At 42.6% G+C, this 288358-nt stretch overlaps 2 protein-coding genes across 5 annotated transcripts in view; one reads left to right on the top strand and one right to left on the bottom strand.

Annotated features, from left to right (window-relative positions):
• NDE1 (nudE neurodevelopment protein 1) overlaps window positions 1–1192 on the top strand; it is a 126157-nt gene extending 124965 nt beyond the window's left edge. For both annotated transcript variants that reach the window (XM_082260192.1, XM_082260193.1), the window contains exon 9: window positions 1062–1192. In XM_082260192.1, the coding sequence (XP_082116318.1) occupies window positions 1062–1158 (97 nt within the window). In that variant the 3' untranslated portion in view covers window positions 1159–1192. The remainder of the gene's footprint in view (window positions 1–1061) is intronic.
• Window positions 1193–82807: 81615 nt separating this feature from the next.
• Window positions 82808–229043, bottom strand: MYH11 (myosin heavy chain 11). Of its 3 annotated transcripts, XM_082260658.1 has the most exons (43): window positions 228909–229043; window positions 217029–217384; window positions 185491–185647; window positions 161549–161576; window positions 152957–153059; window positions 150709–150729; window positions 145966–146058; window positions 143472–143535; window positions 141337–141435; window positions 138537–138680; window positions 134701–134796; window positions 134043–134161; window positions 133616–133768; window positions 129512–129685; window positions 129251–129424; window positions 128935–129049; window positions 123290–123483; window positions 122952–123073; window positions 122738–122807; window positions 120862–121022; window positions 118589–118697; window positions 117606–117737; window positions 116281–116487; window positions 115364–115501; window positions 114221–114344; window positions 111528–111699; window positions 109772–109984; window positions 108528–108672; window positions 108241–108447; window positions 108049–108153; window positions 107772–107924; window positions 106698–106946; window positions 106398–106610; window positions 104725–104937; window positions 104457–104618; window positions 104161–104289; window positions 103953–104041; window positions 103508–103631; window positions 103206–103414; window positions 97897–98005; window positions 96515–96687; window positions 88861–88893; window positions 83298–83434 (listed from the first exon to the last, which is right to left on the bottom strand). In XM_082260658.1, the coding sequence occupies exons 2-42, from the start codon at window positions 217365–217367 to the stop codon at window positions 88869–88871; spliced, it is 5826 nt and encodes a 1941-aa protein (XP_082116784.1). In that variant the 5' UTR covers window positions 217368–217384; window positions 228909–229043; the 3' UTR covers window positions 83298–83434; window positions 88861–88868. The 3 variants fall into 3 exon arrangements, with proteins under 3 accessions (XP_082116782.1, XP_082116783.1, XP_082116784.1); XM_082260656.1 differs by lacking the exon at window positions 88861–88893 and having other exon boundaries at window positions 82808–83434; XM_082260657.1 differs by lacking the exons at window positions 88861–88893; window positions 150709–150729 and having other exon boundaries at window positions 82808–83434.
• Between the last annotated feature and the right edge of the window lie 59315 nt (window positions 229044–288358).

Here is a 288358-nt window from a genome sequence, read left to right as displayed (position 1 = left end):
GTATCTTTTCCCCTAGCAGTCTGTGCAGGTGAACCCCCTGAGACCCCCGAGGTGCCCGGTTTGCCATAGGTGGAGGTAACGTGGGACAACTTTGGTCCAAAACATTTGAGTAGATTGTAGAAACACTCGTGGACCCCGGTCCTAATAGGACAGTTTTGAACTTGGCACATACACACCCCCTGGGGGGGGGGGGGTCACCTGGCATATGAAAAGACCAAGGAATGTATTTTACAGGGTTTCTTTTGGCCTGGGAGATATGCCGATGTGAAAAACGAGTTTTGCCCTGAGTCAAAAGTCAGCCCCTTGCCCCATTACTGTAGCTCACCGGTGCCATTTCTGGTGTCTGAGGTCCTTTGACCAAACCGCCATGGATCTGATATTGCCAGTAGTAAAGAGAAGCATGGGTTTTTTTTTTTTTTTTTTCTCAGAATCCTTATCTAGGTGGATACAGCATCGGTCCCCCGTCAGCTCTAAGGCTAAGAACCAAGCAATCAAACACCGATTGCTTGGTTCTCAGGGCTCCCTGGGCAGAGAGCTGGTTACTGTAAGCGTTGGGGCTGTGGAGGTAGCGAGAGCCTGTTCAGGCAAAGTGGGGAGAAAGTGTGAGTTATTGGTCTTTCTCCTGCTTTTCTCCCATTCCCCCTTTTTTTTTATTTTATTTTTATTTATTTTTTTTAACTTTTCGTTTAAAACTGTTTCCATTTCCTTACATTGAATTATTAGTGATGGCTAATGTGTACTTGATGATCCAGAATGTCTGACCTAGCTGGCCTTTTTCCATATCTAGCTGTTCATCTGTTGAATTGTCTAAATGGCAAATATTCAAAGGTGAACAACAAGAATTCACTTCTTTACTATAAAATATTACCTGTAACCAGACTATGGTCCTTTTTGTCTTTTACTACTTAAAAAATTATGAAAAGGTGAAAAAAAATAAATCCATATGGATGGAAAGGTAAATGTGAACTGTATGCTAAATGTCGCATGATGCGTTTTTTTTTTTTCTTGTTTTACGTTTTGCTTTTTCCTTTTTGTTAAAATGTTGCATTATTTATTTACAGGCTAGCTAAAAGACTGGATTTTGTGGGATCAGTGTCCCAGAACGTTCCTCTGCAAGGGATGCACTCTCCTCAGGGTGTAGTCAAGATGATACTGTAGGAACTATAGCATTGTGAACACTATGCTTCCTATTAGAAAATCACCTAATCACCTAAAAAGTTAAAGTTCATGTACATTTTGATAATAATGAATAACCATATATTCACGCTTTTCAAGAAGTCTTCATTGTGGAGTTCATAGTTTAAAATCCCTTCATCCTACTAAATTAGTTGTTTTTAAAGATGGCTGTTGTGTATGTGACTCCAACAGAGGATCGAAGTATGTGCACACGGCAAATGGGAATCCTTGCTGTTTAACACCCGAGTTGAATGAGGACTCTAATCCATTGAATCTAGTCCAAATTTGGTATTTTGGAGCTATGCATTGACATGCAAGAAAAGCTGATTTCTTATTGGTTACCAAAAGTTACTGCACATTACTGCTATTTTTATTTTTTATTTCTGTAAACTGTCTCAATTTAGTTTGAATATCTCTGCTTCCCACGTCTGTTCCTCAGTTACCCCTAGAGGTTTGTTTTTTCAAAGCTTTGTTATAGGAATACCGGTATATTCATCAATAGCACTTATGAAAACCTGCAGGGATAGTGAGCCCTGTAAAAAAAATTATAGCATCTGTCATGGTACTCTGTAGGTTTCCTCATATATTGTTAAAGGGCAAGATGTTTTTGTTTTGTTCTTTTATATCGCCCCTGCCCCTTTAGGTAACCAGCAATGTTAAATACTTACTTTTGAGCCTTACTGCTAAAATGGTGAGTAAACCATGCTAACTAGGATGTCATTTGCGCATGTAGCAGCTCACCTTATTCATTCTTTTGGTTTGAGCCATACTCCTATAGATAGCCACCCTCACTATGGTGCCATCCATAGAAATAAATGGGCGGAATGGTGCAGATGCACTTTGGTCCTACTGCCCAACTAGCACTATTTACAATGAAAAGGCTTTGCTGTGCCAAGCAAGGACACAGTGAAGGCTTCCAGAACATGGCTGATAGCAAGTATGTATCACTGCTGGGTACACAGGGATGTTGGGGGGGGGGGGGGGACACTAGAATGGACACTGTATAACTTCTAGTGAAGCCATCCAATAAAAATATATTTTGCTTTTATCCACAAAGAAAAATGTAAGTATATTGTGTTCTGTATGTAGGCATACTGTAAATAAAATCTGATTATTTTACTTGCAGCCAGTGTTTTATAGACCAATACACACTGTTGCTTTTAACACGGCATTGGAGATATATATATATATATATATATATATATATATATATATATATATATATATATAATATGTTTATAATTTAAAGGATGTTGTACGTTTTAAAAAGGCAGCTAATTATCTGTGCTATTGTGAACTGTTTGCTAATGTAGAGGATCTGTCCTGTTTAGTCTGTTTATGCGGCACCAAATATGCTATATACAGGGGGAAAACACCAGGGTGTTTTGTAGATACATTCAAGCTCTTACTGCTCAACCTAAATTATAAAGATCAAGTCACTTCCACAAACTATAATGCACAAAATGATTTAAAGTGGAAATTTAGGCTAAGTAATTAAAATGGGTGGGCAGGCAGGATTTATAATGCAGAAAAGACATGCTTTGTCTTTTCTGTATTAAAACGACTTGCCTGCCTGTGTCGGCCCTTGTACAGTGACCCGTGCATGCACAGCTCACTGTACAAATTCGGCACTGCTGAATCTGACTAAACTCCCAGTGTTGTCATCCCCACTTGGGCATTGACGGCGGCCAGGGATCAGGAACTGGAATCCAACCGCCCGGAAACGTCAGCGGCCAAGCGGGGAGCTCGAGGACGCCAGATTGCTGGAGCGAAGATGAATATTGTTCCACTTTAAAGTGAGGGTTTTTTATATTTTGCTATAGTATATTGAGCACTGCTGAACACTGTGTGCTGCATTACCCTGACAAAGCTAATTTAAACAGTGGACAGGTTTGAGTATTACTAAGGTGTAACGGTGGCCATACACCAAATGATCTGATTGCATTATTTTTCACAGAATTGGACAATATGACTGACTCCTGTATACCCACCATTAAACATATTTTTTTTTTTCTTGGATGTCTAGGAATGAGTATACAGAAATGGCTTCTGTATTGGTAATATATTGCTCTGTTATTCATATGCATTTTTCAGACTGTTCATAGATCACAATCATATTCAGTCTACAAGTTCCGTTTTATTAGTGGTTGTTTTGCAAAGCACACTGTTCCTATTTAGCATCTTTAGAAATGTAAGTGATGTAACAGCTTTACCGTCCATCTTTTTTTGTCAGTCTGTTTACCTTCAAAAAGGTCTATGGGATCTACTTTTTTTTTTTTTTTTTTGTTCTTTTTTAGCTAATGCCCACTTTAGGACTTTTAAAGCTTTGATAATAGGGGGTATACAGTATATCTGTTTTCCTTTTGTGGCCGGTTAGATGGCACACCTAGCTTTTTTAAAGACATTGCTACCTCAGTTAAATGTAAAAATTTGTTTTTATAGTAGGGTTCACTTTTCTAGATGTAAATCACGAAGCTGCACATTGTAAGTACATCCGTGTTCTTATTTATTCAGTTATACATGTTAAAGGGTTCTTTTTATGGCTAGGATACTTCATTAGGTAAATCTTCCATGGGACTCCTCAAAATGGTCACAAGGGTGCAAACACAGGAATGCTAACACTGGGATCTCATAAGTGGGGTCTGAAAAAGCTATAAGAAAATGTCTGGTGTTTTAATTCTCCAGCCTGCTTAAAGATCCGTTTTGGGTTCACTGAAACAAGAAGAGCATAAACGTAAATGTAAAATTAGCCATTTTCAGTTTTACCTAAAGTGTGTAGATACATTTTAATTAACAGATGTAGGTTCCAAGGACTGCACTAGATATGCACTAAAAGCACTCCCAACAGATTGTTGGTAGAAACACAGTGAGAACACAGGCTGCCATTGCTGATTTTACTTTTGAAAAGGAAAAAAAAAAAATAGTTAATTTTCAGTCATGCTAATTTTACTTTATTGCTGACCTGGAACATGCATATGCAGCAAGTGACGTCAGAACCTCTGCCCACTGTTAGGAGTCGCCTAAAAAATGACAAGCCCTTTGATTAGAATTACAGCAAGTAACTAATATTTTCAGCAATGGAAGCGCCTGTATCTGTCATTGTCATTTTAAGGGGATACATTGCTATCGTGGTTTTGTATTTTTACCTTTTTAAAGGATTTGTTACTGAATAAAAATGATTAAAGGTTACATAAAATGATTGATTTTTTTGAGTGGCAACAGAAAATTTAAAGGTACCACTTGTAGTATTTAATACCACATGATTTGTTTTTGATACCAACTGTAATTTTTAAACTATGACCACTCTTTATAATTTCAGTACAATGTACTAAGTGTGGAAGCTTTAATTCTAATCTTGTTTAACATTGTGTGTGGATTTTTAAATAAATTTTACCTTGATCAAACACAAGTATTTATTTTACATTTTTTTTTCTTTCGAATTTGAGTTTTAACTGGTAGGAAAAGCGCGTGTGATTTTAAAACAGGAAATTGCTGACCCTTTTGAGTCTGCAAATGCTTGATATCTTGGCTGTCATGTTAAACCAAAGACTTTTTTGAGCAAGTGTCCCGGAATAGGAAGGCAGATCATAAATAGTCTTCACTACACACTTGTTCCAGGTCAAGGGAACTTAACATACATTAATGTACATTGGATTAGTGCAGTCCATAAATAATGGGCTTCCAAAACATCTAAAATAAAGGACATGTGCCAATTTTTGCAATGTTACCTCTATACATTGGGTTACTACTCAAAATGCATCAACACATGTAATGCTGTAAGAAACAAGAATAAGAGCACACTGGAGAGTATATGTAGAACCCGTGCAGTAATATTACACCTGTCAGATTCCATATTACAGATTATCAAAACATACTACTTATTAATACTGCGTAATAATAGAGGATTACATATATATAATTGTAATGGATGATGATGATGAATAATAGATGATTATCTGTTGTTAATAGTAGATGATAGATAATTGCCGTGCATCCAAAAAGTATTCACAGCGCTTCACTTTTTCCACATTTTTGTTATCGTACAGCCTTATTCCAAAATGGATTAAATTATTTCTCTTTCGTTCATTGACACACAGCTCCAGATCTTTTTGACCCTTGGGCTTATGCTGCCCCCTACAGGGGTTGGACACTAGGCAGAAAAAATGTTGACTACGTCCAGGGGGAATGCTCCTACTTTCTGCTATAGGTCTTCAGTTTTTTTCTGCCTAGTCAGGAGTGAGGACCTAGTTCCTTGCTGGGATCTCTGGTCGCAGCATGTTTTCCTTTTTAAACTGAATTTCTGTCGCTCATTGACAGACGTAGTCCTCCTTGATTAATATCAACTCGGGTTATACTGCCCTCTACAGGAGTAGGACTAGACAGGAAAGAAAACGTTCTGGCCACACCCTAGGGGCAGTCCCAGAGGGTATATCCTCTCACTTCCTGCTACAGCAAATCAGTTTTTTTCTGTCTAGTTAGGAGTAAGGACCTAGATTCCTTGCTAGGATCTTCGGTCCTGGCAGGATTTTTTTTAGAAATACTTTTTTAGACAGCTTTTTTTCTCCAGTGTTCCTGTGAGATCTTCAAGCAAGTACGCTGAAACTGGGCGACGGGCTGGATGTTGAGATCCAGTGGTTACCCCAGTTCAGCCTACGAGCGCGTGCAGGCCATAGCTCCGCGCTGGGTCGGCCGCGACATAGTCCCACTGAACGGGGACTGACCCTGCAAGTTAAACGTCTCACCTGGACGCCAATGACCAACAGAGTCACGGCGTCCGTATTGGTCGACAGCCCCCCCACCCCGGTGGAGAGGGGTTCTGTCAGGAGTTGGCGCCCGCCTGGTTCTGGTATGGTGAGTAAAATGTTCCCCCTCTCCCCCTGTCGGGTTTGTTGGTGGAAGCGGGCCCCTCTCTGGGATGGTCGGACACTCAGTTTCTGGGTCCCTTCTCCATCCTATAACAGGTCACAGATCCCCCAATTTGAGTGTGATTTTTGTGAATAGAAACCAGGAGGCTTGGTTTGGGAGCTGACTAAAGTCACTATATGACTGTAAGGGTGACTGAAGTCAGTGGCAGACTACTAAAAGGCATTACTATTGAGGTATAGAGGTATCCTACCTGTCATAGGGTGTACACAGGCCGATGCCTATGCCTGAGTTACTGCAGCCACAGATCGCCATCCCTCCAGAAACCCGGTCACTTCCACAGGCCACACAGCCTCCCGCAGGCCGAGGACACCTCCCGCAGGCCGAGGCACTTCCGCAGGCCACACAGGCCGAATGCACACATCCCGCAGGCCGCTGCTAGCTTGCAAGCCGCCGCTATCCTACACAGGCCGCCGCCATTTTCCTGCAGATCGCACAAGGCCGCCATATTGGCGTAGCCTCGTGTCTCCAGCATGGGGGCGGCCATGTTTGAGGTGACCAAACACCTCGGAGTAATTGGGAGGCGCCGGAAGGCGTGTAAAGGGGCGGAGCCACCTCCTTGGCCCAGGGAAAGCAAGCCAAAGACTTCCTGTCTGTAACAGACAGTGCTGGAAGCAGGTTGATAAGAAACTTCTGTGCATCAGGTGAGCCTTGGGGTCTCTCTCTCTCTCTCTCTCTCTCTCTCTCTCTCTCTCTCGCTCTTTCTGAGGGGTCCAAGCAGGTAGACTGAGGGGCGCTACTGCGCTGGGGGACTAAGTTAAAAAAAAAAAAAAAAAAAGTTTTTCTTGCAATTAATTTTTTTGTTTGCTGGCAAGTGTCTTGTTACATGAACCCTGCAACACATGTATCCCCACCTGATCCCCTCAGGGTGGCCGCAGGACCCTCCAGTACCCCACTTTTGATGATGCATTATCAGCAGTTTTGTAGTCTTTGGTATCCCGGGTGGAGGTAGCCTGTCAGGGACGGGGGTCAAGAAGAGCGACCCCCGCCTACCCCTATGTCATCTGATACCTCAGATATGGATTCTGAGCTGGTCATTGCAGTCCCTTTTCTGGGGTTGTTGTGTCAGGTACGGCAGTAAGGAGGACGCTTCTGCCTCCGCCATAGCACAAGAAGCGTTGGTGGAAGCACTATTTGTGTCTGTCCGGGAAACCTTAAATCTTGAGGTTACACCGGCAGAGGTAGCTGAGACTCGTATTCCTTTTTTGGTACTAGCAAGCCTACCAAAATGGTGAAGGGTTTCCCTTGCCCAAATAGGGTCGTCCGTAAATGAGCCCTGCTATTTCCAAACGCATTGCTAGGCGCTATCATTTTGAGGAATCCCTCATTTCAAAGATGGACGGTACCACCAATAGTGGACTCACCGATTTCCAGACTAAATAAAACCACTGTTATTCCATTGGATTGACAGAATGGGCCCCACTCATCTCTGGGGTGGGGGGACATCTTCACCGGTTTCCGCATCCAGGGCTTTCCAGAATCCCAGATAAAGGGGTTCGCAAGGTAATATGGTCGGGATACAAGATCGAGTTTCGATCACTTCCACCGGTGCGATTCTTCCCTTCCAATATTCGACATCCCCGGGTCGCTTAAAAAGCTTTGCGGGGGACAGCTTGATACAACAAGCAGTGGTAGTTCCCATTCCTTGGAGGAGTTCTAGTCGAACTTGTTCACAATGCCCAGGAAAAGGGGCTAGGTGCGTCCAATTCTGGTCTTGGAAGAGATGGGAGTCCATCCATACAGTGGTGGCCTCCCTGCATCAGGGGGATTTCCTGGCGTCCATAGACATTTAGGATGCCTATTCTCATATCCCCATCTTCACAGGACATCAGCGTTTTCGTTGCTTTTCACAAAGATCATCCCTGGTTCCCACCAGGAGACTGAACTATCTGGGCCTAATTTTGGATACATCCTTGGCAAGAGTGTTTCTCCATGCGGAGAAACTCCAGAAGATTCAGTCAATGATTCGGATGTTGCTGTCCGTCAACTGGCTGGGATTGATGGTCGCCTCCTTAGAGGCAGTACCATTTGCCCAGTCTCATACCCGAATTCGCCAAAGAGGAGATTCTTCCCATATGGAATCGGAATCCCGATTCCCTGGACAATCGGATCCGATTGAGTGAGCGGACCAGGGAGGCTCTGGTCTGGTGGCTTCGGTCTCCGATGCTCAGCCAGGGGAAGTCATTTCTTCTGATAAATTCCAGGTTACCGATAAATGTGTTGGAACTGAGAGCGATCAGACTTTCTCTGATTTACTGGACCGAGCAGCTCCAGGGCAGTCCGGTTCGGATCCAATCGGACTATGCCGCGGTCATGACTTGTGTCGATCACCAAGGGGCACCAAGAGTGCCCTGGCAGCCATAGAAGTGGCCAACATTCTTATTGGGAACAGTTGTTCCAGTTCTCTCCGCGATATTTATCACGGGGGTGGACAGGCAGATTATTTCAGCCGTCAGATTCTGGATCAAGAGGAATAGTCTCTTCATCCAGAGGTATTTCACCAGCTGTCCCTTCATTGGGGCACCCCGGATATGGATCTGTTGGTAGGTTGGCTCAACAGGGCTCGCACCCGCGATCCTCTAGCGGACGCAGCAGATGCGCTGAACGGCCTGTAAAGGCAGTATCAGCTACTATATGTCTTCCCTCCCTCTCAAATTGCTGCTGAGAAGATTTCTCCGCAGGATAGAGGTGGAGGGAACTCCTCCAGTTATCCTGGAAATTCCGAGCTGGCCTCGTCAAGCCGGGTACGCCGACTTGGACAGGCTAGTCGCGGACGCTCCTTGGAGACTTCCTCTCAGGGAGGATCTGCGGTCTCAAGGACCGATCTTCCGTCGTGCTTTACAGTCGCTGGTTTTAATGGCCTGGCTATTGAGACCCAGGTACTGAAGGACAGAGGGTTGTCAGCTTCAGTTATTCCTACTCTAAAGCAAGGAAAGCGACTTCCAGCAAAGTCTATTATCGCACATGGAAGACTTATATCGCGTGGTGTGAATCTTTGGAATTTCCCCCACGTACCTATTCGGTGACCCGAATCTTGGCTTTTCTACAAAAGGGGGTTGAGCAGAAACTATCCTTGAGCACTATCAAGGGTCAGGTTTCAGCATTAGCAATCTTCTTTCAGAAGCCTTGGGCTACTCATTCCTTGGTGTCCAGGGGGTGCGGCACTTGGCTCCGCCAGTGCGTGCGCCCTTACCGCCCTGGGATCTTAATTTGGTGCTGTCGGTTCTTCAGAAACCTCCCTTTTTAAACATCAGGGAGATTCCCTTGCTTAAATTATCCCAGAAGGTGGCCTTCTTGGTGGCTATCACTTCTGCACGCAGGGTGTCAGAACTGGCTGCATTATCATGCCATTCCCCATTATCTAGTGGTTCATAGGGATAAGGTAGTTCTTCATCCGAAGCCATCCTTTCTTCCTAAGGTGGTTTCAGATTTTCATCTGAATGAAGATATTGTGCTACCTTCCTTGTGTCCTAAGCCCCATCATCCTCAGGAATATGCGTTGCATTCCTTGGATGTGGTTCGGGCAATCAGGGTATACCTGAAGACTACGGAATCATTCCGTAAGACGGATTCACTTTTTGTGATAACGGATGGCCCCAGAAAGGGGTTGCCTGCATCTGCCGCGACTATCTCCAAATGGATTAGACAGACGGTGGTACAGGCTTATTCTATTAAGGGTCGGAATCCTCCGTTCCCTGTTAAGGCGCACTCCTCTCGAGCGCTCAGTACTTCCTGGGCCTACCGCCATCAGGCGTCAGTGGTCCAGGTGTGCAAGGCGGCTACCTGGTCGTCGGTTCATACCTTTACAAAATTTTATAAAGTTGATGTGATGGCATCGGTGGATGCCTCATTTGGCCGCAAGGTTTTGCAGGCCGCAATTTGAGGAGACCGGTGGTCTACCTCGAGGGTTTTTTTCCGTTTGGAATTTCAGTTGAGTCTCATCCTTTGGTTTGATGAGCCTTTAAGACTTCTAGTTGGCACCGGTTGGGCCTTCTAGATTGGATTTTGATTTCCATTTTCCCACCCCTCATTTGTGGCACTGCTTTGGGACGTCCCGCGTTGATATTAATCAAGGAGGACTACGTCTGTCAATGAGCGACAGAGAAAAATGGATTTTTGTAAAATCTTACCGTAAAATCCTTTTCTCTTAAGCTCATTGACAGACGTAGTACCCGCCCCTCTGCTTTTGAGTTGGGTTGGGTTAAATTCTCTAAACACTGCTTTGTGACATAACTGATTTGCTGTAGCAGGAAGTGAGAGGATATACCCTCTGGGACTGCCCCTAGGGTGTGGCCAGAACGTTTTCTTTCCTGTCTAGTCCTACTCCTGTAGAGGGCAGTATACTCCCATTACAAGATGGTGTGGTGGTCTGCCTGTAGCGGTGCCTGGTCCCAAGGTGTGGTGAGTAGTGTCCGCCCCCCCTTCTGGTGTTTTTTTTTTTCGGGGTGAATGTGGGCCCCTCCCTGGGTTGGTCGGACCCTCGAGTGCCCTACCTTCCCTCAAGTTGCTCCTTCTCACTATCGGGGTCCCTTTGCGAACCACCCCCCATTCACCCGTGCCAAAGCGGCAATGTTATTTCCTTTTCCCGCCTATTTCGACAACATTGTCTCACGTCAATGGTGTTCCCCCAAACGCACTGTCTTTGTCCCTAAAACGTTTCGCTAGAAGGTATCCTTTTGAAGAGTCCCTGTTAAGGAACTAACAGTACCGCCTGTGGTGGACTTGCAGGTTTCCAGGTTAAATAAAGCCACCTTTCTCCCGGTGGATGACTGTCTTTTTAAGGACCCCTTTGACAAGAGAGCTGAATATCTGGCCCGATACCTTTTTACCATAGCCGGTTCCATTCTGCGGCCGGTTTTTGCCATAATCTTGGTTTCCCAGACCTTAATGGAATGGGCTAAGCTCCTGCGCCAGGATTTTGGAAGGGGGACAACCACCTCCTGACCTGGCGGACCAGTTGGTTCAGGGTTTGCAGTATATCTGTGATACCTCTCTGGATATGGCACCCTTAGCCTGTAAGGTGTTCATGACAGTGTGACTTCGTCGCATGATATGGCTGAAATACTGGTCTGTGGACCAAGCTTCCAAGAAAGTATTGACTGATCTCCCTTTTGTAGGGGACCTCTTGTTCATAGCTTCCATGGACGAGATCATAAAGAGTATTACTGGAGGTAAGAGTACGCTGCTCCCACAGACTACCAGGAGCAAGTCTCGTCGCAAACGTGGTCCTTTCTTCTCGGCCCATAAGCGGTCCTTTTGTCCCTTGGCATCTAAGGGCCAGGGATAAAAATCCGCCTGTAACCCTGCAGGGGATTCCAAGAGGCCCTGGCCTGGTAAGTCAAGAGTGGACATCTCTGGGACCGCAGACAAGCTTGCTTCTGCCTGAAGGGGGCGCCCTCACCCGTATCTGGGGTGGGTGACGTCTTTTCTTCTTTCCAAATCCATGGACCTCCTTAATTCAAGACAAATGGGTCCACAAGTTGATTCAGTCCGTTTACAAGATCGAGTTCTGGTCCTTGCCTCTAGGCAAGGTCCTTCCCTTCCAACCTGCGTTTGTGCCCAGATTGCCTACAAGGTCTTCGTGGGGCAGTACAGGATCTGCTTTCACAAGGGTTCATTATACCGGTTCCAGAAGGGTGAGGAGCACTATCTCAATTTGTGGTGTTACCCCTTGGTCTCGCCTCTGCTCCTTGGGTGTTCACAAAAGTTTTGGCCTGGTGTTAGCATTGCTAAGGCAGAAGGGGATTGCATTACTGGGCTACTTGGACGACCTCCTGCGAGCAGAGTCTCCCAAATGCCTTAAAAGACAGTCTGGACATTTCAGTGCAAACTCTGCAAGAGTTCGGATAGAAACGGAATTTCTCTTGCGTCCTCTGACAGTCGCCGCCCACTCATTCAGTCTTCACCAATGGGTATTGACCTCTTATCCATAGGAGCAAGCTAGGCATAAGACTTGTTAAAAACAAAGTAATTTACATAGACACACCTATGGGGGCTGTCTCACTGGTCCAATACCCCCCTGCTATCAGCCATCCCAACTGTTTGTCTTCTGCCTAGTTAGGAGTAAGATAGGATTCCCTGTGCTGGGGCTACGGTCTCAGCCTTTCTTCTATTTTATGATTTTATTTTCTGCAAATAGGTTTTCTTTGCATTACTAGCTGTTTATTTGTCAGCATTTAGTTAGTCGGATCTTCAGATGACGAAGTCGTTGCGGAGCTGGGAGTCGCACTGGTCGTCCTGGTGCTCCAGGACAGAGGGCCTTATGGAATCCCAGCCCGCCATTGAGCGTTTTAGCAGGCTATGTGTACGCCCTGGCCTCGCAAATTACCTGTCCCTGTCCTCAGGGATGAAAGCCCGCAAGGTGGCCACCTCGCTTGGACGTCTCAACCGCGGTTCCGTGTGTTGCTAGCGTCCTGCGTTTTTGGCTGACGGCACCCCCACCGCCTGGGGTGGGAGGCTTCCCATAGATGAGAGGCGCCCACGCCATCGGGTACAGTAAGTACATTCTGTGTGGGGCCTCTGTCTGGGGATGGTAGTCTGTGTCTGTGGTATCCCCTCATGTCTGTGCGTTCGGGGCTCTCTTACTCCCAGTCCCTGCAGGGGCTCTGCCGCGTCTGGGACGCTTTGTGGGGGTCCCTATCCTGAATTCCACTATTTTGTGTGTGTTGGGGTGCAGACGTGCGGCAGCCGCTGCGGGGTTAAAAACCGCGGGTCCGCCATTTTTGGTGTGGGCAGCTGCTTGGCTTCACTATGGGCACTTCTGCAGCTATGTATGTAGTGTAGTTTGGCGCCATCTTGTGTGTGTGGCAATGTGTTAGCGGCCATTTTTCCGGAGCCTCCCATTGCTTTCTATGGGCAACCATTTTCCCTTAGCCTGAATCCAGTTCAGCCTCATGCGGTGTGACATCACTTCCTTTTTTATGCAGAGGAGATCGCCAGGCAAGCATGGTAACACTTGTGGGGGTCTGTCTTGCTGTTTTTGTGGGGAAAAAAATCTGTGGCTATCAATTTCATTCCTGCTTGCGGGGTCTGTCAGTATAGTCCTTCATAGCGGTGTACTGCGGTGGGAATGCCGTGCGATTTTTTTTTTTTAAAGGGCCAGTACCAAAACCAAAAACACTTTTTTCTCATGGAGTCCCAGGACACCAAATTTCCCCCAGCTTTGGTGGATGATTCAGGCTCCTCTGGATCTTCTGCACTGACTGCTGCACTTGCGACTTTAGCGTCCAAGGTGGATCTTTTGATGGCTGAACGGGATTCTAGAAAAAGGCTGAGGTTTTCTCGCTCCTCTGATTCAGAGTCTGACATGGTTGCCGTTGATAGTGTGCCTCTAGAGGGGTCTCATTTTTCCCAGTCTGAAGGGGAGGCGGAGGATGAGGAGGGGGCTGATTCCCCCCCTGGGACGGCCGAAGAACGCGCAGCTATGGCTGCACTGATTACTGCTGTAAAAGATACACTACATTTAGAGGATGAGCCCAATCCTCCGGGCAAGCGGTCCTCTTTTGGTACCCGCAGATCCCGTAAGGCGGCGCAGGTGTTTCCTTGTCCCGCTGAGTTTCACGAAACTGTGAATGAACAATGGCACAATTTGAAGCGCAATTTTGTGGTGCCAAAACGGTTCAATTTAGTTACCCCTTTGCGCTGGTCTGTGGCCCCTAAAGTGGATCATACTGTGTCCACTCTGGTACCCACGAGGATTCTCCGGTGTTTAGGGACCCTACAGATAGGAGGCTGGAATCCCTTGCCCTCCATGCCTATATGGTGGCGGGTTCCATGCTGAAACCTATTTTTGCCTCAGTCATGGTGTCTCAAGCGGTGGCAGATTGGACCAGCGTGCTTAAGCGCACCCTCGTGGCTGATTCTGCCCCCCCCCACTACCTTGGAGATGGTGGACCAGATTCATCAAGCCGGTTATGTACCTGTGACATGGCCTTGGATGAGGCCCCATTAGCAGCACGCCTGTCTGGTGTTGCGGCACTTAACTGTCGCTTGATTTGGTTAAAGAGCTGGTCGGCTGACCAGACTTCCAGGAAGACGGTGTCTGACATCCCTTACGTGGGGATTCGTCTTTTTGGGGAATCCCTGGACGAATTGGTTAAAGGAGTCACTGGGGGCAAGAGCACTCTGCTGCCCCAGAATCCTAGGGGTAAGTTCTTCCGCGGTAAGCGGGGCCCTTCCTTTAAACCAAATCATGGTTCCTTTCGTGCCTTCAAAGCACAGGACAAGGGGAAACCCTTCAAGGGCCAGGGTGGCCAGAGAAAGCCCTGGGCGGGCAAGCCAAAAGCTGCTCAGGCTGGCGCGGTGGCCCTGTCCGCCACAGCCTGAAGGGGCGCCCTCACCCGTTCCAGGGGTGGGGGGACGTCTGCGTTTGTTTTCTCGAACCTTGGCTGCGCCGGATCCCAGACAGGTGGGTTCAGGAAATCATTTGATCAGGTTACAAGATCAAATTCCTTTCGTGACTGGCAGACAGATTCTTTCCCTCAAATCTTCATTTGACCCCAGATCGGTTGCACGATCTTCATCGGGCGGTGCAGGATCTCCACGCCCAGGGGGTCATCATCCTGGTGCCACATCGGGACAGATTTCGGAGGTTTTACTCAAATCTGTTCACTGCCCAGAAAGTAGGGCAAGGTACGTCTGATTCTGGACTTAAAAGCTCTCAACCGCTTCGTGCGCGTTCAGAAATTCCGCGTGGAATCACTCCGCTCGGTGGTGGCTTCCTCGAGTCCGGGAGATTTCCTGGTTTCTGTCGACCTAAAGGATGCGTATTTACACATCCCCATATTCGTGGGTCATCAGAGGTACCTCCGATTTTGCTATCGCGGAGGAACACTTATCAGTTCGTGGCGTTACCTTTCGGTCTCGCTTCAGCTCCAAGGGTGTTTACCAAAGTGCTGGCTCCTGTTCTGGGCCTGTTATGGGCACAGGGCATTGCGATTTTGGGATATCTGGACGATCGCCTGTTAAGGTCGAGTGCCAGTCAGAGCCTGCTGCGCGATCTGTCCACTACGGTTCAGACGCTCCAGGAGTTCGGATGGACCATCAACATTTAGGAGTCGACCTTGTCTCCTTCGGTTCGTCTCCCATATTTTGGGATGGTCTTGGACTCCGCAAGCGAAGGTGTTTTCTACCTGAGGACAAGCTCCGGACCCTGCAGGACTAGGTCGGGTCCCTTAGGGGCAACGAGTCCTCGTCACTCAGGACCTTTATGCGGTCCCTGGGGTTGATGGTGTCGGCCTTCAAGGCGATACCGTTTGCACAGTTTCACACGCGGTCTCTCCAGGCGGAGATACTGGCCAGATGGGACAGGCTCCCTCAGTCCTTGGACCTGAGTGTTTGAGTCGCCAAACCAGAGTGGACCTTCTGTGGTGGCTCCAGTCCCCGGCCGTAGTGGAGGGGAAATCCTTCCGGCCGTTGCTGTGGACGGTGATGACCACGGATGCTACCCTGTTGAGCTGGGGTGGTGTTCTGGGCAACCTGTCTGCCCAGGGCACTTGGTCGGTGGAGGAATCATCCCTACCGATAAACATCTTGTAATTGAGAGCAATCAGGCTGTGCCTGCTCCATTGGTCTTATTGTCTTCAGGGCCGCCCTGTATGGGTGCAGACGGACAATGCCACTGCGGTGGCTTACATCAATCACCAAAGGGGCACCAGGAGTGCCTGGGCGGCACAGGAGGTGACCAGTATTCTGTCTTGGGCTGAGACTCGCGTCCTGGCAATTTCGGCAGTTCACATTCTGGGTGTGGAGAACTGGCTGGCCGATTCTCTGAGCCGCCAGACCCTGGACCGTGCACCCGGAGGTGTTTCAAATGCTGTGTGCGAAATGGGGATCCCTGGATGTGGATCTGTTCACGTCCCGGCTAAACAACAAGGTGGGAAGGTTCGTGGCAAGAACGCGCGATTCTCTGGCAGACGCCTCGGATACGCTGGTGGTGCCTTGGCACCGGCACCGTCTGTATGCCTTTCTCCCGATTCAGTTGTTGTCCAGGTTCCTGCGCAGGTTGGTCTCTGAACTGAAGTTGGTGATTCTGGTGGCCCCGGACTGGCCGCGCCGATCCTGTTACGCGGACATCATTCAACTGGCCATCGAGCCTCCATGGCGGCTTCCATTACGAGACGATCTACTGTCTCAGGGACCGATCTTCCATCCTGCTTTGCAGTCGCTGGCTGTAACGGCATGGCTGTTGAAAGTCAGGTCCTGAGAGATGGGTCTCTCATCTGAGACCATTCCTACCTTGCTCAAGGCTAGGAAAGCCTCGTCTGGTAAGATCTATTACCGTACCTGGAAGGCTTATTTTGCCTGGTGTGAATCCAGGGGCTTCCCTCCTCGTTCCTACTCGGTGAGGCCTTCCTACAAACTGGTGTGGACCTGCACCTGGCGTTGACCATGATTAAGGGCCAGTTGTCTGCACTGGCCGTCCTTTTCCAGTTCCAGCGCCCCTTGGTGTCTAGCTCTTTTATTCGCACCTTTTATTCAAGGTGTGCGTCACTTGGCCCCTCCTCGGTGGGCGCCTCTACCTCCTTGGGACTGAACTTGGTTCTGTCTGTTTTGCAACGTCCTCCCTTTGAAAACATCAGGGAAATTTCTTTGCCTCTGCTGTCAAAAGGTTGCCTTTCTGGTGGTGATCACTTCTGCACGCAGAGTGTTGCAGTTGGCGGCCTTGTCTTGCTGCTCCCCTTACCTGGTGATTCATAGGGATAAGGTGGTCTTGCGACCTAACCAATCTTTCCTTCCAAAGGTGGTTTCAGATTTTCACCTCAATGAGTATATTGTTTTGCCTTTGCTTTGTGCGAATCCTAAACCTCCTAACCCCGCTGAAGAAGTCACACCCACTGACGCAACGCGTACGGGGGAGGAGCTGTGACGTCACCCGCGACGCTCCGAAGGGATCGCACACCGAGCGGCCAGCTGGCTGTGCTGTTGTACACTTATGCTGTTCGTTTTGCACTAGGATAGTGCCATGCTTGTAAGTGCAATATTTTTTATTCAATAAATTGTTATATATACGGAGAGCACTAGATGTCCTTTTGTCCCCCCCTCTATGTTGGAATCTCTTACTATATGATCGGTCTGAGGTTGGAGGTTGGAGGCAAAGCTGAGCAGATTGGGAGCCCATCAGGTGTTTGAAAACACACTGCGTTATGACCCTAGAGGTCTGAGCATTGAGGTGAGAGGCTAGCACACACTCTGGTGATGGAGTCACTTATGAAGAGGTGCATCTGTTTCATCCTTTACAGCACGGGTTTTCCTTGATCTTATGGCTTGGATTTGTGACATTTAAAGGACTCTTCTTTATTTTTAGCTTGCACAGTATTTGTGATTTAATTGTTCAGTCAGGACCTTTTCACAATTATACAGTCTGAGTTCATACTTTCTACTGTAGCGCTGCACCCCTTTTGTATTTTATGCTCCTAACCAGTTTGCCTTACATTCCTTTGGATGTTGTCAGGGCGATCAGGGTTTACCTTTCGTCCACTGAATCCTTTCGGAAGTCGGATTCTCTTTGTCCTTCCTGAGGGATCTCGGAAGGGTATGGCTGCGTCTGCGGTGACTATTTCAAAATGGATCAGACAGACGATTGTACAGGCCTATTCAATTAAGGAACAGGTACCGCCCTTCCCTGTCAAGGCGCACTCTACCAGAGCCAGCATCAGGCTTCGGTGGCCCAGGTCTGCAAAGCTTCGACTTGGTCGTCGGTGCACACCTTTTCAAAATTCTACAAACTTGATGTTCTGGCATCGGCAGATGCCTCCTTTGGCCGCAAAGTTCTTTGTGCGGCAGTACCTTAAGGCAGTAGTCCTCAGGGCCCACTAACAGGCCAGATTTTAAGTGTTACCTTGGCGAGATGCAGACTAGAATACTGCAATCACTGAGCAGCAAATGATATCACCTGGAATGTATTTCAGTTATCTTGCAAACCTGGCCTGTTGGTGGGCCCTGTAGGCCAGGGTTGAGGACCACTGCCTTAAGGGGACCCTAGTTTTGCGGGTCCCTGGCTGTTGGAGGAAGTCAATACTCATTGGTGAAGACTGTATGAGTGGGCGGCGACTGTCGGATGATTCAGAGAAAGGAATTTTACGGTAAGATTTTACAAAAATTCAGTTTTATTTCACAGAAATTGCGTTTGGAAGATCTGTGCGCAAATGCCATGTGACAAAAAAATTTGCAATATCCACTATTTTGTTCTGTAGGGCCTTTCCTTTAACCACTTGCCGACCACTCACATGGAGCGTAATGTGGCAAAGCATGCTCCATGTGATCGGCATGGGCGCGCCGCCGGAGGCTCGCTCCTGCTGTATTCAGACACTGCAGGAGTGGGGCAAGAAGAGGAGAGGTGGTGATCACCGCCGCTCTTCCCCGATCGTCTGGGATCGAGTGAGGAGATCCACCCGCTTGTGTAAACAAAGTGGGCGGATCTCCTATGTGACAGACAGGGACAGATTACAGGATTCAGCATGGCTGAACCTGCGATCTGTGCCTGTGTCACACAGTCCCCTCCCCCACACACACAAGTCAGTAAGCACCAGGCATATGTTAACCCCTTGATCACCAATAAAAGTTAACCCCTTCCCTGCCAGTGTCATTTTTACAGTAACAGTGCATATTTATAGCACTGATTACTGTAGTAATGTCACTGGTACCCCCAAAAGTGTCAAATGTCAGTTAGGCGTCCGATCTGTCCGCCGCAATCCCGCAAAAAAAATTGCAGATCGCCGCCATTACTAGTTTAAAAAAAAAAAAAAAAAAAACAATAAAAATGACATAAATATCCCGTAGTTAGTAGCTGCGATAACTTTTGCACAGTGAATGGGGGGGGAGGGGTAGCAGCGCTATCCCACGGTACATAGTCTACAATGTAACTCAGGCACGCTTGATGGAAAACCTTGAAGAGTTTATTTATAAAAATTATATATAGTGATGATTAAAACATAATAGAATGTATTCCAAACCAGATCTGTGGCGTTGCTGGGGGGGGGTCACAGGATGACCGAGCCGCTGGGTGAGCCGGAACTGTGTAGATGATCACAGCAGGGAACCAGGCATAAGGGAGAAGGATCGTATGTGCCAAAAGCAGACCGGACCAGCCGGTAAGGTGGCGTGGCTTCCTCCCACCCGATAGTGTGGCTGCTCGCACTGAAGCAATGTAGACGTGCCGCGGAGCCGCCAACCAGAGGTATCCACAGCGGAGGCTGCTACTCGTAAGCGGCGTCAGCAAGCGTCGGGACCTGACCTGGAAAGCATCAGAGTTGCCGTGACGACATGTTTCGCACTGCTGTGCTTTGTCAAAGTCACGGGAGGAACAGCAACCTGAACATTTAAGGTGGAGGAGGGGGCGGGCACTCAGTGTCTCGATATCATCATTAACCCCTCAACATCCACTCTTATAAAAGATTTTTTAAAAAGGAACATAGATAAAAGCAATTGCTACTGCATAAACAGTTAGTAATGCTAGTGGACATATGCATTCAGTACTGGTACAAACATAAAACTGCAGATATGAGAAAGAATAATAAAAAACGCCAAAAAAAAAAACGCATAATAAAAAAATAAATAAATAAATGCAAAATAGAAACAAAAATGACTGGATGCAAGGACAACAACAACAATGATGAAATATATGTATAACAAAAAAAAAACCCGCATAATAAAAACGCATAAAAAAAAAAAACCCACAGACAGATTACACAATTGTGTGTACCTCCAACTCCTCATTCAAGCCCCCAGGGGCCAAAGACCCAAATTTAAATATCCAAAATGTCTCCCTCTTACATAGGAGGGAGAATCTCTCATTGTCAGTCAAGGTGCCTTTAGGGATGGATTCTATAGCCATTACCTCAAGCGCCTTAAGATCTTTTTTGTGGACTTGTAGGAAGTGGCGAGGGACGCTATGTTTATCGCACCCTTTGTGGATTAACCTCCGGTGTTCACCTATCCGGGTTCGCATTGTTCTTATAGTCCATCCTACATATAATAAATTACACGGGCACTTCAAAACGTACACCACATAGTCAGTGGAGCAAGTGATGAACTGCTTGATCTGGTATTCCCTGCCTGACCCATCGCAGATCATGGTCCGTCCATGTTGGATGAACTGGCATGTTAGACAGCCCCTCTTCCTGCATTGGAACACCCCTGTTGGATTGTCAAACAATGTTCTAATGTCCGATAGGGGGCCAGTCGTTGTGCTCTTGAGTTTGCTTGGTGCCAGAATGTTTTTTACCGTTCTGGCCCTGCGGAAGGTGATCTGAGGTGTAGGTGGTAAAAGGGGAGCCAATCTTTGATCTAACTTGAGAATGTTAAAATGTTTCTTTATAATTTTACCAATTAAAGAGAATTGGTCATTGAAGGTTGTGATAAACCTAACGCCATTGGTGTTCTTATTTGACGCTACAGATCCCTTGGGACGGCTGGAAACAATCTGTTCGTCAAACGCCTTCTTAACCAACCCAGATGGATACCCTTTCTCTAGGAATTTTTGAGACATATGGACTCCCTGAGAGAGGTACTCACTATCTTTAGAACAGTTTCTCCTCAACCTATTAAACTGGCCTCTCGGAATGTTATTCTTCCATGATGGGTGGTGACAGCTGGAAAAATGGAGGTAAGAATTACCTCCCACCGACTTCACATGATTCTTACTGATGATGTTGCCATCCTCATGGGATAGGACCAGATCAAGGAACACCAGCTCATCCGCATCCAGAACATGGGTAAAAGCCAAACCCATATCGTTGTTATTGCAATGGGCCACAGAGGAGGAGAAGACATCCGGACCTCCATCCCAAATGAGCAGGACATCATCTATGTATCTGCCATAGTACACGAGATGTCGAACAAAGGGATTTTTGGCCCAGATGTACAACTCCTCCCAGTGGCCCATGGTCAGGTTGGCATAACGGGGGGCAAAATTAGCCCCCATCGCTGTTCCTTTGAGTTGGAGATAGAAACGGTCCAGGAACATAAAATAGTTATGTGATAAACAAAAATCCGTGCAGTCAACTATGAAATTGGCCTGCTCGGAAATTGATGTTACCACAGCTAGTTAAAAAATGTTGAATAGCCCTCAGACCTATGTTGTGCGGGATCGAGGTGTACAACGAGGATACATCCAGAGAGGCCCACATGTAGTTATCCTCCCACTTGTAGTGGCTCAGGGTATCAATCACTTGACTGGAATCCCTAATGTAGGATGGCAGGTAGCTGACAATCGGCTGAAGAAAATGGTCTATATATACTGACAGACCCTTGGTAAACCCATCCGTGCCCGCTACTATCGGTCTGCCAGGCGGGTTTGTCAAAGATTTATGGACCTTGGGCAGGTGATAGAAATAGGGAGTACTAACAACAGGGGGAAGCAAGAATGCTCTCTCTTATTTGTCCAAAAGACCCTCTCTCCATGCTTTGTTGACCAAGGTCTGGAGTTCAAGTTGAAAGGCAGGGAGAGGATCAGATCTAAGCAACCTATATGTATCAGGGTCTGACAGCAGACGATAACTTTCCTGTATATAATCGAGTTTATTCATGACCACCAGGCTGCCTCCCTTATCTGCCTGCTTGATAATGATGTTTTTATTAGCTGTAAGGTTTTTAAGTGCTTGTTTCTCTAGGTTGGTTAGATATGGAGATCTTCTATTCTTGTGCGAATCATCACACAGCTGGGCTAGGTCTCTATACACAGCCTGATAGTAAGTCTCTATATAGGGACCCATGGACCGAACGGCAAAGAAAGTGGATGCAGGCTTGAGATTGGTGTGAACAACCTCTGGATCCAAACTGAACTCGAAAGAACCCTCTACATTCCCTTCTACCCATAGTTCCTGTAGGACGGACAAAATTTCATTATCATTTTCATTGTTAGGCTCTGTGATTACCGGAATTTCTGATGGTATATCCTTACCTTTCCCATATTCAGAGTAATGTCTCTTTAATGTCAAGGTACGGATGAATTTATTCAGATCCTTAAACAGACCAAACTTGTTTGGTGCTGCTGAAGGGGAGAAACAGAGTCCTTTTTTCAGCAACGCCAGTTCAGCACCTGTAAGAGAATACGATGAAAGGTTGTAAATTTTCATCGTATTTTCTATCCCTTCACCTCTGTTTTTTTTCTTTCTTGCTTCCTCTTTTCTTGTTTACCTCCTCGTCTACCTCGTCCAACTTTCTTTTTTCTTTTATAACTCCCCTTGGAGGTTGGACTAAAAAATTACCTTCAGCTCTTAATAAATTTGACGTGTTCCCAGTATGACTCCCTTCCAGCATGAAATTATCAAGATCACGTGCTAAGGGGCTGTATTTGTTAGATAAGGGTAGGGAAAAGTTAGTATTAAGGTCATCCATTACCCTCGGAAAGCTAGCCTCCGAGGGAGTTCTGACCTGTTCCATATTGGGTAAACCCGGTAGATTAACTGTCGGTATGATCTCATCCTCCACAGTAATGACAGGGTCTGTATTCTGTGTTGTGGGGGGGATGGCTTGGTTCGTGATTGTCAGGAACAACAGGAACTGACTGTTGGTCTGTTACCTTGTCTACTGGAGCCATATTGGTCTGTCGACTATAGGGGACCTTGGTGGATTTGTGGTTCGCCTTTCTCTTGGTATTATGATTACTTTTAGTTGGCTTTACTAAAAGGATATCTTGAGATTTTTTGGGCCTCCCAGTAATCTGTTGTATAGGTCGCTTCCATTCAAACACTCGGCCTTCCTGGTAATCGGAGATGTCCCGCTCCAATTTCCCAACCTTTTTATCAACCAGAGAGTCCTCATTTTTTTGACATTCACATCGAGTACCTTTCTCCATTTGTCAAAAAGACAAGATGTGCTAAATTTACTTAACTCCTCCTCTTTCTCTAGCACCTAGAATACGATGAAAATTTACAACCTTTCATCGTATTCTCTTACAGGCGCTGAACTGGCGTTGCTAAAAGAAGGACTCAGTTTCTCCCCTTCAGCAGCACCAAACAAGTTTGGTCTGTTTAAGGATCTGAATAAATTCATCCGTACCTTGACATTAAAGAGACATTACTCTGAATATGGGAAAGGTAAGGATATACCATCAGAAATTACGGTAATCACAGAGCCTAACAATGAAAATGATAATGAAATTTTGTCCGTCCTACAGTAACTATGGGTAGAAGGGAATGTAGAGGGTTCTTTCGAGTTCAGTTTGGATCCAGAGGTTGTTCACACCAATCTCAAGCCTGCATCCGCTTTCTTTCCCGTTTGGTCCAAGGGTCCCTATATAGAGACTTACTATCAGGCTGTGTATAGAGACCTAGCCCAGCTGTGTGATGATTCGCACAAGAATGGAAGATCTCCTCCAAATCTAACCAACCTAGAGAAACAAGCACTTAAAAACCTTACAGCTAATAAAAACATCATTATCAAGCAGGCAGATAAGGGAGGCAGCCTGGTGGTCATGAATAAACTCGATCATATACAGGAAATAATCATCGTCTGCTGTCAGACCCTGATACATATATGTTGCTTAGATCTGATCCCCTCCCTGCCTTTCAACTTGAACTCCAGACCTTGGTCAACAAAGCATGGAGAGAGGGTCTTTTGGACAAAAAAGAGAGAGCATTCTTGCTTCCCCCTCTTGTTAGTACTCCGTATTTCTATCACCTGCCCAAGGTCCATAAATCTTTGACAAACCCGCCTGGCAGACCGATAGTAGCGGGCACGGATGGGTTTACCAAGGGTCTGTCAGTATATATAGACCATTTTCTTCAGCCGATTGTCAGCTACCTGCCATCCTACATTAGGGATTCCAGTCAAGTGATTGATACCCTGAGCCACTACAAGTGGGAGGATAACTACATGTGGGCCTCTCTGGATGTATCCTCGTTGTACACCTCGATCCCGCGCAACATAGGTCTGAGGGCTATTCAACATTTTTTAACTAGCTGTGGTAACATCAATTTCCGAGCAGGCCAATTTCATAGTTGACTGCACGGATTTTTGTTTATCACATAACTATTTTACGTTCCTGGACCGTTTCTATCTCCAACTCAAAGGAACAGCGATGGGGGCTAATTTTGCCCCCTGTTATGCCAACCTGACCATGGGCCACTGGGAGGAGTTGTACATCTGGGCCAACAATCCCTTTGCTCGACATCATGTGTACTATGGCAGATACATAGATGATGTCCTGCTCATTTGGGATGGAGGTCCGGATGTCTTCTCCTCCTTTGTGGCCCATTGCAATAACAACGATATGGGTTTGGCTTTTACCCATGTTCTGGATGCGGTAGGGGCTGGTGTTCCTTGATCTGGTCCTATCGCATGAGGATGGCAACATCATCAGTAAGAATCATGTGAAGTCGTGGGAGGTAATTCTTACCTCTATTTTTCCAGCTGTCACCACCCATCATGGAAGAATAACATTCCGAGAGGCCAGTTTAATAGGTTGAGGAGAAACTGTTCTAAAGACAATGAGTACCTCTCTCAGGGAGTCCATATGTCTCAAAAATTCCTAGAGAAAGGGTATCCATCTGGGTTGGTTAAGAAGGCGTTTGACGAACAGATTGTTTCCAGCCGTCCCAAGGGATCTGTAGCGTCAAATAAGAACACCAATGGCGTTAGGTTTATCACAACCTTCAATGACCTATTCTCTTTAATTGGTAAAATTATAAAGAAACATTTTAACATTCTCAAATTAGATCAAAGATCGTCTCCCCTTTTACCACCTACACCTCAGATCCCCTTCCACAGGGCCAGAACGGTAAAAAACATTCTGGCACCAAGCAAACTCAAGAGCACAACGACTGGCCCCCTATCGGACATTAGAACATTCTTTGACAATCCAACAGGGGTGTTCCAATGTAGGAACAGGGGCTGTCTAACATGCCAGTTCATCCAACATGGACGGACCATGATCTGCGATGGGTCAGGCAGGGAATACCAGATCAAGCAGTTCATCACTTGCTCCACTGACTATGTGGTGTACGTTTTGAAGTGCCCATGTAATTTATTATATGTAGGATGGACTATAAGAACAATGCGAACCCGGATAGGTGAACACCGGAGGTTAATCCACAAAGGGTGCGATAAACATTGCGTCCCTCGCCACTTCCTACAAGTCCACAAAAAAGATCTTAAGGCGCTTGAGGTAATGGCTATAGAATCCATCCCTAAAGGCACCTTGACTGACAATGAGAGATTCTCCCTCCTATGTAAGAGGGAGACCTTTTGGATATTTAAATTTGGGTCTTTGGCCCCTGGGTGCTTGAATGAGGAGTTGGAGGTACACACAATTGTGTAATCTGTCTGTGGATTTTTTTTTTTTATGCGTTTTTATTATGCAGGTTTTTTTTTTTTTTTTTTTTTGTTATACATATATTTCATCGTTGTTGTTGTCCTTGCATCCAGTCATTTTTGTTTCTATTTTGCATTTATTTATTTATTTTTTTTATGCGTTTTTTTTGGCGTTTTTTTATTATTCTTTCTCATATCTGCAGTTTTATGTTTGTACCAGTACTGAATGCATATGTCCACTAGCATTACCAACTGTTTATGCAGTAGCAATTGCTTTTATCTATGTTCCTTTTTAAAAAATCTTTTATAAGAGTGGATGTTGAGGGGTTAATGATGATATCGAGACACTGGGTGCCCGCCCCCTCCTCCACCTTAAATGTTCAGGTTGCTGTTCCTCCCGTGACTTTGACAAAGCACAGCAGTGCGAAACATGTCGTCACGGCAACTCTGATGCTTTCCAGGCCAGGTCCCGACACTTGCTGATGCCGCTTACGAGTAGCGGCCTCCGCTGTGGATACCTCTGGTTGGCGGCTCCGCGGCACGTCTACATTGCTTCAGTGCGAGCAGCCACACTATCGGGTGGGAGGAAGCCACGCCACCTTACCGGCTGGTCCGGTCTGCTTTTGGCACATAAGATCCTTCTCCCTTATGCCTGGTTCCCTGCTGTGATCATCTACACAGTTCCGGCTCACCCAGCGGCTCGGTCATCCTGTGACCCCCAGCAATGCCACAGATCTGGTTTGGAATACATTCTATTATGTTTTAATCATCACTATATATAATTTTTATAAATAAACTTTTCAAGGTTTTCCATCAAGCGTGCCTGAGTTACATTGTAGACTATGTACCGTGGGATAGCGCTGCTACCTCTCCCCCCCCATTCACTGACTTATGCTGAATCAGCATTAATTAGCAGCAGCACCACACGCTAATTTGACTTTATTCATTCCTGAGAGTGAGAGATATCACAGTTAGCGCTGGAAGTCCCTTTGTTGTTTGATAACTTTTGCGCAAACCAATCAAAATACGCTTATTGCGATTTTTTTTTTTGTTTACCAAACATATGTAGCAGAAAACAAATTAGCCTAAAATGTTAAATTTAGATTTTTACATTTTTTGGGGGGGGGGAATTTCATATAAAAAAAATGTGAAAAATATTGTTAATTTTTTCAAAATTGTCGCTCTTTTTTTGTTTATAGAGCGCAAAAAGTAAAAATCGCACAGGTGATCAAATACCACCAAAAGAAAGCTCTGTGGGGAAAAAAGGACATATTTAATTTGGGTACACCGTCGCACGACTGCGCAATTGTCCGTTAAAGTAACGCAGTGCCGAATCGCAAAATATGGCCTGCTCAGGAATGGGGTAAAATCTTCCGGTCTTAAAGCGGTTAAAAAAAATATGCTCATTTAGAATTTTTTTGTCAAAGACATGTAGCTAAATACATTTTGGCCTTAATATCTGACAAAAATGGAATATATTGGATATTTTTTAACTGTCAAACTGGAAAAAAAATTGTTCTTTTTTCAAAATTGTCGCATTTTTTTTTTATTAATATCACAAAAAATGAAAAGCGCAGAGGTGATCAAATACGACCAAGCTCTGTTTGTAGGAAAAAAAGATGTAAATTTTGTTTGGGTACGGCGTTGCATGACCGCGCAATTTTCAGTTAAATTCGCAGTGCCGAATTGCAAAAAGTGGCCTGGACGTAAAGCAGGAAAATCCTCCGGTCCTAAAGTGGTTAAAAAAAAATATATAATGTTTGGGGGATCAAAGTAATTTTCTAGTAAAAAAAAAAAATATTTTTTTCATGTAAACAAAAAGTCACAGAAAAGGCTTGGTTTTCAATTGGTTAGAAGAGTTGGTGATGTGTGGCTAAGATTGAGCATAAAATGCCAGGACAGTTCAAACACCCCCCAAATGACCCCTTTTTTTGGAAAGCAAACACCCAAAGCTATTTGCTGAGAGGCATATTGAGTCCATGGAGTATTTTATATTATGGCCTAAGTTTCGGGAAGGTGACAATTTTTTTTTTTTGTTTTGTACACAAAGTTGTCACTAAATGATTTGCTCATGCATGCCATGGGTATATGTGAAATTATACCCCAAAATACATTCTGCTGCTTCTCCTGAGTACAGGGAATACCACATGTGTGAGACTTTTTGGGAGCCTAGCTGTGTATGGGACCCCGAAAACCAATCACCGCCTTCAGGTTTTCTAATGGCCTATATTGTGCATTTTACTTCTGCACTAGCTGTCACAGTTTCAGAGGCCCTGAAATTTCAAGATAGCACAAACCCCCCCCCCCCCCCCCCAAATTACCCCATTTTGAAAAGTATACACTCCAAGCTATTTGAGTATTTTAATAATAAATAAACCAGCCTCGCTTGGTCACACCCCGGATACAGCGATGAATGGAGTTGAATCATGAAGGCTGCCAGTACATAAAAATTAGGTCAGAAATATAAATACAAAGTACAGCGCCAACATAAAAAACACAATAGCGGGGGATTTCCGTATGATAGAAAGTCCGACAAATGCAGGTAATAAAGGTCCAAGGTTGAAAGTTATAGTCCAACACCAGAGAATGAAATCAATGAAGCTGGAAAAATGATCACCACGTGCACCAAATGGAAGGGATTTCCGCTTACCAGAACCTCATGACCCCCGGTTAGGGTGGGTCAAATGAGCTTGTAGTGAAGATAACCAATGAAGTCCTTTGGGATAGATGGAACCAATCCAATGGGATCCCCCCGAGAACAGGCAAGCCTCCAATATTAAAACAGAGCAGTGCAGTGGTGACAGCCTTGGTATACCATATACCTTAAAATAAATAGGAAAACCCCAATGGCATAGTAACCAAATCTTTAATGAGTAAAAACCCGCACACGCCATGCACGCTATTTAAATGGTACTGATCATAAATCGTCATCCGGAAGTCCGGAGCGGCAGGAAGCTCGTCATAGCCGGAAAAGTCGTCATCGGCGGAGATGTGTCACTTTCGGTTCACAGCCAAACCGGAAGGACGCCTGCGTTCCACCGCTAGTCATTCCGGAGGCCTCAGAAGAACTCATTCCTCTCACTATGGTAACCAATTAGAGCTTGCGCTTCAATCGGATATACCTCCTCACTGGCACAAGAACTCCGCCCTGACGGGTCAAAGGAAACCAGAAGGCCCCCGAAGTGACGAAACATCTATCAACCACCCAATAATCTAAATAAACAAGAACAAGCATGGTGACATAAACATAGGATAAAACAGTAAAAAAAAAAACATAATACACTATGGGGAAACGGAAAAAAAACCCACAGTGTGAAACACATATAATGTATTATATTATAGACACTTAGTGAAAATTTTGCCATAATAATAATCATATATATTAATAAAAATATGTATTAATAAAAAAAGGGGTAAAAATCAGATCATAATAATGACAATAGTGATACATATGAAAATACCCCATTAACCAATCATAAATTAATAAATATTAAAAGTTATGATAAAATATTATAATAAACCCCATTTTAAAGGGTCAAGATGAAATTAGATAAAACATGTTAAAAACATGAACTATAAAAGTACAGGTAACAAAACTATCTAAGTGAATGAAAGAGTAGAACTGCCAGGCAACTTTTGTTAATTCACCAGCTAGGTTTCCTCCACAGCTCTCCCCCCAATGAAGAAGAGGAGGAGTACCTCGAGGGAGGTTAGACAGTGGGGGATATTCACATGTTCCCAATACTGTCAACAGAGGCCCCCTCCCCCGAAGGGTGTACCCAAAAAGAAAAAGGGTAAGAAAGGCAAACATCAGAATGCCTCTAATAGGTTTTCTCCCTTAGAGGATTACCAAGGGGAAGAGTATGATGATTATGGGGAAAGGTTCATTACCCAACACCCACATAGGTCCAATTACCCTCAGGATCAATGGTGGGAACCGCCCAGACACACTGAACACCCACAGAGGTATCCGGGTTTTTTCAGAGGAATCAATACGATTACGACCAAAATCTGGATCTAGAAGAGGGACCGGGGGGGGGGGGGGGAATCGGAAAGAAAAGGAAGCGAACTTAAGAGGGGGCGGCATTTTTAATTTGAGCCAGATCACTCTAACGATGAAATGTTTGTTTTGGATCGTGGTCTTAAAAATGCGCCATTCAAACCATTAGATAAGTTCGGGGTCTTTATGGACATTCAGAAGTACACCCGTAGATTGAATATTAAGCATTATATGCTTTCTAATCCTGTCAGGGATCCTGTGGTAATCAGGGAAGGGGTAAGGCATTCAGGATTGTCCAATGCCTCCCTTTTTAATCCCCCTGGTTCCCTTGCCCCTTCATTGGGTGTGTTCAGGGATCTAGTCATTAAAAATCTGGATACCCTTAATGTCAGGAAATCTTACAGTGACAAGAGGTTTATTTCTGGACTGAAAAGTTTATAAAAGAGGGAGGACATTGTAGTGAGACCCGCCGATAAGGGAGGCGGGATTGTAGTTCTGGACAAATTCGCCTATTTAGGGGAAATGTCCAGAATTCTTTCTGACCAGGAAACTTACCTTCCTCTGAATGGTAATCCTACCTTTAGGTATAAGGTTGAGTTGACCAGACCAATTTGGTGAACCAGGGATTTAAGGACAACATTCTAAATAAAAAAGAGAAGGCGTTCCTGGTCCCTGCTGCTCCCAGAATACCGGTAATATATTACCTCCCGAAAGTCCATAAGGACCCTATCCATCCTCCTGGCCACCCAATTATAAGCGGGATAGATTCGGTAACTTCCCGAATAGGGAAGTACATCGATGCCTATCTGCAACCGCTGGTGGTCAATACACCAACATTTTTGCGGGATTCTACTTGTAATGTTCCGGTACCTTTGGTACCCTAAATTACACTTTCCACAAGTGTATGCGCCCCACCAATTACTTTTGGAAAGGTGCGCATACACCTTTAAGACTGGAGCTGTCATCACCCAGCGCCGGACTAGATGGCTATTTAAAGCGCCGGTTCTCACTCACATATGTTCGTTCAAACACCTTTACCTGGATGCTAACCTTGCTTGAAGCTTCCATGCTTGCAAGCTTACTTCGCTGACGGAACCTCGCTGCGCTGATCCCGCTACTGGATCATCCGCCTCTCCTGAACCACCCTTCGGCTGTATCGCTAATAGTGCTAAGTACCCCGCAGGGGAATTCTCTATAAACTTATACTAAGCTTACACTATCTAGCTCTGCATAGTAAAGACTGTTTATCACATCTGCATAACTAGATTGCTAGCTCTTGAGACTACTGCTACTTTTCTGCACTGGGTTGATCTCTTTTGTATGTCCACCTGCTATTCTATCATCTGCTATCATACAACATTGCTAAACCTTCCTGCATCCATCTGCTACTGTCTCACCTTCAAGTGTCTATCACCTATCACCTCCACTCAACCTATCCCTCAACCTTCATCATTGTTTTACCACATACATAAAGTCACTCTAGGAACCAGCTTGCTAATTGTGTGTATTTACTGGCTGAAATAAGACCTTCCACACATGATGAGTCATTGAGGTTGGGAATGGTATCTCAGCATATCTCTTACATGATTACTGACGTGGAACTATTTCTGCAGCTGAAAATCCACACCATATAAGAACGCAGGAGCGTTACAGATTGAACGAACCAAAAAAATGGATTCAGCAGAAATAACCACTCAGGTGACACAATTAAAACAGCAAGTATCTGCGTTAATACACGCACTTGCTGAATTAAAAGAAGACAATCAGGCTCTGTCGCAGCAGGTAATTAGACTGATACAACTTACCTCTGCTCAGTCCCCTGAACCCAAGATAAATCCCCCTTTGGTATTTACAGGCGATCGCAAAAAATTTCGCGAATTTAAAAACGCATGTGAGTTACTTTTTTTGCTAAAACCTCGTACCTACCTTACTGATCACATTAAGGTTTGTACTATTATTTCTTACCTATCAAACGATCCTCGAGCCTGGGCAGATTCTCTTTTTGAGAAAAACGACCAGCTTCTCAACTCCTATGCCTTGTTCCTGGCAGAGCTCACTAGCCTATATGATGACCCCAATAGGCAGAGTACTGCTGATCTTCAGTTAAGATCCTTGAAACAAGGAAGGAGGCCTGTAGAAGACTTTGTCGCAGAGTTCAAGAGATGGACCCTTGATTCAGAATGGAATGATGCATCTCTGAAAACCCAATTTAGGCTTGGCCTATCAGAAGCCGTTAAGGACGAGCTCGCTCGAGCGGATCTGCCAAAAACCCTGGATACACTAATACAACTCAGTATTACCATAGATAGAAGACTACGAGAAAGAAAGGCTGAAAAGATGGGAATGCCATTATCCGTTTCCTCTCGGAGTCTGGCCAATGACCCCGTTCCTATGGAGATAGGAACCATACGCCCACCGCTATCAACTATGGAAAAAGCCAAAAGACGAAATGAAAATCTCTGCTTGTACTGTGCATCCCCGGATCACAAGATAAACGTCTGTCCCCTAGTCAACAAAAAGAAGGGTGAGTGTTCACATGTCTCCCTAGGAGGATTGACAACTTCATTCACTAACCCCTACATTTCTGTTTTTTTGACATTACAGTGGGACCAGAACAGGATTACTACTAAGGCCATGATTGACACAGGATCTTGTGGAAATTATATGGATATATGTTTTGCTGCTTTAAATAAAATTCCTATTATTTCTAAACTCAAACCTGTCTCAGTAAGTCTTATTACCGGTGTTCCGTTATCCTCTGGTCCGATCACCGATCAGACACAAGCACTTCTAGTCACTATTAACGAGTCTCATAGGGAGACTTCTACCTTCGATTTAATACCATCACCCCACTTTCCCATTGTGTTGGGACTTCCCTGGTTGCACACACACCAACCAACCATAGATTGGAAGAAACGGTCCTTGACCTTCCCTTCTTGTTATTGTGAGGAAACGTGTAAACTCCCGTTTTCCGGGAAGATTCTGTCTGTGGTGACAGATGAGATTGCACCACTATGTTATCAGGATCTTTCTGAGGTTTTTCTTGAGAAAAATGCTCAAGCATTACCTCCTCATCGAGACTATGATTGTAGCATTGATCTACTCCCAAATAGCAAATTGCCGTTCGGTCATGTTTATCCTCTTTCACAGGATGAACTTGCCCATCTCAAAACCTATTTGGATGAGAACTTGGAAAAAGGTTTTATTAGACCTTCCACTTCTTCCACAGCAGCAGGACTCTTTTTTGTTCGCAATAAAGATTCAAGTCTCAGACCTATCATCGACTACAGGAAATTGAATGCTATCACAATAAAAGATCGCTATCCTCTACCGCTTATCCCTGAGCTCATTGAGCAGGTGCGTGGAGCTACCTATTTTTCAAAATTAGACCTGAAAGGAGCATACAATCTCATTTGAATCCGTGATGGACACGAGTGGAAGACTGCATTCAGAACTAGATACGGATTGTTCGAATATCTTGTGATGCCATTCGGCCTATGCAATGCCCCTGCAGTTTTCCAACGATTTATAAACGATATTTTTAAAGACTTACTAGATGTCTGTGTTGTGGTATATCTGGACGATATACTTATATATTCACGGACCCTGTCTGAACACCTAAGACATGTAAGACTTGTATTATCGAGATTGCTTGCACATAATCTTTATGTGAAGCTGAAGAAATGCTTGTTCCATAAAGATGAGGTACTCTTTCTAGGCTACATCATATCCAAAACAGGAATCGAGATGGACATGAGTAAAATATCCTGCATTCAGGATTGGCCTACACCAACTACACGCAAGGCGCTACAGCGATTCCTGGGATTTTCAAATTTCTACAGGAAGTTCATAAAAAACTTTTCTGCTATTGTGAGACCCCTCACACAGCTCACTAGCATAAAAATACCATTTAAATGGTCAGAAGAAGCAAATAAGGCTTTCCACTTGTTAAAGACAAGGTTTACTTCCGCTCCCATATTACGCCATCCAGACCCATCCCTCCAATACATTCTGGAGGTAGATGCATCAAACATGGCAGTAGGAGCAATACTCTCCCAAAGACCTACCCACACTTCACCACTTCATCCAGTCGCTTTTTTTTCTAAATCCCTGAGCAGTCCCGAGATAAATTACCCTGTGGGTGAAAAGGAACTGCTTGCTATAAAATTGGCTCTGGAGAATTGGCGACATTTACTCGAAGGCATCCAACTACCAATAATTATATACACGGACCATAAAAACCTCCAATATCTTCAGACTAGCAAAACTCTCTCGCATCGACAGGTACGATGGTCACTATTCTTTCTAAGGTTTAACTTCCTAGTGACCTACACACCTGCAGATAAGAACAAAAAGGCGGATGCACTATCACGACTAACTGAAGAAAACTACTTTGAAATCCCTTCCGTTCCTATAATACCTCACAAACGCATTATTGGAGTTGTCCGTTCCTTAAAGGAAGAGGTTCTGCATGGTATAAGTTTGGATTCACCCCCACCACAACTAAATACTGATGCAGAAGGCTTCCTCTACTACAACGACAAACTTTACATACCACCTACCCTACGCACCAAGATCTTGGAATTATCGCATGATGTGCCTATGGCAGGACATATGGGTATGACAAAGACTTTCAATTTGATTTCTTGACAATTCTGGTGGCCTGACATGAAAACATCTATACAAAAATTCGTCTCTTCATGCAATGTCTGTGCCAGGTCCAAAATTGACACTACGAGACCATCCGGTCTACTATGCAGTCTACCAATACCCCAAACTCCATGGGAGGTTTTGTCATTGGACTTCATCGTAGAATTGCCTCCTTCCAAAGGATTTAATACCATCTTGGTGTCAGTGGACCATCTGACAAAGATGGCACATTTCATTGCTATTCGCAGACTACCTTCGTCCAAACAAACGGCAGAACTCCTGATGAAACATGTCTTCAGATTACATGGTATCCCAAAAACTCTTCTGTCTGACCGTGGATCCCAATTTATTTCTAAATTCTGGCAAGAACTATGTCACATACTACGGATTGAGCGGAAGCTCACTTCTCCTTACCATCCGCAGACCAACGGACAGACCAACAGGATGATTGGTTGGATCTTCTCCCCCTGGCAGAATTTGCCTACAACAACGCAACTCACAGTACAACCAAGCAGAGTCCGTTCTACTTGAACTATGGGTTCCATCCCTCTATTCTCCCTCCACGCATCCTTCCTTCAAATAACCCAGTAGCCTCAGACTATCTTACCCAAATAAAGGATTCTCTGGGTTTACTAAATACTACCATTGCACACGCTCACAGTCAACAAAAGAAGTACTATGATCTTCGTAGAAGACCTTCTCCACAGTATACTATCGGGGACCTCGTTTGGCTCTCAACAAAAAACTTGAGACTGAAGATCCCTAGCAAAAAGCTTGGACCTCTGTTCTTGGGACCTTTCCCAATCAAGAAACTTATTGGAAAAGCTGCAGTGCAGCTTACATTGCCAATGGACCTAAAAATCCATCCCATTTTCCATGTGTCGCTACTAAAACCCCATGTTCCGGACCAAGGAATAAGGCCTAATATTCCACCTCCCCCTCCTGTACAAGTTGAAGGTGGAGAAGAATACGAGATAAAAGAGATTCTGGATTCTCGTATCTACAGAAGAAGACTTCAGTACTTGGTTAGATGGAAGAACTATGGGCCCCAAGACGACACCTGGCTAAACACCTCTGACATACATGCCCCTAGATTAATCCGCAATTTTCATGCGAGATACCCAGACAAACCAGCTCCAGAGGCCTTCAGGAGCAGGCCTTAAGGGGGGGGGTATTGTAATGTTCCGGTACCTTTGGTACCCTAAATTACACTTTCCACAAGTGTATGCGCCCCACCAATTACTTTTGGAAAGGTGAGCATACACCTTTAAGACTGGAGCTGTCATCACCCAGCGCTGGACTAGATGGCTATTTAAAGCGCCGGTTCTCACTCACATGTGTTCGTTCAAACACCTTTACCTGGATGCTAACCTTGCTTGAAGCTTCCATGCTTGCAAGCTTACTTCGCTGACGGAACCTCGCTGCGCTGATCCCTGTATCCCGCTACTGGATCATCCGCCTCTCCTGAACCACCCTTCGGCTGTATCGCTAATAGTGCTAAGTACCCCGCAGGGGAATTCTCTATAAACTTATACTAAGCTTACACTATCTAGCTCTGCATAGTAAAGACTGTTTATCACATCTGCATAACTAGATTGCTAGCTCTTGAGACTACTGCTACTTTTCTGCACTGGGTTGATCTCTTTTGTATGTCCACCTGCTATTCTATCATCTGCTATCATACAACATTGCTAAACCTTCCTGCATCCATCTGCTACTGTCTCACCTTCAAGTGTCTATCACCTACCACCTCCACTCAACCTATCCCTCAACCTTCATCATTGTGTTACCACATACATAAAGTCACTCTAGGAACCAGCTTGCTAATTGTGTGTATTTACTGGCTGAAATAAGACCTTCCACACATGATGAGTCATTGAGGTTGGGAATGGTATCTCAGCATATCTCTTACATGACTACTGACGTGGAACTATTTCTGCAGCTGAAAATCCACACCATATAAGAACGCAGGAGCGTTATACTACTCCGGTCCTGAGGATGTTGGGGGATGTTGTGTGGAGGTAGGGCTACGTCTTAGCTACGGCGGACGTGGCCTCCCTGTACACTATAATCTCACACTCCCATGGCCTGAGTGCAGTTGAGTCCTTTTTACAGCGGGATCCCTTTCTCATTCCAGCTCAGAGAAATTGGGTTCTTAGTCTTCTCTCCTTCGCCATGACACATAATTATTTCTGGTTTGGGGTTCTTATTACCTACAAACCAAGGGTGTGGCCATGGGTGCTAAATTTGCACCGAGCATGGCCAACCTGTTCATGGCGAAGTGGGAGGAGGACTTTGTCTTTCATGATCAGAGACCGGAGCTAGTTCTCTGGAAGCGATACATCGACGATGTAATCGTTATCTGAAATGGTACGATGGCATCGTTGGATGTGTTCTTCCGGGAACTTAATGATAACGCCGTCTGTATTAAACTACAGCATGAAGCCAGTGAGGTTAATATTCACTTTTTAGATCTGGATATTAAAGTTAGTGGTGACTCCCTGGTGACTACAACCTTTTTTAAGACCACGGATAGGAACGGATTTATTGGCAGGGATAGTTTTCTCCATCCCTCCTGGCTAAATTCCGTTCCTAAGAGACAGTTTCTTAGAGTGAGGAGAAACTGCACTCACCTGGCTGACTACTTCCAGCAGGCCCAGGTCCTTAAAAGGCAGTTTTTGGACAAAGGCTATGCTGAGGTGGAACTTGAGGGGGGTCATCCATGAAGTGGCCAATAGAGATAGGTCCTTAATGTTGATGGATACACAGAAGGATAAGGTTTCTGACGAAAATTTTGGGGTACCATTCGTAACCACATATACCCAGCAATATAGGGACATAAAGCAGATTTTCTCCAGACACTGGAAAGTGCTTCTTAATGATAGGGTTTTGGCCCCAGTGGTTGGTGATCAACCCACAGTGGTCTACCGGGGAGTCCCTCCCCTGAGACTACAAGTGGCTCCCAACGTGGTGGATCGACCACTTAAGTCCTCTTTTTTCCCCCAGATTAATGTGTTTTTTCCATGCCGTAAATGTGTGGTATGTAGGGCCAACGCTATCAAGGACTGAAAGGTTGACTCCTTTCGGTCTAATACAACACAGAAGACCTATACCATCAGGTCCTTTATTACCTGCTCCACCAAAAAATGTGATGTACCTCTTGGAATGCCCCTGTGGCTTCCAATATGTCGGGAGGACGATTAGAACTATGCAGATAAGAGTAAACGAGCATTTGGGGAATATTAGACGTGGGTTCCCGAAGCATAGCGTCTCCCGAAATTATTTGGAATGTCACAAGAAAAAAGCCACAGGAACTTCAATTATTGGCATTGACAGATATACAGCCCACTGGAGGGGTAGTAATGTGAGGCGTGAAATCTCTTAGAGACGCTGGATTTTCGACCTGAAATGCTATACGCCGTATGGTTTGAACGTAGACTGGGATGTCAACTGCTTTATTAATAACTGCTGATCCTAGTTTGAGTGGCTGTTTATTGCCTGGCAGTTCTACTCTTTCATTCACTTAGATAGTTTTGTTACCTGTACTTTTATAGTTCATGGTTTTATCTAATTTCATCTTGACCCTTTAAAATGGGGTTTATTATAATATTTTATCATAACTTTTAATATTTATTAATTTATGATTGGTTAATGGGGTATTTTCATATGTATCACTATTGTCATTATTATGATCTGATTTTTACCCCTTTTTTTTATTAATACATATTTTTATTAATATAATTATTATTATGGCAACATTTTAACTAAGTGTCTATAATATAATACATTATATGTGTTTCACACTGTGGTTTTTTTTTCCGTTTCCCCATAGTGTGGTTTGATTGTATTATGGGTTTTTTTTTTCTGTTTTATCCTATGTTTATGTCACCACGCTTGTTCTTGTTTATTTAGATTATGGGGTGGTTGATAGATGTTTTGTCACTTTGGGGTCTTCTGGTGTCCTTTGACCCGTCAGGGCGGAGTTCTTGTGCCAGTGAGGAGGTAAATCCGATAGAAGCACAAGCTCTAATTGGTTACCATAGTGAGAGGAATGAGTTCTTCTGAGGCCTCCGGAATGACTAGCGGTGGAACGCAGGCGTCCTTCCGGTTTGGTTGTGAACTGGAAGTGACGCATCTCCGCTGATGACGACCTTTCTGGCTATGACGAGCTTCCTGCCGCTCCGAACTTCCGGGACCCCGGGTGACGATTTATGATCAGTACTATTTAAATAGCGTGTATGGCGTGTGCGGGCTCTGCCTTTGAGAATGTCCTGAGTAGGACGAAACGTCAGGCACGCCGACACGCTGATCCAGGCTCCCTACCTTTCCATATGCATTGATTTGGATGGACTTGTGAGTTGCCAATTTATGTTTTTACTCATTAAAGATTTGGTTACTATGCCTTTTGAGTTTTCCTATTTATTTTGAGGTATATGGTATGCCAAGGCTGTCACCACTGCACTGCTCTGTTTGAATATTGGAGGCTTGCCTGTTTCGGGGGATCCCATTGGATTGGTTCCATCTATCCCAGAGGACCCCATTGGTTATCTTCACTACAAGCTCATTTGACCCACCCTAACCGGGGGTCATGAGGTTCTGGTAAGCGGACATCCCTTCCATTTGGTGCACGTGGTGATCATTTTTCCAGCTTCATTGATTTCATGCTCTGGTGTTGGACTATAACTTTCAACCTTGGACCTTTATTACCTGCATTTGTCGGACTTTCTATCATACGGAAATCCCCAGCTATGGTGAGTATTTTGCAGCTCTCATCTATTTTGGAAAATTAAGAAAAAAACAGGAAAATGCATTTTTTTTCCTCTTTTTTTAATCTCCAAAACTTTGACAAAAAGTGAGATCTGCAAAACACTCAACATGCCTCTCTGCAAATAGCTTAGGGTGTCTACTTTCCCGAAAAGGGGTAATTTGGGGGGTTGTGCTATTTTGGCATTTCATGGCCTCCGAAACTGTGATAGGTAGTAGGAGTGAAATCAATAATTTACGCCTTTGGAAAGCCTGAAGTGGTGATTGGTTTTCGGGGTCCTGTACTCGGCTAGACTGCATAAAAGTCTCACACATCAGGTATCTCCATACTCAGGAGAAGCAGCGGAATGTATTTTGGGGTGTCATTTCACATATACCAATGGCATGTGTGAGCAATATATCATTTAGTGACAACTTTGTGTAAAAAAAAAACAACAAAAATTTTTTTATAATATTCCTGTAACTTGTGGCAAAATATAAAATATTCCATGGACTCACCATGCCTCTCAGCAAATAGCTTGGGGTGTCTACTTTCCAAAATGGGGTCATTTGGGGGGGATTTTGTGCTATCTTGAAATTTCAGGGCCTCCGAAACTGTGATAGGTAGTGAGGAGTAAAATCAGAAATTTACGCCATTAGAAAACCTGAAGATGGTGATTGGTTTTCGGGGTCCCGTACACAGCTAGGCTCCCAAAAAGTCTCACATATGTGGTATCCCTGTACTCAGGAGAAGCAGCAGAATATATTTTGGGGTGTAATTACACTTACACCCATGGCATGCGTGAGCAATATATCATTTCAATGACAACTTTGAAAAAAGACTAAAGAAAAAAAATTATTGATTTTTTTTTTTTACACAAACACCTGTCACAAAAAAATGAAATATTCAATAAGCTCAACATGCCTCTCAGGACATTCCTTTAGGATGTCTACTTTCCAAAAAAGTAATTTGGGGGGTTTTGTACTGCCCTGCCATTTTAGCACTTCTTGAACTGAGATAGGCAGTCAGAAAGTAAAAGCTGTATAAATTCCAGTATTTACACCATAATTTGCAGACGCTATAACTTGTGCGAAAACCAATAAAAATACGCTCCTTGAGATTTTTTTTGTCAAAGACTGTAGCTAAATACATTTTGGCCAAAATATGACATAAATTAAGTATATTGGATATTTTTGAAAAGACAAAGTTGAAAATGTCATTTTTTTTCTCCGTTTTTGCTCTTTTTTAATTAATATCGCAAAAAATAAAAATCGTACAGGTGATCAAATACCACCAAAAGAAAGCTCTATTTGTGGGAAAAAAAGGACGTCAATTTAATTTGGGTACAGCGTCGCACGACCGTGCAATTGTCCATTACAGTCACGCAGTGCCGAATCGCAAAATAGGGCCTGGTCTTTAAAAGGCCAAATCCTCCGGGGGCTTAAGTGGTTAAAAATTGAAGTGTCTACCCAAGCAAACACTGCCTTTTCTCTTACGTCCTCCGACAGTCGCCGCCGCATCTAAGTCATCACTATTGGGTATTGACTTCCGCTCTGCAGGAGTTGCTAGGCATAAGACTTAGTCAAAAAGAACAAAGGCATTTGCATATACACACCCATGGAGGCTGTCCCACTAGGTCAATACCCCGCAGCAGTGACCACTCCCAACTCAGTTTCTTTCTGCCTAGCGTCAGGAGTAGTTAGGCTTCCCTGTGCTGGGGCTACAGTCTCAGCCTATCTAATCTTTTTTCTTTGATTTTCTTTGAAAATGTCAGTTTTTTCTTACTTTACTAGATGTTTATTTTGTCAGCTTAGTTTTAGTCGACTCTTCGGAAGAAGATGGATTCATGCGGTGCTGGGATACGGACTGACCGCCCTGGTTCTCCAGGGCAGAGGGTCAGATGGACCCCCAGCCCGCCATTGAGCGTTCAGCCGTGGTTCGTCCTGGCATTATGAACGACCCATCCCTGCTCGCAGCAGGGATGCAGCCGTGAGGTGGCTACCTCACTGGACACATCTGCGATGCTGCAGTGTAATGTCCCTGGCTAACGGCATTCCCTGTCAGATGAGGACAGCGGCTTTCCGTTCTGAGAGGCTCCCCATGCCGTCTGGTACAGGTAAGTACTTCTGTGTGGGATCTCAGTCTGGGGTGGCAGTCCTGTGTTGCTGTGTGTTCCCCATGTCTGTGCCTGTGTGGCTCCCTGAGGCGATCCCTGCGGGGATCGCTTGTACATGCGCTGCGGTGCTGTGTGTTTTTGGGGGCCCCCTTCCCCTGTGTCACTTCGGTGTTTGCGGGGGTACAGACTGTGGGTGTGGTGGCCCCAGCAGGGGTGAAAAACCGCGCGGTCTGCCATTTTAGGTATGGGCAAGCATGTTTGGCTTCACTATGGGCATTGTTACATGCTGTTTTGGCGCCATCCGGCGACATCTTGCGGTGGCAGAATGATCGTTCCGACCGCATGTTCGGCGGCCATTTTGCCGGAGCCTTCCATTCAGTCCTATGGGCAGCCATTTTCCCTGAGTCATTGCAGCTTATAGTTCAGCCTTTTCTGACATCACTTCCTTTTCCTCTGAGGCAGCGACATCGGTGGTAACACTCTGTGGGGCTCTGCGGACTATCTCTCTCACCCTTCTGTATTGTCATTTCTGGCTCAGTTTTCTTCTCCTGTTTGGGAGTCTTTTGTCACTGTACCTATAGCGGTGGGCTGCGCACTCCGCATCGGTTTTAAAGGGGCAGTACCAAATTTATTGCACTGTTGTTTCATCTTGGGCAATGGATTCTCAGGACAGCAAATTCCCCCCAGCTCTGGTGGGGGGGCCCCGGTTCTCCTGTGGTCCCTCTGAAACCTGATTTTGCAGCTGTAGTGGTGTCCAATATGGAGGTGCTGATGGCTGAACGTGCTGCTAGGAAGAGGCCCAGATTGTCTCTCTCCTCTGATTCAGATGGTGATATGGCTGCTGCGGCGAGCGTGCCCTTTTCAGGGTCTCGCTCATCCTTAGACCCGCTGGGGTCTGAGGGGGAGGCGGAGGTGGAGGGGGTTGATACTTCCTCCCCGGGGTCGCCTGAAGAGCGCGCGACCATGGATGAATTGTTTGTTTCTGTAAAGGAAACACTACATTTGGAGGATGAGCCTAGTCCTCCGGGCATTGTGTCCTCATTTGGGACACACAGGACCCGCAAGTCGGCGCAGGTCTTTCCCTGTCCCGCTGAGTTTCATTACACTGTTAATGAACTGTGGCGCACTTTAAAACGTCCATTCCTGGTACCGAGTCAGTTCAGATTGCTTTATCCCTTTGCGCCGGCTACGGAATCACGATGGTGTGTGCCTCCACAGGTGGATCACACTGTGGCCGTATTGTACAAGGCTACCTTGATTCCTTCAGAGGATACCCCGGTTTTTCAGGATCCCACGGACCGGCGATTGGAGTCTCTAGCCCGTCATTCCTATACGGTGACAGGCTCGTTGCTCAAACCCATTTTCGCGTCCGTTTTGGTGGCTCAGGCGGTGGCTGATTGGACTAAGGTGCTTGGGAGCAACCTCGAGTCTGATGCTGTTCCACCTGCCCGGCTGGATATGGTGGATCAAATTCACCAAGGAATCATGTATTTGTGTGATGCGGCCTTAAATGAGGCCCCTTTTGGTAGCACGCCTATCTAGTGTCTCGGTGCTTAACCGTCGACTGATCTGGCCGAAGAGCTGGTCGGCTGACCAGTCCTCGCGGAAAACAGTTGCTGATTTTCCCTATGCTGGTTCTCGCCTTTTTGGCGAGGCGTTGGATACCCTGGTAAAAGGCGTCACAGGGGGCAAGAGCACTTTGCTGCCCCAGAACCCGAAGAACAAGTCCTTTCGTGGCAAGCGGGGTTCTGCGTCTCGATCCACTCAGGGGTCCTTTCGTACCTTTCGAAACCAATCGAAGGGCATGCCTTTCAAGGGCCAGGGTAGCCAGAAAAAGCCCTGGGCGGGCAAGCAGAAGTCAGGCAATGCCGGCTCGGCGGGTCAATCCGCCTCCGCCTGAAGGGGCGCCCTCACCCAAATCCGGGGTGGGGGAACGTTTGCGCGGTTTCCTCCAACCTTGGCTGCTCCGGATTTCGGACAGGTGGGTTCAGGAAATCGTTCGATCAGGGTACAAGATCGAATTCCTATCCCGGCCAGGGAACTGATTTTTTGCCTCAAATCTTCATTTGCCTCCTGGGCATCTGCAGGACCTGCACCAAGCGGTGCAGGACCTTCTTGCTCAGGGGGTGATTGTCCCGGTACCTCATCGGGACAGGTTTCGAGGATTTTATTCAAATCTGTTTACTGTGCCCAGGAAAGAGGGCAAAGTACGTCCTATTCTGGACCTGAAAGCGCTAAACCGCTTCGTGCGCGTTCGGAAGTTCCGTATGGAGTCTCTCCGCTCGGTGGTAACCTCCCTGAGTCCAGGGGAATTCCTGGCCTCGATAGATCTGAAGGATGCGTATCTGCACATCCCCATTTTCGAGGGTCACCAGAGGTATCTTCGGTTTGCTATCGCAGAGGACCACTATCAGTTTGTGGCGTTACCTTTCGGTCTCGCTTCGGCTCCAAGGGTTTTTACCAAGGTGCTGGCGCCGGTTCTGGGCCTGTTGAGGGCACAGGACATTGCGGTCTTGGGGTACCTGGACGATCTTCTTCTGAGATCGAGTGTCAGCCAGGACTTACTGCGCGATCTGTCCACCACGGTGCAGACGCTACAGGAGTTCGGATGGACCATCAACGTACAGAAATCGACGTTGTCTCCATCGGTTCGCCTTCCCTATCTGGGAATGATTCTGGACTCTGCTCAGACGAAGGTGTTCTTGCCGGAGGACAAGCTCCGGACCTTACAGGATGAGATCAGGTCCCTCAGGGACAATCTGTCCTCATCACTCAGGACCTGTATGCGGGGCCTGGGGTTGATGGTTTCGGCCTTCGAGGCGATACCCTTTGCTCAGTTTCACACGCGGGCTCTCCAGGGGGAGATCCTGGCCAGGTGGGACAGACTTCCTCAGTCCCTGGATCTGAGTGTCTCATTGAGTCGTCAGACCAGATTGGCTCTTCTGTGGTGGCTCCAGTCCCCGGCGGTGTCAGAGGGCAAGTCCTTCCATCCGTTGTTGTGGACGGTGATTACCACGGATGCCAGCCTGTCGGGCTGGGGTGGAGTCCTGGGCAACCTGTCTGCCCAGGACACTTGGTCGGAGGAGGAGTCCTCCCCCCCCCCCCCCGATCAATGTGCTGGAATTGAGAGCGATAAAACTCTGTCTCTTCCAGTGGTCGGACCGACTTCGGGGCCGTCCTGTTCGGGTACAGACGGACAATGCTACCACGGTGGCTTACATCAACCACCAAGGGGGCACCAGGAGTGCCCGGGCGGGCCGGGAGGTGACCGACATTTTGTCTTGGGCCAAGACTCCTGTCCCGGCGATTTCAGCAGTTCACATTCCGGGTGTGGAGAATTGGCAGGCCGACTATCTGAGCTGCCAGACCCTGGACCAGGGGGAATGGTACCTACACCCGGAGGTCTTCCAAATGCTGTGTGCGAAGTGGGGATCCCCGGACGTGGATCTGTTCGCGTCTCGACTGAACCACAAGGTGGAAAGGTTCGTGGCAAGAACACGCGATCCTATGGCAGACGCCTCGTATGCGTTGGTGGCCCCTTGGCATCAGTATCGTCTGATGTATGCCTTTCCTCCGATTCAGTTTCTGTCCAGGTTCCTCGGCGGGTTAGCCTCGGAACCGCATCTAGTGATTCTGGTGGCGCCGGACTGGCCACGCCGGTCCTGGTACGCCAACGTTGTTCACTTTGCAGTGGCGCCTCCGTGGCGGCTGCCAATGCGGGAAGATCTCCTGTTACAGGGTCCGATCTTCCATCCTGCTTTACAGTCGCTGGCTTTAACGGCCTGGCTGTTGAGACCCAGGTCCTAAGGGATAGGGCCCCTGAGGTCATCCCTACTCTTTTCAAGGCTAGGAAAACCTCTTCAGGTAAGATCTATTACCGTACCTGGAAGGCTTATTTCGCCTGGTGTGAGTCCAGGGGGTTCTCCCCTCGCTCGTACTCGGTGTCGAGAGTGTTGGCCTTCCTCCAGTCTGGGGTGGACCAGCGCCTGGCGCTGGCCACAATCAAGGGCCAGGTGTCTGCACTGGCTATTCTTTTCCAACGCCCGGTGGCATCTCATTCCCTGGTTCGCACCTTCATTCAAGGTGTGCGACATTTGGCTCCTCCCAGGAAGGAGCCCTTACCTCCATGGGACTTGAACTTGGTTCTGTCCGTGTTACAGCGTGCTCCCTTTGAAAACATACGGAAGATATCGTTGCCTCTGCTGTCTAAGAAGGTTGCCTTTTTGGTGGCAATCACTTCGGCTCACAGAGTGCCGGAACTGGCGGCGTTGTCTTGCCGTTCCCCGTACTTGGTGATTCACGAGGATAAGCTGGTCTTGCTTCCACGCCCCTCTTTTCTTCCTAAGGTGATCTCTGAGTTCCACCTTAATGAAGACATTGTCCTACCTTCGCTTTGTACGAAGCCTAAGCATCCTAAGGAGGTTGATCTGCATTCCTTGGATGTTGTCAGGGCGATGAGGGTTTACCTGTCGTCTACGGAATCCTTTCGGAAGACGGATTCCCTCTTTGTCCTTCCTGAGGGACCTCAGAAGGGCATGGCTGCGTCTGCAGCGACTATTGCCAAATGGATCAGACAGACCATTGAACAGGCTTATGCCTTGAAGGAACGGGTTCCGCACTTCCCTGTTAAGGTGCACTCTACCAGATCTGTGAGTGCGTCCTGGGCCTATTGGCATCGTGCCTCGGTGGCCCAGGTGTGCAAGGCTGCGACTTGGTCGTCTGTGCACACTTTTTCAAAATTCTACAAGGTAGATGTTCTGGTATCAGCTGATGCCTCCTTTGACTGCAAAGTTCTCAGTGCGGCAGTGCCATAACGGACCCTTGTTTTTTTATGGGTCCCTGGCTGTTGGTATTTGCTTTCCTGGGCTGTTGCTCCTGTTGAGCTTTGTTTTCTGTTGCCCAGAAGGTTCTCTTACTGTGCGTGTAAGGTTCCTTTCTCTGATGTGGGTACTGCGTTGCTTTTTCTAGGGTTGCGTCTCCCACCCCTCATATCTACACTGCTTTGGGACATCTCAATAGTGATGACTTAGACGTAATTTATGTAAAATCTTACCTGTAAAATTCCTTTCTCTGAGTCCTCCGACAGTCGCTGCCCCCGCCCCTCTTTTGGGGTTGTTGTCTTATTACCTACTGGTATGCTACCAAACTGAGTTGGGAATGGTCACTGCAGGGGTTTTTGACCTAGTGGGACAGCCCCCATGGGTGTGTATATGCAAATGCCTTTGTTCTTTTTGACTAAGTCTTTTGCCTAGCTACTCCTGCGGAGCGGAAATCAATACCCAATAGTGATGACTTAGAGGCGGCGGCGACTGTCGGAGGACTCAGAGAAAGGAATATTACAGGTAAGATTTTACAAAAATTCTGTTACTTTCTTTAGGTACATGCTTAGTTTTGGTGGCCCCTTGGCATCAGTATCGTCTGATGTATGCCTTTTTGAGACCCCTAGATGAGCCTTTCCTACTTGGTCTCCCAGTCACTAGATCGAATTTGGCTGAATTTGTTTAATACTCTTACCTCGCTCTGTAAGGTCTGAGATCTCAGGAAGGAGACTAGGAGGTTCTTAGTCTAAAGTCTGTACTTGAGAACATCACAGTCTGCAAGGCCATGGGGAAATTATTGCCCCCATTACAGCTGGATGACTACGGATCTTGATAAGGAACCTGGAGACCACTGGGACTGGTGGCTATAATAGGCTAACCTGCCGACCCAGATGTTAGTGGATACACTGTTTTAACCTCTGGGAAGCTGCTTCTTGCAGGAATCGCTGCCTTTCAATGACCATAGAGGGTTGCTGTCAGGTTGAATTTCATTGAACTGCTTGTTGGTTTAGGGATCCACTCTTGAAATCCAAGGTTTTGTTATCTTACTGTGTCTGACAGGAAGTTCTAGGAAGCCAGAACACAGAGAGATGAGACAGGTTCTACTGTTGGCAAACCTGAATGGGAGATACCTCTGACATAAGTTGAAAAATCTTGTATTCCTTTTTGACATGAAGATAGGAAACTACTATTGCCATCTGTTTGGAACATATATGAGGCTACCTAGGCTGTGTTGCCAATAACAACCTCAATGCTTGGGAGTCAGTTCAACCCTGATGTTGAACACTTCGTCCTCCACTGACATAGGTCATTGATCTTGGGCTTGGAAGTCACTGAGGGAAATACCAACAAAGTGAAAAGACTGTGATGATTGGTATGACAGGAAGCTGATGAAAGCTGAAAAGATTAACTATTTTTAGCCACCACCAACGGGAATTGTCTCATATGTGGGGTCATCTTCTCTGGTACAGGAAGCAAATCTCCCATTACTTTAGAAAGCCAGATTATAATGTTCTCCTTCTTCCAGTGAGTCCAACAGACTGCATGGATTACTGCAGACTACTTCTGTCATGGAAGTCGTATGCATAGTCCTGCATGAAGATGTGCACTTGCTAATAAGAATTCTCGAGTGACAACTAGAGATTCTGTGACTCGCACGTATGCGCATAAGAATTCTCGAGTGAAAACTAGACTTTCCTGACTCCCTAACGTATTTGCGCACGTGCTGATTGCTGAGTGGTCGTCAGCTTCCACTGCCTGTGACCTGATCAAGTGCTTGTTCCGGTTAATACCTTGCCGGTTTGACTCTGTTCGTTCCTGATAGACTATTGCTGACCTGGCTTGTGACCTGACTGCCTTTTGCCTACCGTTCCGGTGCCTTCTCTGCTCCCCTGATATTGACCCTGGCTTAGCCCTGACTCTTCTCTGGATCTGATCCTGTACCTCTGCTACTTGCTCTTTACTGACTTATGTCTGCCTGACCACCCAAGATACTGCATCTGCCTGCTCACCTGGTTTATGTCTGCTGTCTTGCACCTGCTGCTGTGTACCCGCACCTGCCTACAAGTCTGCCTGCTGTTCTGCATCTGCCAGTCCACAAACCTGCTTGGCACCTGCTGCAAGTACCTTCTGTCCAGGATCTCCAACTAGGCACCCGTGCCCTGTTATATCCTGTCCCCACCTTCAGGAGAAACAGGACAGGAGGTGTAAGGTGTACATGACGACTTATCTACAATTTGAGACCAAACAAACAGAGGGGATAGAGCTATGACTTGCCCCAAGTGAGAACCTAATACTGTCACCTACACTGATGGCACCTCCTACAGTGTCCAAAATGTAATTATTATAATGAGATTAGTTGGCCTTCCCCAGCTAATGACCCATATAAATTTGATCTGAGTCTAAATCCGAATTTGCCAAGACCTGGAAGGTGTTGAGCCAACCGCAGGCTGTTGTCCAGCTAAGGCAGAGGTGGGGAACCTATGGGCCGCGGGCCGTATGCGGCCTGCAAAGTCATCTGATCCGGCCCCCTGTGCTTGGGTGACCAGACGTCCCCGGACTGAGGACACTGTCCCCGCTTTTCATGGCCGATCCTGGGCGGGGGTGCCCAGGGCCAGACCTACCATCAGTGGCGGAGGGGGCCGGTGCAAAATTTAGGGGGGCAAAATCCTGCGCCGTCGTGTCACTCCCGAGCCGCTATGGTGTCCCCGCGATCCAGGCTGTTATTGGGCGAATAGGGTCATGTGCGGCAGCAGGGGGCCTGGCCTGTCTCAGATTCCGGGTGGCACATGCGCACGGGATGCTCCTGGAGTCCCGCCTCCGCCTCTGAATGTGAACCACAAATGTCTCTTCTCCTCCTCCTCTCCTCAAGTCTGGATCCCAGGTAAGTCAGCAGCCAGCTAGACAGAGTGAGTTAGGGGAGAGCAGTTCTGGTCACGCTGTGTAGTTCAGTATAGGAATACTGCAGGCAGGACAGTGTACTGTAATGATTAGTGTAGTGGGCTGTGTAGTGGGAAGTGTAGTGGGCAGTGTAGTGTAGGGCAGTGTAGTGCAATGGGCAGTGTAGTGCAGTGGACAGTGTAGTGTAGGGCAGTGGGCAGTGTAGTGTAGTGGGAAGTGTAGTGTAGTTGGCAGTGTAGTGTAATGGGCATTAATCACGCTGCATTAAGGGGGGTACTAATCACTCTGCATTAGGGGGGGCACTAATCACTCTGCATTTAGGGGGGGGCACCAATCACTCTGCATTAAGGGGGCACTAATCACTCTGCATTAAGGGGGCACTAAGATCCAGCAGTACCAGCCAGAGCCAGCAATACCCACAGCAGAAACAGACAGATCCAGCAGTACCCACATCAGTACCAGCCAGTCAGCAGCACCCACAACAGTACCAGCCAGCAGCACCCACAGCAGTATATACAGCACAGTATCAGCCTGAGCCAGCAGTACCCAAAGCAATATTAGCCAGCAATACCCTCCAGCAGTACCAGCCTGAGCCAACAGTAGCCACAGCCAGTACCAGCCAGCAGTACCTACAGCACAGTACCAGCCTGAGTCAGCAGTACCCACAACAGTACCAGCCTGAGCCAGCAGGACCCACAGCACAGTAACAGCCTGAGCCAGCAGTACTCACAGCATTACCAGCCAGCTGTACCCACCAGCAGTACCAGCCAGCTGTACCCGCCAGCAGTTCTTTTCAAAACTTACCACCACAAAGAGTCGACTGCTCTCAAGACTAACCGACGCAAACCTGGAAAACCAGTTGCCAGTAGCAACATCATCAATACCAGCTAACATCATACACCTCACCAAAGAGAAGCAGTTGCAGCCATCACATTAGGGGTTAATTAAATGTTTGACCAAATATAACAGGCACATTTTTAAGTTGATAATTTTGTACGGCCCCCGAAGGATTTTATAAATACCCAAATGGCCCTTGGTAGAAAAAAGGTTCCCCAACCCTGAGCTAAGGAACCTGCAGCCCTTCAGCAAGTCGGCCACTACTGAAACAAATGTTCTGGAAAATGTCTTGGGTATGTGGAAAGGTCAAAGGTTGTTGAATGAACTTGAAGTGAAACTCCCAGAAGCATGGGTGTACTGAAATATGTACACATCAGCTAGATATAGAAACAACCCACAGCTGCCTTATCTGATGGCTTGAGTAATTACTCTAAGTGACTCTATATGAAGTTTTGGATCTTGATCCTTTGTTCTACTTCTGCCTAAATCTGCTTTTTGACTAAGAACAATTGACAAATGGCTCATTGTTGGAACAAGATTTAGAAACATTTGCTTAAAGCTTTGATTACTTTAACAAAATTGGGAATTAGATGAGTTGGAGGAGTGGAAAAAATTCCAATGACCTTCCTTATTGCACAGGCCCCATGAGTCTCCTCTGCCCAAATTTGCAAGAATTATTGCAGTCTTGGCAAATTTAGGTGTGAAAAGGAACTTTTGCTGCTCCTAGGGAGGAGCAGACTTGGATTTAGGCGATCAAAGAAAAGACGATTATGGATCTTTCATTCTCTTCTATAGCTCTTCTCAGACCTTGTCACCAACTCTTTGTTCTGGGCCTAGGTGACTAACCTAAGGGATTAGACCAAAATCTAGACATCACTGATTCCATCTTGAATAGCAGTCAATTTAACTTAGAAGAGGTATATGCAGTGGGTTAACTAACCACACAGAATACTAGAGGAACAGCATACTGCATCTATAGTGGCTGTACTGCATCGCTGGTCACTTTAATTTCACTCAGGGATCAAACACCAGAGAGACTTATAAAACAAACACAAAGAAAGGGCGCACCAGCCTAGCGCATTATCCTCAGCAAGCTTTTTAATAACAATTGTTTAAAATCAACTACTCACAAACATGCGTGGTAGATCAGCATATTAATTCCAATGAACAGCATCAAATGAAAAAGTCTGATGTCTCATATAGACGGAGGTCTGACGCGTTTCGAGGCCTTGCCTCTTCCTCAGAGCCTGAGGGCCATGACCGAGACCATGACTTAAATAAAGTGACCAGGCCCCACATGACCCTCCAAATTGTGAGAGGGGGTAACGCCCTTGTGGGCGTGGTTACATAGCTGGTCACCCAAATAAACAATAAATATAAAGGCAAAACAGAGCAAAACAAAACAGAAGCCATAACAGTGTCTTCTGTTGGTGTATCACTCTGCAGCTCTAAACATTGGAAGCATAGTCATTTGTGATAATTATACAATATTGATTGTGAAGATATCCATACATATACATAAAAATTCATGCTTTTGGCACTCGACAGATGGATTGATAAAATAAGACATTCCATCCCCATCACACGGAAATCGCACAGCACCTGGGGGGAAGGGATGACCACAGGGGATACCCGATCACTCACACCTCAAATAGACAAATCCCATTTTCATGCCTGATCTATTCTGTATAAGGGGCAAGCATTTATTCCTCAAGGGGGTTAAGTATGGGGGTGTAGCAGCTTCAACTATCCATGGACTGTCAGTGCTTTACAATTGCTGGGGGAACATACCGCTGGTGCTGTCCATCGAACATTCCGCCATCGCTGCTACATGCTGTAGCGGTGCATACAGGTGGTGGAACGCACGCCGGCCATCCCAGAACGGCCGTGCGTGCCACCTGAAGAACGTCACTTCCGCCAACTGAAGCCTCCAGGCGGTGGACCGCAATCGCCGGAACCAGAAGTGACGACCATCGAGGGGCGGGACCAGCCTCACAGTGTTCCGAAGCACCAATCGAGTGACACTACCTACCCCTGCCGTGCTATGCAGTGACCCGTGCAATGAACAGGTCTGTCATGCCCTGTACCTGAATCCACCAAATGTACAGGCATATGCATATTAGATACAATAAAGCAGTCACTATCCTCATACAATGCAAGGGTAAACTGAACATATAAATACATATTGTGACAGGAAGTCAGGTAATGTGAATGTTGTCACAGACAGGAGATAAACTTCGGCATGGGTTAGACAATTCACCAATTACTATAGGGTGTCGGCTGCAAAGAAGTTGAAAACCATTCAGCTGTTCGGAATGAGGAAGTTAAGGCCTCTATAATTTGTCCAAAGGAAGTCTATTGATTGCTGCCTCCTGACACCGTGTGGGGAGAGGACAGTCAGATGTGTGCCTCCCGACGCCGTGTGGGCATGGGAGAAAGATTGCTGCCTCCTGACGCTGTGTGAAGCTGGGGACAGTAGGACAGTCAAATGTGTGCCTCCCGACGCTGTGTGAGCATGGGAGAAGACCTCCTGAATCGATGTACGCTGAGGAGGGTAACAAGTGTGAAGACTACTCAAAGGTGAGGTCTTGGATCGTTTCTATGTGAAAAGAAACCAATGGACATTTCCTGTGTGAAGGGGAAATTAATTAAGACTTAAGACTACTCAAGGTGAGGTCTTGGACTATTTCTATGTGAAAAGAAATAAATAAACTGTTTGCTAAGTGAAGAGACAAGCAAAGGAATGTCCTCTATGTGAAGAGGAAAGGGACATGTTCAATGGACATTTGTTGTGTGAAGAAAAAACATGGACTATTGAGTGTCTGCTGTAGGATCAGCAAAGTTTGCCCAACAGTAGGTTGGAGACAGACTCCGTAGGTAGGTTCCTGTATGTGAGAAGGTAGCCGCCCACAGTGGCAAGGATTTATTTTGTGTTATATTTTTATTTTGATGTTTTTGAGGCTTGCACTTGTGTGAAGTAAATTGCAAGAATAAACCAAACTGTTGTTTGCAACCACTTCTCGGCTATCTCCCTGTGTAAACGCAGCCCCCCAAGGGGTCATCCACACCCACCACCGAGCTAATCCCCCACATATGGTGGAGGTATGCATTGGGCAGAAGCAGAGATCCCTGCAAAGAAGTGCATATGTTCTATGAACTTTGTCTGGTGCATGAGATTGAACAAACTGTGTGTGCAGGAAAGAAGATCCTGCAAAAGAGAGAGAAAATCTACTGGCTTTAAAGAGACAGTGGTCTCAAAAATTTTTGCTGGACTGTGAAAAATTTATTGTGGAGTTATTGAAGATGGGGCGATCAAAACGCCTGAAAAATGCAAAGATAGCTGAAATGAGAGACCGGATTCTATGGATGGAGGGGATGCTACCGCCTGAACGAGCCCCATCCATGCCTGAACGGAGTCTGCTAAAGAGAAAGGTTGTTGTCCCTAGCAACACTGAGGCAAATGCGGATTTTCAGCGGAGCTTTGCAGCTCAACAGGCTCACCAAGAGAGCATGGCAGGCTGGAAACAGAGACGCCAGCAGCAAATGGAGGCCATCGGTTTGGAGGAAACCGAGTATGTGTGCAGGGCTGAGCTGGATGCCTTGCAATGGAAAATGGAAGAAAAGGAACACGCCCTGGAGTTGCTTAGGATGGAGCATAGAAACTTGCAGGCTCAGGTGTTACAGTGGGAAGAATCCACTGCTCTTCTTTTTTCCGAGTTACAAAAACGTAGAGAGACTATAATGGAGAAAGATACCATCCTCATGGAAAAGGAAATTGAAATTCAGACTTTGCAGAAGCAAAGTATGGGTGATATGTTGGAGTTGCGTAATCAGCTGGAAAAAAGTCTTCAGTCTTTGGAAGCTACAAAAATAGACCTGCAGGGGGTGCAGGAACAGAATGTCGCTCTGAAAATGACATTGTCTCTCAGCTACAAGGAGAAAAATGAGAGAGAGGCTAAATTACTGAGTACTGTGTATGAGCTCACCACTTTGAGCAATGTGGTAGATGAATTGCGTACGGACTGTGAAAGTTGGAAAGATGAAACCCAACGTGTCCAGCAGCAGCTAAAGAAGAAAGAAGCCTGTGTGGCAGAATTACATTCTCATTCCCAGAAGCTAGCAAATGAGGTGAAGGCTCTTATGTAGGGAAAAGGAGATTCTGAACACAAGAGAAAAAAAGTAGAGGCACAGCTGCAGGAATCGCAAGTCAAGGTGTCAGAAGGTGACCGATTGTGTGCTAAGCTGTCAGAGAAGGCAAACCAACTGCAGGTTGAGTTGGACAATCTCACAAATCAGTTTTCTCAAGCAGACAGCAAATCTAGAGAAATTGCCAAAGATTTCTCTATCTTGGAATCGCAGCTGCAAGACACGCAGGAACTCTTACAGGAAGAGAGGTGTCAAAGGCTGAGTTTTAGCACAAAACTCAAACAAATGGAAGATGAGAAAAATGGCTTCCTGGAACAATTAAAAGAGGAGGAGGAAGCAAAGAAAAACCTATCAGAGCAAGTCGCAACATTGCAAGCTCAGATAGCGGATATGAAAAAACGCATGGAAGAAAGCGTTGGTTCATTAGAGAGTATTGAAAATGTCAAAAAGAAGTTTGATCAGATGCTTGGTGAGGAGAAGACTGTGTCTGTAAAATATGCAGAAGAACGCAACCGTGCAGAAGCGGAGGCGCGTGATAAAGAGAGCAAAGCCCTGTTCTTGGCTCGCTCTTTGGAGGAAGCTCTGGAGTGTAAGGTTGAACTAGAAAGAGTTAACAAACAGCTGTGTACAGAAATGGAAGATTTGGTCAGCTCCAAGGATGATGTTGGGAAAAGTGTTCAGGAGCTAGAAAAGTCTAAGCGAGCCTTAGAACAGCAAGTAGAAGAGATGAAAATTCCGTTGCAGGAACTTGAAGAGGAATTACAGGCAACAGAGGATCTGTCCCAAAGAGGGGATAGTGTGCCTGATGCAGTTTATAAAAGGATCAGTGTTTTGGGGTCTGTCCTGAGTGAGCATCAGAAATTTGATGACATGTTGTTTGAATCACCCCTCTGGATTAAACACCACCTAGTGGAGAAAACTAAGGCAAGTGATATAAAACGTGGAGAAAAAAGCAAACAACACCTAGTGGAGAAAACTAAGGCTGTTGGTGAAAACGAGAAGCAAATGAATAAGTGCCTTTCAGGGAATATTTCCAAAATGGAACTGGTGAAAGACAGGTGGCATAAGTTTGATCGTGAGCTTGAGATACATTCCATGTGGAGTTCAGATAAAGAAGAGGAGCTACAAGGGAAAAGTAATGCAATGGCAGAAAGTGCAGTGGAGAAACCTGTAGTAGACTGTGTTGCAGTTCCATGCTTCTTCACTGATGCAGAGAGGAGGTCTGTAATGGATGCCACCCAGATCGCTGGGTTCAACTGTCTACGGCTAATTAATAAAGCTACTGCCTTTGACCCATATGATGGTGGAAGGAAAGTTGATAAAGTACAGACATTTCTTGGAACAAAGCCAAGTGAAGCAGAGGTTCTCAAAGTTTTGTGGAAATCATTTATTGATTGCAGAGAGAGGCGGCTCAAGAATGTTGAGGACATTAAGACTAGCAAAATTGAGTTGCCTATGGATCACGGTCCTCCTTGGTGGATAGGACAGACGGTTATGCAGGACAAACTTGAGAAGGAACGAAATGATGCCAAAAATGCGGTTGAAGAATGTGTATATGAGATGAGGGACAAACTGTGTGACATTTATGAGAAATCTGTCAATGAAGATGACAGAAACAGTTTCATCCTGAAGCTTGAAGATACTAGGAGGCTTATCAGTGAGAGTCAAGAGAAGTGCCTGACACGTGCGTGCCTGTAAAACTGTGTCCTGACCCTAGGGTTGAAACAAGAGGGGGGGGGGGTATGTGACAGGAAGTCAGGTAAATCTGTGAATGTTGTCAGACAGGAAATACACTTCGGCTTGGGTTAGACAATTCACCAATTACTATAGGGTGTCGGCTGCAAAGGCAGCAGGAATGTGTAAAGAAGTTGAAAACCATTCAGCTGTTCGGAATGAGGAAGTTAAGGCCTCTATAATTTGTCCAAAGGAAGTCTATTGATTGCTGCCTCCTGACACCATGTGGGGAGAGGAGGACAGTCAGATGTGTGCCTCCTGACGCCGTGTGGGCATGGGAGAAGGATTGCTGTCTCCTGACGCTTTGTGAAGCTGGGGAGAGGAGGACAGTCAGATGTGTGCCTGCCGACGCTGTGTGAGCATGGGAGAAGACCTCCTGAAGCGATGTGCGCTGAGGAGGGTAACAAGTGTGAAGACTACTCAAAGGTGAGGTCTTGGACTATTTCTATGTGAAAAGAAATAAATTAACTGTTTGCTATGTGAAGAGACAAGCAAAGGAATGTCCTCTATGTGAAGAGAAAAGGGACATGTTCAATGGACATTTGTTGTGTGAAGAAAAAACATGGACTATTGAGTGTCTGCTGTAGGATCATCAAAGTTTGCCCAACAGTAGGTTGGAGACAGACTCCGTAGGTAGGTTCCTGTATGTGAGAAGGTAGCCCACAGTGGCAAGGATTTATTTTGTGTTATATTTTTATTTTGATGTTTTTGAGGCTTGCACTTGTGTGAAGTAAATTGCAAGAATAAACCAAACTGTTGTTTGCAACCACTTCTCGGCTATCTCCCTGTGTAAACGCACCCCCCCAAGGGGTCATCCACACCCGCCACCGAGCTAATCCCCCACAATATGTATATGTGATAAATGTAATAAATATATATATAGAAGTATATTAACCTCTTATTAATAGATAATAAATAATATCATATTAATAAAATCGCTGATGGATACAATAAAATACAATAAAAAAGCACAATCTAATGCACATTCATCATCAAAGATCTAATTAATACTAAAACAATTGGTTAGTCAATGGTTAAAACCTTCTGTTTAGAAGTGAACTAACATAATTTGTTAACATTTACATGTACTACTCAAAAGCATGTTAATAAAAATGGATAAAACTCTCCGTATAGCACTACAGCGGGGAGTGCAGGGGTGGGATATATATACACATGTGAACCTACCTGTGCATATATACGTACGCACTTACACCCCTAATCGGAATATTATACAACACAATGATACAATAATTCTGCGCGCCAACTTGGCGCGTTCTATTCCTCCAATGCTAAGAACCAGTAAATCTACTAAAAATCTAATAGATCTAATAGGAAAGACTCAGTGGACATATTAGAAGAGAACAAGATGAAAGAGAACTACAACTAGTCACTCAGGGAGAACCAGTAAGGGTAATCACTCCCAAGGCAAAAGGACGGAACTCACAAGAGTATGCAAAGACATATCTAGAGAATGGTATCATGAATAATAGGAAAAAATGGAAAGAAGGAATGGCGAGGGACTTAAAGGAAATAACAGGTCTACTGGAGATGGGCAATTCTATTATACAAAGTGGTAGGGCCAGAACCTGAGTCTTCCTGGAGGGAGAACTCAAACGATGTTATACAGTGTTAAAGAATACTCTGAGTCTACCAGAGAGACTTATTACTGGCCAAGTTTGCCTTCAACTCGTCTGCTGAGAACCAAATAGCCTTGGCTACTGAAGTGAACTCAAACGCAGATCACACAACACTACCTAATGGTAATATAATCCTCCTACATTTCCAAATCCATATTGCTGTTCCCATGCCTCTGTGAAAGATATTGCATCATCTGTTGGCATTTCTTGCTAGTCTGATGAAGATTCCTTGGCCGATTGCCTCTGAAGTCAAGGTGAGCTTTACTGAGAGACTATTGTATCCCCTGCTAGCATTACACATCTGGCCAATCTGATAAAAGCTTCTTGGCCCGCTACTTCTGAGGCAGAGGTACCCTTTAAACAAACTTAGCTGTTTGATTAGCTTAATACCTGAGCGTTAGCGACTAGAGATCCACCCAGTCAGTTTGAACAGAGTCAAAACATCTGCTTTTTATTCACTGCTGCCTGATATGCAATTTGACATAGCATTTTGGCAAGCACGTCGGCTAACCATACTCCCCATATCACCCAGGATGGTCAATATTGTGTTTTTCTTTAGTCTGCCCCTCCTGGCAACCTCCTTAATGCATATCTGTTTCTTTAGAGCCAAAGAAGACATGTCATTGTTGAAGGAACAGGTTTCCTCTCTTCCTTTGGGAAGTGGTGCTGGTATTGAGGGCTAGAGCGTTTTACCATCCATACTGCCCGTGCTCTTTTTTTTTTCAGCATAGTAGATCTATTTGACCCTCACCTTAATGATCATGACTGGACTCTGGGTAAGCTCAAGATATGAGCTCCAGGACTGTGGTCATAATAAATACCTGGAAGTACTGGCTAGGACATTAGCATTGATACATTATCAGTGCCCATCCACACATCCATCTGCAGATATTGAAGGAGCAAATGGACCTATATGCTAGTGTGAGCGAGGATTGACACATCAGACAAAAGCAATTACCCATAGATGTCTAATAAACAAATTACTTAAGGCATTGCAAACTTAAGCAGAGCACCGAACTTCTCTCCGGCATTTAGACATAACATGTTAATGCATATCAATCATTAAACCCATAGCAGCCATTCAAACACATAGCAGCCATACAACAGATATCAGTCAATAATACTGAAGCATAGCTATATCCTAAGCAATGCATTGCAGTATTATACCTCAGACCAATAGCTCTGGCAGGATAACCTACACTAGGTAACTGCACAGCAAAGGTTAAAAACCGCAAACCAAGCATTAGAAATTTAAACACGGTAATCCAAGCCTGCAGAGCCAGGCATTGCTAAGTTAAAAACTCAACTTTGCAACAGCAAACGCCTGTATATCAGCCCATGCATTAGCAGTACTGCAGAAAAAAGAAAACCTGTGAGGCATTAAGGAAACAGACAGAACTAAATACAGCAAGTTAGCCTACTTTGGCAACCTGATGTATGAACAGCATAATAATCATGACAAACCATGACAGCCTATGAATTAGCTTACCTGCTTTGTGCAGCACACATCCCTAACTAGCTCTAAGGGCTAAGGGAGAGGCTCTACTCCTGAAAAGTGATGGACGAACATCGGCCAAGGCGGTTCGCGAGCGTTAGCCGCAAACTTTCTCAAATGTTCGCGAACCGCAAATTCGCGGTGAGCCCCAGTGACTTTAATGGGAGACGAACTTTAAAAACCTTTAGGTCATATTTTCAGCCACAAAATACTTACTAGATGTGCACAAATAGTCCCACCACATGGACACTGTCATAACAGAAGTATTGCTATTGGAAAAGTTGCCCTTAAAAATTTTTACAGCAAAAAAATTTTTTTTTTTTTCCTAAATCAGCCAGAACTGACAGCAGCCGGTAAATACATGTCAAATACATATAGGGTCCATTCACACGTCTGTAAAATGGGTCCGCATCTCTTCCACAAAAAGAAAGTAAGTGTCGGCCAGTACAGGCCTCAAAAATTAGGGTTTACCTGACAGCTAAGAACGTTGTATTCTGGGGCTGAAGGTATATTAGCCATTCACAGGATGCAGAAGTAAGTGTCGGCCATTCCAGGCCCCAAAAATTAGCCCACATGGGTTTACCTGACAGCTAAGAACATTGTATTCTGTGGCTGAAGGTGCATTAGGCATTCACAGGATACAGAATTAAGTGTCGGCTAGTATAGGCCCCAAAAATTTTGCCCACATGGGTTTACCTGACAGCTAAGAACGTATTCTGTGGCTGGAGGTACATTAGGCATTCACAGGATAAATAAGTAAGTGTCGGCCAGTATAGGCCCCAAAAATTAGCCCACATGGGTTTACCTGACAGCTAAGAACGTTGTATTCTGTGGCTGGAGGTACATTAGGCATTGACAGAAAAAATAATTGTCGACCATGAAAGGCCCCAAAAATTAGGCATTCAATGGACATGAAATGCCTTTTATGCTGCTGTATTTACCAAAAACGAGGACCAGAGGACCATGAATTTTTGGATCTTGAGCGGCACAACGGAAGAGACAGTAGCAGCAGAAAAGGAGGAGTCAGCCGAGGAGGAGAGGGAGGATGGAGGAGGAGAAGAGGCAGGCCTGCATGCAATCCGTGGTGGTAAAACCAAATCTACACAGGTTACATGCTTGATGGCCGTCAGAAGGTTCACCCAGTGGGCAGTAAAAGTTATATACCTTCCCTGCCCATGTTTGCTAGACCATGTGTCTGTGGTCAGATGTATCTTGGCACCGAAACTGTGTGCCAGAGATACATTCACTTGCCGCTGAACATGGCCATGCAGCTCTGGAATGCCCTTCTGCAAGAAATATTTCCTGCCTGGGACCTTCCATTGTGGTGTTCCAATGGCCACAAATTTCCAAAAGGCCTCTGAGTCCACCAGTTTATATGGCAGTAGTTGGGGGCTATCAGCTCCGACAAGCCAGCAGTCGAACGTTGGGCAAGAGGGTTATCCAGCGTCATCATTTTTTTACGCTCCAACGTTTGGGCCACGGAAGCCTGCCTTTTTCCAGAACAACGTGAGGATGGCATGATGGAAGGTGGAGTGGAGGACAATTGTGAGGAGAAGGAGAAGAGGCTGGATGGTGAGAGCCTGGAGTGTGGCTTTGTGGGTTCTGATGGCGTTGCTCCCACTGGGCTGATGGTGATAGGAGTCCAGGTGCCTTCTTAAGGCGGTCTTCCCTAGGTGAGTGTTGGGCTTACTGCGACTTATGTGTTGACTGCAGAGGCTGCAGATGGCAACACTATTGTTGCCACATTAAAAAAAGTCCACACTGCGGAGCCATGTGCCGGCGTCCTGGGAGCACCAGATGTGACTACATGGTTGATGGCTCACTCCTGATACATTTGCAGTCTGCTTTGTCCCTCCTGTGCTTTGTGCCGCCTGCTTCTCCTCCCAATCTGCTGGTCCGTCTCTCCCTCTGAACTCCCCTCCTCTTCCTCTCTTGTGGGCACCCATGTGACATCCTGACATCCATAGACACGTCATCATCGACGTCACCTTCCCCACCACTAACATTCGACATCTCGGAGTAGGCAGCAACAGCGGGGACTAACCTCCTTGGGCTGATCTGGGTACTGTCGTCAGACTGCTGAGTGGCAGCTGTTGCTATCTCCTCTTCCTGATCCGATGCCAAGAATGGCTGCGCATCGCACATGTCTTGTGATGGATCAGAAAATGATTCCAGTGACTCAATTGGAGGGTATATGGTGGTGGTGTTGGGGGTGGTGTCTTTGGGGGTGCACACAGCAGAGAGTGAAGAGGTGCAGATAGAGAAGATGAAGAGGGTGCAGAAGAGGAAGGCTGAGTGAGCCACTCAACCAAGTCTGCTGCGTCCTTTGATGTAATCGAACGCACCTTCTGAAACTTCACATTTTGGCTCCGGCCTGCTGCTCCTGCCCTACCACCCCTGTGTAAGGGCCTGCCTCTTCCTCTGCCTGTCATTTTTTAAATTACCCTGTGACAAAAGTCTCTAGAAAAGCGCAGTATATATGGAACAAGGTATATAACACCCCTCTTCAATCTGTGGTATTGGGGGGCCACTGGTTTATCACACCAGTTCTACAAAAAATTGGCCAGTAACTGTTGTCACTGTGTGTAGCAGAGTTAACGCAGCAAAAGAGGCCAAATTTTTGCAGGAATAAAAAACACTGTTATAAAAGTATACTGTTAAATAACACCCCTCTTTATTATGTGGTATTGGGGGGCCACTGGTCTATCACACCAGTTGTACAAAAAATTGGCCAGTAAGTTTGGCACTGTGTGTAGCAGAGTTAACGCAGCAAAAGAGGCAACATTTTTGCAGGACACAAATACACTTAAAAAAGTATACTCCGATAACACCCCACTTCAATATGTGGTATTGGGTGGCCACTGGTCTATCACACCAGTTATAATACTTTTTTAAAAGGGCTTTTGTCACTGTTTGTAGTATTGCTGCAGAAACGCTCAGCACACCAGTCACAATGCTGCACAGTGCACAATACAAATCTACTATAATATGCTTTCTGTATTAGAAAGTATGTTATAAGTGTATTACACCCCTATATAGTGCACTGTACACCAAAGAATAGTACACCTATAGCAAATGCCAGTCCTTAAAAGGACTTTTGTGGACCTTAACAGAGCGATTTGTGTCACGGACAATCTGTCCCTGGTGCACACAGCTAACCTCTCCCTACACTGACAAAAAGCAGAATGTGAAAGGTCTATTTAGAAGGTAGGGGGTATGTCCATGTGCTGAAATGTCTCAATTGGCTGTCCCGTTCCCCCTGATGGCTGTATCATGGGTCAAAGTTCTCCCCAATGTAAACTAATATGGCCGCCGTGAACAACGCCATATGTTTGCAAAATCGGCGGACTGCGAACGAGCAAAGTTCCCTGCGAACCGACCGCCGGGCGAACTGCAAGGCCATCCCTACTCCTGAACAGGCGACTGCCCAGAGCTCCTGGCCGCTACTACCGCAGGCCGGAAGATACCCCAACGCCATCTTGCTGCTCCCCTGTGTAATGGAAGTCCGCCGGGCGCCATCTGTGGTTAGGGCGACTTCCCTTTCCAAATGTCAGCATTTGTGCAAAGGAAAAAAAACCTACAAAGTGTGCCAGACTAACCAAATAGTGTGCGTTGCAATAACTCACCAAGGAGGAACAACAAGGCAGAACTGTTTTACCTGCATCCAGAGACCAGCATCCTACAGTACCTGGACATGGGGGAGGCTCTTATAAGCAGTTTATACCCGAACGGAGGGAGCTTTATCACATGAGAGGCTGAACCTGTGTGGCTAGGCCAGATGAATCCAGCAAGGTGAGGGCAAAAATAAAAATTCTTCGCTTCACAGCTATAATCGGCTGAGCATTTGAGGAACAAAAAGAGAATGCCACCTTAGGGGAGGCGACTCATTTATGTAGTATAACGGGTTACAATTTGGCGAGAGGCAGAGCCTGTACCCATATGTGTGTGCTGTCATGCTTGTGTCAGGAAAGAAAAATGACTGTATGAAAAAAAAAAGTTTTACATATACAGCTGCAAGAAAAAGTATGTGAACCCTTTGGAATGATATGGATTTCTGCACAAATTGGTCATAAAATGTGATCTAAATCATCATCTAAGTCACAACAATAGACAATCACAGTCTGCTTAAACTAATAACACACAAAGAATGAAATGTTGCCATGTTTTTTTGAACACACCATGTAAACATTCACAGTGCAGGTGGAAAAAGTATGTGAACCCCTAGACTAATAACATCTCCAAGAGCTAATTGGAGCGAGATGTCAGCCAACTGGAGTCCAATCAATGAGATGAGATTGGAGGTGTTGGTTACAGCTGCCCTTCCCTATAAAAACGCACACCACTTCTGGGTTTGCTTTTCACAGGAAGCATTGCCTGATGTGAATGATGCCTCACACAAAAGAGCTCTCAGAAGACCTACGATTAAGAATTGATGACTTGCATAAAGCTGGAAAGGGTTATAAAAGTATCTCCAAAAGCCTTGCTGTTCATCAGTCAACGGTAAGACAAATTGTCTATAAATGGAGAAAGTTCAGCACTGCTGCTACTCTCCCTAGGAGTGGCCATCCTGTAAAGATGACTGCAAGAGCACAGAGCAGACTGCTCAATGAGGTGAAGAAGAATCCTAGAGTGTCAGCTAAAGACTTACAAAAGTCACTGGCAAATGCTAACATCCCTGTTAGTGAATCTACAATACGTAAAACACTAAACAAGAATGGATTTTATGGGAGGATACCACAGAGGAAGCCACTGCTGTCCAAAGAAAACATTGCTGCACATTTACAGTTTGCACAAGAGCACCTGGATGTTCCACAGCAGTACTGGAAAAATATTCTGTGGACAGATGAAACCAAAGTTGAGTTGTTTGGAAGAAACACACAACACTGCGTGGCGAAAAAGAGGCACAGCACACCAACATCAAAACCTCATCCCAACTGTGAAGTATGGTGGTGGGGGCATCATGGTTTGGGGCTGCTTTGGGCCTGGACGGATTGCTATCATCGAAGGAAAAATGAATTCCCAAGTTTATCAAGACATTTTGCAGGAGAACTTAAGGTCATCTGTCTACCAGCTGAAGCTCAACAGAAGATGGGTGTTGCAACAGGACAATGACCCAAAGCATAGAAGTAAATCAACAACAGGAGGTTCAACCTGTTATTAGAATCCAAGGGCTCACATACTTTTTCCATCTGCACTGTAAATGTTTACATGATGTGTTAAATAATAAAAACATGGCAACATTTCATTCTTTGTGTGTTATTAGTTTAAGCAGACTGTGATTGTCCATTGTGACTTAGATGATGATCAGATCACATTTTATGACCAATTTGTGCAGAAATCCATATCATTCTAAAGGGTTAACATACTTTTTCTTGCAGCTGTATATTGTATAACCTCACTGGTAATGTGTGTGTGTGTGTGTGTGTGTGTGTGTGTGTATAAACTGCTCAAAAAAATTAAAGGAACACATCAGATCTCAATGGGGGAAAATATCATGCTAGATATCTATACTGATATGGACTGGGTAATGTAATAGGAATGAAAGAATGCCACATCATTTGTTTTTGGGGGTGTCTAAGTTCAGCCCTCTGTAGGTTGATCATTTTCATTTCCATCAAAGTGAAAAAATGATGCAGCAGGCTGGTCCATTTTGCTGACGTTTCATTGCAGCAGCTCAAAATGGTACTCAAAATGGTATGTCAGAGCATGCTCCTAATGAGGCAACGTATGGTGTCCTGGGGTATTTCCTCCCAGATATGGACCAGGGCATCACTGAGCTCCTAAACAGACTAAAGTGCAATCTGGTGGCGTAGGATGGACTGAAACATTATGTCCCAGAGGTGTTCTATTGGATTTAGGTCAGATGAGCGTGCGGGCCATTCAATGCTATAAATTCCTTCATCCTCCAGGAACTGGCTGCATACTCTCGCCACATAAGGCCGGGCATTGTCGTGCACCAGGAGGAACCCAGGACCCACTGCACCAGCGTAGGGTCTGACAATGGGTCCAAGGATTTCATCCCGACACCTAATGGCAGTCAGGGTGCCATTGTCTAGCTTGTAGAGGTCTGTGCATCCCTCCATGGATATGCTTCCCCAAACCATCACTGACCCACCACCAAACCGGTTATGCTGAACAATGTTACAGGCAGCATAACATTCTCCACGACTTCACCAGAACCTTTTACGTCTGTCACATGTGCTCAGGGTGAACCTGCTCTTATCTGTGAAAAGCACAGGGTGCCAGTGGCGGATCTGCCAATTCTGGTGTTCAATGGCAAATCCCAATTGAGCTCCACAGGTGCCCGGGCAGTGAGCACAGGGCCCACTAGAGGACATAGAGTGCTCTGGCAGTGGTCATCCTGTTCCTCCTTGAACAAATGAGAGGATACCGGTCCTGCTGATAGGTTAAGGACCTCCTGCAGCCCCGTCCAGCTCTCCTAGAGTAACTGCCTGTCTCCTGGAATGTCCTCCATGCTCTTGAGACTGTGCTGGGAGCAAACCTTCTGGAAATGGCACGTATTGATGTGCCATCCTGGAGGAGTCTGACTTCATGTGCAACCTCTATTGGGTCCAGGTATCTCCTCATGCTACCAGTAGTGACACTGACCCTTGCCGAAAGAAAAACTAGTGAAAAACAGTCAGAAAAGAGGGGGGCGTGGCTTGCAGCTGATGTAGACGGACGTGCTGTACGCTCTCTCCACCACTGATCCTGACATTTATCCTGATCCCTGCAGAATCCATCACCATCCACCATTTCTACTTACCTCCCCGATATCCTGACACTCTTACCTACCTGTTGGCTGTGTTTCCCGGCTTGGAGCGATGTCTCAGGGGGTCAAAGACACTCCGGTACCTGCGGACCCCGCGATCCAAGATGGCGCCCGACCGCCCCGCTCCGCCAGGGGGGCAGCGATGAAGCTCCGAGGATCCCGGTGCTCTGTCGGTGGGGACGGATGACCCTTGGCCTGCGGATGCGGCCTCCAAAGCCTCCTGGGAGACAGTGAGTACTGCCCCCCCTGCTAGGTCCGAACCGGACTAGGGTGTGGTAGTTGAGGACTCCCCGGAACCTACTCTGCGGGATATCTTTGCAGCTGTCATATCCTGTAATAAGGCCATTACTACTCTCACATTGGAGCTTAAGGGGGTGAAAATAATGTGAATCTAGTGAGACAGGACATGCAAAAATTGCGCCGAATCATGAAACCCATTTTTTTATAATCCGCTTGCTGCTTCTACTTGGCTGGACAGAGTGGAACCTACCCTGTACCGGGCTCGTTGTGTTCCCGGCCTAATGGACAGCCTTTATGTTCCCTATACCCTGGGAGGAAGTTTGTGTTTATCACATTACCTGAAAATTTCTGCACACACCATTGTTCTTTTTTCCTGGCGGAGAGTGAGAAGTAACGGTTCCAGTTGATCTTCTTACCTTGCATGGAATTGTAGGTACTGTAAGTTCCTTCGGATCAAGTCTTGCTTAGACGTTGGGGCCCCCTCATTGCTCTGTCCTATGTGGACGTTTACTGTGGGGTTTGACCCCCTTTTCCCCCTTTTTTATTATTTTTTTGTGCTTACGAACTGCACCATGTTTTTGAATGCTATACAATGTGTTTTTTTTGCTGATTACCTCACCTGTTGTGAGTACTTGGCTGCTGGTCTATTTGCTTTTTTTCTGCTGCTGCCAACCGTTTTACACTGTACATGCCAATACTTTTTTTTTTATACCACCTGTATGCTGCTCATGTTGCTTTTTGTGCTTTTGTGGTTTTCCAATTGGGTTCTCTGGAAGACTCTGTCTTACCCTACTCCATATGCCATGGTTTTTCCACTCTTTCTCAGGCTAGTCCTCATTATGCTGTGGGGTGTTTCCCCTGGTCTTCTATTGTCTATCTCAATCATGGCTAATCACTGTACTGTGATTTCCTGGAATGTTCGCGGCCTGGGTGATAGTGTGAAACGGGTGGTGCTGTTTTCTACTTTAAAATGATACACTCCTGCTGTGGTATGTCTGCAGGAGACTCATCTGCAGACTGCCACTCTTCCTCTGTTGCGCCGCCGTAATTACGGTACCCAGTTTCATTCCACCCATTCTGCCTACTCTAGGGGGGTCAGTATTTTGATTTCTTCTAATGCACCCTTTCAATTGTTGTCGTCTAAAATTGGTGACCAGGGTAGATATATCTTTCTATTATGAAAGCTGTTTTATTTTCAATGTGTACTGGCTTGTATATATGTGCCCCCGCCCTTCTCTCCAGTGGTACTCCAGGCCTTGGCTCAATTTATGAGTCCCTGCTCTGCTATACCCGTTATAGTTCTGGGGGATTTTAATAATGTGCTAGACAGGGGTTTGGACAGGTTTCGCTCAGGGATCGGCTCCCTGGGCGCCTCGGGTCCTACCCCCTTCTCTCGCCTGTTGGCAGAACTGGGCTTGCAGGATGTGTGGAGGAGTAAGAATCCAACTGCATGTTGTTACTCCTGTTACTCATCCTCCTATAATGGTCTGTCTCGCATTGACTTCTGTCTGGGTAATGCTGCTGCTTGCTCGGTGATTCAATCTGTACTTTATGCCCCTAAAAATATATCGGATCACTCTCCGCTCGTGGTTCATTTGGGGGGTTTACAGCCTACACTTCAGCTACTTTATATTCTACATAATTCCCCGATGTGGATACCTTGATACTGGTTTGATAGGGTGGACTCCCAATTTCGGGCACTTATATGGAAGGGGGGTTTGGCCCGCCTGAAACTTGAAACTCTGCAGTACCCTAAGGAGAGGGGTGGGCTAACCCTCCTCCATACCCAGATGTATTTTTTTGCGTCACAGCTGCAGCACTTCACGGGATGGGACCTCCCTGACTGCGCGGACCCCTCCCACGCTTTGCTTACACTGTCTTACTTGGGCTTTACTTCCTTCTCTCTGATGGAGATGGGGTTCCCTGAGCTGCCCCCACATTGCCCCACTGCATACCTTTTTATTCGATTATGGCAGGCGGTTAAACTGAACCTGGGTCTCTCTGGCTTCTTTGCTCGTACCCCCCTATGGAATAACCGTTTATACGGGGAGATTGCTAGGTTGGGAGTCTTCCCTGGGTGGGTCCGGGCCGGGGTTGAATACTTTTCCCAGCTGTATGACCGTGTATTTAAGCCTCTGGCTCAACTGCAAGCAGCATACCCGCACCTTGGAAATTGCCACTACCAATACTTACGTTTATCTCATGCACTTCGGAGTCAGGGTCGCCATACACCTGCTACATCGTATATATAGAACCCCGAGACAGCTTCGCGCGTGGGGCAGACGCTCTTCGCCCCTGTGTCCCAAATGTAAAATGCATACCGATGATTTTATCCACATGCTCTGGAAATGCCCTAAATTGGTACGCTACTGGCGCTTTGTAATATCCACTATTAATAGAGTATATCAGGTTCAACTTCAATTGGATCCGCTGGTGTGCCTACTGGGTGGGTTGGATGAGACGCTTTATCATCCACATATATATGTGGCTCTACTTAAACTGTTGTATTTGGCTAAGAAGCTTATTGCTAGATTGTGGATGTCTTCCAGCCCCCCCACTGGTGCGCAGTGGATCCATTCTGTTAATTCTATTTTGACCCGTGAGAAACACACCTATTACCATAGGAAGACACCTTTAAAATTTGAGAGCGTATGGGATTCTTGGTTAGCCTCTCCTGAAGTGGCTCCCCCTCAACTCATCTTAAACCGATTGCTTATGTAGATGGTGGTGAATTGTTGGCAGTTGGGACGATTGCAGCACACTGTGTTTGGTTTGTTTTTATCATTTTTTTTTTTTTTTTTTACATACTGCATATGGCATGGCATTGTTGTTTCCTTACGGTCATGCTCTTTGTACTGGAAAGCATTGTCTTCTGTGATCCTTTATGGTTTTATGTACACTTGCACTGATTTCTATCTTTTCTGTACAATGTTTTTCTGATTTATGCCATTTTTCAATAAAAGTTTTTTCTGATTCAAAAAAGAAAAACAGTCAGAAAAATGAGTAGGGAAAAAATATCAATGTCCTCCACCTGTAAAACTACTTCATCTTTTGGGGGGTTGTCTCATTGTTGCCCATCTAGTGCACCTGTTAAATTCATTAGCACCAAAGCAGCTGAAACGGTTTTAAAACACCCTCCACTACTTAACTGACCAGAGCAAAATCCCAGGAGTTTAATTGACTTGATGCCATTTTTTTTTGTTCATGCCCCAGGCAGCTCTGTAGCAACAAATCATTTCTGAAAGGACCCATCCTATATGGAAATACAAAGAAGACCTGTCCTGTATTGGAAAATGAATGGAAGTAAAAAGCCTGTCTGCCAACATTCCCTAAACTACTCTCATCACTGTGCTTTACAACCCCCTCCCCATTCTTGCCACTACTGCTGCCCCCTATCCCCCTCAACCACCATTATCACAAAGTCAGGGCAATAGGGAATGCCTTCAAAATAATGTTTGAACTCTGCATGTTCTCCATATTGTGCACGAGAAAGGACCACCTGTCCCTGCTGCCAGAAGCTTTGGTCTTTCAGAACATATTTGTTTGCCATAAAATGATGCCAGAGGACATACAGTTCCAACATTCCTTTGACACCATAATAAAATTGTGGGGGGGATGTGTCCAACATGGCACTGGGAGCAGCCGCTTGATCCATGAGCTCTGCTGGCTGCTGCACTTATCCTCGCTTTCTACCGGTGTAGGATTCTCCTTTGTAGGCTGCAGCTTTCCTTCCTGTGCGATAGGGGCCCCCTGGTGGGCCTTGATGGCCTTTTCCTTTCCCTTGGTCTATTACTCCACATGCTGACTCCCCTGGATAGCCCCCTTCTCTGCTTTTCTGGCTCACCACTTCCCTCGGTCACTTGACTTGCCTTCTACCCTGTTGGATTGATTCCCCCCAGATTCACCTGTTCAAGACTGTACCTCTGACTTCGGCTGGATGCTATGCATCAGTTTTTCTTTGCGGCCACTAAAGACTTTATATGGACAGTCTCCTGTCTGACTTCTTGTTAGTTGCACAATGTTCCCTCTGGTGGTAGTTCTACTATGTTTTGGGTTGGGATTTGGGCCTCCTCTGGTTTTTTGTGTGTGTGTGTGTGTGTGTGTGTGTGTGTGTGTGGAAGGGTGGGTTGTTTATTCTCCCTAAGAAGTATTGTTGGGTTTATATTAAAAAAGTTTAGTGCAGTTGTAATTGCTTTGATTATCTTGTTCTTGGGAACGTTTGGTGGGCAGTAGAGTTCTCAGTCTTAAAAAACCTTGGGTTGGGCACCATTATCACCCTACCTATTGGAACTCTTTCAGGGGTGTTAGTTTCCTTGTTCACAAAACTCGCCTGTTTCGTTTGCTGGAAATAGTGTTGAATCCGGATGGTCGTTATGGTCTAGGCCGGGACTTGAACCTGGGACCTCTGCTGTGTCTGGCAATGCCTCTTCTTGCTAGGCTACCTGAGATGCTGGACAACACCCTGTCTGATCCTTTGGACAACCCTGCCTTGTGGCTCGACTTCTTCTGAACATTGAACTCTTTGCTCCTCCAATGAACTTTATAATTTAAGCCATGTCTCTGCACTTCCTGTTTGCCAGATTATTATTGTGCTCTCTTCAGCCAGTATTTTGCTCACGTCTTCCCTGCTGCCATCCATATTGTGCTACAACTAATTATCAACCCTTGGATTGTTCCTCAACTGCGCTTCTGTCTGACTCCAACCTGCATCTACTCATTACTGACCTTTGGCCTGCTTTGCTGACTACACTTCTGTTTGATCCTTACCTGCTTATCCTCTTCAGGACCCCTGCATGCTCACCTCCTGATGGGGCAATCCTGAAGACCACGACCTGGTACTAGCATGCAGAAAAATCCATCTCCACCATCAGGAGCTCTGGTGAACACTGGTTAGTACTTTGACTTTGCACCAAAATTGAACCCACGTCATCCACCAGGGTAACTGCCTGTGTACCTATCCTACTGTTTGCTGGTAGCACTGCTAAAGCAACTGGTCTTTGAGCCGGACCCCTGATCATGACCATCATATTGCATACCTTTCTGTATAGCCTGGAGGTGGTGCTTTTGGGCCTGTATTACTGCTAAGTTGAATAAACATCTGACGGATAATGTTCTTTTACTTGGATATTTTAATCTGGATCTGGGGATGGACAGGTTGTTCCCTGATGGCTTAACCTTGAGAAAGTTTCAGTCTTGGGCTGACACCTATAACTAGAAGGATGTTTGACCCTGGAGGAATCCCTCCTCATGTGTCTTTTTTTTCCATTCTGCCACCTACAGGTCCTACTCCTGGATTTTTTTTTTTTACTTTATTTTTTATTTGCATATAGAAAATTTAAAATTTACAACAATATTTCCCAAACTGGGATTTCACAAATTACACAAAGATTTTATAAAGAGAGGAAAAACCAGTATTCACATGCTATAATATCATAATCTTCCCCCTTTTTTTTCTCCCCCCCCCCCCTCCCTCCCAGGATTCCTCCTCTCCTTGCCTATAACTTCCATTCTACATCATTTCTCTAGGGTAGATATGCTTAATTATTTATTTCGATATATTTAGATGATTTTTTTAAATCTATCCATTTTCCCCATTTTCCTTTCATATTTATTGGTATCTCCTCTTGTGTGTTACATACTGTATATATTCCATATTGAAGTTGTTATTTATTTTATTGTACCATTCCTTTACTTTCGGGCTCTCCTCTTCTCTCCACTTTTTTGGTATACCTCCCTTTGCTATGTTCAGCAGGGTTGGGACCAGAGTCAATTCATTTTTTTTTTAAAGATGTTGTTTTGTGAAATAAGCACACCCATGGGTCGTTTGGTATTGCTATTCCCGTAATTTCTTCGGTCAGTTGTCTGACCTCTATCCAGAAATCTCTTATCTTGGGACAATCCCAAAATAAATGATACATTGTTCCTATATTGCCACATTCCCGCCAGCATTTATCTGTCTTGTCTGGTTGATATTTATTTATTACTTCTGGAGTGATATATCATCTAAGCAGACATTTATCCTTCTCCTGGATTGATCTCATCCTTACGAGGGCTGCTTTCCTTCTCCGGATAAATGTTTCCATTCTCCCCAGGGGCATATCAGATCCCAGGATACGGATCAATCGGGCCAAGTCCATTTTGTTTCCTCTTGGCAGTTGGTCTGCTCTGCCTGTTACTAATACCCCTCTCCAATGGGTTATAGAGTTTAAATATTTTGGGAATCTGTATTATTAATTCTCTTCAATCATATGTGAATTTTAATCTGTTCCCCTTAAGGTCTCTGTCTCAGAGGTGAACTTCTTGGGTAATCTTCCACTGTCCCCGGTGGGTAGAATTAACCTTTTGAAAATTATTTTTTTGCCCAAATGTTTTTACTTCAACGCACCTGTTTTTATACCTGCATCATTTTTTTAATTAACTGGATGGTTTTGGTTCCTTTATCTGGGCTGGTAAGGCACCCTGCTTGGCTGAATCTACTCTAAAGCTTCTCCTCTCCCAAAGGGGCCTTTCTCTCTGATTCATATCCTTACTACCAGTCTGCCGTGTGAGTGATGGTGCGGTAGTAGTTTTCTCACGGCCCAGAGATAACCCGGTGGCTACACTGGAAGCGGCTATTGTAGGCTACTATGCTACCCTTAGTAACCGTGGATCTCGGGCCCACCCACCTAATGTTGCCACATTATAGTGTGGCAACAGACGAGAACACAGCATCCTCAGCCCGTGTTCTCTCCTCCAAATGCCCCTATAGGCCAACCCCACCATGCCTCACTTGAAAATGTTGCCTGACCCCCAATTGTGGTCTGCCAGGATAGTGAGACTCAAGCACATCTTGTCTATTGGTGGGTTCCAAAGCTTCGCTGACGTTCAGGCTGAATTTATTTTTTGCCCAATCAGATGTTGTTTTGTTATCTGCAGCTCAGACATGCACTGACATGCACTGATCCCCTGAAGAATCTCCTCACCTCTAGGGCCATGGGTAAAACCCTTATTCTCAATTTACCTTTGTCTCTCCATGGCTCACTCCATGAAAATGACTAAATTGTTCCCCATATGGCAAGCTGAATTGCCTAACTTAACTGAAGATGACTGGGACATGTACATATATGTTACTAATATGGTGTTGGCCAAGGATAGGTTCATCCAGGTAAAATTTTTGCACAGAGCTTACTAAACCCCTGCTCACTTGGCTGGCATTTACCCTACAGTTAGTCCTCTTTGTACTAGATGCCACTATATTTTACTATATGGTCTGGACCTGCTCTAAGCTTAGGGACTTTTGGAAGTCTGTTTTAAACTTTATTAAGGACACATATGACCTGCTATTAAACATGGACCCTGAGGTATTACTCCTGGGGGTGTTGGATGGTGTGGAGTTAGGCTGTTTTGTAAAAATATTTGTTTTCTTTGCCTCCTTTCATGTCCTGGGGGAAATACTTATTAAATGGAAGCCCCCTTCACCTCTTACTGTGGCGTCTTTGTGTGCAGCCATCAATGCAGTGCTATAATAATGGTGATAGAAACATAGAATGTGTCGGCAGATAAGAACCATTTGGCCCATCTAGTCTGCCCAATATATCTGAATCCTATGAATAATCCCTGGCCCTATCTTATATGAAGGATAGCCTTATGTCTATCCCATGCATGCTTAAACTCCTTCACTGTATTTGCAGCTACCACTTCTGCAGGAAGGTTATTCCATGCATCCACTACTCTCTCAGTAAAGTAATACTTCCTCATATTACTTTTAAACCTTTGCCCCTCTAATTTAAAACTGTGTCCTCTTGTGGTAGTTTTTCTTCTTTTAAATATGCTCTCCTCCTTTACCGAGTTGATTCCCTTTATGTATTTAAAAGTTTCTATCATATCCCCTCTGTCTCTTCTTACTTCCAAGCTATACATGTTAAGGTCCTTTAACCTTTCCTGGTAAGTTTTTTCCTGCAATCCATGTACTAGTTTAGTAGCTCTTCTCTGAACTCTCTCTAGAGTATCTATATCCTTCTGGAGATATGGCCTCCAGTACTGCGCACAATACTCCAAGTGAGGTTTCACCAGTGTTCTGTACAGCAGCATAAGCACTTCTCTCTTTCTACTGCTTATACCTCTCCCTATACATCCAAGCATTCTGCTGGCATTTCGTGCTGCTCTATTACATTGTCTTCCCACCTTTAAGTCTTCTGAAATAATTACTCCTAAATCCCTTTCCTCAGATACTGAGGTCAGGACTGTGTCAAATATTCTATATTCTGCCCTTGGGTTTTTACGCCCCAGGTGCATTATCTTGCACTTATCCACATTAAATTTCAGTTGCCAGAGTTCTGACCATTCTTCTAGTTTTCCTAAATCCTTTTCCATTTGGTGTTTCCCTCCAGGAACATCAACCCTGTTACATATCTTTGTGTCATCAGCAAAAAGACAAACCTTACCATCGAAGCCTTTTGCAATATCACTTATGAAGATTAAACAAAATTGGTCCCAGTACAGATCCCTGAGGTACCCCACTGGTAACATGACCTTGTTCTGAATGTTCTCCATTGACTACAACCCTCTGTTGTCTGTCACTCAGCCACTGTCTAATCCACTCAACAATATGGGAGTCCATGCTCAATGACTGCAGTTTATTGATAAGTCTTCTATGTGGGACAGTGTCAAAAGCCTTACTAAAATCTAGATATGCAATGTCTACTGCACCTCCACCGTCTATTATTTTAGTCACCCAGTCAAAAAAATTTATAAGATTTGTTTGACATGATCTCCCTGAAGTAAACCCATGTTGTTTTTCATCTTGCAATCCATGGGATTTAAGATGTTCCACAATCCTATCCTTTAATAGGGTTTCCATTCATTTGCCTACTATTGATGTCAGACTCACTGGTCTATAGTTGCTCGATTCCTCCCTACTACCTTTCTTGTGAATGGGCACGACATTTGCCAATTTCCAATCTTCCGGGACGACTCCTGTTACTAATGATTGGTTAAATAAATCTGTTAATGGTTTTGCCAGCTCACCACTAAGCTCTTTTAATAATTTTGGGTGTATCTCATCAGGACCCTGTGACTTATTTGTCTTCACCTTAGACAGCAGTCTTAGAACGTCTTCCTCTGTAAAGACACATGCATCAAACGATTCATTAGTCATCCTTTCAAGTGGAGGTCCTTCTCCTTCTTTTTCTTCTGTAAAAACTGAACAGAAGTATTCATTAAGGCAGCCGGCTAGCCCTTTATTCTCTTCTACATACCTTCCGTCATTTGTTTTTAATTTAGTTATTCCTTGTTTTAATTTCCTTTTTTCATTTATATATCTGAAGAATGTCTTATCCCCCTTTTTCATAGACTGAGCTAGTTTTTCTTCTGCCTGCGCTTTAGAAGTTTTTATAACTTGCTTGGCCTCTTTCTGCCTAATCTTGTAGATTTCCTTATCTTCATTGCTCTGGGTTTTTTTATAATTGCAAAATGCTAGCTTTTTATTTTTAATGATTTGGGCCACTTCTGCTGAGTACCACAGTGGTCTCTTCCTTTTTTTGCTTTTACTGACAAGTCTAATGCAATTTTCTGTTGCCTTCAATAATGCACCTTTTAAGTAGTCCCATTTCTCCTGGACTCCGTGTAATCCGTTCCAGTCTGATAAGGACTCATTTATGACTAATTTCATTTTTGAAAAGTCTGTTTTTCTAAAATCTAAAACTTTTGTTTTTGTGTGGTGTGACTCTTTCACAGTTCTTATATTAAACCACACTGACTGGTGATCACTAGATCCCAAGGTTTCGCCTACAATGACATAATTTACCTTTCACCCCACACAGAAACCCACTGACCCTAGGGGGTTTCCAGCATCTCAGAAACAGGTACATTTCCAGTTAGGGGAAGGTTGGCTCTGGCCTGTTTGTCCTACTCATTGCTTCTGGTATATTTATGTTTCTGCACCATAGTGTGATTTCAGTGGAGTAGAGAGGCTAACAGCAGTCGCTTTACAGCTTGTACAGTGGCAAACAGCTGTCCCTGCCATCCTAGGTCTCCGCATTGGATAAGAAGGCTCTGCATCTCACCACTGCGACCTCCCAGCTTCTTTCTGTTATCCAGCATCTCTCATTGTGATAGAGTACAGAGTGAGGCAATTTTAATTAAACTAGGTAAAGTTATTTCACAACACAGCAAGGTAACTTTGGTACCATAAGTCCATGAATCTGGCGGAGGATTAGACTGCTGTGCTCCTGGTCTCCCCTGGTGGGGGAGAGTGGAACTCTGTTGGACTCCAGGGAGGAGGTCAAGACCAACTGTAGCAAAACGGAGCAGAAAGTGGGGGAAAAACTGAAAGGACTTGGTCCCTTCTCTGGTTTATCCCCTACGGGGAAAGGGAGATCAATAGAGAACATAGCTAGGAAGAAAATGCAGGCTAATCAAGTTTGGTCATTGCTTGAGACACCAACATCTCTCAGCCTGAAGTGGTTGAATATTACCTTTACTGTTATCTGGAAAATTTGCAAGATGGGTTAGAACTAGAATGCTTATGCTGCTATTTAATCTATTCAGTAAAAGAAGTTGTTCCTTAGACTTGGCCTCCATGTGAATGTTTGGGCTGGAAAAGTCACCCACAGTCAAAGTCTGGGGAAATGTGAGTGCAAGTATTATCTGTTGTAACCTAGCTGTTGAGCCCTGGAAAGTGTGGATACCCCTGGGAGTGAGGGGGTTGAACAGACGCAATCAGGAGGGTGGAAGGGTTCAGTTCCCAGCCACCATCCTCACACAGGGAAGTGTATAATGGACAAAGAGTCACGTAAGTCCTGGAGTCAGTGTGGGGGCGTGGCCATGCACATGGCAGGCCGGGCCCCGCCTACAAGCTGTATTCCTTAATGACCATTATAAAAAAGGTTTTACATAAAAATAAATATTTTTTTGCATTGTTCATTGAAAGACAATGTACAGTATATTCAATCTATGGGACATCCAAACGAGTTGCTAAAAAAGGGGCAATTAAGAACACCCCAACAACAACAATACGGCAAAGACATGCAGCACAACTTAAACCAAAAAGGGGGTTCACAGGGCTGCCTATGAGATTCAGCAGCCCAAAATTCACATCTGCTAACGCAGACAAAACTTAGACTACATTCACACGTTACGTCTCAATTTCAGAATTTAGGTGCGTTTTAGAAGACTTTTCCAAAACCAGCTGGAATCGCACAATTCAAATTAATTATGTTAAAATGATTAGCAACATTAAGCTGCATACAGTTGAGCTGTGTTTAAGAAAAGTAGGAAAGTGCTGCATCCAGGTTATAGCTGCGATGTTGGTATTAACAGAAAATGGCAAACTTCCCCCTTTCTTCCTGAAATGTTGGTACTCTTTCTCATGTTGGTTCTCATTCATTCTTTGCAGACGTGGTCTAACAATAGTTAGTAAGTTGTCAAAGGTGGACACTGACATTCTGGTAAAGTTGTAAAATTTATCGGGATAGGTTCTGATTTCCTCATACATCAGGACAAAATATCCTCTAGTTAGATGCTGGAATGTTAGGGGATGTACCCATCTTCACTTCATTTGCCTCTCTAGCTACCACAGGGCTGGTTGATATCAGAGCACAGTGTAGGAAAGGCACGTTCAGTGGTCGCTTTCCACACTGCAAGCGACAGCACTGCTCTTGTGATCTGCATGTGGGTGCCATTTAATTGTTAACGGAACTTTAAAGGCACAAGCTTTGCTCTGCCCTCCATTTCAATTACACAGCTCTATATCCTTGCTCAGAAAACTACCAGCAAAGTGGAGAAGGAGGTGCCTGGGGTAAAAAATCCCCCTCAAGAATGATTTATTGTATAAAAACTCACAAAAATGCTGACACTCGGCTAAACTCCTTTACAAACTGCAACTATCTGCAGAAATATTTCCACTTTTTCAAGTGCAGATTACTAGCATTTAGCTGCTGTCAGATACAAACGTCCGTGTGAATGTAGCCTGACAAATCTGGAAGCTTTTGAGATAGTCATCTGAGGTATTTTGAAATTTGGCTCAAACAGAGATTTCAAGCAAAGAACCTGAATGCAAGTGACTAGAACTCTATCTTGTAACCTGCTGTCACTAATTCACGCATGCACTACCCTCATGCATGCACCTGGGATGTGTATGACTCAGAAGTCTGGGAAGGTTAAGAGGCCCTCATATTTAAGACTCTTCTGCTGGTTTTGAATTTTTAGACTGCCAAAGCTGAGGAGTTGAACCTGGACATATGGAGAGCATTGGATGAGGATCCCTGAGTCGAAATGGAAAGTCTGCTCACCAGAAAGGAGAGAGTACCCCAACACTGTTGGCTTCTGTTCTTACATGACTTGAGAAAATGTTTGTTCTTGCTGCAATTGGCAATCCTAATGATCTCCACCATCAAAGATTCAAATCATCAATAAAGCCTATCCCCAATAAAGGGGAGGCATAGAAGGGACTGCTTCTTTGTGACAAGGCACTGGATTTCCTCAAAGACCAAAACTGGTCAATGCAGCAAGCTTATACATGGATCTTTCAATTAATAAGCTTGGGGATCATTAATTTAAAGTTGTTCAAAACTTTTTTTTTTTTTAGTTTTGGATAGAGCAAGAGAGGGTTTTTAACATCGCCAGATATTTTTTTTTGGCAATCTGTATCTCATTGCGGAGATTTCCTTTTACTTCCCGTCTCATAGCCAAACAGGAAGTAAGAAGAAATCTCTACAAATTGGGGAATTTCTTGGGGACCCCCAGGTCACCATAACTATTGTCCCCATTGGACAATTTCCCCCCCTATTACTTTTCTGGGGACAACCCAAAATTTGGGATTTTTCTTTTGCTTTCACTTTTAAATGATAATGGTAAACAGAAGAAATCGAGAGGGTTGATCTCCTTAATGGGGGCACAGACAGTAATAAAAACTGACAGGTGTTCTAATCATTCTCCACTCTATCTACAATGAAAAAAAGTTTTGCCTTTAGTTATACTTTAAGTATATACAGATTTGAAATTTCACTATTTAGTGGATGATTTATTTGATAAATGCAACTAGATTTAAGTGCTAGTGCGCTTCTGATTAAACATAGAGATGTTAACCCCTTACATTTAATGTAAAACCCAAGCAAGGAACTTCTTTTATTTGCTCACTTTTGGCCTATTTATACCATTGAAAATATTTTGGTATATAAAATCAAGTTTTGAAAAAAATAGTCCTAATAGTTAGTACTATCTACAGCGCTTGCTAAACAATCTGAGAGAACAGTGGGTATTCAAATAAATATAAAAATATAAACGTGCAAAATATTCAAGGTAAATAACTGCAAATATAATTATGAATTCATATATCAATGTGCAATAAATATTGTGCAAATAGTGTGAATAATAATAATCCAAGTAAGGTAAAATTGCTGGAACTAAAAAACAGATAACAAATCAATTATGTGACATGAAATAATATAGATTCAAGTTTCTCAACAAGTGACAATTAAAGTCCAAATTGAATTTTCTTCAGTGCAATTTGGACTTTAATTGTCACTTGTTGAGAAATTTGAATCTATATTATTTCATGTCACACAATTGATTGATTTATTATCTGTTTTTTAGTTCCAGCAATTTTACCTTACTTGGATTATTATTATTCCCACTAGTTATTTACCTTGAATATTTTGCACATTTATATTTTTATTATTTTTATGATATTTATTTGAATACCCACTGTTCGCTCAGATTGTTTAGCAAGCGCTGTAGATAGCCCTAACTATCAGTCATGGGAGTAAGTCACACATGTGCAAGTCACAAGCAAGTCTCAAGTCTTAACCTTCAAGTCTCAAGCAAGTCCCAAGTTACTGTGGCGAAAAGCAAGCAAGTCAATTCGAGTCCCTGCTAGAAGTCAAGCAAGTCAAGTCATTTATTTTGGTCAAGTCACAAATCAAGTCAAAATACTGATCTACCCCAATTTTCACCTTTAAATCAGTTAAAAGTTAGTGGTCAGGAAAGGTTTTGTTTTATTTTCAACATTAACAAAACTGCTTAGTGCTTTTTTCTTGGCATATTAACCACTTGCCGACCGCCGCACGACTATATACGGTGGCGGTCAGCCCCTCCTGGGGGGCGCACTCCCACCCCCGCTCGTTCCCTGACATCACTGCGCGAGTGACCGGCGGCTCCGATGTCCGCCGGCCACTCATGATCTCCCTCAGGAGAGGGAGAAAGACAGACGGCTGATGTAAACACAGCTGTCTGTCATTCTCCCTTAGATTATGACAGAGGCTATGCGATCCTGCTATGTAGGATCATATGTCTCTGTTATGATCTAACAAGCCACGCCCATTGACAGTTAGAATCACGCCCCTAGGGACACACTTAACCCCTTGATCACTAATATAGTTAACCCCTTCCCTGCCAGTGTCATTTTTACAGTGACAGTGCATATTGATAGCACTGATTATTGTAGTAATGTCACTGGTCCCCCCAAAAGTGTCAAAAATGTCAGTCAAGGGTCCGATCCGTCCGCCGCAATGCCGCAGTCCCGCAAAAAAAATCGCAGATCGCCGCCATTACTAGTTAAAAAAAATCAATAAAAATGACATAAATCTTTCCCGTAGTTAGTAAACGCATGAACTTTTGCGCAAACCAATCAAAATACGCTTATTGCGATTTTTTTTTACCAAAAATATGTAGCAGAAAACAAATTGGCCTAAAATGTTAAATTTTGATTTTTACATTTTTTTTTGAGAATTTCATATAAAAAAAATTAGAAAAATATTGTTCTTTTTTGAAAATTGTCGCTCTTTTTTTGTTTATAGCGCAAAAAGTAAAAATCGCACAGGTGATCAAATACCACCAAAAGAAAGCTCTGTTTGTAGGAAAAAAAGGACGTCAATTTCATTTGGGTACAGCGTCGCACGAATGCGCAATTGTCAAAGTCACGCAGTGCCGAATCCCAAAATAGGGCCTGATCTTTGAGCAGCCGAATCCTCCGGGGCTTAAGTGGTTAAAGAAACACTTTGAATGCCCAAACATCTCAAAATCCTTCGTCCGGTCATGTTTCAACACCACAGTCATAATAACTTAAAGTAAAGTCATTTCGAGTCCTATGTCTCAAGTCATGAATGCCAAGTCAAAGTCAAGTCGAGTCTTTTATTAATTTTAGTCAAGCAAGTCTCAAGTCCTCAAACTTGTGACTTAAGTCTGACTTAAGTCAAGTCATGTGACTCAAGTCCCCCACCTCTGCTAACTATTAGGACTATTTTTTTCAATATTCTACCTTTTACACTACTGCTGCTGCTCCCTTTATGAAATTACATAATTATTAACACTAGGCACGTGGAGTACACTTTCCTTTTAAGTGCTACTTTCTACCCATATAAAATCAAGTGCAAAAAAACGATTCTACTAGAAATCTTGTCTGCTAATCTCTTCTTGTGTTTGCTACCTATGCTTTATCAGTTACATTGTTACCAGCTTTTTTGTGTACTATATAACATCTAGTCGATGATATGAAGAAGCAGAAAGGCGAGTTGTTGTCCTGTCCTAAGAGAACAATGCTTTTCTTCCATAGATACAGTATGTGGGGGGGGGGGGGGGTGTTGTTAAGCCTGGCACACACTATATTTTTTTTTCGTTCAACCCAGTGGGCTGAATGAAAAAAAAAACTGAGGAGCTTGCTGTACTATGCAATGTTAGTATAGCGATCTACCCGCTAAGGTATTGTGTTCTGAAAGAGGGACTGCTTCATTGCCAGAACACACCCGTCAGCACTTGTATCAATTGGCTGTGAGTGCTGATTGGATGCCGGTCAGCTGCTGGTTTTCCAGCATGCCTGTTAGGCTAGGTTCACACTACTGCTAATTGGATGCAGGTTTCCCCGCATCCAATTTGCATGACAGTTGAGTGTGCCCCGCTCTCAATGGAGCCGGTTCACACATCTCTGTGGCAGCTGCGGAGCCGATTACACAAGGGCCCTGTGCGTCTTTGGCTCCATTTCAGGTTGGAATTCAGGCAACAATTTCGGCCGGATTCATCCCTGAAATGGAAAACAGAAACGTACCGGACCCCCGCTGTGAGCCGTGTCCGCAATAAGTGTCAACCCAGCCTCAGACTGAAGCCGGACAGACTGCTGTACACACTGGCCAAATGTCTGCCGGTTTCTGTTAAACTGGCCAATGTTCGGCTGTGTGTATCACCCTTTACCCTTTGATAGTTTTCTTTTTTCCTTCATTTTCATAAGGTGATCCTGACAGTAACAAAACAAACTAATTCCAGGCACCATAGTTACATCAGTTAGTCAGGTTGAAAACCCACAGTTGATCCAGAGGAAGAAATATCTAAGAAATAGTAAGCTGTAATGTATAGTATTTTTGTTCTTGGGTTTACATATGGATTATGTCCTGTCCCTACCTGATAACATCTTGTGACTTTCCCATAGAAAGTGACTTTCGGAAGGGAGGAACCAGAAGGTCTGGCGGGGGACCCAAGAAGAGGAGGATTGGGGCCGGTAAGTATAAACCTGTTTTTTTTTTTTTATTTATTTACATTAACCATTTTAATGTTTTTCTTTTGAAAGACTTCATTTTTTATCTGAGTACTGTGGCTTCATTATCATTCACAGGATAAATGAATCAAATGAGTTTCACTTTGGCAGCCAGAAAAATTTTAAAATGCATACTTTCCATATCCCCATCTGCCTATTTTAGACTTTTTAGTCTGTGTTGTGCAGTAAAGACTAAAGAGAAAAACGAATTGCATCAATAATATAATGACATGCAATGAGAGAGTCTTTTCCACTGCCATGTTTTACTATATCTTCATGTGATAAAGCCCCCAACGTTTGTCATAATTACATATATCCTCCTTATGCTTTATTGAATATATATTTAAATTGTGCATGACAACTTACCTGATTACAGCACACATGGGATCCTGTAACATGTTTCTGCTAATTTTGAGATCTTGGCTTTGGAAAGGTACCACTGTCATTCAATATCTGACACAAGATGCAATGAAACTGATTTTTTTTTTTTTATTAGAGAAGCGAAATTCAGAGATCTTGCATTTAAATATCAATTAGTAATACAATGGATTTAACTGGTTTAAGAATCCATCATTCCTAAAGTCAAGGAAACTCTCAAACATTGTCTTTAGTCATACCCCTATAAATATGTGCAGCTAATACATAGGGCCTCTACAATTTATTCTCTTGTGCTTTATATTTTTTTCAGTGGTTGTGACTTTAGCACAATTAGGGTGCAGTAGCAAACTGTGGTATACATTTGGATTTAGTTTTAAACACAAATCTTTAATACTGGTGATCAGAAAGGCACTTAGTGTATGAAAGTTTTAAAAAATAAAAATCTTGAGCAAGTAAACATCAATATAATAGTTGGCCCATTTGATCATAAAATTTTGTAGAATACAACAATCTATGTTATTCTTTGTGTCAGCCAGTGAAAAGTGGGGGATACTCTCTTATTAAAATTGTCCCACATGCTTTGCATATTGCCACCAATCTGTTTTAAATGATTTAGTTTGTTATGATTTGAACACTGCATGGAAAGAAACCAATAGCATCAAGCGGTGCTATAAAGTTCAGAACTCCATTGTTTACTGGAAAATGGAGGACCAAACTTTTATTCTCTTTAATGTGATGTGTACTTGTGGCTGCTTCTCACAAAGCACTGAGATAGCTGATGTGAAGAAGGCAGATTATCATCCACATGGGTACTGTGCTACAGTAATTGGGCGCCATCTTGGTGCAAGTGCGCTAGACAGAAATCCTTTCACTGCCAGAGAGGCCTGAAACACTGTTACAGGCGACTCGGGGACTGAAGGGGTCAAAGTTGTGATACAGTTCAGAGGCACATAAGGTGACAAAAAGTAGGACTATTCGCTTCCTTTGGTTCCATTGTAATCGGCATCTCGAATTTCTGCATCTTCTTCAGCTCCATCAGCTACGCTCTCTACTGCTCTTCTGTTCCCTGCGGATCTTCGAGGAGGGGCGAATGATGCTGGCTCATTACCCCGTCTGCCAGAAAAAGGAAAGATGGTCAAGCATTTACAATGTTTATTTCCCTGTCTCCAGCAATGATTAAATATTTAAAGGATTGTCATTAATTTATTTTTTTTTACATCAGAATTTCACTGATCAGCAGAAAAGTATGTATTCATTTTAGGTTGTCTACATACGATTTTATATGTTTGTCGCTGTGTTTTCTATAAAATTTTCAATAAAAAAGAATTTGCCTCTAAAGACTCCAGCAGTGCAATTAATATTTTGCTAAATTACTGCTTTGAGAGGATGCAGGTCACATTACCAAAAGGACACTATATTTTGACTATGTGTAACCTTAGTTGGATAGGATTGCCTAATGACACTCAAGATTCTTTCAATTCGTTTCTATTGTAAATAGTAAAAGACAGCTTAGTGAGATATTATAGCCTTTGTGCAGTGCTACTGTTTAGCAAACACAGTTTTTATGTTCAGCATGTTATATACTTCCCTGAATCTCATGTCTCCTCTTTTATTAGCAGTATGATGTTCTTGTATGGCTGCTATTGTAAATTCATGGGGTTTAATATAATAAACATTATTAGTAGAATTTTATAACTGTTAATTAATGATCTGAATGTACATCAACATTTTCAGTGATCAGTAAAATGTTTTTTTAGGTGACATCTCCTTTAAGTATTTTGATCCATAAATGAGAATGAAAACAAATACACCTCCTATGCATTACATATTTTCCTGTAAGAAGACAGATGTGGATTAGTAAATGAACATAGGCTTTGTCCGTGACATTATGCTATAATGACTTAGTTCTGTATGTTAAGTTCCAAGGATAATTTTCTGCATGCAGTTTGTATTTAATTACAGTCATGTTACTAGGTTGAACATGCAATGGTGTCTCCAATGCAGTTAGATAGTATATAGTAAGTTGGATATACCGTTATAAATCAAGCATTTCATACTTTTTATTAACATTAATTTTAAAGTCAGCATTTTCTGTTTCTAGGGATATTCCAGCAGTGTTTGCAGTTTTTTTTTTTCCAGATCGTATATATTATTTTTGGGCTTATACTTTACTGAATATTTGGCTTTGGTTAAAGCCATCCATGTAGAACCCTGAAGAAATCTACATGAAGCAAGATCACAGTGTTTTGGAGCAGAGAGTTTGTGTAAAAATAACATTATCACATCTTCGGTGCATGCCACCATTTCTCAGCGGTAGAAACAATTGCTAGACTTGATGCCTTCTGTTTATAGCTGAACTCCAGGCAAATATAACAAAAAAGCATTTATTTCAGTTATGTATGAATAAGAAAGATATATAAATGTATTTTTTCACAAAGAACGTGCATTTTTTTTACATAATTCCTAAATCTGCTACCAGAGCAATTTTCATACTGCAAGAGGGAGAGGATCAGCACTGGAACCGCCTTGTTCTCCTCCATTGTTTTGCACAGGTCTGTCAGTCAACAATCTTAACATGCTTACAGGAGACAGAAGCAGAGTGATTACCTCATTATTATGCTGTTTATTCTTCACTGTCTTGTCACAATTTGAAAGCAGGTTGGTGGCCAAGGTATTTTGCAGTAGATAGGTTTAAAGCAACTTTTTCAGCCAGGGTGCCCAGGCTTCAGGTTTCTTCAGGAGTGCCTTGGCTAAATGTCTAAAAATACCCCAAATTTGTATAGAAGCCAAAAGGTGGATGAGGCCTGCCTTTTAGTTACACAAACCACAAGTTTCAAATTTGCATCATTACAACCTTCGAGGCCCCAGCATCTTAATAACCAATCATGTAATTGGTTTATAACTGGGAGGTCATCCATCTACACAGCATCTTTGTTTGCCCCTCCCCTGTCTCTCTTTTAGCACTTGGGTCACATTAGGTGGGTGAGATAGAGAAACTGAAGGAAAAGAAAAACATTGGAATACTAGTCAGCACCAGTATTCAAAGGTATATTTGCATTGGAAGACTAAGTCACCTTTAACGCTGGGTGTCCTACATGTGTGGATGTTGCTCATTTTATTTAAGGTCATTATAACCGTATTAATGCACTTGTTACAAAAAGAAATTCAGTACTGTCTGTGATATTTTTTTTTTATTTGCACTAACACCCACATATTCTGGACAAGCTTTTGGAGTGTATCCCCTTCTTCAAGGTCCAAGCAGTACTGCTTGGATTTGGAGGATGGGGATTAAAACAAATTTGGATGTTCGTGCAAATAAAAAAAGGATCACAGACAGTACTCAATTGTTTTTTCTGCATTATGTAAAAATTATTTTAGATTTTTACATTTTAGAATGGGGTGCCTCAAGAATGAATAATTTTTATAGATGCCTTGACTGAAAGAAAGGTTGACAAAGGATATGGCTATGTGATCTTGCAAGGGTGCTTTCATTTAGAAGATTAGCTAAACCAATTATTTTCTTTTGACAGTTAGATTTTGACATGTTTATGCATTTCAGTTGTGCATTTAGATGTGTGCCTTAAATGTTAAACTACAGGTATTTGTAGTAATAATATGTTAGACTTGTGAAGTGCTGCTTATTCAAGAGTGATGTTCTTAGCAACAGATTCCTTTTACCAGTAGAGTCTAGAACCACCAAAATCTTGAGTGAGGTTTTTCTACTTTAAGAAAGTGAGTTTCTGAGATGACCAACATTTTATGTGTTACAGAAATATATAAAATGCAAAAAAAAAAGGTTTACATGGATTAAAGGCAACCTGCGACGATATAAATGCCACTGCTGACTTAATTTTGAATTTGCATGCTCAAAGCCTGTCCTTATCTTTCCTTTTCTACTTACCTGAAAAAAGCATGTGTATATCAGGGGTTCCAGGTCAGTAATGAGTTTAATGGACAACTGTGTTGCCCGATGAGGGGTTGTGTATAAAACTCCATCAGTAATTGTAAATATATATTAATAAAAGTAAATGTACCCATTTTTGATTACAAACTCATACTTGGGAATCTAGTGGAGATAGATTTGCGTAAGCCAGACGGACCGGTTTTAGGAATCCAGGGTAATACATTCCTTTGAAAGGCCAGCTGGCTATTGACGTGTAAACACATAAAGTGAATACCTTGTTATCTAGTCTGTGTGAATTGGATTTTTCGTATAGCCGGGAGGGAGCCAGTGAATGAACTTTATGGTGGCACCCTGCAATTTCATCTCTGGGTGTTAGACATCCTGGCTGCCAATAGACGAGGATGAATAAACTGACATCCCCGCCCTGAGTGGTATCCCTCCATATCAAAAGACTCTCATTAAGATATGCAATGAGGATAAGCCATCTGGGGAGGGGTAGACCACATGTCTCTAGAATAAAGATTGCATATCTTAAAGTAGCAATTTCAGAGCCACTCCGCAGTTATGAATAATGGCCCCCACCAACATAGAGGGGTGGTCAGGAAGAGGCGTAATTATGGGAGTAGGAAAGTGTCCAATCCGAGCCAAGATACACCCAGAGGGTGGAATAAGGCGGGGTAGCTGACCCAATCCGAATGGCCCTGTACATGTCTATGGGATAGAGGGGTATATCATGGCCAGGCCAACAGAGAGGAAGTAGGAGCCATTGATCTGAAAAGGGGACCCCATATCATCTTAAACCACTGGTAAATATCAGGGCACCTCCTGGCACTTAAATGTATACATGTGTATTGTCTGTCTGATGATGTATAGCATAATCTTTTGAATCCTATGCGATATATATATATGTTCTGACTGTTTTAAACTTTGAATATTTTGTTGTGTGCACCCTAGTTGGATTGTTGTGAAATTACTATAGGCTTTCAACCCTTATACAAATAAATCATTGCTGTTTTAAACGTTTTCATTCATAGTCATAGAACTCTCATTATTAACCCAAATATTGTCTGAGATAAAGTAACTCTCACATATATTTTTGGTAACAACTGGATTAAAGAGGACAGCTCTAAAACATTCAAAATATGTCGCAAATGGATGTGGCCTGGGGGCTGAAGTAGAAAGGAGGTGGCAAAAGCTGACTTATTTGGGGGATAACATTTTTACAGGTCTGATTGTCAGTTCCCCATACACACCAGTAAATTATGAACTTTCTTTCTGCACACATACTCTAATTTTTGATCTCGACATTCACCACAAGCAGAAAGCTGCTCCTACAAAAAGTCAAGACACTGGGCTCTATCCTTTTTACGAATTGAACTGTGCACAAAACAATGGTTTGAACTGATTTATGCACAGTTTTAATTTGCCATGAATAGCATTAATAGTATAGTTTACATAGATTGGAATATTTTTTTTTTTTTAAGACTTGGGTTCTACATGGAAGGTCTATCCAAAACTGGCTTCTCCTTTTTAGGTGGTATTCTCCTATGAGTAGTATATTGTACTCTATGAATAATTTTTGTTGCTGTGTAATAGCACAATGAATGCAAGCACTCTATTCTATGCTCTCATAATAAATAAGACTAGTAGTGTTACTATGCAAAGTGATTGCACTAATAGCAACAAACCAGTATTACTCTTAAAAAAGCATTCTCTTTTACTCTTTGAAATCATCTGACAACAGTAATCTGGAACTGCAGTTGGTTGCTGTAGGTTACTGTATTTTGTCCATTACCATTGCCCTTTGCTCTGGTTTATCCACCAATCTTGTTCCAAAAAACATTGCAATTTAACTCCATGTGAACACTTTTCAATTGTAGATGTATCCATTTACAGTACATCGGATTTGCTTTAAAAGAAAATGCCAGTGATTAAAACGAAAGGAGTGGAGCACGTTCAGTTTGCCAAGTGAATGTTCACGTAGCTTAGCGAATAAAGTGAAGCTAAGTGACAATTCATTTTGCAAAGTAAATGAAAAAACAATGTATTTTTTGCTTGCCCATGATTGTATGATTGAAGTCAGCAGAGCTTCGGCCTATTCACTAATTATCCACCTTTTCCTTTGGAAATCTGCTATAAAGTGTATTGAATTAGAACTAGAAAGAGATATATTCTATTTAATCCAGGCTAAGGTGCTCATTATCATGCATGACTTAGACAATTTAGGATGGCAGTAGAGAGATTAACGTGTTTCGTTAGTTGTGTGCAATACATTTTCAGAAGTATATTTGTAAAGGTGGAGGATGTTAGTTTTCAGACTATACATCTTCCCTTATGTATTAGATTTGTATCTATACATAAATATCCAAGCCTTCAGATTTTGCTGGAAAAAGGGTGGCTGTTTAAAGACACATTGCATGCTTCATAACAGAAAACTTTTATACCATTTTGTTCTCAATATGAACTTTTTTTTATTTAGGCTTTACTGGTCCTTACTTCAACTAAAATAAAAATTGTTTTCCTATTGAGCTGGATAATCCAATTACAGAGACATACAATGTGAATTTAAAATAAAGATTAAGGTGGAAATTTATACACCTGTCTAAAGGAATTGCAAAACTGAAGGCATTGGTACCTGCTTAGTCATTGCGTAGTGTCCTGTGTCCCTCTGAAACAGAAAGTCTACAGCTGTTATACTAGCACATCATAAAAAGTTAACATCAATAAAATGGGTTAGATAAAATAGCAGAAGGGAATGTCTATAAATATTTTTTTTCTATACAAACCGTGCAGAAAATATAGCTTCTTTTAATGAAACTTTCACAAGTTGACTACAAACTGGGTAATCGGTCCAGCCATTGAGTAACCAGCAGCAAAACCTTTCAAATATAGTAACTGGTGACCAAAAGTAATGTTTCGTAGTAATGTTTCGCAGACCCTTCCACAAGTCTCAGGAGCAGTGCATATGTCACATTGAACCTCACACAGGCACAGGATGAGTAATAATGAGTGTCTTAGTAATGCAATTTAGATACAGTGGGTATAAATAAGAATTGCCCTCCTTTAAAATAATCACATTTTGTTGCTTTGCAGCCTGAAATGAAGACAGATAGTTTTTGGTTTATCTTGCTGTATTTACAATTTCTACTATCCAAGTGAAAGATATAATACCAACATGTCAGAAAAAAAAATAAAAACCGAATCACGAAGTTGGAAAAAGGATCACCCCCTTGTGTTCGTATTTTATTGAACCACCTTTTGCTTGAATTACATATAGCCTTTAGTTTGTTGGGATATGTCTGCACATCTAGACTTTGCAATATTTGCCCACTCTTCTTTGCAGAACTGCTCAAGTTCAGTTAAATTTGATGGTGACCGTTTGTGGACTGCGGTCTTCAAGTAATTTCACAGATTTTCAATGGGGTTTAAGTTTGGGCTCTGACTAGGCCATGCAAGGACATTCACATTGTTCTCCTTTAACCACTATGTGATCATTTTTGCTGTGTGCTTTGGGTCATTGTCATGTCGCCCCCTTTTGACGTGACGTCAGAAGGGAGCAGTGCTACCTGGTGACGTACCGGCGTGGCCCCACCCCTTGCCAATATAAGAACTCTCAAAGCGCAGCATGGGCAGACAACGGGAGGCCTCCCAAGAGGTTAGAGCATTTTTATTTTTCGGGTCTGGCGGGTGTCATGCTTGATGATGGATTTACATAAAGGGACACTATTTTTTTAGTTTTAAATAAATGACTTGTCAAAAACAGTTTCTTGTGGTTATTACTTTTTGACACTTTTTTTGGTGTATGGGGGGGGACGGGGACGAGATCTAGGGGCCCCTTTGTTAAAGGGGACTTCCAGATTCTGATAAGCCCCTGACCGCAGACCCTAACAACCACAGCCCAGGGTTGTCTGGAAGAAGCCCTTTTCCCCATCAACATGGGGACAATTTGCTTTGGGTCATGTGGCCTGTTATGGTTCAGAAGGGGGGGGGGCAGCGTTTGCACGTCACCTCCATGCCATTTTTTTCTTTTATTCATTTCTTTATTTTTTTGAATGCAATTGTAATTGTTAGTCATTTTAAATGGGATTTGACTCATTTTTTTTCTTTAGAAATGTCATTTTTGCTGTAGCATGTTTGATCCATGCTACAGATGCGTCACTTTACAGGCACAATAAGGGGACCCCCCAGGCAGTATATTTAAAGGAATTTTTCATTTTTATACTTTCACTTTGAGCATAATTAAAATCACTGCTTCTGAAAAAACTATTATTTAAAAAAAAAATTTTTATTGATACATGTTTTATGGCCAATTACTTACATATAAGCCTTTAAAATAGGCACTGATTTATACTGTTCGGCTCCCTTAAACTTCAATTGGGTATGTCGATTGGGTTAGGACAGGGGGGGTGTGCGGCCCATCCAAAGTGCTAAGCTAAGCAAAATGACCACAGCTGATCACAAAATGGCTTTGTGTGCCATTAATAAGGTGATTAATTACACCTGATTGAGTTTACAAGTAATTTTTAGGAGGCAGTGATCCTTCTTCCAGCTTCATCATTTCGGGCTACAAAGCAACAAAATGTGATTATTTTAAAGGGGGGGGTGTATTTTTTCTATACCCACTGTACCTTGCTGTACAGTCAAAAGATGAACTTGTAGTGGGAAACACTATCAAAAAGTATTACATGCCTGTTCTAACCATGTACGTAGTAATGACTGTCCAGCCAGATGCAATGTCTATTTTAGTAATATGTAAATTAACCTAATTAAATGTATATCTACTGTATACTCGTTACCTTTAAAATTTCAAAAAGCACTTAAGGAGTGACATAAAGAAAACTACTCTCTACACTGACCTAAATACTTCATAAACAGCTGTTAACAGGAGGATTCTTTCTCCAATCAATCAATATAAAGCAATATAATTCAGGGTAATGTATACAACAGGAGCATACTATTTTGTTGTGATTTTTCTCAGCTAAAGTTCGGAAAAAGATCAGCACCATCTCCCTTTCTTCCTATATTACATAGGGTGAGAAGGTAATCAGAATTCCAACCAATCGGCCAGAATTTGTATGTAGCATATGCTCATCAGTCTTTTGGGATGCTCCACACTTCACTTCTAATCTTGAATCCTCTGCTTTCCAAATTATAATACATCATTGCATGCAATTCTTATGTCAATCATTCTATATTAAAAGAATTGCCTATTTGGTTCTGTGCTGTTGTCTAAACATCAAAAACCAACATAAGGGCTAAACATATGTGCTATGTGTGAAAAATTGTTCAATTAAAATTAGCAAATGGATTTCTTTGAAATTAATCAAATTCTACAACTTCAGGGTCAAAGCTATTGTAGTATCAAACAACTGTTTTGTTTGGTGACCGTTGTACCAATAACAACTAGACACAATGATTTTTACTTTATCCCTCCAAGATCTCAATTTTTGAATATTTTTTCATGAAATATATATTTACAAGCCCTCACTGTACTGGCAGGTACTGTGAGAAAAGCAGAGAAATTGTTCTTTAAGCCAGCCCATTTCATCCTCTCAGCAGTGACTTGGTAGCCTTTTAGACTTGAATGCAAAGGTGCTCAACATGTGTCCCGTTCACTGATGCTTAATGTGCATCCCACAGTGCTTTAGAACCTTATTATAGTCTGGAGAACAGTGTGCTGCACACTAAATGCCAGCAGCTTTAGAGGGCTGTAACACAAAAACTGCTGATTGTCAATGACGTAGTTCGGCACCAAGCCCAGGAACTGAATCAATCCGCTCCTGTACTTGAGTTTCTGTTACAGACCACTTGTTAAGAGCACACTATAGCAGCCTAAAAACACATGAATAAAAACAAAGCTAATGTATAGCCATCTAAACATTAGGGGACTTGAGATCCCTGATATTTAGTAAGTTGACCGCCACTGTTCTAATGGAGATACAGAGCAGGTACCAATGAAGGGTAGAACAGAGTGAACTGAGCTGCTGAGAGTGCGGACTTGAATGACTTCAGTTCTTCTGCTTTGAAATTTGAAGATGAATCACACTCCATAGTTCCTGCAGCTAGAGAGGTCAGTAATGACCTATTTTAAAAATAATTTACTGCTGTTAAAAATTTCTAGTCTGGTGTTTTCTCTATCTAGACAGAAGAGATGAGACAAAGGTAAAGACAGACTATTTTTTGACCATTTAGGGCTTTGCTCTCATCATCTAGAGCTAGTCTATCAATCTCCTTCCTTGTTATGATTTCATTTGTTGTTGTCTGTTTGTTGTGAATTCAAAGTAAAAGTGGCCAACACAAGAGACTTAAATTTCTAAATTTAACATGTTATATTGTCTTCATAAATAAAGTACAGCAACACACATAACTCCACTGTTCAAAGTAGCTATATGTTGACCCTGATAGATCCTTTAGATCTATCAGACCCTGATAGATTCTCCAGGTATCACTTGCTGCATTTTAGTAATAGAGACAAAAAAAAATGGCTAATTAAAATTTCTAATTGCAAATCTCCTCTACAGGTTACCTTAGCAGATGGGTTGTGACCCTTAATGCACTGATAATGGTATAATCAGTGCACAGGACAGCTGTTAAAAAATCTGTGAAGTATGCTTATCCGTTCTGATACCATGCCTACTCTTAGGTGTGAGCCCTATGGTTATGTTTCTCTTCTTTCTTTGCCCTGGATTTCTGCTATGTTCTCATTATCATGTCCCTTTACATTATAAATTCCTAAATCCTCTGCAAACTATGACTTGTTCTTAATGGATTGAAATGGATCACTTTCCAAAGTTATCTATGTATAACTGTTAACTTGTACAATGTACAAATGTTAAATTGATCTGCTAGAAACTCTTGTCTATATTTATTTATATATATATATATATATATATATATATATATATATATATATATATTAATAGCGGCAGCCATATTTGCTATTTATATATACAGGCTCTGCTTCCTGTTTTCTATAGCGCTAAACAATGAACATGTTGCACTGCTCCTTCTGACAATGCAAGTCTACAAGTTTTCCAATTCATTGAAATCAATGCATTCCCATTGTGATAAGCTTGATAGCATATCTCAAGCATACCTCACAACTTTTAGTTATGGAAACGAAAGACTCCTATTAGCAAAAGTATGTTGGCATAGGACACACCTCCTGCCATGCCCCCTTAAAGGAGAATTCTACAGAATTTTTTTTTTTTTATCACTACTATTCCTTCATACTGGCTTTTGAAATTTACAAAAGCAACAATTTAGAAATTGAATGAAAGTTTTAGCACTGGGAAACACTTTTTCTGAAAGCTAAAAAGTGCATTTTATATACTACAGTGCTCAAAAAAAAATAAAGGAACACGTTTTAATCCGAGTATAGCATCAAATCAATTAAACTCCTGGGATGTTGATCTGGTCAATTAGGTAGCTGGGTTGGGGGTGTGGGGGGGGGGGGTTGTTAATCCGTTTCAGCTGCTTTGGTGTTAATGAAATTAACAGGTGCACTAAATGGGCAACAATGATACGACTTTCCAAAACAGGAATGATTTTACAAGTGGAGGCCAGTGACATTTTTTTCTCCTACTCATCTTTTCTGACTCCTTTTCACTAGTTTTGCATTTGGCTAGGGTCAGTGTAACTACTTGTAGCATAAGGCGATACCTGGACCCTATAGAGCAGTGGTCCTCAACCCTGGCCTACAGGGCCCACTAACAGGCCAGATTTGCAAGATAACTGAAATACATCCCAGGTGATATCATTTGCTGCTCAGTGATTGCAGTACTCTAGTCTGCATCTCCCCAAGGTAATACTTAAAATCTGGCCTGTTAGTGGGCTCTGAGGACTGGAGTTGAGGACCACTGCTATAGAGGTTACACAGGCAGTCCAACTCCTCCACGATGCTACATCAATACGTGCCATTTCCAGAAAGTTTGTTGTTTCTCCCAGGACAGTCTCAAAAGCATGGAGGAGATTCCAGGAGACAGACAGTTACTGTAGGAGAGCTAGACAGGGACATAGAAGGTCCTTGAGGTCCTTAACCCATCAGCAGGACCAGTATCTGCTCCTGTGTGCAAGGAGGAACCATCTGAACACTGCCAGATCCCCACAAAATTAGGGCAGGCCACTGGTGTGAATAACTTTAACCAAACAATCAGAAACAGACTTCATGAGGGTGGCCTGAGGGCTTGACTTCCTCTAGTGGGCCCTGTGCTCACTGCCCGGCACCATGGAGCTTGATTGGCATTTGCCATTAAACACCAGAATTGGCAGGTCTGCCACTGATGCCTGTGCTTTTCACAGACGAGAGTAAGTTTACCGTGAGCACATGTGACAGATGTGAAAGGGTCTAGAGAAGCCGTAGAGAATGTTATGCTGCCTGTATCATCGTTCAGTATGACCGGTTTGGTGGTAAGTCTGTGATGGTCTGGGAAGGCATGGATATGGAGGGACGCAAAGACCTCCCCAGGCTAGACAATGGCACCCTGACTGTCATTAGGTATTGGGATGAAATCCTTGGACCTATTGTCAGACCCTACACTGGTGCAGTGGGTCCTGGGTTCCTCCTGATGCATGACCATGCCTGGCCTTATGTGGCGAGAGTATGCAGCCAGTTCCTGGAGGATGAAAGAATTGATACTATTCAATGTCCCCCCATGGTCACCTGACCTAAATCCAATAGAGCACCTCTGGGACATTGTTTCAGTCCATCTGACACTGCCAGTTTGCACCCCAGGCTGTTCAGGAGCTCAGTGATGCCCTAGTCCAGTTCTAGGAGGAAATACCCCTGGACATCATCCGTCATCTCATTAGGAGCATGCCCGAATGTTGTCAGGCATGCAAACAAGCACATGGGGGCCCTACTAACTAATGAGTACCATTTTGAGTTGCTGCAATGAAATTTCAGCAAAATTAACTAGCCTGCTGCATAATTTTTTCACTTTGATTTTCAGGGTGTCTTTGAATTCAGTCCTCTTTAGTATGATAATTTTAATTTCCATCAAACGATGTGGCATCCTTTTGATCCTAACATATTACCCAGTCCATATCAGTATAGATATCCAGCACAATATTTTTGATATCTCATGTATTTTCAAAGTGTTCCTTTATTTTTTTGAGCAGTGTATATAGATCAGACCAAAATGAGGGACAAGTGAGGAGGAAAGAGGGCCAAAGAGTCTTTGTTCCAAGTCGGGCCAGTCCCTCGAAAATTAGGGACCGTTGGGAGCTATGTTTCAACTGTTGTTAAGAAGGGAGACCGAATGATTGTAATTTGACTCTTTGTTCCCTCCATTGGCTAATCTACAATTTGCTTTATGGAATACATTACCAAAATAAAATATCCATTAAATGACTTTAATCCAAAAACTGTAATAAAAACTTCAACTAATCTGTTGACTGAAAATGCACATCATTTTCTCTTAGAGTACCTCAGCAATTCAAAAAGGCTAAGTTCAGCCAAAAAGGCATTGTTGAAATAATGGGGGGATCCTATAGCAAATTAATTGTGTGGCATCTGGACTAAAACTAAAAGGGATTGTAAAAGCCACGATATTAGTAACAAACCCAGAGCTTTTTGGAGAGCTCTTTATGAAGTCCTGCACAATGGCATCCCAGTGCTAAAAGATCTGTTTAGAGTACACCAAAACCTTAATGTGGTATATTTACTTCAAAATAAAATCTACTAAAAAATATCCTCCACTGACTTTCATCTCTACAGAAAGCTTTATATAGTGTAATCATCCAAACTTCCACTAATATAGGGCTTGTTCATACATGCAGGGCCCTCTGAAGAGCGATGCCATTTAACAGACGGAGAGGAGGCATTGTCGTCTCCTCACTGCCTGGTTTAACTCTGTAAATGCTGCACTACTGTGCTGAATCACATGCATTGCACTTGGTTGTGGGGCTGACTTACATTGATCACGTTCAGGAGTGGTAATGCCTGCTGAATGGGAGAAAGGACAACATTGTGGCTATGTCATGTGTACAGCCCTAAGCAAATGCGTGCCAAGGTTCAGGCAGGTGGTTGGGGGTGTTGCTAAGCTGCCTAGTTTTATCACCTGGTGGTTGAAAGTGTAAAAGAATCCTTAATAAGAGTAACAACTTTTCTGTCTTTTTAGTGAAATCAAGCAAAACAGTTGCAGATTTCTTTCGTTATGCCCTCAATATCTAAAAGACAATTAAGGACCATGAAAGCTAAAATGACTGAGGCACCAGGGGAGCAATTTCAGAAACATCATGAAATATAACTTATTTCTCATAAATTCACTTTCGCAACTGCATCTCACCTAAGTTTGCTCTTGAGCCCACTAAGCTCTCTGGTCAGCACATCATTACTTTCAGTAGCCTCATCCAGCTCTCTCTGTATTTTTCTCCGGGAGGCATTGAGACGCTGTGTTTCTTCCTCAGCCTCCTCGAGTTGCCGTTTTAGTTGCTTCTGTTTGACAAGTCCCTTTTCAGCCTTAAATAAATATGGAAAAACCATTTTGGTTATTGGTGATGTGGGCTAAAAAGAACAAAGAAGCTGTCCACCAGAATTATAATACATTTAGCAGTATTGATCTATTGATTCTGTTAAGTTTGGTGACCCATTTGAGGGGATTGTTCTGCCAGATTTCTCCTGTGTTCCTGTTCTATCAGACACTCACCACAGGAAGTGAGGGGAAACTGTTGTAGGGACACAAACCACAACAAAATGCTGACAGAGGTTCTAAACCTTCCTGCTCTACTAGAATTTTTAAAAAATGTGTTTTTATTGCTTCTTGTGCTCCAATTGGGGGGTCTTCATTCACCTCCTGTTTTGTCTGATCAAATAGACAAGAAATTAAAATGTAAGTAGAGGCAAAACTGTTTTTTTTTAGTTTTGGATATAGTGGAGAGGGATTTGAACCCTTGTCAGCTTCTATTGCTGTCTGTGCCCCCAATGGGACCACTAATTCTGGTGACATACCAGGGTTCCCTCACTAAGAGGGATTTCCTCTCACTTCCTGTTTGGCTATGGGACAGGAAGTGAAGGGAAATCTCCCCAAGGGGACACAGATGGCAATTAAAAACTGACAGAGGTTATTACCCTCCCCAACTCCATTTAAAATGGAAAAAAAAAATTTGCCTTTAGTTACACTTTATGAGATTTTCTATCACTTTAATTCTGTCACACTGATCCCTCTTGCAAATAATGGTACAATCAGCAATGAAAGGATAGCATGGGTTCTAAACCTACCAAATGATCCAAAACAAAAAAAAAAGAAAAGTATTCGTTGCAGATGGACTTTAAAAAAAGATATTTTTTTTTTCCAATTATTACAGGTTCAAAAACAGAGTTTGTCTTCATGAAAGGATACTGGGCTACTTTGTCACTATAGCCAGCTGAGCAGAACCATTGATCTATACCACAGACACACAATAATATTCACAGCAATTTACAACTGTTTAGGGTGTTTGCACTCATCATTGCAAGATAGAACCATGGCTTAAAGAACATTACTACTTTCACAGTCACATTTGAGAAAGCCTGACTTTGTTATATGCTACCATTCACACAGCATACCTAAAAATAGACCCCTTATGTAACATGTAACATATATAAAGTAGGTGTTGCCCCAATTTGGCTTAAAAACTGGAAATACACTTTAAAATGAGTAAATGGTTATTTGAGGGGAGAGGAATTTACCTGGTCCTTGTACTGCTCAGCCTGTTTCCTCTCATCTTCAACTTGTAGAAGAGCTTCTTTAAGCTTTTTGTCTTTCTGTTTTAAAGATTTTGCCGATGCCTGTTTGTCTCTGCAATGTTCAAAAAAGTCATTTGGTTAAGTGTGGGAGATAAAAAAAAAAAAATATATATATATATATATATATATATATATATATATATATATATATATATATATATATCTAGTAACTGTTAAAGATGGAAGTTAGAATAAAGGAATTTTTGTACTTGAAATTTTGCACTTAATTTTATTTCTTTAGTAGTTCATAAGGTAAGACAGCAGACCACTGGGTATATACAACTGCAGACAAAAGGCATAGCTGCTCCCTCTGAGCCATACTCTCCTACACAGCCACCACACATCAGGAGTAGCCAGCAATCCGAAAAGTAGCCTCTGGTAACCTTAAGGTACTGTAATTATTTCAACTCTGGCAACCGGCGTAAGAAATATAGAAAATGAATCCTGGTCAGTACTTGAGTCCCTTAATGAACTGAAATCCCTTTTTCTCTCAATGTTCATTGGAGAGCATGGCAGACCACTGGGCTTTCACAAAACAGTGCCAAATAAGCTTACCACATTCATTTTGTAAAAATGAACTTGTAAACCTAGGGCCAGATGGCAGCTTTGCACACCTTGGAAGCAGAATCTTGGTGTAGAACATATCATGATATATTGACTGTTGTGGTGAAATGTACAGGCACAGTAGAGGGTGGAACACTTTCCTCCTTCCAATATGTAGATATTGCCAAGTGAATCCAACATATGATAGTCACACCTGATGCTAAAAAGCCCTTACAAGGGCCCCCCGGTATGAAAAACGACTAATCTAAGGGAGAAGAAGCATCAGAAAGAATCAGTATGGTTTTGGTAAACCCTGATCGATCTCTCAATGTCCAGGTAATGAAGTATAACAGTCTTTGCCCTTTTTGCCCATCTCCAATTTTGTCAGAGGATGATCTTGTCATCATTAAAATGGATGGAAGACACCATTTTATAAACAAAGGTGTGTGTGTGTGGGGGGGCCGGGCACCTTGTCCCCGTAAGTCACTAGGACGGGTGACACACAGGTAAAGAGCTGCCAGTCCAGATACTCCCCATTACCAAGGTAATAGTGGCCAGGATTCAGGAATAATACCTTCTGAGACTAATAAAACCAGATTAAGGTCTCTTTGAGAACAAACTCTTTTAAGTGGAATAATAGATGCAGTGAGATGAGGGTTTGCAAGCCTAAAGTGTAAAGAAATTAGCAGCTCCTGTCAAGCAGAGTTATTTTAGAATCTGGGTCTTAACAGTCATACCATCAAAGTTAAGTTAGTGATTGAGAACCAAAATGCAGAATTAGATCCCAAGACGAAAGTTGAGCTACCTCTCTATCTGGAGACAGGCTCCTTGTACAATTTATCTGATTGAATCCTCATAACATGGCCCTGTAGGTGTAAGGTCCAGAGCAGAAAAGATAGACAATCACCCACATCTGTAAAATGTTCCCTTCAGAAACAGATACTCCAGACACTGTGGGGGGAGTAAGGCCTAGTACACATTATAGGAAAATCAAACGAACGATCATTCTAGTTTTTCTCAATGTTTCACAGCAGCTGCAAACTGAGGACGGTACTAAATGTACGAAAATTCTCGAACGACAAAGGCTTTTTTTCCTATAACTTATTGTTGTTTAATTAAACCAAAAGAAAAAAGTTGTGCAAAAAGTGTCACTAAATAGTAAAAAATAATAATTTCTCAGTGACTGCTGCACTTACAAAATGTCCACATAAACATTATACATATTAATATTAGTGGAAAAATGTGTTGCACTATCAATATGAAGTACATAAATTCAATCAAGTAAAAAAGTAATATATATCAAAAACTGTAAATAGGAATGTGTTAAAAAAACTTTCAAAAATAATCCAGTAAAGTCCATCAGAAAAAAAAGAGAAGTGCTCTTGTGTAGAAAGTACATTTTATACTTGTGTATTAACAATAATCCATATCTTTGTGTAGATAGCAAAATCTTCACACCCAAAAGTGCACACCCAACTCTCAAGCCGCTTACCAGCTATTCTAACCCCAAGATCGGGGTCTGGCTGCACTTTATCCTAGCATCCCCATGGGATAGATGGATATCATCAGCCAAGATTCCAGGATGGGTTACCATACAACCAGAATGTTCAACAGTGGGCTCAGCAAAAGGGAGAGACAAAAACTACTTACAAGAAGGCAGGAGTAAAATCGCAACCTGTCATTTGGGAGAGATAGAAACTCTATATTCTACCCAGTTGAGAGAACCTACCTTGTCTCAACATAAGATGTTGCAAAGCCAAACATCAGAAGTCTTCAACCCATTCTGTCATTTATTGAGGAAAAACATTTATGCAGACTCTGATTTGTCAGTCACCTTATTTGGCGTTTAACATAAAAGTGTCTGTCTGAGTTGAGATGTTTGCTTCAAGGGAGAGTAAAAAAGGATTTGGATATCTCCTGCAAGCAAAATGAGGAAATATTTTTCTTGGAGGAAGACCTTTGCTTCTGTGACTGGGGAAGGAAGATGAGTGCTAGAATAGTGCTGTTTCTGCTGTGGCATCCTTAATATTCAAGCATAGCTTCAAACAGGTGGAAACCTGTAAATGACTGTGTCTCTGGAGAGACTTGGTCTATAGACCATCACTCAAGCAAAATAATCCTGCTTAAAGCAATAGCTCCAGAGCTAATGGGACAGATTAGGAGATTCAAATATTTAAAGGGATCACAAAAGAACTCGTTGGCATGCACAAGGACTCTTAAGTGGTGGGGGCGACCCTTCATTATTCAGGTTTTGATGCAAGCCCACTTGATAGAGGCTCTGAGAAGGCAGAGCCTCTGTAAAAAAAAAAAAAAAAAAAGTGAGGGTTTCTACCTTTTGTCCACTAGGTCCATGAAACATGCAGTCTATGACGGGATGACCACTGCGTTGCTAAAGCAGGACACTGGCAGGTCCCACACTGGCAAAGCTAATCACTTTAATATGAGGACAGGCCTTGTCATTGTATTTTCAGTCCAATGATGTCATCAAACTCCCAGCTATTAGAAAAGGCTTTAGCTGTGTGCTCTTGTGTCTCTAGTAACTGATCTTCATAGAAAGGCTACATTCAGTTGTGAACGATTCTTGAAATCAGAGTGTCTTAAGCATAGCTTGAATCAGGCATTTAGAAGTCTCCTGGAGACTCTGGGGAGAGCTCCTAGTCTGACTCCGCTTCTATTCTGACTCAAATGGCACAGAGGAATCATCAGTAGTAGTGTGAGCTCCTACAGGTACCTATACTAGACGTGTGTCTGAAGACTTGTGTAGTATATTACACAGTTGAACTAGAAACTCCTGTGACTCAGACACATTCTCCATTGCTGCATTTGAGAGCTCCAGTGAGGGTTCTAAAAAGGGCATCAACACAGGAGGCTCAGATGAGGTTCTGACAAACATCAAATAATGGGTAAAGCCCAAATGACCCCTAGGAAAACAGACTAGTGTTTAAAGGTTCCTTCCAGTATAGTCAAAGTAGAAAAGATGTCAGGTCAAGAGATGCAGAAGGTACCCCTGGCCATAGTGCTTCAGCGTAAGGTACAGATAAGTGCAAGGTAAGGACTGCATGCAGTAGGCTCCTAACAACTACAGAGAAACACCAGATTACCCCTTGGAAACATCCTACAGGTAGCATAGTTGCCAACATTTGAAAAAAGTTTTTAGGGACATTTTTTTTCTGTGTGGCAAGAAAGACTATACCAGCAATTAGGGATGAGGCATGCATCTTTTATGGGTTTGGCATTATAAGGAAATAAGTAAAAATGCAGCGCGCAATGTGTGCCACAATGATAAGTGTGCTTGGTTTAAAATATGCTAAATATTGGGCATGGCTTAAAGGGGTGTGGTTAAATAGCATCTGAGATGACTTAGTGCAGAATGTGGTAATGTTAAATAGGAAAATGTACTGTGTGTGTGCAGGATGGAGATTACAGTATGGAGGTGACTGCGTGTGCAGGAGCCCAAACTGCAGCACTAAACATACCTCTGGACGGGTCCACTCCTTCCTCACACTTGTTGCAGTCCAAGGCTCAAGACGGGCTGGCATAGTCATCTTCACCCCCCTGAGGATGATCACGCCCCCTCTCCAAATCACGTGACCTCCTTGCATTGGTGAGTGAGAGTCCTGAGTAGCTGCCTGAGCCATTCAGTTACTGCTGGTAAAGAAGGTAGGGTCGGGAAAGGGATCCAATCTGTGTTCCTGGGCAATTCAGGAACTGGCAACTATGAGGTAGGTGGATGCATATGCTGCAGTCAATCTCCAGGGTTTGGGGGCCTGTTAGGACACCTCCAAGACTTGGGGGATTGGTTTAACACTGCAAGCAGCATAACTGAATATCCTTTTTCTTCAATTCTGAACCAACAGTAAACTGTGGAGTGACATCTTAGCTCCTTAGGACACAAAGCTAAACTGGAACATGCTGGTTGTGCATGATAGTATAGCCCACAAGCAGGAGCAACACCTTCTGCTTATTTAGTGCCCACCCCAAGAAACAGGGGCTCATACTTAGTGGTCTGCTGTGTTCCCCATTAAAAGATAAGAGAATAACAGATTTAGCCTTAATCAGGTGTATTTACCTGTACACAGCATGAATTTCAAATGGCCACACTTAAAGCCTTGTTCCAGACATTTTTTCTTTTAGCATTTGATACAGTGAATAAAAGTATAGGCTGGAGATTAACTTTTAGTATATGTGTAATGTTTGACATCTTCCTTATTTTGGTGATTTTCATTTTTAGTTCAGCTTACATTGAAATTAAAAGCGTAGACAAAAAGAGAAAGATACGAAGTAAGGAAAAAAGGTATGTACAAGTAAAGTTACCCTTTGCAACCAATGAAAATTCATCTTTTTCTAATATGAATATATGAATATAGGCTGAAATCTGATGATTTATTGAAGATGTCTGAAAAAGTGTAAGCAATCATTTATCAATCTTGGGGGCTTTTTTCATACAGCATATTTCAACGAACAGCTGGGCTCCAATCCATAGGAACAAACATGGAAAATCAATTATTAAAAAAATAAATGCTGTCAGTCATGTGGAAATTGATGTCCTATTGGTTACAATGGTTTACTGTATCTCATTGGTCTTTGTTTGCATTGCATGTTAGGCTTTCCTCTAGAAATGGTATCTATCAATTTTACACAAAGCATTATTTAATAGATATGGATAAATAATCTTTAAATGACTATTTGGTGCATTCCACATTGCCCACCTGGATTCCTGTTCTAATTGTTCTTCGAGATGAGCAATCTTGGCTTCCAAAGAAGTGATGCTAGACTTGAATTTTGACTTGACAGAGCCCTCCATTTCTTGTAGTTTGCTCTTGAGTTCTTTATTTTGTCTTTCAAGCTGCTGTCGTGCGCCCTCATTCTTCTGTGATGTGCTGCGTTCAGCTGCCAGTTCATTTGTAAGTTGTTCCGCCTTGAAAGAGTGAAGAACACACCTTACAGCACTGTCTTATGTAATCATTCACATAATGATTCACATCTTGCTGTACATTATTATTATACCCACCTGCTGCATTGCTTTCCTCATTCTGTCACCCATACCCTCCATGTTACCCTGTTCCTCTTCCAACTCCTCCTCCAGCTGAGCAATTCTGGCTTCCAGGCGGCGCTTGTCATCCTGGAGGGATGATCTGAATAGAACAAATGAATAAGGTTATAAGTGGTTATACAGTGTTAGAACAAAAATTCCACACTGAGAGTAAATATGAACTGTAAAACTAAAGCTGGAAAGTCCAAGGAACTGTATATATACAGGCTTTATAAGCGTTCTGTCTATACAGAATCACTAGAAGTGAGAGGCAGGCTCCCAAATGATTTCACAGACAGCAATAATAAACCTGTCAGTGGTTCTGAGCCTTTTCCAATCTGGAGCTGTGATTTAGCCTTAGGAGTGCTTTGAAAGTTTTATCTATAGAGCATCAAAACACCTCAGATTTTTGCATTCTACTTACTTCCCAGATACACTTCCTGCAAGTTCTTCTGCCAGTTCCTCTTTCTCCAGCTCTGCTTGTTTTCTTGCTCTTTCTGCGGCAGCCAAATCCTAGCAGAGCAAAATGTCGTTAGTAGGATTCTAGGGCTAGAGTGTTTTCTGAAGTTCTAATTGTCCCATTTCTTCAATAGTGCAGTTAACCACGAGCAACCAATTTATATACATTTTACCTCTTGTAGTTGGATAAGTTCAGCTTCTAAACTCTTGGCTTTCTTCTCATTTTCTCTTGCAGTAGCAAATATGTCCTCCCTGGATGCACGGGCATCATCAAGCTCTCTTTGGAAGTCCTTCATCTGAGCCTGAAAGGATATTTTGTTTAAAATGTATATTACAGTTTTGAGATTAACATTTTCGTTTCATCAAAAGGGCATCTGACATTTTTGTTAAACTAAATAAATATAGTGTGGACATTTTTTTGAAGGTGGATATAAAAACCCAAATATATTTTGCTTATTATTTTTTTTACCTGCAATTTCCTTAGTTGTTTGATAGCTTCATCCCGACCTTTATTGGCAAAGTCCACGTGTCCTTCTAGATCCTTAAGGTCAACTTCTAACTTCTTCTTGGCTGCAGCTGCCAAAGTTCTCTGTTTCCTCTCATCTTCCAGTTCTGTTTCCAACTCATGTACCTTGAAAACAAAAAAAGTGTTTATTTCACAGTGACAGTGGTCTTTTATTTATTTCCTGACTTCTGCTTTTCAACCTTATTTATACTGTTAACAATATTTCAGTTACCTGTTTAACCAGCTGCCTCCTTTTCTCCTCATTCTGCTCATCTCTCCCTTGTAAGTCTCTTTCAAACTGTGCTTTCAGAGCTTGCATGTTGACTTCCAATCTAAGTTTGGCATCTTCTGCTGCCTGAAGCTCATCTTCCAGCTCTTCCAACTGTGTCTTCATCTCTTCAACTTGTTGCTCAAGACCTCGTTTAGACTTCTCTAAATCATGAACCTTTTGTAAAAAAAAAAATATTCAGCTAAACATGGCTAAAAATGAAGTTAAATTTAGAAATGACATGACTAGAGATTCCATAAGTTGCTTGGCTATTTAAAGTTGTTGATGAAAATATATGAAGTGCATATCGTTATATAGTCAAAGAGTCCTCTTTAATATACTAAAAAAATATATTCTTCTTAATGCTTAGAATTCTAGTTGGTATGTTTTAAATACTGTGTCTCACGTTGTCCCAGAGGATATGAAATGTTCGGTCAAAAATGATAAAGTTCCCGGAAAGAGATGTTTATGAAAATAAGCCCTTATTACCGTAAAATGTTATTTTCCCTAACATATTCAATCTTTTTTAATTGTCAGACTAACCTGTCACTACGCCCTTGCTGGGTCAAGATGACCCGATGTGTAATTGGGATTTTCCACAAGGAATGTATTGTCATCCGCCTAGACTGTATTATGAAATCTTGTGAAACCTTGTGTAATCTGTAACTTGGGCTTGTGCCCGTTTATGTACTATAAAAGCTGTAACCAAAATGTAATCTGGGTCACACATCCGTTGAAGGATGATGTGAACCGTTGTACGGCCGCTGTATGACGTATATTCTGAGTAAACATATGGAAACTAATGCAAACCTGATTGGCGTAGATGTCCCTTTATTTCAAGGCTCAAACTTAACATTTGAACTCAACAGTTGTAACCCTAAAGAACAAAAACATGCTCCTTTCCCTTTAAGGCATAATATATAGCAAAGTGTTTCTGTAGTGTCCCATTCTATGTTATAGAATACTTGGTTTATCCTGCTATTTATCATAGCTGCTAATGCAGTTTACGTGCCTCATCATCTTGCAATCTCCTCAGTGTCTCTGTATCTCCCCATTCCCCCACCCTCTCTCCCTGTCAGTTCCATAGTCTGTGTGTGAGCCAATCTCCTCCCCTTTCCTCTCCTCTCCTCTCCTCCCTGTGTAATTCTATTTCCTACAGCTGCTCCAATGCTTGTAAAGTAAATAAACATGTATTATTTACTTTGATCCACTCTGTTTTAGGTCCTTGTTCAGTACAGTGTGTGTTTTCCTAAATTTAAAATGTTAAATGCCTACTTTGCAGAGCCCTGCTGTGCAGTCATGTACCCTCCCTCTGCCAGCTTGCATTCATCAGAGGGGAATCTCAGCTACTCCCACTATAGTCACCTACTCAGTTAGGGAAGCAGAGGGGGGTCACATGATGGAACAGCAGGGCTCTGAAATTTAGCATTATCACTTTAAGAAAAAACACACACTGTACTGGACAGGGACCTAAAACAGAGAGAATTGAAGCGATTCATCCATGTGACTTTACAAGCACTTTAACATACAAATATAAAATCCTGATCAAAATAATAATAACTGATGTTTAAATAAAATATGGCTATATGTGAGCATCAATTAATAACAAAAGTTGCCACTGAAAAAACATTACTTACGTTCTTTCCAACATCATCTTTGGAGCTGACTAAGTCCTCCATTTCTGCCTTCAACATTTTGTTCACCCTCTCAAGTTCTTCTTTTGCTTGTAAGACTTCATCAAGAGCTTTAGCAAGTGATAGCGCTTTGGTCTCCTTCTCTCTAGCCTCAGCCTCAGCTCTGTCTCTCTCATCAGCATATTTTGAAGAAATATTTTTCTCTTCTGCTAACATCTGAAAATTAATATAAGAAGTTAGCCAACTTGGTCTTGGAAAACAAAACTTACCTACATTTTTAGAGTCACAAGTAGTATGATATACCTGGTCAAACTTTTTCTGTCTCTTCTCCAGGCTGGACACAAGTTGACGCTGGTTGTCCAAGTCAACTACTAAGTCATCAAGTTCCTGCTGTAGGCGGTTCTTGGTCTTTTCCAGTTTTTCATAAGCAGAAGCTTTCTCCTCAAACTGTTGTGTCATGGCCTCAATATCTCTCTGGAACTTTTTCTTACCCTCTTCCATAGATTCTATTGTGGCAGTAAATTCTTGCAATTTCCTCTTGGAATCTGAAAGCTGAAACAGGACAGTGGTGAACATATAAGCTACCCTGTTGCTTTAATCTGTTATGCAATTTTACTGAGCAATGATGTCTAACAGAAGTGGCTTGTTAAAAACAATATAGACATTTTGTATAGACAAATGAATGTGCACTCATACGTTTAACAACCCTGTATGTGAACGTACTAACTTGTACCTGTTACCTATTTGATGAGCTGCCATACAGCTCATCTGCTACCACAGTATGTAACACCAGTTAATTACTCAAATTGTTCCTAATCCTGTTAACTGGCCTGAACTGGTAATCAGGTAGCTTCGGCAGATGCCAATAGGCCTGTTGTATCTTAGAGCTTATTCGGGTGTTTGACAAGTATGCCAGGTCTACTTTATATACTCAACCTGGCATTCTAACTGCACATCTCACTTCTGTGTCTAATAAAAAAATTTTGCTTCAGTGATCACCGGACTATCATATTTGTGCACATAGCATATTTCACCTATGTGCTCATTATTATGAGTAGTCATTCTCACTCATAAAGATGTTGCTCTTTTAATCTTTCAGGTAAGTGTGGTGGTATTACATTTCGACTATACCAGCATCTGTGGGAAGACTTAATAAAAGTAATAAAGTGTCTTAAATAGCTTTTTTGCGCTTTGTAATAACAACCTTGTATCTTACAACTTTACCTACTTACAAAATACCATTGCTTATGTATGATTTGTATAATAAGCAGGTTATTATAGATTCTTTGAATTGTGAAAGTATTAACATGTATGCCTTAAGGTGCTGTGTATATACCAATGAATTATCTGTAGAACTACTCTGGGCTATCGTAGTACCTGAATATTTAGAGTTGAGATGTGACGTTCAAGGTTCTGTTTGGCCTCTGTTTCTTCATCTAGTTGTTCCTGAAGAGTGTTCTTCTCATCCTCTACTTGACGTAGCTTGGTGGCTACATTTAGCTTCTGCCGGGTCTCCTCTTGCAGTAACTCCTACAAATTGAAGGTCAATATATAAATTAGTAACACTCCTTCAGAGTCCAAAACTCCAATAATAAAGGCCTTTATCTATCGATATATGTAAATGAATATAAATGCTTAAAATTGAATAACTTGCCTGTGAATCCTGGAGCTGGGATTGTAAACTTGCAACATCTTTGGAAAGCTTAATGGACTTGGTTTCTACTTCACTAAGTAGAACTGTGACATTTTCCAGTTCTACCTGCAGATGCAATAAAACATATTTACTACAAATAACAATATTATTTTCAATCAATTTATATGCTACTAAAATTATGATCTACAATACCTGTACTCGATGGGATTTTTCTGTTAGCTCATTTCTGGCCCGTTCTCCGTCTGTGTATTTAGACTGTAGCTCCTGCAACTGGACTTCAAGCTTCTTCTTCTTGTGCTCTACATCTTGTTTGGCCTGGTTCAATGTTCTAATCTCAATTGTAAGCTCTGAGTTGTCTTTCTCCAAACCTTGCTTGCTCTTTTCCAAGTTGACTTTAACCTATGGACAGAAAACACATTGTAAACAAGGTATTTTGCCAATAAATGTGATATTTTTGTATGCTAATAAAGACAGCATACCCTTTTCACTTGTTCCAGTTGTTCTGTTAGCTCCTCAACAGCTTGAGTATGTTTTTGCCTCATTTCCTGAACCTGGGCCTCATGTGATCTTGTTTCCTCGTCTAATGCTCTCTTCAGAACAGTAACTTCCTGTTCTCTCTTTGCTCTGTAATGATTTTTATAGGTTATCCATAGTGCAAATGTACAATACATTATTACCTATTATAACATTCATCAGTTCTCAGCAGTCTACTATTGACAGGTCATTAAAAGCAGAGTTCTGCGAAGACTTCCTCTGAGGTCCTAGCGGCCTTAGAGGACTTCTTCCAAATCAATGACAGGGGGGACACGTGCCCATTTGCAATTTGGAATGCCCATAAGGCATTTATGCGTGGTTTTCTCATATCGAAAAGTGCCGCCTTGCGTAAGCAGAGGAGGCAGCATATGGAAGATCTCTTAAACAAAATTTGACATTTATAAACTATTAATAAAAGTACTCCACTTCCGGACATAACCAATAAATGGACCCATGCTCAAAATGACTTACGCCTACTTCTAATTGGACAACACCAGGCACATGTCCATAGACTTAAGGCTAAATTCTATGCCCAAGGCAACAAGGCTGGCAAACTCTTAGCCAACCAACTAAAAGAAAAAACAGCCCGACAACGTATCCCTAAATTGACTCACCACTGTACTGGAATGACACTGACTAATCCCAGAGACAGTGCGGATGCCTTCAGCCACTATTACGGCTCCCTTTATAATTTAAAGGATGATATGTCTATCCCCCAACCGACATCTGACGACATAGACAACTTTCTGGCCTCAATTTCATTACCTCAATTGTGACCTACAGATATCTCTGAACTGAACCTACCTATCTCTAACACTGAAATTACTAAAGCGATTTTAGCACTACCCCTCAACAAAGCACCTGGCCCAGATGGGTTCTCTTCGGAGTACTACAAAAAATATGTGCATATTTTGGCTCCTAGGCTCCAGGAGGTATTTCAGAGGACTGCCTCATCTGCTTCTTTCCCTCCAGAGATGCTGGAGGCCACTGTGGTTACTTTGCCCAAGCTGGGAAACCCCCGGGTTGCGTGAAGAACTTCAGACCCGTATCATTGCTCAACGTGGATCTGAAGGTCTATGCAAAAATCTTGGTAAATAGGCTTTCTAAATTCCAACCTGACCTTAAGCCTAATTAGACCTGACCACCTTGTCTGATCCGCTTTGCTCTCTTGGTATTGTGATCCACTCACCTGAGTTCTTGCTGTGTTGCTGTGCTGTCAAGTGTGTCTTCCAGCTCTGTCTTCAAAGCTTCCAGCTCTTCGCCCAAATCCCTCTTTTGCTTTTCTGCCTTGTTTCTTGCTGCTCTTTCTGACTCCAAGTCTTCCTGCAGGTCTGAGATATGTGCCTCCAATTCACGGATTTTCTTCAATGCATTATTTTTCTGGGCAATTTCATCTTCCAGCCTTCATGGTGTACAAAATAGAGGCAGCATTTTAGGTGGACAACAGGACTGTAATATAAGTGCTACAATTCATATACAGGTATTGTATTTGTTTCTGAAACATATCATATTACAAGACTCAAGTGGTTCTAGATCATACATTAAAAGAATTGTCCATATCCACCAAGATTAGGTTATCAAACTTGACCCCCATTCCGAACTGATTATTAAAGAATATCTAAACCCAACATTTCATATTCCTGGTATGTGCCTGCTGTACCATGTACTTGTAAGAAAAAAGTATCCTGTTCTCTTTGTATTGCTTCCTTTGTGTGAAATACCTGGTGTTCCTGCCAGTCTCTCTGCTTTCCTATCAACAACTGGCAACATTAGGCATAAGAGCACAGCGTGGTCAGTTCTCGAAATGTGCTGAGATTTCCGCTTGCTCTCCTGCAATGATCAGACTTGTCCTGACATGTCCTCCACACCTCCGCACAGCCATTTACTGGGAAGACCAGTGTCCTGCTGTTTCTCCTCTCTCTTATGCAGCTGAGAACAGTGATTATGAAAAGGTGGAAAAAGGGTAGTTTTAAAGTTTTTGTGGCCTCATGCATACGGTCTTATGAAAATATGCTGCATTCTTTCTGCTGACACTTGGTAGAAAAAAAATGCCTTTAGTGGTGTATTTTTATGCATGTTTACAAGCATACTGCCTTTAGAGGTGTATCGATGTAAACTATAATATTATTATTTTTTTTTAGCTATTATAATAAATTTACGTGCACATGCCTGTGTTTAAGTGTGTCTGTGTGTATGGGCATAAAATATGCTGGAAGACTCCTCTCTGAATGCAGGTTTGGGATACTTCTTTGCCCCTGAACACTGCTCTAAAATAAACCTGTAAAAAACACAATGTGCATATGAACATTATGTATAACCTATAGCAGTGATGGCGAACCTTGGCACCCCAGATGTTTTGGAACTACATTTCCCATGATGCTCATGCACTCTGCAGTGTAGTTCCAAAACATCTGGGGTGCCAAGGTTCACCATCACTAACCTATAGCTTCTTTCAGGGGCATAAAAAAATGGCAGATGCCTCTAACAGCAGCATGGGGCCATAATCTATACACAAAGGTTTGTCTTTCATTTCTGTTTTAAACTGATTTGGTTATTGTACAAGGTGAGGGTTTACATATACTTTAAAGTTGAATTTGGAAAACACTAACTCTTACTGATCTGGGTATTTGACGCCAGTGCATATCCTGAGATTTCTGAAGGGGCTAAAGAATTGTAGTATACCTATTAAAGAGGCAGTCATAGTACAAACGTATTTTTCATTCTACCCAAATAATTTCTGAGTACATAATGATTGGTGAAGTTCTGAATCAACCTAATATAGCTGATAATCTTTATTTATATGGGTAACAGGAGTTAATTCTATAAACATCCTTCAATATCACATCCATGACGGTTTGCCATTATGATAGGGTATATACAGTATATTTTGTAAAAATATACCACTCTGTAAATATGCGCATTCTTTATGTGTTGTTAAATTTTACCTGGCAAGTGCAGCCTGTAATTCCTCTTCCTTTTTGGCCAGCTGCTGTTTGAGTTCAGCAATCTGTGCCTGTAGTTCTGCTATTTGTTCATGGAGATCACTTGCTTCACCTTCCAGCTTTCTCTTTGTTTTCTCCAATTCTTGCCTGCTTTTCTCTTCTTTCTTTAGACGAACTATAAGAGAAAATAGGTTTTACACATGCACAGATGAAAAATGGTTAACCAGATGGGTAACCAGAAAAAAGGTTACCAGATTTTTAAAATGAAAGACTATGCCCTCTTTTATTCATACCCATAAAACATGCACTCATTTTTAGTCACAACTACAACATCATGCTCTCATTTTTAAACACCCCCAAACAGTTGGTCACAGACTTACAGAACAGGCAGATAAGGTATGAAGACAAAAAAAAAACATTTCAAATGAGAGGCACCAAAATATGCATACATCATTATGAGGGATGCCTTAAAGGTATAAAGAAGAAAAAGTGGTGCCCACTGAATGCTTGGATGCATGGCCAATAAAGTGAGTGTTGATTCACGGTGTATGGCTTGTAGTTTGGGAGTAAAACAAGCTCCAGCATTTGTGGTATTATCACTGTAAAGATATAACTGTTTTCCACCTGTATGTGCACTTGAAACAACGCAGTTGAGTACTGTCCATGATACTTTTTTATTGAACAGTTACATTTTCAGGAGAAGCTTTCAGGATGTTCCTTTTTTCTTGGTCCAGATATTGCTTGGACTGTGAAGAAGGGAAAAATCTGAAATCGTGTTCTTAAAATGTAACTATTTGTTTAAATAAAAAGTATCACAAACAGTATTCAACTATTGAATACATCCATTGTAGCATCCATGAGAGACTTGGCATCCACCCTTATTCACTTTGCAGGAGTCAGTAGTATTAAATGTGAAGTTTAGAGTCAGTAAGATGCAACACAGAGTGTAGAGGTCAAGAGTAAGTAACATAGGGTTTAAAAGTTCAGTGAGTATGTAGCACAACTTGCTGGGGCCAGGAGTAGGTAAAGCAGAGTTCAGGGATCAGTAGTATGTAACAGCATTTAGAAGTCAGTAGAATTGTAATGCAGAGTGAGGGTGTCAAGAGTATATTAGGGTGAGTTTAGAGGTCAGAAGTATGTAACTCAGAGAACAGTAGTAATGCAGAGTTCAAGGCACAGTAGTAAATAATGCAGAGTTTAGTGATCAGTAATAAGTAATTCAGAGTTCAGAGGATTGTAGTAAATAATGCAGAGTTTAGAGGTCTCGAGCAGGTAGTTGGTAAGGAAGGATTCAAGGATAAGGAGTAAGAAATACAGAACAGAGGTCAGTAGTATGTAACACAGAGTTCAGAAGTCAGTAGTAATTAACGGAGAGTTCAGAGGTCTGTAGTAAGTAATGCAGAGTTCACAGTTTAGTTGTATGTAATGCAGTGTGTACAGGTCAGGAGTAAGCAATGCAGTTTAAAGGCTAATAGAAAGTACTGTAGATTTTATAGCACAGTAGTAAATAATTCAGGAGTCAATACTAAGTAAAGCAGATTTCACAGGTCAGTAGTAAGAAAAATAGATTTCAGAGGTTAGGAGCAATCAAAGAATATGTCTGTTATATTTTTTTTCTTCTAACCTCAAAAAATGTTTCTTGCCACTTGAAAAGATATACTGTACACTGAAGCACACACTTTAAAACAATTGTAGCCTTACTCTTCTATTACATGATATGAATACAATATTTGGGCATGTACTTCAACGTGCAAACTGCATACTCTAGAGCACGTGTCAAACACAAGGCCTACAGACCGAATCCAGCCGCCATGCCATTTCATGTGGCCCTCACACCCAGGGCTTTTTAAAAATAACTTATTCTTATTAATGCCCAAGCACCTGATGCCTGTCTACAGGCCTAAATGCTTGTAAAATCGTTAGACACTTTTACAAGCATCAGGCATTTTTTCTGCAAAAACACTGCTGGTTTCTAGAAGAGCTTAAAATAACTCCTGTGTGCATAAGGCCTAAAAGTGGTATTTTTTTAAGTCTTGTGTGCCTGAGCCCTGAGTCTTTTATATTTTCTAAAATGAAAAAACAAATACAGTAATCTAATATGGAAATTGAGTAACCAAGCTGAACTCAAACCTTAAATCCAGATGTAACATTTTTTTTAGAGTGTGAGAAAGGTTTTTACTGCTGACTGTATCCCCAATGGAGAGAGATTTACCCTTTCTTCCTGCTCTAGTGACAAGTGGTCTCAGTGAGGGAAAAATCTACTCAAGAGGTATGCAGGCCGCAACACTATTTTTTTTTTTAGTTGGACGGAGTAGAGTTAAATTTTTTTTTAACTTTATTACTGTTTGTACCCTCATTTGGTAATGATTTCTCCTTGCTCCCTATCATGATCCATACCTTTCCCACTCTTATCAAATCTAGAAAAAAATTTGCTAAAAAAAAAAAAAATGCCAATTATGAAACCTCAGCAACGACCTCCTGTTATTATAAACATAAAGCTGGCAAGTACACATTACTGATTGGCTCTCAAAATTAAAACATATGATCCTCGTTTCAAGTAAAAAATGTTTTTCGTGACAAATGCAACATATAGTCATGTTTTCTATTTCAGAATTTCTTATTTATTATTATGAGCAATTTGGAGTTGTTCTTCATATACGAAATGATACAGAACATATTGAAACGTTTTTTCATACCCTCTAGTTCTGAGATCATAGATTCATGTTTGTTTTTTAATTTAGTCAGGTTCTTTGCCTTTTCTTCTTCTTCTGCCAGGTTAGAGGTAAGGTCATTCACTCTCTCTTCGAGCACTTTTCTTTCCTGTTTTTTAAAAAAGATTTAAAAAATTATGTTTTTTTTTTTTCACTTCTAATTATTTTTTAATACCACCAAAGTTGATTTGCCTATATTTTTTATCAGCATGTCTGTGTAGAAAAAGAAAATTAATGCTAATGGTGACCATTTGCACCATTGTGCTGCAAAGCAGCATGTTTACGTGCATTACAGTGCATATTAGGTGCCCGCTTAGAGATGAATGGTAAAGTGGTTAGCCATAGGCGTGTGCACAGGGTGTTCCGGGTGTGCCTGGACACACCCTAATCCCCCATGTGCATTTGCATTATCCAGGGGTGGCACCAGGTGGGTGGTTGGGGTGCCATTGGCCAGTGGAAATGCCCCCAGTATATTAAAGGCTAGGTTCAACTTCAGGAACACGTTACACCCATGGAGTTTGCATGTTCTCTCTATGTATATATAGGTTTCCTCCCCCACTACAAAGACATGCTTAAAGGTTAATTGTATCCTGTCTAAATTGTCCCTAGCATGATTTAGGGACCTTACATTGTACGCTCCTTGGAGGTAGGGACAGATGTGAATGTATGATATATGAGATATGATATATGATAATATAATATATGATAAAGAGTTGCAAACATTTTCAGCCCTATACAAATACCTACATTACATAAAAACACATGCATCATACATTTTTCTCATGTCTGAAATGTTAATAATTTTTATTGTTGAATGTCCTTCTCCCTACTTTGTGTAACACATGCAGTAATGCAAAAAATTTAAGAGTTTTGTGCATATAGATGCGATAAAAGCCCTTAAGGAAAAAAAAAAAAAAGCACAGTTGCTGCCAATCCTTGAAAAAAACTGGGAGGATCTGTTTTCTGCATTAGAAAAGAAATGGTGTGCTGCCTCTGTCTGGTAGAACATTCTGGATTAAACATGGGACAATTTGAAAAATGGGGCAAGTGTCTTGCACAATAAATGTTCCTGTTGCCCTTGGCATCTAGAGGCCTTCTTCCATTTTTCCAGTGCAGTAAGAGCTCTACCTTAGTTAATTTGTTGTTATGGTCATCCATTAAAAGAACATCATCTTCCAATTTCTTGATCTTGGCCTCTGCTGTCACTTTCTCTAGTTGCAGCTTCTGTCGGGCTGCTTCCTCTTCCTCCAGCTGCTCCTCCAGGTCCTAACAAAAAATAACATACAAAGTCATGGCATACATTCTGAAGATTTCTAGGGTATGCAAACTGTGCTGAATTAAAGTTTAACTAGCCTTATCTTCAGTCTTGCACAATTGCACAGGTTCTTCCCCTATACCAAAGTTTGATAACTCTATTTTCACTGTACATCATGCACTTCCTACAGCGTGCATTAGAAGCTACAATAAGTCAGACAGAGCCCACCTTATTTTCTGGCTGAAGGAAAACAAGCATCATCTAGAACTCTCCTCCGCGGCATGACTGTCCCTGGCCCGGTCTTTAGCTTTTGGAGGTTGAGCATGACATGTGGGCCTTATCTAGGGTTGTCTGCATGCAAATGCAGCCTGCCTGAGAATGCCCTCTCCTCCAGACTGATAACCACCCATCAAGGAATTTTGATGTTTATATAACTCTTCACAAGAGGCAGCCCACTGCTTGCATCAGGACTAATATTTCTTAGGAGGAATAGTGAGACGGGGTGCTGTGATGTTTTCAGGAACCTACAGTATGTATAGCACCCTGCTGGCCCCTACCACCAACCATGATCTGCCTGCATTGCACAGAGTAGTACACAAATCCAGAGATGACATCAATGAGTATTAAAGCGTGTAATGAAAACAGTTTTTATAATGTGATTTTTAGCATGCTGATGACAAACAATAGAAGGCAAAATATAAGCATTTTTAAGTTTAGTTTTAAACATTTATAGTTGTCTATAGCAATCAAAGTAGGTCTTCTAATAGCAACATGGGAAGCTATGTTATACCTGCATCTGCTGCAGCATTTTTTTCTTCTCTGCTTGCAGTTGCTGGCCACGTTCTTCTTCCTCTTCTATCCTGGCCTCCATTTCATGAAGAATCTCCTCCAGTTCTTGCTTCTTAGCTTGTAAACGTATCCTCATCTCTTCTGCTTCAGCATAAAGCTCTGTTTCAGCTTGAAGCTGCTCTTGGAGGACATTCTTCTCTTCTGTAATCTGATGGAACAAACAAAAAATGTACAGACACATACCTGGTCCATATAGTGAGCTTGGTGTAGAGTTATTCACTCTAAGGCCATAAAAAGGTCAAGGGTGATCTATGTATGGAGGAAAAGAAATGTAACCTCCAAATATGGAAAGACTTCTTAACAGTAACAGCTGTGAAAATGTGGAGTAGACTCCCCCAAGACCTAGTTCTGGCCAGCTTAGTAGATCATCTAAAAAATACCTGAATTCTTTCCTAAAGGCACAAAATTTACCTTGATACTAATATTTATAGGTAACAACACGAGGGGTAGTTTATTTTTTCCACTGGAGCTAATTGGATTTTATGCTTTGTTGGGGTTTCTTTTGTCATCCTCTGAATAAACTGGGGTATAGGATAGTGTATACAGAGGTTTTCTATTGGTGTGAGCAGTGCTGTATTTAGGTTTTGTGCTGCCCTAGGCCTGACTAAACTTGGGCACCCCTAATTTAAATATGACCCACCCCTTCCCGTTTATGACCCACCCTGTCATCTGTAAACCACAGACCACAACCACAGTCTATTAGTGCCCATCAGTGAAGCCTCATCAGTTCCCATAAGTTCAGTTACATCAGTGCCCATCAGTGCAGCCTTATCAGTGCTCATCAGTGCAGCCTCATTACTGCCCATCAGTGCAGCCTCATCAGTGGCCATCAGTACAGCCCCATTAGTGGCCACCAGTGCAGCCTCTCAGTGCCCATCAGTGCAGCCTATCAGTGCATCATATCAGTGCCCATCAGCGCTGCCTTATCAGTGCAGCCCTATCAGTGCAGCTTATCAGTCCTGCCTCATCAGTGGCCATCAGTGGCCATCAGTGCAGTGTATTAGTGTCCATCAGGGCAGCATATCAGTGCAGCCCCATCAGCTTTTTTGCTGCTCCCCAGCAAAGTGCTGCCCTAGGCCTGGGCCTTGTTGGCCTAGTTCAAGATACAGTGAGTGTGTTTTTATCCCATTAGTTGATCTAGATGGGCTTTACAACTTATCTTGGAACATGACTGCAAGATATACAATTATAATTCAATGATAACAATGAAACTGGTAAAAAAAATGTGATAGTTTGAGCTATTGGGAAATGTTTGTGTCTCTATACCTGCACATGTTTCATCTGTAGTTCCTTCAATTCAAGCTCTGTTTTGTAGTATTTCTCATTGACTAGTTTAAGCTCTTCATCCTTAGCTTGCATTTCTTCTTCTTGACGGGTCACTTGCAGAAGAGGCTTCACCTGAAAGAAGAATGACCGTCAGTGAAGGGTGGAACAAAAATACATTGTAATGTATTTTTTGGTATATTTATGCATAAATCAAAACTAAGTAACAACTTTACACTTTAGAGGTACCTTGCTAAATAAGTCTGTGACCTAAATACTACATTCACTGACTGGTAAGCCTATAATAAGGCTAAAGTGTAGGTATAGTTAGTATCTCCTACACATGTACTATTTAGGAGATATATTAACATATAGCAGCCAGTGATGTCACCGACACATGCACACTGTTCTCTGAATAGACTGTGCAATGAAGTGTGCAGTCCATTGAGAGCATTGTGCCTTGACTCCTCTCTGCATGCGTGGGAGTGATGTCATCATGGCCCCAACCATTCAAAGGGCTGTCAAACCTGGAAAAAAGACATAGTGAAGACAGCAGTGATAGCACGCCTGTGGGGGGCTCCATTTTTAGGATAAGTTGCCGTGCATACTAGCACATTATGACTTCAACCACCATGGGGCCTAAACTTGTTTTTTTACTGTTGGAGTTTTCTACCGCTTTAACAACTTTTAGATATTTTTTAACAGTGTTGTAGGAGCCAATATGTAGCTACGGAATTGACATTCAAACAAATTTTGTGTCTAGGCTCATCCCCTTATTACAATATTATCCCATGAATTATTTTGGAGTTTGGGGCTGGAGGCAGTCTGCCTTTATTATAATCTGCCAAACGTTCATTGCAGGACACAACTGTTATCACATACATATGCTTGACTGCTAGACACAAGACACCCCATAAAGAATGAAAATCCTTAAATCTTGAGACGGGCATTTATACATATAAAGTTGTTCCTTTCGGCACACTTACCTTAGTGAACAGTCTCCACCACTGCCAGTTTCTCAACTTTAAATAAGCCGCACAATTTCTCTGAATGACTCTCATAGCAGTCAGCTGCTGTTGTCTCTTTGCAAATGCCCTTTAAAAGCAAAAGGTGTTTGTACAATTCAATTGCATACAACATTTTTGTTTCAAAGACTATAGGGTTTGGAATTATCTGGACTTATCACTTTTAGGTAAAGCATCTTTACAAAGATTTGGGTTGGGGATTCAGAGACTTTAGTTATAAGCAAACCCTTACTTGCTCTAGCCATAATAAAATAAAATTTTGGCTTAAGCGGGACTTTAAGAAGAATATAAATATGCCTAGGAAATCTTGGAATATAAGGCATCATGTACACTGGACGTGTTTACAGCTGCTGTTTTGGGCATCAGGCGTTTTTTTCTGCAGCCAATAAACTCCCCAGCATGTTATCCTATGTGTCCATGCACACATAGGCTGCTATCAGCAGTTTTTGGCAGGGGCGTTTTCTGGCTGGAAAAAACCCCCACAACTAGTGGGTTTTGAGAGGAGTTTTTCAGCTGTAAAAACGCTCTAACTATGATAAAAGCTGAAATAAGCTTAAAAATGCTAAAAAAAAACATGGCTATTCTGCGTTTATCAGCGTTTTTGAGCCATAAGCTTTTGTGTGAGTACAGTTTTGTTAAAAAAAAAAGCTAAGAAACACTGAAAAACGCTACTGCAAAAAAAGCTGAAAAACTCCTTTTACAGCTACAGTTTTCTACTGGCGTTTTGTGTGCATGAGGCCTTATAGAGAGTTTAAAAATGTGGGTCCCTCTGGGACTATACATTACATGTTTGTATTTGTGTTTGGTCTTTAAATACAGATAAACGAGTGAAGCAATCACTTATCATAATTACATATTTGTATTGAGTCCTGGACATTACGTGGGTTTAACATTTTTTTGTCAAGCTTTACACATGCTTATGTAAATTAGATAATATGCAACCTCCAGCCCTTCCCATTTGACTGATCCCTGGTGCAGAAATATACAGTTTTTTTACCTTTCCTTTAATTTAAACAGCCGTTTTTCTTGAATGTTAATCTTTGGATAAGTATGTCCTATTAGGATTAATTTATGTTTACACCATCCCCTCTATTAGATTACAAACTGTATCCTAGTGCCTGTGCTTTATTTTTAAAAAAAGCCGATTTCTACCTGTTTTCACAGCGCCTATCGGTGCTCACATGACTCCCGGCTCTCTTCTCTCCCCGTCTGACATCTCCAGGGGGCGAAGCTGAAACCTTCTTCTGACATCAGCCGGGGAGCAAAGGGTCACGTGGCGGCCGAGAGGCACTAAGAAAACAGGAATAAATTGGCTTTTTTTTTTTTTTAAAATAAAACACAGGCACTAGAATACATATTGTATTCTAACAGAGGGGATGATGTAAACATAACATAGTTTTTTAGCAGCTGGGAGGGGAGCAGAGCAGCGCCAATGAGAGCTGACAGGCAGGGAGGAGAGGAGGACAGTGCAGGGCTGTGGATGACGGAGGCGCAGAAGCAAACGCATACGCACGTCCCACCCACATATGTAAACGGTGTTCAAACCACACATGTGAGGTATCGCCGAGATCATTAGAGCGAGAGCAATAATTTAAGCCCTAGACCTCCTATGTAACTCTAAGCTGGTAACCTGTAGAAATTTGTCGCCTATGGGGATTTTCAAGTACCAATGTTTGTCGCCATCCCGCGAGCGTGCACAATTTTGAAGCATGACATGTTGAGTATCTATTTACTTTACTGTTTGGAAGACCGCTGCGCAAATACGGTGTGATAAAAAATATTGCAACAATTTCCATTTTATTCTCTAGGGTTTCGGCTGCTGGAGAGCAGGGTTCTCTTATCAGCAGTCAGGAATGTGGGTCTCCAGCATGACCATATTCTATGAGTGGTGGCAGGCAGTCTGTGTGTACGTTTTGTTTTGTGTGGTCGGGGGGACTTCTCTCAGAATTATTGGCCAGCCGGATAGTAATTATTTTAAAATGAAAAATTTGCATCTCTCACTCTGTCTTCCCCCTGATAAGAAAATTCACAGAACCCTAATCAAAAGCCAGCAAAATTGTGCAGGAGAAATAAAAGGTAAGAGCATTAAATTACCTCTGCACTAGTAGCTAGAAAAGTTCAGAAGGGCTTTCCCTATTTTTTTAAGTAAAAAGTTCCTTATTACATTAGTTTCCAGCTAAAGTATAGCAGATTACATGTAATGTAAAAAAAATCCATATCTCAGTGTCACTCACTTTCTTGCAAGGTAACCACGGCTTTGAGCTTGGAATGCAATAATTATATCTGTTATCTTTAAGTCTCTTTCTTCTTCCAGGTGCGCGAGGACACCTGTCCTGAAGAATATCTTACTTTGACCAATCCTGTACAAATTAGTGTCAAGCTCTAAGGCTTTCATCTAAAAAGAAAGACATTTCACATACATTGTAGCACACCATTTTTTAATTAGGATATATCACTCACTGACCTATCAAACAAAACATTAGGAAATTTCAGAGTGGCAATACTAAAAGTGATTCCGGAAAACACATATTACAGTTATTCTGAGAGAATCACTCATGAAGCTCACATAATCTTATATGTAAAAAATCTAACTTTTCTGGCAAAAAATAATTACAATACACCCCACAATATACGACATATGAAATCTGTTATACACAGTTCTTTAACAATAATCACAAAAAACAACAAATTTATTATTGCATCATCTGATACATACAGTATATGATGTACAGTATACAGTTCTCATATATGATGTACAGTATAAAGTTCATCTTGTCACTGCATATATTTACTCACTGACCCTTCAATAGGTCTACAGTATCTTGAACATATTCAGAACCAATTGATAGTCCAAGGTTACTGTAGTAAAGGTTGTAAAGTAACACATGACTCAATAGAATATTTGAAATGAGGAGGAAGAGAGAAAAAGTGTTTTACAGTACACTGTATGAAAAAAGGGGGGAACCTCACACCTATGGGCCAAATTGTGTACAATATACTTATGATTCTTAAGAGAGTAATAAATATGTGATAAATGTGTGCAATATCATATAAATAAATGAAAAATAAAATAAAAAATAAAAAAGCTGCTGCTGACAAAAAGGGGTGTATGTCTTTAAGTAATAGAAATCGTGAGTGTCAGCGCTGCTATGTGAACTATCTATTGTGTTACATTAAAATCACTTAAACAGTAATTTATAAAGTGCTGTGTGCAACAAATAAGTGACCAAGTGCAACTGAATTCATATACATAAAAAATGTCTACAAATAAATGAGTTCATAAAGTGCCGCTTTAATAATCCCAAAAAGTGGTTTAGTGCTCCAATAAAAAGTGCTTAAATCATGCTTGCTTGCTCCGTGCTCCCCTGATGTGTCCCCACTCACCGGAACAACTTATATCAAGGCTTCTATCCTTGAAATCACACTCCAGTGTAGATCTGAGCTGGAACCAAGAGGTAGCTGTACCAAATTGCTATGCCTTTAAATCTCCTGTACCAAATTGCTATGCCTTTAAATCTCCTGTATACTCCTCCATGGTGACACATAAAAGGAAAAACTCTCCATTGACGTAGTACGAGCGTACTACGCCATGTACGGCCGGTGGAACGCACGCCGCACTCTGCAGTAACCACCGCGCCATAGAGGGTTAATGTCATTTTATGTTTAAGTGGATAATTTTTCTTAAATAAAGCGTTTTAAACTTACTTCACTTTGGAGAGTTTTTCCTTGTATTTGCCACCATGGAGGAGTATACAGGAGATTTAAAGGCATAGCAATTCGGTACAGGAGATTTAAAGGCATAGCCATTCGGTACAGCTACCTCTTGGTTTCAGCTCAGATCTACACTGGAGTGTGATTTCCAGGATATATACTTATTTCGTTTTTTCAGTGGTATGATATAGTGGGGAAAATTATGAGTGTCTCACCCCCCACCCCCCGCATTGACTGTGGTGTCTTATGTGCCCCCCTATATATTGTTCCTAGAGTTGCCACTGGGTAGGCCTGGCTTCTGAATGTGATATTTAATTGTCTGCCCGTGACTATATATGTGTAATGTAAGAAGCAAGGTGAAAATCTATTACTTTAATGCTTATTTAATTTTTATATTACCATAAGACAGCAGGCCTGTTTGCCATCCATAAAGCCTTTTGGAATAGCACCAGCAGCAAGAATTTCATATCTGTGATAAAAAAAAAAATGAATTTAATGCAGTTGCTTTCTTTTGTAGTCATATTGGATCTAAAACATAAAAAAAGTTTTCATTTAACCATTATTTTCTTCTAGTTGTTGCTTTTAATCCTGTTGTCACGCTCACAAATCTTACCTTTGACGGAACTCCTGGAAAACAATTCTATTTGGGAATCCTTGACGGCAAATTCTGATTCCTTCCAAGACACCATTACACCTCAATTGTTCCAGCACAAGGTGGGCATCAAGTTTTCCAGACTAATGAAATAAAAAATAAGGTTAAAATTGTGAGTTCTTTTCCAGGTGATGTTTTTTTATTACCTTTTGTTACTCAGCTATTTAGTATACTTTTATTGTACAATGTAGAGCAGTATGCAAGAAACCAAATTAGTAAGTGCTACTGTGTACTTGGAAACTAACTGGTCCAAAAATATTTTTCAACAATTCTTAAAACAAATAAAAATGTTCACTTACCCGTTTTTCATGATTTGGAATAATACAACGGACAAAGTTAGGGTTTGTGTTTCTCAGTGTTGTCATCAGCTTGGTTAGCTGCTCCTTATAAAGCTGGCCGACTGTACGGAACATGCCTTTTTTGGTCTTGGAAGCACTCGGTAAGGAGCTTTCGGTCATTTTTGCCATCTGGTCCAATCCCACAATACGATCAACTACAATTGTAAAACATATTATCTTTAAAGATATATGACTTGATAATTAATTTTATAAAAAAAAAAACTCAAAATGAAAACCTGAACAGAGCTTTAAGGTATAGGCTAAAAAGCAGAAAATAAAGATGTGGCTGCTTCTAGCCTAATCTTAACCTTACAACTTTTCAAATGGCTACCACTATCTTTAGAGCTCCACTGAAAAGGTGAAATGAAAGTGACTTAAAGTTACATTTGCACAGTTGATTTATTTTTCTAATACAGTGCCATTGTTGGTGGGCTTTGCATCTGCAGCAAGTATAAACCATCCGCAAGGGACTTGCTCCAATTCTTTGGGGCTTTCCCTTTAGCTTCACCCCTCTTTTGCTGTGGTCTTGCTGCAGAATCCAGTGAGTTTTTTTCCTTGACTATGTGGTTTATTTAACCACTTAAGCCCCGGAGGATTTGGCTGCTAAACGACCAGAGGGCATTTTGCGATTCGGCACTGCGTGAATTTAACGGACAATTGCGCGGTCGTGCGACGCTGTACCGAAACGAATTTGGCGTCCTTTTTTTCCCACAAACAGAGCTTTCTTTTGGTGGTATTTGATCACCTGTGCGATTTTTTGATCACGCGCTATAAACAAAAAAAGAGCGTAAATTTTGCAAAAATAGCAATATTTTTCCCTTTTTTTTATATGAAATTCCCCCCAAAAAAAATGTAAAAATCAAAATTTTTTAATATTTTCGGCCAATTTGTTTTATGCTACCTATGTTTGGTAAAAAAAATCGCAAAAAGCGTATTTTGATTGGTTTGCGCAAAAGTTATTGCGTTTACTAACAAAGGGAAAGATTTTTGTCATTTTTGTTGTTTTTTTTTTTAACGCGTAATGGCGGCGATCTGCGATTTTTTTTGCGGTACTGCGACATTGCGGCGGACAGATCGGACCCTTGACTGACATTTTTGACACTTTTGGGGTTACCAGTGACATTTCTACAGTAATCAGTGCTATACATATGCACTGTTACTGTAAAAATGCACTGGTAGTGAAGGGGTTAACTTTATTTGAGAGGGAGGGGCTGTGTGTGTCCCTAGGGGCGTGATTCTAACTGTGATTGGCTGTGGCTTCAACTGTATGCAGAGTGATCAATGGATCTACATAGTAGATCCATGTGATCATCTCTCATACAGAGAGGAGAATGACAGGCAGCTTGTTTACACAAGCTGCCTGACTATCTCCCTCTCCCCCGCCGATCGCAGAGTGGCCGGCGGCGATCGGGTCCGCCGGTCACACGCGCGGGGGGGTCCGTGACCACGCGGGAGCGGGAGCGCGCCTCCGGCGGCGCGCGCTCGCACCCTAAACCCTCACAGGCGAGCGACGTAGACCTACGTCACTTTGCCTGTGAGGGGCTGACCGCCGCCGTAGATAGTCGTGCGGCGGTCGGCAAGTGGTTAAGCCATTGTTTGCTGATTCGAAATCAAGCCGGGAGTCGATTCTGGATGATTTTTTGATGGGTTTACAGCGATTGCTGATAAGATTGCTAATCTGTTTTTATGTAACTATAAGCTGATCTGCACTTTATAGGATGTTTTAAATGCAAGAAGGATTGTACCCCTGTTTATCACCCCTGAGGAAAGAGGACATTTTGAGTGTTTCACATTCAATTCTGTACAATATCACTTGGTGACGAATATGGTTTACCTTGTGCTGCTTTTTATTGTTCCTGTGTTATCAGCTTTTCTGTTTTTAATATGTGTATTTAATTGAATATTTTGTATTTTTTCATACATTGTTACCTTATGTATATTTATTGTTGGTCTACTTACAATGTTACATACAATGTTATATATTATGAAGGCCCTAAAAGTCCCGTTTAGAGGCATTTCCTGTTTTTGTCCATAAATTCTTGTTGGGATGTTGGCCTATTTTTGATTTATTATACATTTTGCGTTCACCCCTTTTCCTTTTTTGCAATACAGTGAATTATGACCAAAAGCTGCTATGTTTGCTGGCACTTTAGGATGCTAAGAGGCATGTTCATCCAGTTACTTTCAGGAAGGCTATCACCAGGCATGTCTCCTCAGTGAATAAACATTTAGGCCTGTCTGATAGGTACCTGCATGTTTGTGCTCCATTCTGATACAAAAAAACAGCCAGAGATCAGATGATATACAGGTGCATCTCATAAAATTATAATATCATCAAAAAGTTATTTATTTATGAAGTTCAATAAAAAAAAGTGGAACTCGTATATTTTATAAAGATGAGTTACACACAGAGTGATATATCTCAAACATTTCTTTCTTTTATTTGGATGATTATGGCTTACAGCTAGTAAAAACCCAGAATTCAGTATCTCAGAAAACTAGAATATTACATAAGACAAATAAAAAAGAAAAAAAGGATTTTTAATACAGAAATGTTGGCTTACTGAAAAGAATGTCCACGTACAATATAGTATGCACTCAATACTTGGTTAGGGCTCTTTTTTGAATTACTGCATTAATACAGCGTGGGATGGAGGCTATCAGCCTGTGGCACTGCTGAGGTGTATTGGAAGCCCATGTTTCTTTGATAGTGGCCTTCAGCTCATCTGCATTGTTGGGTCTGGTGTTTCTCATCTTCCTTTTTGACAATACCCCACAGATTCTCTATGGGGTTTAGGTCAGGCAAGTTTGCTGGCCAATCAAGCACAGTGATACCATTATCATTAAACCAGGTATTGATACATTTGGCAGTGTGGGCAGGTGCCAAGTTCTGTTGGAAAATGAAATCAGCATCTCCATAAAGCTGGTCAGCAGAGGGAAGCATGACGTGCTCTAGAATTACCTCCTCGAAGGCTCTGCTGCCTTTGGACTTGACCAACACCTGCAGATGACGTGGCTCCCCAAATCTTCACTGGCTGTGGAAACTTCACATTGACCTCATGCAACTTGGGTTCTGTGCCTCTCCACTTTTCCTCCAGACTCTAGGATCCTGATTTCCAAATGAAGTGCAAAATTTTCCACAGTCTGGGATGATTTGTGGAGCCATGTCATCTGCTGGTGTTGGCCCACTGTGTTTTATCAAGTTCAAAGTCAGCACAGCCCTCTACGAGGGAATTCTAGAGAACTTCATGTTTCCCTCTGCTGACCAGCTTTATGGAGATGCTGATTTCATTTTCCAGGAGGACTTGGCACCTGTCCACATCAAAAGTACCAATACCTGGTTTAATGCTCATGATATCACTGTGCTTGATTGGCCAGCAAACTCGCCTGACCTAAACCCCATAGAGAATCTGTTGGGGGTATTGTCAAGAGGCTAATTGGACACCAGAAACAACAATGCAGACAAGCTGAAAGCCGCTATCAAAGTAACCTGGGCTTCCATAACACCTCAGCAGTGCCACAGGCTGATCACCTCCATGCCATTAGGGATGATCGAACGGTTTGGGTCGACCATCGGTTCGACCCGAACATTGACTGTTCGATAGTTGACTGAAAAAGTTTTGAATTCGGCAACCAGAACCGACAAAAATGCAAAGGGACAGGAACTGGGCTTTAAAAGCCCGTGATTGGGCCAGAACCATCCATAAAAGCCAATTGAGGGGGCAGGAGGATGCTAGGAATGTGATTGGAGTGACTAGGGGTTTAGAGGCCAATCAGTAGTGAATACGCCCCCCAGTATATAAGATAGCAGAACCCTATGCCTGCGCTAATGAAATTATTTGCAGGCATAGGGCTCCGCTCCTATCACACCTATATGTGTGTATGTGTATAAATACATATAAGTGTGTGTGTATATATACCCCTATACAGAAGTTCAGATGTTATGCCTGCCTCCAAAGACGCCCAAAAAATGCCCAAAAAAAAAACCGCCTGCAACAACACACCTGGGCGTTTTTGTTGCAGGCGTTTTTTTGGGCATTTTTTGGGCGTCTTTGGAGGCAGGCATAACATCTGAACTTCTGTGTAGGGGTATATATACACACACACTTATATGTATTTATACACATACACACATATAGGTGTGATAGAAGCGGAGCCCTATGCCTGCAAATAATTTAATTAGCGCAGGCATAGGGCTCCGCTCCTATCACACCTATATGTGTGTATGTGTATAAATACATATAAGTGTGTGTGTGTATATACCCCTACACAGAAGTTCAGATGTTATACCTGCCTCCAAAGACGCCCAAAAAATGCCCAAAAAAATGCCTGCAACAACACACCTGGGCGTTTTTGTTGCAGGCGTTTTTTTGGGCTTTTTTTGGGCGTTTCTGGAGTCAGGCATAACATCTGAACTTCTGTGTAGGGGTATATATACACACACACTTATATGTATTTATACACATACACACATATAGGTGTGATAGGAGCGGAGCCCTATGCCTGCAAATAATTTCATTAGCGCAGGCATAGGTTTATGCTACTTTCACACCTATATATATGTGTATGTGTATATATACATACATGTGTGTGTGTATATATACCCCTACACAGAAGTTCAGATGTCATGCCTGCCTCCAAAGACGTCCACAAAAAAGCCCAATAAACGCCTGCAACAAAAACGGCCGGGTGTGAAAATAGCAGAGTCCTATGCCTGCTCTACTGCAATTTTAATACAAACAATCTTTTTTTTTCTGGTTCTGGACATGCTACAGAGCTGAAACTTCACAGGTACACTTTTTAGACCCCTCCAGACACTAAATTCAAAGAAATCTTTTTTTTTTTTTTCAATAATTTTTTCAATAATTGGCTCTCTATCAAAAACGACAATTTTTAAGAACTTTTTTTGTGTGATTAATAGTCCCTGGGGCATGACCCAGAACCCTAGGCACTTTTTAGGGGCATTTATTTGGTTTTAGGGCTTCAAAATTGTGTTTTTTGATTACCGAAGTTCGGGTCCCATTGATTTCAATGGGGTTCTGAAATCCGGGCCAAACTTTCGGGAAGTTTGGGTGTTCTGGTCGAACCAAACTTTTCAAAAGTTCAATCATCCCTACATGCCATGCCACATTGATGCATTAATTCATGCAAAATTGTTAAAAATCCTTTTTATTGGTCTTATGTAATATTTTAATTTTTCTGAGATACTAAAATTGGGGTTTTTCACTAGCTATAAGCCATAATCATCAAAATTAAAAGAAATAAATGCTTGAAATATATCACTCTTGTGTAATGCATCTACATAAAATATGATTTTTACTTTATGAATTGTAATACTGAAATAAATTAACTTTATTTGATGAAATTCTAATTTTATGAGATGCACTTGAATGTATTTCCAATTTCAATATAATGTTCACAACCTAAGAGCTTATGTCTAGCAACAGCCTGCCTCAGCAATCTTTCCCGATCAGAAGAGAAGGTTACATGCCATTATGTCTCTACTACTATATGTATTGCCATGCACCAACCTCTATCATTATACAACACTTTAAGACCACATTTACGCAGAATAATAATTGCTAATAATACAAATCAGTTAATACCATCTTTCCATAGGTCTGCAACAAATTTATCAGATGACTGGTTCAATAGTGAAGTTACATTGTCATTCAGAGGGTCCATATTTTTGGTCAACCAAGCAGTGGCATCATAGTCCACCTGAAGAATAAACAAAAACGTAGTAGTAGTAGTAGACTTTTTTTCTCACTAACAATTATATAATAATTTGTATGTAATACAAGAATAGGTTATTTATTTCTAAGATAAAATTACAGTGATCTTTTTACTTTATATTTTTTAACAAGTGACAAAATATAGAAACAGAAGTAGGATTCAAAAGAACCCAAAAGAAACACATACCTTTCCTGCATAGTGAAGAAGGGTGAAGATGGTTTTATCTTTCAGCTGCTTTAGTTTTTGGAATTTAATGTGGTTTCCTTGTTCCTGAATGAGTTTTTCAACAAATGAGACATCGGTTGCTTTAGGGAACCAGCATTCTTCATCAAGAAGGGCCAAGACGCCAGGTGGGTTGTTCTTCAGAAAGAAAAAACAAACAAACTGATATAGACCCAATCCAGCTATATTACACTTTTGGATTACATGTATTTATTATTAGCTTACAGGTCTTTCGATGAGCTCAATGCATGGCTGCAGATCAAGACCAAAATCAATGAAATTCCATTCAATGCCCTCTCTTTGGTATTCCTCTTGCTCCAGAATGAACATTGTGTGGTTGAACAACTGTTGAAGTTTTTCATTGGTATAGTTGATGCATAGCTGCTCAAATGAGTTGACCTGAAAGATAAAAGCACAATTAAGTTTAATGCAGCTCAAACATAAGTGTATACACAAAAAGTTCATATACAATAATTATATCTAACAATTAATATCTAAATTGTTTTGTCTTTTTATAAGAAACTATTCCCAAGATGAGTCATTGAATTCACATTGAGAGAGTGATGGTCACAAGCACTGCATGAAGAATGAAATTATTTGAATATGGACACTACTGGGGATTCATAATACGGACTGTTGTGAAATTTTTTTCATATGCTTTGACTTCTTAAGCCTAGCACACACAGGCCGAATGTTGGGTGACATCAGCTGGTTCAATAGAAACTGGCTGACATTCGACCCATGTAGATGGTAGCTGGTCTGAAAGGGTCGGAGGGTCATGAGCAAAAACGGTCTGCCAACCGGCTCCCAATCAGCACTCTCAGCCAATGGCTGAGAGCGCTGACCGGAATGTTCTGGCGGAGGGGTCTTCTCCCTGTCAGAACACAATAGCACAACAGGGGAGATCACTGAGCTAACATCAGATTGTTAGTACAGTGGCTCTGACCTGAGCTGTGAGTTTTTTTTGTTCAACTCACTGGGTTGAATGAAGAAAACTAGCAGTATGTACTAGGCTTTATTCTCTTATAAAGGGTTGTTAATTGGTTATAGTTTGATTCAATTGAATATGTATTCATATTGAAGCAGGGGGCCTGGCATGCCAGTGCACTCATCCAGGGAGTGCTCAAGCATCAATAGAGGAAACACTGCGCTCCCAACCAGCTCAATGCAACATAAAAGTGAATAGCAGCCTCACCCTGCATGTCTCCAGCAGACCATGCCTCCTAAATAATTTTACCTTGCCCACTGGGGGCTAATTACTAAGGAGAGCGGTGTTTCCTCTATTGATCAGATACAGAACACATAGGGGTTGATATACTAAGGGTAAATATACTCTGCACTGCAAGTGCACTTGTTTCAGAGCTTTGTAAATGAGGTAAAATTTCACTTTGCAAAGAATACTCAATACTTTTAAGGAAAATAAAAAACATAATTTTTGTTTGTACATGATTGGAATGATAGAAACTGGCAGAGCTTCCCCTCATTTCAGAGCTTCCCCTCAGATCTAGAACAAATGCACTTAAAGTGCACTTGCAGTGCACAGTATAGTTGCCTTGTGTGTATGACTGTGTTTCCTTAGTTAATTACATAATGAATGTGTTGCAGTTCCTGACTGTGACTATGGTCAGCAGTTCTGGCATATAAAGCAAATCAGTCCACATTTTTGTAGGTAATTAAGGTCTTCCAAGCTCAGCAAAGCTACAATATATATAGCACTATTAGGCCTCATTCACATGGCCGTAAAAAAATGCATTTACATCTCGATGCAGCTGGATTGTTTTTAATAGAGTTCTTCACACAGATGCATAAACATTCACTTTGTTCAGATCTGTAATACAAGATCCAAAAATCTTCATCTGAGCACATTTGTATGCATGTATGCCAGATGCAGGTATCGGGAAAAAACAGCATAATTTACACAATTATTTACAGATCATTACAGATCAATAAAATTGTTATGCCCATGTGAATGTAGCGTAAATGGTAGTGGATAAGGTAGGCCATCTTGTTGTTTTTTGATGACAATATTAAAGTGTATAGCTGGACAAAGCATAAATATATTTAGTACATATTTGCAATACAGGCACATTTTTCTAAAAGTATGTGTAAACCCTAACAATGAACTTATATATTCTGCCCCCCTTTTGGACTGCTAAATATACTATTAAAAGTGTTTTGTCATATCTGTTTAATAAGTGAAAATCAACTGTTGATACCTTCAGAGATCTCGTAAGCTGATAATTTAGGAATTCAGAACTGTGCTGTCATGTCATAGAAGAAAGTAGGAGCACACTATATTGACACATTAACTTTTTTATGTTTGCAGCATGTTTAAAGGGATAAAACATGGGAAATGTGCATGTATTGCAGAGATGTATGAAATATATATTTTTTTAAATTTTGACTTGATGTACGGTTTAAAGTTTATCCCTTTAAAATGCTAAACATACAACAATTTACTGGTAGATCCTGGAAGAAACTCAGCCAGATACTAACTTCCTGTTTGTGCTTACAGCATATGTCTTTGCTGCAGTAAAAACAATAAGCAGTGTGGGCAACTTTGCCCAGTTCTCTCCCAATGGACCACAGAAAACATCCTGTCCTATTATCTCCATAACATAAGGGGATTGTTCTGTAGTTCAATAAATCAGATCAAAATGTCATGTACATGACTAGCTTATAATGCCTTTGAAGTGTAGACCTCTAAGTGCTAACCATGTATTGAGATATATGAACAGTTACTTAGTTAGTCAGGTTGAAAAAAAGACCCAAGTCCATCTGGCTCAACCAATATAAAACAAAAAACAGTAAAGAAAACACAGCCATACAATCCCATATACACATTTCTATACCCGCAGTTGATCTAGAGGAAATCCAAAAAAAAAAACCCAGCAAAGCATGATCCAATTTGCTACAGCAGGGGAAAAAAATCCTTCCTGATCCTTAAGAGGCAATCGGATATTCCCTGGATCAACTTTACCTATAAAATATTAGTACCCAGTTATAGTATGTACACCTAGGAAAGAATCCAGGCCTTTTTTAAAGCAATCTACTGAGCTCACCAGAACCACCTCTGAAGGGAGTCTATTCCACATTTTCACAGCTCTTACTGTAAAGAAACATTTCCATATTTGGAGACCCCATCTCATTTCCTTTAGACGTAAAGAGTGCCCCCTTGTCCTCTGTGATCACCTTAAAGTGAATAACTCAACACCAAGTTTACTATATGGACCCCGTCTCCGGACGTCACGTCGCCGGAGACGGAAGCCGGGGCTCGCAGACGATCGGGAGGAAGCTCCGCCGCCGCATACCGACCGCATACTTCACTGGATCCCGGAGAAAAGGTAAGTAAAGCCTCTACCAGGATCCAGCGATCTTCCTAGCGCTACCCCGAGTGTGGCTCGGGGTTACCGCTTTTGGCTCTAAAATCTAACCCCGAGTCACGCTCGGGAATACCGCTAGGAAGGTTAATCTCCTCTTCTCAAGAGAGAATAAATTCAGTTTCCTTAATATTTCCTCATAGCTGAGCTACTCTATGCCTCTTATAAGTTTGGTTGCCCTTCTCTGCACTTTCTCTAGTTGCCTAGAGAAAATATCCTTCTTGAGAACTGATGCCCAAAGACAGAACTGCATATTCCAGGTGAGGTCTTACCAATATTTTTTTTACAGGGGCAAAATTATATCTCTCTCTCTGGACTACATGCCTCTGTTAATACAAGGAAGGACTTTGCTTGCTTTTGAAACTGCAGCTTGACATTGCATGCTATTATTAAGCTCATGATCTACTAGAACACCCAGATCCTTCTCTGCTATGGATTCCCCCAAATCTACTCTAGTATGTATGATGCATGCATATTCTTAACCCCCAAGTGCATAACTTTACATTTATCAACATTAAACCTCATTTGGCACATAGTTGCCCAATGAAACAGTGCATTGAGGTTGGCTTGTAACAGTGAGCATGGCATTCACATGCTGAAACCTTTCAGTGTTACAGCATACTAGTTCATCACTGTGGAATGTCCCCTCTAGCTGGGATCAAAGATATGTTCAAACTGTGTTGCTAATTTATGACAAAAAACAATCAGCCATTGTTGTAGTAGCTGATTTTATGTTCACGTATAGGCCTGCTTTATGATTAGCCACTAATTAAGTTTTTTCCATCTTTTTTAAACATATTTCACCAATTAATTTGTCATTAACAAACTAAGTCATCTATTAACTTTCCATAACATTCTATGTATTCAAATATTCAATTTAGCTAATGAATATCTGCATATTTTTCACATAGGTAATGTTATTTTAATAACAGCCAGTAACTTTCTTTACCTCAAAAATCTCAAATCCAGCAATGTCAAGAATACCCAAGAAAGAGGCTCCTTGTCTCTTGGTTTTATCCAGGGCTTTATTAACCCGATGAAGAATCCACAAAAAGAGTCGTTCATAAGTGGCTTTAGCTAAAGCTTCAATTGCAAAGTCAGCCTATAAGCAGGAACATAGAAAAAAATAAAAAAAAAAGATATTACTATATGTAAAAATATGACAACATACAAAAGATAGCTTAGGACAAAAAAGAAACGCCATAAACATCCTTGAACACAGACCGATAGCTTATTATTTTCAGACAACTGTAGACAACATCCTATGTTCTTCAACCATCTTAAACTAATCCATGGATCATGACATTTACACTCAACCCTATAATGCAAATTGATATGTATCTCAGTAGACTGTACGACAATAACTGAAAACTTACCTGTTCTTTGGTTTGAGCTTTTTGCACAAAATCCCTTCCAACCTTGATGCGAGGGCTAAGGATACATCTTGTAAAGTCTGTCACATTAATTCCCATAAGGTGACAACATTTCTGAGCAGCTGAGAAAATATTAAATAAAGTTAAGTGGCTTGTATTTTTAAAATAAATCATGACTCAATTACTAGCTTGTCTAAGGAAAGAACAGTCTTTGCTACCCATGTAAAGAACTAACTTCTCCGTGTATTATGGTGCTTTGATGAAACCGGCCTAAAGCAGTTTGTATCAAATTCCATTGTATTCCATCGTATTTATATTGACAGTCTTTCTTGAATACATGGATTTTTTAGTATTGGCATAAATACAAATACCAATTTTGTTTAGTTTTATGGGTTCCTGTTCCAGTGACTCCACTATCCCTCAGACAGCAATAAATCCTGACTGAATATCTAACCCTTGTTCAGTCTGTTTACAATTATTTGGGTATAGTGGGGCTTTACACCATCTCTCTTCATTTTTTATTGCCTATATGTTTGCAGATATCTGTTTAGTTCTGTCCGATACCTTCAGTACAAACTTAAAGCTATAGACATTAAAGAATTGTACAAATAAAGCAGAAATATTGGTGACAAGTTCTTAGTTCTTTTTTATATAAGCATACCTGTATCATCTGGCATGGAAGCCTGGTCAGTGTTTCTTTCCTTCTTGAAGACAATATTACCCAGCTGTAAAACTGAGGATACCACCTTCATCATGGCTGCCACAGAGAAACAAGAGTTTTAGTTTGTTTTTAATAAACATCATCATATTCTTCATTTTTGCAACAAATATAGGCTAGGTCTCTACCCATTTCATCAGGGTCATTTCACAAACACAGAAAATATGCAGTTTTCATTAATATGTAGTATTTTCTGATTATAGTTATTTAAAAATGGTCTTTTTCAATTCACTAAGGCCGCTTTCGCACCTGAGCAATCTGAAGCACGGTTGGAAGCTTAGCAAGAAGTGCTTCAATGCTTGATACTAGGATTTCCATTATATTCAGTAGTGCCTGTTCACACCTGAATGTAGTGTTGATGAATTTTGTCACTTAAAAATGTACATGGGTTTCTTTTAGGGCAAGGTCACACATTTTGTCCCCATCCCCAACAGACGTCAAAAGGAATGCCTGAAAAATACCTGTTTTTTTTGCCTAGTTACTAGTTTTTCATTGGTTTAAAAAAAAAAAGAAAAGTCACAGACAACCAAAGATGCTCAGCTCAAGTGTTAATGGAACCTAAAAGTTTTATTAAATTGATCATTGGAATTTACCATATATGTATTAAAATATTACATACAAGTTAAACTAGAAAGAGTCAGCTTTTACTCCTAGCTTCTATCTGGTGAGAATTGTGTATGAGACATCTAGTCAGGAAAGTAGAAGGAGACATTCCCGGAAGAATAATAGTAAAGGGTAACTCCACTTTTGTTAAAACTTTAAGTAAATATACAGTATATAACTGCCACACTGTAATTAAAATCCACATGACTTCCTTGTATTGGAATGGTTCTTTACGCTTTTGTTGTCCAGAAGCTCCCCAATCAATTAATAATAGGACTAGATCTATGTACTGCTGCTTCTCCTCCCCCCAGCTCTTATGTAGTTGAGAACAGAGGGAACGTGATCACGTAAAAAAAAAAAAAAAGGGTATTTATAATTTTTTTATATCCATACAAACATGTTTTGCCTTTCTTTTCTATTTAAAACTGAATAGCTTGTTTTACAAGGTGTTCATTTACAATCACCTTAAATGTGTAAGCTTCATTGCAAACAGTAGCAGGTTGTTCTGGCAATTACGTTTACTACAAATGCTTGCAATGTATGTAACTGACTAGGGGAGGATTGTCTTCTTTTTTTTTGAAAAAAGCAGGGGCTATATCTGGATACTGGATACTGTCCCTGCTTACCACCAATGCAAACTTTTTCTATGAGCACAAATGCAAACTTTTCTCTGGACGCCAATACAGACTTTTCCCTGAGCTCCAATACAAACATTTTCCTGAGCATCAAAATCAAACTTTCCTCTCTGCATCAATGCAAATTGTTTTTCCTGAACACCAATGCAAGGTTTTTACTTTTTCTCTATTTACACTGCCACATTTATCCATCATTACTACTGCTTGACTTTCTTTTAGTAGTTGTTACATTACCAGTACCAAGTGTACTTAATTGGCTTCTTCTGCATCCCCTACCTAGTGGATGGTAAAAAATTCTGCATTTAGTAGATTAAACCCTCTGCATCCTTCCCTGTATAAATATATCTTGTGTCATACAGATACACTATATTGTCAAAAGTATTGGGATGCCAGCTTTTACACGCACATGAACTTTAACGGTATCCCAGTCTTTGTCTGTAGGGTTCAATATTGAGTTGGCCTACCCTTTGCAGCTATAACAGCTACAACACTTCTGAGAAGGCTGTCCATGAGGCTTAGGAGTGTGTCTATGGGAGCGTTTGACCATTCTTCCAGAAGCGCATTTGTGAGATCAGGCACTGAAGTTGGACAAGAAGGCCTGGCTTTCAATCTCCGCTTTAATTCATCCCAGAGGTGTTCTATCGGGTGGAGGTCAGGCCAGTCAAGTTCTTCCACTCCAAACTTGCTCATCCATGTCTTTATCGACTTTGCTTTGTGCACTGGTCCAAATCATTTGGTGGAGGGGGGATTATGTTGTGGGGTTGTTTTTCAGGGGTTGGGCTTGGACCCTTAATTCCAGTGCAGGGAACTCTTTAGGCATCAGTATACCAAGACATTTTGGACAATTTCATGCTCCCAACTTTGTGGAAACCTTTTGGGGATGGCCCCTTCCTGTTCCAACATGACTGCACGCCAGTGCACAAACCAAGGTCCATAAAGACATAGATGAGTGAGTTTGGGTGGAGTAACTTGACTGGCCTTCACAGAGTCCTGACCTCAACGTGATAGAACACCTTTGGGATCGATTAGAGCAGAGACTGCGAGGCAGGCCTTCTCGTCCAACATCAGTTAGTGTACATGGGTATTTGCAATAAGCCTAAGAACATTTTGAGCTCTGGCTGAGATTAGTTTTCTATGTACACTCATCCATAAGATGCAAAGCAAAACATGTACAAGTACACTTGCCCTTAGACAGGTCCCAGCCTTCTGACATAACATAGTTTTAGTAAAAGGGTGAGTACACCTGCAGCTAATATGAATTCAACATGTAATACACCCTACTACAGTCTACTGATCAGCTGACCTGGCTTGACATACAGTTAATGATTACATTATTAAAGATGCCAGCAATGATATTAAGGATCAGTGCTTCAGATTTACAAGATTAATTTAATTGGTAAATTAGGATACTTCAAAGAGAAAAGACTGACTATAATTGGCATAAATTCTTCTGTTGGACTTAGCTCATAAAATATATTATGATCTTTGGAGCAATACAAAATGTCATTTTCTTAAAGGACCACAGAATATAAAATGAAAATATTACACTGTTGGAAAGGGCCTTTTAAACTATTCACATCTATTGTATGCTCATTATAAAGTACACAAAAATGGAGATATTTTATATTAACATAAACTTTACTGAACACCTTATTGCTAATTTATTTTGGCTACTATGTAACGCAAATGAAGATACCTCCTTACCAAATAATGTGTTTCTTCTTTGGGATGGCCACTTAGGAATAAAAAAAATTCTTTATTTAAAAGTAAAACTATTACTTAGTGTATGTAAACCCAACATTTCATGTTACTGATATGTGCCTGCTGTACCATGTACTTGTATTAAAAAGTATTCTGTTCATATTGCTTCACTTATGTGAAATCCCTGGTGTTCCTGCCAGTCCCTCCTGACCACACTAAGCAGGAGAACTGCTGTGATGGAAACTCCGTGTGCTCTCCTCCAATGGTCAGACTTGTCCTGACATCCTGACAACCCCCCCCCCCCCCCTCCAACGCAACAGCCATTCGCAGGGAAGATCAGTGTACTGCTGTTTCTCCTCCTCCAGCTCTTATGCAGCTGAGAACTGAGGGCACGTAATCACTATTAAAAAATATCAAGATATATTCATAATTTTTTTTTTATATCTCTACACAAATATTCTGCCTTTCATTTCTATTCTAAATTGAATGGATTTTTTTTTTAAATGTGAGGGTTTACAAGATCTTTAGGGATACCAAAAATGGTTTACATAAAGTAGCAGTTAAATTTCATGCCTGGCCAAAATAGTGTAGGAGTGTAAAATGGTAAGAACCCCTTCCAGTTTCCTATTTACTGTATATCCAGGCTCTATTGGATTGATCTGCACACTTAACTGTCCTGGTGACTGCAGTTTTATCAGACCAGAACTGAGAAATAATCACAGGCAAAAATGAAAATGTGTGTGTGTGTGTTTTTTTATTTTCAGATTGCCAAGGACAGACTAGAACTCCTAGAAGTCACAGGGTAGAGAACACAGGTTGAAAAGTAAAGTGGTAACTTACATATTTGTTCTTCTTCATTAAATCCCATAATTTCCATAGCTTCCAATGTTTCTTGGAACATATCAGAATCATCCTGAGAAGGGATAGGCACATAACCATGGGACATAAATGTGTAATTGCTAAAACCTTCAAGAAGTAATTCCTCTTAAAAAAAAAAAAAAGAAATGCACGAATCAGCACATTTAAATGTATATAGAAATATTCAGTTTAATACTCATTCTAATCTATATTCAATAGTATCTAGTGTTCTAAGTCAAAGGTAAACAACATGCTGCCAAGGAACTACATTTTTGCAGCCCCTACCCTGCCAACAGCTGAATTACTATTTCGTATATAGGCCTAAGTAAAAATACTTCTTTGTAATGCTTTATAGATTTAGAATCAATAATGAATTAGACAGTTTTATAAATTTATGCAGGACCTTTCCATAACAATGTTGCTTTTTAGTAATAGGCCCTTTGCATAGATGCAGCATTGAGCCCCGCCCATTGCCTGCAGCCTGTCAGATTGCAGCTGGGCAGGGCTAAACGCTATACCCAGTGGTACTCATGTGTAGGGTTGAATGCTTTACCAACTGGTACTTGGGTTTAAGGTTCTACAGTATGTGCTCAGGAAAGAACGCCAGAATGCAGAAGAGCAAATTGTGGACGATGTTTTGCCCCATCCAGATGCAGCCTGACATACTGTAAACTGGCTGCAGTCAGTGGGGCTAAATACTGCGCCTGTTCCTCAAGCATGCAATAAAAGCCAGGAGATGCCAGGAGAGATGCAAAGCAGTTAGAACCATCCGTGTTCATTGCAGAGATTTCCCTTCACTGCATGTCTCATAGCCAAACAGGAAGTAAGAGGTAATCTCTGCATATTAACCTCCCTGGCGGTATGATTCTTTTGGATTTTAGGTGCTGAAAGCGGTACCATTATTTTGCATGCAATTCTTGTGAATGAGCAGCCCAAACCAACTGTATACATTTATTATAGATATTATATATATGTATATATATATATATATATATGTATACATATATTATGTATACACACATATATATATATATATATATATATATATATATATATATATATACGTATATATATATATATATATAATGTATACAGTTGGTTTGGGCTGCTCATTCACAAGAATTACGTATATATATATATATATATATATATATATATATATATATATATATACTGTATATATATATACACATATATTTACATAAAAAGTACAGTAAAACTGCAGGAAAGGGCACTGGGGGGCAAACCAATGTGATTTTTTTTATTTCGAATGGTATCAGTGTGTTTGGTGTGTTTTTACATTTGAATTTGCCGCTGGTTCCACCCCCCGTGCGAACGTCACGTCGCAGGAGACGGAAGCCGGGGCACGGAGACGATCGGGAGGAAGAACCGCAGCTAGACACCGCCGGACACATCGCTGGATCCCGGTGACAAGGTGAGAAACCTCTTTTACAGGATCCGGCGATGCTTCTGGCGGTACCCCGAGTGTGGCTCGGGGTTACCGATTTTGGCTCTGAAATGTAACCCTGAGCCACGCTCGGGAATACCGCTAGGAAGGTTAAGGTCATTTTTTGGGGGACTCCCAGATCACCAAAGCTAGTGTCCCAATTGGAAGATTTCCCTCTACTTCTTTTCTGGGGACAACACAATATTTGGGATTTATTTCACTTTCAATTTCAATGCTAATGGTAAACAGGACAAATAGAGATGGTAAATCTTCTTAGCAGGGGCACAGACAGCAATACATTTTAACTTTTCTCCACTCTCCAAAAAGTTTTGCCTTCAGTTACACTTTAAGCTTGGAACTCATTTGTTTGCTCTGGAGGCAATACCTGCTTTCGAGTTTTTTAACCCAATAATGTGCAAAAAGAAAATATCAAAACAATCAAATCTGGAACATAATTAAATAGCCATAATTTTGCTTCTAATTGATTTACATTTGATTTAGATCGTATTCTAGCTAACCGAGTTGAAAATGATTGGTTGTTTGCATCAATCGTCAGCACTAAGATGCTTTGTTCTTGAATCTGATTTCGTATTTCAATAGATCTGGTTATGAGATTGCATAGTGAAAACACAGAGGAGATAGATGATTTATGATTGTATCCTACAAATATCAATCAAAATTCAAAATTCCCTCGCAAAGTGAACAGACTATTTGCTTTTAATAAATCAACTCCAAGATGTATAAAAAATTTTGGTAAATGACTGTTCCTACTAATAATAGCATATAAGGCATGACCATTTGTTAAAATGCTAAAAGCTGCATATGGTGCCTCTTTGCACACGTCTTTTGTGGCTAATGGTAAATCTGGCCCTGAGGGTGCTATTGGCTTTCAGCAGATTTGCACATTACCAGTTAAATACTAGACATATACCAATAATTCTTTTACTGTATGGATGAATAGAGAAATATGTTATTCTACACCTGACATCCTAATAAACAATGTGTTTGCATTAAACCAGCCCCACCATGGTGACTAATGATACATGTACAATACATGTCAAGGCAGACCATGGAAAATGTCTGTTGCATCTTGAGGGTTTACTTTTTTTGTTGCAACAAAACATGGGCATAACAAAATTATCTATTTGCAGATGTTGTTTTTTGCAGTGTTATAAATGAATCAGTTTAGAAAAAAAAAAAAAAAGCTTTTTGGAGGTTTTGTCACGTGTGTTGTAACATATGCTGTATCTGCAGCTGACTTTGTTCTGAAATTTATCCGAAGAGTGAATGTATAAACATAACATGCATATTACATTTTAGATCTATCTTGCATACCTCTCCAAGCAGGTTTGGCACCTTGTAGTAAATAGTAAAAGATGTGGAAAGCCCTTTCTTCCTTTGCTTGACGAACAGCACGGGATTTTTCAAGCAAATCTATTTAGTTATTAAAGAAACAACTTTCTCTAGGACAGAAAACAACTGTAAACAACACTGAACTAAAAAGAACAAAAAAAGAGAAAGTCAGTACTGGTTTATGCAGTGGCATATGGTGCCAACATCTTAATATTCCTTATTTGTTATAATTTAACCTTTGTACAGAACATTCCTGTGTAATTCATTCTTTCTGAGCAAGATCCAATAGTAGGGACACTACAGTGATATGCTATGTTAGAAAATGTTTACTGAATTTGTAATACAGAAGGATCAGGCTATGATAATTTTATCTAAGTTGTATCTACTGTAACTCTGTGGTTTTCTCTTTGCTATGTTTGGTACACACGATACGTTTTCAGCTGCCCTTGGCAACTTCGGATGTCTTATGTTTCATTGTACATTTGATGCTTTCAATAGTCATTGCTTTATGTGACCCAGTGTTATGATTCTAATCTGATTACAATAGGGACACACCTGCAAATGCACCTTGTTGTTACATAGTTAGTGAGGTTGAAAAAAGACATCTGTCCATCCAGTTCAACCTATGATGTGTGTGTGTGTTTGCTGTTAACCGTACATTGTATACCCCTGTATGTTGTGGTCTTTAAGGTGCCCATCTAATAGTTTTTTTAAACTATCGATGCTCCCTGCTGATACGACTGTTTGAAGAACCCCCTACGTACTTTAAGGTTAAACTGCCTTTCCTCTAGTTTTAGTGAGTGGCCACGTGTCTTATTCTATTCCCTTTCTCTGAATAGTTTGTTCCTTATGCTAGGGTCGCCAGTACAGTATTTGTACATTGATATCATATCCCCCATTAATCGTCTCTTCTCCAGAGAGAATAGGTTCAGTGCTTGTAGTCTTTCCTCATAGCTGATGTCCTCCATTCCCCTAATTATTTTTGTTGCCCTTCTCTGGACTCTTTCCAGTTCCAGCACATCCTTCCTTGTTGATGGAAGGCTTCAAAATATATTTGCAAATGAGTTCAGCTGAGACCTCAGAGAGAAATATTTAAAGCAAGTGGATCAGGCAACTAGCATTTTGAAAAGGACCGGTCAGTAAAGATATCTTTCATATTTCCCTGAATTGCACCTTCTATATACATCTCCCTAGCTATCTATCAATTAACAGAGCCATCTACAATCTTCTCTTTTAACTTCAATAAAGGTAGCTTGAAGAAGTCTAATAGGCCATACACAATTGTCTTTAGATTTTTTCCTTTAGATTTACCAAACCCATATGAGGTCAAATCTAAACACTTTCAATTTGTATGCAATCAGTCAGGCCCTTGCACTACATAGTTGAAGGTAAATCTAAAGGAAATCCAACAACAAAAGTTGTATAGTGTGTATCCAGCTTAACACTAACATTTGTCAAAGGGGCTTATAAGAGTGTTTTGAGTTGGTGTGAGATTCTGTAGGCTGCTGAAATCAATGTATTTTGCTTGTTTGTCAGATTCATTCATGCAGCCATGTCTTGCATTCAAAGGGGAGAGGTAAAAACCTTAAAGAAACCAAAAAGTTTTAATAATAGGCAATATAAAGAAACAGGGCAGTACTTGGCAAATCATCTTTAGGTATTCAGCGATACATTGATGCATTGTAAACTTTGGCTTCCACTACTTTCCATATAGCATTACTCCTTGTATTGCCCTTTTAGAAGTATAGAGACCCACTGTTTCTGGCTTCCAGGGCCTGACCTATAGTAACAGTTTCACCAGAAATTATTTTAATTTGTTGGCAATCAAGGTTTTCAACAAATGTGTGAATTATTTCTTAGATAAAGATAATTTTGGATTTGAGATGGTGGAACACATTGTCATAATCTCCGACTTTGGTAGCAGCTGGTAAGAGCACCTTTTGGAGCTGTAAAAATTAAGAATTAAGCGTCTATATAAACAATTTCCATGTCTTAGTGTGTTTATATCTCTACTGTGGATATTTGCCTTACTTAGACATACAGAGCATATCTGTTTATCTAACTGACTGACTAGGCTTACCAGAGTTCCTTGAAGTACAGCAGGCTAAAAAGGATACAGGTTTCAATGTTCGCTCCCACAATGTAGCCAGTAACATCAAAGTTGATTCGAATAAATTTACCCTAAGCAAGACACAAAATGTATTTTATTGTCACATCATCAAATGTTATTATTTTACATGTGCTTTGCCCATGCAGGGAAAAGCAGTGAGTCCATTTTATTTACCACCTCTCTAGTAGCATATACCTTTCCTTTTCTTCCAGGCCTATAGACTCAACCAGGAACAAGGTAAGCTCTGTTTTACTTTAGTAACAGATTACACAGGTCTGATGACTCTCTCCTTGCCCCATTTGATCTTGCTAGGCCAATGACCAACAACCATGAAAGGAAGGAGACCAAGTGAACTGCCCCCCTATACCCAGATGTACAGGATACTTTCTTCACTTCTGGAGGCTGAACAGAGCAGCAAAGGAAAGGTGAGCATGCGCTGCTAGGGAAGGAAGCTTTAAAGTGAAAATATGTTTGTGCTATTGGGCTACAAACTTGATTAAAAAGTGTATGATAGCTTATGGTCCATGAGCAAGATTAAAAATATGAAATTGTATGAGAATTGTTCTGCACAACTCGCTTGTTAGAAAATGCTCACTCGATCAGTGGCACGGGCTATAGCCATTGGTGTTTATTCTGATAGTGGGGAACACACCTGCCTTTAGAATACAATAGCTCCATGGGAGGAATTCCCCCACCCACCTTGAATGCATGGATAGGGGAATCATTAATTTTCTTTCATTCTAATTGATGGTTGAATAAAAGAAAATAAAACATGTATGGCCTGCCTTAGAGGGTATGTAAGCCATACTGAATAAGGGCAGAATAAGCATGTTGTGTCATCTTTTTAATACATGTCTGAAACTATCATTGGCTAATCAAATGGAAGTATTTTAAAATCTTCAATATATAGTACAGTTGCATCTCTTAAAATTAGATTATCATCAAAAATTTAATTTATTTCAGTAATTCAATTCAGAAAGTGAAACTCATATATTTTATATAGATGCGTTACACACAGGGTGATATCTTTCAAGCATTTCTTTCTTTTCATTTGAATGATTATGGCTTACAGCTAGTGAAAACTCAAAATTCAGTATCTCAGAAATTTAGAATATTACATAAGACTCATATAAAAAAAGGATTTTTAATACAGAAATGTTGGCTTACTGAAAAGTATGTCCCTGTACAGTATAGTATGGACTCAATACTTGGTTGGGGCTCTGTTTGCATGAATTACTGCATCAATGCGGCGTGGCATGGAGACGATCAGCCTGTGGCACTGCTGAGGTGTTATGGAAGCCCAGGATTTTTTGACAGTGGCTTTCAGCTCATCTGCATTGTTGGGTCTCGTGTCTATCATCTTCCTCTTGACAATACCCTACAGGTTATCTATGGGGTTTAGGTCAGGCGAGTTTGCTGGCCAATCAAGCACAGTGATACAATGTTTATTAAACTAAGTATTGATACTTTTGGGCAGGTGCCAAGTCCTGCTGGAAAATTAATTTAGCATCTCCATAAAGCTGGTCAGCAAAGGGAAGCATGAAGTGCTCTATACTTTCCTGGTAGAGGGCTGCACTGACTTTGGACTTGACAAAACACAGTGGACCAACAGCAGCAGAAGACATGACTCCCCAAATCATCACTGACTGTGGAAACTTCACACTAGACCTCATGCAACTTGGATTCTGTGCCTCTCCACTCTTCCTCCAGATTCTGGGACCTTGATTTCTAAATAAAATGCTACATTTTCCACATTCTGTAATGATTTGGGGAGCTTTGATGAGATGCGTCTGCATATGCTAGGAGAAGCCATAGTAGCAACCAGTCAGACTTTTTCTCCATTGCTGTAAAGAAAATTTGACAAATTAAGGCGAGGGCCCAGTGCATTCGCGCATAGCCATTACCTAGGTTGCATTAGGTAGCCCATTCATTTGAATGGGCTGCCTAACAAACCAGAACAAACGCCTAACAAACCAGAACACACCAAAAAGGTACCATTTCTGGCAGCACACCGCTACATGTATTGTGCTGTAGTACAGCACAAATCTGCTGCCAAGGTGCGTTAAGTAATTAAGGTTAAGGTAGATTTATAAACTCCTGTCAGATTTTTTTTCACCATCTGTGTCTCATTGTAGAGATTTCCCTTCACTTCCTGTCCCATAGCCAAAAAGGAAGTGAGAGGAAATCCCTGCAAATTAAGTAAATCCCTTATGGCCCATAAGGTCACCAGAACTAGTGTCCTCTTTGGAAGATTTCCCCTCTAATACTTTTTGGGGACAACCTAAAATTGTGATTTTCTTTTACTGTCACTTTCAATGATAATGGTAAACAGGGCAAATAGAAAGAGTCATTCTCTTTAACGGGGGCACAGACAGTTCTAATCAATCTCCACTCCAGCCAAAAAAAATACATATTGCTTTTGGTTATACGCTGATCCAATACACTAGCGTGAAAGGGCAATTAATGTTTGAACTTCTTTACTGACAATAAATGCTACTTACGAATCGAGAGGAGTTGTCATTTTTAACAGTTTTGGCATTTCCGAAAGCTTCAAGGATGGGATTAGCCTGAAGAAGTTGTTTTTCCAGCTCTCCCTGGAATTCATATCAAGCAGTGTTATGAACATGAAGTCAGAAAAAAATACTTATTCAAACGTTTTTAATAAAGCAATGCAAAGGGCAATAACAATTGTAAAATTGTACCGCCAATTCGATTTTTGTTTACTGTAGTCATAGCTATAAACATGATTTGTGATTGGTTGGCAAGGGATTGCACAGTTTACACTTTGCTCTTGGCATTATTACATAAGCCACACAGACACAAAAGTGATACATTTATTATGACACTATACTGTTTTTTTTTATGGCAATTGTTGCTAAATGTCATTGATTTAGTCCCGGTTCACACTACTGCGACTTGTCAGGCGACTTGGCCGCCTGACAAGTCTCTGTCCATTCAGTGCTATGGGAACCGTTCTAATAGGAGCGACTCAAATCGCTCCGACTTAGAAAATAGTTCCTGCACTACTTTTGACCGAAGTCGGAGCGACTTGCATTGACTTCCATTATGTGAAGTCCGTGCAAGTCGTGCCGAAGTCACGGTGCACGGCGACTTCACTAGTCGCCCCCGAAGTCGGATCGCCATAGTGTGAACCGACACTAAATGTTTAGAATTGACCGTTGGACATCAATAGTTGTTATTAAAGTGATCTTTAACATTGCTTTTGTTTTGCTTTGACCTTCAAAGTTGCCAAGTTTATCATTCTGTAATAACATTTCTAATGTATTTGAACAGGAAAATTAAAGTCTTCACTTCCACAAAAAGTGGAGGGCTTCTTCAGCACTGTTTTTAGCCCTTTCCTGAGTACTGCCTAAACTTTGGGAAGTTCCTCTCCCAGGCATACTTGTAGTCTTGGTTGAACAACCTTGTGTAGAGTCTGATAGCCTCCACTAAATGATCTTGCATAGCATCCAGTAGCCACGACTGCACGATCTTGTCTAGAATCTGATATGAGCACAGATCTTTTCAAGTCAGCCATGATGTAGTCCAACTTTCCTAGCAAAGCCTTGTATTGTAATATGGTTCTTGATTCCAATGATTAGGCTGAAGCAGGCATTAATCCACCAAATTAATCTCTGCAATATAATGACTTAGTTTATTTTTACCAGTTACCATTCTTTCTAAAACTACCAAACATAGTTCAAGGGTCAATCCTTTTACAGCTTTGGTCATTTCTTTTCTAGGTTGGAGTTTTCTCTTTAACCTTTGCTGCTTTAAGAAAGATGATCTTGTTTTTCATCTCTTTTTTTTTTTTTTAATGCTCATGTATTCACAATTGTAGTAGTTTGCTTTGTCTAGTCTAAAGCCCCGTACACACGTACCGATGGTCGGCTTACAAATGTTCCTCTTTTCTCCCCGGGATGTCGGTGTCTGCTGAAAAGTGCAAAGACAGCACAAGGACAGCACAAGAATTTTGTCCGCCGACTGCAGAAGTGATGTCATGTAATGGTTAACTTTCCCTGTGTTTTCTATTTTCTGAGCATGCCCAGTCTTGCAAATCTGCGGTCTGTCGGCCGAATTGTGTACTGACAGGCGAACAATCGTCCGTTCTGGTGTCGGCATACAAATATTTTCATGTTTACACGAAAGACTTTTGTCCGCGGATTGTGCGCAGACATCTGTCGGAGGCACCATACTAACACGCGTACAATCGGCAGATCCTTCGTCCACCGACGTTTGTATGCCGACGATCGGTACGTGTGTACGGGCCTTAAGCGCACAGCAATTTTGGATAATTTAGCCAACTGCAAATACCTATGTTAACTTGTGCTTACAGAGCAGTTGCCCCTTATACTAAACAGGTCGATGTACTAGTGAACGCAATTCAATTAGGGTCTCTGCTGTAGCATGAAGTTTAAAGCAGCAGCTATAATGCAGTACTGTAATGTTTCACAGATCAAAGGCACAAGCTAGCACCAGCAAAGCATCATTACTGGGGACCCTGACTGGCCTTGGCACACAACCAAAGCCAGATGATTCATATTCTTAGCATAAACCATTATTAAACTAAGTCATTAGGGATTCCCATAATGGCATACTTTCTGAATTGTGCATAGCATTGGGCAATGATATGAAGAATTACATAGTACCAGGGTGGAAAGTGGCTATAACCCCACCTTAACCACTTGCCTGATTTCCACTGCATTCCACAAAAATGCAATAGCGTTAAATGCAGCCGATGAAACAAATTGTTGTCTTTGAATGATATAATTGACTTTTCATGCAAATTCACAATAAGGGAGGTTATTCACTTAAAATCAATAAATACACAGCACAACATGCAAGTGCAGTTAAAGACAGATGTAATATTGACAAAATAAAGCATTGTTTGTATAGAGAATTAACAAAATGATTTGAATTATCATTTGCTTGCTGATGTTAATCAGTGCAAAAATTGAATTCAAAGGCAATGAGATCATAATATTTGCATTTTTTTTTAATAACAATGCATAAGGCAATGGTGTGCAAATTTCTCCAGTAACTGGTCATATCTCAACTGTACTTTAAATTTGTCATAACACTGGAAGATTATTTTTGTTGGTTGCTATGAGTTATTGCACATTTATGTTAGCTCATAAAAGCTGCTACTGATCTGTTACTTGTGGTTCCACAGATCAGCAGACCAGCTGATATTTGTAGTCCCACAGACCAGAAGGCAAGTCAATATGTTACTTGTAGTTCACAGCTTTAACATGCAAAGCTGTTCTGGTTGCTCTAGTTCTAATACATGTGTTCAGTTCCTATCTTGGTTCTGGACACAGGCCTAAGTGCCTTGTCTCACCTGCTGATTAATATAATTAGCCACTCAGTTAGGCCTTGTCCAGCCTGGCTATCTGTCTTAGATCTACTGCAGCCAATTAAAGCAGCACCCTCCCCCTCCTGTCAGGCAGCAGCCAATCAGGAAGTGTTCCTCCTTTTGCCTTGTCTCATTAAAATCAGTGCAGCTTTGGGCAAGCTGCTCGATATTGCTTTTGTAGGTTAACAGCTGAGCCCTGTACCAGCCTGCTACCACCTGCTTTCATCCTTTGATTGCTGTGTACCAACCTCTGGCTTTGTCCACTATCTGCCATGACATTTGGCTTTGTTCTTGGCTAACACAGTCTGCTACCTGCCCTACTCTCAACTTAATTCCTGGCTAACCATGTCTGCTACCTGCCTGGACCCTTAGCTTCAATCCTGGTTACCCTAGTCTGTCTGTTGAGTAGGGTACACCTGGGGGTTTCAACCTGGGGTCAGCACACAGTGAAATTAATTTCCACCAAGAAGAGATCTGGTGAACACTGACTGATCCTTTGACTCTGCATCCTGTGGCATCCCACATCATCTGCTCTCACATGGGAATTTCTGCCTACTTTTACAAGTCCTGTTCCTACTCCCAAACCAGATCAGTCCTGTGGTGCCCTGCTTTACTGTAAACTAGCTGTTAGCCTACTCTTATTGAGTAAGCCTATTATCTCTTTTTGGGGTATTCTTAATTGTGTAACCAGAGGGTCCATGCTGGAGCAGACATCAGAACAAGGGATCTGTTTAATCTGCTCTCTATTTATATTCAGTTATATTTTCCCAGAAAAATACCTCCTGAATATAATTAGCTTTTTTCACAATGTCTGTTTAAAAATGGTGTGTAATGGGTGTGCTTATATTTAAAGGCCAACTCCATCCCAAACTGGCATTTTGGTTTTGGATGAGCTTTATTAGATTAAATCACCTGACAGATCACTTGTAGGCTCTATTGGCAAGATTAGCCAGCAGTTGCTTTTGTCTCCACCCCCTCCCACAAGACTGTTCTAAAGATGACACAGGCCAGAAGCTGTCTAACCCAATTATTGCACATTTTACCTTATACAAAAAATCAATAGTAAAAATATTTAAAAGCACAATTTGGCTTTGTTATAACTACGGCAGTTGGGAAGCACTAGAAAGACTTGTGGGGATTTCTCACCAATCCATTTCCTAGGAGATATAAGTCAGTGTGTGATCATGCTTGCTTCCATTACACATATTTAAACATCATTTTTGGATGGAGTTGGCCTTTAAACCCACAAAACAAAATCAGCAAGCAGGTTGGCATGCAATCATGCAAGACACTCAGAATATCAGTAAAGAACATGCACATTTGGGTTTGCAATCAGTAGTAATTTTACAGTCCTTAATATATCAAGGTTGAATGCCATTATTATTTAGACTATTGACAGGTTTCCAATTCAAGTCGTTGACTCTTTCAGGATTATCATAATTAATCAACCACAGATATCTTACACAAAAGGAGTAATGAGGTTTGAAGGTAGACCAATGATTCTCAACCATTACTAGGGCTGATAAGCAGCATTAGCCAATAAAACAGAACATTTGTAATAAGATGGCATAATTTTTGAAGTAACTATTTTTGATGTCTCCAATTGTTTTTGGACTTTGCAGATGGATAATATTGTCAATTTTTATACCTAAATGGAATTCGCTTGGTTGACAACCACATTTCTACACTTTTCAGAGCTCATTCATTTCATACTGTTATGTGTCAAGGATAGGTGCTATTGTTGCGTTTCACTGTGTGATACAACATTATATCACCACCACCAGCATCTATACCACTACTGCCACCACTGGTACTAAGTGTGCAACAATAGCATGCAAGGTTCCACACTGTGGTAAAAAAACACACACTGCACAATCTAGTTACTCACGTAGGCAAAAGATGGGCCTTGCTGTAGTTGAATAATGTGGTAAAACAAATGTCAGGATCATAGTGGCAAAAACAACATAATGTCCTTGTGTAGCAGACATTAAATAGACAATTTGCATGGAGAACATATCTGCACAATAATAACCTGAGATAAATGATACTATGATTTCTGCAAGACTTATCAAGCTGACCAGTGGACCACAAAAATGAAGGGAATAGTTACATGACTTGCACAGAAATATGTATATAAGGCTTTTGTGCAAACTGTACACGCAAGCTTATTCAAATGATATAAGAATAAAGGGATTCACAACTTTAAACTAAACTTGAATGCCTGTTTCAGGCAACTGAATACAATAAAGTAGGGGGGTCCAAATAACAGAAGTACGCATTTAGTTAAAAACAATGTACACAATTAATGAGGAAAAAATATAGTTTTGAATACAGTATTGCTGGTGCATCAATAGAATTGTCAGTGTCCATATTGACCCAGAAATTTAGATCATTCCCCATGGTCATCCGTTTTCTTTTTATTTCAGTTTTGCAGTCAAGTTTGAGAAAACCCCACTGTATGTTTGTTATGTGTTCCTGTTCACATAGCATACCAACAATCATTTTCAAAAATATTTTTCACCTTTTAGATGGTTCTTTGGGGCAGGCTCTGGTAGACTGCAAGCTACTCTGAACAATTTCAAAGTTAGTCTGTCCCCAGACGAAATGAGGGCAGACTATACAATGAGAACATCGGACAAATGATCATCTTCTTTTTTGGCATGCTAGTTTTATATCCAAAATGAAGAGGTTACTAAAGTTACAAAAATACTCGTACAACAGAATCCAGCTTCGGATGTAATGTGTTGTATTGTATTGTAATGTATTCTTTAATTTCCTAGCATGCATAGTCTTGGTCTTCCGAGTTTTTTCGGATGAATGCTGTACTGATTAAACAAAAATTGTTAGTTCTGGTATTGTACGGGAAACATTTTCGTGTTTGTTCCTTCAGATAATTTCGCATTAACTGTCGTGATCAGCACTCAAGAGCTGTGTACTAACAATCAGATTGTCATACAATCACTTTGAAAGTGGCATTTTTCATCCAATTTTCTGATTGTGTGTACTGGGTATAGGTTTCCCATCATTAACATCAAATGCGCAAGCCAAGATTCTAGATATTTAACCCTGTCTTTGTAAAAACTGTGTTCAAATCTAATTTGCAACTGATAATGAGATCTGACAGGATAGTACATACAGGGTAAACATTAAGGCCCCTTTCACACTGTAAAGTCCGTCGGCGGACTCTGTTTCTCATCTGATCCCATCCGATCCCATCCGCTGGATGGATGGAAAATAGGGTTTCCATCCGTCCAGATTTGACGGATCGGATGTCAGCAGACATGTCTCCACTGACATTCGATGCCCCATAGAGATGCATGGGGTGACCGTTCAGATCCGCCAAAAAAACGGACAGGCGGATCTGAACGGTCCGCCTGTGTGAAAGGGGCCTTACTTCCAAGACCGCTTCTTTATATTGCACAGCAGAGGAAAACATCTGTTTTCGTGTTTTCAGAAATAAAAAAACAAGTTCAATGTAAACAGACATTTTATTTATTTTTTTGTAACGCTATGTAAATGAGAACATGTAACAAATATTAAGGTGTTATCCCAATTTGGCTGAAAAAGTTGAAATACATTTTAAGGAGAAGCTGTCTGCAGCATCTCTTTATAAGCACTGACAAAGGTTCAGATGCATATAAAGAAATGTTTTCTTCAAGATTAAACATTTATGTGGAAGATATTACAATTTAATAAGCAACCTTTACTAATTATGGCTAAAGATGGCTCTTTTATATAACAGTGGTAGGAACATGGGTATACTGTCCTATTAAACAGTTTTCCTGTGTTTGTAAAAAAAATAAAATGCCTTTATTTACTCAGGAAATTTACATAATTCAGTTTTAAAGAGAGAAGTCATTGTAGGAATGAAATAAGTTCAAGCAGTCGCACACTAAAATGTGTATGCTTACTAAACTTAATACTTACATTTTTAGTCAAACAAAGTCTAATCATTTTGTAAACATTGGAACATAAAATGTATGCTGTGTGTTCCTAACTTGACAGTACCTTGGCAGAGGATCAAACAACTGGTGATCTGCTGTTTAATTTACCAGCTATTTGCCTAGAAAGTGATTACATATTTATTTATATCACAGAATATTAACATGGATTCATTGTTTTCGGTTTGCACTCACCGTGATAGTTGTGTCTTTCTTTCCTTTGTGTGAGGATGCCACCACAGCTAGGTACTGAATTACTTTTTTGGTATTCTCTGTTTTTCCTGCACCAGACTCACCCCTAACAAACGACAAAGGAAACAGCATATTACGATACAAGGAGGGAAAAAGATATTTCATCATCCAAAAAGGTTTATAGGATTCCAACGACTGGATGACAAAATGTGCCTAATAGAAGTCTGTATATCTGTTTGACTGGAATATATTAAGAGGACAATCCATATTTACAGCCCAACTCTGGGAAAGTTTAAAAGTATTCACTACAGTGGGGCTAAGACCTCAATGCAAGGGTCAACTACTCATTTAGGTCTAGGGGCAAAGAAAAGACGATTTACTGACCCAGTCCTCCGTTACTCCATGCTGCTAAACTGGATCCCAAAGCATGAGGGAACGCTATCTGCCAGAGGAGCGAAGGTTGAGGTAAGTAACAAGCTTTCATTCCCCCCTAAATCTAAATGAGCTGTTAACTCGTGCATTTAGGGAGCAACCCCTCTGCAGGGAGAATTTTCTGAGTTGGGCATTAAATTTAGTTTTAATCCAGATTAATGCTATAGTCTTTTTGTAGATGCGTTAAAATACAAAAAAACCGAACTACTGATCTTAGGGAATTAGACAAAATATACCCTTGCAGTGCTCCCCCTTTATTCCCTTATTCCATATGTATTTCTAACCTGTTCAATCTCTATTTCACCCAAGGGCACTTGGCCAGTGGTGTTTCATGGTAATTCTGAGACAAGAGTCTAATGCCTCGTACACACGCAACGATTATCGGCCAGTGTTGTTGTGTTGGTTGAAATGTGCTCAAGACAAAAACCAACTTCAGAAGTGATGTCATGTGCTGGTTTACTTTCCGTGTGTTTTTTCTCCTCTGAGCATGCCCAGTCTTGCTCATCAGATTTTTGTCTGCCGAAATCTGTACTGACTGATGGAAAATCGGCCGTTATGTTGACGGCCAACAAACATTTTATAGCCTGCACACCAGATTTTTTTCGGCCGAAAAGTCAGAGTCGGTTGTCGAAAGCATCATACTAACAAGCCGAAAATCGGCCGATCGGACGTTGGCCGAAAATTCACGGCCAACTATCGATGCGTGTGTACGAGGCATGACGCCTCCTGCTCACTGGACATTTTGCTAGCTCTCAAAGACTCCTTTCCTCCTGGCAGCTAAATTGAGTGAAAAATGCTTGATGTTTTGAACTTGTGTAACATGTTTAGGCACGTTTGATGTTTTTTGATGTAAAAACACTAAAGTCCCTAATGCTAAATCTCTAAATCAGATGTATAAAGCAATTAATAGGACATTCACCAAACATTCACTGGTGGTGAATCAGTCATCTTATATTATAACAGATTTATCAGGAAGATTCACCTGAAGTGATTGTTTGGTGAACGTCACATTCACTGCTTTTTAAATAAACCCCTAAGAATATGAAACCTGGAATCTGTTTGATAAGTGAAGAAATGTCAGCTTGTTTGATCATGGTAGATTTCATTTACTATTAACAGCTTGTCTCTGGGTGCCATCGAAATGATCATAAATTATCATTACAATATCAGAATATTGCTAGGATGAAAGAAAACTAGGCGCCATTGAATCTGTGTGGGAAGGCATACTGTATAGGTTACGATCTCTGAAATTTGCTAGTTTTGTAATACAGAAATAACTTTGTCTACTGTCAATAAGCAGGCAGTAATTGATACAGAATTATATACATCTGAGAAGGAAGTATTTGGTATCATTTGTGCAGGTATTATAGTGTAGAAATGAATTGAGAATTAAAAAACATTGATAGCAGTCCAAACATCTCATTCAGTAAAGATCAATTAACAAGGTTTAATTACCTGTCACATGTCAGATTTCAGTATTTCGCCACTTGCATGTAGGCTGTCAGGAACATCATGCCAGCCGTCAGAAACATTGTGCAACAATGTGGAACACAGGCACTACAGCATGCGCATAGACATGCAGGCACATCCACTACAGACAGTGGTGCCTATTTAAACCTGGTGACCTCATGAGATATTTGCTGAATGGTCTCTCAGTTTATATTCCTGCTTTTCTTGATCCTAATGCCTCGTACACACGTGCAGATTGTCGGCCGAAAAGATTCGGCCGACGACCGATCGGCCGATTTTCGGCTTGTTAGTATGATGCTTCCGACAGCCGACAGCACACTTTCGGCTGAAAAGAATCTGTCGTGCAAGCATTAAAATTTTTGTATGCCGACACCAGAGCGGCCGATTGTTCGCCAGTCAATACAGAATTCGGCCGACAGACAGCAGATTTGCAAGACTGGGCATGCTCAGAAAAGAAAAAACACAGGGAAAGTTAACCATCACATGACATCACTTCTGCAGTCGGCTGCAGTCGGCTGTAGTCGGCGGACAAAATTCTTGTGCAGTCTTTTGCACTTTTCAACAGACACGACAGCCCGGGGACAAAAGACGGCCGATCGTTCGGCCGACGATCTGCACGTGTGTACGGGGCATAACTCTGCTTGACTCTGTTATGGACCCAGCTGTCCCCTGACCTGATTCTGGAATGCCTGTCTATGTTTGCTGCCTACCTTAGATTCTCTACCTCACTGCCTGCACATTGCCAATCTCTGCTCCTCCCTGACCTTGATCCTGCACATGATTTACTGCCATCCTGCTCAACTGCTACTGAACTCGATTTGGTTGTACTGATCCAATTGTCTGGCACCTGCACCTTTCCATTGCCCTAGCAGCCCCCATGTTAACTTCCAGGAGTACTTGGATAGAAATTATGCGAGAAGCCACCCTCAAGCACCTCATACAGGTACATGACACGGATGCTTGAGTACCATGCACAGCCATTTATGTCCATGGGAGCCTGTATGTCGCACCTGTTTTTTTTCTGAGAGGGAGAAGACACCACAATTTATGTTATATTGCAACATCTTCTCCCACCTGATAATCCCTGGTGCAGCATACAGCTTCCTATAGATATAAATGGCTGTACTTGGCAGTACAGGTATATGCAGGTAACATTATAAACACAAGTAAAGTGTATAGCTTATAGCCCTATTTTTTGCATATGCTCTTATACTTATGCTTATGATAGCCCCTGCATATACCTGAGTACAGCTGCATACAGCCACCCATGTCTACATGAGGCTGAAATCTGTAGCTAGGTGTCCTGGGTGGAGATAGACACCAGGACTCATGTTGCATGGGTCTCAGACACCTATGTGTGAAACTGTGGCTGATATAAGTAAAGTAGTAAAGCACTGATTACTGTAGTAATGTCACTGGTCCCCCCAAAAGTATCAAAAATGTCAGTTAGGGGTCTGTCTGCCGCAATGTCACAGTCCCACTAAAAATCGCAGATTGCCGCCATTACTAGTAAAAAATAAATAAATAAATAAAAATGACATCAATCTTTCCCGTAGTTAGCAGATGTGATAACTTTTGCGCAAACCAATCAAAATACACTTATTGCAATTTTTTTTACCAAAAATATGTAGCAGAAAACAAATTGGCCTAAGATGTTAAAAAATTTTGATTTTTTTTTAAATAAATGTTGAGAATGTAATATAGCAGAAAGTGAAAAATATTGTTTTTTTTTTTTTTTTTCAGAATCGTCGCTCTTTTTTTGTTTATAGCGCAAAAAATAAAAAACGCACAGGTGATCAATACCACCAAAAGAAAGCTCTATTTGTGGGAAAAAAAGGACAACGGTTTTATTTGGGTACAGCATCGCACGACTGCGCAATTGTCCCTTAAATTAACGCAGTGCCGAATCGCAAAATATGGCCTGGTCATTAAGGGGGAAAATCTTCCGGTCCTAAAGTGGTTAACCTCCAAATACAGAAAGGTTTCTTCACAGTAAGAAAAACAATCCAGCACTTAAAGCGAATCCCTCAGTGGTTAGACCGGAAAGGCAGATAACATGGCTGGCCAAACAAACCCCAGGTGTTTCTCAGACGTAACCAATAAGGAAGAAAGAGAAGTTCCACATAGTGTAAAACTGAAAAACACTTTTATTTTGTAAAAAGGTTGCTAAACACTTAAAGCAATCCAGTGAATAGTCAGGACATAGTCTATGTCTGAACTAACCACACCTACTGAGTTTATATACAAGTATTTTTTATCCTGGGAACCACCATTTTAACCGCTGACTATTCACTGGATTGCTTTAAGTGTTTAGCAACCTTTTTTCAAAATAAAAGTGTTTTTCGGTTTTACACTATGTTAACCCCCTTTTTCTTCCGCATTGGTTACGTCTGAGAAACACCTGGGGTTTGTTTGGCCAGCCAAGTTAAGGCCCGTACACACAAGTCGAAATTCAGCCGGGGATTTTCGTCCGACGACCGATCTGCCGATTTTCGGCTTGTTAGTATGGTGCTCTCGACAACCGACTCCGACTTTTCGGTCGAAAAAATTCTGTTGTGCAGGCTATAAAATTTTTGTCCGTCAAAACACGTCCGATTTTCGTGCAGTCAGTACAGATTTCGACAGGGAAAAATCTTATGAGCAAGACTGGGCATGCTCAGAGATGAAAGAACACAAAGAAAGGAATCCAACACGACATCACTTCTGAAGTATAATTCTGTCGGACGACAAAATTCGTGTGCAGTCTAGGCACATTCCAACCAACAAACACCACTCTGGACAAAAGACGAACGACCGGTTGGCGGAAATTCGTTGCGTGTGTACGAGGCTTTACCTTCCTTTCCGGTCTAACCACTGAGGGATTCGCTTTGAGTGCTGGATCATTATTCAAACGCTTGTCTAGACTACTATAACGTGGAGTCTAGAAATCTGGTAAGCTCACATCCTGTTTGTTATCATGGTGGAGGTGCACCAGGTGGATATTCATCTAAACAATCACATTTCTTTGGATATTATTTAAATTGACTTTTGTTTATATCTGCCACTATGTACTTTAGTGTTCAATCACTATATGGATTATTTTTTAATGATTCACTTTGAACTTCATTTATTTAGTGCTGCAATTTTTATCATGTATGTTTTTGCATAATTGGCTCTGTTGTTGTGATATTGCAAGCAGCTTTATTTTACTTAGGTTATTATCTCCTGCGCACTAATTTTTTTTATATGTAATTAGATGTAATGAGACTGCATAATTTCATATTGTTTTTCTTTTTTTTTGACAGTTTCTCTAAAGTGCTGAAGGTGTATATCCAATTGGCGGATTATAGGCTGACTTTTAGACATTTGATAAGTACTCGTTGCGCTGTGTTATAGCAGGGTGGTAAAAACGTGTGTATGTTCAGATATAAATAAAACTTCCTGTGGGAACACTACCAAAGCAAACATTTCTACACAGCGTTTCCAATAAACATACCTTGCAGCTAAACATTTTGATTCTGTTTGTATTTTGGAAAACTAAAACGTTTCCTCGGCATGGCAGGACGGAGCAGTGTCTCCAAATAAAAGGTTACACTGTGGTCACAAGGACTTTAAATTGTATTTCCTTTCTCCCAGGCTAAAAGTGCCTATCTTTTGGCATTTCTCTGAAGTCACTGGCTCTGACCATATAAGGCCTCATATTGTCTAATTGTCATACCATGCAGCAAGACCTTCATTGCTAAACTCTCTCCCACGTATTAGGACAGCTGGGAACGTTTTCTATACCACATAATCAGCCGTTCATCATTTAATAAAGGCTATTTATTACATCTTTCAGATATGTATATGAAAGGTCTTTAAATGATATGTTTCTATATGGGTTACTAATTTGCCATACAAATGGACTCTAGATCCTAAAGAAAAATTGCAAATATGGATATTTTTACATAGTTACATAGAAATAGCTGTAGTAGACACAGCTACTACAGTGATCTCCGCTATCTTCCAGGTCGCATGGCAAGCGGCTGACCTGCTGCATAGTAAACACAAGAGGCTGCCCACTCAAATAGGTTGCTATTCAGTGATCATTTTGCATTTTTTCAATTAGTGGACGAGGTGGAGAGACAGGGCGATGATGTCACAATCTCCACCTCTACCAATTGGTTTCATTGAGAAAATGCAAAGCATTCCCTGAATGGTGCCCATGCAGGTGGGCGACCTCCCGTGTTCACAATGCAGCAGGACAGCTGCTTGGCACAGGACCTGGAAGCTATTGGAGATCACTGTAGTAGCAGTTTTCACTTCACAAATTTTCAGCTTCTAGAGCGGGGGTCTTCAAATTATGGCCCTCCAGTTGTTCAGGAACTACAATTCCCATCATGCTTAGTCATGTCTGTGCATGTCAGAGTTTTACAATGCCTCATGGGATGTGTAGTCCCACAACAGCTGGAGTGCTGTAGTTTGAGGATCCCTGTTCTGGAGGGATCCCACAGGTATGGCTTATGCATTCTGGACTAATGTAGCTATGTAAAAATATTGATACTTGGAATTGTCCTTTAAAGTCTTGCTCTAATATATTACTATACTTGGTCATGATGTTAAATGGAATTTGCAGTTTACAAAGAAATTCCCTAATTTCTTTTTTTCTGTGAAGTAACACAACCCCCTCTACAAACCCCCTTTCCAAATATTGCTTTCAGTCACTGCTTAGTGGACTAAGGCTGGCTAAATGGATTCTTTTTTTTGTCAGCCAAAGGGCAACATAACTGTAGCACTGTCTAGTGTGTGCTAGAAATGAGTGTGTATTAGAAGTTAGCTAAGCCTGAGCTATGGAATCTGGGTCAGGGTTTGCTAAACTCAGGTGGTGGAAGGATCCTGCCATAACACACAGGAGGAAGCCCTTCCTGGAGGCATAGAAGCAGGAGAGGACAGAGTGAGTAGATCAGCACTTTTGGGGACTGGCAAGGGGAGAGACTGCCACATGTAGCCAGTCTCTCTGAAGACAATGGTGTGCTTAAGTCTTCATCCTCCTCTGAGAGACAGCCGAGTGGGCTGGAGAAGAGTCAGTCTGGAGGACTGGAGTGGAGAGTTAGCCTGGAGGGCTGGTGAAAGGGGCAGCTGCAGCCAGGTGGTTTGGCAGTGCCTGAAAAGATGGTCCTGAAAGCAGTGGCCACAGAGGAGAAGTGAAAACCTGTTTTACTACAATGTTATTTTTTTTTGCTAAACAACAGGGGGCTTCCAGTTCCCGCCTGTCAAGGGCTATTGCTACAATCTGACCAGAAGACTGTCAGATTATTCTACAGTGATTCAGCTGGAGCAAGCAAGCAAGTGTGTGCAGGAGGCAAGCGAAGGAGACTGTATGAAGACTGTATATAGGGAGATGTTCCTGACGTTGTTGTTGAAATTTTGATGAAGTCAAGGTGGCATCCTATAACCTCTCATCCCTATCCAAGTCGTTCACCCTCAATAAACAACAAAAACAAAGTCACAGCCTGTTCTCCGACTCTGGGTGCTTGTGATAATTGGGTGTGCCTGGCTGTGCAGGAATGGGGGATTATGGAGTCTTAGCCAATCCTCAGAGGCAGGCTGGCAGGGGGCTGAGACCACTCATAAATAGACATGGGTAGATCAGCACACGGGGGAACCTTCAGCAGGAGTGGACCTTTTTTTTTTCTTTTTTCATGTTGGCGGAGGTGGCAGGCGTGATTGACAGTGGATTTACTTCAGGCGACATTGCTTTTCTTTTTTTTTTAATAAAGGAATTGTCAAAAACTGCCTACTATCATTTTTTACTCTACATCTTTTTTTTGGTAACTGGATAGGGGTACTATGTACCCCATACTCATTCCAATGGGGGTGCCAGGATCTGGGGGGCTTCCAAATTGTGATAAGGCCATCTCCCACAGACCCCCAGAACCAGCTTTTGGGGGACCCCCCTGCCCCAAATCACCACCCCCATGTTGTGGGCATGTGGCCTGGTATGGTTCAGGAGGGGGGCGCTCGCTTTTCCCCCGCTTTCCTGGACTGGCCGGCTGCATGCTCGGATAAGTGTCTGGTATGGATTTTGGGGGGGGGGGGCCCACACCATTTTTTTTTTAATTTTGGTGTGGGGTTCCCCTCAAAATCTATAACAGACCCGAAGGGCCTGGTATGGATTGGGGGGAGACCCCACACTGTTTTTTTTTTTTCTCTTATTTTTTCTTTGCTGGCAATTTGTTTTTATTCAAAGCTGTCAAGCAAATGTGCCAGTTAGACTGTTGAGATAAATTATTTAACACTGAGAGGGGTGCTTACAAGGGTCAGCTTTTATTAAATTACATCAAAACCTATATCCCGAAAGGAAAAAAAATAACTACTTAAAAAGTGTTATCTAGAAATTGATTTTAATTTGTTAGTCAAGGATTACCAGGTGAAAATGAAGCAAAAAAGCCTAAAGATGGAAAAAATGGAAACACCAAACTTAAGATTTGGCAAGCTGCAATAAATAAAATGTTAGTTTTTGGGTTCGATAACACTTTAACTTAAACAAGCAACATAACCCTCCAGTCTCACAGGGGAGGAGACCTGTAAATGTATAGTAAAAGGAAAAGCAGTACACTGATGAGTTAATTTCTCTATCAATCTACCCTCTACTCCGATACACATGTTGGTTTATTCAAATAAGCACTATACATAACAGATATTTTCTATAGATACAAAATAAATTGTACTTACGTGCACAGAATAGACTGATCTTCACGATCTGAAAAGAAGAAAGAATTATTAGCTATTGATTATTACATGATTACAGTTATTCTGATTTGTTTAATATTTGTACTTGATAAGATGTGATTGATCAACACATATAAAAGATTGAAACAACAGATAAAAATCCAGTTCATTGATAGGGAAATTTTCTGTGATTGTCTCATTGAGAGTACACTTATCCAGGCCATACACCAGTAGATCTTCGGACAGGAATATTCGTAGGAACATTCGTACAAAAATTCTTTGTACATTCAATGAATAGACAAATGTCATTTGAAAATTTCACTTGCTTTTGAAATTAAATTTTAAAATGAATGTAATTTCTGAACTTCTGAATTTCTGTGTGCGAACAGCTGCATCTAGTGAACCCGTACAATAAGATGCCAGGCTGTCAGCAGCCGCAGCTATTTGAGACTGTTTGCACACCCAGCAGTTACCTGTGGTAATTATCTTTGTAAGATAAAACCCACACAGAGGATAATCAAATCATATACCCTAGCTGTGTACTTTGATGGTACTGGTGTAACTCTGCACTGCATGGTTAACTAAATGGACTTCAAATATTTAGCCACACTGTATAGAGGTGTATATGCTAAATACTGTATATACTAAGTACAAATCATCGTTTGAGTATTATTTCAAATAAAAAATATATATATATTTTTGTCACACACAGAAAACTCAAAGTAAAATATTAAAGCGGAACTAAACTGTGTCTCATCAAAATCAAAGCAAACTCATCCATCCATTCATGTCTCCATGCTTTTTTTTTTTTTGTGAAATCACTTTGAAAAACACCCCTCTAGCATTATTAGCTACAGCCATCTTGAGTAAGGGCAGATGATTCATGTAGTAATATCTTCCTGGAACCCATCTGCTCTTAGTTCAGGCATGCAGGCAGGAGGATGAGCTTTTTTGAGAAAGCCCCTCCTCCCAGGAAGACTCCTGAGATGTATGACATCATTTTTCCTAGGCCAGTAACCAGCAAGCAACTAAAGAAAAGTAAAAAAAAAAAAAAAAAAAAAGATAAAACAGGAAAATAAATCTAAAAATAAATTAATATAACTTCCGATTTACTAACGCTAGATGAATAAGGTTTAAAAATAATTCATGTAGACTGAGAAAGTTCAGTTCCACTTTAAGGCACTAAAAGTACAATAATCCTCCTCTTCTGTGTAAAACAAAAATTGACTTTTCTCACACAGCTCTGCAGTGATGAGAAAATGTCAAGACAAAAATAGACTCAAGAGACTCAAGAGTACTGGATCTCATCCCCCATGGCTCAAAAAGACAATAAACTCTCTTGGCATCTGCTCAAGCCACGAGCCCCTACTATACAAATGTCTTTATTGTTATTCAATAACACTGCCATCATTTTTAACATCCTCTTTAAAGTTGCATTTATACATGTTCTTATTTTTTTCTCTTACTTATGTTTATACTAGACAAATGCACAACAATTTTAAATATGTTCTGGAATGCGGAAATCGTATCCTCAATCAGCTTTCCATAGTCAAAGTGAAGTCAAAGCTGTTTAATAGGCTAGGTCAGTGTACTGTGTATATTACAGGCATCTATATAGTGTTAAAAAATGTAAACAATTTACGCAGTGCTTTGCATACTGTAAATTCACATCAGTCTCTACCCTCAGGGGGCTTACATACCAAAGTTAGGTACATACTGTTCGTTTTTTTTTTTTTTTTCGTTTAACCAAGGGGCTGATTGAGAAAAAAAGCAAACAAGGTGAATGCAAGAATCCCCCCCTCCCGTACATTGTATGCTGAGAGCAAGGACTCATTTGCTGTCAGAATACACTGATCAGTGCTGCAGCCACCGATTGATGAAAGTTTTCCTGCAGGACCATTTGACAAACATCAATCTAATGATCAGCTTTTTTTTAAACAGGGAGAGATACATACAGAATGAAATTTGGCCTGTCCCTGCTGCACCAGCTGAATTTTGATTTGTGTGTACCTTTAGGTATCTATCTTATGTACAGTCACACACAAGGACCAATTTAGAGGACCAAGTATTCTACTTGCTTTTTTTTTTTTTTTTTTTTTTTTTTTGAAGTGTGGGAGGCAACCAAAGTACCCAGAAGAAACTTACACAAGAGTGAGCATGCAAACTCCATAGAGATAGAATCCTGGCCATGATTTGAACCAACAGTGTTGTGCGGCAGATTTGCTAACCACTAAGCTGCACAATGCTTTTCCATACAACCCTGAAATCTTTACCATCAGCTGAACAACTACACTGTGGTAAGTTAATTTGTAAATTGTAATGAAGTTCAACATTTTTATTTTATTTATATTAAAAGATATTACATTAATAAAAAAAAAACAAAAGACTAAGAACTGTCCAAAACCTATACAGTCTACAATCTTCACCAAAAAGTTCTCATTTTGTTTTCACAGGCATGTTTGAAAAGGAAAATTGCTGTTGTCTATCCAAGATTCTGGGCTAAATGCCATTACACCATATAAGTGCATTCAGTATTGGTGTAATGTGGCACTGTGCCTGGGAGCTACACATCTACTGGCAGACACAGTAAATACCTTTTAAAGAATGCTAATGCAAGGGCATGGGACACTGATTTAATTGCTCTGATTTAGACTAATCCACTGTACCTCAAGAATGACTTAAATAAGCCAAAAACATAGATAGTGTTCTTAGTTATGTGATAAATAAAGTGGAACTCAAGTGGCAACTGCAACATTACGATGTAACTAACCAAATGTTCTGTAACCTTGTTCTACAATTAAGGCCAATGGGGTGAAATGCGTCGGTGGGGCAAAGCCATAGGCAAGGACTGTAAGAAAGCCAGCTAGGTGAAATAAACTATTCATAGTGGGACATCATCAGTGTATGGCCCTACTTTTACACTTGTATCTTTGTTGATGTTGTGTTTCTGGTTGTCTCAGTATGGTACTAATCGTGTATTTGCAGAGGTTTGTAATTGTGTCAGTACAGCACTTATGTTTTCCCTACAGAGAGGTTCCTGATTGTGATTTTGTTATTCAGGTTTCATTCAGTTTTTCTAAGTATAATTATGACCATGCTATGGCCATGCAGATTAAAGAGTGTGCATTATAAACTCTTCCTGCCGATGTGGCGCATATATGCAGCCTCTCGGCTGGTGGGCTTTAACGTAGAGAGGCTGCATTTATGTGACCCTATGTAAACACTTTTCTGTGCTGAGAGAGCGCACCCTGTCACTGGTGGAGTGGAAGCTTTCCAATCATGCGACCTCTGTGAGAACCAATCACAGTGGTCCCTTGACCTGAATGGCCACCTTAGCCTCCCGGCATGTAGAAGCTCTTAAAGGAATAGTAGGCGGTGGCCAGAAGGGGTTAGGACAGTGGGGGAGATTTTCTAAAATGGGAGCGTGCAAAGCCTGGTGCAGCTCTGCATAGAAAGCAATCAGCTTCCAGGTTTTATTGTCAAAGCTTAAAGTGATTGTAAATTCTTGTTTTTTTTCAATAAAAATAACAAACATGGTATACTTACCTGCTCTGTGCAGTTGGTTTTGCACAAAGCAGCCTAGATCCTCCTCTTCTCAGATCCCTCTTCGGTTCTCCTGGCCCCTCCCTCCCTTTGAGTGCCCCCACAGCAAACAGCTTGGTATGGGAACACCTGAGCCGATGCACAGCTCCGTGTATCCATTCAGACACAAACAGTGGTTTGGCCCCACCCCTCTCTCTCCTTATTGGCTAACTGACTTTGATTGACAGCAGCGGGAGCCAATGGCGTCGCTGCTGTTTCTTAGCCATTGAGAAGGGGAGTCCCAGATGGCTGAGACAGTCATGTACATCTTTGGATTGAAAGGGGGCTCAGTTAAGCATTAGGGGGGGGGGTGAGGGGGGCTGCTGCACACAGAAGGCTTTTTATCTTACTACATAGAATGCATTAAGATAAAAGAAACCTTCTGACTTTACAACCCCTTTAATAGAAGAAGCTGTAGTTGGACGCCTATTGGCTTCTATGCACAGCTGCACCCGATTCTGAGTGCTCCAGTTTTAGTATCCCCTTGTACCTTCAAATAAATTAGCACTGAAACAAAAACCTACAATATAACAAGCAGCAGAAAAGTCAACTAACATACTGTATCAAATGCTCATTTGCAAAACAAATGATGAGCTCAAAAAAGCCCATATGCCATGTTGCTGGAGCAAGTAAGGGCAAAATGTGCCAGAAATGTTTTACACGACTTCCATTTCCAAGCAGAAACATATAGAAAATGTATATGTATTCTTGCCATGGTCAAAATCAGGGCCTTAGCGTTGAGACATGGAGGAGATTTTTTCTCCTAATATTAGCCCTAGACACATCCTGAGTGGATTTGTTACTTTTCAGTTTCTTGTAATAATGTTTTGAATGCGAGTAGGCTTTTAATTAAAATTTGCAGTATGTGTGTGTTTTAAAGATAATTTTATAGTATAAAATAATGTAGCTCCCCCACATAAAGGCTTTTGTCAACTTTCAAACAAACTTTCTATTCTTGGGATTTCCACACTTCATTTTTGGAAGCTACTGGTGTATCCCGGTGTTTGTCAGAACGTGTTCTTCATCTGGACCCCCTTCTCCTGAAACAGCCCGATCATGACTGGTATCAGCAGGGAGCTAGAAGGATCCTAAGCACTTTATCCAGTGTGATGGACTGGTATCTTTCAGAAGAAGTAGAAAATTGTCTGTGTTGTTAAAAAAAAAAAAAATCCAAGCCCGTATAATAAAATTGCCAGAGCAGATCATATAAAAAGCTAATTGGAGAAGTTTGCATGCCTCTACTACTAAGTCATATAGTCATACTGCCTCGTCATACAATTTTAAATTAAATCTACTTGCATGCAATTCCTGTGTTCTTGCTGTACAATTTTTTGACAATACTACTGCAAAAAATGATGTCTGAGAAACCACATGCTGATGTCTTTTCTGTGCTAATGGCTCCCTGCTCTTCTAGAGCAGCCATCTCTGCCTAATCTCAAAGATAATCTGATGGTTTATTACAAGGATACAGTCTTTTAGTAGCTTTACCATAAAAGGAGAAAAACAGACAGCAACTCCGATCAAGCACTGTGCAAGGAAACCTTTCCATGTTTTACTTTCTGAATGGAATGCTGGACATTATTCTTATTTGTTGTACTAATAGGAGTTTGTTAAGCCATGTATTACAACCAGAGAAGCATCTCTACTTGTTATGATAATGGTGTGTTTACAAAGTTTCAATTCCATGCAAGTCCAGCATCTAGCAAAGTTCTTTGGAAACAACAGATGTTTGCTTGGAAAACCAAATCTGTAATGAACGCAACTGCAGTCACACATCCAGTGGTGAGCAACTGGATAAAGGAACTGTCTAGAAGAACCAGCGTCAAATCGTCTAAATAATGTAAAGTGGAATGGGGTTGATCTGTGTTTTTACTGACCCCCTCCCAAACTGTCTGTCTACAAAATAACTTGATGGCCCCTCTGGTTTGTACACAACGCCACGATGCTTCATGGTGTGGCAAATGTATTTTTCCATGTCTCGTTTAGCAGGCTGTGCCGCTTGACAAATACACTCACTGAAGTCAATGGGACTGCATTGCATTATAACTGGTGTGAACCACTTAGAACATGATTGCGGTGCAGTATTGCAATGCAAATAGGTAAAAAAAAAAAACAGGCATTCGGGGGGGGGGGGGTGTCAGTATTGCCTCATGAGTATGTATTGTTATGTAATTGTTTTGTTATATTGCTATTAATATTATAATTATTTATTATGATTTCATGTTTAAAGCCCAAATTAACTTTCCATTTAAAAAAAGCTGATCATGTTTTAGGTGCATCATAACAAAAGGTGTGTTTGTTTTCTTTGGATAGCAGTCACAGCCTAAACCTGGCCATAGATAGATCTCTTTTTTTTTAAATTAATTAGCTTTTTATATGATCTGCGGGGCATGGCTGAGCAGCGGATGTAGCCGGACGTGTCCTGACTCGAGACTCCGTGTAAGTATCTTGACACTGAGCTTCTACTTACCTCCCTGCTCCCCTGATCGATACCGGCTGCTAGCTGGACACCCTGACTGTCCCCCGATATGTTCCACACAGCTTCAGGTATGTCTAAGAGGCCTAAAGACGCCCGTAATGTCACAGAGGAGCATGGCCAAGATGACGCCTTACCCCAGCGCCTCAGAGACAAATAATCTGCTCTGTAAATGTCATTATATGGGCTTGGATTCACCCACAGTGGATGGGGGAATCCTTCCTGCTGCACTACTGTATTCTGGCAGCAGAACTCCTCCACTGTCAGAATATACTGAGTAGCGTTGCAGCTGATTGGCTGCAAGCGCTAATCAAACAAAAATACCCCAACATCTAATGATTGACTCTTTACAAATGGGAAAGGCCATAGTTTGATCGAAATTCGGTCAGTCTTTGCTGAACTTCCTAAATTTCAATTAATCTATGGCTAGCTCTAGTAGATAATGTCCCTTGCCAGAAGGCTGCAGAAAAGAACCCTTAGGCCTTGTTCATATGGGGTGTACTAAAGTGTATGCCTGTGGAAGACCATGTTTACCCACATGGGAATAAACAGGTGTTCCATGCATCTCTGTGTAGGCAGCCCCATTGATGTCAATTGAGACGCAGAAGTAGCACAGACACAGATGCTGCTCCCAAGAAGATTCAAACCATTTATGGTTGGCTTAATGTACACTGCTTGTTCCAAATAAACAGAAGTGGGAGGGAAAACCAGAAGTTTGGGATCTCATGGAAAATATTACAAGGCAGCAGAAAAACACAGTAAGAAACAACTTCAGGAAAAATAGATTACAGAACCATTAAATAGTGAATGTGTTTTGATTATTGTTTGAGAATAAGGATATCATTTAGTGTGACTTTAATCACTTGGATCCAAGTGTTCAGAATTAATAAATGTGACCAAAATATCACAATAAATTGTAAATGGAAGTTTTAATTGCAGAATTATTACTTTTTTTTATGCATGGGGTTCCCCCTAAAATAAATACCAAATCCACAGGGTCTAGTATGGATTTTTTTTTGGGGGGGCACACTTTTTTCATTATTCTCACTGCTGGATGTGCTACAGCAAAAGTTACACTTACAAAGAAATAAAACAAATATTTTTAAATTGCTGGTAAATTACATTTTACTGCCACATTCCAAGCCACATGCCCGCAACATGGGGCAGGGTACCAGTGATAATGATGTAAAGGGTCTCTTCACCGTAACCTTGTCACAGTAGTTGTGGGGGTCTGTTGGCAGGTGGGCTTATTGGAATCTGGAAGCCCCCTTTAAAATAAAGGGGGCACCCAGATACTGCCCCATGATGTGAATGAGTAAGTGGTAGTCCTTTATTAAAATAAAAATTTCCCACAATGTAAATCTATTATTTATCATGCTATCAAGCAATATTCATCCTCATCAGTTATTATAAACAACACCCACTGAAAGGAAAAAAGACAATGACTCTAACACAACAACAGCCACAATGTCACTAGCAATATAAGGAAAGGAGCTGTGATAGTGATGTTATCAATGCTCAAATATTGCCATGGTCATTTTTGATCATTGTTATTGCCCATGTATGGCCATATTTGGGTAATGGCGCCCTCCCCATCCCATATAGGACCATTTGCTTAAGTGGCCGAGTATTTTCAGCCACATAAGAATTTGTGAAGTGTGGACCTCAGTGGTTGCTGAAGATTGCTGGAATGGGCTAGGTGATGCCAGTGGCTGCAATGGAGGCAGTGGGTGCCTGCCTAAGCAACCGCTGAGATTGTTTTTGTTTTTTCATGCCAAACCTTCTAAACACACTCCGCTCATCCCTCATTTGACACTCATGTCAGTGTCAACAAATTGCCAGGTTTCAGGTCATGTGAAGGAAATGAAATGCCTTGCAAGCTTCTTATTACAGCTGGCGTATACGTTTATCCACTTTGGGACACACTCTTTCTAATGCCTTACAGACTAAACCCAAAAGAAAAATGTAATACAGTAAACCCCCCTCCTTTGCGGGGGTTACGTTCTGGACCCAGCCGCAAAAAGTGAAAATCCGCGAAATAGAAAAACCCTATTAAAATGCATTGTAGGCATGTTTTTTTTACTGTCACTGTACGTGTAAAAGCATTTTAAGGTCTTTAAACACACTTTTAAAACAATAGAAACTCATTTAAACACATAAAAGATACTGAGAGACATAGCAAGAGCTATGGAAAACACAAAAATATTTCATTTTTAATGATTTATATAGTAAAATAACATTACAAAAAAAAACGCAATATACCGGGACCTCAAAAACTGAACCGCGATGGAGCGGGGGTTTACTGTATATTGCATATAGTTACATAGTTAGTCAGGTTGAAAAAAGTCCATCTAGTTCAACCAATTAAAAAAAACATGAAACCCCATATACACAAACCTATACCCACAGTTGATCCAGAGGAAGGCGAAAACCCCCAGCAAAGCATGAACCCCCAGCACAGCAGGGGAAAAACTTCTTCCTGATCCCCCGAGAGGCAATCAGACATTCCCTGGATCAACTTTACCTATAAATATGAGTACCCAGTTATATTATGTTTATTTCTATTTGTATATTTATTAAAGAAGCCTTTTTTTAAAGCAATCTACTGAGCAAGCCAGAACCACCTCTGAAGGGAGTCTATTCCACATTTTTATAGCTCTTACTGTATTTGGAGATGAAATCTCTTTTCCTCTAGACGTAAAGAGTTCCCCCTTTGTCCTCTGTGATGACCTTAAAGTGAACAACTCATCACCAAGTTCACTATTGGGACCCCTTATGTATTTGTACATGTTGATCATATCCCTCCCTAATCTCCTCTTCTAAAGAAAGAATACATTCCTCATAGCTGAGCTCCTCCATGCCTCTTATCAATTTAGTTGCCCTTCTCTGCACTTTCTCCAGTTCCCCGACATCCTTTTTGAGAACTGGTGCCAAAAACTAAACTGCATATTCCAGATGAGGTCTTACTAATGATTTATTTATGATTGCAGTTTATCAGTCCTTAGACATGATGGGTACATTTGTTTTCTTTTTTAACAGAAAAAAGTACAGAGAATAAAAATTCAGTGTCTTTGTCACTTCCTGTAAGCCAGGCATGTCCAACCTGTGGCCCGAGGGCCGCATGCGGCCCAGAACCGCAGGCAATGCGGCCCACTGCCCCTTGCCAATTTTTTTTTTGCTGGGGAGGAAGGAAGTCTGGTCAGGGGCACGGCCACAGCAGCTTCCAACTAACAGTAGGCAGAGGCTGAGGGGAGGGGGGTCGAGCATGTGCAGTGTTTCTGACTCCTACCACCATGACCACTTCAAATCACTGAAGTGGTCATGGTGGTGAGAGTGTTCCTTTATTGTCTCTCAGAAGAAGTAAACCTCTGTATACTGATTCCATTTAATTTGATCATCCTCTAGTTGTGTTAAATGAGTGTGGGGGGCGCGGCGGCATTTTATTACATGCCTTAACTATAGTATATATTTTATATGCGGCCCGAGAAAATTTCTCTACACTCAATGTGGCCCAGAGAGGCCAAAAGGTTGGACACCCATGCTGTAAGCTAAACAAAAATCACAAACAAGCAAATCTTTCTTGTGTAAAGTACTAGTTTCATGTATTGAAGATGAATAAGGGTAAACAAGAACAAGGGCAAACATGTTCAGTCTGTAAAGCTACAATGGCTCCATAGATACAGAGGAGGTGTGTATAGAGCCACCAAGGAACAGAAAGTGTGTTATTCACAGGATTACTAGTTAAACAAAAAAGGGGAAAAAATGAAATAAAGAAAATGAACTTGGGCACCTTATCTAAGAACTTGTAAGTTGTGATATATTCAGTTTTTGTTTTAAGGTTCAGATACACTTTATTTGAGTCTTAAAACGGTAGTAAACTGCAATTTTTTTTTTTAACCCTTCAAGACACTGGCATAATGTGCACATTATAAAATGCTTACTTTAAAACAAAGCACTCCAGGGGCGCACTGTCACTGCTGACAGGGCTTCCATCTTCGCCCATTCTTCCTTTCCAGGTTTGTGCTCTCTGGCTGTCTGATTGGCCTTGCCGAGATGATGTCACTCTCGCGCATGTGCGCTGGTGTCACAGACCACTGCACAGAGCTCTGAAGGGATATGCCGTCCCTTCAGAGCGCATCCACTGGTGATATCACTGGCTTCATGCAGTGCAAATATCTCCTAAACAGTGCAAGTTATAATAAGGCTTACCTTTAGTTGTGAATAAAAAAAAGGGATTTACTTCCACATTAAAGTGGTTCTAAAGCTCCCTCAAACAACCCCGCCCCCCCCCCCAATTCCTATTGACTCCTCTTTCAACCAAATTCTGTGAAGAGGGAACTGGGAGAGTGGGATGAGGGGTGAGGACCACACTGTACATCTCAATAGAAGCACACAGTCCAGGTCCAGAATCAAGCTTGCACATCTTCCCCCCATAGCAATTGCTTGCTACAGGGACAGACACAGAAGAGGAGGAGAAGACAGCGCTGGTGGGGGACCCCAGGAGAAGAGGTTCGGGCCGCTCTGTGCAAAACCATTGCACAAAGCATGTAAGTATAACATGTTTATTATTTAAATATAAAAAACTGAGCCTTTAAAACAGCTTTACTTGTAAGCTTAAATCTACTTTAAAGTGGTTGTAAACCTTTACATACAGGTGCATCTCATACAATTTGAATATCATCAAAAAGTTCATTTATTTCAGTAATTCAATTCAAAAAGTGAAATTTTATATATAAAGAAGTGTTTTCACTATTGCAAGGCTTGGTGTCAGTTGCCGGTACATATAGAGGAAAAAGGAAAATTCCCCCTGAGGCATTGGGACTTTAAAAGGCCACCCATACACCAGAAATCAGTATAAAACAGTCATTTATTCAGCGTATTGAAAAAGATTTAAACATATAAAACACAAACAATATATAAAAATGACACAGCCATCTACAGACGTCAAATGTATGGTCACAAACTATATCAAAAGTTGTCTCCAATAAAACTGCAGTGTTTAAGGCTAAGGCCTTTCTTCAGGGGTGTTTTACAGAAGATATATCTGTTCAACAGTATTCTATCAAATAGGAAAAAAAATGTTTTTTTGGGGGGGACGGGTGGTCCTCGATATGGTGTAGCCGCATTCAAGCACCGGTGTTTATGGCATGCATAATGCCACCCCACTGCACACCCCATGCGCTACGGGGGACAGTTGGTCTCATTGGCCGTGTTCCATGCACGCGTGGTGACATCGTCACCATGCGCGGCCGTCCGGTGCCATATTTAGACTCCAGGGCCCAGAGACGGATATCTACTCCTACGCCAGCCGCTATGAGCGGCATTGACTTCACATGCGGCAGCTGCGCGGTGACGGATCATCTCAAGCATTGCTACATGACGGCCCCAATCCCTCCCACATAGACGTCAGCAGCACAGGTCACAGTGTGAGCGGAGCAGAGCAGAGCTGAGCAGAACCTGAACTGCAACGTGTAGACAGCCAGGTAAGAGTAAATGCCCAGGGGGGGGGGAGAATCAGCATATTAGGGCCCCTAATACAATGCTGACCCCCCTAATACAATGCTGGCCCCCCTCCCCCCTAATACAATGCTGATCTGCCCCCCTCCCCCTAATACAATGCTGATCCGCCACCCCCCCCCCTATCAGCATTGTATTAGGGGGAGGGGGGAATCTGCATCAAATTTGGGGGAGGGGGCCGGGGGGGTTAGTATTGTATTAGGAGGAGGGGGCTGGGGGGAACAGCATCGTATTAGGGGGAGGGGGGACAGCATCGTATTAGGGGGATGGGGCCGGGGGGCAGCATTTTATTAGAGGGAGGGGGTCAGCATTGTATTAGAAGGAGGGGGCTGGGGGGAACAGCATTGTATTAGGGGGAGGGAGCCAGGGGGGGGGGTCAGAATTTTATTAGGGGAGGGGGTCAGCATTGTATTAGGAAGAAGGGGCTGGGGAGGAACAGCATTGTATTAGGGGGAGGGGGGGTCAACATTGTATTAGGAGGAGGGAAACAGCATTGTATTAGGGGGGAGGAGAATCAGCATTGTATTAGGGGGAGGGGGCCAGGGGGGGTCAGCAGTGTATTAGGGGGAGGGGGGAATCAGCATTGTATTGGGGAGTGGGGGCCGGGGATGGGGGTCAGCATTGTATTAGGAGGAAGGGGTCAGCAGTGTATTAGGGGGAGGGGGGAATCAGCATTGTATTAGGGAGAGGGGGCCGGGGGGTACAGCATTGTATTAGAGGGAGGGGGATCAGCAGTGTATTAGATAGAGGGAGAGGGATCAGCAGTGTATTAGATAGGGGGAGGGGGATCAGCAGTGTATTAGATAGGGGGAGGGGGTCAGCAGTGTATTAGATAGAGGGAGGGGGTCAGCAGTGTATTAGACAGGGGGAGGGGGTCAGCAGTGTATTAGACAGGGGGAGGGGGTCAGCAGTGTATTAGATAGGGGGAGGGGGGCCAGACGTGTATTAGATAGTGGGGAGGGTGGTAAGCAGTGTATTTGGTAGCGGGGAGGGAGGTCTGCAGTGTATTTGATAGTGGGGAGGGAGGTCTGTGGTGTATTAGATAGCGGGGAGGGAGGTCTGCAGTGTATTAGATAGTGTGGGGAGGGAGGTCTGCAGTGTATTAGATAGCGGGGAGGGAGGTCAGCAGTGTATTAGATAGCGGGGAGGGAGGTCTGCAGTGTAATAGATAGCGGGGAGGGAGGTCTGCAGTGTATTAGATAGCGGGGAGGGAGGTCTGCAGTGTATTAGATAGCAGGGAGGGTGGTCAGCGGTGTATTAGATAGCGGAGAGGGAGGCCTGCAGTGTATTAGATAGTGGGGAGGGAGGTCAGCAGTGTATTAGATAGTGGGGAGGGAGGTCTGCAGTGTATTAGATAGTGGGGAGGGGGGTCAGCAGTTTATTAGATAGTGGGGAGGGAGGTCTGCAGTGTATTAGATAGTGGGGAGGGAGGTCTGCAGTGTATTGGATAGTGGGGAGGGGGGTCTGCAGTGTATTAGATAGCGGAGAGGGAGGTCTGCAGTGTATTAGATAGTGGGGAGGGGGGTCAGCAGTGTATCAGATAGTGGGGAGGGAGGTCTGCAGTGTATTGGATAGTGGAGAGGGGGGTCAGCAGTGTATTAGATTGCGGGGAGGGAGGTCTGCAGTGTATTAGATAGTGGGGAAGGGGGTCAGCAGTGTATTAGATAGCAGGGAGGGGGGTCAGCAGTGTATTAGATAGCGGGGAGGGACGTCTGCAGTGTATTAGATAGCGGCGAGGGGGATTAGCAGTGTATAAGATCATGGGGAGGGGGGTCAGCGGTGTATAAGTTAGCAGGGAGGGAGGTCTGCAGTGTATTAGATAGCGGGGAGGGGGGTAGGCAGTGTATTAGATAGTGGGGAGGGGGTCAGCAGTGTATTAGATAGCGGGGAGGGGGATCTTCACAGTGTATTAGATAGCTGGGGGGGTCAGCAGTGTATTAAATAGCGGGGAGGGGGGTCTGCAGTGTATTAGATAGCTGGGAGGGGAGGGGGTCAGCAGTGTATTAGATAGCGGGGAGGGGGGTCTGCAGTCTATTAGCAGGGAGGGGGGTCTGCAGTCTATTAGATAGTGGGGAGTGGGGGTCAGCAGTGTATTAGATAACGGGGAGGGGGGGCCAGCTGGGCTGTTCCTAGAGCCTGTGGCCTCCCAGCTGGGCTGTCCCTGGAGCCTGCACCGCTCTCCCAGCCTCAGAAAGAATAAGAGAAAGAACAAGAAAGCCAGATAGAGAGAGAGAGTTGGAAAAAAAAAAAAAGAAATTAGGATAGAGAGAAATAAAAAGGGAAAGAAAGGAGAACAAAGAGGAGTGGTAAATCCTAAAATGTACCATAAGGGGTTTTAATTCTGTATGAGTGGTAGGGACCCAAAGAGTGCTAAATGTCCGCTGGTTAGGGGTGAAAATTGCTTGCCTTGCCTTGGGTGCTGACAATCCATGCTATGCCACTGGGGCTGGTATTTCCAGGGCTGGTTTTTATTTCCAGTCCGGCCCTGGTACCTGGTACCCAGGGTGCTGATATCCAATCTTTTAACTTTCTTTCCACTAGCGACCCCTTTTTGTGGGGACCTTTATGGGGGCATCCAATCGGCCCTGGGACGGGGGCACCCTCTTGGCTCTGTCGTCCAAGCAGGGATATTGACTTCTTCTTTTAAGCACCTACACGGCCATATATCGTTTTACCAATCTTGGTGGTAGGTACACTACGAATGGTAATGAGGTACATAACCTGACTTTGTCTGTATTTTTATTACAATGTTGTTTTCTTATTTGATAGAATACTGTTGAACAGATATATCTCCTGTAAAACGAAAGGCGTTGATCTGAAATGTGTCGGTTTTATTGGAGACAACTTTGATGTCGTTTGTAACATGTATCCATTAATATGACGTCTGTAGATGCCTGTGTAATTTTAATTTATTGTTTGTATTTTATATTTTTGAATTTTTTTCAATACACTGAATAAATTAACGTTTTATACTGATTTCTGGTGTACGGGTTGCCTTTTAAGTCCCAATTCCTCGGGCAGATTTTTCCTTTTTCCTCTATATATTATATAGATGCGATATACACAGAGTGATATATTTCAAGCATTTATTTCTTTTCATTTTGATGATTATGGCTTAAAGCTAGTGAAAACTGAAAATCCAGTATCTCAGGAAAGTAGAATATTACATAAGACCAATAAAAAAATAATTTTTAATACAGAAATGTTGGCTCACTGAAATGTATGTCCATGTACAGTATAGTATGCACTCAATACTTGGCCTGGGCTCCTTTTGCATAAATCACTGTATCAATGCGGTGTGACATGGAGGCTATCAGCCTGTGGCACTGCTGAGGTTTTATGGAAGCCCAGGTTGCTTTGATAGCGGCCTTCAGCTCCTCTGCATTCATTTTCCAGCAGGGCTTGGCACCTGCCCACACTGCCAAAAGTACCAATACCTGGTTAAAGGATCATGGTATCACTGTGCTTTATTGGCCAGCAAACTTGTCCTAAACCCCATAGAGAATGTGTGGGGTATTGTCAGGAGGAAGATGAGAGACACTAGACCCAACAGTGCAGACAGTGCTAAAAATATGCACTGTTACTGTAATAATGACACTGGCAGCAGTGATCAAATGGTTAAGTGTGAGCCTAGGGGAGTGTTTTCTAACTGTATGGGGGAGGGACTTGTGGAATCAACACAGAGACCTGTGATCCTAAATAGGAGGATCACAGCCGCACTGTATTCATTCCAGAGAGAAGAACGGTCTGCTGTGTTTTTAATAAGCAGACCGTCGTTCTCCCTAAGCGGCGAGCGATCGCGGGTGCCCGGAGGCAATCGCTGCCGCCGTTCCCATGGATTGGCTTCCCTGCTTCCTAATGGGGGTGGGCGCACGCCTCCGGCGTATGGCAGTTCGCGTAGCCAAGCCAGTCTGCCGCAGTATATCTGTGGCGGGCGGTCGGCAAGTGGTTAAATAACACAGAACTCTAGTTTAAATGAAAAGTAGGATTTGGTATTTACATTTTCATTAGTAGTTCATTGACTTATTATACAAATACTTATATTTATATTTATATAAAAACAACTACACTGAACAAAATTGTAAACGCAACACTTTTGTTTTTGCCCCCATTTTTCATGAGCTGAACTCAAAGATCTAAGAATTTTTCTATGTACACAAAAGGCCTATTGTTCACAAATCGGGCTAAATCTGTGTTAGTGAGCGCTTCTCCTTTATGGAGATAATCCATCCACCTCACAGGTGTGGCATATATTAAGATGCTGATTAGACAGCATGATTATTGCACAGGTGTGCCTTAGGCTGGTCACAATAAAAGGCCAGCCCAATGCCACAGATGTTGCAAGTTTTGAGGGAGCGTGCAATTGGCATGCTGACTGCAGGAACGTCCACCAGAGCTGTTGCCAGTGAATTGAATGTTCATTTCTCTAGCATAAGCCGTCTCCAAAGGCATTTCAGAGAATTTGGCAGTACATCCAACCGGCCTCACAACTGCAGGCCACTTGTAACCACACCAGCCCAGGACCTCCACATCCAGTATCTTCACCAGATAGTCTGAGACCAGCCACCCAGACAGCTGCTGCAACAATCGGTTTGCATAACCAAAGAATGTCTGCACAAACTGTCAGAAACCATCTCAGGAAAGCTCATCTGCATGCTCGTTGTCCTCATCAGGATCTCAACCTGACTGCAGTTCGTCATCATAATGAACTTGAGTGAGCAAATGCTCACATTCAGTGGCGTTTGCACTTTGGAGAGGTGTTCTCTTCATGGAGGAATCCCGGTGTAATGTTAAAAAGCCATACCCCGTGAAGAAACCTTCCCCCTCGTCACTTCCGGTCTGAAACAGCAGAGCAGCGCAGCAGAGCGCATGCTCAGAGCCCCGGAGGCGTGATTGAAGAAGAAAGAAGTTAACAAGTGCGCATGCTCGGAGGGTATGATATGTTAACGGCACTAATACTTGCGGCGGTAACATTAAAACAGTTCTGCTGCAACATCAATCATCTCCTCTCCTCTCCCTGTCACTTCCCTGATCTCCCCTAATAAATATAAAAGTGGCGTCGGGTGTATGAAATGTAAGTGACGGCGATCTGTGCTCCGTGATCCGCTTTTATATTTATTAACCGAGATCAGGGAAGTGACAGGGGAAGGAGCGGACATAAGGCATGATGCAGAGGAGCTGTTATAATGTAACCGCCGCAAGTTAAACTACCGTGAGAAATCCATACCCTCCGGAAGTGACGAGGGTATGGTTTTCTCACGAGTATGGTTTTTTTCACGGAACACCGGTTTTCACTGTACAGAGCAGATGGCAGACAGCGTGTATAGCGTTGTGTGGGTGAGCAGATTGCTGATGTCAATGTTGTGGATCGAGAGGCACATGGTGGCGGTGGAGTTATGGTATTGGCAGGCATATGTTATGGACAACGAACACAGGTGCATTTTATTGATGGCATTTTGATTGCACAGAGATACCGCGACAAGATCCTGAGGCCCTTTGTTGTGCCATTTATCCACCAACATCACCGCATGTTGCAGCATGATAATGCACGGCCCCATGTTGCAAGGATCTGTACACAATTCCTAGAAGCTAAAAACATTCCAGTTCTTGCATGGCTAGCATACTCACCAGACATGTCACCCATTGAGCATGTTGGGATGCTCTGGATCGGTGTATACGACAGCGTGTTCCAGGTCGTGCCAATATCCAGCAACTTCGCACAGCCATTGAAGAGGAGTGGACCAACATTCCACAGGCCGCAATCAACAACCTAATCAACTCTATGCGAAGGAGATGTGTCGCACTGCGTAAGGCAAATGGTGGTCACACCAGATACTGACTGGTTTTTGGACCCCCCCCCCCCCAAATACAGTAAAACTGCACATTTTAGAGTGGTCTTTATTGTGGCCAGCCTAAGGCACACCTGTGCAATAATCATGCTGTCTAATCAGCATCTTGATATGCCACACCTGTGAGGTGGATGGATTATCTCGGCAAAGGAGAAATGCTCACTAACACAGATTTAGACCGATTTGTGAACAGTATTTGAGAGAAAAGGCCTTTTGTGTACATAGAAAAAGTCTTATATCTTTGAGTTCAGCTCATCAAAAAATGGGGGCATAAACAAAAGTATTGCGTTTACAGTTTTGTTCTGTGTATAAGCTTACATTGCAGATAAACAGAAATTAATGACTGTAATTATATCACACAAGAGGGTATACTGCATGTCTCAGTGTTATCATGTCCTGCAAAGTGTATCAGACTTCCCTTTCATGTGCTTGTTGTCCATCTTATCTCATCACAGCATAGCTTAAGTTGTAAAAGTGCTTTGTTAACAGGAAGAGTCAATGGAGCTTTCAACAGTTATACAACTAAGTGACACAAAGTGCCAAGATGTAGCAATATAAATAGACTCAAGGGAAATCTTGACACTGAACTTATCTTTCTGTTCAGCTAGGTTAACTGTCTGTGGAAACACAAAACACTTAAAGGATAACTTTGCCTTTTTTTAAAAAATAATAATAATAATAAATAAGATTACATCCACCTCTTTTTGCAAGTAAAAAAAAAAAAAATGTGCAGTTATTATGGTGCTCAGAACTCTGACTACCCGCACTTATGATATGGGCAAGCAGTTACTAAACTGCAGGAAGAATCAATGAACAATGACAATGCTCACCAGTGCCCTCGCAGTTCACTGAGAACTACAAGTCATCAGCCGCAGCGGCCGACGGTAGATGTAGTTCATTCATTCATAGAATGAATGATGGGGCCATCTGGGTGAAGCCGTGCAGGACCACACTGTTTTTTCATTTTAACTTGGTGTGCGGGAAGAGGATCCTCTGCCCATTGTCACAGGGAGATGGGATCTGGGGGCAGAAGATGCTGGAGCTGGAAATGTTACATGTTCCACACGAAATACAGGTGGAACATGTAACATATTCCAAAGGTGAACCTAGCCTTTAAATATTCTGTTGATGATAGTTGACTTGATTTTTCACCAATACAATAGTTTCATCTGTGGTAATTGATTAGCTTAAAACTGTTTCAGACATAAACTGGAACTAAACCCATTGTTTTAATTTAAAACATTTCCATTCAAGGCAAGAATGATAACTGTTAGAGTTGCTTGTACTTTCAATCAAACTGTCAAGGGATCACAAGCCTTGTGTCATAACTGATTACTATTGCAGAACCATGCCAACTGAAGATGAAAAAGAAGCTAATGCTGCCAATAGGTGGATCAAAATGAATGCGGTTTAGAAGGGACCAGATGAATTTTGATCCATCTATGGCCATTCCCGCTTGACAGAATTCAATCTAATGATTGACTTCTCTCAAAGAGACTGTTGGAAAACAGTGGCTGCAACACTGCAGCACTGCAGCACTGATTAGTGTATTTTGACAGCAGAGAAGTCCCCACTGTCAGAATACAATAGCACAGCAGGGAGGATTCCTCCATCCACCTCACTTGTGTAGATAGGGGAATCAGTTTGTTATTTATTTTTTTTGTTTTGATCAGCCCGCAGGCTAAAAAAAAAAAAAAAAAAAGAAGAGATGCATGTATGACCAGCCTAGGATGGCAGCTTCCTTGTCTGTAGCAGGTTAGAGGGTTTAATTGTAGCCAAAGTTGTGAGTGCATCCTGGCCATGCACTGGTGAATCTCCAGTTAAAGTGGTTGTAAACCTTTACATATACCCAGTGAAGTTACTGGCCTCAAGTGATACACAGAGATGAAACAAACCGTTCTATATAAGTTTTACCTGTTTATCTGGGGTCTTTTCATCATCTAAGATGATGGCTGTACCTAGAGTAAACTGCAGTACTGTCCCATAACAGCCCATATACTGTATCCCAGACACGCTGTCCAACAACCTAGAACAGAAAAGACATGGTGGTCTCCCACAGATGCCCACATCCCCCAGTGCCCACTCCCTAGTGTCAGAGACTGAGGTCCTGGAAACTGACTGGGACGTTAGGGCCCATATTAAAGCCCTTTTTGCTTAACACAACCTTGTACAGTTCTTAAGTAACTATGAATCTCTGGCAAACAGGAGATGGACTCCATGTAAACAGGAGATGGCCATAGCCATTGCTTTCAAAATCTTGTCAAAATCGCGGCAAAGTCGTGTCAAAATTGCGCCGCAAAATTGCGGTGAAAACGCGTCGCATAAGTGTGAAAGGGGCCTAAGTTGCAAGCTCCCCCTCCCAACAAGTTATGCCGCAAACACACTGCAATTAGAAGTTTTCCTAATTCTTGGGGTTGACTTTAATTTGGGTCTAGCCCCAGCTCTAGACACCACTTCAGGTAAGTTCCCACCCCTGTTTGCTGACCTGAAACATTTTTCCAAAACAATTTAATGTCTACACCTGGTGGATTACTGGAAGTCCTTGTATGTACTAGCTTGCAACAAAAACAATTACAGAAAGGTCCATAAGATCTACTCTGGGATAGGCATGGAAGCAAGTGGAGGGCACTGGAGTAAAGGTGTCTTCTTCAGTTATTGCTAGCTTCCAGGGGCATCCCCTAGATGTGGTATATACATAGCTACATTGCTCCAAGCTAGACCAATTGAACTATGTCAAAATATACCGTGCCTGAGATTCATCTTTAAAATCTTGACCATATGAAAAATAGAAGGAGAGCTGGATCTTCTGGATATAACATCCTACCATAAAGTGGTATAAATTGAAATTTTCATGTAAAACATAAAAGATGGGTCTCTGTGTAAAAATTCATGGTGGGGGCGAATTAGCACCTTGGTCAACTGCTCTTTTGGGGCAACAAGGGATGTTATTTCTCCATTTGTGTGACAAAATTGACAACATTGGCCTAAGGGGTTTTGCTTTGGCTTTCTCTGGACCCAAACTTCAGGATGTGTCTTAAACTCAATGAACTATGCATATAATTGCATGTAGATCACTGATAAATACAGAATTATATGCAGGAATCTGCCATAAAGATGGAATTGCTTTGCTGTCCTTTTATTTCCCAGTAATAAATCGAAAACAGATATGAACATATCAGCTTGAAATATGGCAAAAAGGCTCAGAGTTAACATTTTACTTTATCTGCATGATCAGCAGAAGGTTAGAGATGAGGTAGATACTGGATCATTTTTCCTACCACAAAGGTCTGCCAGCTGATACAGTAGACATCCTTTAACACCTATGTTTAAGTTTTAGTTTTGTTAAATGATAACGATTCAAAAACCAGCAATGAAAAGAAGAGTAAAGAAAGTCCGGCTTTAAAAGCTTTTTTCCCATGGTGAAATGAAAAAGGTTTACATAAAAATCATCCTCATAAAACTAGTAGCACTATCTTCACACAGTAACTTGGCCACACTCTCTGCTTTAAAATGTATTATGATTCTACTTTTACGTTCCTACCAAATAAGGCAACAACAGTCTGCAAGTGCTGTTCCTTTTCTATTGCTTGACTTTTATATTTGGAAATACTTCATTTTCTAGATGTCTTACAGCTTTGTGTGACACTGGGGACAAGGCACAGATCCCACATAGATATCTTACCATTTATATCCAACAGTGTATGGACTTTAACTCTCTAAAGCCTAAACTGTGCAATGCTACTGAAAACTGCTAACCGTGGAATACTGGCTAAGATTTTTATTATAAAAAACTCCAGACATAGAACTTTGCGCAAAAACTGCTTTGAACATACACCGATATAAAACATTTTTAAATGTTATATACAATTATAATATAAGAAATATATAATAATATAAAATATATGTAATAATATATATATTTTCTTATTGCTATCACAAGTGACAACAGGAAAACAAAAAGCAGTCAACTTGTTTCAGGGGCAAAAATCCCCTTTCATCAGGGCATGAACACTGTAGTAAAAGTATTTATTGGCCTCAAAACATAAATCTCTGACAGGAGATGACATTAGTAGGTAATTAGACCTGCATCAGCATCCAAATGATTTGTCACATAATTTGGCAGCCAAAGCATGTGACCATTGAATATTATTCCTTGTATGATATTTCAACCCAGGTGCTTTTATTTTTAATCCTATAGCTACTTTTGCTGCATACGCTATATTACCAAAAGTATTGGGACACCTGCCTTTACATGCACATGCACCTAAAGGCAGTCCTAGTCCATAGGGTTCAATTTTGAGTTGGCCCAACCGTTTGCAGCTAAAACAGCTTTAACTCTTCTGGGAAGGCTATCCGCAAAGTTTAGGAGTGTGTCTATGGGAATCTTTGACCATTCTTCCAGAAGGGCATTTGTGAGGTCAGGCACTGATGTTGGAGAGAAGGCCTGGCTCACAGTCTCTGCTATAATCCATCCCAAAGGTGTTCTGTTGGCTTGAGGTCAGGACTCTGTGCAGGCCAGTCAAGTTCCTCCACCCCAAACTTGCTCATCCATGTTTTTATGAAGCTTGTTTTGTTCACTGGTCCAAATCATTTGGTGGAGGGGGGATTAGGGTGTGGGGTTGTTTTTCAGGGGTTGGGCTTGGCCCCTTAGTTCCAGTGAAGGGAACTCTTAAGGTGTCAGCATACCAAGACATTTTGAATAATTTTATGCTACCAACTTTGTGGGAACAGTTTGAGTTGGCCCTTCCTGTTCCAACATGACAGCACACCAATGCTTCAGAGCTTAGTAAATGAGCATAAGCTCTGCTGACTTCCATTATCCAATCATGTGCAAGCAAAAATGCTGTTTTTTTCATTTTCCTTGCACGTGATTGGATATTATTTGCACAGTGAAGCTTTACTTCATTCACTAAGCTCTGGAGCAACTGCGCTTGTAGAGTGCAACTGCACTTTGCAAAGTGCACATTCTATTTGCCTTTAGTAAATCAACCCTTTAGTGTGATGGTTTAAAGATCTTAATCTTAATCCAGCACCTCACCTACACTACCCCTCAATGCCTTGAACCCAGTCAGTAAGAACTATAATGGTTGGTGGTTATAATGTTCCTTACATTGCGGGTCAGTGGGATAAATTCCTTTTATATTGGTGGTTAGTAGTAAAAGAATCCCTCTTAATTTAATTGGCTGACCACCAGTATAAAGGGTTTTCCTCCTCCCATTAACCAATGTAAAATTTGAATTTCATGCATTGGTAGTCAGTGGAAAAGATGCACAAAAAAATAATTGGTGTTAGTGCCACTACAAATTAGTATGTCCTATCCAGTCAGACTAAGGCCAGATATCAAAAAAGTTTCCCAGGGTCCCTGTGTGTCTTGTTATCGGGTCCTGATTGAGTCCCCCTGATCACTGTTAGGGAGCCAGAAGAGTAGGGCTTTCACTACTACAGGGGTATGTGAGATGATTACGGCCACACACACCTACACAGGTTGAACTGGATGGAATATTGTCTTTATTCAACCTCACCTACTATGTAACTATGTAACTACTCAACTGAAGGAAAACTTTTTTTTTTTTTTTTATTTAGTGGGTAAAGGGAAATATCCTCTGTAGGGACACAGGCCTTAAAAAATGTATTAGTTGTCCTATCATTTCCCTTTTTTTAGTTAAAAAAAGTGTTCTATAGTTGTTTATTGCTATGAGAAATTTCCCCAATGGGTACAGAGAGGGCAATTAAAAGTTAAGAGAGATACTATACCTTTCCCAACCTATTAACTGTGGCTGGATCTCCACTTAAAGCGGAGTTCCGGGCTCAAAAACCACTTTAGCCCATCCGCTTGCTGAGATTGCCCTGAAAAACAAATGGATGCTCCCAAATTGTTTTTTCTTTACTTACCTTGTTATAGAAGAAAGTATACTTACCTTCCTTCTACTTCCTCCCTCTGTGGCCGTGGCCTGCGCCGTCTCTTCCTGTTTGCGATGACTCCTGGGAGCTGAATGTCATCGCTCCCAGGAGTCAATGCGCCTGCACCAGCCCCGCTCATCAGTTCCGGTGCAGGCACGTCATTCCCTGCTAAACAGCTTCTGACGAGCAGTGCCGGTGCAGGGCATTCTGGGAGAAGAGGACATGGAAGAGGATGCAAAAAAAGGACGCGCTGGCTTCAGCTGCCCACACCTGAGATGGCAGCGCTGGAGAAGAAATTTTCAAGGTAAGTATTTCTTCTAAAAGGTAAGTGCGACCCGGGACAGTTCAGAGGCTATTCATTATGGAATGTACTAGCCCAGACTGTCTCGGGGGTATTTTTATCTAAATTTCAACCCCGAGGCCGGAACTCTGCTTTAAATAAAGCTTAAGGTCTGTACAACAATATATAAAAAATCTGTATTCACATAGTGGTCTCTGGAGATTGTATAATTGTAATTTTACTTTATTCTCCTCATTCATTCTTTGTCATAAAAGCTAGTCAGCAGCTGCATGCCATTATATGTAATAAAAATATCATAAAAACATATTACTCTGCTTACCTTGTAGCATACTCCTATATGCGGTATCAGCTATTGCATAGATATGAGGTGGCATTTCATGCCTCTTCTTCCCTTTGTACATATCAATGATTTTCTCAGAATAAATTGGAAGGGCTTTGTAGGGGTTCACCACAACACAGAAAAGACCAGAATATGTCTGTAAAATAAATAGAGATATGTAATTGACTGTGAAAAACTATTCAGATTGAACTAAGTAAACTGTATTCATCCAAAAAACCGAAAGCTGATGAACAAAAACACTGCTCAGGTAATTAAATGCACTAAAATATAATGTCAGTATGCTCTAAACTCACAGACAATAGACATTTGATAATCATTAAACAGGTAGTTGTGAGAGGGTGGAATGGCATTCAGAACACGTGTGGAGTACTTACATTCTTAACAAACTCTTAATACTATTTTTGAAGTTTTTGTTCTAAAGCCTATTTTATCCCCCAAAATAAGGTTCTGCCGGGGGGATCACAACTATAAAGTGAGAATCAGACAGCTACAGCAAGTATTCTTGACATCTGCTCTATGTCTAAACGTCATATTATACTATAATATAACATAATATAATATATATATTTAGGATTTAGACTTTATTAAGGTTTTAAGCCATTTTGTAATAACATTTGAAGACCTGTTTGTTACTGTAGCTTACTAAAGCACAAAACTGTTTCCTAGAATTAAATGTGGTTGAGGTACCTTGTAGTAAAGCCAACTTCAGTGTCTAATATGCACATACTAGATAAACAGACATAAGAAATATCAAGGTATTAAGTGTTAAAACGTAACTATATATATATATATATATATATATATATATATATATATATATATGCATCATTGTTGTTCTATATATGTGGTAATTCTTCCCATTTTTGGCACCTCGTAAAAGGGTTTCACATAGGAGTAGCAGGATTTCTATTTGCTTGGCCTTATAAGGAGAACAAAGACAGACTTGTTTAAAGAGATGGTATGTATGGTCTGCTTGGTATTTAGAAACAGAACATAAATGGGAATAAGTTTGTTACTGACTAGACGGTCTTGACATATGACGCAGGTACTTATTTTTTATTCACAATGTTACAACAGGGCCAGACAAGCTGTGACATTACAGATGTTGTTGTACTACATTTCCCAAGATGCAATACCCCTCCAATGCTATGGGCATTATGGAGAAATGGTATCCTTCACTTATTACATATTTTGCTTTTCCGTGGGGGAAAGAAGCACAGGTCTCTGAAAAGTGAACTAATACAGTCACCTCCCACATAGTGGCCTTTTCCTGTCCTGTCCAAATTTGTGGGTCTTCTCTCTACCAGTAAGGACTAACTGTATGAATGTACTATTATCTGAAAGAGTCCCATGTTCAATTGTTTGTGTGGTTTACTAAGGCCAGAAGTCAGCCAAGAAAAATAGGAGAGTTGGTGCATGAAGAGAACTATTATTTAAATGGTATTGCTGAGTTTTGTCTTCATTCATTACATTATTGGCCTATTAATATTCCTGGCTATGCTCTCTTTATGTGAGATAGGGTATAAGTGAAAAGCGCATGTGAAAGATAGCCTTGTTGATGTAGAGTGTGATGGTGCTAAGACATTATGGTTGGAGTTGCATATGGGTGTGAATACTTCACAGTTAGTTATTGAAGTTGTTTCAGACCCCCAGTTGCAATGAGGAGGAAGAGACTTAGCACTTTGCACAGATAGAAATTACTGCAAGAGCTGAGACAGTGGAAATAATGTGAGATTTTAACTACCTTGAAAATTACTGGAGTAATGTTACTTCTGTAACAGTAAAAGGGTGGAAATGTATGAACCTATTACAAGAGAATTTTATAATTCAGATTATAGAAGCCCCTACCAGAAGCAATGCTCCCAATTGGACAAACAACAGGAAACGCCAAGATGTAAAATACAATTCTGCAAGCCAACAAGAAAATGTTCTGTTCTGACATGTTTCATATATACATAGTTAGTCAGGTTGAAAAAAGACACAAGTCCATCTGGCTCAACCAATAAAAAACAAAAATCCCATTCTGTTAACCCGGGAGATGGGCTTTAACCCCAAGACATCATCCAACCACTTTGTAGAAACCTTTAAGACATTGGTGGAGCAGGACTTGAAAGAAATCATGTCTTGGGGTTAAAGCCCATCTCCCGGGTTAACAGATTGGGATCTACAGTGGCTATGGGGAAAAGGTGCCTTTGTCTTATGCCTGGTGCTCATGATCTTATCCGCATGTTTGACCCCCTATAATAAGGGGTCCGCAGCTTCTGGTAAGCGCATACATATATTGGGTGTTCTGGTGGAGGTGTATAGTGCCATATAACAAGCTTATCCATTGGTTTTCAACATCCGGATATCTGCTGCTATTTTATGGACTATTTTATGGACACTTTTATTTGATTGATTGTGTTATTTATATTTTCACCAAATACTAGACATTTTTTACACCAAAATCCTATTGCACAGAATTTTGTTGATTATACACTTTATTGATTAACACAGTGGTTTTTGTTTAGCGCAATCGTATATTTAGTAATAAGTATATATATATATAATTATCCTAATGATAACAGACTGCCTGTCCATTTTCATCTGATCCTACCCAATCCTCCAGATGGATGGAAAATAGGGTTTCCATCCGTCCGGATTTCATGGACAGGATCGGATCGGATAGTAGCGGGTGTCAGCAGGGATGTCTTCGCTGACATCTGCTGCTCCGTAGGGCTGCATGGAGCATCCGATCCGGTCCGCCTGAAAAACTGACAGGCGGACCGGATCGGAAAGCCCGTGTGAAAGGGACCAAAGGCATATCTCTTTTGGTCCCCCTGTTTCTTTCTCTCTCTTTCTCCTCTGTCTCTTTTTATTTTGTCCCTCTTTCTCCCTCTCTTTTTCTCCTCTCTCTATCTCTCGCCCCTCTCTATTCTTTCTTTCTTTCATTCTTTCTTCTCTCTTTCACTTGTTCTTTTTTTTCTCCCCCATTCCTCTCTTTCCGTCTGTCTCTTTATATCGCTCTATTTCCATCTCTCTATTTCTTTCTCATCTCTCTCTCTCTTCCTACCTCTCGTTCCTTCCTCTCTTTCTCATCTCTCTCCTTCCCTCATCTCTCTCTCTCTGTCTTTCTCTACCTCTCCTTCCCTCCTCCCTCCTCTTTCTCTCTTTCTCATGTCTCTCCTTGCCTCCTCCTTCTCTTTCTCTCTCTCTCTTACCTCCCTCTCATCTGCAGAGCCAATGTTTCCTGTATGGCTCCTGTTCCCTGTCACAGGCAGAGGCGGAGTACATTTGATATAACTCCGCCTGTGACAGGAGCCGGAGCTATACAGGAAGCATCAGCTCTGCTTCCTGTAGTGGTGGCTAAGTTTAAAGTGATGCTCGGAGATGGCGGGTCGGGAACCCGCCATCGGGGCTTATCGATCTGCCATCCCAGAGCAGGAGGTGGTGCTGGGATCATGTCAGGGCTCGGGGGGAATGGAAACGGCGTTCCTGTTGTAGAATAAGTACAGGAACGCCTTTCCAAGGCATCCCTGCAGGACTCGAGCCCTGCATACAATCCCATATACACAATCCTATACACATAGTTGATCCAAAGGAAGGTGAAAAAACCCCAACAAGCATGATCCAATTTGCTACAACAAGGGAAAAAATTCCTTCCTGATCCCTCACACTAGACACAGTGCTTTCTTGAAATTGTTGCCCCTAGCTAGAAACTTGGCAGAATAGAACCTGTTCCTGCTGGCTATTTTAATAAAGAAAGGATATTTTTGCCTCTCGGTATGCATCGTTCCTGTTGCTGGTACAATTGATTGTTTTGTTGGAGATGAGCCGAGCCAGCACCTGGGATGTGATTGCAAAGTGCGGAGCTTGATCTCACCTGGAGAGGCATGTGGAATATTTGAAATTAGAAATCGCACTCTGCTGGACCTGTTAATCTCAAACAAAGCAGAGCTTATGTTTATTTAACCAGTTGCTGACCACCAGCCGCAGTTTTACTGCAGTAAGGTGACTCGGCTGCATGAACCGGTCGTGCACAGGTCTAGGGGGCGCACGCGCCCGCCATCCCCGCAATGTTCTGATTCGGTTCACAACCAATCAGTCATGAGGTCCAGGCCAATGATTTTTGGCCTGGACTTGGCAATCAGTTCTGACCAATTACAGAATGTCCTGTGCCTGTGAAATGTAAACACGGGCACAGGAAATTATGTCATCTTCTCTCCTGGAGCCCTTTTGGGTTCCAGAGTCAGAGAAGAGAACATCCACTGTGAGTACACAAACACTACACTGACACCAGTACACATAGGCACACATTTAACCCCCTGATCACCCCCCAGTTAACTGTTTTACTCCCTGTCACTGTGTACACTATATACAGTATACAGATAATTTACTGATCACTGTATTAGTGTCACTTGTGACTTCAGTTAGTGTAAGAGACAGTTAGTGGTAATTAGAGGCAGTCCCAGATAGGTTTAGGGTACCCGCCATACATCCCTTAATAAAAATGTAACCCCCTGATCACCCCCAGTTAACCCCTTCATTGCCCTGTCACAGTGTCACTATTATAGTGTACAGATCCTTTTTCTGATCACTGTATTCGTTTAACAGGTGACATCAGGTAGCGTTAACGTTAGTTAGCATCAATACAGGGTAGCGTCAGATTGCTCGCCGCATATTTAATAATATATTTTAACCCTTTGATTGCCAGTGACACACACAAAATATCTTGATCTGATCAGAACTGTACTAGTGTCCCCAGTAGTTTAGTATAGTGTTTCCAAAATGCAGCGTTAGCAGAATCAGCCCCGACACGTGCCAGCACCTGCATTTAGCCCCTCCGCCCATCTCCCAAGAAGTGCAGTATTAGCAGATTACTGTCACTTCCGATACACATCACACTAAACTGCAGCGTTAGCAGAGTCAGGCCTGATCTCTGCTAGCACTAGCAGTTAAATTTTTTGGTTCTTGACAACCAGGTGCTTTTTTATCTATGAGTCACACTAGGTACCTATAAATTTATGGGCCAAAATGTCCAAACAGAGGTACATTAGTGAAGAGGCCTACACAATGCTGGGCATGACAGATGAGAGCGATGGGGAAGCCTCACTGTCAGAATCAGGCTCACTATTCAAACCTGTAGAGAGCAGCGGCTCCCTGACAGATAGCTCTGACGACAGAGAGTGGTACCTGCTAAGGTCAGGCGTACCCGATCCTGTTCTTCTGTTGCCGACAACCGCTGGGTTCTCATATGCAGTGTTGGTACTAGTGCCACTCAACCTTGTGGTGAACTGGCAAGCACCAGCGACCTAGTACATCCTGGTCATAATCAAACCAGCACTGCAGTAACACTTGGTGACGTGGCGAGTTCCATAAGTGCAGTTCAAGCTGGTGTGGTGGCTAGCTCAAGTAGTGTCCCATAGCCACCAATAATCCGAAGACAGGCCCGTAGAGCCCATAGTGTCCTTCCTTATGTGCTTGCAAATCCTTCTCGAGCTCTCCTGTTTCACCGGGTAACCTGAGACTGCAGCCGGTGCTTCCGTCAGTTGACCATAGAGCCGAATGAACACCAGAATGGCTCCAATCATCTCTATGGCCTAAAATACCGGAAGCTATGAGCATTTCATGACTTCGGTTTCACCATATATAAACGGCGCCTTTGGTAGTTTGTTGCTGCTGCTGCTGCATCACTGGAATGCTTTGTTTTTATGCAAGTTTCACATGATGTGCTAGTATACAATGCATACTAGCCCATAATGCTTTTGCCTTGCAGGTAATAAAAAATAAAAAATAAATAAGTGCAGCGGTTAACAACCGCTTTAAAGAAACATCTGAGTATTAGTGTCCATAACATAATCTGTAAACTGCAAGCACATTCTTGAAAGATAAAAACACTTAATTTTAAGACAGCAAGTTTTACAAGGCTGAGGGCTGCTCTCCAAGACTGAGGCCAGCCATACACGGTTTGAATCTCCTGCTGAACCGTCCGAGATTCAAACCATTAATGGGCAGGCTGATCAATGGATCGACTTGGGTACAACCAGCCTGCTAGATTTTCTTTCGATTATTGCTAGCTGCTATAGCCACTATCAATAATCACTGTCTTCTCCCGGCAGCATACCTCCCAACTTTTGAGCTTCCGAATGAGGGGCACTTGAGGCGGGGGATGACCTGCATTGCGTTTAGCATGGTATGGCAAAATGTGGTCGTGGCCAAAGTCTCACCAGTGGCAGGCGGTTTTAGGGGCGTAGTTAAACTAATCCCAGGCTTCCTTATATAAAATATGCTTTGATTGCTTTGTCTGAGCCTACCTTAAAGAAGAACTTCATTAACCACTTGCCGTCTGCTCACTAGAGCTCTACTGCGGCAAAGTGGTTCGTTATCGTCTGGCGACGTAGACCTACGTCGCCAGACACTCCCCTTTCTCGGCGGCACGCGCATGCCGCCGGAGGCTCACTCCCGCTGTATTCAGTCACAGCGGGAGTCGGGCCAGGGGAGGAGCAGCGGCGATCGCTGCTGCTCTTACCCGATCGTCGGGGAATCGAGTGTGGAGATCCGCCTGCTTGTGTAAACACAAGCGGGCGGATCTCCTAAGTGACAGACAGTGACAGATTGCAGGGTTCAGCATAGCTGAACATGGGATCTGTCCCTGTGTCACTCAGTCACCTCCCCCCACACACGTCAGTAAGCACCAGGCATACATTAACCCCTCCCTCTCCAATAAAATTAACCCCTTCCCTGCCAGTGTCATTTTTACAGTAACAGTGCATATATATAGCACTGATTACTGCAGTAATGTCACTGGTACCCCCAAAAGTGTCAAAAATGTCAGTCAAGGGTCCGATCTGTCCGCCGCAATGTCGCAGTCCCGCAAAAAAAATCGCAGATCGCCGCCATTACTCGTTAAAAAAAAAACGCCAAAAATGACAGAAATCTTTCCCTTAGTTAGTAAACGCAATAACTTTTGCGCAAACCAATCAAAATACGCTTATTGTGATTTTTTCTTACCAAACATAGGTAGCAGAAAACAAATTGGCCAAAAATTTAAAAAAATTTAGATTTTTACATTTTTGGGGGGGGAATTTCATATAAAAAAAATGTGGAAAATATTGTTATTTTTTCAAAATGTACGCTCTTTTTTTGTTTATAGCGCAAAAAGTAAAAATCGCACAGGTGATCAAATACCACCAAAAGAAAGCTCTGTTTGTGGGGAAAAAAAGGACGTAAATGTCGTTTGGGAACGGCGTCGCACGCCCGCGCAATTGTCAGTTAAAGTTGCACAGTGCCGAATCGCAAAAAGTGGCCCAGACGTAAGACAGCAAAATCCTCCAGTGGTAAAGTGGTTAAAATAGTCAGGGACTGCATACCAACCAGCAACTGTTGAGACAATGAACACTTGAGAAGTATATAATGTACGGTATTGTGTATATAGTGCAGGAGTCTGCATGGCAGTGCACAGTGTTTGGGGAGTGCTACAGTCAGTGTCTGGTTTAGGATACATAACGCAGGGGGAGGGAGAGAGAGAGGGAGAGAGAGGGAGATAGAGGGAGAGAGGGAGAGGGGGAGAGAGAGAGAGGGAGAGAGAGAGGGAGAGGGGAGAGAGAGAGAGAGAGAGAGACCATACTTGGAACTTGGTACAGAGTTATTCACTTTAAGGTCATTACAAAGGACAAGGGGGCACTCCTTCATTTTTGGAAGAAAAGATATTTAACCTCCACATATGGAAAGGGTTCTTTACAGTAACAGCTGTGAAAATGTGGTATAGATTCTGTTATACCTGAAGGGTTTCACATGTACTGTCACTTTAAGGCTGGCTCCACCCAGGAGTGATGACAAGGGTCAAGGGGCAGAGTGGCCATCTTTAGACACATGCAGAGATGTATTGATATGCAGAGCTGTCCTGTAATGCTGTACAGTGAGTCCTGAATAAACAACCGTTGTTCCAGACCAGAGTCCTGTGTCTCTCACAACACGGAGAATATAACAGTGGCGACGAGGGTGGGATTTTCAAGGTTACTATCCGTGTGAGAAAGGAAAGGAAGAAAAAAAAACTCTGGATTGTCAGGAATACAAACACCCACAGAGCCCAGCAGGAAAATGTCATTGATCGGGACATTAAGTGAATTTGATGGCGAACAGACAACGTGGATTTCTTGGATTGAAAGATTAGAACAATATTTCTGTGCAAATGCCATCCCAGGCGACAGGCAAGTAGCAGTGTTTCTGACAGTGGTTGGTGCTAGGACATATGACACTCTTAGGGATCTCCTTTTCCCTGAAAAACCAGCAACTAAGACTTTGGCAGAGCTCCTGACACTGTTAGGGAATCACTTCCAGCCTAAACCACTAGAGATTGCAGAAAGATTCAGGTTCTATCAGCGGCAGCAGCAGCCGGGTGAAGATATTAAGGCTTATGTGCTCGCCCTTCGCAGACTAGCCTCAACTTGTTCTTTTGGGGAGTATTTACCAACTGCACTGAGGGATAAGTTTGTCATGGGACTGAATAGTGAGTCTAGCCAAAAGAGACTGTTAACAGAGAAAGACCTTACCCTTACAAAGGCAATTGAGATAGCTTCAGTGATGGAAATGGCTGTGAAAGATACAGAAGCTTTGAACCCCCAGAGCAGAAGGGGAGAGGTTAAAGAGGAAGTTTTCAGAACAGCAGTCAAGCAAACTGCAGCTAACGGTAAATATAGACTCTCATCAAGCCGGGAGTCAGCTTGCTACCGTTGTGGGAATACAGACCATGATCACAAAGTCTGCCGGTTTAAGGATCAGCTCTGTCATAATTGTGGTAAGGCAGGCCATCTGAAACGAGTCTGCCGTAGTAAGAAGGTGCGAAATAAACAACCTCTGAACCCCAGGACAAAGGCATATATGGTGGGAAGATATACATCGTCATCTGAATCAGAGGATGAGGAAGTGCTCCACAGATTGGACATACATCATATGCATTCAGCACCCTCAGCAATGACTGTAGAGGTAACCGTGGAAGGAAAGAAACTCAAGATGGATGTAGACACAGGAGCAGCAGTTTCAGTTATCACCCAGAAACAATGGAGAAAACTTCTGATCCGAACAACTGTCCGTCCAACACCAATCAAACTGCAGACATACTCAAAGCAGATACTCCACCCACTGGGGTACGTGAAAGTACAGGTATCCTACAAGGGTCAGACAAAGAGAATGCCATTATATATCCTAGAACATGGGGGACCCCCTCTTTTTGGGAGAGACTGGATTGCTCACTTTGGCATGCCAGACATCGCCATTAACCCCTGCAACACCGTGACCATCCCATCAGGAGATAAAGAGGGATGGGTGGAATCCCTGAAACAGCGATTCCCACAAGTCTTTGATAACCATTTGGGAAAAATAAAGCATGACTGTGTGAGACTCAGGCTGAAACCCAACGCCCAGCCTAGGTTCTTCAAAGCTCGGACGGTACCTTTCGCACTCCGAGCAGGTGTGGAAGCTGAACTAAGCCGGCTGGAGGAACAAGGTGTCATCTCAAAGGTAGAGCACAGCGAGTGGGCATCACCAGTTGTACCAGTAAAGAAAGCGAATGGGGACTTACGCATTTGTGGCGATTTCCGCATGGCACTAAATTCTCAACTGGAGATAGACCAGTATCCCCTACCCAGAGTAGATGACATTTTTGCCTCTCTTGCAGGAGGTCAAAAGTTCACCAAGCTTGATCTCAGGCAAGCTTATTTACAGTTTGAGGTCCACCCTTCGTCCCGCAAGTTTCTAACCATCAACACTCACAAGGGACTGTATGAATACAATCGGATGGTGTTTGGGGTAGCCTCCGCCCCAGCCATTTGGCAACGCAAAATGGATGAGATTTTGGCGGACATTCCTTTCACACAGTGCCTGTTAGATGACATGCTCATCACGGGCCTGACGGACCAGGAACACAAGCGTAACGTGGAGCTTGTGTTGGCCAGACTCCAAGAGCAGGGTCTAAAAGTGAACTTAGCGAAATGCCAATTCATGGTACCTAAATTGGAGTTTTGTGGCCACCTTGTGGATGCAGAGGGTATACACACCACGGAAGCCAAAGTTGATGCTTTAGTAAAAGCTCCAGCCCCGACCAACGTCCAGCAGCTGCGATCATACCTGGGCTTGCTGAACTATTACCACAAATTCCTGCCGGATCTAGCACACACTTTGTTTCCATTAAACAAGCTTTTGGAGAAACACTCCAGATGGAACTGGTCGGCTGCATGCCAACGTGCTTTTGAAGTTTCTAAGCGAAAGCTGTTGGCGTCACGCATGCTCGTGCACTATGACCTCCAAAGGCCTCTCACCTTGGCTTGTGATGCCTCACCCTATGGTCTAGGGGCTGTACTATCTCACGTTTTACCAGATGGGTCAGAGAAACCTGTGGCATTCGCCTCCAGGTCCTTGACAAAAGCAGAAAGCAATTACTCTCACATTGACAAAGAGGCTCTGGCGCTCATATGGGCAATTAAGAAGTTTCATCTTTACCTGTATGGTAGGGAATTCACCATACTGACTGATCATAAACCACTCCTTCAGATCTTTAGCCCTGATAAAGGCATCTCCCAGACGACTGCAGCCCGTCTTCAACGCTATGCCCTATTCTTGGGAGCATATAGCTACAAAATCCAGTATCGCAGCCATGATGCCAACGCTAATGCAGACGCCATGTCCCGTCTGACAAGGACATTAACAGACTCTTCTCCACCTGTCAAGAGTTGTCGTTACACCAGCCTGTCCTTTCTGTCTTCCGGGGAAGTAGCAGCCCATACAGCCAAGGATACCTTCCTTAAGACAATACTCTCCTGGGTACGGTACGGTTGGCCTGCAACTGTCACACAGGATTACGAGCCTTACTTCCGTAGGCGTCTGGAATTAACTGTGTCTGGCAACTGTGTTTTATGGGGAGACCGAGTGATCGTTCCACAGACCCTCCGGAGACACATTCTGGAATTGCTACATACTGGTCATCCCGGGGGCACACGTATGAAACAAAAGGCCCGAGGCTATGTGTGGTGGCCAAACCTCGACTCCGATATCACGACATATGTGAATGCGTGTGCTGGATGTGCACAAACTGCGAGAGACCCTCCTCGAGGGTGCGTCCAGCCCTGGACTTGGCCCACGGTTCCCTGGTTTCGCCTACACTTGGACTTTGCAGGCCCGATCAGAGGACACACCTTTTTGATCATTATTGATGCCCATTCAAAGTGGCCTGAGGTCGTTCCTGTTACTCAGCCAACGACTAAGGCGACGATTTCCATACTGTTACATCTCGCTGCTACGTTTGGATACCCCAGAGAAATTGTCACAGACAACGGTGCACAATTCACAAGCCAGGAGTTTCAGGGTTTCCTGACTGCCCACAACATCAAACACAAGTTGACCGCACCTTACCACCCGGCTACAAATGGTCAAGCAGAAAGGTTTGTACAGACCTTCAAACGCTATTTCAAAGCTACTGTGGCTACAAGTAAACAACAGTCCCTGTCACCCCAGCAGCTGGACTCCTTCCTTTCTGCTTACAGAACCACACCACATGCAACCACTGGGAAAACTCCAGCTGAACTTCTTTTGGGTCGGCAGCCATGGACTGTTTTGGATATGCTCCGCCCTCAAACGGTCCAGGAACATGTACGGCAGTCCCAAGACAAGAGGGTCGAACACGACGAGATTCCCCGGTTTACAGCCCAGCAAAAGGTATGGGCCCGATCTTATGGCGCTTCCAACACTCGTTGGCTTCCTGCTATCGTCGCAGAGACTTTGGGACCCAAAATGTATAGGGTCTGCCTGGAAGATGGTTCCATTTGCAGACGGCATGCGGACCAATTGCGTTCTCGTTCTCAGCTGCCCGAATCCCTGACATCGGCTGCACCTCCAGTGTCTCAAGGATCTGCTCCTACCGGATCAGGAGGCATTGAGACTGATGCTTGGGGAGACTCTGAACTTTTGAACTCAGCTCCAACAGAGCCCTCCAGCCCTGGTCCAGAGGTCTGCTCACCCTCTGAGCTAGGGAATCCCCTCTTGGCCCCGCCGGTGTCCATTCCGGCCAGCCCTGCTTCCTCCAGCCCCGAGTCGCTGGGTGCCCGTCCTCAACGACACTGTCGCCCTCCTGACCGGTTTCAAATGCAAGACCGGTTACGAGACTTTCGACGGGCCCGCCGAAAGTGATCCGCTGCCATTTTCTCCCCGGAGCTTCCCTGGAAGTTGTTCTCACATCCGGACGTGGAAGAAACCATGTAAATCTCCTGAGTTGGAGGACTGTATTGGACAATTATGAGTTACTGTTTTATGCCTGTTCTCGTTTTGTTGTTTTTTTTTTTTTTTGTTTTTTGTTTTTTTTTTAGGTATGGATGGAAGGTGTTATACCTGAAGGGTTTCACATGTACTGTCACTTTAAGGCTGGCTCCACCCAGGAGTGATGACAAGGGTCAAGGGGCAGAGTGGCCATCTTTAGACACATGCAGAGATGTATTGATATGCAGAGCTGTCCTGTAATGCTGTACAGTGAGTCCTGAATAAACAACCGTTGTTCCAGACCAGAGTCCTGTGTCTCTCACAACACGGAGAATATAACAGATTCCATCAAAAAAAATGTTCTAGTCAGCTCAGTTCATGGTTTTAAAAAAGACATTTACAGCTAATAACACCATAGTTTCTTTATCTAAGGAAAGGGACAAAGAAATACTTGCACTATTAAGAAGATTTAAAATGGTATTTAACCAAAAAATGTAATAAATTACAGTTTACTGATCACTAGATGCAGTGGCTGCATTTTGGAGTTTTTTTCAGCTGTTTTCACCTGGTGACCTGGCCGGTAACACCCCTCTCGTATTAGGCTGGCCACACGTTACACAATTTCCTTGTACAATTTTTCTTTAGATTTACCAAAGGCATGAGGTCAAACCTAAACTCTTTCCATTTGTATGGAGTCGGACCGGCCCTTGCAATACATAGTTGAAGGTAAATCTAAAGGAAATTGAATAAGAAAATTGTGTATAGTATGGCCAGCTTTAGGTTGCCCACACTCTCGATGATGGAGCAACAGAGTATTTGATGCATTAGCAGATTAAAGCTGGCCATACATTATACAATTCTCTTGTACAATTTATCAAAAACATTTTACATACGTTACAGAGCTGACCACTGTAAGCACCCATGTCAGTGGTAAATGGCTTGCCTCAACCCTGTAACTGCTACATATGCAGGGCAGCTTGTTCTGGTGACAAACAACAGACTTACTGGCAGGATTACCAGGTGAAAATGAAAGTGGTTCCAAAGGCTGAATTTTTTTCTTTCATGCATGGGAAAGGAGGATGCAAAGTCAACCCTTACTTATTTCTAATAAATAAATACACAACTCCCATTCTTAGTTTTGGCATAGAAATGGCCGCGGCACTTTATTGGTTTTAATTTATAATCATTTTAAAATCTTTGAAATTATTTATTCAACAAAATCATCAAATTATTAACCAATACCAAAATATACAATCTGTATATAAATATCAATAAATAAATAAATCAATCAATCTCGCTTAGTCACAGAACTCAAGCGAAAATATATAACTCAAGTATTAACCAAAACAAAGTCCCCCCCTTGATTCAAGGGTGACATACCCCACATAAAGTGCCTGCGACGGGAGGGAGGGAGGGGAGCTCGTCAGGCAGCCTCCAGTCAGGGATGTGAGAGACCCCCTTCTGTGGACCCCCTTATAAAGACTGCCTGAAGGTTCTGGAAGGAGCGCGCGAGTAGAGCTTTCCCGCCCGAACTGCGCTGCATTCTTAAAGGGGCAGCGTCCCAAAAATTACCACACATTTAAAACTGCATTTTTTTTTTTTAAACAAAAATTGTCGCATCCCCTTCACCATGTCTGCGGGCGCCAATTCTTTCGCCCGCTTTTCCTTCTATGCATGAAGGTAAAAAAAAACGTTCTGTGTGCAGCAGCCATTGGCTCCCCCTTCTGACAATCACAGCCAGTGAGCCAATGAGAAGCGGCTCAGTATGGCACCTGCTTGGGTGCCCTCATTGCAAGCTGCTTGTTTTGGGGGTACATTACAGGAGGTAGGGGCCAGGAGTGCAGACAGGGGACCCCAAAGAGAGAAGGATCAGGGCTGCTCTGTAAAAAAACACTGCACAGAGCAGATAAATAGGACATGTTTGTTTTTTTTGTTTTTTTATTGTGGACTTAATAAAGGACTTGTCAAAAACTTTTGTACTGTCTTTATTCACTTTTACACTTTTTTTGGCGAAGAGGTAGGGGTACTATGTACCTCAAACTCATTCACATAGGGGAGTGGTATCTGGGAGCCCCCTTGTTAAAAGTGGGCTTCTAGATCTTGATAAGATCCCCGCCTTCAGACCCCCACAAGCACAGCCCAGGTTTGTGGGGAAGAGGCCCTTGTCCCCATCAACATAGCAGAGCCCCCCTGCCCCAAAGCACCCCCCCATGTTGAGGGCATGTGGCCTCCTATGGTTCAGGTGGGGGGGTGCTGGTATGAATCTTGGATGGATTTTAGGGGGGGGGCACGCCATTTTTTAAAAAATATTTTAGCATGAAGTTCCCCTTCAAATCCATACCACGTGTTTTTTTCCCCAATTTTTCTTTTGGTGGCAATATCTTGTTTTACTTTCAGCTGTCAGCGGGGCAACGTGCTGACAGCTAATGACTCATCAGTTGTTAAGAAAGTGGCGGCCAGCTTCCCGACTCGCTCCTTAGCAACCAGCTGTACACAGTGTGTTAAAGTGAAAAAAAAACCCCGCAAACACATGAAAAACTGCAACACTTGCATTTCTGCTGCGGCTCCATTGAAGTCTCTTACACGCAAAACCCAATCTGCTGTGGGAAAAAAGGTCCCTTTTCCAAAAATGCACTAACTGAAAAACGCATAGATATGAAAATGTATTATAGGAAACCATGTTAAATGGACTGTAGTGCGTTTCTGCAAACTGCAAAACACACTAAAAAAAGCATAGGTGTGAACGTAGGGTAAGAATTTTCACGGGAGACATACATGCTCAATATTTGCAGATCATATAGCTTTAAATGTTTTTTTAACGATATGTGCTTCCCTGTTACATGTTTTTAATGGAAATTTGTAAAGCCTCTTTTCTTCAGAGAAACAAAAACTATAGATTCAGTGTACTTTGTATCTTTGTCTTCATCATAGTGACAAGATGTTTGTGGGTGGAGCTAAAAGCCAGCTGACACAAGGAAACTTTATGGAGTTCACAAACATGACACATCATTTTATCTTTATTTCTACAGCTTCTCCGACAGCAAATAAAGATTGTTTGGCTGTACTTCTGTGGATCACATGAGTGCAGTTCGTTGTGCACTCCTGTGACGTGTTTTCAGCAGACAGCGGTCAGTCACAGAGCCGGTCCAGGCTGGGGGAAGATCATGATAATAAAGCCGGGATCCGCCCAAAAATCTTGGACCAGCATTTGGCTCAGCCTCTCATCGAGTTGCTGAGAGCCAGAACCAGCAGCTCCCACCCCCTCCACAGCCCAGTGCTCCAGTGAGTATGGAGGGGTCAGAGCAGACAGTGGTGACTGATAGTGCTCACGGAGCTCTGACAACCAAGTGATCAGTGGTGTTTGATCGCTCGGTCCTCAGTCTTAGAGCTGACGGGGAACCGATGCTGCATCCACCTAGGTAAGTATGATTCTGAAAAAAACGAAAAGAAACAAACTTATCTTTTAGTGCCGGTTCACACTGAAGCAGCACGACTTTCGGGGCGACCTGTGAAGTCGCGTGCACCGCGACTTCGCCACGACTTGCACGGACTTCATATAATGAATGTCTATGCAAGTCGCCCCAGGTCGCCCCGAAGTAGTACAGGACCCTTTTTCTAAGTCGGAGCGACTTGTGTCGCTCCTATTAGAACCGTTCCTGTACTACACTATGGGACGTGACGGTGCGTGACTTATCAGGCTGACCAAGTCGCCTGACAAGTCGTACTAGTGTGAATGGACACTTAAAGAAGATCTTCAGCTAAAAATAACCAGATACAACAGAATAATAATTAAAAGACAAAACAACAAAATGCAACATTGACTCTCAGTTTGAAGATGCTTCCCCATCAAACCCCCCCCCCCCCATACTTTTTATGCTGCTAGATTTTCTCACTCTAACAGCCAGCACCATTCAATCCACTGCCCCTGAGTCCTGGTCATCTTGGACCAGCTACAGACTGTTAGACCCCTTTCCCACTGATGCACTTTTGCTGCTCTGGAACCTACCTTTCCAGGGGGACAAAAGGACATAAAAATGGATTTGCCTTTAAAGCCTATGAGATTTTTCACATTGCTGAGCTGGGTTTGAAAAGTCTTGCGTGTTGCATCTTTGGTGCACGTTTAAAAAGTCAATGGAAAACGCACCAAAAATGCACCCAGGGTTAATTTTTAGGTACATTTTGGGGTCATCTGGTAAAAAATATGCTGGTTGTTAAGGAGCGGGCACCCGCCAACATCCTTAACAACCAGTGGATATCCAATTGTTAATTAGACAGCACATGTCGGCTTTCTTAAAGTGGTTGGTGGTGGTTTTTTACCATGCATTCTATATATGAAGGTAAAAAACCTTCAGTGTGCTGCTCCCCCCACAGCCCTCCAATACTCACCTGAGCCACCTCTCGATCCAGCGATGTGCACGGAAGCCTCAGCTACCCCAGGTCTCTCTCTCTTCATTGGATGAGTCGCTGGCTCCAACTACTGTCAATCACAGTCAGTGAGCCAATGAGGTGAGGGGCAGGGCCGATCAATGGCTCAATGTGTTTTATGGACATATAACCCAAGGCTTGAGAGTGAGCATGCATCAGTGCCCCAATAGCAAGCGGTTTACTATTGGGAGCACTGGTCAAGTGGGAGAGGCCAGAAGTGCTGGCAGGGGACCCGAGAATGAAAAGGATCAGGGTTGCTCTGTGTAAAAACCATTGCACAGAGCATGACTTTTTTTTTTAACCAAACCTTTGATATCACTTTAACAAGCAGGGGGATGAAAACAATGTACAGCCTCCTTCCCCCTTGGTGGTCACCAGTAGTGGGGTTCAGGCTGGCCTCCCTACCTCCTCCCCTCAGATCCGGCATTCCCTTGCCTCCTCCCCTCAAATTTTCAGAGCTGATGTTCCCTGCTGTACCACTCCGACTACTCCCCCCTCTGATGGTAGCAATGCTCCTGAGCTGGAGCATGCTGAATATGGGGGAGGCATTATCACTGGTTGTTAAGGACTCTGGTGGGTTCTGGCTCCCTAACAACCACCCGCTGGTGTCCTTAACTACCAAATAATAGCCAGTTGTTAAGAAGCCAGTTCCAACGGCATCCTTAACCACCAGCTTTTCACGATTTATTTATTTTTTTAACGCACAATGCATTTTATAAGCACTGCACTGAACTGGACCATGAAAAAAAAAGCAACACAGTCACTCTGCTTTCTCTTGCTATCAGCATGCTTTTTGTCAGAACATGAACTGAATGGCTGCTACTTTTTTCTCTCACACTCCAAACCTGCAATAAAGAGACTGATACCAGGTAAAATTCAGATACTTACTCTGCCTGCATTTAAATTATACATTTAATGATGTATTCATTATTACAACACTGCATTCATTCTGTCACCTCTATGTCAGGAACATGGTGCATGCCTAAATTCTGGTCTACTTTAGTGTATTGGCAGCCCTTTCAAATGAGAAGGCATGACATAACAGGCATTAACAAGCATACGTTAACGCGCCACAATGGGTTGCTCAGATCTAAAAGTGGCCAAAGATACACTATAAATGGTACTCTGCATTAGTAGGTCTGCAGGGAGCTGTTTATTCATTGTATACACAAACTATTATTAAAAGTGGACAAAAGATTAATAAATAAAATGTCTTTGAAGATAACCACCATTTTTGAAGAATAACTTTTTTTTTTACCTTTATGGCCCCTGTCAGTTCATATTGCTGTCTGTGACACTGTTAGGGAGATTCAGCCTCTCAATTGTCCTGTTTACCATTATCATTAAAAATGAAAGTGAAAGAAATCCCAATTTTGGGTTGTCATCAAACAGGAATAGAGGAAACATCTTCCAATGTGGACACAGGTGACAACCAGAAATTCCCTCACTTCAGGGGAATGCCTTTCACTTCCATTTGTGGTTATGGGGCAGGAAGTGAAGGAAAATCTCCCCAGCGGGACACAGATGGATAACAAAAACCTGATGGAGGTTATAACCCTCCCTTACTATGAGACTGCGCTAGCCTGGAATTTCTTCCTAGAACCCCAATATACCTACCTACAAACCGTAAGTGCCAATAGTGGACCCACTATCTACCAACGCTCTTTGAAGTCACAAATAAAATATGCTCACTTTACCAAACAATAAAGTCACCAACAACATATATATGATTTTTATACCTATATTTAGAGTATCCAGTGCAAGGGGAAGCAATCTAAGAATCTCCCACTACCCTGGAGCCGTTATGTGACTGCAATTGTTGCAGCACCAGTTGTAAGTCCAACTCTCATTCATACTTCATATGAAAGATTTCTGACACTTCCATGTTCCTTTCCATCATACATAACTCCTGTATATATACTATTCCAGGCCGCACTCACTTTGGTTGCTGCGATTCTATAAAGACACAGGGAAGCTTACATGAAAAAAGGCAGACTTATGTATGTATAATTAATGTACTACTGTCACTTTCTGTGACCCAACACTGTATATATAGTCAATAACTGATTTGTTATTGCTACGAGACTGGGTGACAAATCTTTGAAAAAGGCTGAAAAATAGCTGAAACGCGTTAGAATTTGGATGACCTCTGTGAACATTTTTTCCTAAACCACCTGCAGGACAAACAGAGATAACATCGATATTAATGTCACCATACTCACACCTGTCACAGTTTCATTTGAATCTCCTTTCTACCTTTTTCACCTTTGGGCCTTTAACCCAAACACCTATCAACACAATTTATGTGTTATCTTGATTTATGTATATTCAATGTAAAATAAATGTATCCGTCTTTTTACATATCAACTGGTGTACATGATAACTTGCCCTTAAAGTCCTACCCCTTTTGGCCTGAGGCACCATAATATCCCCATACTATAACCCTCCCTTACTCTAACCAAAATGAAAACAAAACATTTTAACGTTTAATAACCTTATTTTACCTGAAGTGGAGATGGGGACAACATATGTATAACACTGAAATCACATTTACAACTTGGATATGACGTTTTTAAACTTGTTTTTTCTACTTGATTTAATGCTAGTAGATGCCCTTCTAATCTCAATTAACCACTTAAGCCCCGGAAGATTTTACCCCCATTCCGACCAGGAGGTTTTTTGCGATTTTTTACTGCTTGATTTTAACGGACAATTGCGCGGTCGTGCGACGCTGTACCTAAACGAATTTCACGTCCTTTTTTTCCCACAAACAGAGCTTTCTTTTGGTGGTATTTGATCACCTGTGCGATTTTTTGATCATGTGCTATAAACAAAAAAAGAGCGTAAATTTTGCAAAAATAACAATATTTTTCACATTTTTTTATATGAAATTCCCCCAAAAAAATGTAAAAATCAAAATTTTTTTACATTTTCGGCCAATTTGTTTTATGCTACATATGTGTGTTAAAAAAAATTGCAAAAAGCGTATTTTGATTGGTTTGCGCAAAAGTTATCGCGTTTACTAACAAAGGGAAAGATTTTTGTCATTTTTGGTGTTTTTTTTTTAACGAGTAATGGCGGCGATCTGCGATTTTTTTTGCGGGACTGCGACATTGCGGCGGACAGATCGGACCCTTGACTGACATTTTTGACACTTTTGGGGTTACCAGTGACATTACTGCAGTAATCAGTGCTAAAAATATGCACTGTTACTGTAAAAATGACACTGGCAGGGAAGGGGTTAACTGTATTGGAGAGGGAGGGGTTAAGTGTGTCCTAGGGGCCTGTTTCTAACTGTGATGGGACATGTCTCCTATTGTAAAAACAGAGATCAACGGTTCTACATAGTAGAACCGTCTGATCTCCATTTTTACACAGGGGAGAATGACAGGCGGCTTGTTTACATAAGCCGCCCGCCTTTCTCCCGCTCTACCGACGATCATAGTGTGACCGGCGGACATCGGGTCCGCCGGTCACATGCGCGGATTCCTCCGTGAACGAGCCGCGGCGGGTGCGCGCCTCAGCGGGCGCGCGCTCGCCCGCTATTGGCTCACAAACCGGTCACAGACTAGTGACGTATATATACGTCACTTTGCCTGGCCGGGGCTGACCGCCGCAGTATATCTACTTGCAGCGGTCGGGAAGCCGTTAAAAAAAAAAAAAAAAGTAGCATAACAGTGAGATTGTTGGCGAAAATTTTTAAAATATTTAAATATTGAAAATAATAACCAGTTGATTCCTTTTAAACAAAGAATAAATTTTTACCTGAAAAACTCACATCATGAGTTGAGCATAACCACATTATATTTACTAGGATACCTTGACTAGTTATAGTCCCAGATCAAAGTAGACATGCCAGGACAGGGAAGTAGATTAAGTCCAGATAATATAATGGATAATATGATAAAAGTAATAGCTTACAATTTTGCAGTCATCACTAGCAAGTATCCAGAACACTTGTTGCAGATTGTTAAACTCATTATACTCAAAGTAAATTCTTGAAAATGTTCCAAGTAAGGAAGATCTGCCAAACCTTCAGTGTGTACAAAGCAACAAATGTTCATGCTTCAGAAGCATGTACAATTTGACTTAGTCTTTGAAATTAGTGAAACAAGGGAAGAACCCTTATTACTGTTCAAACATTGGAGTAGAACACCACTCTCATCTTTCTACAAAATATGTGAAGTAGGCACTCCATTCCTATGCTCCATGCTTTTTTTACCTGAATAATAAAAAATGAGTCAATTTGAAAATATTACAGGTGAACGGTGTGCCTTGTCTTTGTTCTTTAAATAGATTACTAGTATATGGAAATGTATCATTATCCTTTTCTGGCATGTTATAATGCAGACACTGGGTATTGGGTATGAGTTCACTGTAAAAATAAAAATGGCTTATTTTTTCTACTAGCCAGAGACTGCCTTGTGAGAGATGATTGTCATGTTAGAGACTCCTTGGTTAGAGAAAGACTTTCATGCAAGAAAATGTCTTGTTAGAGGCCACCTTTGCAATGAATAACATTTGTCAGCTCACCCTGTTCAAGAAAGAGAACCTTTTAAGGAACTGATCACCATGTATGTATGCCCTACTCCCCTTTCCCGTGTTTTGTTTTTTAAGAGTCCCTGTACGCAGACTACTATATATATCAAAATTAGGGATGGGCTAGGTGTTTGAGTCGAACATAAGTTCAACTCGAACTTCAGCTGTTCGTGTGTCCGCTGGGGTGCTTGGCGGGAAGTTCGCCCGCCGATGGGTGCCCCATAATGCACTGCGCTCTTGCAGTGCATTGATTGCTAATGATTGGCCAAAGCCTGCACCTGACCTGTATGCTTTGGCAAATCACAGCACAATGTACTATGAGAGCCATGATTGGCCAAAGGCAGAGTGCCTTTGGCCAATCATGGCTCAGGGGCTAAGTCCACACCCCACACTATATAAGCCAGCTGCTTACACGGCAGTCGTGTATAGTGTATGATAATAGAGGTTAGGCAGGTAGTTAGTGGATAGTAAGTTCAGTCAGTTTAGTGCAGTCAGTGTTGTGTACAGGCATTCTTCACTTTTAAAATGTATAGATATTTTGTAGTCCTGGGTCCCCTCTCGGTGCTCCCCAAGTTTGGTGTCCCTGTCACTTATGGTTCGTGAGCAGTGCCATGTCAAGTTGACCAATATTTCCCAGGAGCAGTACCATGTCAAGCTGACTAATATTTCCCATAGATGCCAACATTAAAGACAGGGAGCAGTGCCATGTCAAGCTGACCAATATTTTCCCATAGATGCCAATGAGCACTGTAAGCTAAAAATTGGTCTTGGCAGGAAGGAGGTGAAAGTGCCCTGTATTTAAGTGTTTAAGGGGAACACGGCTTGTGGTCCCCCCCAAAATCTATACCAGGCCCTTTGGGTCTTGTATAGATTTTAAGGGGGACTCCATGACAAAATAAAAAAAAAATGGTGCGGAGTCCCCCCCCCCATAATCCATACCAAACCTTTATCCGAGCATGCAGGCCAGGAAAAGTAGGGGGATGAGTGAGCGCCCCCCCCCCCTCCTGAACTATACCAGTCTGCTTGCCCTCAACATGGGGAGGGTGCCTTAGAGTGCCCCCCAAAGCACCTTGTCCCCATATTGATTAAGGACCTCTTCCTGACAACCCTGGGCTGTGGTTGTGGGGGTCTGCGGGTGGGGGGCTTATCGGAATCTGGAAGCCCCCTTTAACAAGAGGGCCCACAGATCCTCCCCCCCCCCCGTGAATGGGTATTGGGTACATTGTACCCCTTCTCATTCACCAAAAAAGTGTAAAAAAGTAAAAACCACATGAAACAGTTTTTGACAAGTTCTTTATTAAAAAGAAAAAAAAATTGTGTCCCGCGATATAAATCCATCGTTAAGCATGATGCCCGCCGGACCCCGAAAAATAGAATACATAACCCGGTGGCACCGCCCCTTCTGATGTCATTTTTTTTCTTTTTAATAAAGGACTTTTCAAAAACTGTTTCCTGTGGTTTTAAATTTTTTAAATTTTTTTGGTGAATGGCTACGGGTGCGATGTACCCGATACCCATTCACATGGAGGGGGGCGGGATTTGGGGGACCCCTTGTTAAAGGGGGCTTGCAGATTTCGATAAGCTCCCCACCCGCAGACCCTGACAACCACAGCCCAGGGTTGGTAGGAAGAGGCCCTTTGTCCCCATCAACATGGAAAAAAGGTGCATTGGGGTGGGGGCATGTGACCTAGTATGGTTCGGGGGGGCTTGCTCATTCCCCCCCTTTCCTGATCTGCCAGGCTACATGCTTGGATAAGGGTCTGGTATGGATTCTGGGGGAAACCCCATGCCGGTTTATTTTTGTTAAATTTTGGCGTGGGATTCCACTTAAAATTCATACCAGGCCTGAAGGGTCTGGCATGGACTAGGGGGTGACCCTACGCCATTTTTTTCATTTTTCTTTTTATCTGTATTGCTGGGAGCCAGCAATACATTACAGCTGAGAGCCAGTTTAAATTACATTTTTTCCTTTAGAAATGTCAGTATTGCTGCATCAGGCTCCATACATCGTACAGATGCACCACTTTACAGGCACATTAAGGGGACCGCCCAAGCAAAATATTTAAAGGAATTTTTCCTTTTTATTGTTTCCAATTAAGCATCATTAAAATCACTGCTCCTTTAAAAATTATCTTTTAAAAAAACTTTTTTGCATTGATACAAGGGCAATACCCAGGTCTCCATACACTTTTTATGACAATAACTTGCATATAAGCCTTTAAAATTAGGACTTTTGATTTTTTATGTTCGTGTCCCATAGACTTTAATAGGGTTTGCATGTTCGCTAGAACTTTTTCCCTGTTTGGGATGTTCTGGTGCAAACCGAACAGGGGGTTGTTCAGCTCATCACTAATCAAAATTTGTATTCCTTCCATCTGTCTGTCTTAACTCAAGACAACCATACTTCTTCTCCTACTACCCCACCCTAGACCTCTGTCTAGTGGAAAGCATAACATCATGTAGGAATCGATGATACTCCATGATGGTGATGAACATGGTGATGTGCCTCAGTCCTCATAGGGTGGCACAGCGACTGAGAGAGTGCTTCAAAAGAACGGAGCAAAAGCCTGGCTTAAAGGGGATCTGAACCCAAAAACAAAAATGTAATATGTTGCAGCTTATTAGTCCTTAGATGTAGTGAATAAGAAAGAAGTTACTTATAAGAAGGACACTGAGATTCTAGTAGGATCTACAGGTCATTTTCTTTGGTTGCCTAAACTAAAGCAGCCGACACATCTAAGGGCCAGTGGGCTAAAATATATAATATTTTTATCTGGTTTAGATATCCTTTAACAGAAAACTCTTGAATTCAACCAGGGACCTCCAAATGTTTCAGTATGCGTGCTGCATTGTTTATTTTATATTTTAAACACAGGCAGAATACAATCAGCTTTATAAGTGGACAAATCAAATTTGAATAACATTGCAGACTTTAGCATGAAACGCATTACCATTTATGTTCCTGTCGTACCTGTGATGTGATTTTAATGCTTCAATAAAGATACCAAGGAGTATAGCAATATTCTGCATTTTTGCACGCTATTGAATCTCACAGATGAGCTGTGCAGCACCCTGGGTTCCAGTTCTCATGGTCTCTATCAGAGTCTCCTCTTACATCAGGGCCAGAAAAAATCTTGCAGTGGGCCAGATTTGACCAGTGGGCCCTAGTTTCGAGATTCCTACGCTACAGTAAATGTTTTGCATTTTCTTCCTTTTAAGCTAGTGTTTTTTTTTTCCATGTACTAATGTCAACAAATGAAGAAATTTAACTGTATATGGCCTAAGGATATACTGTAGCTGTATACACTAAAATGACACTAATTGGCCCACCATTCTCCAGTATCAAGGTAGAATGATCTATGGTTGTGAAATATAGGTTCTACCTTTCTTTTAGCATTTAATCATAAGCATATACATATGTGTATATATATATATATGTGTATATATATATATATATATATATATATATATATATATATATATACAGTATCTCACAGAAGTGAGTACACCCCTCACATCTTTGTAAATATTATATTATATATTTTCATGTGACAACACTGAAGAAATGACACTTTGCTACAATGTAAAGTAGTGAGTGTACAGCTTGTATAACAGTGTAAATTTGCTGTCCCCTCAAAATAACTCAACACAGCCATTAATGTCTAAACCGCTGGCAACAAAGGTGAGTACACCCCTAAGTGACAATATCCGAATTGGGCCCAATTAGCCATTTTCCCTCCCCGGTGTCATGTGACTCGTTAGTGTTACAAGATCTCAGGTGTGAATGGGGAACAGGTGTGTTAAATTTGGTGTTATCGCTCTCACTCTCTCATACTGGTCACTGGAAGTTCAACATGGCACCTCATAGCAAAGAACTCTATGAGGATCTGAAAAAAAAATGGTTGCTCTACATAAAGATGGCCTAAGTTATATGAAGTTTGCCAAGACCCTGAAACTGAGCAGCAGCATGGTGACCAAGACCATACAGCGGTTTAACAGGACAGGTTCCGCTCAGAACAGGCCTCGCCATGGTCGACCAAAGAAGTTACGTGCATGTGCTCAGCGTCATATCCAGAGGTTGTCTTTGGAAAATAGACGTATGAGTGCTGCCAGCATTTCTTAAGAGGTTGAAGGGGCGGGAGGTCAGCCTGTCAATGCTCAGATCATACGCCGCACACTGCATCTAATTGGTCTGTATGACTGTCATCCCAGAAGGAAGCCTCTTCTAAAGATGATGCACAAGAAAGCACACAAACAGTTTGCTGAAGACAAGCAGACTAAGGACATGGATTACTGGAACTATGTCCTGTGGTCTGATGAGACCAAGATAAACTTATTTGGTGCAGAGTGTCAAGCGTGTGTGGCGGCAACCAGGTGCGGAGTATGAAGTCAAGTGAGTCTTGCCTACAGTCAAGCATGGTGGTGGGAATGTCATGGTCTGGGGCTCCATGAGTGCTGCCAACACTGGGGAGCTACAGTTCATTGAGGGATCCATGAATGCCAACATGTACTGTGACATACTGAAGCAGAGCATGATCCCCTCCCTTCGGAGACTGGGGCGCAAGGAAGTATTCCAACATGATTATAACCCCAAACACACCTCCAAGACACCTGCTGCCTTGCTAAAGAAGCTGAGGATAAAGTGATGGACTGACCAAGCATGTCTCCAGACCTAAACCCTATTGAGTATCTGTAGGGCATCCTCAAACAGAAGGTAGAGGAGCACAAGGTCTCTAACATCCACCAGCTCCATGATGTTGTCATGGAGGAATGGAAGAGGACTCCATGTGAAGCTCTGGTGAACTCCATGCCCAAGAGGGTTAAGGCAGTGCTGGGAAATAATGGTGACCTCACAAAATATTGACACTTTGGGCCCAATTTGGACATGTTCACTTAGGGATGTACTCACTTTTGTTGCCAGCAGTTTAGACATTAATGGCTTTGTGTTGAGTTATTTTGAGGGGACAACAAATTTACACTGTTATACAAGCTGTACACTCACTACTTTACATTGTAGAAAGTGTCCTTTCTTCAGTGTTGTCACATGAAAAGATAGAATAAAATATTTACAAAAATGTGAGGGGTGTACTCACTTTTGTGAGATACCGTATGTACAGAATATATATATATTTTTCAAATACATTATTTACTGTCAAAAAAGCAGACCAGACCACCAACATGAAAGATATATGCATAAACAATGCTGTGAATGTGAATGTCATTAGCCCCTAACTTGTTCTTACTTGTGTTTAATGGAGCAAATATTTGTGTGATTATTAAAAATGTTTATACAAAATGTGGATCTTACAATAACTGCCACAGCTGTCACTGCGCAAAGATTCAACACCAAAAATAAAGTGACATTTCTAAAATTGGAAATTATTTCATGTCAAAAGTGTTTTATTTATTTTAGTTCACTGACTTATTTTAGGCTAACTAGTTGCTATTGGTTACTGCATTTTGGACGATGATTGAAATTTTGCACTTCATTATTAATAAACCAGATTGGATGATATTTATCAAATATTCTCAGAGTAGAATTGTCTATGTCTGCATGGCTTATTGTACTCACATTCTCACATTCCTTCTGCTCGTATAATATAGAAAGGTATACTAGAGAACCTGAATATTATTATGTGTAACAAGCACTAGTGTGTAATATACCATTCTGTCTTTATATTCCTATTAGCAATTGGTCTGAATTATATACATGTTAAAGTAATTGTAAAGTCTCAGTTTTTGAAAAACAAAACAAAAAACAAACTTGTTATACTTACCTGCTGTGTGCAGTGGGTTTTGCACAGAGTGCCCCTGATCATCCTCTTCTTTTCTGGTCCCTTTTAGTGGCCCTGGCCACTCCCTCCTGACGAGTGCCCCCACAGGAAGCAGCTTGCTATGGGGGCACCCGAGCCGAGTAACAGCTCCCTGTGCCCATTCAGACACTGAACCACAACACGGCTACACCCCCTCTCTCCCCTGATTGGCTGACTGACTTTGATTGACAGCAGTGGGAGCCAATTGCGTCGTACTGCTGTCCCAACCAATGGGGAGGTGAGTCCAAGGCAGCTGAAACTCCTGCAACATCGCTGGATAGAGATGGGTTTAGGTAACTATTAGAGGGGATGAGGGGGGCTGCTGCACACAGAAGGTTTTTTTCTTTATCTTAATGCATAGAATCAGGACCGCTGTTAGAAAACACGGGGCCCCATACAGCCTACCTGGCAGGGCCCTCCCCAAATATATCAAGACAATATTTCACTAAAAATACACTAAAATCATTATTAGCGGACACAAACATAACAGAGAACCTGTGTGAATTAGCCCTTTTTAATTGTTTTGTACATTTGTTTTACATAAAAAAATTATACATTTTTTTAAAAATGTAAAAATTTTGTTACAATTTTAGTTTACAACTTGATAAAATGATTCATTACATCATTTAAATATCATTTTTTAATTTTTTTTTTACAATTTGTTATTTTTCTACAGCACAGGGCAGCCTGCAGCGCTTTGGGGGTGGGGGGGCACAGTAAAAGGGGGGCACACAGTGGGGGGGGGGTGGCACAGTGAAAGAGGGGCACATGGGGAGGGGGATCAGAAGCAGGCAGAACAGGGGAAGGGTGATCGGTGTCGGAGAAGTAATTACAGAAACAATGCCCTATGTCTGTGTCTCTCCCTGCAGCAGCTGAAAGCTGGTAGGAGAGGGAGAAACTGGTTTTCAGCTCCTGCTGAAGGCCGCACAGGGCATCCTTCTGTAATTGCCCCTCTGCCTAACCACACTAATTCCCCATGCTGTTGGGACCCCCCTGTTTGCCTGGACCCCCTACAGAAGGACTGGTGCCCCCCATCAGTGGCCCTGCATAGAACGCATTATGTTTCAAAACCTTCAGCCTTTACAATCCATTTAACTGTTTAACTTTTACTTACCTCATCCTCCACTCTCTCCTGGCAGTCGACACTCCCCCATGCTCTGGCAATGGATTGTCCTCACATCCAATGCATGGATATGGACTACGCATCGATCTTGATGACAATAGGATCTTAAACCACTGAAGCATTGGGGAGAAGATATTGTGGGGACTAGTCTAGCAGCTTGGAGGAGCGGAAAAGCAGGTAAATAGATCTATTTTCACAATGCCCCCAGACCCAAACAAGCAGTCCTTGCTTTAAGGGAAAACTCTCTAGTTTCCTAGAATTCAGCTTTGAATATATTTCTCAATAGCCAGAAAGGAGGTAAATCCACTTGGTGTGCACCAAATGTCTTTGCAAACCCAACAAATACCCAGTACACTTAGCAGCAACATTTTCACTGTGTTGTATATAACCTGTGCAGAGCATCACTGTGGGAGGGATTCAGCAGGCTCACCTACTACACGCCGCCTGCAGAAAACTACAGGATGGGTGGATACAAGACCAGGCACATTGCACAATGAGAGAGGAGCCGTGACTGGTCTTTGTAACAGGAAGCTCTAGCACAGAGGCAAAGTTCTGTGCTGGATTATGGGACACATCTGGACAACAAAAATTTTACCAAGCACACCAAAATGTAGGTGAGAATACACATGCCTGGAGTATAGCTTTAATACTGTTTTTGTATACAGAATTGCAATGCTCTCCATTGTAAATGTAAGCAGCTGGAACAGTATAACTTAAAGCAGTATTAAACCCAAAAACAAAAATGTTATATATTGCTGATTACCAAGCATTAGTTGTGTTGGCTGCATTAGTTTTCAAATTTTTAGACCTGCTTCCCTCTACTTTTATCTGGTGATCTGGTCAGTAACACACCTCCTTTATTCAGGTAATATAGAAGAAATTGCTGCACTCCAGGTATCATCAAAATACTGGTTTATTAACCGAACATCCCAATGTGGCAAACAACAGGTAGACGCGTTTCCACACTAGCAAATGTGCTTAATCATTAGCATTGGTAATAATTAAGCACACTTTCTAGTGTGTGAATTGTGTCTACCTGTCGTTTGTTTGCCACATTGGGATGTTCGGTTAATAAACCAGTATTTTGATGATACCTGGAGTGCAGCCATTTCTTCTATATTGATTGTCTGCAGGGGCGAGCCGAGGCGTGCACCTGTACATCATCAGGCTTCTTGATTTACCTGGAGCAGTGAGTCTTCCTTGTCTTTGTATCCTTCATTCAGGTGCCTACACTCTAGATCTGGGGTCTTCAAACTACGGCCCTCCAGTTGTTCAGGAACTACAATTCCCATCACACCGAGTCATGTCTGTGAATGTCAGAGTTTTACAATGCTCATGGGATGTGTAGTTCTGCAACAGCTGGAGGGCCGTAGTTTAAAGATCCCTGCGCCCAGATGAAGGAATAACAAAGATACATTTGGACAGCAGCATTTATTAATCTGGGGGGGGGGGGGGGAGTGAGATGTACTAGCAGATTAAAATACACTAACAAATTGAAGTCAAACTCCAGCTAAAATGTATTTGGCAAGTACAGCAAGACAGGTTTGTTCCTTTTGGGATAAAGGTTTTGCATATATAAATAGAAGCTGATTACTGTACGCACCCCTGTCAGTGTTAAATGGTTTGTCTCAACCCTCCTAAAACAACAGACATAACGACAGGATCACTACGAAAGCCTAAAAAAGAAAACTAATGCAGCCATTACATCTAAGAATTGGTAAGTTGCAACTTAATAAATGTTTGCTTTTGGGTTTAATACTGCTTTAATTGTGAACCTTATTTATTGAGTCAGTAATTTTTTGTGTAGAAAACTCTTGTCAGCGATGCGTCACTGTTTTTTTATATTGTAAATGTATCTTTCTGCCTGTCTTTTCTATATATGTATCTATCCATTTAAAAACTCGATTTTCTAATCATTTATCTCATTTGTAATGAGAAATAATTATATTTTACATTATTTGTAAAAAGGCTTTTCTAAGTAAAATTAATTGTATTTTTTTTCTTATTCTTTATTCTTTGTTTTCTTTTTTCTTTTCTTGCTATGAAAAGCCTGAGTACCATGTACCTGCATGCTCCTTTATGCTTCATCAAAGCAAAAAACAGAGGACGGATTCACAAATCAACACAGTGCTTAGTAAACTGTGATTTGTTATGTGATTACTGTCTAGTGACTATGATTGACCACTACCTAGAGACCACTGTTATTGGATTCCAGCCTGTTTACCATGTTGTTTGAAGGAATGCTTTCATGAGAGATATATGAAAACTTCCATTGGCTCTCCTTAAAAAATCTGGCTGACTTATTGTCACATGAACTCTGTTTTCAGAAATCAGTGCTCTGTGCAGATGACAAAAGCACTGTTTGGCATTTAAAAAAATCCCTGAGGCACAAAAATGCATTGATGTAAATGTGTTCAATAGGAACCTACGTTAAAAATGATGTCCTGTGTTTCCGCAAAAAGCATGAAAAAAACGCATTTGTGTGAACCGAGTCTTAATGTGTTTAGGAGTATTGAGGGTTGGCATCGTAGAAAATCCAAGCAACCAGCAATTTCAGCAGGAAGTCAAATAATGACAGCCCTGTTTTCCTTGCAGTGGCGGCCCATCCATTGGGGGCGCAGGGGCGCCGCCCCCCCATCCATGCATCCGGCCCCCTAACCTACCTGCAGGGCGCCGGACGCATGGATTCCAATGGGGTTTTTATTTTGAAGCACGTGATTAGAGCCAGAGGCTCTAATAGGCTTCAAAAAAGGGTGGGCTCAGGGCACAGAGCCCACCCAGTTGTGTGACAATAGCGAATGAATTTTCGCTATTGTCACACGGATTCTCCTTCTGGCCAATCAGTAAGCGGGTCCTGAGACCCGTTTCCCAATGGGCCGAAAGGAGAAGCCATCCTATTGGCGAAGGAGGAGGGAGGAGATGCAGGGGAAGCCCGACACACGGAGAAGACTGAAGGGGAAGCCGCCACCGCCGCTGCCTCCACATGTCAGTCCAGGGTGAGTGAGCCGGCGACCGGGGGGGTATGGACGCGCACAAAGCGGTTCAGAGCTTTCAGGTCCAGAATAGGACGCACCTTGCCCCCTTGAGCTGGTGTGGTCCGGGGGGGGGGGGGGGGTATGGTGTGCAGGCTGGAGCTGGTGTGGTCTGTCTGGTGCCCCCCCGGCCCATGGAGCACCAGCCGCCACTGATAACACATCTATATAAATGCTTCTAGGGCTGTTGCTGGATTCACTACTTTTACAATTTTTTATTTTTTTATACACTGTAGTTGCAATACCAATTATCTTAATGGAAGGTGCTATGCTAAAAATCACTCCAAAGTTACAACAAACACAATTATATTTAATGCATTGCACTAAAACACAAAGATTTATACTGTAAATGCAACTTACATAGATGAGGCCAGAGAAGTATCTCTCTCTTATGTTGTGCAGAACAGATGCTTCATTAAGGCACGTCAGCTCCGCCATGTCCTCCACTTTGGAGAACTTTGGGGGGTTCATTTTCTGGATATCATCCTTGTTTAGTGTCAATTTCTTTCCATTTTCCAATTCCACCAGGACCTCGTCACCTTTCTCTTCCTTGATACTTGCCGCTTCAAATCCATGTTTCTCAGATGGCACCCAAACCTGTTTTTTGGCAGTCCAATCTGCCTGGGCAGCAGGGCTGTTTATGTAATCTTTGTCCAGAAAAAGGAATTTTTCATCTTCGGACAACGTTTTTTGTGACATTTTGACTGAAAGGTTACCTATTAGGCAAACATTAAAAAAAAAAAATAATTAGTGACAAATGCACAACAAAATTGTATATAAAACAGCTTTCTTTGTAAAGTAATTTAAAGAGCCATTATCATTCCACCTGTAATTGTCAGATATGCCTTAAATTTTGATTCCTTGCCTACTTCAAGGCAGCTGCTATGCCCACATTGCTGCAGGCATCAGCAGTGCAACTAGAGATAGCACTTGAATAAACGAATGGTTTATCTCAGTAGTGTGAGATTAAGGTTCTCTGTTTAAGGATTTCTATGGGAATATACAGTGTGCTTTTGACATCATCTTGCAATACTTTTAAAATCATTCAGAAAATATTGCATGCACATTTAGTCTGCATTTGATCTGCTACAGCTGCCTGCAGCACTAGATTCCTCCTTCTCTGCATGGAGTTTGCATTTTCTCCTTGTGCTTGCGTGGGTTTCTCCCAGGTACTCGATTTTTCTCTCACACAAAAGACATGCTGGTATGGTAAATGGCTTATTTACAAAATGACCCTAGTATGTTTGGGTGTGTATGTATGGATGTGACCTTGGAGTGTAAGCTCCTTGAGGGCAAAGACTAATTTGACATATAAAGCATGGACAATTAATGGCACTATATAAATACCTGTAAAAAGCAAATTAAATAAATCACAGCTGCCTTTGCATTCTCATATAATTGTTTGGAAAAAAAAAGTAATTCTGAAGAGAACAAAAACCCATCAACAATGACTGGAGAAAGTGCAGAGAAGGGCAACCAAACTAATAAGAGGCATGGAGGAGCTCAGCTATGAGAAAAGATTAGAGGAACTGAATTTATTCTTTCTTGAGAAGCGGAGATTAGGGGGGGATATGATCAACATGTATAAATACTTAAGGGGTCCATATAGTGAACTTGGTGTTGAGTTGTTCACTTTAAGGTCAACACAGAGGACAAGGGGCACTCTTTATGTCTAGAGAAAAACAGATTTAGTCTCCAAATATGGAAAGGTTTCTTCACCATAAGAGCTGTGAAAATGTGGAATAGACTCCCTCCAGAGGTGGTTCTGGTTAGCTCACTAGATTGCTTTAAAAAAGGCCTGGATTCTTTCCTGGGTGGACTTAATATAAGTGGGTGGGTACTAATATTTATAGGTAAAGTTGATCCAGGGAATATCAAATTGCCTCTCGGGGGATCAGGAAGGAATTTTTTCCCCTGCTGTAGCAAATTGGATCATGCTTTGCTGGGGTTTTTTCGCCTTCCTCTGGATCAACTGCGGGTATAGGATTGTGTACATGGGATTGTACGTTTGGGTTTTAATTACTGTTTTTTTTTTGTTTTTTTATTGGTTGAGGCAGATGGACTTGTGTCTTTTTTCAACCTGACTAACATTGTAACTATCAATGTAATTTAGCCTGTAGAGTTATGAAAAGTGAAATAATCAGTGCTGGATTTTTAAGAGGGCAAAAGGGGAAATTGCCCTCGGGGCCCCTGCCAGAGGGGGCCCCATTCTTGCTTTATTTAAAAAAAGGACGTTTATTTTCCCTTGAGGCTTCAGTAGTATGTCCAGTCTGCAGCCTTTGCCAAGCTCCGGTCAAGTCTCACTCCATCTCATCAAGCAATTTTATTACACGATGAAGGCCTTGCTGATACCTTTCCAGGTGGTAATGTAGCTTGATGGTCACTAGTTGTTTGAGAGAAAGGTCATTCAGCAAATTGGCACTGATAAAGAATTAACTGAGAACCAAAATGACCCATGAAAGACTATGTGCCCTGTGCTTGCTGGCCATCAGAAGCAGTATCCTCAAGAAGATACAGTTTGACAAGTTAGGTAGCCTATAGATCAGGCATGTCCAACCTGCGGCCCGAGGGCCGCATGCGGCCCAGAGCCGCAGGCAATGTGGCCCACTGCCTGACAATTTTTTTTTGCTGGGGAGGAAGGAAGTTGGGTCGGGGGCACGGCCACAGCAGCTTCCAACTAATGGTAGGCAGAGGCTGCCTCGGAGGGGAGGGAGGGGGGGAGGGAGGCGAGCATGTGCAGTGTTTCTGACTCCTACCACCATGACCACTTCAAATCACTGACATGGTCATGGTGGTTAGAGTGTTCCTTTATTATCTCTCAGAAGAAATAAACCTCTGTATACTGATTCCATTTCATTTGAGCATTCTCTAGTTGTGTTAAATTAGTGCGGGGGGCGCGACGGCGCGGGAAGGGCGCAGCAGCATTTTATTACATATCTTAACTATAGTATATATTTTATATGCTGCCCGAGAAAATTTCTCTGCACTCGATGTGGCCCAGAGAAGCCAAAAGGTTGGACACCCATGCTATAGATTATGCAATTTTTTTTCCTTTCATCATGGGTGGAAGAAAATAAATTTTGTGATTAATCCATCAACACTGACGCAGAACTACGGTGTTCTGCTGGCAGGGGAAGGGCGCGGAGAGCCTTCCTGAAAGGCAGAATACAGTGATTACTGCTAGTGGCTATAGCTTTAAGCAGTAATCACATGTAAAAAATCTGACAGCTTGGCTTTACCCAAGTTGATCGATCGATTGACTTGGGTATCATCAGGCTGCCCATAGATGGATCAGATCTCGGCTGCTCCCTGCTAAACCGGCAGAAATTCAACCCACATAAGTTAAGGATTTTACAGATGTTAAGTGCAGGAAGAAAGACGTTTCCTAAATATTGTAGTGAGATGCATACCCTTGATGTATGACTTGCCTGTTTCCATTACCTGTGCAATGTGTATTCTTAGACCTCATGCACACAATATTTTTAAAGCTGCTCTTAGGGGTGTCTGGCTTTTTTTTCTGTCTCCAAACTCTCCTGCATGTTAGCCTAGGTTTCCCTGCTTACACATAGGCTATTAGCAGCTTTTAGTGACAGGAGAGTTTAGAGGCAGGAAAAAAAAACAGCGCATTCAGGAGCACCAGAGTTTTGGCAGAAAAAACGCTTGAAGCTTCTAAACACTGCTAAACGTTGTCTAAACGCATCTAAACAGGCATAGATGCTAGGCGCATTTAGCACTTCAATGTTTATTAATTCCAATAGCCATAATAAATTAAAATTCTGGTCAATTAAATTAATTAAATTAAAAAAAGGAAATAAATAAACTCCCAAACAACAGAAGCTGCTACACCAGTGTGTGTGAGGCCTTATAGTCCATAAAATTGAGAAAAAAAACACACAAGCAATCTCTCTCTCTCTCCTATTATAGGATATATGCCATTATAACATAGCTGTTATCTATTTAGTGTAAGGCTCCCATTCAGCACTCAAGGCTTCCACTGCCCACCTCACAGAAGCTGTGTACGTTCCAGGGCAGAGCAGACCTTTGGGAATCAGTCAATGAGATGGGAACCTCTGGTAAGCAGTTAACAGCCATAATTAATAGATTCTCTTTAATAGCTTGACATTTTCAGTCAGGGATTCTGGTGGTTGTTGAGGAAGGAAGCCAGCTGGGGGAAGAATGAACACTTAAGATAAAAGTGAGGGCGGTTGTGATAAGACATTGAAAGGAGTGATCCATAAGAAAAGGAAGTAGAGGACATAAAAGAACAGGGTGCTGACAAGATTTAATGGAGAAATTGAGATAAAACATTGTTCTTTTAAATAAAATGATGTAAAAGGATGCTAAAAGAAACATTTAAGTAGGCTGGTGTAATGTTAGAAAACCATACCCCGTGAGAAATCTATACCCACGTCACTTCCTGTCAGTAACAGCTGAGCAGCGTAGCAGTGCGCATGCTCACAGCTCCGGATACGTCATTGAACAGCTGAGGAGCTGACTAGTGCGCATGCTCGGAGGGTATGGATTTTTAACGGTAGTGTGTGTAACGTTACACCGCCTCAGCTGTTGCGGCGGTTACATTAAAACAGCTCGGCAGCAATATGAATCATCTCCGCTCCTATCCCTGTCACTTCTCTGATCTGGGCTAGTAAATATAAAAGCGGCGGCGGGTGTATGAAAAGATAAATCATGGAGCCAAGATCTCCGTCATTTAGATTTCATACACCCGCCGCCGCTTTTATATTTACTAGCCGTGATCAGAGAAGTGACAGGGATAGGAGGGGAGATGATTCATATTGCTGCCGAGCTGTTTTAATGTAACCGCCGCAACAGCTGAGGCGGTGTAACGTTACACACACTACCGTTAAAAATCCATATCCTCCGAGCATGCGCACTAGTCAGCTCCTCAGCTGTTCAATGACGTAGGTGCTGACGTAGGTGCACTAGGAGTGGCGATGGTATGGATTTTTTACGGGTATGGTTTTTTCACGGAACACCGGCATATAATTTTGTGCACTTTATCAGCAATGAATAGACCCTGAGAAGATCCTGTTTTCTCCCAACACATACAATCAATGGACAGTGAATGTTGAGAGTTGGTTGTATTCAAGAGAAAGACATTTAAGGGACAGGTATTACAAGGATCACCATAAAAGACATCACAAAACCCACCATTGCTGACAAAAAGGATAAATAGTATAGACATAAAAATTGGTCACAGACAGCAGAAAATACTAGATGTGCACAGACCAGACATATCACAGTAGGGTTTGTTCACTAAATGCAAAATTACTGTTTTGCCCCAGAGCTTGGTAAGCTGAGGTGAAGCTTTGGTAACTTCCATCAACCATATACATGGAAAATTGCCTTTTTTTTTTATTATTATCATTTACATTTTCCTTACACGTGATTGGATATTCATTGCAAAGTGAAGCTTCAACACATTCACTAAGCTCTGGGGCCAATTCCCTTGCAAAGTGCAATTCCTCTTGCAAATTGAGGAGCCTATTTGCTTTAAGTAAATCAACCCGCAATCTCAGTTGAAGCCCCAAATAGGAACATTTGGAAAATAATGCTGTCAAACCAGATTTTGTAAGCAGTCAGATCACTTTTCTCCTTCAAAATGATTTTGGCAGAGTGGTTAAAAGGATGCCCCACAGGTTTTACATTGTCACCAGATCTAGATGAAACACTTTAAAGTGATCGTAAAGTCTCATGGTTTCTTTTCTTTAAATAACAAACATGTTATACTTACCTCCTCTGAGTAATTGGTTTGGCACAGGGCAGCCCCCATCCTCCTCTTCTCAGGTCCCTCTTCGGTGCTCCTGGTCCCTCCCTCCTGTCCAGTGCCCCCACAGCAAGCAGCTTGCTATGGGGGCACCAGAGCCGAGCTGCAGCTCAGTATGTCCATTCAGGCATGGAACTGACGCTTGACCCCTCCCCTCTCTCTTCTGATTGGCTAATTGGCTTTGATTGACAGCAGCGAGAGCCAATGGCGCCGCTGCTGTGTCTCAGCCAATCAGGAGGGAAAGTCCCAGATGGTCAGGGACATCACTGGATAGATATGGGGCTCAGGTAAGTATTAGGGGGTGCAGGGGGGCTGCTACGCACAGAAGGCTTTTAATCTTAATTCACAGAATGCATTAAGATGAAAAAAACTTTTGGCCTTTACAACTCCTTTAAGGCCAGGCATAAATTGGGAGCTGTGTTCTATAAAGGAAACACATTCATATGATTTATAGACAGTGAGAGCTGTGAAAATGTGGAATAGACTCTCTCACGAACTATTTCTGGCCAGCTCAGTAGATTGTTTTGAAAAAAAAAAGAGATGGATGCATTTCTAAGGCCCCGTTCACACTGGGGCGATCCGACTTCCAGGGGCGACCTCCGAGGTCGCGGTGCGAGCAGCGCGCCGCGACCTCGGAGCGGCCGGCACGGACTTCATAACATTGAAGTCTATGACGGTCGCTCCGGGTCGCCCCAAAGAAGCTCCGGACCCTTTTTCTAAGTCGGAGCGACTTGTGTCGCTCCTATTAGAACGGGCCCGCAGCTTCGCTATGGAAGGCGACCTACGGCGACCTGTGAGGCGACCAGGTCGCCTCACAGGTCGCCCCAGTGTGAACGGGGAATAAATGTACAAAATATAAGTGGATACTAATTTTTATAGGTAATGACGCCAGGGGTAGTTGATACAGGAAATATACATGTGTCTTCTAAAGGAACAGGAAGGATTTTTTTCCCCACTGGAGCAAATTGGACCATTCCGTTTTTTGTTTTTTCTTTGCCTTCCTCTGGACCAACTGTGGGTAAACGATGCTGTATATGGACATTTTCTATTTGTGTGTTTTATTTTTTTTTTCTGGTTGAACTTATTGGACTACTTTCTTTTTTAATCTAACTGTACAGTATATATATATATATATATATAAATATATATATATATATATCTATATATTTCCTGGAATATATGCTGAACCTATGGCTTACTATTTACTTTACTGACCTGGAACAAGTATGAAAATCAGGAATTCTGACCTTATTCTGACCTGCTCTTTTGCATGCCTATTCTGGGTCAAAAGCTAGTACTGAGCCCAAATGCAGCTCCTATAATTATAAAAATTAGCATTTTTATAAGTTCAGCAACAGCAGTTTTCATGTGTCTTTCTGTATAAGTGTACTTTAAAGCTGTCTGGAAGAATAGTGCTAAGCTGGGAGACTAGTAGTACCTATTCTTTCTTCTAACTATATACTTCTATAGTAAATTTGCTTGAAAAAAAGGAAACAAATGCAACTTCTCAGTACTAGACAGTCGTTTAAACAGGCGATAGTTGTCAGTTCCTAAATAAACTTATGCAAAGGAAGAATAAGTAAACTTTAATTTAACTAATACATAGTATAATATAACATGTACTGGGCCAGGCAGTGGCAGCTTGTGAATCTTAATGATCCTCTTTCTTATATATAAATTTAATCTAGATTTCACTGGGTCACCACCAGTCTTGGGTTAACAGCAATGACAGCACAAAGGGACAATAACAAAAGGACCCAGTGCTAATTATAAAAGTCTTTTAACTTTCTACATTTCGGCACCAATATTACCATTTCCTCTACTGAATTTTCCAGTAATTATCCTCGTTAGCTCAAGGAAAGGATGTAAAAGGCTTGAAAACTACCCTTTTCATCTAATTTCCCACTGATAAACTCTAAACCATAACATTCATTATAAAGTGACGTGGGAATAGAGGTTTAGTCTGCAAGAGATCTATAGACTGCAAAACAGGAATGTAAACTATCAAACCTCAAGCCCAGCTTGTTAAAACGGTTTTTACCAGTTAAAAGGCAACTCTCTCAACAATATGTAGAAAACTACAATATAACAATGGCCTACCTACAAGTAGAAGTTACATTTTTTTTTATAAGTAACAATCTAGGAAATCCATGAAAGGCTTGTTGGTTTTTGTTAGAAATGATCTGTTAAATATTAATAACAATTTCCCTCCCTGGTAATTCTTAATATTTCACTACTTCTGTACTGCTGAATGCTGATAGATGTATATGTCTTGTTCTGGGAAGGTGGAAAAGCAGTGGCTTTATATGCGTGCTTGTGTGAGTGTGTGTGTGAATTTATCTGTCTTTTTACAAAAGTAACTGCTCAAATGTCATGAACACTGGTCAACTCAAGCAGCCACTGATTGCTCAAGTTCCAAAGGGTGCACATGCCACTGTTGCTTGTCCTTAGATGTACCTTTTACAACCTGGTCTTCCTGACCCATGATTGCCAGAGTTTGACAGCTGGGTCCTGGTCTCTGTGTAACAGTTTGCAGACTTAAATACTATATAGCAATATTATTATTACATCAAATTTAGACTAGTTATTTGAAGGGAATATCAAAGGAGCATTCTTAAATCTACATATAAAGTCAGTAATAATGGGAGAAGCTGCCCAGGTTTCTATCACCAAGGGTTTAGTGAAACGTGTGCAAAATATGGCAAACCTGAACCTAGACGCAGATCCAACCGAAATCTATGGGGAAAAACTATTTCTAAATTATTTTAGTGGCTATAAAACACAATAAAAGCTTCAAAATCTCCCTAACAGGTCATGAACTTAGACTTAAAGTGGTTCTAAAGGCAGAAGTTTTTTTTTTTTTTTAACCGTAATATATTCTGTGCATAAAGGTAAAAAACCTTCTGTGTTCACCTCCCCCCCCAGCCCCCCCCTCCCTAAATACTTACCTGAGCCCGATCTCGATCCAGCGCTGTGTCCAAGAGTAGTGGCTCTCTCTGTGCTTTCTCTTCTCGCTGGACATGGACTCTTACTGCTGTCAATCCCAGCCCATGAGGAGGAAGTGGGGGAAGAGCGGGATTGAGCTGTGCTGTGTATGTCAATGGACACACAGACCTGGGTTTGGGATCAAGCACACATGAGTGCCCCATAGCAAGCAGCTTGGCATGGGGGCACTCAGAATGGTGGGGGGGGGGGGGGCCAGGAGCAATTGCAGGGGACCCCAGAACAGGCAGATTGTGGATTTTCTGTGCAAAGCCATTGCAAAGAGCAGCTAAGTATGACATGTTTAATATTTTAAAAAATTATCTTTACGATCACTTTAACCATAAATGATGGCCCTAGAATTATTTTTCCCATTCTGACATGTGCAGTGATACCCAACATGTGTTACGCAATTGTTATTTAGATAATCAGTGCACTATCTGTGTGCATTCATGTGCATTTGCACTTTGCAAGGGGAATTTGCCCCAGAACAAATGTGAAGTGAATGAGGTGAAGATTTAGTGACTTCCATTATCCAATCACATGCAAGTAAAAATGCTGTATTTTTACTGTATTTGCATATTAATAGTTATCCTTTGCAAATGAAACTTTACCACATTCACTAAACTCTATGACAAATTCCCTTGCAAAGTGAACAGCCTATTTGCCTTAAGTAAATCAGCCCCACAGTCTCAGATGAAGTCTCAAAGAGAAACATTTGGGTTGCAGAAGCATTCCTGTACAATAATGTGTAATAAAAAGAGTTTCCCCTTTCAGAAAATATGCAATGTTTTGGGGGTTTTAGATATTCAACATTTACTAGAGACTAGGAGTGCAGGCAGGTGTTTTACTACAAGATGTAGCAGTAGTGTAAAATTGGCCATCAGCAGGAAAATGTTAATGAACAAGGCTAAGCTAACAGGGGCAAAGTGCACAAGCTTGCATTTTACTATAGGATTTAGGATACTGCAGAAGATGCAGCCATTTTGAATTGGCCAGCAGTAGGACTGGTTTATTCGGGGATAATAGGCCTAACTGGTGTATGCCTAACTTTTATTTTATTGATGAGGATAGGGAGTGTGGGGAATGTGAGTGATATAATGTGAGGTGGCTTAGGTGCACAATGTTTTTGCACTTTTTTTTATATGATTCAGTGGCATGCCACGAACAAAAAGCAGTTTCAAGAACAAATAGCCAGTAACAAGAAAAATCTCAGCACTGAGCAAAAAAGAAACCTATCTCTGCATTGAGAAAAAAATTAAAAAGACCTATTGGCGTAAAATAGCATTTTTGAAAAACCAACATAACTAATGAAAGCCCCAAAAATATCACTCCCTTAAAGAAAAGCCCCTTTTTTTAACCTTTTAAGATAACCCTGCAGAAAAAAATGTTTGCAAGTGCAGCAGCTAAAGGAGATCAAGGAGCCCAATGAGCTAGCAATAAGGTACATTTTACCAACTAATTCTAATTTCCCCCTGTGCAGTTTGCCATCTTTCCCTAAGCTTTTCCTACATTCTAAGCCTGTTGGCCATCGTTCAAAGACTATGCACTGCATTATGGTTAAAAAAAATAAAAAAATTCTCCCAGGCAAATCTGCACCTAAACCTGCCGAGACTCAAAATCTCATACCTGCAGGATTCATCTTGAACCAATGGTAGTAACAAACCCAAGCCTCATCGCTAAATGTCAGTTAGGCAACCTTACAATTAAAATAATGTTTTTTTTTAATTAAAAACATTTTTTATTTACACCTCTAACCTATAGTTACCCTTGATTAGTCCTAATGAGCTTCTATGTATTGACTTTTTTTTCAGTTTTTAATTTAAAATAACATTTGAAATAATACATGAAGTGTAAAAAGAAAAAACACTTGCATTAAGTTGAATTAATTTTGCCATTGTACCAGAAATGCCATTTTATTGTCATTATAAATGGTTATTCCTTTGGTGGCTGACTACAGTGCAACATATAATGTATGCTATCTTTAAAGTATTACTTGTTGGTAGCTACATTCTGGTAACCAAAAAGATTGATTTGGCCTCATCACCTTATTTTTGGGTTCATTGAGCCATATAAGCAGCATTGCTAGGGTGGAGACCCCTAAATGAAAAAAATCCCATGGTCCAAGTTAGATTTAAATAATGTCAGTGGTAAAACATCATATTGTGTCCCTGTGCAGCTCCTCGTGTTTGCAGACCTATGCCAAGATGTATTATTAATATAGCAAATATACTCAGAAAATGTATTCTCATTCTGTTTTTGACTTAGAATTATTTTAATGTTTAGATACAAACTATATCTGATGTATGTGAATTAGATCGACTTTGCAACAGAACTACATCAGATCTGCATGTTTTTGTTTAATCAGACTTGATTTAGTATGTGAAATAAGTCTATAAACTTATTTGGGATATTTTAGAAATGACGCCAAGAACAAGATGCCCGATGTGCTCCTCTGCTGATATTGGTGCATGGCACCATATAAGGTCATGTTACCCTTAGGACACTATAACTAATTCATAACAAATACCTTTTAGGGAAAATGTGAAGAAAGTGCAATACACAATCAAAACTTCCATCAGGGATGTAAATCATTAGCTCTGCCAAACACCTTCACAAACATATTCATTCTTCTGGTTGACAATTTCAAACCATGTAAAGGGATGTTTAAAAGTCAGCAAGTTGTGCAAAGCTTTTGGCTCTGAAAAGGTTAACAGAGCGCTTTTAAAAGCAAAAGTTGATATTCCATTTGCTTTGCATTTAAAATATGGTTTAGTGAAATGAAATAGTAGATAATCATGTAGTATACCTCTTTTACAATTTCCTATGTCGGCAAATACACACACCGACCTATTTGACATCATGAATGCAGTCTACCTGCAGAACAGTATACAGTAAATGAAATGCCTCCGCAAAAAAAAGTTCACCAGCACTGCCTGATGTTTACATGATGATGGATAGATTTGCCTAGTATATTACAGTGTTTTTAATTTTTTTTTAGCCATGCTGACCTGCACCTGAAGCACCAAATCATAATTACATTTCTACACTTTTTTTTTGTAACAAGTATTATTACAGCAACATTATATATATAAATATATATATATATATATATATATATATATATATATATATATATATATATAATGTTTCTGTAATAAAAAAAATCATACACATATATATATATATATATATATATATATATATATATATATATATATATATATATATATAATGTATACACACACACACGACACACACACATATATATATAATGTTGATGTTGGCGTAAAAAAACATAAATGTACATATGTATATTTATATGTATATATATATATATATATATATATATATATATATAGACATATATATATATGTCTATATATATGTGTATATATATATATATATATATATGTCTATATATATATTCCCTCTGTCTGACACCTGATAAAATGTTTTAAGTGACTACTTACAGATATCCAATTACTTGAGCAGAGGTTGAATTGAAGGTAGAGACTGGAACCTGTGCAGCTCACAGCTGGGACAGTCCAAATTCCCCTTCAGTTTCCAGTCCCTCTATATAGACGAAGCCATCTCCACAGTGGGAGGGATGGAGAACAGCTGGAAGGAGGGGCTGAGAAGTCATGTATTGTAGGTGCAGGCTAAATGAAGCACCTAGTACAAGATCAGGCAGTAACCCTTCAGCTAACAGTGAAATACTTTGCACATAAATGCAGCATCAAACATATTTAATTAAAAAAATTTAAACTTTGTTTATTTATTTATTTTAATTAATTTCCTAGTTTCAGCTACCGAATAACATAATTGCTGGTATTTACAGAGCATATATGTTGAAATATTAGGCATTAAACCGAGATCAACGTGTCGTTATAATAATTATTATTTTTTACATTTTCAGCATTTATTAGAACAAACAGCAATCCGCAAAATGTTGCAGCATAAAAGCAACCTAACCCTAACCCTTTCCTTAACAGCTCCTAAAGGAAAGGTGAAACAAAACGGGAGCATACTATTGGTTGTAGAAAAAAGAATATCATCATTATTCCTTGTGCTTATTTTTTTACAAATGTAATGATTTAGGATAACAATATTGTTAGCTGCAGCTTATTCAACCTAGGCAATCTATGCAACCTCCAGCTGCTATGTATTTAGGCAGATTGCTGGGATTTGTAGTTCTAGAGAAGATGCCTACCACAGTTGTATGTATTATTATTTCTGGTAAATGTGATTTTACAGTATCTAACATCTAACCTCTACATCTGGAATGGTGCTGAGATCCTACTCCCTTGTGGGGTGCAGATGATTCCCAGTCACACAGCTTGTAGCTGGGGGCTTCCCATGCATGTTCCTGAGAAAGGGAAAAAACACTGTCAAGATATGACTCCATCTGCCCAAATAAGGAGACGGACACTTGTTCTGCATTATATTCTTCTATGTTAGGGGCTGGCTGTTCTCAGGGTAGGACTAAGAGGAAGAGAGAGAATGCTGATGTACAATCAGACAAGAGTGAAGAAAGAGGAATCCTTTGAACATATAGAGCATAAACAAGGAAAGCCCTTGCTTTTAACCACTGCAGCACTTAAAGGACTACTACCACAAAATAATGTCTTTTAATCACTGTATATCTTTAATACTGTACATGTAATGTTGATGCACAATACATTTATTTATTATTTATTTATTTTTTTCTGTATGCTTTCATTTAGATTTCTGCTATGTATTCACTTCTAGACCAAGCTGTCCAACTAAAAAGTGTGAAAGTAGTTGGGACAGGCTTTACCAATGCCAGGGGTCCCTAAACAATGGCAGCATCTTTTTAAGAATTAAACCACCAGAGAAAGTTAACTATTTATTCACTGCTTGATGTATTATTAGCTTGGGGGGGGGGGGGGGGAATAAAGCATTTAAAATAAAAACAGGAATATAATGAAAACTTTAATTACATGTATGTACCCCATCTAAATACAATATTTTTTGCCATTAGTGGTCCTTTTTAAGACTGAATACAGTTGCTTCTACTTAAAGAAGGAATCTCACTTCAATTTTTTTCACTGTTCTGAAAAGGAGGCTGATGTGCATTCTTCTTGCAACTGCTTGTCTAAGAAAGCGATTGGATGAAGTGACTGTTATCAAGCAGCTGTTCTTGATAGCCATGCTATTGGACGGTCGCAGGGGGAAAGGGGTTGCCCTGTCCCATTTAGTAGCTAGGCTTTCAAATCACATGGGAACATTCTCTCAGCAGTTGAAGCAAGTCCCAGGAGATGCTCTGCATCTCCCAAAGACTCTCAAATCTCATACAATACCTGCAGACTACTCTAGACCCAGAAGGGATGTTAGTAAAGAGAAGTGAACATAGTAAGTGGGCTTAAAGTCTCAGGACTCCAGTCTCAGCCTCTCCTCCTCTAAGTATGTTTAGTTAAACCAGATGGAGTGTGCTAGGTGATGGGTTGTGCAGTGGCAAAAGCAAGCAGTGACAGGTGTGTGCAATGGCAGGTTGGGGGGAGGGGTAACTGAGGGGATACAATAGCAGTGGTGCTGTTGGGTAGGGGCATGCAGTGTCAGGAGGTTTAAGTAACAGGTGTACTAGGTAATAGGAGGTGCAGTATAAGGGGTTCTGGATGATGGGATAATATGGCAGGGAGGTCTTGGGTAACAGAGGGGTGCAGTGTCAGGGGTTCTGTGTTTTTTCCAGGCCCTAATGTAAAAGCCATCTATATATAACCTGGCAGGGAGGCTTCTCCAACATGGTGTTGGCTCCACATTGACCACTGATCTAAGATAAGTGCAAAGGGGTTTAGTTGGCATGGGGTATGAATCACTAAGATTTTGTTATCTGAAATCCTAGTTAGCCTTTAGGCCCATTTGGACCTATGCTTTACTATGAGATACAGTAAACTGTTGAGAATGGCATCCCAATGCAGAAATACAGTAGGTACAAACTGCCCCACACTGCAGTATACCACAATGCACACTCTATATGTTGTAGTGCCACAGATTAAAAAAAGATACAGGTCTGCTCTTTGCACGTACAGTATGTAGTATGTCCAAAGAGTGAAGAGTAAGCACAAGATTTAAAGTGAAAGTAATCCAACAGCTGTATAGCCACCAATCATTTTCACAGTGCAGGCTCCCCGGTCCCCCCCCCCCTCCCACCTGAATGGCTTCCAGTCTCTCCTGCACTTACCATTAACCTGGGACCACATCAATGGGTGGGCGGGTGGAGACTGAAGAACTTCCAGTCTTCAATTTCCTGTGCCCAGAAATGAAATGGGAAGCAACAATGATTTTGTCACGAGCAGATCTCTGCTCAGTTACATGCTTTGGAGACCCTCAATATCTCCATAAAGTGTACCTGTCACCTGCCCAATGCTATTACATGGGGTTTTGTTAACCGCTTCCATACAGAGCAGTTAGACACCCTTCCTGCCCAGACCAATTTTCAGCTTTCAGCACTCTCACACTTTGAATGACAATTGCTCAGTCATGCTACACTATAACCAAACAAAATTTTTATCATTTTTTTCACATAAATAGAGCTTTCTTTTGGTGGTATTTGATCACAACTGGGGTTTTTTTTTTTCGTGATATATGCAAAAAAAGAGCAAAAATTTTGAAAAAAAAACACTTTTTTTTAGTTTCAATTATGAAATTTTGCAAAAAATAAATTTTTCTTCATACATTTGGGCCAAAATGTATACTGCTACATGTCTCTGGTAAAATTAACCCAAATTAGTGTATATTATTTAGTCTGTGTGAAAGTTATTGAGTCTAGAAGCTATGGTACCAATTACTGAAAATTGATCACACCAGATGTACTGACTGCCTATCTCCTTTCTTGAGGCCCTGAAATGTCAGGACAGTACAAATACCGACCAAATGACCCCTTTTTGTAAAGTAGACAGTCCAAGGTATTTAGTAAGAGGCATGGTGAGTTTTTTGAAGTTGTAATTTTTTCCCACAATTCTTGGGAAAATGAAGAAAAAATTTTTTTTTCTTTTTTTTCCCACAAAGTTGTCAATTTATAAGCTATTTCTAACACATAGCATGTACACAGCAAAAATTACACCCAAAAATACATTCTGCTACTCCTTCCGAGTATGGCGATACCACATGTGTGAGACTTTTACACAGCCTGGCCACAAAAAGAGACTCCACGTCCAAGAAGCACATTCAGGCGTTCTAGGAGCATAAATACACATAAAACTTTCTTACTACCTATCACACTTTTCAAGGCCCTAGAGCACCAATACAATGGAAAAGTCCACAAAATGACCCCATTTTGGAAAGCAAACACTCCAACGTATATTCTATGAGGCATTATGGGTCGTTTGAACATATCATTTTTTTCCACAGGTTTTTGGAAAATGTGGGGAAAAAATGAAAACTTTTTTTTTTTACACAAAGTTGTCAATTTATAGGATATTCCTAACACATAGCATGTACACAGCAAAAATGACACCCCAAAATACATTCTGCCACTCCTCCTGAGTATGGCGATACCACATGTGTGAGACTTTTTCACAGCCTAGCCATATAGAGGGGCCGAACATCCAAGGAGCATCATCATGCATCCTAGCCACTTGCCTAGGCCTATTTTTGACATTTGGTGTTTACAAGCTAAAATCAGTTGTTTTGCTAGAAAACTGCTTAGAACCCCCAAACATTATATATTTTTTTTTAGCAGAGACCCTAGAGAATAAAATGGAGATTATTGCAATATTTTTTATCACACCGTATTTGCGTAGCGGTCTTCCAAACGCAATTTTTTTGGAAAAAATTCACTTTTTTTTAATTAAAAAATAAGAAACCAGTAAAGTTAGCCCAATTTTTTTCCATAATGTGAAAGATAATGTTACGCCGAGTAAATAGATACCCAACATGTCATGTTTCAAAATTGCGCACGCTCACGGAATGGTGACAAACTTTGGTACTTAAAAATCCCCATAGGCGACAATTTAAAAATTTCTACAGGTTGCCATCTTTGAGTTACAGAGGAGGTCTAGGGCTCAAATTATTCCCCTTGCTCTAACGATCGCGGCGATACCTCACATGTGTGGTTTGAACACCGTTTACATATGTGGGCGGGGTTTCTGTATGCATTCGCTTCTGCGCGCGAGCTAACGGGGACAGGGCGCTTTCATTTTTTTTTTTTTTTTTTTTACTATTTATTTTATTTATTATTTTTTATTTTTACACCGTTTAAAAAAAAAAAGAAAATTGATCATTTTTATTTCTATTAAAAGAAATGTAAATATTCCTCGTAATAGAAATAGGCACGACAGGACCTCTTTTTTGTGAGATCTGGGGTCAAAAAGTCCTCAGATCTCACAAGTACACTAAAAGATAGAAAAAAAAAATAAAAAAAAATAATTATAATATAAAATGAAAAAAAAAAAAAAAAAGGACCTTTAAACCGGTTGCTAGGCAACAACATTTTCCGTAGCTCCGGTCCTCCAAGACCATAGAGTCAAGTGAGGGCAAGCTTGCCCTCACTCGACATCCTGTCTGTGAGGATTCGGGACCGGATCGTTTTCCCCGCTGCCGGCGGGTCCGGTAAGCGGGGAAAAGGACCGGAACGCGTCGGGAGGGGGGGGGCGCCTCTTCCGCCATCCCGGAAGGGTGATCCCACGGCGAATCCGCCGCTGGGACCACCCTTATCGGAAAGCCAACCGTCCACCGTTTAAAAAAATACCAGGGTTATGGCAGCTATCTGCTGCCATAACACCGGTATTTAGGTTTAAACGGACGACGTATATAAACCTTTTTGGACTTGGACATGGTGGCTGTATGAAGGGTGACAGGTACTCGGGTACTTTGTTGGGCAGGTGACAGGTACTCTGGTACTGATGAGCAGGTGGCAGGTACTCGGGTACTCCGATAGGCAGGTGACAGGTACTCGGGTACTCTGATGGGCAGGTGACAGGTACTGATGAGTAGTACTCACTGACTGATAGGTGATAGGTGATACTGTACTGATGGGTACTGATGATCAGTACTGATACGTGATAGGTACTGATGAGTACTGATGAGTAGTGATGGGTACTGATGAGCAGGCGGCAAGTACTTGGGTACTTCAGGCGTCAGGTACTCTGATGAGCAGGTGGAAGGTACTCGGGTACTCTGATGGGTAGGTGACAGGTACTCAGGTACTCTGATGACGGGTACTCCGTTGACAGGTACTCAAAGTACCCGAGTACCTGTCATCAGAGTACCCGAGTACCTGTCATCAGAGTACCCGAGTACCCGTCATCAGAGTACCCGAGTACCTGTCATCAGAGTACCCGAGTACCTGTCAGAGTACCCGAGTACCCGTCATCAGAGTACCCGAGTACCCATCATCAGAGTACTCGAGTACCTGTCATCAGAGTACCCGAGTACCCGTCATCAGAGTACCCGAGTACCCGTCATCAGAGTACTCGAGTACCTGTCATCAGAGTACCCGAGTACCTGTCATCAGAGTACCCGAGTACCCGTCATCAGAGTACCCGAGTACCTGTCATCAGAGTACCCGAGTACCCGTCATCAGAGTACCCGAGTACCCGTCATCAGAGTACCCGAGTACCCGTCATCAGAGTACCCGAGTACCCGTCAGAGTACCCGAGTACCTGTCATCAGAGTATCCGTCATCAGAGTACCCGAGTACCTGTCATCAGAGTACCCGAATACCTGTCACCAGCCCATCAGAGTACCCGAGTACCTGTCATCAGAGTACCTGATGGGCTGGTGACAGGTACTTGGGTACTTTGATGGGCAAGTGACAGGTGCTCTTTATTGGGGGGGGGGCAATCAGTGTGTTTGGGGTGCACTGTACTTGGTAACTAGCTGTTACCACAATCTCCTCCTCACACAGGATCAGTGTGTGAGGAGGAGAACACGGTGACAGCTAGTTACCGTGTTCTCTGTTGACATTTGTGACCGGCTGTGATTGGACACAGCCGGTCACGTGGTAAAGAGCCAATTTCATTGGCTCTTTACCTAGATCGGGGATCGACTCTGTCCGAGGGACGAGCTTCGTCCCCGATCGCTGCTCTGCGCGCCCCCGGGGGCGCGCATTGCAGAGAGAACGAGCGGCTCGTGCTGGAGCCGCTCATGTGATCGGCTGTGATCGACACAGCCGATCACGTGGTAAACAGCCAATTTCTATTGGCTGTTTACCTTGATCAGTGATGGGCTATGTCCGAGGGACGAGCCTCATCCCTGATCGCGCCGCTGCGCGCCGCCGGGGGCGCGCAGTAGCAGCTAGAACGGGCCGACGTCATATGACGGCGGCCCGGATCTAGACAACCACTTTGCCGACGTCATTTTACATGACTCGGTAAGGAAGTGGTTAAATGCTTGTGATAGCAATAAAGGTAAATTATAAAGAAATCAATAAATATATTTAAAAAAATAAAATGTCATTAAAGACTTTTAAACCCTCTCCAAAAAAGTAATTGTAATGCCCATTGCCCTGCACTCACCCACAGATGCACATAAAATATATTTAAAAAATATATAATGTTCTGTGGGTTTAAAGTAATTCTACAGACGAAAATTATGATTTTTACTGTGTGCAAAAAATGAAAAAATTGCTCTAAGGCCAAAGTGGTAAAAATTTTGAATTGAACTATTGGCCATGTGATGTGTGGACCATTCTTTTCAGGGCTATGAGGGCCTAACTGTTTGACTCAATTTTCAGCCTGTTAAATCTGCACTGTTATTTTAGTTTAATAAATTGTAAGCTATTATTGTTTTTTTTTACTTTATAATTTTGTTACAACAAGCCTTTAATCATCATATTACAATCAATAAAAAAATCCTTCTACACATAAAACCCTCCTCACTCCCACCTCATAATATTCATTCCATTCTCAATTTCCTATATTTCCAAATTTCCAATCTCCTATACCCAGCATGTCTATATACCTCCTTGATTTCTTAAACTCTACCTATTTCTCCCAGATAGCATTATATTTTTTGAAAGTATCTTCTCCTGTATAATGTGGGTAAAATAATTATTTGATCCCCTGCAGATTTTGTAAGTTTGCCCACTTACAAGAGATTTAGGGTCTACAATTGTTTTCATAGGTGTATTTTAAATTATAGAGACAGTAAGTATTTGAGCCCCTACCAACCAACAATCCCACAGACTGGCTACAGTATGTGCTCATGTGGTACACAGATTAGTCCTGTCAAGAAGGTGCTCCTAACGACTCAAAAAAGGAGACCTCTGTGGGTTTTCTTTCATGTCCAATAGGAACACTCACATAGGTAATAATCGATAGTTCACCGGAAAATCATGCATGTAAAATGAATCAAAGAAACTCCCATAACGTGAAACCATATAAAATGTATTAAAGATAAAAGATACCAACTACTTACTTAGAGGCAGTTAAAAACAAGCATATATGCAATGTATATCTATCTCGGGATTCAAGCCGACAGCCTTGTGGGTTAGGTGGGTGGGGTAAGGTTGCGAACATGGACTCCACCCAATGCGTTTTGTAAAAGATCACGTCATCGGGGGCATGAGGGCCACACTCTTTACCATGCAGTTTTTTTAAATAGAGGAGTACAGTTAAGACCAAACAGCTGTTCGTCAAGCCTTGGTTTGAAAACCAAAATGGCCACCGTAATTATATATAAGATTAGATGACACGTGCATGCAACCATCCCTCAGAAACTTGCACAAAACATCTCAAAATAATTGAATGGTAAAATGTAAGCATTACTGATGAAGGCATTTATATCCTATTCTACGTTCCTGCCATGAAGTGTATAAGATTTTAGATCATAGATCCACCGGGTCTTAAGCTGGGAGACCCCCTTTTTGGTGGAACTTCCCCTCCAAGGGGCTGTATATTTGTCAGTTGCTATAAAAGATGAGAAAAGATTATGTTGAGATGTATTGTGCACGTTTCTGAGGGATGGTTGCATGCATGTATCGTTATTACCAACCATTGAATATATTGTTTATTTTTCACCTATTGTACCATGATTCTTTTGTATTGAATATCTCATACCTTTTGTTTGAGGGCAGAGTTCCACTTAATATCAAACGTCTGTGTATTTAGTTTATTTCATTTTTTTTAACATGAGGTTTGGCTATTTACTCCTTGCCAGCCTTTCACTTTTAGTATACAATATTTTTATCTACAACTTTTTGTTACAGTTGCTTGGTTCAGTTTAGATCAGAGTTGTCAGGTTCTATTTCCTGCTTCTCTATCCATGCTCACGAAGTTACCACGCCCACTGACCCCGCAAAGCTGTCGGCTTGAATCCCGGGATGGATATACATTGCATATATGCTCATTTTTAACTGCCTTTATGTAAGTAGTTGGTATCTTTTATCTTTGCTGTGTCCTCTTGGGAGGATATGGTAAATGATGTCCTACCCTTATACAAACTAACTTATATGAATAGGGGATGCCATTCGAAATCTGATAAAGTATGGTCTCCTTGGACCCTAACCTAGGTGCTCCTGCTACCCGAAGAACAGGAAGCTATATATTGCCTATACTCTGATACTAAATGGCTATAACCCCCCTTTCAAACGTGCCACCCTTTCTCCTTTATTTACCCACATTTTTGCCCAACCCTGTCTTGCTATGTCCTTGAGATAGAGATGATTTCTCCCTCAGGATAAAAGATCCTTCCCATTGTTACTGCACTGTGTAATGTATGCATGTTTGCCATTTCACACTGAATTCTGCTATGCACTGTTCCATAGTGACTACACCTGCTAGTCTCACAGAGTAGCATTTTTAAGGACAGATTTCTGCAGAAGGGTTATAAGGAGACTGATCCAACAGTACCATTAGATAGATCTTCTCTGCTTGCCCTTTTATCACCAGCTTCTCCATGCAACATTGGCAGGTTAAGAGAATTATCAAGTATCACTGGGGTCCCCCTAAGCAGGATTCTTCCATTAAACAAACCTTCCCAGACAAACCTCAAATAGTTTTTAGGAGGGCCCCGAATTTGAGGAATAAGATTACACCTAACATCATTAATCCCCCACAAAAAGTTGTCATTCCCCCTCAGGACATAATATTAAGTGTGATATCAACAGCTTTATAGATACGAAATAGATCTGTTTGCCTGTTGCTATAATTTTTTTTACTATATTTGCCCTTTGAATATGCACGTTTTTATACATTTTTATGTGTTTTTATGTATTCATATACCTTGGCAGATCATTACTGCTCATTGGCTGCGATGTCTGATTGTAGATTTTAGTTTTATATGCATAATTGTTTTACATCTGTTTTTTGCTCATTTGCAAGTTATTTTTGATGTTCTCTGATAATTTGTCAGACAGGATATGTACTTTTTCTGCATTAGGGGACACCAATATTCTTATCTTTTAGTGGTTGTTCCACTGAATACCTTTGGTAATTTCCTGGTCTTTAACAAAATGGTGTTCTTGGCATTTCCTGGGCCTTTGAACATATAGGTATAATGGTGGCTGTGTCACTTCTTGTCACCGGCAAAATGGCTGGCGGATCACCGTGATTTGTGCAGTATATAAACAATTTGACGTCTGACACTAGAGAACCCGTTAATAACGTCCTATTGGATGAAACACGTCGGGGAGGAGAGACTATGGCTATCGTCAGGCCACTGTCCGATACCAGGTTGGTAGTGGCACCCATTGTCATATGGTTTTATGATTCATTTTATTTTGGCTTTTAACATACATATTTAATAAATACTACACTATGGAGACTTCATCTGGCTCCCGGTGAGCTTTTTTTTTACCACAGCTACATCTGGATGGTGCGAGTTGCTGAATAGCCTTCCCCACAACAGATGGTGGATCTACACTGAGTTCATGTTGCTGCTGTAAGGGCAGCCAGCTTTTCCGGTGAGTGTCTATTTCACAGGGGTGCGGTGGATGATTCTGGAGCACTGTACTGGATCACTTCTTCACTTTTAAAGTCACCACCAACTTTTTGTGCACATCTGTGCACTGAACATTGTACTTTCACCAATAAGTTTATATTTCTGATCCTATCATGGGACTGTGCATTTAATTCTATATTTTTTACTACATTAGTTTTTTTTGTTGATTTTCATTTAAGATTAGACTTATATATATATATATACATTTTTTTTTTTCACTTTAGCGCTTTTTTGGACTTTATTTTAATGTGTTGTCCATTTATAACACAGTTTTCACATTTCACTGGTCATTCACTTTTGGCGCTACACAAATCCATAAATAACTGATGGAGCAGCTACCATATTTATTACCATATTATCCCTTCGAAGGTCCGAGCAAGCATCCAAGTCATGCTCCATAGTCAGCTCTGGCTACACCCAACTTGGTGTTGCCTCTTGTCCATACCTTCTGGGGGGTAACTGCTCCTGTCATGCCCGTTTACCCCAATCTACTTGATCCCTGATCCCCAGTCCCTCCCCACCACCCTGCCACCCATATTTGTAACAAATTCTCCACCATTTGCCCCCTCCTAACCCAAGTATCCTATGGCTTAAATTTAACATTGCTTGAGATAAGCACATGCTATCTTATCCAATCCTATGAAAAAGAAAAACACAATCAGGTTAGGGGGGAGTCCAGACTGAGCATCAAAGTCCAGCAATACACCATTAACTGCTTGTTTTCACCTCCTATTCCTCCTCCCCTCATCTCCCCACATCTGGGTCCACCGCTTGTTCCCAAAAGGGATTATTACTTCTCTACTCTCCTCCCATCCCAGAAGAGCTGGAGGTGACAAATCGAGTCTGCTACAGAAGTCCCGCCAGTCTTCTGGGAATCTCAGCACCGCAGTGCGACCATTTTGTTCCCCTTTGAGGCAAGATGGAAAGTCCCAGCGATATGAAACATTGGATAACTGCATTTGCTCTATCAATGGTTTAAGGAGCCTTCTTCTTGCCAGTGTTTCTGCTGCCAAATCTGTAGATTTACTCCTTCATATGTAATTCCAAGGGATTGTCAAGTTTTTTCTATTATTAATTACTTTTCCTCCATATAGTGAATCCTCACTATTATATGACTTTGAACATCTGCTGTTTGACTTCGATACCTTGTTACTCTGTGCACTCTATCAATTTTTAGTAATTCTGAGCTATTATTGTTAATTAACCATCATGCAATACATAGAAAAACACATATATAATTGCTTTTTAACCACTTAGCTACCGCCTACCGTAGATTTACTGCGGCAGGCAGCCGCTCCTGGGCAAAGCAACGTAGTACTACGCCGCTTGCTCCCGCTGCCCCCAGCCCTGCCGATGGTCTGATTGGTTTCAGAACCAATCAGTCATCGGGTCCAGGCCAATGATTTTTGGCCTGGATCTGTTGATCGGTCCTGACCAATCAGAGACTGAATCATGCCTGTGTAATGTAAACACAGGCACAGAAATTACCCTCTCTCTCCTCCCAAAATCCTTTTTTGATTTATCGAGAAAAGAGAGAGGATCAAAACTGTGAGTACTGCACAAGCACACTTCCACACACCTAGCTAGGCACATTTAACCCCTGATCACCCCACCAGTTAACCCCTACACCCCCTGTCACATCGCACACTGTATACAGTATATAGTAGTTTCCTATATTTCTGTATTAGTGTGACTTGTGACTTGGTTTAGCTCTTGCGACCGTTACTTTTAGGCTTAGGATACCCGCCACCCCCCCCCCCCCATAAAGATTTAACCCCCTGATCACACCCAGTTAACATGGGGGAGGAAGTTTTGTGACTTTATATGAGACTCATGACCAACAGAGTCTCCATCCCTGTATGCAATGAAGCAGGAAATAAAAACAGTGTGGGACTTTATATGAGGTGTGGCCAGCTATAAAGTAAATTATGAATACATGATCAGCTGATCATGTGTTCATAATTTACTGTATAGCTGGTCCCACCTCATAAAAAGTCCCACACTGTTTTTATTTCCTGCTTCACCCCCAGTTAACCCCTTCCCCCTGTCACATTGCACACTATATACAGGTAATATAGTGGTTTTCTGTATTTCTGTGATAGTGTGATTGTGACTTCAGTTAGCGCTAGCGAGTTAGTTTCTGTCCCAAGTAGGTTTAGGGTCCCCACCACTCCCCAATAAAGATTTAACCCCCTGATCACCCCCAGTTAACCCCTACACCCCCTGTCACATTGCACACTATAGACAGTATATAGCATTTGCCTTTATTTCTGTAATAGTGTGACTTGTGACTTGGTTTAGCGCTTGCGATCATTACTTTTAGGCTTAGGATACCCACCGACCCCCCCAATAAAGATTTAACCCCCTGATCCCCCCTGATCAACTCCAGTTAACCCCTTCCCCCCTGTCACATTGCACACTATATACAGGTAATATAGTGGTTTTCTGTATTTCTGTATTAGTGTGATTATGACTTTATTAGCGCTAGCGAGTTCATTTCTGTCCCAAGTAAGTTTAGGGTCCCCAATAAAGACAGTATATAGCATTTGTTAGAGTTACCAGGAGAAAGTCACAAATAACGAACAAACCACTAGTAAAAGTAGCGCAGATAATAAATAATTAATAGCGTTATAATAGTCCTCCACAAAAAAGATTAAAAGTCTCTTTAAAATCTCATGCAGAAAAACTGGCTCCACAAATTGGGAATATTCGTGATTTTTATGGGGTCACCACATCACACATCCTTCACCTCGGTGCTCAATAAGGGGGGTGGCAACTCACCGGACAGTGTGGCCCACCTACTCTCATAGGATAGGCAGCAGAGCAGAATAACACAAATCTCATCCAATCAAGTGGCAGCAAAACGACTGTGTCTTTTCTTGCTAAGATTTCCTTCTCATCACAATGATACTCCCATTCACCACTTAAGTCCAGCACTGGGATGGGAAAAGAAGAAGGAAAACCAGTGCCACTAATTCCAGGAAACTGGCTTAAGCCACAATGAGGGCGCATGTAGCTAGAATCATCCAAGGAGCCTGGAAGGTTTTGAAAACCATAATTCTTAAAAATTTAGGGCACTCCTCCAAAGCTAGTTGCTGCACAGGTGCAGTTCAGGGCACTCAACTGCCCTGAACTGCACCACATTAATTATGTGTGCAATATTCTTTGCCCTAGTTTTTTTGCTGTTGATATATTTAAAGAATTTCTTTGGGTTTTTTTTACTATCCTCCGCTATTTGTCTCTCAAAGTTGATTTTATCCATCTTGATTTCTTGTTTACTTTTCTTATTTGCCTCCTTGTATTGCTCGAAAGTCGATACTGTGCCCTCTGATTTATACTTCTTGAAGGCCAATTTTTTTCCCCTAATAAGTTTTTTGACGCTACGGTTTAACCAGCCAGGTTTGGCTTTGTCTCTTCTAAATTTATTTCCCGTAGGAATGCACTGCAAGATGCCTTTGCCTAATATGTTCCTAAAGCATTCCCATTTTTCCTCTGTGGTCAGGGATCCCAGGGTTTGGTCCCAGTTTACCCTTTCCATCAATGAGTACAATTTTGGAAAGTTTGCCCTTCTGAAGTTTAGGGTTCTTATGTTCCCCACTTGCCTTGTTATATTGTTATTTAGGCTAAATGTGATCATCCTGTGATCGCTAGAGCCCAGGTTGTCCTGGACTCCTACCTCCGAGATTATGTCTGGGTCATTAGTGATCAATAGATCCAGGACTGCATTTTCTCTAGTGGGAGAATCCACCAACTGTGACATGTAATTATCCAGTAAGGTTTCCGTGAATAGGCGGGCCTTCTGTGAGTGTGTAGTGGCCTGCAACCACCGCAAATTCGAAGATGGGCGCATAGTGCCCTCCCTCATGCGCTGGCATATCCTAATTGGCAGCCCACTGATTCTACAGCGCCCGTGCTTCCCCCATTCGCTGGCCAACCTGGAATCCACGTGGAAACAGCCAATTTTACTCCCCTGAGATTTTTTGAGCTGTTTCTCACGGAAGATCTTTTTTAGATCTATTGTGGACCAAAGAAATTTATATGCTGGTTAATTCATCGTCGCCAACCCAAATTCATCCCTTGCCAGACAATAACCTATAACGGTTTCCGAGTTTAAAGTCTTTCTGTGCCTTTTCATTAACATGGGCATAACCAAAAAGAGTGGGTTGCGCTTATGTTGGTCCACTAACCCAATTCACCATATGCGCGTGTTCTCTGCTTCCATGTCCAGGGCGAAATACGAGCAAATTCTGTGGTTCATGCACTTCAACGACAATGAACTCTGTCGTCCTCAGGAATACCCTGAATATGACTGGCTCCACAAAATTCGGCCCCTCGTAAACCACTTCAATCAGTGGTTTGCAGCCTTGTTTACCCCCCAACAAGTTGTCTGCGTTGATGAGTCCCTGGTTACGTTTACTGGCCGCCTTGCTATCAAGCAGTATCTCCTCAGCAAGCAGTATCTCCTCAGTATCTCCAAGCAAGTCAGATATGGGGTCAAGCTGTATAAGCTGTGTGACAGGGCCACAGGCTATACAGTTAGTTTCCGTGTTTACCAGGGAAGAGATAGCACTGTGTAGCCCCCCAACTGCCCAGACTACATAGGGAGCAGCGGCAAGATAGTTTGGGACTTGGTGTCACCCTTATTTGGAAATGGGTACCATTGGTACGTGGACAATTTTTATTCAAGCATGCCACTATTTAGTCACCTGCTCTAATTAAAAATTGGCGCATGTAGCACCGTGCCTCCTAAGCTTCCCCCAACGCCTTGTAAATTCCAATCTTAGTCGGGGGGAGAGAGCCTGCTTGAAAACTGACAAATTGCTTGCAGTGAAGTGGAGGGATACACGGAATGTTTTAATTCTGTCCTCCATTCACGCAGACACGACAGTCCAAATTCATACGTTAACTGGTGTTTTGGAGAAACCCCTCTGTGTCCACGAATATAACCTTAATATGGGAGGGGTGGACCTCAACGACCAGCTTTTGGCACCGTACTTAATTGCCCGTAAAGCTAGACGCTGGTACAAAAAAGTATGTATTTATTTATTCCAATTGGCTTTGCTGAATGCCTTTGTGCTATACAAAGCGTCAGGATGAACTGGATCCTTTCTAGAATTCCAGGAAGAGATCATAGGAGCCAGGGGCGGACTGGCCTGGGGGGAAAGGTGGCAATTTCCCCCTGGGCCGCCTGGATTCCCTGTAAATGGGCCACTGTGCTGGCAGCGCAGAGCTGCACATGTTCGGTACTGGTGGTGTGCTACTGCTCGGGCGGCTCCAGCGCGGGGTTAACAGAGTGGAGGAGCAGTGACAGAACGCCTCTCTCACTCACTGCAGCTACGAGCCGAGCCACCGATGTGTCCTGTGACAGGGCTGAGAGTGTTACAGCCCTTCCCCCCTCCTCTACACAAATAGGAGAACAGATCTGCTCTGTCTCCTCCCGCCCCTCTCTCTCCCTGTGCACGCTGGAAACTTCGGATCCTAAACATGATGAATCCGCTGACTGAGCCAGTGAGGCTGCTGCTGGGACTGTACAAGTGAGTGATCTGTGACCACACTCTCCCCTCTTTACTTTTTCTTCCCACTCCGTCTCTCCAGAATGCCTCTGCCTCTCCCCCAGCCTTGTTTAACCACTTGCCTACTGGACACTTTCACCCCCTTCCTGCCCAGGCCAATTTTCAGCTTTCAGCGCTGCCCCTCTTGGAATGAAAATTGCGCAGTCATGCTACACTGTACCTATATGACATTTTTATCATTTTTCCCCACACACAATTCAAGCTTTCTGTTGGTGGTGTTTGCTTAAAAAAAAAAAAAACACCCAAAAAATGTTTTTAACCACTTGCCAACCAGCCGCCACATTTATACGGTGGCAGGTCAGCAGGTTACCACGTACGGCGGCAGGGCCGGCCCTACCATGGGTCCCGGTGGGACCATGGGTCCCAGGCGGCCCGCCTCTTCTCTCCTTTGCCTATCGCAAAAAAAAAAAAAAAAAGGTCCACGGCTGGCACGACATGCACACTGCGCATGCGCCGCCAGCGCCGCCACTCGGGAGAACTAATAGATGTTCGGCTATTATACGACCATCTATTAGTTCTCCCGAGCGGCGGCAGCGGCGCATGCGCAGTGTGCATGTCAGGCCGACCGCGGACGTGTTGACGTGTGGCGCCAGGCGGCGCCATTTTTAAATCCTAAGGCACCCTTTAGGAACAGGTAAGTGAGACTGCACACTACCTGTCATTATGCGGGGCTGCAGGCATACTACAGAAGATGCAGTGCTGCGGGCATGGTACATGCCCGCAGCACTGCATCTCCTGTAGTATGCCCACAGCCTGCATTCTCTTGTACCAAGTCCGTCTCCTGCACCATGCCCACAGACCCTGCATTCTCCTGCACCATGCCCGCAGACCCTGCATTCTCCTGCACCATGCCCACAGACCCTGCATTCTCCTGTACTATGCCCGCAGCCCCGCATTCTCCTGTACTATGCCCGCAGACCATGGAATTCTCCTGCACCATGCCCGCAGACCCTGCATTCTCCTGCACCATGCCCACAGACCCTGCATTCTCCTGTACTATGCCCGCAGCCCCGCATTCTCCTGCACCATGCCCGCAGACCCTGCATTCTCCTGCACCATGCCCACAGACCCTGCATTCTCCTGCTCCATGCCCGCAGACCCTGCATTCTCCTGCTCCCCGCAGACCCTGCATTCTCCTGCACCATGCCCACAGACCCTGCATTCTCCTGCACCATGCCCACAGACCCTGCATTCTCCTGTACTATGCCCGCATTCTCCTGCACCATGCCCGCAGACCCTGCATTCTCCTGTACTATGCCCACAGACCCTGCATTCTCCTGCACCATGCCCGCAGACCCGCATTCTCCTGTACCATGCCCACTGCCCCGTATTCTTCTGTACCATGCCCGCAGCCCCGCATTCTTCTGTATCATGCCTGCAGCCCCGCATTCTCCTGTACCATGCCTACAGCCCTGCATTCTTCTGTACCATGCCCACAGCACTGCATTCTCCTGTACCATGCCCACAGCACTGCATTCTCCTGTACCATGCCCGCAGCCCTGCATTCTCCTGTACCATGCCCACAGACCCTGCATTCTCCTGTACTATGCCCGCATTCTCCTGCACCATGCCCGCAGACCCTGCATTCTCCTGTACCATGCCCGCAGACCCGCATTCTCCTGTACCATGCCCACTGCCCCACATTCTCCTGTACCATGCCCGTAGCCCCGCATTCTTCTGTACCATGCCCGCAGCCCCGCATTCTTCTGTATCATGCCTGCAGCCCCGCATTCTTCTGTACCATGCCTGCAGCCCCGCATTCTCCTGTACCATGCCTACAGCCCTGCATTCTTCTGTACCATGCCCACAGCACTGCATTCTCCTGTACCATGCCCGCAGCCCTGCATTCTCCTGTACCATGCCCGCAGCCCTGCATTCTCCTGTACCATGCCCGCAGCACTGCATTCTCCTGTACCATGTCCGCAGCCCTGCATTCTCCCGTACCATGTCCGCCACCCTGCGTTCTTCTGTACCATGCCCACAGCCCCGCATTCTCCTGTACCATGTCCGCAGCACTGCATTCTCCTATACCATGCCCGCAGCACTGCATTCTCCTGTACCATGCCCGCAGCACTGCATTCTCCTGTACCATGCCCGCAGCAATGCATTCTCCTGTACCATGTCCGCCACCCTGCGTTCTTCTGTACCATGCCCCCAGCCCTGCAGGGCACTGTGGCACTATAGACAGTAGAAAGCCTGGTGTGCTCATCTGCCCAGTGTCTACTGCTCTGTCCTGCTCCTGCTGTCACCCCGTACACACTCACACCCCTCTGACTGCTTTCATAGTCCTATAGAATGTGGGGGCCTCTTGGAGGGCGTGAATTTTTTTTTTTTTGGGGGGGGGGGGGCAGCATTTCATTCTCGGACCCAGGCAGCACAATCTCTTGGGCCAGCCCTGTACGGCGGTCCACAGGAGCGATCCTGGGGACGTGCGCCCACTCACCAGCAGGGAAGCCAATCCACGGGGGCCAGCAGCCACAATTGCCACCAGGCGCCCGCAATCACTCCCCTGGAGAGAGAACGGCAGTCTGCCGTTGTAACATGGCAGACCATTGTTCTCTCAGAAATCAATACAGGGCTCCTGTGTTCCCCCTATTTAGGAACACAGGTCTCTGTGTTCATTTCACAATGCCATCCCCTCTAACAGTTAGAAAACACCCCTTAGGCTCACACTTAACCCTTTGATCGCCCCAGGGTTAACCCCTTCCCTGACAGTGTCATTATTACAGTAACAGTGCATATTTTTAGCACTGATTACTGTAGTAATGTCACTGGTCCCCCCAAAAGTGTCAAATGTCAGTTAGGGGTCCGATCTGTCCGCCGCAATGTCGCAGTCCTGCTAAAAATCGCAGATCGCCGCCATGAATAGTAAAAAAATTAAAACAAATAAAAATGACATAAATATTTCCCCTAGTTTGTAGACATGATAACTTTTGCGTAAATCAATCAAAATACGCTAATGTGGATTTTTATTTACCAAAAATATGTAGCAGAATAGAAATTGCCCTAAAATTATGAAAAATGTTGATTTAAATTTTTTTTTTATTGGGAATTTTATATAGCAGAGAGTGAAAAATATACATTTTTATTTTTTATTTTTTGCAGAATTGTTGCTCTTTTTTTGTTTATAGCACAAAAAATGTATTTTGGGTATGGCATTGCACGACCGCGCAATCGTCAGTTAAAGTAACACAGTACCGAATTGCAAAAAATGGCTTGGTCCTTAAGGGGGCAAAACCTGCTGGTCCAGAAGTGGATAAAATGTTTTTCTAGGTAGCACTGATGTGGAGGCACTAATATGCCGCACTTATCGGGACTGATGTGGAGGCACTAATATGCCGCACTTATCGGGACTGATGTGGAGGCACTAATATGCCGCACTGATGGGCACTGACAGGTAGCACTGATGTGGAGGCATTAATATACCGCACTGATAGGTGGCACTTATCTGGAGGCACTAATATGCTGCACTGATGGACGACACTGATAAGGAGTACTAGCAAGACACTGTGTTGCTCCAGGACAAAAAGCCTCCGTTGAAAGTTCAGCCTCAGAAAGGAAATTCAGGTGCACGCCCTGGTTGCAACAGAAGCATGTGGAAGAAATGGACTGGATAGTGGCACTCCAAAAAATTAGTCCTTTATTGAAGAAAAAAAAGATACAAAAATACAAAGGATGATCATACCATAGCGGAGATGATGACACTGGCAGCTAATGCATTTCACACCCAAGCTGGTGCTTAGTCATAGCATGATTGGAGTGCCGCCATCCAGTCCATTTCTTCCACATGATAAGCAGTACTGTTTTGCACTGATGCAATGATGGGCAGCACTGATGGGCACTGAAAGGCAGCACTGATTGGTGTCACAGATAGGCACAGACTGGCGTCACCTGCTGGGCAATGCTGAGGCTGCACTGTAATGCTGTGCTCTGATTACCTGTACAGGTCTCCCCTGAGAGGAGATGCCGCTGATCTGGCTCTCCACATTTACATGTGATCGGCTGTGATTGGACACAGCCAATCACATGTGTAATGTGCTGCTGCATCGGCTCTTTAACAAGATCGGGGTCATGCCATGTCATATTTGTCTTGCTTCATAACATCAATACCCAATATAAAACCAGGTGGGCATGGATGGAGAGCTGATTCAGTGGTTCAACGGGCCACTTGACTAGACTTGCCCTCCAGGCCTAAGGCTGCCAGCCCTCCCCTGATAGGAGCCTACCTGTATCCAGGAGGTGCTCCAGCCTAACTTCCCCTACCAGATGCAGTGAGCTGGCTGCATGAGAGGCATTTTCCACATGTCCTCCCGCATACCCCTACCCAAAGACACCCCCAAAGAAGGTGTCGTGTCTGTAGCAGGCATGGATTTAGGCGTGACACCCGCTATTATTGTCTCTTATGTCCTGACCAACCTGGTCTCTGCATCAGGGAATGTTTCCAACACTACCACACACTAGTGAAGTATGGCTATCGACATTTTGAGAGACCCTAACCTGGAATGTTGCAGTTGAAAAAAAAGTGTAAAAAAAAAAATTACAAAACAAATTACAAAAAAAATTACAAAAAAAATATAAAGTAAAAAAGCCAAAAATAGTTATCGTTTGAGTTATTTTTCTGTTCTTACTCTGCTCTTCTACTTCTACTCTTCCTACTTTACTTTTACTGTACTTTTATTGTTTGTCATTGGTAACCGTTTTTTACTTTTCAGGTACCAATGTAATCTTTTCTTTCTATTCTATTGTTAACCAGTTTGCCTTGCAGATACACTCATCAGCTGCCACACTGATTTTATATATTCTGACTCAAACAGCGTTTGTGCTCAGCATATATGGAAATCTCTGATGGCAGCGCTGTAGGAGGTGATTTCACCACCGCAGTTAAAAAAAACAATTAGGTATACATGGAATTTTGTCATGTATACCCATCATTAGAAAGTGGGTTTGGATGTTTTGGGCGGCTAATGGTGGGTATACTACACAATTTTATTGCAGAGATTTTTGTTAGGTTCTCTTTTTTTCGTTCAGCCCACAGGCTGCATGAAAAAAAAAACCTACAATATATGCCAAACAAGGACCAGCAATGTACTGGTACGTTGCTGGACTTTAAGTGGTTATACCAGGATGATGCCTGCAGATTTAGGCATCATCTTGGTATCGTTTTTTACAGCCAGTGGTCGGCTTACATGTAAAAGTGATCCTAGCAGATAATTAGCTGCTAGATTGCTTTTACAAGCAGTGGGAGGGGACTCCCCCCCCCCTCCTGCCGCCTTCCGCGGTTTTTCTCGGGCTCTCCTGTCCCACCGGTTAACCCGAGAGTGCCGGTGGTTCGATTATCTAACCATAGAGCTGATTGGAGATGAGAATGGCTCCAATCATCTCTATGGCCTAAGATACCGGAAGCTATGAGCATTTCATGACTTCTGTTTCGCTAGAAATAAACAGCGCCATTGGGAAATTGGGAAAGCATCTTATCACACCAATTGATCTAGAGTCTAAAATACCCCAATTTGTTTAAAACAAGAGTACTTGTCACTACAGATTGCTATCATAGGGGATATTTAAATTCACTGTGATAACAATAAAAATTATTTAAAAAAAAAAAGAAAAGGTGTCAAAATAACATAAAAAAGCAAAATAAATAAAAATAAATAAAAAAAAACAAGCCCCCCCTATCCCCCTCGTGCTTGCACGCAAAGGCGCACGCACGCAAGTGTTGGTCTAGTGTCATATGTAAACCGCAATTGCAGCATGCATGTGAGGTATCGTCGCAAACGCCAGGTCGAGGGCAATAATTCTTGCAGTAGACCTCCTCTGTAAGTCTAAAGTGGTAACCTGTAAAGACTTTTAAAAGCTTTTACAAAATGTACATAGTTTTTGCCGCTACACAGGCGTGTGAAATTTTTAAAGCATGTCATGTTTGGTATCTATTCTGCAGGGCCTCTTCTTTAAAAAAATATATAATGTTTGGGGGTTCAAAGTAGTTTTCTAGTAAAAAAATATATATATTTTCATGTAAACAAAAAGTCACAGAAAAGGCTTGGTTTTCAAGTGGTTAGAAGAGTGGGTGATGTGTGGCTAAGATTAAGCATAAAATGCCAGGGCGGTTCAAACACTCCCCAAATGACTCCTTTTTGGAAAGTAGACACCCAAGATATTTGCTGAGAGGCATATTGAGTCCATGGAGTATTTTATATTTTGCCCTAAGTTTCGGGAAGGTGACAATTTGTTTTTGTTTTGTTTTTTACACAAAGTTGTCACTAAATGATATATTTCTCACGCATGCCATGGGTGTATGTGAAATGACACCCCAAAATACATTCTGCTGCTTCTTATGAGTTCAGGGATACCACATGTGTGAGACTTTTTGGGAGCCTAGCTGTGTACGGGACCCCGAAACCAATCACCACCTTCAGGTTTTCTAATGGCGTGAATTGTGCATTTTACTTCCACACTACCTGTCACAGTTTCAGAGGCCCTGAAATTTCAAGATAGCACAAACCCCCCCCCCCCAAATGACCCCATTTTGCAAAGTAGACACGCCAAGCTATTTGCTGAGAGGCATGGTGAGTCCATGGAATATTTTATATTGTGCCACAAGTTTCGGGAATTTTTTTTTTTTTTTTTTTTACACAAAGTGTTCACTAAATGATATATTGCTCACACATGCCATGGGTATATGTGAAATTACAACCCAAAATATATTCTGCTGCTTCTCCTGAGTACAGGGATACCCCATGTGTGAGACTTTTTGGCAGTCTAGACGCGTACAGGACCCCGAAAACCAATCACCGCCTTCAGGCTTTCTAAGGGCGTAAATTGTTGATTTCACTCCTCACTACCTATCACAGTTTTGAAGGCCATGAAATGCCAAGATAGCACAAAACCCTCCCAAATTACCACTTTTCGAAAAGTAGACACCCCAGGGTATTTGCTAAGATGCATGGTGAGTATTTTGCAGCTCTCAATTTTTTTGGAAAATGAAGAGGAAAAAGGAAAATGCATTTGTTTTCCTCTTTTTTCAATTTTCAAAACGTTGTGACAAAAAGTGAGATTTGCAAAACACTCAACATGCCTCTCTGCAAATAGCTTAGGGTGTCTTATTTCCGAAAAGGGGTCATTTGGGGGGGGGGGGGGGTTGTGCTGTCTTGGCTTTTTTATGGCCTCCAAAACTGTGATAGGTAGTGAGGAGTGAAATCAACAATTCACGCCCTTGGAAAGCCTGAAGGTGGTGATTGGTTTTTGGGGTCCTGTACGCGGCTAGACTGCCAAGAAGTCTCACACATGGGGTATCCCCATACTCAGGAGAAGCAGCAGAATGTATTTTAGGGTGTCATTTCACATATACCCATGGCATGCGTGAGCAATATATAATTTAGTGACAACTTTGTGTAAAAAAACAAACAAACAAAAAAAATGATAATTTTCCTGGAACTTGTGGCAAAATATAAAATATTCTATGGACTCACCATGCCTCTCAGCAAGTAGCTTGGAGTGTCTACTTTGCAAAATGGGGTCATTTGGGGGGGGGGTTTGTGCTATCTTGACATTTCAGGGCCTCTGAAACTGTGACAGGTAGTGTAGAAGTAAAATGCATAATTTACGCCATTAGAAAACCTGAAGGTGGTGATTGGGTTTCGGGGTCCTGTACACAGCTAGGCTCCCAAAAAGTCTCACACCTGTGGTATCCCTGTACTCAGGAGAAGCAGCAGAATGTATTTTGGAGTGTCATTCCACATATACCCATGGCATGTGTGAGCAATTTATCTTTTAGTGACAACTTTGTGTTAAAAAAATTAAAAAAAAATTTAATTTTCCCAAAATTTGTTGCAAAATATAAAATATTCCATGGACTCAAAATGCCTCTCAGCAAATAGCTTGGGGTGTCTACTTTCCAAAATGGGTTAATTTGGGGGGGTTTTGTGCTATCTTGAAATTTCAGAGCCTGCGAAACTGTTAGAGCTAGTGAGGAGAGAAATCAACAATTTACGCCATTAGAAAACCTGAAGGTGGTGATTAAATTTTGGGGTCCCGTAAACAGCTAGGCTCCCAAAAAGTCTCACACGTGTGGTATCCCTGTACTCAGGAGAAGCATCAGAATGTATTTTGGGGTGTCATTCCACATATACCCATGTCATGTGTGAGAAATGTATCTTTTAGTGAAAACTTTGTGTTAAAAAAAATTAAAAAAAGAAAATGTAATGTTCCCAAAACTTGTGGCAAAATATAAAATATTCCATGCCTCTCAGCAAACAGCTTGGGTGTCTACTTTCCAAAATGGGGTCATTTGGGTGGGTTTTGTGGTATCTTGACATTTCAGGGCCTCCGAAACCGTGATAGGTAGTGAGAAAATGCAATGAGAAATTAATGCCCTTTGAAATTCTGAAGGTGGTGATTGGTTTTCGGGGTCCTGTAAAGAGAAGCAGCAGAATATATTTTGGGGTGTAATTACACATATACCCATGGCATGCGTGAGCAATATATCATTTCAATGATAACTTTGTGTAAAAAAAAAAATGTTTTGTTTTTTTTTTAGTCATTTTTCAAACACCTGTGACAAAAAAATTAAATATTCAATGAGTTCAACATGCCTCTCAGGACATTCCTTAGGATGTCTACTTTCCAAAAAGTGGTAATTTGGGGGGGGGGGTGTACTGCCCTGCCATTTTAGCACTTCATGAAATGAGATAGGCAGTAAGAAAGTAAAAGCTGCATAAATTCCAGTATTTACACCATAATTTGTAGACGCTATAACTTTTGCACAAACCAATAAAAATACGTTTATTGAGTTTTTTTGTCTAAGACATGTAGCTAAATACATTTTGGCCAAAATATATGACAAAAATTAAGTATATTGGATATTTTTTAAAAGACAAAGTTGAAATTTTCATTTTTTCTCAAACTTTTCGCTGTTTTTTTATTAATAACACAAAAAATAAAAAGCACAGAGGTAATCAAATACCACCAAAAGAAAGCGCTGTTTGTGGGAAAAAAAGTACGTAAATTTTGTTTGGGTAAAGCATTGCATGACCACGCAACTGTCAGTTAGTCACGCAGTGCCAAGTTGAAAAAAGGGGCATGGTCATTAAGCAGCATAAATCCTCCGGGGCTAAAGTGATTAACTCAATTTTCGTTTTAGATTTATTATTATAGGCTGACAAATGGATATTTTTTTTATGTTTTATTGAATAATAATGTATGGTAATATTTTAAACACCCTACTCCCTTCTTTAAAATGTATCTTTTTCTTTGTGCACAGAGAATAAATAGATATAAAATACACTGACTGCTGTAGCTTGCAAGATTTTTTTTTTTTTTTTTACTAACAAATCTCACATAATCACCATGCCATAGCTGACAAGGGGTCATAAACAATGTTAATAGTGATGGTGCGGTCTTGGAATTAAGAGCCCGCACTACTGCAGCTTCCTAGTTCTGCAACTGAATGTGCACAGTGACATTCCCTCAGGATGAGTCAAGGAAAATTCATCGACATACTGTGGTCGTGAAAAGGTTAATATTCAGTTTGCTTTGCTACCTGTTAAAAATAGGTACATACATTTGTCGCAGGAGGCATGGTGAGGCAAGCACTGAGGCCGGCGTGTCCTTTCTTGGTTAAAGGCACCTGATGGAGTTACTGAGAGGCTAGTTCCACATTAGGTTCTACTCCTTGCATGATTGACAGTAGAGGGATTCTATAGGCACTATAAATCAAAAGAGGTTCCCAATTAGCATCCACAATACAGCTGCTGGCACTTATGTGTATCACCACCACATCAAAATAGTGTATAAATCATAAAGTAGTGCAGCGCTTGTGATGTCTACCAAACATAAAAAAAAAAAGTATTCTATCCAGACACTCTGTAATTCTCCCTTTAACCACTTAAGCCCTGGAGGATTTGGCTGCTAAAAGACCAGGCCCCTTTTTTCAACTTGGCACTGTGTGACTTTAACTGACAATTGCGCGTTCATGCAATGCTGTACCCAAACTAAATTTACGTCCTTTTTTTTCCCCACAAAAAGAGCTTTCTTTTGGTGGTATTTGATCACCTCTGCGCTTTTTATTTTTTGGGATATTAATAAAAAAATTGCGAAAATTTTGAGAAAAAAATGACATTTTCAACTTTGTCTTTTAAAAAATATCCAATATACTCAATTTATGTCATATATTTTGGCCAAAATGTATTCAGCTACATGTCTTTGACAAAAAAATCTCAATGAGCGTATTTTTATTGGTTTGCGCAAAAGTTATAGCGTCTACAAACTATGGTGTAAATACTGGAATTTATGCAGCTTTTACTTTCTGACTACCTATTTCGGGAAAATTCTTTTTTTTTTTATTTTTTTTTTTTACACAAAGTTGTCACAAAATGATATATTGCTCACACATGCCATGGGTATATGTGAAATGACACCCCAAAATACATTCTGCTGCTTCTCTTGAGTTCAGGGATAGCCCATGTGTGAGACTTTTTGGCAGTCTCCCTTGAGAAAGTAACGTGATCTGTGACGCAACGCGTCGGGTGGCATTGGGTGACGTCGACTTCCGGTTTGACAGCCGTAGCCGGAAATATCCTGGAATCACACCGCAAGAGTGCGGCAACATTTTCTCGTTTCTGCCTACTTATCTTCATGCAAATGTGAGTGTTTCTTTTCCCTGATTTTAACGAATAAAGCGAGGTTATACATACTTCACTATTTGGGCATCATTCTCTTTTTTTTGGGAATATACTGGTATCGCTGCATCTAATCCGGGATTGAGCTGTGGATCAAAGAGTGAGGGTCAGAGCATACTAAGCTACTGGAGGAGTCCAGCGTCCTACCCCAGGGTCAGAGACCATCTTAAAGCGCCTGAAAAGGTGCAGTGAGGTGAGCGGCCACTGCTCTTATTATATCACAGCTCTCTCCGGATCACAGCACTGGATATCCACATTGTTGTCCTAGAGAGTCACTAATTGTCACTTTAGCATAAGTGCACGGATGAACTTTATTTGATCACCGCACCTATTTTATTTTAAGTCACGGATAAACTTTTACAAATCACCGCACTGAATTTATTTACTATATGGACTATTAATTGCACAAGTTTTATATATATTGCACATGGATTGCTAAATTGCACAAGATATACAGTATATGTTTATTTATATATTTTTTTATTTATTGATCACCGCACTTTATCGCATTTTACACTTGGATTTATTATAGAAAATATTTATTTATTTATTCTGAGGATTGTACAATTTTTCACATTTGTGTTATTCATGCATTAAGGTTTCCTTTTGGGTTACGCATTTTTTTCAAGCATTTTATCCAGTCTATCCTATGTGGTTTATCACATGTATCATCATTGATTTATTACTTTAGAATACTGTGAATATTTGTTTATCAGCTTATATAGCGATTTTGTTTGCGATTTTAGCCCCTTGATGCGATTATCTGACCATTCTTTTGTGTAGTTTCATAGGGTGGTTTATCTTTTTCACACCTATACTGGATTAGTTATTTTGGATTGAATATTCACACAGAATCAATTGTAGGAGCTTGATTGACTTTCAGGATTTGCATCATACTTGTATTCAGCCTAATGCCCTGTACACACTATCAGATTATCTGAAGACTTTTGTCTGCAGACTTACCAAAACCATATAATATGAGGTCAAACCTAAACACTTTCAATTTGTATGCAATCCGGCAGGCCCTTGCACTACATAGAAAAGGTAAATCTGAAGACAAAAGTCTTCAGATAATCTGATAGTGTGTACAGGGCATTAGTCTGCTGATCTTTATATATTGTTATTGGTGGTTCATTATGAGTTGTCACAAGGTAGATATATATTGGAGCAATCATTGAGAACATCAACACTGAAGATAGACACACACAATAGTGATTTGGGAATTGGATTGACTTTTAGGATTCTGATTTTTTATATATTTTTTAGCCTGCTGATCTTTCTGCATCTTCTTTATTTATTATTAGTTTTTATTGCATGAGTATCTCCGTTATACTCCACCGGAATGTTTTAGCTAGTTAAGGTTTTAGCCTTTGCTGAGATTTATTCCCATTTGTGCTGACTCATTATCTATTTTATGTTCTTAATGGTATTTTGGTGAAAAGTACTAGAGCTGGCTGCAGGCGGGATAGGATTTGATCCTAATCTCACATATTTGATATATTTTTACACCAGCTGTTACTCATTAGAGGCAATCCTCCCGCTTGAATATTCACGTGACAGCGCACATATCACCCCCCATTTTTTTCAGAGATGATTGGAGCCATTCTCGTCTCCAATCAGCTCTATGGTTAGATAATTGAACCACCGGCTGCACTCTCAGGTTAACCGTTGGGACAGGAGAGCCAGAGAAAAAACGTGGAAGGCGGCGGAAGGCGGCGGGAGGGGGGGGAGTCCCCTCCCACTGCTTGTAAAAGCAGTCTAGTGGCCAATTACCTGCTAGGATTGCTTTTACATGTAAGCCGACCGCTGGCTGTAGAAAACGATACCAAGATGATGCCTAAATCTGCAGGTCCATTACATTGCTGGTCCTTGTTTGGCATTTAGTGTAGGTTTTTTTTTTTTTTCATGCAGCTTGTGGGCTGAACGAAAAAAAGAGAACCTAACAGAAATCTCTGCAGGAAAATTGTGTAGTATACACACCATTAACCGCCTAAACATCCAAACCCTTAATGGGGGGTATACATGACAAAATTCCACATATACCTAAAGGTATTTTAACTGCAGTAGTGAAATCAACCTACCACAGCGCTGCCATCAGAGGTATCCATATATGCTGAGCACAAACGCAGTTTGTGTCAGAATATATAAAATCAGTGTGGCAGCCGATGAGTACCTGTAAGGCAAACAGGTTAACAAAAGAATGAAAAACTAAGTACAGTAAAAATACAGTAGGAAGAGTAGAAGAACATAAAAATAACTGAGACGACAACTGTTTTTGGCTTTTTTATTTTATATTTTTTGGGGTTTTTTGTAACTTTTTAAAAAAAAAATTATTTTTTTTTTTACACTTTTTTCTTTTCTGAACTGCAACTTTCCAGGTTAGGGTCTCTCAAAATGTCGATAGCCATCGAACATCTTTCGAGACCTTTTGTTAGTGTGCCCTACACTGTGTCGTGCTGTACCCTACACTAAAACTCCACTAGTGTGTGGTAGCGCTCAAAACATTCCCCGATGTAGAGACCAGGTTGTTCAGGACAGGTGGAACAATAATAACGGGTGTCACACCTAAATCCGCGCCTGCTATAGACACAACATCTTCTTTGGGGGTATCTTTGGGTACGGGTACTCGGGAGGACATGTAAAAAATGCCTCTCATGTAGCCAGCTCACTGCATCTGGAAGGGGAAGTTGGGCAGGAACACCTCCTGGGTACAGGTAGGCATTGATGATCTCTTTCTGGAATTCTCGGAAGGATCCAGTTCCTCCTGACGCTCTGTATAGTACAAAGGCGTTCAGCATAGCCAATTTAAATAAATAAACAGACACTTTTTTGTCCTGGCGTCTGGCTTTACGGGCAACTAAGAACGGCGCCAAAAGCTGGTCGTTAAGGTCCACCCCTCCCATATTAAGTTTATAGTTGTGGACACAGAGGGGTTAGTAATTTGGACCGTCGTGTCTGCGTGAAGGGAGGACAGAATGAAAACATTCTGTGTATCCCTCCACTTCACTGCAAGCAATTTGTTAGTTTTCAAGCAGGCTCTCTCCCCCCGACTAAGATGAGAATTTACAAGCCATTGGGCGAAGCCCCGGCGATTAGGTCGCACGGTGCCACATGCGCCAATTTGTAATTCAAGCAGGTGACTAAATAGTGGCACGCCTGTGTAAAAATTGTCCACGTACAAATGGTACCCCTTTCCGGATAAGGGTGACACCAAGTCACTAATTGTCCACGTACAAATGGTACCCCTTTCCGGATAAGGGCAACAACCAGTCACTATCTTGCCGCTGCTCCCTATGTAGTCTGGGCAGTTGGGGGGCTCCACAGAGCCTTTGCCCTCCTAGACCTAACTGTATAGCCTGTGACCCTGTCAAACAGCTTGCTTATACAGTTTGACCCCGTATCTGGCACGCTTGCTGGGGAGATACTGTTTCATAGCAAGGCGGCCAGTAAAGTTAATCAGGGACTCATCAATGCAGGCAACTTGTTGGGGGGTAAACAAGGCTGGAAACCGCTGATTGAAGTGGTCTACGAGGGGCTGAATCTTGTGGAGCTGATCATATTCAGGGTCTACCCAAGGACAACAGATTTCATTGTCGTTGAAATGCATAAATCACAGAATTTGCTCGTATCTCGCCCTGGACATGGAGGCAGAGTACACGCGCATATGGTGAATTGGGCTAGTGGACCAATATTCACTCTTTTTGGTTATGCCCATGTTGAGGGAAAGGCCCAGAAACGTCTTAAACTCGGAAACCGTTACAGGATTCCAGCCAAATTGTCTCGCAAGGGGCGAATTTGGGTTGGCGGCGATGAATTGACCAGTGTATAAATTTGTTTGGTCCACAATAGATCTGAAAAGATCTTCCGTGAAAAACAGCTCATAGAAATTCAGGGGAGTAAAATTGGCTGTTTCCGCATGGATTCCAGGTTGGCCAGTGAATGGGGGAAGTAAGGGCGCTGTTGTATCAGTGGGTTGCCAATCAGGATATGCCAGCACATCAGGGAGGGCACTATGGGCTCTACGGGCCTGTCTTCGAATACACAGTGGGTACAGGCCACTACTTGTGCTAGCCACCGCACCAGCTTCAACTGCACTTATGGGACTCGCCACGTCACCAAGTGTTACTGCAGTGCTGGTTGTACAAGGTCCAGGGTGTACTAGGCCGCTGGTGCTCACCAGATCAACAGAAGGCTGAGCGGCACTAGTACTGACACTCTGCTCCATACGAGCACACTGCAATCTCTGCACCTCTGGGCTGGGCGGAGGGGTTAAACGCAGGGGCTGGCAGGAATCAGTGCTGATCATGCAAACACCACGTTTTTGGAACCCTAAACTATGGGGGCGCTAGTATAGTTCTAAACAGACTAGATAATGATCTGTTCAAACATTATACTAGTAATGGAAGTGTATGTGTGAGTTTGTGTGTTTATGTGTGTGTATGTGGTAATTAAGGGGTTATTTCAAACTATGCGCCAGGGATCTGCACTATCTTAGACTGATTCTAACAATAACTAATGTCACCTGTGACACTAATAATAGTGATCAGAAAAAAAACTGTACACTATAAAAGTGACACTGTGACAGGGCAATGATGGGGTTAACTGGGGGTGATCAGGGGGGGGGTCAGGGGGTTTTATCTTTATTGGGGGGTAGGGGGGGTGGCGGGGACCCTAAACCTACTTGTGACAGAAATTTACTCGCTAGCGCTAACTGAAGTCACAATCACACTATCACAGATATACAAAAAAAACACTATATTACATGTGTATAGTTACATAGTTACATAGTTAGTGAGGCTGAAAAAAGACACAAGTCCATCCAGTTCAACCTATGATGTGTGTGTGTGTTTGCTTTTAACCGTACATTGTATACCCCTGTATGTTGTGGTCTTTAAGGTGTCCATCCAATAGTTTTTTGAAACTATCAATGCTCCCCGCTGATACGACTGCTTGTGGAAGAGAATTCCACATCCTTACCGCTCTTACAGTGAAGAACCCCTTACGCACTTTAAGGTTAAACCGCCTTTCCTCAAGTTTTAGTGAGTGGCCACGTGTCTTATTGTATCTCCTTTCTCTGAATAGTTTGTTCCTTATGCTAGGGTCGCCAGTACAGTATTTGTACATTGATATCATATCCCCCCTCAATCGTCTCTTCTCCAGAGAGAATAGGTTCAGTGCTTGTAGTCTTTCCTCATAGCTGATGTCCTCCATTCCCCTAATTATTTTTGTTGCCCTTCTCTGGACTTTCTCCAGTTCCAGCACATCCTTCCTGCGGACCGGTGCCCAGAACTGGACAGCATACTCCAGATGTGGCCCGACCAGAGTCTTGTAGAGTGGGAGAATAATCTCTTTATTTCTGGAGTGAATCCCCTTTTTTATACAACCCAGTATTCTGTTGGCTTTGCTTGCGGCGGCTTGGCATTGCATGCCACTGCCAAGCCTGTTGTCTACCAGTACCCCCAGGTCCCTTTCCATCCTAGACTCACCCAGAGGTTCCCCCCCTAGTGAGTAGCTTGCTTTCTGGTTTCTGGCCCCCAAGTGCATTACTTTACATTTTTCTACATTAAATCTCATCTGCCATGTAGTTGCCCACCCCGTTATTTTGTTCAGGTCTGCTTGCAAGATTTCCAAATCCTGCATAGAAGATATTGGCATGTCTAATTTAGTATCATCTGCAAATACTGAGATTGTACTAGATATCCCCTCCTCTAGATCATTTATGAATAAATTAAACAGGATTGGTCCCAGGACAGAACCCTGGGGGACCCCACTTTCCACACCCACCCAATCCGAGTACTCCCCATTAATCACCACCCTCTGTACTCTCCCCTGGAGCCAGTTCTCTATCCAGGTACTCACCTTATGGTCCATACCTACCTTCCTTAGTTTGTACAGTAAGCGTTTGTGGGGAACGGTGTCAAAGGCCTTTGCAAAGTCCAGATACACCACATCCACAGGCTTACCTTTATCTAAGTGGCAGCTCACTTCATCGTAGAAGGTTAATAGATTGGTTTGGCATGAACGATTTTTCATGAATCCATGCTGATTACTACTTATAATACCGTTTTCATTACTAAAGTCTTGTATGTGGTCCCTTATCATCCCCTCCAAAGTTTTGCAGACTACTGATGTTAGGCTGACCGGCCTATCGTTACCCGGGATATATCTCGGCCCCTTTTTAAATATTGGTACCACGTTGGCTTTTTTCCAATCAGCTGGCACCATACCCGTCTGTAAACTATCCTTAAAGATCAAGAATAATGGTCTGGCAATCACCTGGCTGAGCTCATTAAGAACCCTTGGGTGCAAGCCATCCGGTCCCGTATGTTAAGTTTCTCTAGTTTAGCTCTAAGTCTATCCTCTGTTAGCCATGGCGGCACTTCCTGAGGTGTATTATTTAGTTCGGCCTTACAAGCGGGGTTCGTGTAGCCCCCCGATTCCTTTGTGAAGACTGAAGAAAAGAAATTATTTAACACTTCCGCCTTTTCTCTGTCCTCAGTGGCCATATTTCCTTTGTCATCTTTTATGGGGCCAATGTGTTCTGGCCTCGCTTTCTTACTGTTTATATACTTAAAGAACTTCTTGGGGTTCTTTTTACTCTCCTCCGCTATATGTCTCTCGTGTTCTATTTTAGCCGCCCTGATTTCATCCTTACATTTCTTATTACACTCCTTGTAGTGCTTAAATGCTGCCAATGACCCCTCAGTCTTGTATTTTTTGAAGGCCTTTTCTTTAGCTCTAATATACATTTTTATGTTGGAGTTTAGCCACCCAGGGTTTAGTTTTGCTCTTTTAAATTTATTTCCCTGTGGAATGCACTGGCCCACCCCCTTGTTAAGTATGCTCTTGAAGCACTCCCATTTTTCCTCCGTGTTCTTTGTTCCCAGGGTTCTATCCCATTTGATATTTTCTAGCAGCGAGCGCAGTTTAGGGAAATTGGCTCTTTTGAAATTCAGTGTCCTTATATTACCCTTGTGTTTCCTATTACTGTAATTAATACTGAAACCAATTGACCTATGGTCACTGTTCCCTAAGTTGTCCCGTATTTCTATATCCGTGAGCAGGTCTGTATTGTTGGTAATCAGTAAGTCAAGTACCGCATTGTTTCTTGTCGGTGCGTTCACCATCTGACCCATGAAATTGTCCTGCAAAACATTTAGGAACTGCCGAGCCTTGGCTGAATGCGCGGTTCCTTCTGCCCAGTCTATATCAGGATAAATAAAGTCCCCCATTATAATGACATTTCCCATCCTTGCTGCCAATCCTATCTGTAACATGAGGTCCGCCTCACCCTCCTCCCTCTGGTTGGGGGGCCTATAGCATACGCCCAATATTACCTTCCCCACCGTGCCTTTCCTTTGAAGCTCTACCCATAGGGATTCTGCCTTGTCCATAGCTCCATTATTAATATCATCCTTCATATTTACCTGTATACTGTTCTTAATATACAAACATACCCCTCCCCCTTTTTTACCCTCTCTATCTCTGCGATAAAGGGAATACCCCTGAATGGTCGCCATCCAGTCATGAGAGCTGTCAAACCAAGTCTCAGTTATCCCCACAAAATCTAAGTCCTCCTCAAACATCAGCAGCTCCAGCTCTCCCATCTTGTTGGCCAGGCTTCTGGCATTGGTATACAAGCCTCGTAATTTTGATGTTTTTAGGCTGCTCTCTTGATTTTTCCCCGTACCCACCCTGGGTATAGGAGCTCCGAACACCCTACCGCTAATGCCCCCATTTCTGCCCTCTGAAACTTGCTTTCCACTGGCTAATTCTACATCTGTACCCTCCCCCCCATTCCCTAGTTTAAAAGCCCCTCTAACTTTTTGGCCATCCTCGCACCCAGCACGGCTGCACCCACCCCATTTAGGTGCAATCCGTCCCTACCAAAGAGCCGGTGACCGACTGAGAAGTCGGCCCAGTTCTCCAGGAACCCGAAACCCTCCTTACTACACCAGCTCCTCAGCCACTCGTTAACTTCCCTAATCTCCCGCTGCCTCTCTGGTGTGGCTCGAGGTACAGGTAGTATTTCGGAAAATACTACCTTGGAGGTCCTAGTCCTCAACTTAGCGCCTAAGTCCCTGAAATCGTTTAGGACTCTCCATCTTCCTCTGCCTATGTCATTGGTACCCACGTGTACCATGACAGCTGGGTCTTCCCCAGCCCCACCCAATAATCTGTTCACCCGATCCGCGATGTGCCGAACCCGAGCGCCCGGCAAACAACAGACTGTTCGGCGCACACGGTCTTTGTCACAGATTACACTATCTGTCCTTCTAATAATTGAGTCCCCTACCACCAGCACCTGTCTTTCCTTTCCCTTTCTCCCGGCCTCACTGGAGGAGTTCTTCCCCTGGCAGCTAGGGGCGTCGCTCTGCTCCAGCAATGCTGGTCCCTGACTGGTTTCCCCAACATCACACAACGGGGCGTATCTATTGGGGTGCTCCAGCCCAGGATCAGCCTCCTTGCCTTGTCCCCTTCTACCCCTCCTAACTGTCACACCTCTACTCTGCTCTGATGCCTGCACCTCCGATACTCCGCCCACCTCTGTGCAGACCCCTGCCTGCACCTGATTGGTACGATCCTGGCTCTCCTCCGGTATGGACATTCGTCTCAGTGTTGCCAGCTGCTTCCCTAGATTCAGGACCTGAGCTTCCAGGGAAGCAACGTGCTTACATTTTGCACATTTGTATTCGCTCTCGATCGCATGACCGAGGAACGCATACATATCACAAGATGTACACCGAGTCGCATCTCCACACCCGCCGGGCATTGTACCTACTATCTAATCTAATGGGGATTCAGCGATTTAAGTCTATCCTATGTGGCTATTTCCTGGCTTCCTAACGCTACCTTCTCACCCTCTGGTATTCCGCTCCACTCACTTGACACCGGTCAGTCACACAACACTCACAATCTCACAGTCCGGTCAGACGCACAACGCTGAGTCGCACAGCCCGGTCAGACGCACAACACTAAGTCGCACAGCCCGGTCAGACGTACAACACTAAGTCACACAGCCCGGTCAGACGCACAACACTCAGTCGCACAGCCCGGTCAGACGCACAACACTCAGTCGCACAGCCCGGTCAGACGCACAACACTGAGTCGCACAGCCCGGTCAGACGCACAACACTGAGTCGCACAGCCCGGTCAGACGCACAACACTGAGTCGCACAGCCCGGTCAAACGCACAACACTGAGTCGCACAGCCCAGTCAGACGCACAACACTGAGTCGCACAGCCCGGTCAGACGCACAACACTGAGTCGCACAGCCCGGTCAGACGCACAACACTGAGTCGCACAGCCCGGTCAGACGCACAACACTGAGTCGCACAGCCCGGTCAGACGCACAACACTGAGTCGCACAGCCCGGTCAGACGCACAACACTTAGTCGCACAGCCCGGTCAGACGCACAACACTAAGTCGCACAGCCCGGTCAGACGCACAACACTCAGTCGCACAGCCCGGTCAGACGAACAACATGAGTCGCACAGCCCGGTCAGACGCACAACACCGAGTCGCACAGCCCGGTCAGACGCACAACACCGAGTCGCACAGCCCGGTCAGACGCACAACACCGAGTCGCACAGCCCGGTCAGACGCACAACTCTGAGTCGCACAGCCCGGTCAGACGCACAACACTGAGTCGCACAGCCCGGTCAGACGCACAACACTCAGTCGCACAGCCCGGTCAGACGCACAACACTCAGGTAGTGATAGGTACTCCCAGACACTCAGGTAGCAACAGGTACTCCCAGATACTCAGGTAGCAACAGGTACTCACAGATACTCAGGTAGTAACAGGTACTCACAGATACTCAGATACTCACAGATACTCAGGTACTCACAGATACTCAGGTACTCACAGATACACAGGTAGTAACAGGTACTCACAGATACTCAGGTAGTAACAGGTACTCACAGATACTCAGGTAGTAACAGGTACTCACAGATACTCAGGTACTCACAGATACTCAGGTACTCACAGATACACAGGTAGTAACAGGTAGTAACAGGTACTCACAGATACTCAGGTAGTAACAGGTACTCACAGATACTCAGGTACTCACAGATACACAGGTACTCAGGTAGTAACAGGTACTCACAGATACTCAGGTACTCACAGATACTCAGGTAGCAACAGGTACTCAGGTAGCAACAGGTACTCCCAGATACTCAGGTAGTAACAGGTACTCACAGATACTCAGGTAGTAACAGGTACTCACAGATACTCAGATACTCACAGATACTCACAGATAGTGTGCAATGTGACAGGGGGGAAGGGATTAACTAGGGGTGATCAGGGGGGATCAGGGGGTTAAATCTTTATTGGGGGGTGGCCGGTATCCTAACCCTAAAGGGAACAGCCGCAAGCGCTAAACCTGGTCACAAGTCACACTGATACAGGTATATAGGAAACTGCTATATACTGTATGCAGTCTGTGTTGTGACAGGGGGTGTAGGGGTTAACTGGGGGGTGATCAGGGGGTTAAATCTTTATTGAGGGGTGGCGGGGACCCTAAACCTCCTTGGGACAGAAACTAACTCGCTAGCGCTAACTCAAGTCACAATCACACTAATACAAAATACAGTAAACCACTATATTACCTGTATATTAGTGTGCAATATGACAGGGGGAAGGGGTTAACTGGGGGTGATCAGGGTGTGATCAGGGGGTTAAATCTTTATTGGGGGGGTGGCGGGTATCCTAAGTATAAAAGGAAGGGCCGCAAGCGTTAACCTGGTCACAAGTCACACTTATACGGGTATATAGGAAAATGCTATATACTGTATACAGTGTGTGTTGTGACAGGGGGTTTAGGGGTTAACTGGGGGGGGAGCGATCGGGGGTTAAATGTGTCTATCTACTTGTGTGTGTGGTTGCTTGGTGCAGTACTCACAGTTTAGTTTACATTTCACAGGCACAGACAGTATGTGATTGGGCAGGACCGATCAACAGGTTCAGGCAAAATATCATTGGCCTGGACCTGATGACTGATCGGTTCTGAACCCAATCAGATCACCAGCGGGGCCCGGGGCATGCGGGAGCGCGCCCCAGAGCGGCGGGGGCAAGCGACGTAGGTCTACGTCGCTTTGCCTGCAAGCGGCTGAGTGCCGCAGTAAATCGTCGTTAAGCGGTCGGCAAGTGGTTAAGCTGGGTTTACACTTGTGCGATGACAGGCATCACATGTGATTCACACTGCATTGCTGTGCAGATCACAAGCGACGTCTGTGTGATGCAAATTCAGCTATAAAAACTGTATGGCCGAAATCACATCACATTTGCACCAAAATGAGGCAGGATCCATTTTTTTTGGTCCGCACTGGAATCAGATCGCATGGGTGTGAATACCCATGCAATCCCATTCCTGTACCATTTCATAGTTCGCACTGCGACCTTGCGAACCAATTTGGGGGTGTCATAAACTTTACATTGACACCCCCAGCAGTTTGCAGATGTCAGTGTGAACCAGTGTGCGATTCAGGTGCGATGCAAGAACGCACTGGAATTGCAGGATTTCCCACATCGCACCAGTGACTTAAGCACAGGGAACAGGGGCTTAAACACATTTGTTTGCTATCAAAAATCAATGAGTTATACAAATAATAATTTGCTATAAAAAACAACTATATATATATATATATATATATATATATATATATATATAAAGACAGTGTATACATACATACAGTTGTGCTCATAAGTTTACATACCCTGGCAGAATGTATGATTTCTTGGCCATTTTTCAGAGAATTGAGAATGCCAATCAGCAGTGTTCAAACTCTAATCAAGAATTGGTAAATGAAGAGTTCTGTTGAAACCAAACTACGGTCAGGTAGACCAACTAAAATTTCAGCCACAACTGCCAGGAAAATTGTTCGGGATGCAAAGAAAAACCCACAAATAACTTCAGGTGAAATACAGGACTCTCTGAAAACAAGTGGTGTGGCTGTTTCAAGATGCACACTAAGGAGGCACTTGAAGAATGATGGGCTGCATGGTCGAGTCGCCAGAAGAAAGCCATTACTACGCAAATGCCGCAAAGTATCCTGCATACAATACGCCAAACAGCACAGAGACAAGCCTCAAACCTTCTGGCACAAAGTCATTTGGAGTGATGAAAACAAAATTGAGCTTTTTGGCCACAACCATAACCGCTACATTTGGAGAGGAGTCAACAAGGCCTATGATGAAAGGTACACCATTCCAACTGTGAAACACGGAGGTGGATCGCTGATGTTTTGGGTATGTGTGAGCTACAAAGGCACAGGAAAATTGGTCAGAATTGATGGCAAGATAAATGTAGTATGTTATCAACAAAAATACTGAAGGAAAATTTGCATTCATGAGCCCGGAAGCTGCACATGGGACGTACTTGGACATTCCAACATGACAATAATCATAAACACAAGGCCAAGTCGACCTGTCATTGGCTACAGCAGAATAAAGTGAAGGTTCTGGAGTGGCCATCTCAGTCTCCTGACCTCAATATCATTCAGCCACTCTGGGGAGATCTCAAACGTGCAGTTCATAAAAGACAGCCAAAGAATTAACAGAAACTGGAGGCTTTTTGCCAGGAAGAATAGGCAGCTTTAACATCTGAGAAGATAAAGAGCCTCATCCACAAATACCATGTAGCAGGTTTTCCAGGCCTGTGGCCTGATGTGGGTCTGCCATTGTTATCGGTTACCTTTCCAACCCATGTGAGCTGCGGCCCTGGATGTAGAGACTATGACATGGACAACTCCGGCATCTTGGTTTTGTTGTTTTATTGTAGATAAAGGGGATTGGAGAAGGGAATGAGTGGGATACTCCTTTAGGCTTCAACTATGTACACTTGGGACTTGGTTCCTGAAAAATGCCCGTTGGCGCTTCCTTGACGCCAGCTGGCGCCAGCCAACGCTCACTAACTCTGAGAATACTCTGTAGCTTAATAGAAGTGCTGAATCCTTGACTTAAAATCCAAAAGATCCAGGACTTTGAAATTGTAGAACCACCGACACTCATAGGTGTGCACAGCCTATTGCATTAGGGTGTGCACCCCAAAGCCCAAACCCATATCCCTGTGTATATACTGATGGTGTCAGTAGTGTAGAGATTGGTGTCTGTAGTTCTATTGTTATTTTTTTATTCTTTTTTTACAATTTTATTTTTTTTGTTAGCACAATTAGGGAGCTTTGGTGAAATATCAGGGGTCTAAACAGGGGGAATCTGCACCACAGGGTAGATTAGGGTGTGCCCAGGCACACCTGGCACACCCTGTGCGCACGCCTATGCCGACACTGTTACACTGCAACAAGTCACTGAATACTTCCCTCCCGCCTTGCTCTGGCTTGAGGTAGTATGTTGTAGAACTGTAAATCCCAACTGACACTCTGTGCAATTCAGGGCCCAATAGGAGGTGCCCCCTTTAAACTTTAACCTTGAATTCTTCGGGTTCATTGTCTATGCACCCCCCTCTGTAACTTCAGGGTCTTCAACCTAGGTACCCCCTTTCCGCTAGCTGGCACTGGATCCCAGAACCTCTTCCGGAGTTGTCCCCTTTAACTCTGGCAGACCCCCAGGGGCAATCCTCAGTACTCGCGACCTGTGTAGGCTTTCCTGGGACTGAACCCTTCTCTCTCTCTGCAGGTTCTTGGCACACCTGATCCCCTCAGCTCAACTCAGCACTCTCTGGATTCTCAGGTGACACCTTGAGACATTCTCTTTCCTCAGACAGGAGGAGAGACAGCCTCACTCTCCATCCTGGGACTCTGCTCCCGCCAAAGACATTGTGTCATTTGCCACCCCCAAACTTATACCCACTGTTTTTGTTCTTTATTAATTACTTCTAAAGGATACCCCCTTTGTGTCAATTTCTCACCCAAGTGGCCTGACAGTAGCGCAGGGCCGACAGGCGCATGCCACCTGCTAATTTTGGCGGCAGCATGCACACGGGAACTAATGCTTGGCTGAGGCTGGGTCGCTGGACAGTTAGGGGGAGAGAGTGGGGCCCCCGGGCAACTTCCCAGCATGCCCATTCGGTAAGATGGTCCTGCATCAGGTGTGGCTTCATTCAGTCCCTCGGAGTCAGTTTCAGACTTTGTCATAATTGTACCCACGGTTCAGATTTTCAGAGACAAGCTCAGGTTTTGAAGCAGAGATTTCTATCAAAGGGTTATAACCCCATTGATTTGGAGGCTGAGATACTAGAGCCTCCAATCTAGATAGGAATATACTTTTATTAGACAAACCCAAAGTGAGTAATCATAATAGTTTTTCTAGGTGGCCATTTTTCACAGGGTTTTCTATTCAACACAGACAGATTAAAAATATCTTTAACAAACATTGGAATGTGCTAAAGAAGGATCGTATCCTTGGTCTGTTACTCCCTGAGAGGGCTCAGGTGGTTTTTAGAGGGACTCCTTCCCTTAGGGGGAAAGTCGCTCCCAATGTGAAAAATCCGCCCACGAAACCGTCTTTTTTTCACAATATGAAAGGTTATTACCCTTTTTAAAGATATAATGTTTGTACTCATAAAGTAAATCTTGGCAGGAATGTGGAGTCCTTTAGATCCACAGTTACTAGTCGGGTATATCCTATCAAACATTTCTCCACATGTGCCACAAAAAACGTAGTGTACTTGTTGACTTGTCCTTGTGGTAAACAGTATGTAGGACATACAATTAGCTCTTTTTCAGTGAGAGTAAATGAACATATTGCCAACATCAAGAAGGGTAAAACTGAACACAGTGTCCCTAAACATCATCTACAATACCATAATAAAAACCCTATTGGCACTCGTTTTCAAATTATAGATCATTTCATTCCCCCCTGGAGGGGAGGATCTAACAAAAGGGGATTTTCACGTCCTGCTCATTAAAATATTTGAACCAAGGCGTGTCCGGATGTGAGCAAGACAGGACGTGTCTCGGCGGAGCTCCTGGTTTTATCCTGCCATTAATCCTTCCTGACCGTTTTCCCGGACTTGTAACCGCTCCAGATCGGTGGGGGAACCTCTTCTCGTCCTGGGGATGCCTACATCGGCCTCCGGCACTCCCGGAAAGACCCGGACGGATCAACGCCAGACCCGCTCCGCTCGCGGCCAGGCACAGAGCTCCGCCTCCGCCATCTTGGCGCAATCACCAGCACCGCAGCGCGCCTTGAGAGTAAGTGCGGCCATGGAGCAGGAGCAGCATGGAGGCGGTTCTCCTCAGGTACAGCCAACTACTTCGTCTCAGCCCTCTGCCTCGCAGCATGAAGCTGATCAGCGGGCCATCACAGCTCCGATCCTGGCGGCCATTGACGGCTGCAAGGCCGCCCTCATGGTGTGGATCGACCATCTGGCCTCTGAGTGCACCCTGATACGCCATGACCTCGATAAGATGAGGGGCCGCATCACTACTGCGGAGGGTCGCATCTCCGACGTAGAGGACAGCACGACCACACATGCCGCCCAACTAGCGGAACTCCAAGTCCTGGTCAAGTCCCTGCAGCACCGTGCGGATGATGCAGAAGACCGTCAACGCCGAAACAATGTGAGAGTGGTGGGGCTCCCTGAAGGGGTGGAGGGGTCTAAACCGGCCATATTTGCGGAACAATTCTTTAAACAACTGCTCTCCCTCACTGATCTACCCCCCACCTATGTTGTGGAGCGAGCCCATCGTGTTCCCATGGGTTCTAGGCCGCCAGGGGCCCCGCCACGACCCTTCCTGAACTATCGGGATTGTGACATGCTCCTGGCCGAGGCTCGGAAGCATCAAGATTTACACTTCGAGAATACCCGGATCATGCTCTTCCCGGATTTTTCGGCTGAAACCCAGAGGAAACGCCGGTCGTTCACAGAGGTCCGTAAATGTCTCCGAGATAAGGAAATCAAATATAGCATGCTGTACCCCAGCAGACTCCGGGTTCAATTTAACGGCTCCGTAAAATTTTATGAATCAGCTCGAGGTCTCGGAGTGGCTGGACGGTCTTCATTGATCTCCAGGTGCGGGCTGCTCTTCTTTATGGATCTGTCCCCTGCTTCCTGGAGTGCTGGTGTCCCTTTGTGCAAGGTTTTTCTTTTTCTTTTCCCCCCCGTTTTGTGTCCTTTTTTTGGTCTTCTGTGTTCCTGATTGCCCAGGGGCTCCGCTGGAGTCTCTATAACACTCATTGGGTTCCTGTCGAACTTTGTTTGCACTGCACAGCGTTCACTGACTCTAATGTTGGGAAGTTTGGGGCTTCAGGCCCGTGCCAGCTGGGTTTTGCCAGGACTTCCTGGCCTGTTTGATGTTGCTGGTACAAGGGCATTTGGGCAGTTTTTTTCTGGGCAGCTTACATAGTTACATAGTTACATAGTTAGTGAGGTTGAAAAAAGACAACAGTCCATCCAGTTCAACCTATGATGCGTGTGTGTGTTTGCTTTTAACCGTACATTGTATACCCCTGTATGTTGTGGTCTTTAAGGTGTCCATCTAATAGTTTTTTGAAACTATCAATGCTCCCTGCTGATACGACTGCTTGTGGAAGAGAATTCCACATCCTTACCGCTCTTACAGTGAAGAACCCCTTACGCACTTTAAGGTTAAACCGCCTTTCCTCTAGTTTTAGTGAGTGGCCACGTGTCTTATTGTATCTCCTTTCTCTGAATAGTTTGTTCCTTATGCTCGGGTCACCAGTACAGTATTTGTACATTGATATCATATCCCCCCTCAATCGTCTTTTCTCCAGAGAGAAAAGGTTCAGTGCTTGTAGTCTTTCCTCATAGCTGATGTCCTCCATTCCCCTAATTATTTTTGTTGCCCTTCTCTGTACTTTCTCCAGTTCCAGCACATCCTTCCTGAGGACCGGTGCCCAGAACTGGACAGCATACTCCAGATGTGGCCGGACCAGAGTCTTGTAGAGTGGGAGAATAATCTCTTTATTTCTGGAGTGAATCCCCTTTTTTATACATCCCAGTATTCTGTTGGCTTTGCTTGCGGCGGCTTGGCATTGCATGCCACTGCCAAGCTTGTTGTCTACCAGTACCCCCAAGTCCTTTTCCATCCTAGACTCACCCAGAGGTTCCCCCCCTAGTGAGTAGCTTGCTTTCTGGTTTCTGGCCCCCAAGTGCATTACTTTACATTTATCAACATTAAACCTCATCTGCCATGTAGTTGCCCACCCCGTTATTTTGTTCAGGTCTGCTTGCAAGGTTTCCACATCCTGCATAGAAGATATTGGCATGCCTAGTTTAGTATCATCTGCAAATACTGAGATTGTACTAGATACCCCCTCCTCTAGATCATTTATGAACAAATTAAACAGGATTGGTCCCAGGACAGAACCCTGGGGGACCCCACTTTCCACACCCGCCCAATCCGAGTACTCCCCATTAATCACCACCCTCTGTACTCTCCCCTGGAGCCAGTTCTCTATCCAGGTACTCACCTTCTGATCCATACCTACCTTCCTTAGTTTGTACAGTAATCGTTTGTGGGGAACGGTGTCAAAGGCCTTTGCAAAGTCCAGATACACCACATCCACAGGCTTACCTTTATCTAGGTGGCTGCTCACTTCATCGTAGAAGGTTAATAGATTGGTTTGGCACAAACGATTTTTCATGAATCCATGCTGATTACTACTTATAATACCGTTTTCATTACTAAAGTCTTGTATGTGGTCCCTTAACATCCCCTCCAAAATTTTGCAGACTACAGATGTTAGGCTGACCGGCCTATAGTTACCCGGGATATATCTCGGCCCCTTCTTAAATATTGGTACCACGTTGGCTTTTTTCCAATCAGCTGGCACCATACCCGTCTGTAAACTATCCTTAAAGATCAAGAATAATGGTCTGGCAATCACCTGGCTGAGCTCATTAAGAACCCTCGGGTGCAAGCCATCCGGTCCCGGGGACTTATTTATGTTAAGTTTCTCTAGTTTAGCTCTAAGTCTATCTTCTGTTAACCATGGCGGCACTTCCTGAGGTGTATTATTTAGTTCGGCCTTACAAGCTGGGTTCGTGTAGCCCCCTGATTCTGAAAGAGAAGAGAAGAAATGATTTAACACTTCCGCCTTTTCTCTGTCCTCAGTGGCCATATTTCCTTTATCCTCTACCCCCTCCTGGCTATATGGATCCTCGGGGCCTGTTGGTCTCAGTGGTGCGCTGGATGTGACTCAGACAACTGGAATGTGGACTTCCTGGCCATGCCTGACTGTTTTTTTTCATCCTCCCTTTATTTTTATTTTTCCTTTTTTGCATGCCCCCTATGGCTGATGTTTATAGATTCCTCTCATGGAATGTGAGGGGGCTCAATAGCAAGTATAAGCGGGCTGCTGTGTTTCAGTATCTTAAGCAATACAAGCCACACGTGTTCCTCCTTCAGGAGACCCACCTGGATGGTAGCATGGTCCGGGCACTTAGAAAACCATGGATACAAAAGGCGTTTCATGCCACTCATTTCACTTATGCTCGGGGGGTCACGGTCCTGATTAGTAAAGCTATTCCCTGCTCCATCCACCAGGTGGTCACCGACCCGGAGGGACGCTTTGTGGCTTTAGTCGTTACTCTATATTCTCTCAAAATGCTCCTGATTAATGTCTATGTGCCTCCACCCTTTAAGGTGCAACTATTGTATGACCTTATGAACAAACTTTCTGATCATGTTTCGTTGCCAGTGCTTATGATGGGGGATTTTAATACCATTCTGGATAGTGGGCTGGATACTTCCAACTCCAGTCGGCCGGCCTCGCTCGACCTCTTGGCCTGGGCGTCTGATATGGGCCTGGTGGAACTCTGGCATTGGAAGCATCCTGATGATCGGTGTTATTCCCACCTTTCTGCCTCGCACCGTTCTGCGGCCCGCATTGACCTAGCTTTTGGGAACGCTCGTCTGCAATCCCTTCTTTCCACGGCTGACTATCTGGCCGGGGGGGTGTCTGATCATAACCCGCTTCTCTTGACAGTGCACCTCCAGGTGGAGGCTAGAGAGCTGGAGGCTGTCCTCTGGATGGCTCCAAAATGAGCAGATTACCTCCCGACTGGAAAAGGTCATTCAGACATATTGGGAGAGCAACGAGGGTTCTGCCGAACCTGGGGTGGTGTGGGAGGCATTTAAGGCAGTGGCGTGGGGTGAGTGTATAGCCGGCATTAAGTCTGCTAGGAAGGATTACAACAGCACGATTGTGTCCCTGCAGGAGGAGGAGAGGGAGAGGGTGAGGGCGCATGCGGAGTCGCCTTCTGATTCCAGTTATGGTTCCTTAATGGAGGCGCGGCGCACTCTTTCTCTCCACTTCTCTGACCTCGCCCACACTGAGGCCTCTCATGTGCGGGCCTCGGTGTTTGCGCAGGGGCTTTGCTCTTGGCAAGGCTGGTGGCGGATCAGAAGGCCCCGATTAATGTTCCGCTTCTCAAGGGTTTGGGGGGTGACCTCTTGACGGACCCCACGGACATACTGGCTGAGTTCAGAAGGTACTATGAGACCTTGTATACCCCTGCCCCTGACTACGATCATACTGCCATGGAATTGCTCCTTCAGGGTCTCGACCTCCCCACTCTGACTGCTGACGACAGCGCCCTCCTTGACGCCCCTATCACCCCTTTGGAGGTGGAAAAGGCTATTGCCGCGTTTCCTCCGCACAAGGCCCCGGGTCCGGATGGGTTCCCCGCGGATTTTTATAAATCATTTGCTGAGCAGCTGGCCGGCGCCTTAGTAGCCTGTTTCAGTGTTGTCTAGAGGAGGAAGCTCTTCCCCCTTCCATGCTTGATGCCACCATGGTGTTGTTGCTGAAACCAGGTAAGGACCCCGTGGAGTGCTCCTCCTATAGACCCATAGCCCTTTTAAATGCAGATCTGAAGGTCCTTTCCAAGATCTTGGCGTCCCGGCTGGCGGGGGTCATCCATACGTTGGTTGACCCGGACCAGACGGGTTTTATGCCGGGCAAATCGGTGGATACCAATATTAGACGCCTCTTTACCCATCTTCAGTTGCCCGATACTGACTATCCGCAGAGGATTGTGGTCTCTATCGATATTGAGAAGGCTTTTGACTCAGTCGACTGGTCGTACATGCATAAGGTGCTGGAGCTGATGGGTTTCGGCCCTACGTTCCGGCTGTGGGTTAAGCTACTATACTCCTCTCCTCGTACGGCCATTCGACTGGGTCTGGCCAAATCTGAGTACTTTGGGGTGGGGAGGGGTACCTGGCAGGGTTGCCCCCTCTCTCCTTTTTTGTTTGCCCTCACGATTGAACCGGTGGCCACTGCTCTCAGAACCTCTGATGCCTTTGATGCCATTCAAGTGGGATCCATTAGGGAGTGCGTGGCTCTATATGCTGACGATATGCTGCTTTTCCTTAGGGACTCGGGTCCCTCCCTGCGGGCGGTTTTACACATCCTGGACACATTCGGTTCCTACTCCGGGCTCCGGGTGAATTGGGGGAAATCTTCCATCCTTTCCCTTACCGGGGCGGACTCCTTCACCTACCTGGGGGTTAAAGTCACGCGGTGTCCGGGGGACTATTACACACTGAATCTCCTCCCGCTTGTGCCTAGATTACAACAGCTGGTGCAGGTGTGGAAGAGGCTCCCGCTCTCGTTGCTTGGGCCTATTGCCCTATTGAAGATGAAGTTTCTTCCCGTGGTATTATATTTTTTGAGGCACTCCCCCACCTGGATCCCTAGAGCCTTTTTTCGCAAGTTGGATGGCATCATCAGGTCCTTTTTGCGGTCTCCAGGGGCCCCTAGGATAGGCCTGAGGGCCCTCCAGGAGCCCAAGGCCAGTGGTGGACTTGCTCTCCCTGACTGGCATAAATACTACCTAGCTGGGCAGATAGTATTTGCGAGGCGTTGGTTGAGGGAAGATGCGGAGGATTCGGCTATGGTTCTGGAGGCTGCACACCTGGGGTCCTATGAGAGTTTACGCCTGGCATTATTTCGAGGGGTGGGCACTGACCTGCCGTTGACTGATTCTATGACGGTGAAGCTGGCGTGCCCTAGCTACCTTGGATTCTCACCTTCTGCCCCCCTATGGATGAATCCCAGACTTCCCCATTTTTACCACCTTCCGGATCCTGGGGTATGGGCTGCTGTTGGTATAAAGACGTTGGGGGACATTACCACCGAGGGTGAATTGGTTCCCTTTGACACCTTACGTTCCCGACACAACTTAGCCACGACTTATTTTTTCCGCTTCCTACAGCTGCGGCAAGCTTTTCAGAGTCAGTTTGCGGATCTTCGGATCAAGTCGGTGCCGTCGGACCTGGAGTTGATGTTGACTAACCCCGACCTTAGTAAAACACTGTCTACTATGTACAAGGAACTGTTCCGCCTGACCCCTCCGGGGATTGTGCGCTGCAGACAGCGCTGGACGGAAGATATTCCTGACTTGCAGGGGGACGACTGGGATGACCTGTGGACTGATCCTTTTAAACACCTGGTGGCGGCTAGAGATAAGTTCATCCAATTTAAGTTTCTCCACAGAGTGTATTATACGCCTGCCCGGCTGGCCAAGATCTTTCCGTTGGTATCCACTGAGTGTTGGCGTTGCTCGGCTGCCCCGGCAGATGCCCGACATATATTTTGGGACTGTGCCCTGGTTCAGCGCTACTGGTCAGAGGTTGTCTCTTGCCTTGGAAGGGTACTTATGACTCCGGTTCCGCTGACCCAGAGCGTTTGTCTCCTGGGCCTGGTGGAGGAGGTGGTCCCCTCGGTGGCCCATAGGACGCTGTTGATAATACTGTTGTTCTACGCCAAAAAAGCTATCCTACTACACTGGAAAAAGGTGTCACCCCCCTCGTTACCCTTCTGGAAGGGGCTGGTGAACACTGTTTTACCTCTGTATAAGGCCACATACGAGTTCCGTGGTTGTCTCCGGAAATTTGAAAAGGTGTGGAAGGCATGGGTGGAATCCACTGAAACGGCAGCATAATTGTGAATAGGTAACGTCTGCACCATGGTTGTTTATTTGGGCCCGCACTTTCACTGGTTCTTTTCTTTCAGTCAGGAAATGTCTCCCATTTCTAACTTATGATTTTGTGTTCTGATTCAGTTGTCATGTATGCTTTTTGTGTCCTGCACCCCTGGGACTAGAGGGGCGGTCTGAACAGGTTGTGCTGCTCCAGCCGCCCCCGGGCCCCAATACTCTACTTGGTTCTGTTGGGTGAGCTGCCAGGGTTGGGAGGGTGGGAGGGGTGGGTTGGGGGGGGGGGTTGTTGTGCCGTCCCGCCGTGTTAGGGACTGGTGACTGTCACTGTTTGTATTTTTTCTTGTCATAAAACAATAAAAATAATTTTTCAAAAAAAAAATATTTGAACCAAGAGTCAAGTTCAGAATTTACCCTTTTTGGGGTATACCTCCCATCTAAGACTTTGGGGCACCATAGACTCTGAAATGTAATGTTCCAAAAAGGCTATGTCCCATTCTGAGTGTAGTTCTGCCACCACAAGATTTTTTAATCGCAGAAACATACCTCCCAACATACCTCCCTCAGTGTCAGTGCCAGTAAGAATAAACACCCCTTCCGAGGTGAATGTTCTAGCAGCCAGGTATTCAAATGCATCCATAGTGAGATATAGTGTGGTGTGACACACAAATGAAAAAACGATTGAATTACAATCGACATAAAAATGCAATATACAATATATAAATGTGATCTCGTGAACCGTGAAAATTGTGAAAGCTGTGGTGAGGGAGTTTCACATCTCAAAATGTACTGGATACATATCCTTAAGTCCTACACACCGCATGGGCTAAATGTGGAGTGGGACATGGATGCATTTATTCATTCTTCTTGATTCAGCTCTCTATAGTAAAATTGGGGTTATTACTATATACATTTATTTTGCCTACTAGATTACACACGTTCCTCTTTATATATATATATATATATATATATATATATATATATATATATATATATATATATATATATATATATATATATATACAGTATCTCACAAAAGTGAGTACACTCCTCACATTTTTGTAAATATTTTATTATATCTTTTCATGTGACAGCACTGAAAAAATTACACTTTGCTATGCTACAATGTAGTGAGTGTACAGCTTGTATGACAGTGTAAGTTTGCTGTCCCCTCATAATAACTCAACACACAGCCCTTAATGTCTAAACTGCTGGCCACAAAAGTGAGTACAGCCCTAACTGAAAATGTCCAAATTGGGTCCAAAGTGTCAATATTTTGTGTGACCACCATTATTTTACAGCACTGCCTTAACCCTCTGGGGCATGGAGTTCACCAGAGTTCAAAAGGTTGCCACTGGAGTCCTACATGACAATATCACAGAGCTGGTGAATGTTAGAGACCTTGCACTCCTCCACCCTCCATTTGAGGATGCCCCACAGATGCTCAATAGGGTTTAGTTCTGGAGACATGCATGGCCAGTCCATCACCTTTACCCTCAGCTTCTATAGTAAAACAGTGGTCATCTTGGATGTGTGTTTGGGGTCGTTATCATCATGTTGGAATACTGCCCCGCGGCCCAGTCTCCTAAGGGAGGGGATCATGCTCAGCTTCAGTATGTCACAGTACATGTTGGCATTCATGGTTCCCTCAATGAACTGTAGATCCCCAGTGTCGGCAGCACTCATGCAGCCCCAGACCATGACACTCCCACCACCATGCTTGACTGTACTGAAAACACACTTGTCTTTGTACTCCTCACCTGGTTGCCGCCACACACGCTTGACACTCATCTGAACCAAATAAGTTTATCCGTGTCTCATCAGACCACAGGACATGGTTCCAGTATTCCATGTCCTTAGTCTGCTTGTCTTCAGCAAACTGTTTGCGGGCTTTCTTGTGCATCATCTTTAGAAGATACTTCCTTCTGGGATGACAGCCATGCAGACCAATTTGATGCAGTGTGCGGTGCATGGTCTGAGCACTTATTGGCTGCCCCCCACCCCTTCAACCTCTTAGCAATGCTGGCAGCACTCATACGTCTATTTCCCAAAGACAACCTCTGGATATGATGCTGAGCATGTGCACTCAACTTCTTTGGTAGACCATGGCGATGAATGTTCTGTGTTGAACCTGTCCTGTTAAACCGTTGTATGGTCTTGGCTGGCCAATGTGCTGCAGCTCAGTTTCAGGGTCTCGGCACTCTTCTTATAGCCTAGGCCATCTGTATGTAGAGCAACAATTGTTTTTTTTCAGATCCTCAGAGAGTTCTTTGCCATTAGGTGCCATGTTGAACTTCCAGTGACAAGTATGAGAGAGTTACATAGTTACATAGTTTGTGAGGTTGAAAAAAGACACCAGTCCATCCAGTTCAACCTATGATGTGTGTGTGTGTTTGCTGTTAACCATACATTGTATACCCCTGTATGTTGTGGTCTTTAAGGTGCCCATCTAATAGTTTTTTGAAACTATCGATGCTCCCTGCTGATACGACTGCTTGTGGAAGAGAATTCCACATCCTTACTGCTCTGACAGTGAAGAACCCAGTACTTCCTGAGGTGTATTATTTAGTTTAGCCTTACAAGCTGGGTTAGTGTAGCCCCCCTGATTCTTTTGTGAAGACTAAAGAGAAGAAATTATTTAACACTTCCGCCTTTTCTCTGTCCTCTGTGGCCATATTTCCCTTGTCGTCTTTTATGGGGCCAATGTGTTCTGGCCTCGCTTTCTTACTGTTTATATACTTAAAGAATTTCTTGGGGTTCTTTTTACTCTCTTCCGCTATATGTCTCTCGTGTTCTATTTTAGCCGCCTTGATTTCGTCTTTACATTTTTTATTACACTCTTTGTAATGCTTGAAAGCTGCCAATGCCCCTCAGTCTTGTATTTTTTGAAGGCCTTTTCTTTAGTATTAATATGCATTTTTATGTTGAAGTTTAGCCACCCAGAGTTTAGTTGTGCTCTTTTAAATGTATTTCCCTTTGGAATGCACTGGCCAATCCCTTTGTTTAGTATGCTCTTGAAGCACTCCCATTTCTCCTCTGTGTTCTTTGTTCCCAGGGTTCTATCCCATTTGATATTTTCTAGCAGAGAGCACAGTTTTGGGAAATTGGCTCTTTTGAAATTCAGTGTCTTTATATTACCCTTATGTTTCCTATTATTATGATTAATACTGAAACTAATTGACCTATGGTCACTGTTTCCTAAGTTGCCCCGTATTTCTATATCCGTGAGCAGGTCTGTATTGTTGGTAATCAGTAGGTCAAGTACCGCATTGTTTCTTGTCGGTGCGTTCACCATCTGACCCATAAAATTGTCCTGCAAAACATTTGGGAACTGCAGAGCCTTGGCTGAATGCACGTTTCCTTCTGCTCAGTCTATATCTGGATAACTAAAGTCCCCCATTAAAATGACATTTCTCATCCTTGCTGCCAATCCTATCTGCAAAAGGAGGTCCGCCTCCCCCTCCTCCCTCTGGTTGGGGGGCCTATAGCATACGCCCAATATTACCTTCCCTATAGTGCCTTCCCTTTTAAGTTCTACCCATAGGGATTCTGCCTCGTCCATAGCTCCATTATTAATATCATCCCTCATATTAACCTGTACACTGTTCTTAATATACAGACATACTCCTCCCCCTTTTTTACCTTCTCTATCCCTGCGATAAAGGGAATACGCCTGAATGGTCTCCATCCAATCATGAGAGCTGTCGAACCAAGTCTCTGTTATCTCCACAAAATCTAAGTCCTCCTCAAACATCAGTAGCTCCAGCTCTCCCATCTTGTTGGCCAGGCTTCTGGCATTGGTAAACAAACCTTGTAATTTTGACCGGTTGCATATATCCTCGTTTGATGTTGTTTTTAGGCTGCTCTTGTGATTTTTCCCCATACACACCTTGGGTTTAGGGGCTCTAAACACCCTACCGCTAATGTCCCCCTTTGTGCCCTCTGAATCTTGCTCCCCGTTGGCTAATTTTACATCTGTACCCTCCCCCCCATCACCTAGTTTAAAATCCCCTCTAACTTTATGGCCATCCTCTCACCCAGTACGGCTGCACCCTCCCCATTTAGGTGCAATCCGTCCCTACCAAAGAGCCGGTGGCCGACTGAGAAGTCGGCCCAGTTCTCCAGGGACCCGAAACCCTCCTTACTACACCAGCTCCTCAGCCGCTTGTTAACTTCCCTAATCTCCCGCTGCCTCTCTGGTGTGGCTCGAGGTACAGGTAGTATTTCTGAAAATACTACCTTGGAGGTCCTACTCCTCAACTTAGCGCCTAAGTCCCTGAAATCGTTTAGGACTCTCCATCTTCCCCAGCCCCGCCCAGTAATCTGTCCACCTGATCCTTATCTCAGAGTGAGAGCGATAACACCAAATTTACCACCCCTGCTCCCCATTCACACCTGGGACCTTATAACACTAACAAGTCACATGACACCGGGGAGGGAAAATGGCTAATTGGGCCCAATTTGGACATTATCACTTAGGGGTATACTCACTGTTGCCAGCGGTTTAGACATTAATGGCTGTGTATTGAGTTATTTTGTGGGGACAGCAAATTTACACTGTTATACAAGCTGTACACTCACTACTTTACATTATAGCAAAGTGTCCTTCAGTGTTGTCATATGAAAAGATTTAATAAAATATTTACAAAAACGTGAGGGGTGTACTCACTTTTGTGAGATACTGTATATATATATATATATACATATATATTAGGCAGGTGTGAAAAAAATCTGTAAGTTGGGAGTGCAAAAAAACAGAAGATAAATCCAAATCAAATCTATATTTGGGGCGATCACCCTTTGCCTTATAAACAGCTACATTTCTTCTAGGTACACTTGCACACAGCTTTTGAAGGAACTCCACAGGTAGGTTGTTCCAAACATCTTGGAGAACCTGTGGATGTAGGCTGCCTCAAATCCTTCTGTCACTTCATGTAATCCAAGAAAGACTCAATGATTTTGAGATCAGGGCTCTGTGGGGGCCAAATCATCACTTCCGAAACTCCTTGTTTTTCTGTTGAAGCTGAAGATAGTTTTAATGACATTGGCTGTATATTTGGGGTCCTGCTGCCGAATAAATTAGGCCCAATCACATGGTACGATGGATAAGTTACATAGTTAGTCTGACTAAAAAGACACAAGTCCATCCAGTTATACCAATAAAAGGAAAAAAAAAAAGTACAGTCCTAAATACACAATCTGATACCCACAGTTGATCCAGAGGAAGGCAAAAAAAACACCAGCAAAACATGATCCAATTTTCTCCAGCAGGGAAAATTTGGAATTTGGTATATTATGTATCATGTATGACTTCTTAGACTATGGATAATAATAGATTCAATTGTTTTTAATATTTGTAGTTTATAATTGTAGACCTTTTGACTGGAGGAGGGGCCAGCATGAGTGACACGGTCCTCTGTCCCCCTCTCCCCTCCTCTTACTTTGACCATCCCCCATATTATTTTATTTAAACCTTTGTCTCACTAGTACTAGCCAGCTTTGTTTGACCTGAAGAAGGGCCTTGCCCCGAAACATGTAATCTCTGAAACTGGCCTTTATTCATTCCCAACTCCTCAGCCACATCTGGGCTTGGCACTGTGCCTCATCTTCATGCTGCCCTTTCTCTGCAGACATCAGCATTCACTTCCACCAGACCCGTGACGTCATCTACGGGCGACGAGTGTGGCTCCTTCATGGAGCGGTCGCCTGGCTCAGTTTCTTGATGGTTTGCTCGCCTGGATGTTTTGGGCTGTCGCATTGCCACCTACCGATCTCCACTTCAGTACCGGACCGGATTGACTCACCATTTCTTTTTGCTATGGATGCAGCTGAGCTGTCTCTCCAGGAATCCATTGGAGTGCCCTGTCATTTATGCAGCCTTCTCCCTCAAGTACTTTTTATTGTGGGCAACATTTTATGTGGCCATAACCTGTCCTTGCAAGTCGTGGTGTGCTCAATAAACAGTCATGTATTTATTAATTGAAGAATGGTGTTGCTATTCTGCTCTAGTTCAGCGCTTTGTTTTTGTTGTTTTCTTTATACTGATCTCATTGGTTTTGGGACAGCAGCATCCTTCCAGCAGACAATACACTCCTTGACAGTGACCTAGCACCTGGACTTTTTGTTTATGTGCTTTATAAAAGAATCCAGGCCTTTTTTAAAGCAATCCACTGAGCTAGATAGAACCAGCTTTTGAGGGAGTCTATTCTACATTTTCACAGCTCTTGCTGTGAAGAAGCCTTATCGTATTTGGAGATTAAATCTCTTTTCCTCCAGACGTAAAGAGTGTCTCTTGTCCTCTCTGATGGCCTTAAAGTGAATAACTTTGCACCAAGTTCACTCAGTTGCTCTAATATTTCCTCCTAGCTGAGCTCCATGCCTCTTATCAGTTTGGTTGCCCTTCTCATCTGCAAAGACTGAAATTATACTTTTAATCCCAGATCCTATATAATTTATAAATATATTGAAAAGTAAGGGTTCCAACACTGAACCTTGGGGTACACCACTGATATCTTTAGACCATTCAGAGTATGAATCATTAACCACCACTCTCTGAATACAGTCTTTTAGCTAGTTTTCTATTGGAATTACAGCCTATTGCTAACTAAGCTTAAATCCCCTCTCACCCCTCTTCTAAACCCTATTCTATCTAACCTGTGAAAAGAAGATGTGTATACCTACCTATTGTGAGATCGATTTGGTCCGGTCATATGATCAGCTGTCAGCAGTGGCTTCGTGCAGAGCAGGGACAGCCCATAACAGATGCCTCATAGTATGCCCATGGGTGATTTCACTGCCCAGGCTCTGCAGACCTTGTTGGCAATCGCTCCTCTTCATTGAAGCCGGTTTCTGAGGAGATCATATGACCAGGCGGTATTGCTCAGAATAGGTAAATATACACATCTTCCTTTTGTAGGGTAGATAGAATAGGGTTTCACAAGGGAGATGGGAGCAGGTTTAAGCTTAGTTAGGAATAGGCTGGACTTCCACTTTAAAGAAGAACTTCATTAAAATAATCAGGGACTGCTTAACTACCAGCAACTGTTAGAATAATTAACACTTTGGTCAGAGGTGAGTAATGTACAGTATAGTGTGTTTAGTGCAGATGTGTGTAACGTACAATATAATGTATACAGTATAGTGCAGGAGTGTGTAATGTAGAATGAAGTGAAAATAGTGCAGGAGTGTGTAATGTGCAATATACAATATAGTGTATATAGTGCAGGAGTATGTAATGTACAATATAGTGTATAAAGTGCAGTAGTGTGTAATGTACAATATAATTTACTGTATATAGTGCAGGAGTGTGTCATGTACAATATAGTGTGCAGGAATCGTTTAAGCTTTTCCTAAATGGCTAGCATTTATTTGTTCAGCCAGTAGGTTTCTCCATCCACACAAATTAGGTGGATGAAGGAATCCAATCCCCCTCCCAGGTGAGTCTGTCCCCCTATATAATTGTTCCCCAACAGATCAGTTTGTCTCCCAGTATAATCCTTCCCTCTTTCTGGTAAATCTGTCCCTTGGTATAATCTCCCCAGGTCTGTCTGTCCCCCAGTACAATCCCCCCAGGCCACTTTGTCACCCAGTATAAACCTTCTCCCTCCCCCCAGGTTAGTATGTCCCCAATATAATCCCCCTAGGTCAGTCTGTTCCCCAAGTACAATTTCCCCCAGGTCAGTCTATTCCCCAGAATAATCCTTTCTCCAACTCAATCTGTCCACAAGTATAATCCCCCCCCAGTCAGTCTGCCCCCCCCCCCCCCAGTACAAAACCCTCATTTCAGTCAGACTGAACCCCAGTACAATCCCCATAATAGTTGATTTTTTAGGCCTAGTAATAATTGCACAAATATTTATCAAATCGCTGTTTTCCATATAAAATACACTAAAATCCCTATTAGCACACATAAAAACAATATACAGTACCTAACAAAATTCCTGTTAAACACTTCTTAAACACAAATCATGTACCTGTACGTCATTTGAATTCAAGTGGTTGTACCGGAGTAATGCCTGCAGCTGCATCAGTACAGTAAAGTACCAGTACAATTGTTTAGAGCCGACGGTTGGTGCTCTTGTAATAACAACTGATGTGGCTAAGCAGCCGCTCGGCTGTTATTACAAGCAGCAGTACTGGACATCGCCCCGCCTTCCATAGCCACTCGCCCGAGCTCTTCCTTCCCACTGGGAGACCCGAACAACTAGCCGACACATCTGTCGGCTGGCCGGAGACCCTAACAAAGCCGGATTTGGCTTTGATTGGGTCTCGGATATGGTAACTCGGAAGTGATGTCATGACATCACTTCCGGTTTATTGGAATCTTAAAGGCGCCAGTTCCTAAAAATAGAAAGTATTCAAAAACACTGATCTTGGCATTTTGAATGCTTTCAAGTGCAAAGAAAGGATTTGCCCTGTCGGCTCCTCCGGGCAGCTACTGCTATCTTTTCTATACTCTCATGGATCTCCTCGCCCTGAACGGGCCTTGGGAAATTTGGGCATCCCTCTCCACGGTAGCAATACTGTTTTTAATCTGACAGACCAATCCAATCCATTGGTTGAACGCAAAAGGTAGGTTTATCAGTATAAAGCTCGCATTTTAAGATAAGTATATAATTGCCTGCTTATGGATGTATAGATACTTATTCTATAATATACTAAAACGGCTTACTTTCCTAGATATACTCGGTGCTCTATCTGGAACTTTGGGTGACCCCTGAAGAAGGGCTGTATCTATGCCCGAAACGCGTAGGGTCGGTTCCGGTTCCAAGATTGCCCTACACACCTGAGCGTCCTCATCCTGGTTCGGTATATGGTCTGTCAAATGCATGCATATTTTAAATGCCCTGTATGTGTTTTTGAGTTTTTGCAACATTTTTTGTTCTGTACTATTTGTTCTTTATTTGTAATTTAATAAAGTTATATTTTTATGCAATACACAGTGTCAAGCGGCATTTATAGTCCCACTCCACAAGGGGAAGTTTCTTTGTATAACTGAACAGCTGGAGGGCCATAGTTTGGACACCCCTGATCTAGCTCAACCAATAAAAAAACAAAAAAGAAAACATAACCATACAATACCATATACACAATCCTTTACCCACAGTTGATTCAGAGGAAGGCAAAAAACCCTAGCAAAGCATGATTCAATTTCCTACAGCAGGGGAAAAAATTCCTTCCTGATCCCCTGAGAGGCAATCGGACATTCCCCGGATAAACGTTATCTATAAATATTAGTACCCAGTTATTTTATGTACACCTAGGAAAGAATCCATGTTTTTTTTTTTTTTTTTTTAAAGCAATCTACTGAGCTGGCCAGAACCACCTCTGGAGGCAGTCTATTCCGCATTTTCATAGCTCTTCCTGTGAAGAAACCTTTCCGTATTTGGAGACGAAATCTCTTTTCCTCTAGACATAAAGAGTGCCCCCTTGTCCTCTGTGATGACCTTGGAGTGAATAACTCAATACCAAGTTAACTATATGGACCCCTTATGTATTTATACATGTTGATCATATCCCCCCCTTACTCTCCTCTTTCAATAGAGAATAATTCCTCTAACCTTTCCTCATTGCTGAGCTTCTCCATGCCTCTTATCGGTTTGGTTGCACTTCTCTGCACTTTCTCCAGTTCCTCCATATCCTTTTTGAGAACTAGTGCCCAAAACTGAACTGCATATTCCAGATGAGGTCTTACAAATGATTTGTACAGGGGCAAAATGATATCTCTCTCACTCTCTGCAATCCATGCCTCTCCTAATAAAATAAAGGACTTTGCTTGCTTTGGAAACCGCAGCTTGGCATTGCATGCTATTATTAAACGTATGATCTACCAGAACACCCAGATCCTTCTCCATTATGGATTCCCCCAATTCTACTCTCCCTAGTATGTATAGTACATGCATATTCTTAGCCCCCAAGTGCATAACTTTACATTTCTCAACATTAAACCTAATTTGCCACATACGCTGAACAAAATTTTAAACGCAACACTTTTGTTTTTGCCCCCATTTTTCATGAGCTGAACTCAAAAATCTAAGAATTTTTCTATGTACACAAAGGGCCTATTTCTCTCAAATATTGTTCACAAATCTGTCTAAATCTGTGTTAGTGAGCACTTCTCCTTTGCCGAGATAATCCATCCACCTCACAGGTGTGGCATATCAAGATGCGGATTAGACAGCATGATTATTGCACAGGTGTGCCTTAGGCTGGCCACAATACAAGGGCACTCTAAAATGTGCATTTTTATCACACAGAACAATGTCACAGACTTTGCAAGTTTTGAGGGAGCGTGCAATTGGCATGCTGACTGCAGGAATGTCTACCAGAGCTGTTGCCCGTGAATTGAATGTTCATTTCTCTACCACAAGCCATATCCAAAGGCGTTTCAGAGAATTTGGCAGTACATCCAACCGGTCTCACAACAGCAGACCACGTGTAACCACACCAGCCCAGGACCTCCACATCCAGCATCTTCACCCCCAAGATCGTCTGAGACCAGCCACCCGGACAGCTGCTGCAACAATTGGTTTGCATAACCCAAAAATTTCTGCACAAACTGTAGGAAACTGTCTCAGGGAAGCTCATCTGCATGCTCGTCGTCCTCATCAGGGTCTCGACCTGACTGCAGTTTGTCATCGTAACCGACTTGAGTGGGCAAATGCTCACATTCAATGGTGTTACATAGTTAGTAAGGTTGAAAAAAGACATCAGTCCATCCAGTTCAACCTATGCATCCAGTTCAACCTATGAACGCGTGTGTGTGTTTGCTTTTAATCGTACATTGTATACCCCTGTATGTTGTGGTCTTTAAGGTGTCCATCTACTAGTTTCTTGAAACTATCGATGCTCCCCGCTGATACGACTGCCTGTGGAAGAGAATTCCACATCCTTACTGC

Source organism: Pelophylax lessonae (assembly GCF_965119305.1).
Source record: "Pelophylax lessonae genome assembly, chromosome: 6".
Classification (NCBI taxonomy): Eukaryota; Metazoa; Chordata; class Amphibia; order Anura; family Ranidae; genus Pelophylax; species Pelophylax lessonae.
The sequence above is the reverse complement of the archived record's forward strand: the minus strand, read 5'-3'. Positions and strand labels throughout refer to the sequence as shown.

What these genes read in the sequence shown, in the direction of transcription:
- MYH11 (XM_082260656.1), bottom strand. Translation starts at nt 217,367, where the DNA reads ATGTCACAAAAAACGTTGTCCGAAGATGAAAAATTCCTTTTTCTGGAC. An exon ending in ATATAGGAGTATGCTACAAG is followed by an intron (nt 161,577 to 185,490) that starts GTAAGCAGAGTA and finishes TCTTCTTTTCAG; the next exon opens with ATCGTGAAGATCAGTCTATT. An exon ending in ATGACAACTCCTCTCGATTC is followed by an intron (nt 143,536 to 145,965) that starts GTAAGTAGCATT and finishes TGTCTTGCTTAG; the next exon opens with GGTAAATTTATTCGAATCAA.